Consider the following 266,003-nt stretch of genomic DNA (forward strand, 5'->3'; position numbering starts at 1 on the left):
ATGGTTCTCTAGATTAGAGTCCACTCTTAATCACTATACCATGTGTAGTCGACCCACGCGGTCAGCGCAAGAACGAGACGAGACGCGGAGATAACATCTGGTGGAGATCGCCAGCAGCGGGAGACCGGAGGTCCGTGTTCCTAGCGAGTCTCCCGTCTGCCGGTTCCTGGCACCTTTTATTGTTACTCTATTGGGGGCGTGTAGGAGGGAGGACTGGGGGGAGTTCCGGGAGAGCGGGAGGTCGGGAGATCATCATGTGATGCATGATCTCATCTGGCTACGTGCGGAGAGGAGCGTACGCGTCTGAGCCTAATCCTCACCTGGGGGCAAGACCATTGTCCCTGCGCCCGGTGATTGAGCCAGACAGTTCATGACCCGTGACTCATGGGGGGATGAGGAGTGGGGGTGCGATGCGACCGGCAAGGCCGCAGGTCCGTTGGCGTCCCAACGTTCTACTACGGCACTGCTGGGTCGGCAGTGCACTACTACACCATGCTAGTGTGGTGCATATGTAAAGATATTCTATATGGCTGCACAAATTCAAACACGTCTCAACCATGTGCCAGTCACTATCTCTCACCCTAACTTACAGACTTGTAGCAATAATAAAATGGAGAAGGAAAGAACCACGTGTGTCGCCCTGAGGAAGATCCTGACAAACGAATCTAACAGATACCCACAGAGGGTTGTTTTTGAACACTTACTGGTACATCATTTTCATGGTTCTATTTATGTATTATATTCTATTTATAGGCCACCCTTCCCCTTGCAAGTTCATAATAATATATATTCATACAATTCAAAAGCATCCAATATCATCAAAATGGTGCTAACAAGTTAAAACCCAATGTTCCCTGTCTAGGAGGAGGAAAAGCGAGATTACTGGATGGAAAACCGTTGCTGCCTCAGCCATAGATCTGATGGAACAGCTCTGTCTTGCAGGCCCTGCAGAAGTGCATCAAGTCCTGCAGGGCCCAGGTCTCATCGGACAGAGTCTTCCTCCAGGCAGGGCCCAGGGCCCAAAACTGAGAACAGCTGGATAACTTTCAGGCCAGGGACCATCAGCAAGTTATTTTTATTTTATTTTGCAGGAAATGGCCATAATCAAGAATGATAAAATAGTGGTTTTTTTCCTGCTTTTCTCAAAAAGCATCCTCAAGGGCTATCTTTGCCATGTTGGTAGAATAGAATTATGTTTTCACAGGGAACTTTAGCAGCCTTCTTTCTGACAGGCTCGCTATATGGCACTGTAAAGATTATGCTGGTGCACATGCAGGCACATACATTCCCCTTCCTCTGGCTGTAACCAGAACTTCTCATTCTTGCCCTTTCACTCCAGTGTCTGTACAAGAACAGTGAGAGGCAGTAACTTGAAAATTATAGCATAGGTTCCCTTTGCTAGAGGATTTCTCATCATCTACCAAATAGCCTTCATTACTGGGAAGGAAGGATATTATTTCACCCATTAGAACACTAACCAGGAGTTTCTACCACCCAATGTACTTCTGTTCTGCTCCATGTCTCCTGTCAAACATATAGTCAGCTCCAGTCAGGCTGGAGCAGACCCTCAGCATAGGAACTGGAGCTGGGAAATAGCAATTGGTGAGCAATAGCCTTCCTGCAAGTTGTCCAGGATGAGTACAAACTAGCGTGGGACCTGTGTGGAGAACTAGCAAAGGCTACAGTGCAACAAAGGCCCTATATAGTGAACTGAGGTTCCCCGCCCCCCCTTCCTCTGGCAGAAATTTCATTTTGGATGTGCGAGCCCTAGACAGTGTTGCTGTCCTACTGCACCAGACTGGAGTGTGCTTCTGATCCAAGGTTCAGCTCTGGATTTTGCACCTTCTTTGCTACTGGAGGAGACTCTGGGGATTATTCGAAGTGAATAGGTCCAGGATTCTGGTGGAGTTTGTAGTGGCAGAGAAACACTAGACTGATCCAACACCAAGTCTGTGGAGTCTGTGGTGGCTGAGAAAGAAGGGAGAATTTCCCTGGAGGCTTTGAGGTACAGGGAACCTCAGGTATAATGGGGACCACAGCAAGCTCCTCAATCCTTGCACTGTCTTCCTCTAAGGAGTCTTCCTTCCATCAAGCCTGACAATGATATCCAAACAATGATCACACATCAAGGCCAAATGTCCCCATTCTGGAATTTCAATAGCACCCAGAACTTCCATCAGTTTATGAAAACAGTGCTAGCAGAAAACGTGGGGATTGTATGTCATACTTCAATGATGATATGCTAATCATGAGTCCATTTGAAAAGCAGCTTATAGCGTCAGTATTAAAAATTGTAGATATTGGATCAATCTTGTCTCAGAGTCAAGAAAAAGAAAATCTTGAAATTTTCACCACTATCAAAAAGATATATCTGGCATCTACAAGTTAAGGGAAATGTATGGCGTCCCTGCATCAAAATGCAAAGATCTTAAAGTCTTCCTAGGATTACTCAACTATTACAGTTTTTTTCTTGAAAGATAAATAGCACAACTCCATCAACTGATGAATAAACAAGTTCACTGGAAGTGGGCTCACCAGCATGATGAAGCCTTCTATAATGTCAAAAAAGTGCTGAAACATTCTTGTTCATTGCCCATTATGTGTGAATTCTCCCAATCTGGTGTTGGATCAATCCAGTCTAATATTGCCTGGTGCTACTAATGCATCTATTGTATATTACTCAACAACACCATGACCAGGAAGACAGCAAGACAGCAGGAAGTCCTGCTGCCTTGTCATCTTCTGGTGCCCTCGGCCCTACCCATGTTGTCATCGACATGGCCTCACCCCCCTCTCAGCTGCCAGCTCCTCCCAAGCCCCATCCAGCTCCTGGCTGCCAGCTCCCAGCTGGCAGCCCCTTCTGCCCTCCCCTCTGCCCTCCCCTCTGGACAGACGCAACCTCAGGGCCCCACTCCCAAGCTTATAAAAGCAAAGGCCCCAGCACAGAGCCTTCCAGCTGCTTCTGTCCTTCCCAGAGGGGTGGGCAGAAGGGACTGCTGGCAGCCAGGAGGGGGTGCGGCTCAGGGTGAGGCTGGGGTGGGCCTCGCCCCAGGCATAGTGGGGGCGGGGGGCGCCCGGAGAACAGATGTCTCCGGGTGCCATTTTCCCTTGGTATGCCTCTGCACACCCTTCATGGTGGGAGTGACAAGAGACCGAAGCAGCAGCAGAATTAAACAACTAAAGGCTTCTCCTGTGGGCGAGTGCATTATTTAAGTCATCAAAGACAATGAGGGCTGAGGGTCGACTGGACTGAAATGAGTAAAGTCCCCACTGAAATTGGAGCTACTCCTTAGAGACCAGGACTCATAAGTTAGCTTGGCTTCTGATGGAAAAGGAAGACCAGAGGCTGAAAGGACCTGGAGCTGAAAAGAGCTACTTTCAGTGAGTTGGGTCAGCAGATTATTGGTTGTAAAATGCAACCACCAACATCTACTAGAACAGGATCTCTGGAAACATCTGAATCTTCAGGCACAGCTTGGTATTGGGAGCTTCACGCTGTTGCCATAACTGGTTGCAGCTGCGATGTAAGAATTGCTGTCTACCTTTGGAAACCCTGGATTGTCTTCATGGTATTGGTCCTAAACTTTAAGGCCTTGAGCAGTCTGGGACCGTCTTATGTTTGGGACCTCATCTCACCATATCTCCCACAGAGGATCCTTTGGTCCTCTGTTAGTCATTTGCAGGTAGTCCCCAGCCCCAAGGACGTTTGGCTGTCATCCACCAAAGCCAGGGCTTTTTCGGTCCTGGTTCCAATTTGGTGGAACTCTTTCCCAGCAGATATCAGGACCCTGCGAGATTTAAGTCAATTTCTCAGGGCCTGTAAGACTGAATTATTCTGCTGGGCTTGTAATTGACAGTCGGTCCATGGTATCATGCTGGCACCATGGCTTATGTCCCCCCCGCCCGGCTTACCCATAAGAGCTGTGAAGTTAGAGTGGGAACTGGGAATGATGTGGGTTAATCTGTGTAAATCTCCATCATTAATTTTATCAAGAATGCTTTAATTGCATATTTATTGATATTGGTTTTATTGCATTTTAAATATGTATGTTAGCTGTCTTGAGCCCGGTTTCAGCAGGGGACAGTGGGTTATTAAATCAAATTCATCATCATCATCATCATCATCATCATCATCATCATCATCATCATCATCTACAAACCTTGGAATATACTTGCTAATGCTGGTGTATTCAGTCATCTATCAAAGTAGAAACTACTTGAACTATTCCTCCACCAACAGCAGTTCTCATTGCAGAATCTATGTCAGTACCCCCTGATCAGAACAAGTAATGGCTACTGCAAAATATCCTCTCCTGGCTTGTGTTTCCAACTGGATGTCAAAGGGATGGTCATATTTCTTTGATTTTCTGTTCAATTCAGTTGCTACAATGATTTGGAAAAACCAGTGTAGTGGTCTAGGCCCCAAATCACAAATTGGTCACAGATTTTTTTTAACACACTCTGGCTTTTTGTCTGAATATTGTAGATAAACATTGCCAATAGATATTTTATATTTTAAGCACAGAAGTGTTTGGGGGTATTTTCACAATAAAATCAATGCAATTTGCATTACAGGTGTGGTAAATCAGAGGCAACCTCATCTCCCTGAAGCTCAAGATGTAGAGATATAATTAATAACAGGAGAGAATGAAGAATACAGCAGCGATCCAAGCAGAGAGGAGAGTCGATAGAGTTGCCAACCTCTAGGTAGTGGCTGGAGATCTACTGCTAAGTCTGGAATCCATGCCCTACAAGGAGAGACATAGGGAGCTGGGTATGTTTAGTTTGGTGAAGAGAAGGTTAAGAGGTGACATGATAGCCATGTTTAGATATTTGAGGAAGCAAGCTTGTTTTCTGCTAGGACCAGGAGTAATGGGTTCAAGGTGAAGGAAAAGAGATTCCACCTAAACATCAGGAAAAACTTCCTGAGAGTATGGGCTGTTCAACAGCAGAATGCACTATCTTGAAGTGTGGTGAAGTTTCCTTTTTGGGGGGTTTTAAATAGAGGCTTAATGGCCATCTATTAGGTGTGCTTGGATTATGGGTTCCTGCATTGCAGGGGATTGGACTTGATTGTCCTTGGTGTCTCTTCCAGCTCTATGATTCTATACAACTGATCTCCAGGTAACAGAGGTTCACCTAGAGAAAATGGCTGCTATGGAACTATTTGACACCCCTCTCCTCCTCAGTCCCCACCCTCCTCAGGCTACACCCTCAAAATCATGTAATTCCCAAACCAAAGCCAGCAACTCTAGGAGTCAAGTGAAGAAGCAACCTTGCTATAGAGATAGTTAGCAACTAATTCCATCTGTTGATGAACTCAGGAGGAAGGCAGTGATGCACTACAGTACACTGCATTACATTGGGCTGAAGCAATTTCCTTAAGCCAGATGGAGGCCTCCTCAATAGCAATAGTCTGCTCAGACAAGTAAGATACTTGTGCAAGGAGCAATACAGTCAGAAAATAGGTACAAGTGAAAAGCCATGCATACATAAGGGGAAAGAAGAATGGCAAAGGAGGAAGCAATTTTGTTTTTCCTGACCATTAAAGTGGGAGTCTCAGAGGAAGATATACTCAGTGACAACTAAATAAAACTTGTTCATTCTAGCTGCGCTTACCCCATCCTCTTTCCTTACACCTGATTGTGTTGCAGTTCTTACTTACCTATCAACACTGTTAATGTATCTTTTGGTGTATGCTCCCCACTTAAAAGAGAAGTTTGGAACAGGATCATGTGGACATCTTATTGTCTCCAAAGACCAAAGTTGCCCTCCCATTCATAGCAGCTTGAGTAAAATTACCATGCTGGGCCCAGGGTGTAAATGAGAAACAATCAAGGAACAGGAAGACTTTCCAGAGTTAAAGACTGCATGTGTAAGGTAGAGGAGCCACTGACATATTGCACCCCCACAGGGAGCAATTACTGCTGTCTAGGCCACAACCATTTCTCATGGAGGGGCTCCATTTCCCTTTCCATTACGGTGCAACCAGGGAGGGTTAGATATACAACCTGCTCCCCCTCCCCAAGACAAGGTGCAATAATCAAAGTGGCTAGGGAGCTGGGGTCATTCAGCAATACTCCCATCAGATGTGGAATCCGTTCAGCTCCCCAGCAAACCCCTAGTGAAAGGCAATCAGGCTTACCGCCGCCCAGCTAATTCTGAGGGTATAAAAGCGGTAATGAAATTCACGGCAGGATTAGCCTCTCCATCCAATGGGCCGGCACGGCAGTGACATCGCTTGCTTCTTGCCCGAATGTAACACACCAATCTAATTTACGTCGTGTAGCGAGCGGGAATGAAATGTTCATAAAGAATGGCTGCATCTTGTCACCTTAACTACGGCCCCAGGCTCTGAGGCATCTGTCAGGCAGAGGAGAGCTGAGGAAGCGGGGCCTACTTTGCTGAGCAGGGGCCTGTCGAAGGCAGGCGAGGAATCTTTGGATGTTATAGGCACTACTAGGGGTTGAGTGGGTGTGAAGGTTCAGAATGCGGGACAAAGAGGCCCGTGCTGATGGGCAGTGTGCATGGAGGCGTGGGCAAGCAGGTATCAATTTTGGCAACACATATGATACCAGGACACGATGCTGATTCATACAGCCACTGAGTGTGACCTAATGCCCTTTTCTCCTCCTTCCCACCTAGACTGTATATCACTTGAGGCAAACAGGTTGTGTGAATCATTCATTATGAGTCTGCATTCTCCCATGAGACATGTTAAATGTTCCAAACGTCTGTAAGGTTTGTGGTTTGTATTTGCATTAAGTGATTCAGATAATCTGCTTGCCACCAGTGTGATGCAAACTGTTCAGGGCAATTCAAGTGCCTGTATGCAGCAGTCAGTCAAATGAATCGGAATCAGAGAAATGTGATGCTCCTAACAACCTAAATAAGATTGTGGAAACAGAGTTCTTTGCTGCACGGTTACAATTTTGAAAGGTCCCAGATGATTGCTCTGTATCAGAAATTGGTCGTCCACAGGTTTTGGTTATGTAGTGAGTGAAGTGCTATCATTTTAGGTATGTTTCTGGCAACTAGAACTATCAAGAACTATCATGGGCCCTCAGACAAAGTTTTCCCCCTCCCTCACCTCACCTAGATCTATACCAAACACTGCATGAAAGCAAATCCCATAACCTTCCCAGTTCTATGGGTCTCTCAGGACATCTGTCCCCCTCCTGAATTTTGTCCTCAAACCCCTTCCCCACTCTGACCTGGTTGGCCCAGGCAAGCCCAACCTCATCTGATCTTGGAAGCTAAGCACAGGATCCACCGTGATTAGTACTTGGATGGGACACCACCAAGGAATACCAGGGGTCACTATGCAGAGGCTGGCAATGGCAAACCACCCCTATGGGGTCACCATACATTGGTTGCAATTTGGTGGCACTTGACACACACAGAGAGAGCCCTCCCCCTTGTCAATCCTGCTGGTGAAATGGTACAGTTTTGCTTACTTGCCTCACTATATAACTGGAGCCTGAAAACAACATTGTCAAAACAACCATCACATGGGATGTGTGGAGGAAACAACTGGTGAACATGATGTCCATTTTCAAGCAAGGATGGAATCATGCTGAACTGAAGGCTGCAGTGTGAACAAACATTAATAGGAGGATAGTTGTTGCATATCAAAGGACTCTAGCCTGCCAAAGATCTGCAGAGGGGGGCTGTTTTTAACAACTTTTCATCCCCAAGGATTATCCTTTTAACATTTGGATTTTTCCAGATCAAGACATGCTGTGATTGAAGGAGCATCTATGTTCAGAGAACGTGCCATTCTGCTGCTATGTGTTTGCATCATGCCTTGCGTGTATGGATGTGTCTGCTTTTGTAGTATCCTCCTGCCCTCTGGCTCACTCCTGCAGCCTCCTGCACATTTCCTTGCCGTTAATTTCCCTGGATCCAAATGGCTTGCAGCCTGCTGTGGGATGGGAGTTTCTCTTCCCTGCCTCTTCAGTCAGAAAGTTTGCAGCAGTAAAATAGCCCTTCCCGTCGCGTTAGGAGTAATAGCATTTTGGTGTCCGGAGGCGAGTTGGCAAGACAACAATAAACTTTATTAAGAGCAGGAGATTAAATTCTGCAGTGCTTAATTGAAATAGCGTGAGTGAGCTGAGAGGGGGTGGAAGAAGGTCCTGCTAAGTTCCTCTAAAAATCCTTGCCCACCACCCCATCTCCCCGGTGGGAGGCCAAGTTGCAAAGTGGAATCTACAAGGCAGAGGATCAAGATGCTCTGTATTTCTTGTACGTTTGGGCCTGTTGCAAGCAATAGACAGCTCATTGCTTGGATTATTAAATCTAATGTAGATGCAAAAAAAAGCATACAACATAAAGAAATACCCCCTTGGTATCTCTTAGAGGCAGCTGCATCTCCTCTTGGTACCTTCAGGGCCCGGGATTGCATATTAAAAGTGTTAGAAACATTTTCAGCAATAGTAAAGTGCTTCACAATTATTATTCTGTTCTTCCTCACAAGATGAGAACCAAAGCTAAGGGTTTCCCCCACCCCACCCCAGAATATTTTAGCTGTTGCAAGTAGGGTGGCCACATGCAAAGGAAACAAGGCTCTTGTGCAGCAGAGGAAATGTTAGCAGGAAAAGCTTCTCTCAACCTTGCATGGCCGAATTCATTACCATAATCATGAACACTTTTGAATAACTATGAAAGGCACAGGAGCCCCGTCCTCCTTTGCAGAAGCAAACTGGCCATTTAGTTGACTAGGAAATTTCACAACGGCTCACTGCCCTGGAGGGCTATTGGTGACCAGGAGCAAGCAGTCAAACCCCAGTAGAGCTCTCAGCATCACAGAAGTCGCTTAGCTCTTCTGGAGCATCAGGGATTAATGTTGGCTCTCCAGCTGCCACCTCCATCACTACTGCCAGTAGGGGAGGCGGAGGCAAAGGATGAGCTGCTATAACTCACTGGTTCCACTGGGCAGCTAAGTGGCACTTGCAGGGGTGGTTTGTACAGCCAGTAGAGGCTGTTCAGTATGATGGACTCCTGGGCCATTTTAATTTCCCAGCGCACCTCTGTGCCTTTGCAACTGATCAGAATATGCTGCAAAGTGACTTTTCACTGACAGCAGGGAATGGCTCTGCGTTTAATGCAGCACACCATTTCAAAAGAAAATCTAACTAGATGGGGGGGGGGGGGGGGTGAAAGAAATCAGCCAAGGACATTCATGGCCCTTCTTTGAATTTTCAGTGGTTGTTTTTTTTTTAAAGCAAGTTTCTACACTCTGTTCCACAGAAAGAAGATAGTACAGTCAGTTGAGGTACAGTGGCCGAGAAAATTGTATGCTTCCGTATTAGAATATAGTCCTAAACAAATATGAGAATTATCATTAATTTTTACATTCTGCCTTTGTCAAAATGGTTATTTTGTGCATTATTGAACATGGTGCTTTGATGCAGAAGCATTTACAGTTCATTGAACAACTACCACCAGTACTTGCCTTTTGCAAACTGCATCATACTTTTTCTTGGTAGAATGGCACACAGAGCGGGAGTGGGCATGTCTACTTCTGGAGTGAATTCTCCACAGTTTAAGTCCAATTGGAACCTGGGATATTCCACAATCACCAACAAAATCATGAGGGCAGGCAGACAGGCAGGCCCCCTTCTCTGATGCTGCTGAGTTGTGGGTCTGTCTGGCAACCACCAGCAAATGGGGTCCATCCAGGTAAGGGAGGCTTGCAGCCCACTGCTCTTGGTCAGCTGACACTGGCAGGGTGACTGGGCTCACTGCAGGAGGGCATCATCAGTGTGGAGAGCGAGGAAGGGCCAGTTGGGAGTAAGGTGTGTAATTGAGTTGGTTACCAATGTTGGATAATTAAACTGAATGCCAAAATGTGTTTTTACTTTCGGGGGGGAGGGGGGGAGGAGCAGGGCTAGGTAGGCACTAGGACCCAGGCAGAGCTTTCTACAACAAAGGAAGTGCAGCATGTGGTGGATGAATATACAACCCTATTATCATCTTTCTGTGGAACAGAGTATAGTCCCTTTACTTTGAAATCTTTTAAAGAAAAAATGAACTTTAAACATATTAGATGCTTTTAAGATGTTTACATTCTGCATGATATTTAAAATATCACTTAATGAGAGTGCCTGCATTAGAATAATATAGTGGGGGAGTACATCCCCTCAACAACTTTTTTAAATCCAATAGTAGCAGGTTAGGGGAGTTGACTTACCCATTCTTCGAAGAGCAGTGTTTCCTAGAGGGATGCTTTTGGAACTGTGCACAATAAATGTGCATAAAGGTCTTAATAATCCCATTTTTCAGATTGGAGAACTGAGACAAGAGGAAGGGAGAGGGAAAGAAAGGTTGATCTCTAGAAAGTCATATCCAGTTTGTCCTGCTTTTCTGCTTCTTTTTAAATGAACACTGGTGTCTGTTTTAGGCCTTCATAATTGGTTAAGGTGTATTTGGTTAATTGGTTAAGGTGTAATAAACAAATAATATAATAAGTTTGTTGCTCTCAGAACAAGCATTTACTCAGAGCAAGCATTTACTCCCTAACCCCCGCCCACCACTTCTGGTAATGGCACTTTTCTGGCACACAGATGGTTCTTGCAGTCTGGCATATCTCTTCTTCATTGCTTTTTGATGACACATCAAATAGTCTTTCTCTTTGTTCTCTCGCTATTGTCTAATTGTGACTCTTCTGACAATGACAGGGAAACCCTACTCAGGACTGCCACAAGCTACCCCAGACAATAATTCCCTCTAGATCACTTTCTGAAGAACACACATAATATCCTTTGTCAGAAAAGGTATGTTACTATTAACCCCCAGAATAACCTTGTCTGGTACCTGGGCCCCCAGAAATGTGTATCTCCAGCCCTCACCAGCACTAATTGTATCTTTTCTGTATATTAGCGCTGCCAGATCTTAAATCCTTATAATTATTTTTGAGGAAAATAAAGATCCCTTCGTGCATTCATAACAGAACAAGGATCTGAAGTGATGTTTCTAAGACAAAGGCAAACTCTGGATTATCCAGGCTGCCTTGTTTTGAGATTTCATCATTTGCTTCCATTGTTCTTCATGGCACATTTCTGACTGGGAAAATTGTCATCTATCTCTTGTTTCCGCAGCCTGGCACATTTTCTCTTCATTGCTTTTTGATGACACATCTTGTCATCCTAATGAATCCTAATGAATTGAGGAGGCATTTTTCCTGATTTCATTCCTATGCAATGGCAGCTTTGTGAATGAGAAATTACAGAGATGCTATAAGCTTGGAAGTAATCATTCGAATTAAATAATGATGCCTTTCTCTAACAGTGAAATACATTTTAAGCGTATCTTCCTTTTATGGCTTTATGTTGATATGGAACTATTTAAGGTTTTAAAAATCAATTTCTGGTACAAATTGCAAAATTTGAGTTCCACATTGTGCGAGAAAATAAAATTTACGGGAATTACTTATTTTGGGAACTGATTTATTCCAGATGTAACTTATAAGTTAAGCATTCTGATGTTCTATTTGAAAAGGGGCTTTATGCATGTTTCCAAATTTTAATGCAGTCCTTTCTTATGCATAAACTTGTCAGGGACAGAATTCCAAATGCATTTGTAGCCCGAGAAGTCCTTGCCAGTTGCACTGGACCTCCTCTCTAGTAAGATGGCCAAGAAAATTTGATTGCACTTGGAATTGCACTTCTTACATCTACAAGAACTGGAAGCATTAGTATTAGTCATGCTAACCTACAGAACATATGCAATTCTACTAGTTTCTGGTAGAAAGCTTTGATCCTTAATAGTAAGTTTGATATCTTCACACCCCTGAATTTTCTTTTGGTAGCACATCTGTGAAGAGTCTCCTGTTTCATTTTTAAATGTCTGTAGACAGAGATGGAACTCATGAAGGGGCTCATACAACTTAAGAAAAATGAATGTGAGACACTGTCAAACAACACATGAAAATAAAATTCCATCAAAATTTATAGAGAATAATCCTATGGGTAGCTATCAGAACACAGATATTCCAGTTCAGTAGCCAGGAACACACAAGTTACAATAGTCCCTGGTGTAACTACATCTTGTATCAGCTGCATCGGTTGCCAGTAAATTCCAGGTCATGTTTAAGGTGTTAGTCCAACCTTCAAGGCCTTAATATATTAGAGCCTGTATATCCCCATATAGCCCACCAAGATTTCTCTGTTCTTTGGATGGGAACCTACGGGTGGTCCCTGGTCCAAAGGATATTAGGTTGGCCTCAATCGGAGCCAGGGTTTTTTCAGCATTGACTCCAGCCTGGTAGAACTCTCTGTCCACTGATATCAGGGCCCTACAGGACCTTGTCCAATTTTGCAGGACCTGTAAGACTGAGCTGTTCCACCAGGCTCTTGGTTGAGGCCACCTATATATTGTCATAAAATCAGTTTTGCCAGCCACCAAACCACCCACCACTGATGGTCAATTGGACCATTATTATTCACATCTGTGTACTGTGTCATCTCATTATGCCCCCTTCTCAACATTTTGTTTTCCCAGATAAACTCTGAGACTGTGGATAATGGGCTGAAGGATGCTTATCACCATCTACAATAGGAAGGAGAATGGGATTATCTTGATTTATTTTAATGTTGGTTTTATGAATAGTTTTAAATTGAATGTAAACCCCCTACGGCTGAACCTGGCTATGGCCAGGGATGGATGGGGTATATAAGTCTAATAAAATAAAATAAAAATACATATTTCCCTGGATGGCCTAAGCTAGTCCAATTTTGTCAGTTCTTGTAAGCTAAGCAGGATTGGTCTTGGATAGTACTTGCATGGGAGACTACTAAGGAAGTCCAAGGTTGCTATGCAGAGGCAGGCAACTGCAGACTGCCTCTGTTTTGTCTCTTGCTTTGAGCACCCTTTACTCCAGTACAGAGGCATAGCTCTGTGGGGGTGCGTGATGCACCAGGGACGCACCCCTGTGGGGGGATGGGGGGTAGTGGGACAGGACAGGGTCAGACATTGGCGTGGCAGGGGCGGAGGACGCACCAGTGCACTGGGCGCTTTCCCCCCTTGCTATGTCTCTGCTCCAGCAGGATTCTTAGCACTTGCCAGCTGTCTCAAAAGAAATCTAACAATGGCATCCCAAGGATAGTTAGACTCTTCTAAGTCCATTCACTTCAATGGACTTAAGAACCTAAAAACAGCCTGGCTGAATCAGAGTGGTGGTCTATCTCATCCAGCATCGTGTCTCACACAGTGGCCAAACACTTACTTTGGAGGGCCAGCATCAAGGCATAGAAGCAAAGGCCTTCCCCTGATGTTGCCTCCTGCCATTGGTATTAATATTACATTAATGACTCAGTGTATAAATAAGTATTTCCTTTTCTCTGTCCTGAATCTACTGTCCATCACCTTCACTGCATGACTTAGAATGGTACTACACTGTTCAGAACTATATTGGCTACTGAACATGCTTTTCCAGAACAAATGCATTTCTTAATCAGGGTTGTCAACACCCTGGAGAAAAAATTAGCTTAGTAGAGGCTTAATGAAATATTATTTACCAGATAATGTTATTTACCTTCATGCCTTGGAAAGCTTCAGCTACCCATTTTTACATTGTACTCCTCTATTAAAGGAACAGAATCCTTTTCTCCAGGCTGGTTGGCAACCTTACTTTCAAAAGCAATCATTTATTTAAATCATTTATATCCCACTGATTTCAACCTTAGAAAGGCAACTTCCAGTAAAGAGGAAAAATATTGTAACATGAACCATTCCAAAATCCTGTCCCAGTGCTGGAAGATACACTGATCAATGTTTCAAACAATATCAATAAGAGACTTGTTTCAGATCAGTGGTATGAATCAAGTCAAGGAGTGAGTCATGAATTATATCTTTAATTTTGAGAATTTTCCTACTGGATTATAGTTTATACGGTATTAAATTATATTTAGTTGTTTATTTTGTTCAGTTTTTAGAAGTAGGGTAATATTTTTTGTTAAACCCCTAACTTTTAAAATATAACAGTTGAAACAGGCATTCATTTAATGAAGTCTTTCTACTCAAAAGATGTAGAGATATACCTGAATTTCTCCCTCCCTTGCACCTTACAAATGAACAGTGCCTCTAAGGAAAAAAGAAAAGTAACTCATGTAGGACGAACATATACAGGTTGCACATAGTGTTCATGGGCTGCAGGGAGACCCAAGGCACGTGGGTTGAGACACTCACACACACCCTGACTAGCTGTCAGTCACAGCTCATAAGAACATTCCCTTCCAGCAGCAAAACCGTGGTCAGCGTTATTAACATGCATTCCTTCCTTTCCTGCTGTGCCCTGATCTCCTTTCCATAATTGTAACTCCTCACCTTCTTGTAGACCATTTGGAGTTTGTGACAGATAACCAGGGATGCACTTCTCTCCCTCACCCACGCTGCCTTCTGTGCACAGCATGTTCCATGATGAAGAGGAGAAAGGTGAGGAACCATTAGAGAGAAGAGAGAGACCAAATCCATTCTTGAAGCTGTGGCCGGAAATGCGAAGCAACTGAATATTCGGACTTACCGTAGTTCCATCACAGTGCATAAAATTTGCAAGCTGATTTTAACAACTGTTACTCAAAATTAAATCCCAGTTAGCTGAATGGGACTTATTCCTATGCATCGTCCAATTACTTATTTTAAATTTAAGAAATGTAAACCCTTTCCACTGATATGGCATCCCCACCTTCTCTAGAGACAAAAAGACGGAAACACTTTATAGTTAGCTAGTATTTGCTGAGCAAACCTTGAATCGTAGTTAATATGTAAGCTAAGAGTATTTACAGAAGATCTCAGCATCTGTAACTTAGCAAAACAAATTGGAATTGCCTTCTGGAGGACATTGTTATAAATTACAGGCCCAACATCTGTCCACATCTGCAACGTCTAGACAGATTGTCTCAACAAGAGTAAGGAAGGAATTCAAATAGATTGTGGAGAAAGGCTAAAAGTTCTGGAGAATCACAAACATAAAACTACAACCCACTTTCCTGAGGAAGTGTGAAATCAGAATCTGTTTGTATTCCTGCCAGGTGAAAACTAATTCCTGCCCATAATAGGCAGACTCAAAAGTGGCTTAAGAGAACGATGTCAAAGAATTATAACCCATATTGTTCCATCATGTAGAACCGAATGCTTTATCATTCCATACAATCTTCAGCCACTGCAACACTATTCCTTCAAGATTCCACAGAACCTCCAGAATAGCCACAGAGTTTTCAAAATGTTCTGCCCCTGTCAGAAATGGTTACTGTCCTCCTGACTACCTCTGCCTCTCCATCTTTTCCACTCTACCTCAGCTGAGCCACTTTCCAATCTCCCCTTGCAACACAATTATTCCCACTTACCTGTGGAACAAGATTCCTGCAATCTGTGAATTGTACCCCTGCCTTCCCAAGCGCAAAACTCCAGCTGTAGGTACTTTTTTTTTTTTTTTCTATCAGTGAAAAGTTTGCTGCTAGGCAGGAGTTGCTGCTATATCGCTGCTTGCTTGAGGATAGTAGACTATACAGAGGTTCTCCCTTCAGGTCCAAGCATTGTTGATGAGCAGGCAAAAGGAGAGACTGACTTTGCCCTTAAATTTCCGAGCATTTGTTCACTCGCTAGATTTTGAGGAGGCCAGGCCACTGTGACCCTAAGGCAAGTTTTAGTCCCTCCTTCTTCCTGGCCCAGCACTTCACTCAGATCAAAGAGGCCAGACCCTGCCAGTAAGCAGCTATATTTTTTTAAACAGTTCCTAGCACAAACCTTCTCATTTATATGTAAAGTAGCCATTAGTCATAGCTCTGTTCCCTCAGACTGCCTGGTGTACAATCACATTTTGCAGTGGATGAATCTTTCCACACAGCTGCTCTGCTATGAATAATCCGTCACTGGGTCCATAAATCAGAAAAAAATCATGCACCTCCTTTGCCTGATCCTTACACAAAGTCATATATTTTACATGAGGACAAGCTAAATATTCATGAGGCTTTAAAAAGCCTCTTCTGGCTCTAAGGGACTTGTTGGTTTTTTGTTTGGGGTTGGGTTTTTTTGCTGTTGAACTGAACTGGCATTTCTGACCCCCCCCCCCCTTTGCTCTATTTTAAAATAAAGTGAAATTTTGATTCTTTGCACTCATTTTCACGCCATTTGTTCTTCTAAACATTCATTACATTGATCCGTTTTATATCCTGTGAAGCGTGCCTGTACTGAATTGTTGGGTGAGCTGGATCTACCTCTTCATGTGACACCATGTAGGGACCATCTATTTTGTAACACCTGCTTTTCTTATCGATCAACAGCACCTCGACCACCAACTGATATGCCCCCATGAATATTGCCCATTAACATTTATGCACCATGTTTTCAAAAGCCGCAACCGGGGGGGGGTGGAGGGGGGAGGTCTGCGGAATGTAGGCAAACACAGGCAGCAGCACATTCAGTTATGTAGTTACAGTGTTGTAAAGCAATATGTGGTTACTGGGATGCTGGAAGTCATGGGGTACAGAAATATGAAAAGGTGCAAATATGAAAAGGGACACGTTTTCAAATAACTATTATGTTCCAGTGCAATGGTGCCACATGTGCAGTTTGGGGCCACATTACTTAAATTCCTGGAAACTTCTTGGTGGCTCACTATCCTAGAGTGCAGCTGGCAACCAGGCACAAGCTGAGCCAACTCCCGGCATCAATGACGGTGCTGCAGTCATTGCTTAGCACATATCCAGCCAACAGGCACAAGTTTAGCCCCTGCCATTGACTAAGCCCAAGCCTAGAGACCCCAGCCCATGCCACCAATCCCTGCCACTGCCGACAGAATCCAAGGGACTGTTCAGCTCAGGTTATTCCAGGGCCAATTTACTGTTCCATCCGTGGCATACTATGGAAGACAGAATTATACTGGAACTCTGTAGGGTATAGGACTGCAGTCATCCTTGCACAGGACCCAAATGGAACATTATAGCAAATGCCGTTACAATTTTGTTTTTGTTTTCTTTTGGTGAGACAGAGTTTAGCTTGCACATTGCAATAAATGGAACAAAAATCCTTAATTTGGTCTGTGTTGTACTTTTGAACAGTGAACTCACTGGAATTCAGATGAAAAGTCTTGTGCCACAATTAGAAAAATCACATCCTTGCTGAGCTCCTCCCTCTCCCAAACTCCACCCTCCTCAGGCATCACCCTCAAATTTCCAGGACTGCCCAAAGTTGGAGTTGTCAACTACAATGTCACTAGATCTCAGAGTACAGAATGAATAGAGTTAAGGGTGTGATTGTAAAACAAGCTCAAGGACCATGCCCAAGACTGCAAGTGAGTCCTCAGTCCTTTATAAAACTGGTACAGATCTGGGAACAGAGTTCTAAAAGCTACAGTATAACAGGACATGCCACTGTATATCAACCTCCTTACAGTATTGCTTGGTTTGAGTCTTTATTATCTATTCACGATACCATTATCCAGACTTTAAGGCTATAATAATTTTACAACCTTTTTGCTATCAGAGGCCATTCCATTTCCTCCTTATGTTCCATTACACTTATATTTGTCCCCTTACTTTGCATTTTCTTCTTCTTTGCAATAGGACATATATTCTGTATGTTGAGCAGTGAATATGACAGCCACATGTAGCCCTCCCCCCAACTGGCATATTCAAATCATCCACATTATGAAATAATTTGCGTTCTTTATACTCCAGAAAGCCCTGTATTTTACATTTAGCACTGCCTGCCTGTGCACAACAATTAACTCTGCCCCCTCACAATAAGCTTTGCAAGAAACTATCTTATTAACTTCCTATTCCTACTCACACAACTCCCTTTATTTCTCATTTCAGTCTGAAAAGAATTAACGCAAGCAGCTGCCTGTGAGGATGGTAATAAAGTCTGAAAGCATGCAGATGGCAGGCCTGCAAATTTAATTTAAAGCCATCCTTCTTATTATTCAAAATATTATAATGTGGGGAATAATGCCCAAAGGACATGAAATGATGGAAACTTGGCAATATTTCATGGGTTAATTCTATCATGCCCCCTAAAGGGTTATTAGCCATGCAATCCTAAACAGCATCACACCCTTCCAAGCCCAAAGGGTGTAACTCTGCTTAGGATTGTACAGCGATACCAGAAATGTAAAGCTGAAGGCAAAAGGAGCAAACACTTAGGACAGACTGTTCACCAAACAGCTACATACTGACCCGAATGCAGTGGTGGGATCCAAAAATTTTAATAACAGGTTCCAATGGTGGTGGGATTCAAACAGTGGCGCCGCCGCACACATGCACCTCCAGTCCCTATTGGGCAGGGAGGTTGCTTTAGTAACCCCTTCTCGGCACTCAGAAAAAATTAGTAACCACTTCCAGAGAAGTGGTGAGAACTGGTTGGATCCCACCTATGCCCGAATGTCTTAGCCGCAGCCTATTACCCTTGATGTATTGTCAAAGGCTTTCACGGCCGGATTCAACTGGTTGTGGTGGGTTTTCCGGGCTGTGTGGCCGTGGTCTGGTGGATCTTGTTCCTAACGTTTCGCCTGCATCTGTGGCAGGCATCTTCAGAGGTGTATCACCGAGGGAAGTCTGTTACACACTGTGCCCAGAGAGAAGTGTGTGTTTGGGGTATATATTGTCCATGTCCCAGGGTGGGGATCCAATCAGTAAGTGTTTGGGTGGGACTTGTTATGCAAAGATGTGGTTGATAGTATTGTATTACGGGTGGGGCTTATCAGTCCAGGGAGTGATTCACATTTTCATGCCCTGCAGCAGCAGCAGTATTGGTGAATGCAAATTCTGTGTTTAGGTGGAGTCCCTTCTGCACAGCACAGGTAGAGTGGGTTGTAGTTAGGATAAAGTAATCTGCTCTCCTGTTTTCGCATTTGCATGCCTCCCTGCAGGCAGTGACTGGAGCCTGCGGAAACAATGTGGGTTGCTGTCATGCCTTTGCACAGAGGTGCATCTTTTGTTTTTTATTTACCTACCTCTGCTGCGTAGCTACACGGGCAGGCACAAATGGACCTCCAGAGCCATGCTGATGTCTCACAATGCCATGAGATGTCCTTGTGACCCTGCGTGGCTACGCAGCAGCGAGGTGGGAAATTTAAAAAAGGAAAGCTTGCGAACGGCTGCAACCCAGGTTTTAAAAAAAGAATTGCGGATAGTGCGATTCTTTTTTTAAAAAAACGGTTTGGAGGAGTTAGCACAGGGCAGTCTCACTTTAGGGGTGGGATCTGTGCGAAGTTCCCCCCTGAAACTGTTTTTTTACCATCTGTAGCCCGGGTTTATCAGTCCATGCAGAAGGGGCCTAAGCGTGCCTGTCATAGAACCTTCTGCAAGTGTTCATGTGTTCTGCTGGAGCCTTAGCAGATGAACAGATGAGGAAAGTGTGCTGTGAAGGCTGACAATGTGAGAACCACTGCATTGAAATACTATTTATTTCAAACGTCAATTTCCCTTTCTCTAGGAAAATTGGAACCCAAGGCACATAGCAATCATAAAACCAGTACATCATTAAAAATAAAAAAATAACTTAAAATGGTCAATAACAAATATTAAACCAACTTTTCAAACATTCCTTGCTACTTTAGTTAACAAATGGGAATGTTTACAGACCAAGTGCCAAAGATTTAGTGGCAAAGCTGCTAGATTTTGGCTTTGGCTCCCTAAAGATGGATATTTCAAGAGATGATCTCAAAGGATACCTTGTATAAAAGCATGAAGGGTCTTTGCAATGGAAGAGAATAGGGTTCATTCTAGGTTTCTGAATGTCTACAGGTTTTTCTGCATGCTAGTCATTGCAAATGTGTCTCCCGATTAATCCAAGGGTGCCAGTGTTGTCACAGATGTTTCATGTGATGATTTCAGCACTGGAATACCTTAATTGATCCTAGCCAGACAGTTACAGATGCTATCTAGAGAGACTAGTAGATGTCCCACTGATCTGGGGAAGCAGCAGGTGTTCTTACTCGAGGCCTGAAATTCTTAAGACAACTATGGAAAAGGGGAGAAGAGAGCTTACCGGTAATAAAGTTTCTGTGTAGCATGAGATAAGAAAAACTTCTTCATTGCTGTCTGATCACAGCTTGCTCTAAAAAGCAGTTTCATAATTTTTTAAAAAATCTAAATGCATCATGGTATTAATCTCATAATAACCTCTAGGGCAGGTCAGTATTATTATTTTCAGGCTGCAGGTGGAGAACTGGGGCAGAAAAGGGGTCGCCAAAAGTCAAAGAATTTTTATAATTCTATAAAGTACTACCTACTATAGGTAGTACTTATGGATCACCCCTGACCTGGATCACCCAGGCTAGCCTATACTCCTCAAATCTCAGAAGCTAAGCAGAGTTGGCCCTGACTAGTATTTGGAAGGGAGACCTCCAGGGAATACCAGAATCAAGATATGGAGGCAGGCAATAGCAAACCACCTCTGAACATCTCTTGCCATGAAAATCTATAGGGTCACCATAAGTTGGCTGTGACTTTGATGACCAAAAAAAAAATCTAATTTCATTCTGTATCCCAGTATATCCCCCCTTTTTCTCTTTCTTGCAGTCCCATATTCTTTTCCCGTCTTTTGCTCCCTTCTACCTTCGCCATCCATCAGCCAATTTTTTTTAATGTTCCCTGCCCCCCGTTCAGCTTTTTTTCCTTCCAACCCCTTGGAAGTTCTTTCCTGGAAAATTTCACTGCTTTGGGCCCTGTTCTGCAGTGGACAACTGACAAGATTCTCCAGGATTCCATCTCTCCAACAATATTTCCTTTTCTTCTTACTGGCAGCCCCCCCCCCCCTTTCCCTGCTTCCTTTTCTCCTTCCCACTTGATAACCAATCGGACTTTTATCTGCCTCCCACCTCATTCAGCTATATTTATTATTACGGTTATTTATACCCCAGCTTTCCCCATAAAAATTACATCATTCTCCTCTACTCAATCTTATCCTCACAACTGAGAGAGTGTGATTGGCCCATGTTGAAGCAACTAACACACCGATTAAAAGGGGGGAAAGGTAAACATTTATTAGGAAGTACATTTAGGATAGTAATGAGGGAAAGATAGCATGCTGTTAACTTGCTAGCTGGGAAGAGTCTCTGCAACTAACCTCCGAGAAGAAGCAGGATATTAGACCTAAGATTATCAGTCTAAGGACAGACAAGAGGTGACACAAAAGGACAGAGGGGTCACTAACTTTACAGCCCTCTCTAGCTGACCACTTGTTTGCCCCCTGCTGGGTCTTCTTCTCAATTTCTTTGCATATTAGACATTGATAAACCCAACAGGATCACCCAGTAAACACACTGCAGAGTGGTGATTCAAACATGGGTCTCCCAGATACCAGTCTGAAGCTCTAACCACTATACCACACTGACTTTTGTGCAGTGGCTGGTGTTGCATAGTAGCAAGCACCTGGGCTTGGCAATGGTTGCTGCTAGACCTGGTCCTCATAAATCTTTCCTCAAAGACCTAAGCGGCCCTGGAAAGGGCTCTGCCCCCTCCTCCTGCCTTTTACTAACAGAATCCAAGGCTCCACGTAGGTAATATCAACCCCCATAATGGCCACTAAAAAGGTCATCGGTTACTTGAAGATACAGGCACTGCTTCTATTATTTAGGATTTTCCTGAAAATCTAGGGCTTTTCTCAGGCTTATAAAAAGATCTTTCCTGTTTCTTTGTGGGTCCAGTCTCCAGATTTAATAATTCACAGGTTTGGCATGCTGATAAATACACTGATTATTATAATGGTGATTATGATTATTTCAAAATTCAAAGCTCAGTATTCTAGATGGTATTGTGGTGCCCAACGTTTTTTTACCAAATATCAAGCCAACAGAAGAGAGTTTTAAGTAGCTTTATTTGCAAAGAAAGGGGAGTCGTCCCTACATGGGCAGACTCCGCCGAAACAGTATATCTACAGCACATTTATCCCTTCTCCCGAATCCCCCATACTTTCTCTGTTCCCCCATTGGCTAAGGGTAGTTAGAGTCACAGCTTTCCGATCTGCCTATGTACATGTTATTCCTTAATATGTGGCCCCCTCCCATATTCTCCCTGTATGTTCTTCATAATACAGGAAGAGAAGTTAATATGCATTAGCCTATTAAGCATGCTCAATATGTACAATCTGATACAAGCCTTACTCTCCAGTCTAATCATCTAGCGGTCTTATCTTGTTTTACAACAAGCATCCTCCTTTATGACTCATCTCTTCATTCCTAGTAGAAAACACATTTGTTGTTTATCACAGTATTACTGATAATAGTAAAATAACCCCAGGCCTGGAAAAATGTTCTGTCCTGTCAACAGAGGCCTAATGTGAGGAAATGGGCAAGTGAAGCTTTGGGAGGCAGACAGGTATGTAACATCACCAGGTCATTAACAGTCCCTTTAACTTCTGTTAAAACGACAGGTCATTTTTTTTCTCCATGAAGTTTTATTATACTAATCACTTAAAACATTTTTATGCTGCCTTTTTACCTGATCAGGGTCCCCAAGATGGCAAACATGAAAACATTTGAACAATTGAAAACATCATTTAAAAAATAAAAAAAAAACACTAAACATACAGCAGCAGTACCAGGCAGGCAAACAGTTACTGTTATTTGGGGGATATGTCAAATAAAACGATAAGGAATCTTATATTCCCCTGCATTCCAGTATAACCTTATCCTATGCAGTATAACTCATTACCCTACTCAAGCCTATTCAATAGGGATATGCTCTTAGGATATTCCTTGCCATCTTAAAAAGAGGTATATATTGAGCTGCAAACTGGAATTTCTGAAATTGATCTTTAAAGCCTGTATGGCATGGGACTAACATTAAGGACCCTTTTTCCAAATGAACCTACCCATTCACTCAGGTCATCTCTGAAGGCTCTGTTTTAGTTATTCAACCACCCCAGGCTAGATGCATGGTGCCCCAAGACAGGGGTTTCTCAGTCATGGCATCAAAACTTTAGAACTTTTTCCCCCACTGGCAGATCACACTGATAGGAGATAGATGAATCTCTCTAGGGAGGGAAGTTTTGATGCCACAATTGAGAAAGCCCATACTTGGCATCTAGCTTCAGATGGTCAGACAATGGAAGTAGACCCTCCAATGATGACCTGAGTTAATAGGTAGGTTCATATGGAATAAGATGGTCCCATGCCATACAGGGCCTTAAGGATCAATTTCAGCAATACCAGTTGACAGCTCATTATAAAACTCTGCTAAAGATGGCAAGGAATGTCCTAAAAACATTTCCCTATTGAATAGACTTGAGTAGGGTTATAAGCAGTCCTTCTTAGGTTGGTGCTGTTAGTGTTTTAATCCATAGACCATCCTGTTGAGAAAGCAAAATGTAAATATCACACAAATAAATTATTCAAAAAGTTCAGTGTGGTACAAATGACTAATCTAAGTATGCATGTGCAGGTGAGTAACATTTTTGTGGGTTGCAGAGTTTTACTGCTTTACTGGGAAAACTAGCTTATGATAAAATGGCAATCACGGTATAAAACATAATGTTGCAGTTCCTTACTACATACAGTCTAACAAGAGAGAAAAAGAGAGTCCTGAACAGAATATGGTAGATTTTGGTGGTGGATATTTAGTTCTATCCATCCAATATACACGAGACAGCAGTCTACAGACTTTTAGAGCCAAAACATTTGATGTGTTTAAATAACAAATGGTGTTCTCTGGGCTACAAGACTTAGTTTACATTCATATAATCCTAAAAATCACAGTTCCCGAATCAAGTGCCTGCTTTGCCTCTTCCAGTTAACTGAAGTGCCCAGCTCAGCCTCTGCAAAAACTATAACCTTCGCCAGTCCCTTGTTTGTCATCACCTCTCTACGTAAAACGCAAGACAGAAACCTGGCTTCTGCACGTTAATGTACCTACCTATCCCTTTCGAATACTACAACACCCACCGGCCCTCAGTTCTACCGCCTCATACGAGGCGACAGGCGCAGTCTCTTCTTTTTCAAGGCCTGCTGGGAATTGTAGTTCGTGATGTCCCTTTCACTATCTCCGCGGAGAAGCGACGGGACTACATTTCCCTCTTGCCTGAGCTGCAGGAAAGCCGAGGTTTCTTATCTGACTGTGCGCAGGCTGTGGCCTTGCATTGAGGGAGAGGGGGTGAGGGTGGGGTGAAGGAGAGGGGAGTGGGGGAAGGCCTAGGCTCAGGTCAAAGCCCAAGTCTGGGGCCGGCGGGGAAACGGCTGCCACAGCAAAAGTGCATCGCAGAAGGCTATGGACCCTGCCGAAGCGGTGGTGCAGGAGAAGGCCCTTAAGTTCATGGTGAGAAAGGAGAGGGGAAGGAGCGGCTTGGGTTGGCAGTGCCTATTTGCTGTTGGAGAGGAGGGTACCGAGGGGGTGCAGTTATGGTGCAAGAATGGGGGAAGGTACGAAGAGAGGATGAGAGACTCACGGATAAACGGCTAGCCTCTGTCGCAGGCGACAGTTCAGGGGACAGGGAGGCCTTGGGGGGTGGGTGACAATTCTGAAGATCCTGCGATATATGTGTATATAGAGAGAAGAGGGGTATCCAGCTCACAATTTCCCCTGTCATTTGCCTGGAAGGGGCTGTCTTACCGAGTTTGCTTTGGGATTTTCTTAAGCAAGGGGCCCGGTAAGTGTGTGCAGTATTCTGGAATAAGAGTGGTTGGATGTTTTAAGTTTTAATAAACAGGGATGGGGTGTGTGGAAGGAGGAGGAAGACTGTGATTCTGAGAACACTTAAAATAGGCCTAAATAGAAGGACTGGTTGAAGAAATGATGGGGAGACTGGATGTAAGAACGAATTTTTGAGAATGGGGTGCACTGAAGGTGCTTTCTGATTGGAGAAGTACAAATAAAAAGGAGATGAGGCTAGTTTGTTTGCTTGTTTGTTAAAATGTGGAATTTGATAGTAAAGTTTAATTGTTGGCAGGAGCTGCGGTGAATGATGATTATCTTTTGGTGAGGACAAGTGTGTAGGATGTTAGAGAAACTGCATTTTTCCAAATGAACCATTACAATGGGAATGACGATATTTGGAATAACTTTCGGGGGTGCAACTTTCACTAAAACCTTTGAAAGTGGACATTATTCTAAGTAACAAGGACTGTTTGTGGGGAAATTTTTCAGAAAAAGTTGTACAGTTCTATTTTACAGTTAAAGGATGACCGGGCACTACAGCCTTAACCATTGCTGGATTTATACTAGGGGTGCCAGTATTCCTCATAATCAAGAACTCCATTGTGTGAATAGTATCCTTTCTGATTGCGTCATGATCACATCAATCTCTTCTCCCCAGCCTACAGGGAAGTTGTGCATTCTTCACCTCCAACATGGGTCACTTTCTCCTGCTGGTCATGTGTTGTAACTGCATCATCATAGCCTAGCATCCTGCAGCTCCTAGCAGTGCTTAAAAGTTCAGAAAGGATATGTGGAGTAACCACATACAAGCAGTTGACTGGTATAGGTCCACTGCTGGCAGCTAGCCGCAGTATTATAGTTTGTCCAGTATATTAGTCTCTCAGCTCATTTCTATAATTTGAAGCTTCAATGTTGGAAAACATTCCAGCTGAGCTACTATTCCTGGTATATTTTCCTCTGGTTATAGTGCCACATAGCAATAAGGCATCACAAAGGTGGTAATGTTCCACACTAATGTGCGCTCCAAAAACTTTGTTCTATGGATATAAGCACAGGCACATTGTTTTGCTTCGTACAACTGTGTCCTTTGTAAGAACCCTGGAGGTGACTGGCTACAGTCTTTTGGAATAGAAGTTTTAAATCTTTTTCAATGACTGCTTAATTTTTGATTTACATTATTTTATTTATTAACCCTCCTAGTAAGGCTTAATTTATTTAACCTGAAATGTATTTTGCTGCAAATACAGAAGAGATGCTTCCATTATTAATGGAAGAAACACACAGGGAAGATGCCGAGTTGTTCATCCAACAGATCCTCCGAATTCCACTATGCACCAGCTTCAGATCCATATCGTGAGCTACGACATGCTGCTGGCTCCCTTGTAAAATAATATTCATAGAATTGTTGGGAACAACTATGGGTCTATTCCTCACTGGATTTCAACCAAAGACATTAGCTGCCAATCTTTTTTTTAAGTGTCCCTTCTCATTCTGCTGAAAGGGAAGCATGCAGCAAAATGTTAACTTCACCACTAGAAGGCAGAGCCAGCAAAACCTGTGCAGAGGAGAAAACTCTTGTCTCAGTTTTCTGTCAGTAACCTCCAAAAGAGACCTGGGTCTTTTTGCTGTTCTTAAACTGTTTCTGGGAACATAGCCTGTATTTTTCCCCTCGAAGCTGCTGCCTTTTCTACCATCCTAAGGTGACAGGAAGCAGCCTTTTTCTCATTAGGCAGAATAAACTCATCTTCAATGGATGTCTGAGAAATCAGAACCAGACCTTTCTTTCCTACCCCCATAATTCTCTTGACCATCTTAGGAGAAAGGCACCAACTGATGGATTAGTAAAATGGTGATAAAAGACACTTCAGCCACATTTGTCCTTGATTCAGGGTGTATAAACAGAGGGCAGAGGGCAGATTTATCTGTGTCAGATTATCAGCTCTTTTCATGTTCCCAGTCACAGCCCAGATGACACAAACAGAGCAACCACAAATGGTAGTGTTCCCAGAAACTTCACTGTCAGTCTCTCCCTGCTGTCTGGGACTTCAGAGGGCAATATCTACTTAGTCTGTTGCCTTGGTCAGTTGTCTTATATTGCTCTAAAGCATCTCCCCACAGTTTGCTATAAGAATCGGCATGGCTGCCTCTTTCAACTGGGAAGGATTACCCTTTCCATCCTGCCCCTTAACTCTGGAGTTGGTGACCTCCATCCCTTTCAGGGTCAACTTCTTTTGGAGGAAGGTGAATCCTGTGATTGCTGTTGGTGTGCAGAAGAACATCACTCTAAACTGGGGAAGGAGAATGTCCTCCTGTCTCTAGCTTGGGCAGCTTTTTAGTGTGGATTGTTTTCCCATCATCCCAACTAAAAGAACTCCTTTCTACAGTCCACAGGAAGGCAACAGAACTAACAAAGAGTACCTACCAATTGTGTTCCATCAGGACTGCCTCTATTTAATACGTTAAAAGACCCTTCAGTCTCTTCGGATTGGGACATTACTCAAATGCCAAGTCCTTGTTTTTGCCTTCCAGGTCCACCTGGAAGTATGTCACCAAAATTAAAGCCATCCCAGCCCGATTGATTCAGTAGAGGATTGTGGCTCCTTTAGTTGATTCACAGCATTTGGAAATCTGTAACCTCAGACAGAGGAGATGTTAGAAATGATTTGTTGGGGCTTGTGAACTGTGCTTCTGAGAGACTACTCTGTCACTCCTCGTTCCTGTCTAGATGTTTTTGCTCCTTGGAATGATTTTAGACATAGATCCAGGAGCGTCAAAACAACATTGTGTCAATCGTATACAGAATCCTGACCAAAGGTTCACAAATCTCATGCAGTCTGACCACATTCAGACCACTGTGAGATACTATGTGGACAATCAGCCAATTTACCTATAGGTCTTCCTTAAGGTGAGACTTTATGTCTATGACTGGGCTATACTCTGCTTGTCTAGCTAGGGGATGCCTCTGAGGAAACCCTTGTACATTCAGATTTCCATCTTCATAAGTTTCTTGGGATGGGGGTTTAGTGTTAGGGTATTATAGTCCTAAGACAGTTGAGAATGCAGTTTATTTGATCCATTGTTATAACATCTGAAGCTTACACTGAGTCTGTCTGGCCTACTGTTGTGTACTCTTATTATGCCTATCCAGGCTATTAGACAAAGTGTGCAGAAATTTTTCCCAACATCTTTTTACTTGGAGGTTTCAGGAATTGAACCCAGGACCTTAAGCAAGTATCTGCTCTGTCATGAGCTCCTATCACATCCCAGCTAGGACTGAAGGTGAGCATAGCAACCTTTGCAGGGTGTGTGTGTTTTGGCTGGAATTCTCTCAAGCGCACACCAATTTGGATGAATGACGACTGTCAAAGCTCATATTGTTGTCCAGAATGTATTGGACCCAGTGGCCCTGCTGGAAGAAGCAGGCAGTCTTTGAGGTAAAGTGGCTCATATCAGTTGCAATGGATTTTGCCCAGGGTGCATACAGATAGTAGAATCAGAATACTTTGAACTAGGGAGAACTTGTGCTTTATCCTGAGGTTTTCCATCTTCTAACCCTTCAGTGGAATACACTGATCACCAGCCCCTTTGTTCTCAGGTAATTCTAAATAGCTTTCCATGTTCTGGAAACAGCAAGCAGAGGTGACAGGTGCATTGGCTGTTGAGTGGTCACACAGATCCCTCTACTTTTCCTCCTTTCCCTCCATTTCTATCCTTCAAGGTAATTGTTCCTAGCGTTGACGGACCATAAGATGTTTGACTTATAGTCCCTGCCAACTAGATAGGTCTCCTCTGCCAAACCCCAAACATGGCTACAACTGAATATTAAGGAAATGCGATAGAATCAGTATGCTCCTATTCCTAGTTGCTCCAAAGTATGCTTACTGATGTCAGTGAATGTAGATGGTGGTAACTTTCTTAGGATTGCGGCATGAACAGCTCCCAGGTCAAAGGGAAAATTTCTGCCAGCAGAGTATGGAGGTGCTTAGGGCAACTGCTGCCTGGGTCAGACTCAGTTCCTTCTTTATTAAATGGGTTCACAAGTGGAGACAAGTGTATATCTTGCACTGGGATGTAACAGGTACTCTTGACCATCTCTTTCCTGTGCTCTGTTGGCTACATGAGAACAGAAAGTGGAGTTTCCTATGAGGTGGGTTTTTTCTCCTGTTTATCAGACAGGTGAGCATGAAGACCTGCTGAGTTATGTGGGGCTGTTTTGGAGAGGGGCATGATTGTATGGACCCTTGCAGGGATTGCCTAAATAATCCCTTCTGTCCATTGCAGTTCAGATGCTTTCTCTGCTGTTTATACCTTGTTCACCCTTTGGATGTTTGTGAGGCTAGTCTCTCCAAGTTATTTTTTTGCATATGGTAAGTTCTCAGCTGCAAACAACTACTGAACTATCTGTTCTATCTTCTGGATGAAGCTCAGGTTTTCTGTGTCTGTCAACTTTTCTTCCATTATTAAACTTGTAGCTTCCTGTTGTCCTTCATGCTCAATGGCAGTTGGTTAATCCAATTGTGCAGTTTACAATCCAACAAATATGAAGTTGAAACTGAGAGTCAAATTAGATTTGACAGGAATCATTTATTAATGGCAAAGTACAGCCATTCATGGTCACTCTCCACCTCTCTCCCTGGTTTCTAATTTATTCAATTAACCACCTTGTATTTGCTTAAGCAGTACCTGTAAAGGAGAGAAAAGGCAGGTAAAACTCTTCTGGCCATCTTGTTAAAGAAGAAGAAGAAGAAGAGTTTGGATCTCCTGTAAGGAGACTCAACGGGGCTTACAAACTCCTTTCACTTCCTCTCCCCACAACAGACACCTTGTGAGGTAGGTGGGGCTGAGAGAGTTCCAAAGAACTGTGACTAGCCCAAGGTTGCCCAGCAGGAATGTAGGAGTGCAGAAACGCATCACCAGATAAGCCTCAGTCACTCAGGGGGAGGAGTGGGGAATCAAACCCAGTTCTCCAGATTAGAATCCACCTGCTCTTAACTATACACCACGCTAGGGAGACCAGTTTCAGTTTGCAAGAATGTGTGGAGATTTGAGAGTTACACAGTTCTTTGTCCCCACATAGCCCTGATCTGAATCTGTGTGACTCATGGCTGTAACTGAGCTTTAAAAGATCCAGGGAAGATCCAAACACAGATTTCTAAGTATCTAATTTATTTTAATCCTTGGATAGTATTTTTAGATCTCTGAACTGGAGGGCAGTGTTCAGATTTACAGTTCCTGTCTTTAGAATACAAGTCCGTGATAGATTAATGGTTTTATAAAATGAAATTTACTTGTCACAGTATAGAAATTGGCTAACCTTAAACTCATTTTTGGTAGAAGGAAGACAGAAGTGGTGTGGTGAGGGTTTCTGTGGAGGGATCTGTGTTCTCATGCCATTCTCACATTAATGAAAGAGGATCATGAAACAAGAACTCACCTCCTAATCTGTCAGGTTTATAAAAGGTATTCCCTTAGTGTCACCAGTCAGTTGAAGATATGTGTGACTCAAGTAATTTAGGATTTTAAATGTTGTGATCAGCTCTTGAGTATGAAAATAAATTGGAGAACTAAAATGGGAGTGATATACCTTTCTTTTGCTGTTTCTTCAGTAAGAGGTGGTCAATACAACTCTGAACTAGTTAATGCTTCCAGACAATTTTTTCAAGACAGCCATTTTCTACAAACACATTGTAAGCAGGTAGTTTGTCTCCTGCCACCTGAGAATCCCAACAGCTGAGTCCAGGAACCCTCAATCTCTGAACCATTGGGTCCAGAGGCCAGTTATCAATATCTCTATTTGGAGCGAGAGTCATTTTATTTTCTTTCATTCACTGGTGCTTAGGGCTGGATTATGGAGATCATCCTTGTTTCTAGATCAGGGGTAGGGAACCTGCGGCTCTCCAGATGTTCAGGAACTACAATTCCCATCAGCCCCTACCAGCATGGCCAATTGGCCATGCTGGTAGGGGCTGATGGGAATTGTAGTTCCTGAACATCTGGAGAGCCGCAGGTTCCCTACCCCTGTTCTAGATGAAAGCAGAAGAGTAGAGTTGAATGTCACTGTAATAATTAGCTGCTTTAGTCTTAGATTGCAAAATGGATTTTTCTCCCTTTAGATCACTGGCCTTTTTGAAAACTGGTTTATTTGTCAAGAGTGTACCTCTGACAACAAAGAGAGAAGAATAAAACACTTGTCAAAAACTATCAGAACCAAAAGAGTTCCACTGATTTTGTATTGTTGAAGATTATCTCTCACAGCTTACCAAACTAAAGTTGCTAGAGTATTGATTCCATAGGGTGTGTGATAATTGTAACTTTGCACCCTTATTTCTGATTCAAGGAGCAACTAGTGTTTCTTTCTTGTGCCTTCTGGATTTTGATTTCCTTGGAATTAGTTCAGCTTCATGTGAGATCGATTCTAATCCTACTTTTCTAAGCCTTCCCTAAGATAAGCACTGTTCCTTGGAATAAGTGATATCTTGAAAATGTCCTAGGCACAGCGTGCTGTAATAATAATAAAATTGGTAATCAATAGGGAGAACGTGTGTATGAACTTTTCTAGGGTCTAGATCAAGCAGATGAAGTTGCACTATAAGAAATAAGGTCATCATTTCTTTGAAATAGCCTTACCAACCCACTCTGAGCTGGTTGGAAAAGGAATATGTCTTGCTTTACCAGGACAGTGATTCCCAACCAGGGTTCTGTGGTACCCTGGGGTGCTGAAAACATGACCTAGGGGTACTGTGAGAATGCTACTGGCCCCCTCCCTTTCCCCCACCCTTCCACCACGGCTGTGGCCCCAATGGCCCAGCTGGCTGCAGCCCTAAGGGCACCTGTAGGCCTCTGTGCTGCCTGGGAGCACACTTGCTGCCCCCACCAGGCCCCCCGTGTGTCCTGCCAGCCCCATCGGCACCCCACCTCAGCAGTGGTTAGGGCTTGAGGCTGGAGTCCGAGGCGTGGGCCGGCCTCCACCCCCAGAAACCCGGCAATCCCCTTCCCCCACCCCCAAAACTCCAGCCAAGCCATGCATAGGCCCGGCAAAGCCTCTCTGCCTCCCCATCCCACCTCAATCATCTAAATTCCCCCACCCATACCCACACCTTCCGATCCTCTCCCACTGTAATACATACCTGCCAATCCTCCCCCATCCCATCCCATCCCAACCCTTACCTTTCTTTCCTCCCCCACCCCAAGTCTCACCTTGCCACCCTGCCCCACCAGAACCCTCACCTTTCCACCCTCCCCTACCTCAAACCTCTCTGTTCTACCCTCTCCCTTCCCCAAGCCTTCCCTTTCAACCCTCCTGCCATCCCCAGTCACTCCTTCCCACCCTTCCCCTATCCTCACCTTCCAATTTATCCTAATCCACACCTCTCTGACCCCCGAGCAAACTGGTAATATGCCATTAGAAAAAGTGGTTATGAGTACACAATTACCTCTGCTTAAACCTAGGCTAGTGGTTCAAAGAATTTCCTTGACATACTGACCTGACTTGGAGACAGCGTCTTTTAGTTTTTAGTGCTTGCTTAAGTCACGCTTGGCCAAGATTTTGATTTTATTCAAGTCCCATTGCAGTTTCCCCATTCCCTTTCCTGCTTCTTCTTGTAATTGATTCCATCGGGAATCTCTACTAAGCTGTTCCATCTAGTCCCTTCTTTGGACAGGACAGATCAATATTCCTTATATTGGCAGAGGGATTTCTCTAACAGGATTTATAAGATAGGTGTAAGTGCTGAGTACAACCTGCAGAAATGGAATAGATTCTGGATCTGTTAATGGTTTGGGGAGCTGTATAGATTCCCTACCCCTTCATATGGCAACGTATTACTATGATGGTCTCAAATTGATATCATCATTCGTTAACAGTTGCTACAGCCTCTAATCTGTTTTTATAATGCATTGTTTTGAGTGAATTCCCGTTCTGGTCTTCTTGCACACTTATAATTATTAGCCTAGTTTGGACATAGCATCCTTTAGGTCTGAGCCTTGAGATTGTGTGCTTTCTCCCCCTAACCATAGTTGGCTGTTCCATCCAAATAACCAAACTAAAGTTTGCTCCTGCTTTCCAGATCAGAGCTGGAGACAGTTTGAAGAGTATTTCCAATTTTGATTTGGATGGAGAGGGAGAATTATAACCTTCCATTCTGGACATAGCGGCAACTCACTGGTTTGCTCGAACTAGGATGTCAGTGAGTGAATCTGAGGTTCAGACTTGTCAGCCTGCCCATTGTTTGTAATTTATGTTTGAACTGGGTTTTGAGTTGGGAGACCATTGGAGACCACGTAAATACCTACACCATCCTAAGCCTGAAATAATAGTGACTTTGGGTGACTATAAATTAAATGCTCTCCTTATTCCTGTTTCTGATCTTTTCTAGTTGTCTTAAGTGGAGGATTTGTAGCCAGATGTATTCACAAGCCAGTTGTGGTTGAAACCAGATACTTCTTTAGTACACGTGGAATTTTCCAGTACTATGTCAGATTACTCAGAATTAAACCTCTTTGAAATAAGGCTTACTCTGAAGTCAATGTGCATAGTATTGGCACTTGAAGGACATATAGAACACAACAGTAATTTGCCCAAGAAGAAAAAGAGTTGGTTTTTTTAACCTGCTTTTCTCTACCATAGCCATTGGGCAAGCAGCAACCCACCTGATCCAAAGGCCTTTCCTGAAGCTCAAGAAGCTTGGAAAAGTTGAAAAAAACCCCCTCATTTTAACATCTTCTGTTGGGGGCGGGTAGAGATATGCCACAAACATCATGGTTCATCTCTGGCTGGGGCTCTGGAGACCTACTGTCAGCACCACGCCCACCCCCCTGGAACACCCACAGCCATATCGGCACAGAGTCTTACACTGGTGGGCCACTGAGGACAGGTCAGGCGCTGTGGAGTCGCACAGCACACAGCCGTCCAGGTAAGTTCCCTTCCACCAGGCCATTTGCCTCTTGTGCCAGTGGAATGGGCACTCATGCTGGCATAGGGCTGTGCCAGTTCCAGAGAGGGATTCGCCTTCCCCCCTGAATTCGACTGCCTGTCTCCCAGATCCTGTTGGGGTACTCAAACTGCTACACCAGCTAGCTATCAAGTCTGAGTGTGCAGAACATCTTCTGTATTCTTAAGGCTGCTATCTCTAAATCTCTGGAAGCTTGGAGCACAAGGGTGGGAATATTCCTTTAATGCCCATTTGGAATCTTCCTGTAAAGCTTTATGTGGACCAGACCACTATTGGAAATAGAATGCTAGACAAACTACTTATCTGGTCTTGTTTAGGAGTTTTCCAGTTGTGGGGGCTCTCATCAGATACTGTGTGACAGAAAAATGGATATATTAGTGAAAAATAAAATATTTCTCTTGTCTTTTATCACTGGCCTAATCTAGTAGAATTAAACCTATGCCATTCACAATTAGTGATTCTGCTATTTCATGTGTAGTTATGTGTTATTAATTATAGTCTGCATTTCTCACTGAGAAGCAAGGCAGTTTACATAATGTAAATCAGTACAGTCAAAAGAATGAGGAGACATCTCTTAAACAATGTCATAGGACTAGAGTTGCAGAAATCGGAAATTGCATAAGAATTGGACATGACATGTTAAACATATGCAAGGAATAGTATTACATAGGAAGAAACACAATGCAATGAGAGCCAGATAAAAACAAGCAGCAGCAGAAATACAGTTCACAGTCCTGTTCTCTCTATTGGAACATCTTCCTGAAACATTCTGTTGTAACAACCCTTCCATTTACAATTCTGTTTCGCATAGTTTGCTGAAAGCCAAAACTGTGGGAGTCTTCTTGACCTCCTCTGGCAGCCCTTTCCAAAAAGTGGAAGCTACCACGGGGAATGTGCATGTCCAGGCAGCTGCTGATCTTGCCTATTTGTAGGGTGGCACCCATATAAGGACCTATTCTGAAGAGCAGAGTTGTTGTGGTGGGACATAAGAGGAGAGGTGATCCTGCAAATATGAGGGTTTAAGGCCATGAAGGGTTTTGTACTTACTGGCCAGTACTATGAATTGAACCTGGTAACAGATGGGCAGCCAATGGTGTGACTACAGAATGGGTGTAAAAAGCATGTACAGTCTAGTTCCTGATAATAACTAAGCTGTGGCATTCTGAACTAGGTTTTCTGAGTTGATTTTGAAGGGAGATTCATATACAGTGCATCACTGTAGCTCTAGTTTCAATGTTACTGTGGCTTGGATCTGAGTGGCCAAATCAGCTGAGTCAAGGTATGGGAACCTCCATGTTCAGAGACAGTAAAACACTGAATGCCAATGCCAGGAGGAAACATCAGGTGAAGGCCTTGGCTTCCATGCCCTCTTGTTGGCGCTCAAGAGGAATTAGTTGGCCACTTTGTTAGTCAGGATGTTGGCCTAGATCAGGGGTTGGCAACCTTTACCACCCAAAGAGCCATTTGGACCCGTTTTCCATGGCCCCAAAGATCTACCGAGCCGGAGAGGCAGCTCCGCACTGAGCCGCCTCCAGTTTGGCCCCTCCATTCACCTTTCCTTCCAGCGCTGGGAGATGGAGGCGCCGGACAGGGAAACCCCCTCTGCCTGACGGAGCAGGCAGCCGCCTGGTCCGTGGGGCAGAGGGGGGATGGCAGCTGCTCTGGAGGGACACGCCTACGCTACCCTCCGACCTCCAGGGGTCGGAGGGCAGCATGGGCATGTCCCTCCAGCCCTCCAGAGCAGCTCTAGAAGGAGAGGTGAGTGGAGGGGATATGAAAAGCGGTGCCCTCACACACATAGCTGCCTCCGGTTTGGCCCCTCCACTCACCTTTCCTTCCAGCGCTGCTCTGGAGGGACACGCCCATGCTACCCTCCGACCTCCAGGCCATCTGGAGCCGCAGTATAAGGCTAAAAGAGCCGCATGCGGCTCCAGAGCCGCGGGTTGCAGACCCCTGGCCTAGATGGACTGCTAGTCTGATCTGTCAAGGTTCTTATGTTCTTATGACCATCTTCCAGGATAAACTAAGCTGGAAGAAAGCATTTTTTGCAGCTGCGTTAATTTGCTTTGCCCACAGTAATGCCCCCATAAGTGTAACCCCTAGACTCTTAATTGAGTCAGCAAGGGTAAAAAATGGGAGGCACATCACCCTTCAAGTCTTCCCAACCATTGTTACCATCACCTTGTCAGGGTTCAGTTTCAGCTTTTTCACTCAATCATTTAATCACTGTAGCCTGTAGCTCAGAACCTGCATCCCCAGGAGATTTGGACAGAGAGTTATAGAACTGGATGTCATCAGCATAGATGGCATCCAATACCAAAACTGTGAATGATTTTTCTTATGGCTTTATATAGAGTATGAATAGCATACTATGGAAACCAACAGAACAAATTCCACATTGATGATAACTGGTTTCCAGTGGTAACACTTTGAGTCTGGTCTGTAAGGAACTATTTAAACCAACCCAAAGCACATTCTCTGATACCTTCTATCTCCAAATGTTTCAACAAGATAGAAAAGCAGAAGATAAATCCAATAGGAGCAACTAAGAGGCACAGCTATTGTCTAATTCAGAGATATACTTCGAGGCATTCTAAAATTTGACAGACAGATTCCATTATCTTGATCTTATAGTCATTAAAGCCTTAGTAAGGGCACCACTGATACTTCTGTCAGCATAACTCTGCAAGAATTGTATTGTCAAAGGCTTTCATGGCCGGATTCAACTGGTTGTGGTGGGTTTTCCGGGCTGACCACGGCCACACAGCCCGGAAAACCCACCACAACCAGTCAGCAAGAATTGATTACCAGTTATGGCCTCTTTCTTGTTTAGAACAGCAGCATACACTTTGTGGGCTGTAAACTCCGCCTTCAGGTTGCATAGGGTGTATTGCTGATATACTGGAGGAATCTGAAATTTTTCATTTAGGAAATATACAAAAACGATTCCTTAAATTAGCACTGGGTTTGTTTTGTTGCAACCATTTTTAAGCATGCTGTGGATGTGTTTAATAAGCAATGTTATGCCTTTGAATAAACTACTAAAATGCAGATACAGTACTTAAAAACACAATAGAATAGCCTTGGCTGGGACTTTGATTAAATATCATCTAAACTGCACTACATATGCCTGCATCAAAAAAAGTTTTTTTTCCCCCAAAGAAGCTTCAAATGGTTCTTTTAAATGTAGGAATGTTCTGATGATTATCTTTTTAATTAAAATGAGAAATCTTTGTTTAAAGTGGCATTCTTTTTTACGGCCTCTTACAGTCTCTGTAACAATCATTTCTTAAGTCTGAACGTTTTTAATTCCAGGAATCCATTTATATAAAACTATGTTTAGACTTAATTAAAGAACAATTTCTTACAAAGCTTGTAAATAGCCACGAAAAAGGGGACAGAAAATAAAACTGACATTCACACTTAACAAACTGATTCTTACAAGGTATGTAATATGCTATAAAAATACAATAAAGCCCTTTTTATAAGAGTTCATATTTTCTAATCCTTGTTTTCAAAGGTATTTAAGAAAGATATCAAGGTTCTGTGAAACAACATCTGTTTTCATGAATGGCCTAGCAACAACTTCAGCTTCATCTAATTACCAATGCATGGACCTAAACCTTATTAGTTTAGATTTCTAATTAAATACCTTTGCCATTCACTTTAACTTTTTTTTCTTGGTACCTTTAATTGGCTTGTTTGAATATTCTGAACTTTTTAACACACAGGAAATGATACTATAATGAATGTGAGGCAATAGTTTTCTACCAGTTCTCCTTTGTTATTTCGAACACATTTCCAGATTTATGTAGGGTCTCACTTTTAAAAAGACTGAAGCATTGAATTGTCAAAGGTGATGAGAACACTAGAAGATTTTGGTTGATTTCCCCCATACTAGTTCACGGATTGTATCTTTGTAACTGCTGTTGTGGATGGTCCCATCTCCCTTCTCCAAATAGTGTTGCTAGAGGGGACTTGTATTAATGCAGGTTCTGAGATGTGCTTTCTTCACTTGGCCACAACACTTTAAAAACAGTGAAATTGTGTTGCCTCACTAGGAAAACCTGGCACATCTGGCATCAGAGCTAGAGACTGTGACCTATTTTATTTTATTATTTTGATTTACAAAATTTCTATTCTGCCTTTCTGCCATTTTAAGGGTTACCAGGAAGCTAACAAGTTAAAACATATTAAAAGTTAATATGTGATAAAATCACACTTTGAAATCTTTGAAACCACTGCCTTCCAAACACACATCATTAAAACAATTAAAAACAGAGTTAAAATACATACAAAACATAATATTTAGTAACTCAGCTGGTAGACTTGTGTGCTGATCCAGCAGATGTGAATAGCTATAAGTACAGGAGGTGGCTTTCTGTTGATATATTCTGCACATATGATGAATAGGAGGCATGTTTGTTCTGCTGTGCTGCTTGTCAATTACAACAGTAGATCTAATGAATAGGAATGTGCCAGTGCTTCCAACTCTAAATGCTTCTTAGCTACTAATTGTGATAATTACGGTTTTATACATTGCCACTAAATCATATTGAATGGCAGTGTGATTTTGCATTACTTACAACAAAGATAGGCAATCTCCAGCCTGCTTGCCAACACCCTTTTGCTTTGCACCCAGAGACGGATCTCTACACAAGCTACTGAGTTACTCTTAACATTACTGAGGCCCTCACTGTAGAAGGCAGCAGGCATGGCTCATGCCCATAATCACCTCCAGTCCAAGGAGAAACCCTGAAATGCTTGGTGATGTCACTGGGCCTTGCCTTGCTCCAAATATGTGCAGTCTAGACAAGTACAATTCTGGGTCCCTCCAATCCATTTATTTGTTTGTTTGTATCCCACCTTCCCCTGCAGGCCTCGGGGTGGGGGGGGCAGACAATTTTGTTTGCCAGTAGAAAATGCATTGTTTATGGCAATTGGGCATGTCCCAAATTGCAACAAGCCATTTTGGCTTGACATTTTGAATCAATGTATATAGTAGATAACTTTCCACAGGAGTCTTTGAACCTGCCCCTACATGCTTAATTGCTAATGGTCCAGCAAAAATAATTGGGCTGCAAAAGAGCTTAAGTTAGCAGAGGCTCCTGAGTTGATCAAGTTGGTTGCTCTGTTTAGTCAAGACACTTTGCTGAGAGAACAGTGATCCTGTCTGTGTTATCTTGCTTGACCCTAGGTTTTTAGTTGTTTCTAATCAACAGGGATAATGTTTTTAAAGTTGCAGATTCCAAGAATTTTTTTTTGGTATGCTTTATTTCTGCTGTGCCCTGGATGATCTTAGCTGTGTAGCCGGATGTCTTCAAATCTTGGAATTTAGGCAGAGTTGTCACTGGTTAGTACTTAGATGAGAGACAAGCAAGGAGATCCAGCGTTGCTGCCGAGAAACAGGCAATGGCAGCCCCCCTCTGTTAATCTCTTGCTCTGAAAACCCAACAGGGTTGCTGTAAGTTGCCTGCAACTTAGCAATACTTTCCATAGCCATACTTTATTTCTAGTAACATTTCAGACATGTTTTGTTTGTTTGCTCTTCATCCCAAGCCATGAGGAAGTTTTAAATATAAATGTGAAGAATTGTGTGAGAATAAATATCATACTTTATCATTGCAAGTTTTATAAACACACAGTGAGCATATTATTTATTTACAAAATTCACATAATAAAAATACATCTTAAAAACCATTTAAACCAACATGAAGACATCATTAAAACTGCTAAAACCAAGTTACAGTATCCATACATGAAAATGGTAACTAAAATATAGGGCAGAAAGAAGTGAGGGATTGTGAGATGAAACAGAAGTAGTCATTTGCTGGCAGAAAATGGGTTAGAAAAGGACAGATGAATCTTGCTTGGGAGAGAGTTCCACAGTTTTGGTGCCACAACCAAGAAGACCCTTTCCTGAGTTGCCACTCGCTTAATCTCAGAAGGGGAGACTCCCGAAGCAGGGCCTCCAAGAATGAGTATACTGGTTTGATAGGCTCATATGGGAGAAGGCAATCCTTTTGCTATTCTGGTCCCAAGCCATACTGGGCTTTAAAGGACAACACCAGCACCTTGCATTGTATCCCAAAACAGATTGGTGGCCAGTGTCAATAGGCCAAAATGGGAGTGACATGTTTTTTATGACCCACTCCAATCAACATCCTGGCTGGAACATTTCACATCAATTAAAATGTTCAAACACTTTTTAAGGGCAGCCCCATGTAGAGTGCGTTGCAGTAAGCTAATTTAGATATAACCTAGGCCTGCATTCCAGTGGCCAGGCCTTTTCTGCCCAGGAAAGAGCACCCCTGTTTAACCAATCAAAGCTAGCAAAAGGCTCCACAGACGCCACCTGCTTATTCACCCATAGGCCTGGGTGAGAGTACCTCCAGTCTGTGGATCTGCCCCTTCAAAAGGCGGATCAGCTCCTTCGAAAGTTCTCATCCAGAACTAGGACGTATTAATTCCCACCTCTGACTTTCTGTATTTGGGCTTCAGGTTATTAGCCTGGAACCACTCCAAAGCTGCCGCCAAGCACTGGAACACTGTTTCTGCAGCCTCCGTGGGATTGTCCAGAAGAGCTAGGCAATGCTGAAAGTTATCCTCATATTGGTAATAGTGCAGCCCAAATCTTTGGATGACTTTACCCTGCAGTTTCATATAAATGACTTCACCCTACAGTTTTATCTCCATGAAGATGGAACCTTGCTGGCCCCCAGCACCACCTTCTGAAACCTACCCTCTAGGTTACATCTAGATTCCGTAGCACCATGTAGCACCAGAGCCACCGTGTTCTCAATAACAGACAGGTTGGGGAGGGGGAGGGGCAGTCATCAAACACAGACTCTTTAATTCTAATTTCTGCCTGTGCTCTTTTAACTACCCTCTTCACTTTCTGGTTCCTCTTTAGAGACTATTAAAATTTACCCCAGTTAAGCAATGACTCTTTTGAACCCTTGGGTTAAGGTTTATGCCCAGCACTCTTTCTTGATTTCTTCCCTTTCCCCCTTCTGTTTGATCCTGTTGTTGCTCTAGGTACAGCAAAGGGAAGAGTGGGGTTCAAGCTAACAACATTTTGTGTTAGCTTTTTGTTTTGTTTGCTTCATTAAATATATGCAATTAGTAAAAACAAATGGTAAATTTGCCAACACATCACCGGAGTATTTAGCTTCATGGTGTAGAAAGTGGAATTTGGCACTTCATGCCCTCTCTCTTAGCATGTATATTACAGACATTGAGACGAATTGGCCGACCTTGATATTTGCTTTCCAGATTAAATCGCCGCCTTGCAGCAGTTATTTTCTACAGAATAAAAAGTTTAATTTCACGCCCTGATTAGTGCTAGTATATGCAGGTGGATATTTATTTTATGTAGCTAAACTGGTCTTCCTTGGCAAATCACTCACTAGCCAGAAGCTTTATAATTCCTCACAAGTAGTTAGTACTAAATTATAGTTCTTGTTAGTGAAGTAAATCAAAACCATACTAGCTGCTAACCTTTTGACTAGGAAGGAGTTATGGAAAAGGTAGAGGTGAAAGAAAGAAACACAAGGTCGGGCTGAGGAGATGTGAAAATTTGTGTGGAAACATTGGAGAAAAAGGCTGGAACATAAGAGTTTGCTTGCATATTTTATACACACACGCCCTGTCCCCCAAACCCACTGTTAAATGTTGGGGGTATGTTTGAGTGTACACAATGAAACATTGTTTTTCAAATAGGGGGAGGGGGGTATGGGTGAGTAAGAGAGATGCATAAGCATAAGCATTTTTATTGTCATTGTGCACGCACAACGAAATTTACATGTGAGCAATGTCTGAGCAATGTCTGTGTTGTATTCAGAGCTAAGTAATGGAAGAAATGAAAATCTGTGGGGGAATACTTCTAATCCTCTAGTTTCTAGGTATCCCTGTTTTGACACTTTATATAACTAAATGGTGAGGAGGAGAGGGGGCAGAGGAGTATCCTTATTATAGATTACCGGAGACTTAATTTGCAGAATTTTGAATTATAAATGTGATGATGTAGCATTGTCAATACAGTTGGTTTTCTTCCCTCATTTACAAGTAATCTCTACTGTTTTCCAACTGGCAGTATTTCCTTTATTTTGTTAAGTTTCTTACCTTTGCAAGTTGTTTTTTTCTTGAAGAATCAAATTTTAGTTGGAGTTAGATTTTACCGTATATACTCATGTATAAGTCGAGTTTTACACGAGTTAGGTGAATTTTAAAAAATATTTTAGGGTTTTTACTTTGTCGGCCTCCAGGGGGCGTAGTTTTTAGGCTAGCAGCACCAAAATTTCAGGGTATCATCAGGTTTGGTTCCCCATCCCCCATTGTTTCCAATGGGAGCTAATAGTAGATGGGGCTACATTTTGAGGGTCCATAACTTTGGACTCCTTGAACCAAACTTTACTAAACCAGGGTGGTATCATCAGGATAATCTCTTGCTTATACCAGCCAGGTTTAGTGATGTTTGGTTCAGGGGGTCCAAAGTTATGGATCCCAAAAGTGGGTGCTCCCATCCCCCATTGTTTCCAATGGGAGCTAATAGTAGATGGGGCTATATTTTGAGGACCCCTTGAACCAAACTTCACTAAACCTGGGTGGTATCATCAGGGAGGGATATCCTACCAAAGGGTATACTCTGAAATCATGGTACTACTAACATCAACATTCCTCCCCTGACAGGTTAGGTACAAGCCTTCTCAGAATGAGCCACCTGCCATTATTACCAGAATTTTAAAAATATGTACACTAAAAATAATGAACTATTCTTTTAAAAAGCAGGGTAATTCTTCCTTACAAAAAAGCTAAGGTTTTTGTACTTTTAAAGTTATTGTTGATACCATATTGTTCTTGTTGACCCTCTTTTCCACTTACAGAGCTAGTTTACTGTTTTTCTTTGAAATAAATATTCAAAAACATTTAACCTACTGATGCCTCAATTAATGTAGTTTTATTGGTATCTATTTTTATTTTTGAAATTTACCAGTAGCTGCTGCATTTCCCACCCTTGACTTATACGCGAGTCAATAAGTTTTCCCAGTTTTTTGTGGTAAAATTAGGTGCCTCGACTTATATGCAGGTCAACTTATACACAAGTATATACGGTATATGGTTTTGAAGACAGTGTTCACTGCAGTCTAGATATCTACATGAACAATAAATCCACGTCTTAGAACAGTAATGGTAAACTTTTTTGAGACCAAGTGCCCAAATTGCAACCCAAAACCCACTTATTTATCACAAAGTGCCAACACAGCAATATAACCTGAATACTGAGGTTTTAGTTTAGAAAAAACGGTTTGCTCGGAGGCTCACGTTACTTGGGAGTAAATTTGGTGAAGGACCCGTGCAATGCTTTGAACGAGTGAATCACGATCCTAGGAGGGTTTACTAAGAAGCAAGGCCAGCCTAGATGTGTGTGTGTGTGGGGGGGGTGATTTTCCACTCCCTCCATGTGATGAACTCTGTGCGTGAGTGCCCACAGAGAGGGCTCTGAGTGCCACCGCTGACACACGTGCCATAGGTTCGCCACCACTGTCTTAGAAGGTAGATCCCACTTCGTAGCACTTGGTTCAAGCATTCGTTGAAGACATTCCATTGAAAGGATATCTTATGAATGTTTAAGATCACTGCAGGTTCTAATAAGGTGTTTGTTCTGAGAATGACTGGCAGATTCAGGGTGTCCCTCAGACCTGTCATGAGCTGCTGCTAAATGGCTTCTGACCCATTGATGTGGTCAGGATGCACCGTTTGTACAGCCTTTAGTTATGAATATTGATGTGATGTCTAAATCAGAATTGCTTTGAGGTAACTCTGAGTGAGACATGAGAGTCATTTTTCATCTTTTTAAAGACAATGGCACATTTTCTGCCCCTCCCCCCAGATCGTGTGTACAAATGGTTACTAGAAGGTGATTCTTGCTTCAAACCATAGATGAATCATACAAACATAGAGTTGGAAGGGATCTCCAGGGTGATAGGTAAAACGAGACGATTGGCTGGGTTTGGGCTAGCAATAAATGTAGTCATTTCCATTCACTTAGAGATATTTTGATATACACCCACACATATACCCGTGATTTTACCAGACCTCTAGATGTGACCCCAAGTTAAAACTTGATGTATACCGTTCAGGGATGTCGTGACATGCCACTAAGATGCCATGACGGTTTAAAGCAGGGGTGTCCAACTCTGGCGCTTCAGATGTTCATGGACTACAATTCCCATCCATTCCTGCTGGCACATGCCAGCAGGGGCTGATGGGAATTGTAGTCCATGAACATCTGAAGTGCCAGAGTTGGACACCTCCGGTTTAAAGGAGAAAGCTGCTGCATCTGATTTGTAGTGAGGGAAGCCCCATGCCAGCAGGGGCTGATGGGAATTGTAGTCCATGAACATCTGAAGCACCAGAGTTGGACACCTCTGGTTTAAAGGAGAAAGCCGCTGCATCTGATTTGTAGTGAGGGAAAACAAAGTATAGAAAGGTGCCTGATACGTCTCCAGAGCCATGCAGCAAATTGATAGCTGGAACACTACTGTATTTGCTTTTCTAGCTTTTTTCCTGTTCCTTTAACTATGTTTTGGTTAATTTTACAATTGGCTACCCACCTGTTATAACACATTTTATCATTAAACAAAATTAATTTTAAAAATGTTCTGGAGCTGTCTGCTTTTAATGGGATCCGAGTTTCTTTAGTCCTGTAATCTGCCTCATGAGGCTTGTCTGTCTTCTAGGAAGTGCAGCATTGCATCATTAAAATACCACCCCCTGCTGAGAGAAACATCAGTCCTATTCACTAAATGGAAATGCTGAAGCAGTGACAAGTGTTTCTAAAAACTGTATTAAAAATTCATTTATTCTTAGCTAAGCATTTAGCTAAGAATAAATGAAATTTACCAAATAGGGGATTGTAATAAATTACCGTGTTCTTATTGTGAAGCAATACGTCTGTCCAAAGGATGACATAAAAATAATAATCTGCCATCCCAGCAGTTGTTCCATAGTACCAAAAAAGAGCTGCAGTTTTTATTTCTAATTTCAGAATTGACTGGTTTAAAATAGGGATGCTCTTAGTGTATGATCAGCTTTTCATTGCCACACTAGTATGGCATTGTGTTCACTAGGAAGATGTGTTTCAAAACCTACAGGTCCTTCTGATTCTCATGTTTCATGAATGCTATGGTGGGGCATTAACATGAGCCATTTTTTTCTTCTGTCCCCCATGCCAGCTTTGGTCAATAATTTTCCCAGCTGGCTTTATTTATTCTTTCTTCTGAGAGTGGTGAAACAGATATTTAAGAACCTTTCTTGCACAGAAAGCCCTGTTCTTGCTTGCTACTTAATTAGCACTTGTTTATGACACAGTCTCTGATTTGATTTTTAAAACAAATTGCACAGTAAAGAAGCTGATATTTAAACTGTATGGTAACCTTGGCTCCAGCTGTGATTCAAATATTGTAAGCCTTCAGGGGTTGTGTTAGGCTTAGATAATAGGAACTAAGGCCTGTAATTTAATGTCTGTCTTTTAAAGGCTGCATGTTTTTTAGGGAGAAAACAAATGCATTCCATGGAATTTAAAATATTGACTCATTCTGAGAGAGCAGCCTTTTCAAGACCTCACTAGAGAGCACTCCAATCCACTGAGTTAAAAATGAAAGAAGGGATAAAGGAAGATAATAAAACAAAAAGTCAGTTAAAGGTTGAAGGGGAAAGATGACCAGTATGAAATGGGAAGGAGCTAATGACTTCAGTACATAATGGGAGAGAAACTGTTGAGGAAGCAGCTGTAGAAGTAGGTTACATATTAAATGTAAGTTTAGATTGTGGTACATTACAGAATTAGAACTTGGCTGGTGTTAGGCTGGAAATACAGGCCGGATGTTGTAGCCACCCCATGGTCATACTCATGTGGCATGTTTGCATCTTATTTTTATATACAACAAATGCATAACATTGGCTACTGCAAATTCTATGTAAATTGACACGACAATCACGTGTTTGCAGCAAAGTTCACTAGCACAGTCTGGATTATTAAAGCTTATGCATGACATGTTGTTGGATAGCATAGCAGTGTTGGGTTATGTTCTGTATTTCAAAGGAGCCTTGGCATTTTTAGACTGCAAGAGTGCTTCAGATCACCTTTGAATTAGTTACTTGGGATGAGTTCTCATAGTTTTGAATAATGGAGCTTATACTTTTTAAAAAATATTAAGAAGAAGAGTTGGATTTATATTCCCCCTTTCTCTCCTGTAGGAGACTCAAAGGGGCTTACAATCTCATTGCCCTTCCCCCCTCACAACAAATACCCTGTGAAGTAGGTGGGGCTGAGAGAGCTCAGAAGAATTGTGACTAGCCCAAGGTCACCTAGATGGTGTGTGCTGGAGTGTACAGGGTAATCTGAATTCCCCAGATAAGCCTCCACAGATCAGGAGGCAGAGAGGGGAATCAAACCCGGTTCCTCCAGATTAGAGTACACCTGTTCTTTGCCACTATGCCACTGCTGCTCCATAACTTCATTACCATAACTTCCTTTTCTGCTCCTTTTATAAACTGATGTCATTTTTAAACAGTGAAATCTTCCTTGTTTAATGAAATTTTTAGTGCTTGTAAACATTTCTTCTATTCTGTTTTCTTTAAACTTTTTTTACACCAAATAGGCTATTCCATTAGTGCAATAGTAGAAGCCCTTGTATTTTTTTTAACCAATTTGGGGTTTGTTTTGTTTGATTCAGAGGTAAGATCTTGTAGGTAGTCTGTCTCAGACAACACTCTGCTGTTAGCACAATAGTAGAGCCAGACTTTAAAGAAGTGGAAAGACAGAGTGCTTGATATAGGTAATTGATTGAGTTTGGCCTGATGTAGCCAGAGGATGTCAGACCCTAGTTTAGAGACTGCCTGGAAACACCATGCATGTCTATTTATGCATTTCGGAAGAAGCGTGTCACGCAAATACAATTGTTAAAGTGGATTAGCAAAAGAATGATATGCTTTCATTGGTGGGATGTATAAAACCAACTGCATAATGTATAATGTATAAAACCGCAAATTATATGTTGGAGACTGTTGGACCAAACACTTACAGGATCACAGAATGTCTTAGGCCGTTTCGCCCGCGGCCACTATTTGTAAGCCCTGGGAGCGGTAAAGCGCCCGTTCCCCAGTGTCCTTTCGAACAGGCGGCGCTCCCCCTCCCCCAGAGCGGCATCAGGCAGCCCTGAAAAATAACCCTTTAAAGGGACTTGTTTTTCCCCTGACAATGTTCCCGGTGATGCGAACAGCACTGCGGGGAACACGCTATTTCCCTTCCCCGTTCCACTCACCGTGTCCGTGGAGTAGGCCTGCTGGCCGTCGAAGCCCATACACTGTCCTCCTGACCCCTGGAGGTCGGAGACAGCGTGGCCGAAGGCTGCGACGCTCCAACAGGCTAACGACGAGGACACGGTAAATTAAACGGGGAAGGGGGAAGAGGCGGCTCCGATGCAGAGCCGTCTGCCGTCTGCCGGCCTATCTGGAGGCCGCCCAGCATCACCTCGCATGAGAGGCAGCCTCCGCCCTCCACGCGACGTGTGGAGACGGCCTATGTTTGTTCTCAACTTAGGGATATCAGTGGAAGAGCATGTAGCTGCTTGGCTTACCTTAAATTGTGAGGGCCTGGATCAGAACTCTGGTCCCAAAGAAGACCAAACACAAACTGATTAATAAGTGATCTTGTTTCCTTTTGCATTCTTTGGTATCTGTTTGAAATTACAATTCTATTAAGAGTTAGGTTAGAGGTTTTTTATATATATATATGTATTGGTCAAGATCATCTCAGCTAATTCTTCTGTCTGGATTTATGGTTATAGAATGGTCATAGTTTACCTGGTGTTTTCCTGGGGAATTAATCATATTTAAGAATGTGTTTGGTACTGGAAGATAGGTTAGCCAGGTCTCAATATAAAAGTAGGTCTCTTATGTCTATTTTCTCCTAGCCCAGAATACACATGCCTAAAGATGGATTCCAACTTACATCTTCTGGATACCAAGCATGGCTAAAGCAGGTTGGATTGTATTACCATTTCTCATCTGTTGTGCAGAATTGACCAGAAACTTGTGTGTTTCATGAGTAAAGTATACATAAAGATTTGACACCTCATGGTGCTGTGTAACTTAGTATCCACAACATCCATATCTGTGTATTTTCTGTCTGCATGTTGTGTGCATCTTTTTTCTTCACGACCCTTGCACAGTTGCACTTCTCACGAGTAAAAGTTCAAACAAGGATCATCAGAAGGGAGAATGGAACCGTGTATAGGAAGATCTGCTGCTGCAGCAGCTTAAATTGCTGAATTAAAATTAGCCTTCAAATGTGAAGGTCTGTGGTAACGGTAATAACGGGGAGGCCAGTGGGTTAATACACAGGAGGCTCGCATCTAGAGCCTAATTCACATTTGATTGGGTAAAACAAGTGTGGACATTTGCTCGTATCCCATAACAATCCTGCAGTTTGACACAATCTGACACTGTTGGGAGTCCCTGCTCAGACGTGGCCTGGTGCTATATTACTTTGGTGATTATTAAAGGCCACGTTTTAGATGTTTCGGCAGCTAGGCTCTAGCAATTGCTGTCAGCATCTCAGATCTAGTATAACAATTCTCCCCAAAGAATCTTGTTTTAAACTTTGCATGTAAGACACATGCACACTCACAACGCATGTGTATCGCTGCGGGAGAATGGCGCATCCTTGAAGAGGAAGTGGAAAGTTCCTACATTGTCAGAATTGGGAATGACTGTGTTGCAGTGTTAACAAATGAACATAAAGCAGATGAGCTGCATCTTGTTGTGGCAACTACAGTTATAAAGATGAGAGACAGAAATTAAGTTTCACTGTTACTCTGAGGCTAATGCAGCAAATGGACAAAGAACTCATGGACTGTGTGGGAGAGAAGAAATAAAATAAATTTCACCATTTTTAGTAGGAAAATGGATGGTCCTGGGGTATATCAGTCCTTTTCTAGCTGAATAATATATGTGCTCAGCTGTGCAAGCAGTAAAGCAGCCAGAACACCCATTTGTTTTCAGTGTTGTATTGAAATACAATTTCAATTTTTTAAAAAAAGATCTTGTTCTATTATCTCTTATCTGGCGTCTGCAGTACCACCTGTAACTTACTAAGGGGAACAAGGCTGTTGCACTAAGAGCTGAATTTTAGAATCTACTTCTGGTGGATTGAAAAAGGCAAGTTTATTGCAGAATAGGCTGTGCTTTCCTTTTCTACCCAGGAACTAGGCTAATAGAACTGCTAAGAGATGGCTTATATAGTAAGTGGTTTACTTCTCTCACTCTGCTTTCTGCTACCACCTTAAATAAGCTTACCTATGTATTGGCTTGCTCATTAATTTTCATGTTAATGAAAACATTCCAGTATCTTTGCATTTACTAACTTAATTACCACCAGTACAGGTCCAGGCACAAATGGTAGCTATTAACAGTGATAGACATGAATGGGTGGGATTGACTGTCTGTATTCTTTAGCAATGTATGTTAATGACCTGTTCAGTTCCATTCCTGTGTTTAATAATTTGCCTGGGTGGATGAGTAAGCTGCTTACAAAAAATGTATACCGAGATATTTTTCACTTTAAAATTGTGATGCTCTTGTGTCTGTTTCTCCTTTATGTGAAGTTGTGGATGTTCTGAATGGATACTGGGAGTCATATATGCAAACTATCAGATCTACATCCAAGGTCCTACTGCATCCTGCTGCTTCGGGAGCTGCAGGAGTTTAGGATGCAAACTAGGGCCTTTTCAGCTGTGGTGCCACAGCTATGGAATAATCATTCAGTATGCCCTTAAAACATACCTATTTCAAAAGTCTTTCAGGACTAATTGCTGCTTATTGCTGTGCTGCTGTGGTTTAGATTGTCTGTTATTATATTGGTTCAATTAATTTGCTTCTTTTATATTGTGTTTTGTGTTTATACAGTTTTATAATGCCTTGGAGATTTTTCCTGATGTTAAAATAATGAGGCTGGATGGTGACCAATAAACTGATTCTCAGTCCAGATATATCTGAAATGCTGTTAGTTGCCGATATGGTAACAGGCAATGTTTCACTTGTGATTTACAGCTTTGGGTTGCTGTTAGGTTCATCCCTGCAGGTAGATAGTTGGGTATTATTTGTAGCAGGAAGTGCTTTGAACTCTCTTTGGTTGGTATATCACCTGTTGTCTTCCTGGAAAAACATGACACAATTATTGTCATTCATCCTCTGGTAATACTTATGTTAGATTACTGTAACATGCTCTTTATTGGGCTGGCTGGGAAGACTGTTCAGAAACTTCAGCTGGTTCACAACATGGCTACTGTGCTATTAATGGAACCTTCACCAGTACTTGAGGAACTTCACCAGTCACCAGTTTATTTTGAGCACAGTGGATCATCTGCTCCATTTATGAACGGTTTTGACCTTATCACCACCATGGATGTTGACAAGATCTTAAGATCTGTGAAAGCTACCACTTGAGTTCTATATCCTCATCCATCCTGGTTGCTGAAATCAAGGAACACATTAGAAATCAATCACTGACTATACCTGCAGAAAAAATGTGGCCAATTATCTTCCCTTTCTGGGCAAAATGACTGAGGAAGCTATGGAAGATGAATCACAGGTTGTCTTGGATAACTCACTACTCTGGACCCTATTCAGTCTAGTTTCAGGCTGGGCTGTGGAAAGGAGATGACATTCATGACCTCGGTTGATGATCTTTGTTTGAATGCAGACAGAAGCCATTTCCTTTTGTTTCTCCTACTGGATTTATCTGCAGCCTTTAACATAGTAGACCCTGCCATCTTATTGAAATGTTGAAAGAGATGAACAGGTTTAAGGGAATATGCTATGGATTGGTTTAAATAATTTGAAATTTGGTGTCTTCAGTATGTTGATGACACCCAGATATCCTGGTGTTGTAGTAGAGGTCTTGAGCCACTACCTGACTACTGTGGTTAAAATAGCAAATAAATTGAAACTGAACCTGTCAAGATGGAAGTAATGCTGATTGGAATGATGAGGTCTGGAAGGACATTATGCTTCCCACCTTCAATGTGTTCCAGCTGAGCTGGCTTACTTGCAACCTAGAGGATAACTGGATCCAGAATTTCTGTTGGAGAATCAAATTAACACAACTGCAAAAAACACTTTCTTGTAACTTCATTTATTCCAGAAAATGTTGTCCTACTGGCTGTGGTGTGTTTTCCAGGCTATGTGGCTGATTTTTGTTTTGCCACATCTATGTTTCTCACTGTGGCACAGAGAGGCCATAGATGCAGCAAAATGTTAGGAGCAAAAACTATCAGACCACAGCCACATAGCCCAGAGACCCACAATAGCCAATTGATTCTGTGAAAGCCTTCGACAAAAACATGATGACTTGCCTCCTGGATCCATGCCACAATAACGCTGAGACCAGACTGTTGTAATGTACTCTACACGAGTCTTTTCTTGACGTCAACTCGGAGACTCTGGTTGGTGCAGACTGCCACAGCTCAGCTATTATTGGCAGCAAGCCATAGTATGCATAATAAACCTGTTCTTCAGTCACTCCAGTAGCTGCCTATCCATTACCAGGTTCAATTCATGATACTGGCTATCACATACAAAGTTCTTCATGGTCTTGGAATCTAATATCTATAAGATCAACACTCATGCATGACAACTTCATTTATTTGACTAGGCCTTCTGTATTTCCCACCCTGCAGATGGGCAAGATCAACATATGCTGGTATACGTTCTCCCTGGTGGTAGCAGGCCATCTGGTTGGGTTGTTCGCTGCCCTGCGGCGAGTAGGCAGGAAAAGGCTCTTTGGTGACTTCCTGTCAGGTGTCCGTGGTGGTGCCGCCCCAGTATCTTCCTGCCTCGGTCAGAGTAGGCAGCACTATCCACAGGCTCCTAGGCTGGATTTCACAAAGCTACCTTTTCTTCCTTGTGTTGTTGTTTTTTGTGATTCCCTTGTGTGCAGTGTACGTTTTGATCGTTTTCCACTCCTTCTGTCTGGGCAAGTGCTGACTGAGCTCTCTCTCCTTCCCTTGTGTTCCCCGCTTCTCTTTTCTTTGGCTTGAGGGGAAGGAAGAGCTATAAGGCGTCGGGCGCCATTTTCTCCCACCAAGGAGTCAGCTTTCTACCGATCAGCGGTAGAAACCATTTCAGGGTCCCAGTCTCCCACACACAGCCGCTGGGCTGATAGTGAGAAGACTCTTCTCCGGACTCCAACAGTTCCTTCCCACACACAGCCAGCTGGAAGGCTGATAGTGAGGAGGACTCTTCAGGAAGCTTTCGCGCAAGCAAGCATTGGGGCTGGGCGGCGGAGCTCGCTGGCGCTTCCTAGGGTTCAGCGCTGCTGGAAGACGCGCGCACTCTCGAGGAAGGCCCGCTTCACAAGGACGGGGAAGCCAGCGGGCCGGATCTGATCCAAGCGCGATCAAGGACAGTGGGAGGAAGCGGATCGCCAGCTGGCGCGAATCGCTCACAGGCAGCCCCATGAGGGCATCGCCCCCCTGCCTCCCGGGCACAGCTTCTTTGATGTCTGCTGCTGCACGAGCCCTTTCCCCACCTCCCGCTCTTGTTAGAGCGTCTGAGGGAACTTCGCTGCAGGTCAGTCATGCGGGTGCCATGACGGGGGAGGCAGCCTTGGGAGTATCTCTGCCTTCAGACTGTAGCGCCTTCTCCCCGCAGCAGCTGGTCTCCTTACTACAGAGCTCCATAGACCAGCCAGTTAGTAGATATTTAGACGCTCGTGCCTTCCCCCAGACAAGCAGGCACAGATCCCCTTCCAGCAGGAGAATCAGCCCCAGATTGCTTGATTATGATGCTAGTACTTTGAGTGAAGGGGAGGTAGACCTGGACTCAGACGCCTTTCTGAGGGAGAGTCTACACTACCAGTTCAGGCAGACCAGAGCCACAGATTAATTACGGTGGAACAATTATCCACTCTTTTAGCCAAAACAATGGCGGCTTTGGAACTGAGGGTCTCTGAGGAGGCGGGCGATCCCAATGCTCCTGCCACGTCCAAGCCCACTAAGGGCTGCCCTAAAGGGATCTCCTACATCATTCCTTAGAGGATCAGGCTACTCATTTTTTCCCGCTCCCAGAGTCTTTGGCCCACAGTTCAGAAAAGAATGGGTCACCCCCGCTTCAAACAGAGGGTTTCCTCCAGTCTACAAGTAGCTTTATCACTCTAGCTCCGGACTAATTTTTGAGGAATGATTAGAACCCCTCTAGTTGACGGTCCCATCTCCCTCACTGCATTCAGGGGGTCCTGGTTTCCCGGGACGAGGAGAGGGAATTTGATGTTAAAGACCCCATTGATGATGCGTAGAGGCGGAACATGGTCTCCTCGCAGAGTTCATGGCGATAGATGCGACCAAGGGCAGCAAAAAAATCCTGGTTTCTGGCAGCCACCATCCCCACAGCTCCCATTCTTTGGCTCCAACGCCTTCAGAGCATCCATTTATTCCACCCGAGTGCCAAGGCATTAGAGAGAGGGTGGAGAGAGGAGTAGTCATGGCCACCTCCTTTCCCAGCTGATGCCACCCTAGATGCACTCCTAGTCTCCTTCCTAGACCCATCGTCTTCGGCATCAGTCTCACGTAGATTGCTCTGGCTTAAGCCCTGGCAGGCTGGACACTCCTATCTAAGACAGCGGTGGCTTCTTAGTTTTGATTTTGAGGGAGGGACCCTATTTGGGTCAAGAGTTAAGAAATAAGACCCTGGTGGAGACCAAGGACTACATAAATAAGCTATGCCACGGTCCGTCCAGGAGACGGGCCTTGCCAGGTTTTCTGCAAAACCTGCCCTCAAAGTATTTCGTGGCCCCTTCCACCAATCACGGGAATATAAGCAGACTAGCTGGCACATTTCGGACCGACGCCTCTGACAATAACAACAAGGCGTGACTACGCCAGGGTTCCAGTCGGCATTTCGGCTCCCTTTCCGCTTCAGCCGATTGGCAAGGAAGGCAGAAGCTTAAACCAGACTAAAGCTGCGGCTGTCAAACAGCTACTTACCATCAAGAGCCATAGGAACCCGGGTTACCAAAATACCTCAACAAGGGGATGGGAGTGTGTTGCTCGCGCACTTTTTCACTGTCCCCAAAAAGAATGGGGATAGTCAGGGTGATCCCTCAGCTAAGACATGTCAATGCGTCATTCATAGCTAATAGAATTCAGGTTTCGCATGGAAACCATCAGATCCACTGGTTATGCGGCCATCCAGGAGAGGGACGCGATCCCTCCTTGGATTTCTGACGGAGGCATACCTCCATGTACCCATACACCTGGCTCATCATGCGGCCGGCTTCCTCGGTCCGCCGATAGCAGACCTCCATTTTCAGGTACATAGCTCTGCCCGGTCGAGTTGGCGACACATCTCCCATGAGTTTTTTTTCACGAAAGTCTTGATTGCACCCATTTCCCTGCTCTCCGCAGTCAAGTGGATGCAAATCTGGCCATTCGTATCTCGGCGACCTTCCTCTATCAGATCTTGATCCGGAAATACAGGGCTGTCAGGAGACGTGGAAAGGGTCCAACTGGTCTTATCGGATTGGTCATCACGTGAGCAAGAGTTCCTTGTGGCCCTTCCCAACAGATGGAGTTTTACACTTAGGGGCATTGATAGACACGCTCCATTTGTACTCCCTTTGTACCTCGGGTAAAAGTCCAGAAAATCCAGAGAGACCCGGTCTTCGCAGCCTTGCGGGGCAAAATCTTTCCAACTTACTACAACTTGCCAGCTTGTTGGAGCCCACTTTGCTGTCCACAATGGACCTCCCTATACAGTGGGGAATTGAGCCCATTACGCCAGGCCTCTACAAGCCCTTCTAATGGCCTTTATGCACAGCAAATCATTCTGAATACAGATCGATCCTTCTGCCTCCCCACAGCAGCCCGTCTCTCAGTCTAAAAATGGTGGTGGACCACCCACCACAACCTCCTAAGTACAAGGTAAGTTTTTCGCCCCTTCGCAACAGATCCATATCCCTTGTGGGATGCCAGTCTGTCCGGCTGGGGTGCCAACTGAGCCACCACACTCCGGCTCAGGGCTCCCTTGATCCGAAGCACAGGCTCAGCTTCCGATCAACATTCTAGTAGGTCAGGAGCAATATGATGGGCCCTAGTAATCATTCAAAGCAACTTATTCTGCAGAAGCACGTGAGTGCTTCACGTACGACAACATCTCGGGCGAAGTGCCTTGTCAATCATCATCAGGAGGCTCCAGATTAGCTCTGCCCTACACAGAGAGAGTTTCTTTGCGTTGTGATCTGTAAATGGGCGGAACAGAGATCTTGCATCCCCTCGCGAGCCGTAACACATTTAGAGGCTCCACCCTAAACCACGAGGAAGCCGACTGGCTCAGCCCGGATGCGCTCTCCAGCTCCAAGTGGAAGCTGAACCCAGTGAAGTTTTCCAGACCCATCCAGGAACGACCTGGGATGGCGACGATCGGAAACCTCTTTGCATAACTCCTCAATGCTCTCCAGATCAGCGTATTCTTTTCCACTCCAGATACCACCATTCACAAGACGACAGCGACGGATGCGCTCTCAGCTCCCTGGCACGCAGGGGCTCCTCTATGTTTTTTCCCCAATCCCAAAGTTTTTTCACAGACTACTCACCTACTCGGGCGTGCAGTCGGAATGGAGGGAAATCATACTGGGGGGCTCCGAACTGGCCCAGGAGGTCCCTGGTACTCAGTACTAAAACAGCTATCTGTCACACCACCGTTTGTTCTACCACAACTGCTTTTCAGACCTGCTCTCCCAGGGCTCCCTACTAAGCATCCTGGCCCAGGAGCTACAGCTCAGACTAGCAGCCACCTGGCGCTTGAAGCGGAGACTGTTAAGAAAACGGGGTTACTCCTAAAAGGGTCATAAAAGAGGCTATTTTAGCTGCTAGAAGAAAGTCCAACTCAAAATTTATGACTCCTCCTGGAAGGCTTATGTTCGGTGGTGCCGGAGAAAAAGAAGGGTCCTCCTGAGTTAGCTTCCCTGCTGTACATATTGGAAGGTTCCTGCAGAACGGGTTTTGAGTCAGGGTTGAGCAGTTCCACCCCAAGGCGTCAGGTAGCTGCCATTGCAACGGTTCTACTCTGGGACGCAAGAGGGATGCCTATCACCAGGCACCCAGACACCTTAAAATTCTCAAAGGGGTTTCTCAGTCCCAACCGCCAGTACAGCATCGCTTCCCTACCTGGCGTCTCCATGGGGTGCTAGACGCACCTCCCAAACCCTCCTTTGAACCTGTTCGACACATACATTTAAAATGACTTAGGATGAAGCTTTTGTTCCTGGTAGCCATAACCTCCGCTGGAAAGGTATTAGAGATTAGAGCCAGGTCAACTAATCCAAATTTATGCCTTTTCCCCTGCTTTAGACCTAAAGTGGCATCTAAATTCCATTTGCAGCAGGAGATGGTTCTGACAAAAAATAAAAATAAAAAAAGTTTTGTCCGAATCCCACACATCCCAGAGAGCGCCCTTGGCATCACCTGGATGTGAGGCGTTCTCTCAAGACCTTTCTGATACGTACTAAACAAACTCCGCAAATCGGAGGCTCTGCTTGCTAACATCAGCCCGCCCAGATTGGGCGAACCTATGGCGGCTGCTTCTATCAGCTCTACTATTAAGGCCTGCATCCTTGAGGCCCATAAAGGCTGTGGGATTCACCCATGCCCAGGCCGGAGTTACAGCCCACTCCACCAGGAGCACGGCCGCCAATGCAGCTCTCGCTTAACGACATTCCCCTTTGAATATCAGATCAATTTTAGGGCCAGCCACTTGGAAACTCCACCCTCTTCGATTCAATTTAAACATTATAGACTGGCATCCATTGATGCCGGGCCGAGGCTTCCTTTGGGAGGCTCCATTCTGGAGCACATTATCGAGGGAGTAAACTAACCACTCCCTTTTCCTCATAGGGCACTGCTTGGGAAGTTCCCAACCAGATGGCCTGCTCTACACACCAGGGAGAGCTTGACCCATTGGATGCTTCACCGTGAAGGGGTCTTCTCCTGAAATTGGTGGTCGCAGGCCATCTGGGCCCACCCGGTTTTTTTCCTGACCGATAATGTGTTCTCTCTAAATATCCAGCTTTACACAGTTTTTTGATCGATTTACAGTCTTTCAGCTCTGTTCTTTGTTGGGCACTTTGGTCCCCTTTTAAATAGGATTATTCGTTTCCTTCATGGTATGTTGGGCCGTGGTGCTGTATATTGTACTTTTGTTATGTTCTGCCGTGTACTGTTACTCTCGGCTAGTCAGATAAAGTGACACCACCGGACCACGGACACCTGACAGGAAGTCACCAAAGAGCCTTTTCCTGCCTACTCGCTGCAGGGCAGCGAACAACCCAACCAGATGGCCTGCGACCACCAAGGAGAAGACCCCTTCACGGTGAGTATCCAATGGGTCATTTTCCTTTATGGTGATTTTTATCCCATCCTACCCCGGCCAAGGGCCGGGCTCTGGGCAGCCCCCAACGTAATTCAACATACAATGACAATATACAGCACAGATTAATAGAACACAATATATAATTAAAATAGCTATCCCCATCACCATAAAATAGATCATGTAAATTGTCAAAATTTGGTGCTGTAACATTTTGTTCTTTATTTTGCAATGGGGGAATATTCCTGCCTACATCGACCTTGCATTCTGTGTTGTGACCCCTACCTTGTGGCATAGCCATCCTGAGGTGGTCAAGAGGGCTCCCATATGTCTCTTATTCTGCCAACTATTAAAACAGAATTGTTCTGGAGGGTATTTTCATAAAGTAATATGGCTATAATAATACAGTTCAGGAAGGTACGTTTATGAAAGGAATGAAACTTTGAATTATGTTACTGTGTATAGTATGTATTATCTGTTTAATGTGTGTTCTATCCTGCTCCCACTGTTTTGTGTTTATCCATATGTAATACCATTTTCTGTGGAGTTTAACGTATATCCGATGCCTTGTTTCAGACTGCTGCAATCTTAATCTCATTACGTTGTTTGTTAGATTCTCATCCTGTTGATTGCATTGAGTTATTCTATGTAATCCGCCTTTGTCTTAGAGGCAAAGGCAGACTATACAGAACTTAAATAAAGAATTAAAAAGCTGAAAGATGATGGGCTTCCATATTAATCCGCTTCATTATTAAGGTCTTTGCTTGAGGCCTTGTTCTAGCTATGAGATGGTTACCGATGATAGGGTTACCTTGGTGGTCATGCCTCATTTATGGAACTGGTGCCAAACATGTTAGCTTTTCCATTAGGTAAAAGCATTTCTGTTATCCTGTGCTTTTAATAACCTTTAATGGGATTTTTTTAAAAAAAAACACTACTGTTTATTGTGTTTTATAGTATTTGTTACTTTCCTTTGCCTGTCGTGTGACTTTGAGTGATCTGTAATCTGTCCTTAGGATCAAAGATTGAAAGATAACATACAAACATCTTAAAGCTTGTGGATGCTATGATAATAAATGTTTTTTTTAATATTTTAATAGGACTTCATATTTATCTGAATATCTGTAGTTTGCAATACATTTTTTAGAACTGAAGGGATTTAGCCACACTCATGTATTCTGACCAGGTATTAGAAGGAGACTTATTACAGAATTATTTTTCTAGGCAGATAGATTGATACACAGGGTATTGATTCAAAATGGGGGAGGTCTGAAATGAAACTGTTTCCTGTATTTCATGGCTCCATTGTTCCCCTGATTTTTTTTCTCCAGTGCTTATGAAATTTTCCCAAATACATTCTCCAGTGCTTATGAAATTTTTCCAAATTCATTTACATTTTCCTCCCTCATTCCTTCTTTGTTTCTTTTTTTACTTTGCATGCCCTCGTTGGCATCACATAGAAGACACTGCAGTATCTTGTTCATTATATGAGAAAGAAGAGAAAAATAGGGAAAACAAGCTAGCAGGACTGAAAGAAGATAAATATTATCACAAGTAAAGGATGTTTGGGGAATTATTTCTCGTCCCTGCTGTTTTCTTTTCCAAAATCAAAACAGGGAACATTCACTGCTTTAGCATTAAAAGTGCCACAGTTTCTTGCAGCATTGTTTGGGAGCTTTAATATTTTTTTACTGGAGTAAGTTTACACCTGATAAATATGAATGCTGCTATGGCAGCTGCCTCTATGAGGGTAATGGTATCGTAATCAACATTAAAACTTTAATTCTACATTGTGATTTTTAACAATCCAACCTAATATGAGCCTGCTAGGTATACTCTGTCCCACCAAAAGATAAAAATGTGCTTCTGTGTTGTTAGTCCTGATATTAAAATGGCTGCAGGGATAAAAGCACCCGCATCTCTGGAATTCCTTGGGCTATCACAGCAGTTTTAACTGCATTCTGCTTGGTGACCCCTGAGGATTCTCCTCCACTAATCTTTTTTTTTTTAAATGGATCCCTGATTTTTCCAAAATGGCCACCATGGGTAAAAATGGCCATATCTCTGGAATCCCTTGGGCTATCACAGCGGTTTTAACTTCATTCAGCTTGGGGGTTACCTAGGGAATATTCTCTACCCATCCCCTTTTCAAAACTCAGATCTTCCAGGTTTATTATTTTTGCCTGGTCCCTTATGATGGCTGCCACCTTTCAATACAAAGAAGGTCCAGGAAGTGGCTGTGGATTAGTTCAACACTGAGGTTCTATCTTTCTGTGAGGGTTTTAGTCCTAAAGTAAGCTTGACTTAAAACGATTTTAGCAACATGCAAGGGATAACTAAGCTTGGTTCACCTATAGCACAGAATTAGGAATTCCTTCTAGCCCAGCTGAAAAAGTGGATTTGTTGCAGGATATGGACAAAGAGTAACTTTGGTTGAGGACTACAGTGAGTAAGAATAAATGGGCAAAGTTACACCTTGTTCTATTTTCTATAAATGGATCTCCATTGACAATGACTTTATAGTGACTGTGACTTTATTCATCAATAAGAGTATAGTGTCTAGATCGAGGGAAGTAATTGTACCACTATACTCTGCATTGGTCAGATCTCACCTGGAATATTGTGTACAGTTCTGGACACCACAATTCAAGAAGGATATTGACAAGCTGGAACATATACAAAGGAGGGAAACCAAAATGGTAAAAGGTCTAGAATCCATGCCCTACAAAGAGAGACTTGGGGAGCTGGGGATGTTTAATCTGGGGAAGGCAGGACATGATAGCTATGTTTAAATATTTGAAGGAATTTCATGTCAAAGAGGGAGGAAGCTTGTTTTCTGCTGCCTCAGAGACTAGGACACGGAATAATGGATCAAGGTGAAGGAAAAGAGATTCCATCTAAACATTAGGAAGAACTTTCTGACTGTCAGGACTGTTCGACAGTAGAATTCACTGCCTCGGAGAGTTGTGGAGTCTCCTTCTTTGGATGATCATATGTCAGGAGTGCTTTGATTGTGTTTTCCTGCATGGCAAGGGGTTGCACTTGATGGTCCTTGTGGTCTCTTCCAACTCTATGATTTTACCTGCATTCCCTGGTTAACAGCAGCCCCTTGCCCACCTTAATGTCTGTTTATCCACATCGTCCCACAGCCCTTGGAATCAACTTTTTGCTAGTCTGAAGGGACTTTAGCGAGAAAGGAGTACAACAAAAATCCACAACAAAAGGAGTACAACAAAAATTCACTAGTGCCTTTTCTTGACAGATTACTGGATCTAAATCATTCTCTATATAACAATAAAACAAAAAAATGTTTAACAACTGAACTGGTTAGATGTGCATAATTTCAGCTACCTAGCAACTAAAAGTTATTGGGTGAACAGAATGTATTGGTTGTTGCCCACATTAATGCCTTCTGCCCTTAAAAGCCAGCTGTTAATCAGTGTTGCTGCACTCGAGTAGAGAATGTTCATGGACTGAGAGAAATGTGTTACAGACACCCAGAAAGCCACACTTGCTTCAATAACAAGGTATCTAGTAATCTGCAAAGCTTAATTTTTTTCTCTTGCATTCCTTACAAACACTCTTTCGAGACAGATGGGCACCCGTGCTTCTTTTGTGTGGACTTGATTTAATCCTCTTTCTTGAAGTGGAAGCATCATGTTTCTCCCCAGCCTGTGACATTCCATTCCCAAGATACTGATTTTTTTCCAACGTCAGTTTCCAAAGGACTGTCTGTGATTTTTTTGGTCTTGTTTAAATAGCTGATTATTTGAGTTGAACTGTGAAGTTATTGTAACAGTTTGTGTCTCACAATAATGTCAGCGTAACCGTGTGGCTTAGTGTGATGTCCGACTTGACAGACTGCAGATAGCTACAATTATTCCTTCTCAAAAGGCTGCCGCACCATGGAGATGGGAGCAGGTTTATAAACTAGAGGCGTCGCTGGGCCAAACTGCGCCCGGTGCGCAGTCTATATTTTCCGGAGGGCCCACGGCGCCCCCCCTTCCCACACTTACTTTAGTTCCTTTCCTTTTCCTAGAATTTTTTCAGGCTGAAAAAAAGGCCCATTCACAGTTCAGGCTTAAAAACGGCCTGATGGGAACTATACTTCCCAGGAGACCTTGTGAGCCCCAAGGTCTCCTGGGAACTGTAGTTCCTCAGGCCACTTTTAGCCTGTACTGTGAACAGGCCTTTTTTTCAGCCTGAAAACGTTCTAGGAAAAGGAAAGGAACTCAGGTAAGTGTGGGAAGGGGGTGGGGCGCCACGGGGGGAAGGGGGAGGGGCCTGGGGGTGATTTTCCGCCCCCGGCGTGTGCACAACGCACCCCCCCGTCTCCTTGTAGCTCTGCCACTATTATAAACCCAAGTGTGGGAGGATGGGAAGTGAAAGCAGACAAGCAGCTTATGGGTTTCATGTTACCCATTCAGAAGTTCAGACCAAGATTTAGGTTTGCCCAACCATAGCTTGTATGGTGTCTGAATTAAGCCATAGAAAATAAACTTTTAAATGGAAATATAAACTTAATCAAGTTCCATTTCCTTTGTTACATGGTGTAAGGGCCTAGTACCCCAGTCAATAACAAGACTCTAGAATGGCTTTTAGAGCTTTATTGAAACAGTGTCTGACCCATATGACCAGGTAGCTGAGACTGAGGTCCCAGCTCCCTGGCCCCCAGTATAAACCTTACAATTACAATCAAATAGCCCCCACCCTTGCATTCCCCTTAACAGTATTAGAAAGGACAATTGAAGACAGTTGTAGTAGATACATTGTGTTGGGAATGGCCTGGCCATTCCCGGAAGAGGAGACATTAGGAGAAATCGTTAAACTCTATTCACTACCTTGCAACAAAACAGGAAACCTGAACCTCTGACTTGGGGCAGGGCTGATGCAAGACCAGCCACTGAAAGACATGCCTGGGCATGTCTCAGGCGCTTTGCCAGGCCCAGAATGGCGGGGCCTGACACATGGCCAGGCTGTCTAATGCCACACACACCTATTTGAGCCTGTGGACACCCTTGGAAGCTGGACACAGAATGGTGGGTACAAACATAAAACGGCTGCACTGGGTTATAGAGCCAACCATGCAATGGCTGCCGTGGGAGCTGCACACATAAACACACAGAGAAAACCGGAAGAAAGTTATTGCACAAGCACAATGCACTGCTGCTAGAATTAAAAAAAATCTTCTTTTTAAAGGGGAACCAACATGTGCCAGCTGCCATTCGGATTTTTCAGGCTAAGGTGGTTTCACAATTACAGTTTGGATAAATTCCTTTCATAAGGATATAGAACGGTATCAAATATTAGGTATCCCCAAATGTGTAAACTATATGACCCTTTGTGCTGAAACAGGTCTACAATTACTTGAGTCCAAAGGATGGCTTTTTGCGATCAGATGTTGGCTGAAAATACACTTCAGTTCTAATGAAGACAGTCTTATTTCATTCCTACAGAAGGACATAAAATTTGCAAACTGGTCTAAGCCCATCTTGTTTAAATAGCCAAAATTGGAATTGCATTGGATACCCTGTAATTGTGAGATGAAAAATACATCTATCAAACAATTAAACAAAAACTAATAGACCAAGACAGACACCTATTACATCATCACAAGCCAAGAATATGTTTGCCAGGAATATTTGGAATAACCCTTTCCCGCTGACTCAAGCACAAAATATCTGGCTACATTTAACAATCTGATAACACCATAGAGCTTTTTCTCTAGCAAGATTGAACATCTTTCCCTCTGCAGTTTCTCTAGGGAGATTTTCACAAACTCCATACTCTGCTCATCTATGTATTTGTGATCTTAACGAACCAGATATGCCCATTCATATTATTCTTCACTGTCCTTTACATGAAGAAGCCCGAACACTTTCAGACAAGTACTGTATGAAGCTTTTGTTGGCAGATAAGAATGGAGCTATCACATCTACGATGGCTCATTTCCTGTCTGTAATAATGGTTGACAGATCTCACTACGTCTACCAAAGACATAAGTTGTTCCCTTGCTGTAAACAAACTGTTTAATCTGTTTATGATTTCCTTCTATGCACTTTGCTAATTATTTATAATATGCCATTACAGGTTTTTGATTTGATTTGAACACACAGGTGGATTCCGCATGGGCCAAAAACAGCAGTGTGAAAACGGTGTAAAGCCTTTTACACTGTTTTAAACCATTTTGCACCATTTTCACATCACTGTTTTTGCCCCATGCGGAATCTGCCACAGAGGAAGCCCAAGAGCAGGAGATGAGGCATCATTTTGAAAAAATACACTGGGAGAAAGAAGTGTGAGAGAGAATAAAGCCAACCCAGTGCTGTTGAAACAGCATTCTTAAAAAAAAAAACCTATCTCCTCAGCCAATCAGATCTCTGATGATCATCCAGAAGCCTGCTGGGCAGGAGCCCTTTCCTTTCTAGAAAAACTTGGCAGCTGGCAGTCACAAGCAGCTGACTTGATAGTGAGTATCATGATGTCTGTGGGCATCACATTGGGGATCCCTGTGCTAAAGTAAAAAATGGGATATGTCCTTTACCATCCTTACTCAGTTGAGTTGCATCATGCGGTGCATCTTGGATGATTTTCTGATCTCTTATTTTAAGGAGTTATGCCTTTTTTTTTTAGGATACAGCACATAAATTAATCGGTGGATCCATCTGCTTGGGAGATTTAGAAGTGGAACCCACATACATGCTTCAGATACTCAGATACAGAATTAAGAGGTTATATAACTTATTAGAGGTCATCTGGTAGCCCTGGGCCCTCCACGGGCCAGCCACGCCGCCGTGCTGGCAGTTCCCAGGGCGTCGCGCGCCCCCATTCCCTTGGTGCTACACCACTGGTAAATGGAAACAAAGTTTTCGTTAATCTGTTGCCACTGCCTAGTTTTAGCTGTAGTAGTGGTGTGGCAATATTGTTTTTCATATTTATATATGTATGTGTTGTATATATATCATTTTAGTGACAGGATAGGTATCAGACTAGTGACTCATATTGCAAAATACATTTGGTGTTTTTTTAGAGCTTTTAGCTGTTGCATTGTCAAAATAAAACATTGAGTCCTTAAAGAAAATGGGGGGGGGGTGTCTCCAAACATTTTTTTCAACATGAGAAGTCATAACTGGTACAGTGAATGACAAGAAAAGTTGTAGGTGAAATGTCTAATACTAACTGTTTGCCTTTTCATTTGTAGTATTATCTAAGGTGTATTTTGAGCATGGATGCTCTGTTTGCTTTCAGTGGTGAAGTAGTGATTTCCCTTGCCTCTCCCATTCCACAGTCAACATTTAGATTGTAAACTTCTTGAATAGTGGTGGGAACCCCCTCAACCCCCCCCCTTTGGCTTATGAAACAAAACATCCATTGATTAATGTAAAAGTCCATTGGATGTAAAGATACACTTATGTCACAAAGTAGAAGAACCAACTCTGTTATGGTATATACCTTTCCCATGACCTTCGTATCCCCTCCTCCCAATATTCCTCAAGATATACAAAAGTATTAATTTGCTCTGGGATTTGGGTATTTCTTCAGCAAATTAATAATTAGGCATGTTCAAAATATATTCTGGTCTCTCAGGTATATAACTGTGCTATAGCTGGTAAGTCTGTATTCATATGTTGAAATAAAGCATAAATAAATAGATAAATAAATTGAAATAAAGCATAAATAAATAAATATATTTACACAATTCACTAGGATAGCTTTTTTGGATATTATTTGGTGCTCTTCTGGCATACATTGTAATAACTTATTAAAATCCAAGAAAGAGCTAATTCATTGCAGTCTGTAGCTACAAGTGCTTGCGATAACTGAGCATGTGGCATGTACCTGGGAGGGGAAGCTTATAAGACCCGGAATTTATGTCAGAATTGTGACATACACACACGGTGCTGGAGGTTGAGAATGCTAAAATTATACATCAACCAAAGTTAATGCTAGGTGATAGCCAAAACCCACCAGAGTTTTGCAGGGTTTTTATACAGTAAATTATCAAATTGACTGGAACTTACTGGGTTCCATTTAATTAATTTTTGGCACTGAAACTTCCATGACTACATTGCTAGATAATTTTTGTGAGGAGATGGGTGGATAAACCTGTCAATTCTCCTGGATCTCTCAGCAACATTTGGTATGATAGTCTTGATATTATTCTGGATAGTTTCCTTGGGTTTGTGTCATTATATTATGGCAGTTCTACTGGTGGTAAGTTTTTTTCTAATGTGTGTTGCTGCAAGTTCCTTTTTTATCTCCTATGGTACCAGAATAACATGGTGCCTAGAAATTGCATTATGACACCAGTGTTTTGACCAGTCATTTACTGTAATTTATTATTTATTATATCAAGTGCCTCTTGGTGGTTCTCAGTAGAAGTAGAAAGCTTATTTAGGTGAGAAATAGAGGTTGGCTTTTTGTTCTGATGACAGCAAGGGTTGCATGTTTGTTGGTACATTTCAACACTTTTGTTATAGCTTAAAAAGAACTACAAGTACCGGTAACTAAAGAATTCAAGGTTAGGTTTTATGGCAGCAATAAATAGGAAGCATGGTCACAATGTGTGGTCAGATACTTAAACCTTAAAAATAACAATCTTACTTGAAAATAAAATTTGAGGTATCTAAAACCTCCAAATTTGTAGAACAATACCTACGGTTTTAAGGAACAAATGCCCGTAATAGCCATTGCTAGGCAACCAGCTCAGTATTACCAGCTTTCAAACCCTGGTTTTTGTTAGGAAGAGGCAGGAGGAGGAGGAAGGGCCCTTTCCAGGTCTATTCAGCCTTTGAAAGGACAATCTTGAGAACCAAGCAGCACCCCTTTGGCAACTTGCTACCACCTGAGTTACATTATTCACCCAGGCTAGGCTGCTTGCTACTATTCAGTAGCACCATAGCTAGTGTAGTATGGATAATATGATAGTTAGGATTTAAAAACAAGATCTGGAAGACTTGGGTTCAGATTCCTGCTCTGGAAGCTCACTGTGTGGTCCAGGCTAGTCATATGTTCTCAGGTTACATACTTCACAGAGTTATGTAAGCTGCTTTGGGTTCCCATTTTGGAAAAAGGTTGGGCATAAATGAAGATAGGGTGGGTGGGCTGGTGGGTGGGAGGGAAGAAGAGAAGGACTTTGAAAAAGCTATTAGTCTAGAATTCTGATTAATTTTTCTGCCCCCGACTAGTATAGCTATCCCTCTAGAATTTTCATATGAAAGATTCCTCAAGAACAGCTCCCTAAGGGATGAGGTGAAATCTGTGTTGTTGAATTACACAAAGTCATTGAGCTAATTGGTGTTTCGTTAAGGGATGAAGAGACCAAGCAGGCCTCCTGGATTCAAGTATCTCAGTGAAACCTAAAGCATGTTGTGGATATAGCAAGAGTCAATGGAAATGAAATAGTTAAATAACGGTTTAAATGAGAAGGCTTGGGTTCCATTTTTGCAGGCTTGCTGTGTGACCTCCAGAAAAGCAATTAACCTTTGTCCTTCACAAAAAGCAAAAGCAGTTATAACAATAATATAGACATATTGTTGTTACCACAGAGATGGTATAGATTTTTTAAAAGAATAATTTGGATGAAGACTAGATAGGAATTACTTTTTTCCTCTGTTTAGCATCATTCACTTGAACCCTAATTAAGTGTGTTTGTGTGTGTTCTGCCATCCTCCTACTAATATGAAACAATTCTGGAATTCCAGTTATGCCTTATGCCTTTAAGCCATCAGTGATAGAAAGATTCATGATTGTGTTATGGAAGTCTTATGGAGCATTGGATGTTGGGGAAGGATTCTAAAAAAGTGACTTCCAGCCTTTTTGAGCCAATCACAAAAGCTCTGCCACAAAATGTACTGTTAACTATAACAGTAACACCAGCATTTCAGTCAGAATCTCTGCTTAACAGGTTGCCTTTTAAAATGAACATATTGTGTAAAAATATTTTCTTGTATACACACAACTTACTTTCACTCCTACCGTGAAGATAGTTCTGCTATGGTGGCAGCTGCTGCTGAAGCAATTAAAAATGTACAGCCAATCAGAAACCCTGTTGGGCAAGACCCCATCTGACTCAACCCATTTTCTAAAATTATTTGGCAGGCTCCAGGGAAGGTGTCCATGAAAGCCATGGGGGATCCCTGATTTAGATTAAAGGGCACAAGTAAGAGTGTAAATTCTCTGTAAGGGCCCAAGAAATCATGGGGCCTCACAAACCTACAGTACACATTTACTTCTATGCTGCCCGTAGCTGGCTCTGGCTCTGATCTGAGTCCCTTCAACAGCATTGGCAGCATTGCTCCACGGGCCTGGCTTGTCCAGTAAACAGCACTGGAAAGTGATAGCCAAAATCCTCTCCTGCCACAGTACTTGCAGACAGATCTGACTGAATCCCAACAGAAACACTGCTGAAGAAATCTGCTTCAGACAGCCATAGTGCAGGTGAGGGAACTGGCTAATGCCAGATACTGAATCCATCTCCTCCTTCACTGCCCACAGCTGGGTTTAAGCTGAGTCCCTGAATTTCATTCACCTAAAAAACTTGAGCCTCTTTCTTTCTCTTCCTCCCTTTCTAGTGTAATGAGTGGGGGACAGAGGTGGTAACCTGGCTGTTTTACACTCTTTTCTTCTCCAGCCACTTAAAGAAGGCAAGCTTGAACCTCTGCCCTGAAAGGAAAGGGGCTGTACAATATTGCTTCTCCTTCCTGGCTTTACGACCCATCTGCCAAGAAGATGCAGAACCATTTGATGATTTGGTCTCCTGTGAGAATCACTCATCTTTGTTTTGAATGTGCTTGTTTTGACCATCTGACCATCTGTTTCTTTCTGTTCTGGCACTATAATTTTAGCATAATTTACTGAATTTAATTTTTAGAGGAATTTACCTTCCAAAGTTTTAACAGTTATTTCAAGGAAGGGTGTCTTCATTAAATATTCTTTGATTTCTTGTTATAACAGTTTAACATACTACTTTTTAAAAAGTTGTTTTTTTCGCATACTTTGTGGAGTTGTTTATAGTTTAGTCTTTGTTTCTGCACCCTTGTCAATGCAGCTTACATTAATGGCTGAGTAACAGCCCTTGGTTACAAAACAAGGTGCTCTTAGAAGTTACATTTGGTTTTACTTTCTCAGCAGACCTTTGTAAACAGAGGTGCACAACTCAGACTTCATTGCAATTTGACCAAATAATATTTTGAAATCTCTGAAACACATCGAACATGCAGGGAGGAGCCAGAATAATTACTATCTTGATAAACTCTTTTTATTTGCCAGAACCAGTTGCAAAAGTTTTGATCTAAGTGCCTAAAAACAGGACAATACAGGAGCACATGGCCAAGCGATTTTACGCAGTTCGTACTGCATATGCAAGTTCTCTTTTGGTGGGGAATTTTCAGCTGTCTCCCTTGCAGCAGGCAAAGCTTCATAGGTTAGGCTCGAGACCTTCTGATTAAAACATAAATGGACCCAATATTTGAAGGTGGCAAGCCATGCCCTGGTCTCAAAGAGGTGAGATCCAGCTTCCAAGCACAGAGCAGCATATGGCACACAATGGGGAACTCCTAGAATCTCGTAAAAGAAACAAGATTGAATCTCCTCAACCAAGTGGTTCCAAGCCCCATAAAGCAGTTGCTGCACCACCTTAGCATTAAAGACTTTAACTGGCACGAATTCATGTCCCTTGGTGTAAAAAAATATAATAGCCATAGTGCTATTCCTACTTCCTGTAATCATTAAGTCTCTGTGTGTGACCCAGTTTGCTTTAAAATGAAAATTAAGGCCGAAATATTTCAAGAATTTAATTTGTTCCAGAGACTTGTCGTTTAGTAGCCATACAGCCTGTTTGTAAACTTGGGGGGGGGGGGGGCATGATCTTAGATTTTACAAAATTCAGTGCCAGCTTATTGTTAATATAGTAGTCATTACATTTGTTTAGAAGATGTTTTAGGCCCACATTGAATCTAGACAAAACGATTGCATCGTCTGCATATAATAGAAATGGGATCTGAGTATTTCCTAACCGCGAGTTAACATCCAAAAGGGCTGCAGCTAGATCGTTCAGAAATCGATTAAATTAAATAACACTTGCACCAGGACCCAATGCTGTTTAGTGCCCCTTTTAACCGATATCTTCTGAGTAATCAACCCTGCAGGAGTACACTTTATTTGACAGTGTCCCTGTGTAGTTCCTTTATAAGGGTCAGGAGCCTTCCATCCATGCCCATTCTATCCAGTTTTCTTCAAAGTAGGCTCCTCTCAACAGAATCAAAGGGCCCCTGGAAAACCAGGAAAGCAACGTACAGGTTGGACCTTCCTTTATTCTTACATTTTGAGCATAATAAATTGAGGACCATGCAATGTTCCAGTGTAGATTTGCCCTTCCTGAAACCAATTTGCTCATGTCCCAAAATCCCATTCAAGTAAATCCAGAAGACAAGCTCATCTAAGAGATGCTTGGCATAAAGTTTCCCTACTATTGATAAGAGGTTTATGGGTCTATAATTAGATGGTGACATATAATCTCCTTTTCAAAAAATTGGGACAATAATGGCATTGGTCAGGCTAGTGGGATTATTCCTGATCTATCTTTATCAACGTTAAATAGCTTTTGGAAGTGTAAATACCACGCATATGCAGAAATGCTACACATGGGGTTAATATTCAGGCGCATATCACCAAATAGTATTGCCCAGAATTTTCTAGCATTGTTTGTTAGTGTAGCTGAATAAGGGTATCCCATTGAGAATTGATGCTGTTATTGCCTTTCTGAGTGTGAAAAGGCAATTTTCTGTTTTCTGAGTGTGAAATATTCAACAGGCAACTTGGCGCCGTTAATCCTTCTGAATATTGTAGATCTCACAGATCCGGCACTTCAGTGCTACGTACTCCCTCTCAAAACCAGCATTAAAGGATCTAACCTCCCCTAGCGGTGAACTATCCTGGGGCGGGGGGCGGGGATTGAATTGATTGTTCCTTTCCTGTTGTATGCAGTAAGATGTTTCCAACCTGCTTTCTGCTTACACTGCAGAATTATTTACTCCATGCTGAATGGGGTACACTGTATGGGGGAAGACAGCAGATGAACTGGAGAGGTTATGCTTGGAGAGGGTATTACTTGGTGCTGTGAATAGTTTGATTCAAAATCCCCAGGTAAGGATGCAGTGTATGCAGTGCATATGTCATCTGTACGAAGCTCAGGTGTTATCTTTGAGGCAGTTTTCCACAGAATAAATGGTCCATTGTAGTCAGGTAGCAGAAGCTAGTATCTTCATTAAATACCCTTAAAACATTATTGTGACTGAAATCCTGGACTTCAGCAAATATAATATGGCCCATCCTTTAGCTAGAGTTAATGGGAACATGTTACAAAGGTGAACAGTATCTCGCATACTTTGTCTATCCCCAGTGGCTCTATCCTTGCTAGGTTTTTTTTTACCAGTATCAGGGGTGTGAAGCTAACCAGGATCTCAAGCTGGTTTCAGACCTTGGTTAATATGAAATATGATTCCATGATGTTGACATCATGACTAACCAGGGTAAGGTCAGTGGGAGAAGACCAGAGTGGATTTGTGCCAGAGAGAGCAGGGAACCCATGATTCTGCTCCTGATGTCTTAAAAATAGTTGAAGCATGGGCCGGGTTGCACCTGCATCACTCCACTGTAATATTTCTTTTAATTGGATACTTCCTTTAAAAGCTAGCAGTTTTTAACCAACCAAAATTCTTGACAACCTTCTTTTAGAGCACTCTTGAGATCTGGGAGACCCAGGTTCAAATCCCCACTTCGCCGTGGAAGCTTGGTGGGTGATGCTCGCCGGTCACCTGCTCTCAGCCTAACCTACCTCACAGAGTTGTTGTGAGAGTTAAATGGAGAAGAGAAGACTCTTGTATGCCACTTTGGGTCCCCATTGGGAAGAAGAGTGGAATATAAATGAAGTAAATAAAAATACAAAATAGTAATAAGCGTTTACTCGGTATGTCTGTGCTATGTGTGTATGTTCTCCATTCCTCTTTCTCCTTGTTCTGCTTCTCTGTAAGGAGGACATGCAGATCAGCAGCATTTGTGGAGACTGTTCCAATCAGCAAGAACTTTGCTGAAGACTTAATTGCATCCTCAGATTTTTCTATAATCTGTGCCATCCTGTTCATATAGTCCCATCTCATAGTTGTCCTTTCTCTGCAGTGTTCTATGCCCCGGTCTCTGTGGCTGGGCTGCTCCAGCCTGGCGGACAGCATGCCCTCGCTGCGATGCCTGTATAACCCAGGGACCGGCGCACTCACAGCTTTCCAGGTACACTCTCTCTCTCTCTCTCTCGCTCTCTCTCGCTCTCTCTCGCTCTCTCTCTGTGGGTGTGTCTGCTGCTTGTGAACTTCTTTGCTTTCATTCATTAACTTTCTTCTTTCCTTATTTACTTAACTTCGTGGTATCTGTTTCCTTCACTTCATTCAGACTAACAGATATCATCCTCATCTTGCATATATTCAGAGCCAGTGTAGAAATGCGAGTAATTCAAGAAGAAGCAAATATATCTTATTTTACTGAGTTTTTAAGGATGCCTAGCCAAAGGAGGTCTTAGATGGACTTTATGTAGTTGGGTTTGTTCTGTTGTCCCAGATATTTTCTTAGATTTGAATATTAAATTGGTCAGTGGCATACTGAGAGTTGTTTCCTTGTGTTCCATCGGCTGAACACTGTTCAGTGGTGAGATAGATTTTATTGAACTTTCTTGTGGATAAATGGGAAATCTAGAATTTCAAATTGACCATATTTATGCCCTGTTAATGGGCTTTCATTAAGTCTTCAATTATATCAAGCCTTTGCAGTGATGCTGCCCCTGGAATCTAATTAATATGGCGAGATGATGTCAATTCAGTCCACTGCACCGTCCCACCTCATTTTTTTTTTGAATCACTGAGTAAAACAGTACTGTGGTAACTAGTTAAGCATAATTAGAAGGAAGATATTAAGGCTGAACCAAGGCAGTTGAGAAAACTGGAATAATTATATACTGGTTTCAAGACAATTAGGTGTGGCGTGTGGCTTCAAAATAGTCAATAGAGAAAGCAGTCCGGGGTGCTAGTCCCTGGAGAATTCTCGTGGTATAAATGTTCCAGCGTACTCCTAAGGTTCATGAATCATTGTGACAGATAGCTGGATACAGTCATTTGTTTGTGGCCAAAAACTTATGATTTGACTTAATTATAAATCTGGCTTTTTGCCCTGAATGGTGTGAAAATTCTGCTGACACTTCTTAGATCACTCTGTGGCAGCTCTTCTGGTTGAACTAATACTTGGGTTGGTGAACTCTGTAAGGTGTCCTCTCAGCCACCCAGGCATTTGGGACCTGCTTTGCAAGGTATAAAGAAGAGGATACTGTATCAGTTTTTGTGTGTAAAAATATAGGTAGAATCTTTGAGCACTCCTGTCTTGAGTTGCTCAGTTTTGAATGAATCTAAGCTGAATTAAACTTCCGTAAGGAACTCATCTGGAGTCCTTCTAGTTTAGGAAGCGTACTTAGTAGCATATGAAAATACTTTTTTGTCTCACATTTGGAAGCTTGTGGAGATTATAACCATTTGGAAGAGAAAACATTGGAGTTTATAAAGTGGAAATACTTTACACCAGTGGTTTTTATGTAATGGGCAAAGAAGCCATTTGAAAGTCTGAGGCTGTAAATGCACTTTTGTAAGCAAACTTGTTTGATTATTTGTTTTAATGAATGGATCTTTGTCTTCATCTTGCCAACTGGTCTGTGAGTTATCTATAAGTAGCACACTTATACGTTTTTGTAGTTAGGTCTGTTTTGATTTCTAGTGCGCACATACACAGAAGAAAAACAACTTTTGTCATGGGTGTGTCTCATCTCTGTGCTAGTCAAGCAAACTCAGCTAGGGTCAAGTACATCTATCTAAAACTCCCGAAGGGGGGAGGCGTCTCTTGATGAAACTGTTCAGAGAATGAGCCATTTTATTAGTACAAAAGGCTGTTATTAGAAGTGATCAGAGTATTTCATGAACACAGTGAAAGGACCGACTGTTCTTGACTGAAATCTGTGTAGTATTGCCCTCACTGATTCTGCTCAAGTGGTCTTGATAAAGTGCCCGCAGGTTGTTGGTGGTATAGTTTTTTAAACCAAATCATAATTTGGGGGGCTAGCAGCCAAAGCCTGTGGCTCTAGCCCAGAGCTGGTAGCCGGCTTGTCCCCTATTTATGAATGTACTTAGATGGCTTCCAACTGTTTACAAGACAGCAGAGGTGAGATCTTTGATTGACAAGTTAGAAATGCATTCGATCATTCCCTCTGCCAGTCTCTAGTTCATGCTGTTAAAAATGTCAGCCTCTCCAAGTTTGAATGGCAGCCCGAGGGCCTCCAAAGCTTTTTGTTTTCTGAGATGGAAACACAAATTGGATGTGTGCCTGAGTGCACCATCCTGGGCTGTAATTTCATCTTTTAGCTAAGAATCACAAAGTACATGAACAAAGCACCCTGTAAACAATAATACTGGAGGAAAAAATAAACAAGGTCGTGTTTCTGGCACGTTGATCCACTGGTGTCCTGACCTCTATCACGTTGAACATCTCCACTCTGATTGCCGCTCCCTCTGGCATTTCAATGAGAGGGAGAGGCTGACATGGGATTTACCAAGATTTAAAGTTGCAGTGGTGTTGCTCATTCCTTGTATTGGCTATGAAATATTGAACTGCCATTGTATGTGACACACAGATTTAAGCAATGGTCCTCATTTGGGAAGGACTGCATACAGGCTGAGGGATTCTCTTGTCTCTTTCCCCCTTTGCCACTGATAAAACTGAAAGTTGTAACCGCGAAGGGCAGAAATGCCACCAAATCAGCAGTTTGATAATCGCACCTAAATTCAGCTGTGGTGGATAAAGATTAGCTGTATAGTATTTATGAGGTAAAATGAGCAAGCAGGGTTGCCTAGGGAAATACTGTGTTTCCCTGAAAATAAGACAGGGTCTTATATTAATTTTTGCACCAAAAGATGCATTAGGACTTATTTTCGGGGTAGGCCTTATTTTAGGGGAAATACTGTACCTTCACAATTCATTAAGGTGGGCTCTCGGCAACCCCTTTGCTTCCCCTTTGAGTCACGTGTGATTCAAGCTGCATCCTCATTGGCAGGGAGCACCCTGCTGGATCACACCATCCTGATCTGTAACTACTGGTAGGGCTTATTTTTGGAGTAGGGCTTATATTTTAAGCCTCCTCTAAAAATCCTGAAAAATCATGATAGGGCTTATTTTCGGGGTAGGGCTTATTTTTAGGGAAACACGGTATGTAGTTGAAACATGTGTGCCTTAATATGCAAAGAATAATACAAAGATGAAAGGCTTATGCCTGGAATGTTTATCTTCAAAAATATTCTACGTCAGTGTGACACCCTTGACATGGATGGCCCAGACCAGCCCAGTCTTTTCAGACCTTGTAAGCTAAACAGGGTTGATTTGGGTTAGTATTTGGATGGAAGACCACCATGGAAGTCCAGGATTGTGACATGGAGGCAGGCACTGGCTAGGCACCTCTAAACATTTCTTGCTTTGAAAACCCTATTGGGTCATCATAGGTGGCCAGCAACGTGATGGCATTTTATTTATTTATTTATTTATCATATTTATATACCACCCTCCCCCAAAGGCTCAGGGTGGTGCACACATGTGATACATGTGAAAGGTATATTCCAACAGAGTGGTTATTTAGCATGCCATGATTTAAAAAAAACCATCTGCAGATGTTCCTCCCTGCTTTAATTCCTATTCAGTTTTTACTCCTCCTTGTAATATATTGAATGAATGCAGGAAGCCTCATGGTGTTCGCTGAAAAAAGCTGAATTATGTATATATAGTATATGGTCTTTTATGACATCAGCATAGCAAACACAAAGAATCTTATAAAAGTTTCTAATCTCCCTTCTTACCTCACTGACATTATTTTTGTATACTTGCAACCACAGTTCCACAATTATAGCACAAGGAATCTTCAGTACAATTCATACTTGCCAAGTTAATATATTCCAGGATAAATAAATTGCTGTTTTGTAACAAGAGGAGAACATTACTGTTATTGGCTTGTTTTAACAAAGCAAATAACATGACATCGAAGTGGCAAGGTATTTTTGTTGTTTAAAAAACAAAGTTTGTTGGATGTAATAGTGTCAGGTGATTTTATACGCTGCTTTACTCTCCTCCCGCCCCTACATCTAGTATGTCACTGAAGGAATTCACTTGAAAACACAACCATTTCAAATTTGTCCTCAAAGTAAGTGGTAAACATTTATCTATTCAAAGGAAATTCTCTGTGTCACTCAGTCAACGTGTGGCACGAATTATTACGAACACCATTAAAGTGCAGATGGATCATAATAAATTGTTTCCCCAATAGAATAACCCTGAATTCGGCATAGAATGAATGCCAGTATTATATAATATGCATTGATCTTCTTGATAAGTTGTATTCTGGGGCCTGCTCCTTGTTAGAAGTCGGAAAAGTCTGCACAGCCGTTATGACAAATGACATATGTAGTGTCGACCGGGTGGGATCCAGGTACTTTTAAAGCTATCTCCTAGTTCCTAAGGATTGTGAACATCTGCTTAGAGGTATTGCAGAGCCCCTCAATTCGCTAATTGAATTACTCTTTTTCTGGAGTTGCAGTCTGCACTAATTGAATTAGAACCAGCTATTTTGTGTGTGCGTGCTCTCTCATGTGCATGTGTGTTGAAATGAGCAAGAGCAAAGCTGTGGGGAAAAGGAAAAGAATGAAGCATGATAAAAGATCATGTATACTATGCTGCTCTCTAATGGTAATTTGTGGTACTGCTTAATTTCCAGTCTTGCTTGTTACTCTAGTCTAGGACTAGTCAGCTTTTTTAGACTCATTCCAGTGATTGTATTGTGAATTTGAAAACTTTAGGTTTCATTATTTAGGTTTCATTAGTTACTAGACTAGTTAGCAGCTACACACGTATGAAAAAAATCCTTGCATAACAGAATGTACTTTGAGACAATAGATTATTCATTTAATATTTTTCCATTTAAAAATGTGCCTTTATAGAAAACATGGTTTAGGCATATGCCATATGGAGAACACCTGATGGATAAAGAAATACCTCAGCAAAGTCAGTGCTGGGCAGACTGTTATGACTCTGCTATCAAAGGAACTCTGGTCCAAGCCAAAGTTATTGTTAGTAACCGAGAAATAATTTTTGGTTATCTTTTTTTGAAGAAAAAATCAATACACACATTTTATTTTACCACAAACTTGATAAGTTTTGGTAACATTTTTCCTTCTGCCTTTGAAGTGAGTTCTAGTTACAAATTACAATAATTCTAAACAAGTACAAATAGATTTGGGCATGTTTCGGGGGGCAGGGGGTTGCCCTTAAAAGGGAGACTTGGGTATCGATGAACTGTTTCATGGAATATTCTCCTGAGCATCTCAGTTTCCAACAATAATTACAAACTTGCCCAGTTTATGTGCCGTTGGCTTTGAAACAATTGATTAAATACTACATTTAATATTTGCCAAAAGGCCAAGAAGCAATGGTCAAGAAAAATAGAAGGAAAATTGCTCCATATTGGCATGGACAACATAACGCTGTTGTGTCTTGGGCATCAACAGGCCAGAGTATAAATCAAACAAAGATTATGGGACATTTCCCTGCAATCTGTCAGTGTGTGGAGCCACTCTACTGTCATTCTAGGGAACAGAAATGAAAACTTTGCTCCACCCAATTAATTGTATACTCTGGAATACCCTAAACATCACAGAGCTCAATGCCCTTCCATCAGCATTATTGGAAGAAAGATATGCACACATTCCCTATGAACTTTGCCACTATTCAGGCCAGTCGGGAATGATAGAAACCACTGAACATGTACTATTGTATTGTTGTTTCTAATAGGAAATTTGAACTCAGTACTTCTCTACAATTTTGTCTAAACACCCAGGCAAAACAAATCAGTCTTTTCTCCTTGCCTGAGCCAACTGTCAGCAGCGAGCCTGGCTCCAACAGCCAGAATTGAACAGCTGAACCCCTCCAAGACTATTGGGAGGGGAGGTCTCGCCATAGCTTGAACAGCTCCAGCTGAGATGGTGACAATGGGGCTGTGCGGGGGAGGTCTCGTCACACTCACCCAGAGTGCTCCAGTCAAGCTACCAAGAATTGGGCTGGGGGTGGGGGAGAGTTCAAGTAGGGGCAAAAAGAGGAGTGCTGTGGGAAGGCAGAAAGAGAGTTAGGGTAGGTTACCAGAAAGAGAGAACGAAAGCTAGGGTAGAGTGTCAAAAACATAGGAAATAGAGAATTTGGAGTAGGAAGAGAGAAAGATAGAGCTGAAATAAATGGACTGAGAGAACTGGGGTGAGAGGGGAGAAAGACAGTTGGGGTAGTGGGGCAAAAATAGAGAAGACTTAGAGAAGGGGTGGTAGAAAGGAGAGTGAGGGGGATCGCCTATGGCACCCAGCTGGCTCCCCCCACTTTGAAAGCTGGGACCCAGCTTCACAGGCCTTCTGCTACTTCCTCCCTGCTTACGAAGCTGGAATCCTGCTTTTTCAAACAAGGGGGATTTCCTATGGAGATGGGGAGAATTGTCCCCATCTTCATAGGCACCCCACTGGCTCTCCCCCTTTGCAAAGTCGGGATCCAGCTTTGCAAACTAGGTAAGATGGGAAGAATTCTCCCTGTCTCCAGAGGTACCCTGCTCTCCCTTCGTGGCAAAACTGGGATGTTTGGGGGTGCAGTTTCAGTGTTTGTGCTGGGCACCATTTCCTGTAGATATTCTCCATCAACATCTCTTGCCCTGGGAGAATTAGTTTTCTAGAGCCCATTGTATTTTTTTTGTACAACAAGCTTTATTGCTAGTATTCAATAAAGCAGAAAATTGTGGTTCAGTTTTAATTACCCAGTATTTTATTTTGTATTTTAAACATTGTGTGTTACCTATGTTGAGAATTGTTTCATATGATCATTGTAGACTATCATCTCTGTATTGTTCTCTGATCCTGGATTGTAATGAAGATTGAGCTAAGTTGAAAACAATTGGTTTGATGTAAAAATAAATATAGTTATACCTTTATTTAAGATAATTGAGAAATTGTCAGGAGAAATGGGAAACTCCCACAATGCTATTTCTCAGATTAATGGTTCTTGCAAAGTAAGGATCTATTGGAGGCTTTGCAGTAAGGAGAATTTATTTTACCTTTCAAAATATGCTAAAATAATTTATGATCCTAAGTATAAAGCACTGTAATCAGTGGTAGCTTTTTTGTTTGCTATTAAGTTTGTAACTTTGAGGATCTGGCTTTAAATATAATTCTTGGCTCAGATTTACACAGTCTTGCTATGGTTTCCTTTTCTAGTCCAGTCTTAAACAGGAGTACTTGAAATTCAGTTCCACTGAGTTTAATGAAAATATTTTTCAGTAATAGGTAAGGTCTAAAGCTGTTGTACAAACCTGCTTCTCATTGAAATAGAAAACCATATGAAAAGTTCCTTGTACCTTGTTGGACATTTAGGCTGGGTTGTTTGTCATCAACCAAAGTCTGGGCCTTCTCCCCTGATGACATCTTGAGAGTAATTCCCACCAACCAATTGAGGAGGCAGGAAATAATGTTTTTTCTTCCTCTTCCTATTGAGTAGAAATGTCCCTTTCCTTATTCCTGCCTCAAGCGGAGTAGCACGTTGCTAGGTTGCCTACACTAGTTTTCTTAACATTCCTTCTTTCTAACATCTTCTTTACCCTTCTACCTTAATCTCCCTTCAGCTTTCTTGTCCTCCTCCCTCTCTCTCCCTTCTTCTACCAAGGGACACCTTTTGCCGGCCCCTTCAGTCTCCTCTGAGCGATGCCTCTAATCAAACCATGTCGGAGAACTCGGAGTTCCACTCCAAGAAGGACATGCATTGCCCACTGGAGGCCAGCCCCCAACACTCCATCCATGTGTGTCCTGCAGGCATTATTTGGTGAGGGGGCTGTTTTGGCACTTAAAGACAAGAGGCACATGAAAGCAAAACCACAAGAAAAGATGGCTGCCGAAGCCTCTAGCTACCATTCCCAAGACTCCAAGAGCTGCAAGAGGTGAGAAAAGGATCTCAACATGCACATGAAGGCTTGAGGCTCCCAACGGCATGGTACTCAGGAGGAGCAAGAGCTCTTCTCAGATGAAGAGGAGGGGGGAGGTGGATGACTCTCAAGTGCCTGAACAGGAGTCACGTTTCCTCAGAGTGGAGGATTATAGGTTCCTCTTATTCAAGTGCATGGCTGCACTTCACATCCAGGGCCTGAGGGGGGTGGGATTACTGATGTCCACCATGAATGCCGTTCAGGGGGGTGATTTAACACCAGAAGCCTCAAGCAGTTGCTAGCCCCCTAGCAGGATGATATTATTTGGAAACACTGCGTTCTCATTCGAGTCCCCGGCCAAGTGAAATGCTGTCTAGTGTGATGGGCAAAAGACATCAACCTTCTCCACAGGAAGTGTTACTGGATCCCTCAACAAATCCAAATCTTCACGGACACCAGTCTCCGCGGTTGGGGGGCCTTAGTGGAGGATACCCTGGCTCATGGTCTCTGGTCCACCAGGGAGACCTCCCTGCCAGTCAACAGGTTGGAGATGAGAGTGGTCTTCCTTGCTCTCTCGTCATTTCTGCAGAGGATCCAGGGCAAACACATCCTCATTTGGATGGACACCACCAAGGCATATCTGAACCAGCAGGGGGTTCCCATTCCTCAGCTCTTCATCAGGAGGTGTCCAAGGTCCTTTCCGTGGCAGAACACTCCTTCCTATCCCTAGAAGCGGAACACATCAGGGGAGTTGCAAATCTCCCAGCAGACTGGCTCAAAGGGTGAGTGGAGTGGAGATACAGGAAATACTTGTTTGTCTGGATGACCAAATGCCTGGGCATTCTGGAGGTGGATCTTCAGTGCCCAGACTTCACACATCTTCACACGGTACTTCCTCTGGGAAACTGAAGCGACACACTGTGCCCTGGCCAAACTCTCCTATATGCCTTCTCTCCACTCCCAGTCTTCCCAAGCTTCTGAGGAAGGTGGTTGTCCTTCAAGCGGAGATCATTCTCTTTGACCCAAACTGGCTGAGAAGACCTTGGTACTCAACTCTTCAACAGCCGGCAGTCCTTCCTCCCCTGAGATTCTGATCTCATGGGACATGCTTCCTCAAGGCCTGATCTTCCATTCAAACCCAGGAAAATGGAGGCTTAACTGCCTGGTGGTTAAAAGGTACTCACTTATAGCAGACAATATTTCTGAAAAGGTCACTCAGACCATAATGTCCTCCAGGAGATCCTCCACTGACCATGTCACCTGGAAAGCCTTCATCCACTGGGCCAGAAAAAAGAAAATAGATCCCATTCACCCTGCGGAAGTTCCTGCCGAGTTTTCTACATGATGGGCTGAATGCTGCCTTGACCACCGTAGTTCCCTGCCTGGGAAAATGGCAGACTAACAGACATCCTTACATTGTTCTGTGTCTGAAGGGTGCCAGGGCCAGGGAAAAATCTCAGATGCATCATTTTCCCACATGGAGATTAAATTCAGTCCTGAATGCTCTCACCAAAGCACCTTTCGAGCCGATCAGTCAGATTCCTCTCAAATACCTCAGACTGAAGACCATTTTCCAGGAAGCCATAACTTTTGCTTGACACATCTCAGAACTCGCAGCCCTATCCATTGACTCGGACTTGTACATCTTTCATAAGGATGAGACCAGATCCAGTGTTCAGACCAAAGGTTGACACTAGGTTCCATAGAGAGCAAGAGATATGCTTACCTTCCTTTGCATCCAATCTTAAACACCCCAGGGAGAATCTCTGGCACAATCTATACATCAGAAGGTCTCTAAAAGCCTATCCAGTCAGGACTGAGGCCTTTCACAAGGCAGAGTCCATGTTCATTTCCATCCAACACTTTTCCAAATCTAGGGAAAGCGATTTCCAGTAATACCATCAGCAAATGCCTCAAATCCTGCATTGTCTAGGCCTATTGGAGCCACTTCTGGGTATAACAGCCCATTCTGTAAAAGGAGCAGCCGCAAATGTAGCATTCTCAAAGAACACTTCAATAGAGGAGGTTTGCAAGGCTGCCACCTGGTAAATAATTTCAATGTTCATTAGGCACTACAAGATAAACTTGTACAATTCTGCAAACATAGCCTTCAGGTACAAAGTCTTACAACATGTTCTTTCTCTATTTGAAAATGACCCAGTTGTTTCAAGGGACCCTGCTCTGGGAGGACCAACAAGATGTTCTTCAGTTCAGGGGAGTACAACCATTGGTACTTACCGACGAGGAGTCCTTTGAGCAGAAAGAGGAACTCCTGCCCTCCCTTTGGCATTGTCTTTTACTGACAGGTTATTATCTTACATTAGCTAATGTTAGGCAGCCTGAGCTGTTTAGGATGTATTTGTTGTTTACTAGTGTTACAGTTCCTGGGTACTATTCTCATTGTGTGCATCTCTCCATCTTCCTATGCTCACCCTTTCCACCAATGTTTTAAGTTTACGTTATATAGTTCTTGGATGTTGTTTTACTGTTTTTAGAGTCACTGAACTGAGGAAAGGGGCATTCCTGCTCCAATAGGAAGATGAAGAAAATAAAAAAAATCTTTTCCTGCCTCCCCTATTGGTTGGTGGGAAACACCAACAAGATGTCCTCCTTCTATTCAGAGGAGAAGGACCCTTCTCAGATAAATACCAATGGTGGTTTTCCAGTATGGCTCCGGCTCTGTGGAATGGACTCCCTGAAGATGTGAGAGGGGCATCACCCTGGAAGATCTTCTGGAGGCAATGCAAGGCCTGCCTTTTTGCCAGGGCTTTTGAGGGGGTTTGAATTTCAGGCATCTTTAAGAGGGGGAAGGATTTGGTGTTTGTTACATTATCTTTGGTTTTAGGTGGAGATGTTTTATTGTTATTAAGCCACCTTGAGCCAAAAGGAAAGGTGGGACATAAATGTTTTTATAAATTAATAAAAATAAATAAATAAATAAAGAACCAGCATGGTGTAGGGGTTAAGAGTGGCAGACTCTAATCTAGGGAACCAGGTTTGATTCCCCACTCCTCCACTTGAAGCTTGCTGAAGAACCTTGGGTCAGTCACAGCTCTCTCCAGATTTTCTCAGCCCACAGAGAAGCAGGCAATGGCAGACCACCTATGAACATCGCTTGCCTTGAAAACCTGGCCTATGGGATCACCATTAGTTGTAATTTGATCTCTCTGTCTCTCTCTTGGATTTTGGGGGCTTGGATTTTTTCTCATACTTTTTTGTATGAAGGAGCATTCAGTCATGTGAACTCCCACCTCCATGAAGTGGTACAGACCCGAATATAGGTTTACTGCCTTTTGCACATTTATCTGGGGCTAAACCCAATTAGATGTGTTTCCATGTAAGCACACAGGATAGCGTTAGTAAGTTTTCAAGTAGTTGGTCGCTTTTACAAGGGATAATGATTTGTCATTTAAAGAGGGCTTCAATACTTAGACTGTTGGGTTTTTTAACAAATCTCCTCTCTATAGAATTGGAAAGAATAGCCAATTCTTTGGCAATTTTAAATAACCAGAAAGGAAGAGATTTCCCCCAGCTGTTTCTTCAAGAATAGAGGTATGTATATTTTAAATTCTTATACAGTATCAAAAAAAAACTTTTTGTTTTTAACCTATTTTAGGGAAATCATCTTACTTTTAGGGCCATCTTCCTTGTGAGTAAATGTGATGCATGGGGAATCTCCAGTTATGGTTAAGTTTAAGTAACTTGCTGCTGCATTAATTTTCAAAGTCCAAATATTTGTTTGGGGAGAATTATCTGTTTGTTTCATTTGTTCATCCTTTAGCAGCTGTGAGTTCTGGGTTGCTATATACAGATCCTTTGTAAAAAGTCTCCCAGCCACTAAAGTATTGCTAGGCTGACATAATAATTTACCAAGCCATTTCAATGAAAACTAAGAGGCTGCCTTAAAAGGAAAGTAGGGAAGGATAATTCAGGGTCTCCCCTTCAAGAATGCAGTTTTTAATTGAGCAGAAACTACTAGTGAAACACATATTATAAACTTGTAGTGCTACTTAGTCCGTTAGCAGAAAAACAGATTAGCTTTTGGCATGGGCATCATTCATTAACTTCAGAAAGGCATTCTTTTCTTGAGTGAATCTCACTGCCTCCTGCTGGTTGGAGTTTACTGAATATGGAGAGTCTTTTTGTAAAGAGTCCAAGTCGCCTTAATGCCTGTAGGGGAGTGTTAAGCTGTAAGTGGTAAAGAATCCATTTCATACACTGCAAAAAGCTTTTTAAAAATAATCTATTTCTGAAACTAAATTGTCCTGGGACTAACACTTGATATAAAAATTCATAGAACCCTCCTCGCTCCGACTGTGGTAGCTCCTTGCCTTCACACTATAACATTAGAATTCACATTGGCCAGGTTGTTCTGTAAATTAAACACTGACAGCTCCCCTCAGGGGAACAGCCAATGTATTTATGATGATGTGCTGATTACACAAAATACACTGCAAGCAGAAAACAGCTGCAGAGAACAAACCTCTTAAAAGAATACAATTACAAATAGCACCCTTAGTATTTCTAGAGGTGAGGGTAAAATACAGCATGCTAATGTAAGGTTTTAGCTGGCTTTGCAAGAGATGGGAGATCTGAAGGAAAAGGTCTTCATATACAATTGGTTTTGCATGTCATTCCAGTACAACTTGCATGTGTAACCTATATCCAAAGGTAAGGAAGACCATGTTTGAGCTTCGGTGCGCTGCCTGTGGCAAACCTTTTTCCTTAAAGTTTTCAACTAGACTTGGGCTGCAGTGGGGTCTCACGAAGCACAGTTGCTGATTCTGTGCCTTGCTATATCGGTGTGGTATACACCCCCAGTTCCAGTCTGGTTTAGAATGCCGGGTGGTGAAATCTCCAATGGTTGGGACAGTGGAACACACAGTAGACTTGGTGGCTCTTTTAAAAAAATATTTGGGGGTGAGAGTGGTTGTGGAATGTTATCATTAAGTTGAAAGGAAATAGTGCACACTGGCTGGGTAGATAATCAGTTGTCCTGTGCGTCTCAGAAGCCACTATTGTAAGGCAAAGACTTCATGGGGCCCAGAGGCATAGCTCCAAGGGGGCAGGGGTGATGCACCGGACGCGCACTCCTGTGGGGACGTGGCAGGGGCAGGACAGGAGCGGAGGATACACCAGTGCACCGGGCACTTTTCCGCCTTGCTACGCTTCTGATGGGGCCAATTACAGCCTTATAGTCCAGTCCTTTTCAAAATACTTTAGTCTATTTATTCTGGACTATGACTGCATGGGATTAATCTATTTGAGACATCCTATGCATCTAAAGGAGGGTGGAATACGATCTAAATCCAGTGGATGAAAGCGAGAACCTTTTTTGAGATTGAGTGCCCAAATTGCAACCCAAACCCCACTTATTTATCGTAAAGTGCCAACCTGGCAATTTAACCTGAATGCTGAGGTTTTAGTTTAGAAAAAAACGGTTGGCTCCCTCTTCCTCTGCCCCACCCACTCGAGCAGGGGCCAGCCTGCTCTGGCCTCCAGCAAGTCCCACGCACACTGCTCTGTGCCTCTCTAGCATCTCTGCCTCCTCCCCCGCAGGCAGCAACCACCCGGAGCACAGGCACCAGACCCGCCAGTCGAGTCCTCCCTGCTCACCGTGGTGCACACACATCATGCTCAGTGGCCCAGGCCAGCCTAGATGTCTGAGTGTGGGGGGTGATTTTCCACCCCCACATGACGAACTCTGTGTGCGCGTGCCCACAGAGAGGGCTCCGAGTTCCACCTCTGGCACCCGTACCATAGGTTCGCCATCACTGGTCTAAATAATACTTCACTTATCAGAACTGGAGCTGGATATCCAGTGTACATTCATGAATATTGTACTCCTGAAATTTACTCTCTTCATACTCTCCTGGACTGAAAGTTCGTGTCACAATAAATCTGGGGCCGTTTCCGACGCCGACCCGACGACGCTGGGACCGTCCGCACCGACGGTCAGTCATTGAGAACAACCCGGCAGTCAGCCCGGTCGAGCGCCGGCCTTAGCCCATTGCGACTTCAGTAACATGTCCCTGGGCCTCCTGCTTGCGTAGCGAGGCCTGGGTGACACGCCTCTGGCCTCTTGCGCGCCACAATGGCGCCCAGCGGTGAGGCCAGGGGACAAATGCGCGTAAGTGCCGAGATTGGGGAAGGCGCCGTGAAGCCGCTGGATTACCGGTCGCTCGAAGCAGCGGCTTCAGCGGGCGGCATTTCCCCAAAAAGAGCTGGGAAGCACTCTGGGGCTACCGGCTTCAGGCCGGAGCGAGGCGGGCGCCGAGCGGTGGCGTGGCTGGGCGTGGCAAGCCTATTGCGCGTCACCCGTGCTTGAATGGCGTGGCTGGAGACGGCGTTTTTGCCGTCTCCAGCTCGCCATTTAATTCCCCTTGCGGAGACGGCCTGTGTTTCTTTTATGTGCTGAAGAACATCTTCTTCTTTTTTTGCTGTAACAGATTAATTTGGCAATGTTTTTAGAATTTACTAATGCTATTTCTGTCCTCATGATGTGAACTGGAATATCTGTAGAGTTGAACTGGGCTTATATCTGTCCAGCTGTCCTAACCCCTAGATTACAAAGAAGCTCATTCTTCTATTGACAGGTTTCCTAAGCTAACCTGGATGGTGGATGGATTTTCTTACTCCAACAGAATGTGTACTAGATTCAGCGAAGAAAGCTGAGGCTGTTTTAAAATTCCTGCCCCAGCTTCCTGACTGGGCTGTGAACTGGCTGGGGAAATCTGGGGGGAAAGCACCCTCTCCCTCATGGGGCAGTTAAGCAGTCCTGCCCCAGGGAGACAACCATCCAGCCACATGGTGACAGCAGCAGTCTTTAATACATGCATTTCAGCTTGTCATAAAACAATATTGTTAACATTCTGTTGGCTCTCTTGCAACTGTTTTTTTTCTGGGATACACAGACTGCTGTTTAGAATATACAGTTAAAAATTGGTGTCTAAGCATGAATGGAAACATGTTTACATGGGGTTTCTTTGAATTGTCCAAATTAACTTATTTTTACTCTGTTTTTTACTTTATAAACATGAAACAGCATAATGTTGAGGCATTTTTTTAAATTTAAGACAGTCCTTTGCTTATGACTGTTCCTAATGGATTATTTCTGATGTGCTGAGCCACTTATTTTGATTGCATCCCTCCTGCAGCACTTGTGTGCCTGGTGTGTGGATTTCATTGTTGACTGGGGGAAAAGATCTTCAAGAGTTCTCATACTCCAGTATTATACCACAGATTTATCATGGAAAACCACTTGCTCTTCCATTAAATTGTAGAGTAAGAAAAAAACCATCCTGGAAGCCTGGAAAGGTTGAGGGAAACTCTGCTAAGGTGAAACAATGAAACTTTGGTCAAGGATGAGGATGACTAATGTGCTTGAAGTTCTGTTGCAACTGGCACGAATCACAGAAGAACTCTTTAACTTAACTAAGACTAAGAATGTTCGATATGATGGTGGTGATTAATTTACTTCATTTCTACCCCCTTTCTCCCCAGTGGGCATCCAAAGCAGCTTACATCATTCTCATCTCCATTTTACATCACAACAACCCTGTGAAGTAGGTATGACAATCAGATTAGGCCCCGCATCTCCCTAAGAGGGATCACTAATTGGGAAGAAGAGTTGGAGAACTGCAGTTGGGAAGTGAGATGGAAAAGGAGGATGTCTGAGTGAAACTATAGAGAAGAGCTTCATATAGTGGACTGAAAATGGTCAGTTTTTACCAAAGGCTCCCAATTGTAGGAATAGCACCACAGTTCAAAACCTCTATGGAAGTGAAATATTGCAATTTCTACCTGGTTTTCTTCACTATTATGTTCATATCATAAATAAAAGTTAATTCTTTTTTGTTTCACCCTATAAGCTTTGTGTCTAAGGGAAAGAAACACACGCACACCATTTAATATCTGAATCTATATTTATTTATTTTTAAGATATGAATAAATGGTAGCAGCATGTGATTTGAGCCCCCAACCCCGATAGCTCTGTGAGAGTGAGGGTCTGTTGTTAAAGAGTTCTGGCTACACTGTCTGCGGATGTCTCTGTGAGGACCTGAGAGGAGAAACGTTCAAGGCTCTCTATATAATTTAAAATAGATGAGAAGGGTGGCAAATGTGGCATCCTGACCTACATGCAACCTGGAAGCAGAGAGAAAGTGAGTGTGTGTCTTCGTGGCAAAGTGGGGATTTGACTCTGGGTGTCCCAAAATTCTAGCCCAAAATTCTAACCATAGCACCACAATGCTGAATCTATGATTCATGAGGAAGATTGTTAAATATATGCATCACTTTCAAATTTAATCTTTATTATAGTATGAATGTAAATAATGTTATGTGAAATGTAGCACATTATATACTTAAAATCCTTTAACTACAAATATACTAGGATATTAAGATGTAAAGGTTACATTTTCCTACCTTTCCTTTTAAAGAGCTGAAAGTGGTATAGTTGCTCCCCAACTCGCATATCATTATAACAGTTTATAACAGTCTTATAAAGTACCTTAAGCTGAAAGACCTTTGTTTGAAACATTTATTAGCTGCCTTCCTCCCTTGCAGAACCCAAGGCGGCTTATAATATAAAGTGCTTACCACATTTCCCTGAAAATAAGGCCTACCCCAAAAATAAGCCCTATCATGACTTTTCAAGCTTTTTGGAGGAGACTTAAAATATAAGCCCTACTCCAAAAATAAGCCCTACCTGTAGTTACGGATCAGGACAGTGTGATCCAGCAGGGTACTCCTTGCCAATGAGGATGCAGCTTGCATCACACGTGAGCTGGAAGCAACAGGGCTGTTGAGAGCCCGCCTTAATGAATTGTGAAGGTATTTCCCCTAAAATAAGCCCTACCCCAAAAATAAGCCCTAATGCATCTTTTGGTGCAAAAATTAATATAAGACTCTGTCTTGTTTTCGGGAAAACACAGTATAAATAACACAATAAAGCTATATAAATAAAAACCATTATAAAAACCCATAAAAAGTCATAATTTTAAAACTCCAATTAGGACTGCCAGTAAATACAAAGTAAATCAGTCAAAAGCTGTCCTGGATAAAACGGTCTTCAATGGCCTCTTAAAGATAAGCCTGAGGGGGCCTGGTACAAATCACCTTTGTGGATATGAGAAGATTTAAACCCGAATCTTCCTGATCTAGCACTCTTAAAATTATAAAGGTGGCGCTACAAGCCACAAATCAATAAAACTGCAGTAGTCTATGATTCCCTTTAATAGGGTTCACAACTCACTTTTGGGATGGAACTCTAAAGTTGGGAAGCACAGCTTTAAAGGACCTACACACATGTTTTTGATGGTTGGCAGACTGAGAAAAGAAGGGGATTGTATACAGCTCTTCAACATAGTTGTAATAAAAAAAGAACACTGTGTTTGGGTTTAGAAATAGAATATATACATCACCATTATCTTGCAGAAATTCAGCAGTGAACACTCCTCTGCTGCAGCGGACATGTGTTAAGTGAATATTTAGCCAAACATTGTAATAGTGGATTCTTTAATAATGTGTCAATACCATAAAGTGCAAGTTGTACTAATCATAGGCAAATTAGCTTGAATTTTTGAAATAGCTTGAATTTTTGTCTTGAGTCAGAATTAATATCCGAAGGACCCACCATTTTAGATTTTAAACTGTCAAGGGTTGGTATTTCCCCCCCCCCCCACATTCTCCCCAAATGATTTTCCCCCCATTTTGGACTTCAGAAAATCAGATGGTTTGTGGTAAGTAGACGTTTGCCACGTAAATTAGTTCCTGCTTTCCCTCTGCTGGGGCTGCACTATGTTGATGGCAGCCTTGCTTCTTTTTTGTTTAGCCTCCCACACACCATCTAATGCTGTCATTAAATTGTACAACTTAGCTAAAATCTGAGTCTTTTAAGAGTGAGTCTTCTTTCATTATTAGTCTTGCAGGGTTTTTTTTTAACATGGGAGCCCGGTGAAGAGAAGTCTGGTGCCATAGTTGATTTTCTTACCAAGCTCAATCGGTTGCTCATATAAAGGTGCTGTTAGACACTTTACCAGACTGATCAGGTGGAAAAAATTCTATCCTTGTTGCACTGCAGAACTAGCATCTATAAAATATGTCAAGTGCTGGTTTTCTACTTGAAAACATAGAGAAAACATATCTAAATTCCATGGCATGTGTTTTTAACATTTAACTGAGAGAGCATTTTTTTCTCACTGAGATCAGAAACACCTCTGTTACCCAGAAACAAAACAAAATTAATCCATCTGGGTATCTCAAGTGAGTTCATATTGGTCTCTTCCTTTTTGCAGTCTTTGAACCAGAGTTTGTCTTTCTCTGACGTTTATCCCATATGGGAAAGCAGCCTTGCATAATCACCCCCACTTTAATCAATAGAATAATTGATAAATCAGTGAAGATTTAAACTGATTATCTCCCCAGTGGAACTCTCCAGAGGGTCGGGGGGGGGGGGTCTCTTAATTTTTGACGTGTGTTGTGTACCTTATGTATGAAGTGTGGTTTGAATTATCTGTTTTTATTTCCTTAATGATGGGAGGGTGTTAAAGTCAAATGTTTAATTAACCCAGCAATGGGCTGCGCTGTCTCTTACACACGCACCCAGCTGATTGAGATCTCTCACGGAGAATACTGAATAGGAAGGATAATGTGGCACTCAGACGGAAGATTGCTTTTTCAATCCATTTGCTGGGTCACTGCTTTGAATGTCTTATTGGATGAAAGGCATTCAGCCCAAGGGAGGGAAAAGCCCAGCATTTAAGTACATTTTGTTTCTCTCCTGGCCCCCTCCCCTCTCAGAAGTTAACTAAAACAGATACATTGTAGGTTTAATAGGCCATTCATGTCCAAGCAAGAGACTGGATAGTGGATTTCAAGACACTGGATTAAATCAGTATACTGCTCTTTAGATACCAAAAAAACTTATTGGCTGTAAAGCACAGGAATAAGATACAAACATGCTGTTCTCCATGCTGCAGTTGTTTGATTTCTCAAACTCTGTTGCAGGAGTCAAAGAGAAACTAACATATTGGGTCCCAGTCAATAGGGAAATATTTTTTACTTTCTGAGGCCTTGTTGCTGAAGAGATTCTGTTGCAAAGTTGCGGTTGTGTTGAGTAGAATCCATATTTATAAGGATTTAATTTAAGTTCTGTAGAATGAAATGTAAGTGGCAGAACAGCAGGCCATGTCAGAAATTATTTATGAAATGATGGCCACGTGGTCTACATCACAAGGGATTCTGTTCCAGGATAGGTTAACTGTATCAAATTGCCTTTCAGTGTGTGTGTGTTTTAAAAAAAAACCTTAAATTTTTTCTTTAGAGCAATTTACATGTTGCATCCATTGTAGTTAACACTGGAGGAGGAAGTTAATGTGGATATCTGCAGCTTTTTTTAAATGAGTGCATATGTGTGCTGTTATCTGTGGTCATACTCTTCTGTATCTTGGCCATGTCCCCACAAACACAGTGTGTTAGTAGTCAGCTATCTTGGTTGCTAGTGTGGAAGGTCAGCTGCCCCCTTAACCTGGCCAAGCAGCCGCTTTTAATTACTACACAATACCAGGATGGGGGTGGAAATGGTTCTACTCCCTAATGATGTGAGCTGCTTTTCCCTGCCCTGTCATGGCAGATCTTCCTGGTAAGTCTTAAATTGTTGTGCATCTTCTAAAATATTGAACAAGATTTTATATATTTCTTAAGCCATATAAAATCTATGTATAAACTCTTGTCATACTAGACACTCTTTGGAATGGGATTGAATTTTGCTGTAAAACAGCTGCGTGTGACTCCTTACTTCAGAAAGGAATTCTAATTTCCATACTTAAATCATTCTAGACGAATATTCATAATTGCAGACATTAAATTATGACTTGATTTCTGTAAGTTTAATGCAGAAGGCCAGCAAGTTTGATTAGTAGGAAGAAGCATGAACAAGAGTGGACACAACATTAGATTTCCAATTAAGAGAGGAAAATACAATTTGGTATTGAGGAAGGTATGTCAAAGATCAACTTGTGGCGAGGCTTAGCTATTTCACAGAGGAATTGAGAGGTGAGGTATTAGGAGCCTTCCAAAGAAGCGCAGTGATGGTCCACAGTTGAATTAGCCAAGAGAAGTCACAAGACAGAGTGAGTCCAAGAGGTGCAGCTTACAAGGGGATAGGTTGAGAAAGGGAGAGACTGAAACCCAAACAGTCTGTTCTTGAGTCATGAAATCCCCACCTTCTGTTGCACATCGCAGAGATTCATTTGTGCTGAGCTTTATGTCCAAATCCTCATCTTCGCTGGCAGGGCCGTCCAAGTGTAATGGCCCAGCTGCCATCTTCAAACTTTGGCTGTGGCCCATTATTGCCATCTGTTCAAAGATGATCTTGTGGTTATGGGTGGACTGGCTGACTTTGGAGCGTCAGGCAACAAAATACTTAGAGTTTAAAGTATGTTCTGTGGTGATTGGAACCTAAAGGTGATAATAAAGTACGGATCAGCAGAAGTAATACTAAATACGTTTTCCAGATAACATATACCGTGTTTCCCCGAAAATAAGACAGGGTCTTATATTAATGTTTGCCCTAAAAGATGCGTTAGGGCTTATTTTCAGGGGATGTCTTATTTTTCCCCATGAACAACATGGTGATTTTGCGCCCCCCACATGACCAGGGAATCTGTAACTAGGGCTTATTTTTAGAGTAGGGCTTATATTTAAAGCATCCTCCAGAAATCCTGAAAAATCAAGCTAGGACTTATTTTCGGGATTGGGCTTATTTTTGGGGAAACAGGGTAGGTGGTTGGGTTGGAAATTTTTAACATAGTGTCTTTATTATGTATACTTCAGTTAGAAATTTTGTGGTAGACTTTAGAAAATAGTATTTGAAGAGAGCTTGCAGAGTGAGTAGAGAAACTAGTCAGCTTCATAATTCATTTATCAAGTGCCTGCCATTACCATGCAGATGAAGCTACAATAAATACTGAGCACAGAAAGACAATCTGTGTCTAGAGAAATAAAATTAAAAGATTTTTTTCTTTTAAAAAAAGGAAGCTCCTCAGGCTGATTGTTTGCTGATAACTTTTCTCATTGGTAGAAATATGTTTTGATACCTCTTTGGCATTTTACTCTCCTGTTCCCGACCTGCGTTGCCCTGTTCTTTACAGCTTGGAACATGTGCTGAAACAAATGGCTCATTTTAGCCTTCACTAGTTTTTCTAGATGTTTTAAAAGTCACATGGCAGAGACAAGAATGAAGTGACTATTCCTTAAATTTGCTACTTCTTTATGTTGGAGTTCAACTTGTTATGTGTTCGAACAAAGAGGTAAAACGGAGCAAACAAGCAACAAATTATGGAAATTACATGTGTGTTGTGTATGGGGGAAGGTATCTTTTTATATACTGTTTCAGGGTAAAATTCTGTAAAATCACTGCGGGGAGAAGCTGAAGAAGATGTAGGGGATAAAGACTCAAGTTAATTTAGATGTAGAAATGACTTTAAAAGCATGCTTGAGGATGGTTCAAAAGTATACTGTGAAATACTTAGGTTTTTCAATTACTGTATGAAAAATCTTTGGCTCATAATAAACGGAAATATTTGCATCAATCTTTACATTTAAAATAGAATATTCAAAAACACATTTTGATTCCTTAAGATCTGTGTAGCTCTAATCTAACTTCTTGTTAGGGGAAATTAAAAAACAACTCTGCCTAATGCAGATGTCTGAGCTACAAAAATAACCAGATGTCCTGATTAGCAGGAGCAAATGTTCTTTCGTTAATATGTTGAAAATTATATTCAACGGTTCTCTGGATGTAATACTTGTGTAAATAAGATGCTAGCAAAAATGAATTTAAAGGGTCATTACCAGGTAGCTTCATTTAAGTATTTTAACCTGTACTAGTTTTTATTCGTCTTAAATTCTTAGAAATGGGAAACAGGGCTCGCTTCCTGGGGTAAGGCTAGTTATTAAATTCCTACTCATGAAATCGTCTCGACACTTCTACTTTTAAAATCTTCAGACTGTTAATCTCAGATTCTTCTGAAATTTTTGAAAATCTTTACTGTTTTCAGATATTCAGACTTTTAGACATGCAAGAACAAAATGCTGAAGTTTTAAACTATTTTATATTAATCTTTTCAATCAATTAACTACTAGGAATGATCAGGAAGCCATATAATTGATAGTGCCCTGGCTTTGAAATGTTGATATCATGTGAAGCAAGATGTTGATATCTCAGTCAGGCATGTTAATGTGACATTTTTGAACATGGCTAGAAAATACATACCGGTATGTATTATATTAACTTCATAGACTATCTGTGAGGAAACATAGACAAAGGTGGCACAATTACACACACACATCGTGCTAATTGCTAGTTTGGTTCTTCAAAATGTGTCTGAATAGCTCTGAACAACTGCATTTCTGTAGTAGTCTAAAATCCCATCAAAGATGAGAATGCTTTTTGCATTAGCATGAAACAGTCATGTTCTAAACTGGAGCCAGATTAACTGAAATGGAAGCCTTTGACTGATTTTACAGGCATATTCCTTACATGAAACTCATGTGAGCTTGGAACTGCAGCCTGCACCTCATATTTGTTGCACTGAGTAGTCTATGGGCAAATCAGAAGAATAAAGACGAGAGTACTGGGATTCACATCTCTGCCTCCCTTTGTTGGGGTAGTTTCTTTGGGTTCAAACTCCTCTATAGTTTGATCTTGTGGCTTGATTCTGTCACCCAGATTGCATACAAGGACTGACTGTTCTTAGAACACGAAATGGAATCCTTCTCAATGGTCTGACTGTGCATTGAGCTCATAATTTTTGTAAAGATGTTTCTGTTTGTTTTGGCAGGAACAGTGTCAGTTTTCATACTAGAGCTTTTGAAATAGCTGAGATTTATAAACTGCCAAACTGCATTTATAAAATCGGGATGCTATTGGTCCCTTTACAGTAGCAAGGCTCTTGGACTCATCTATCACTTCAGAGGTTATTGGAAAGGGACTACTGAAGTTTTGCTCTCTTGCAGCCATTAGACAGGCATTTATTCCACCACCACCACCTCTTCAATATATACTGTGGCAGAGTTGCAAAAGTAAGTCAAATGATTTTTCCATCCCTCTCTTGTACACCCTTTACATTGTCCAACAGAATGATACAATCCAGTTTGGATGCAAATATCTATCCCTTAATAATGAGAAACAAAGCATGAGCCCACCAAAATACCTGGAACTTTGTGTTTGACCTTTACATTGTCCTTAGGCTACTTATGAAATCAGTTGTAAACTGGCTGCTGCTGTTGTGTTTTCAGCTTTATAGTCCATATAGAACTCCACACACTTAATCCCTACCAGTGTCTCCCATTTCCCCTCCCCCCCTCTCCTTTACCGTTGATATTGAGCTATTATGTATGTGTTGGCTTACATAAATCCTACTTGTTTGGAAGAGGTTTGCTTTTCTCCAGAAGCTCTGCTGAAATAGGGACTTGACAAGATATTTGTAACTTGTTTTCTCTCCTCCAAAGCAGCGTGAATTTTCCTCACTGGATACAGGCTTCAATGGCAATATCATGTTTTAAAAGCCAGTGCTGCACAAATTCTGGCCTCTGGGATCATGACAAGTGTTTTGCCTGCATAAACAATATTTTTTTTCCTTTGAGGTCCCCACACACCTAGTTTCCCTCAAGCTCATCATCTCTGTCAGGTTAATCAATAGGCACCGTATGGCAGAGGGTCAGTAATCAGTGTCATCGTGCCTTTAAATCGTGTTGAAAATTTGCTTAAAGCCTGGGCCAATTAACATCGAGATGATGAATGGATGGGTAGATGTGAAGAGCCTGGTGCTTGGGGGCTTTGTGCAAAGGAGATGCTCAGCTGTTGAGCAGCCGACACCAGCGAATAAAATCAGCCATTCATGTGAGCTCAGTCCACCCACTCTTAATGATAATGTCAATCTACCAAAATATATACACATTGGAGTTGTCATGAGTTCATAAATCAAAGGAGTTTGTCAAAGGCATTCAGATTAACGAGGCAGCAGCAATAACAAGTCAAATTTGCATAGAGAATTGCCCGAATCTCGGTAAATTATGATCCTGTTTTTCATTTGATTATTTGCTAATGTCTCAGGAGGGAGAATGATTATATTAGCATGCAAAATCTACTCCAGAAGTAGGAATTGGAGGTACAGCCGACCAGCACATGGTGACAATTAATCAGTTTCTGCATACTAGCATGAACGCGCAAGGCCCAGAAATGAACTCCTTTTATTATTATTTCTCCTTGCTACCAATCCAAATGGTTCAGCTTGACAGCGACTTTATATTGCTTTAACAGTGTTCTGAATTGTGCCTGCAGGCAAGACATAGTTATGCAGCTATAACCGACCTATCCATCTGCCAACCAGATTGGAATTCTCCTATCCAAAGCTTCCATTAACCCCCACTGACAGCTCCAAACAGGATTAAGGATTTGAAAGCATTAAAAAGTGCACTATGCATAGACATGGCTTCTCCCACACTTATACACGCATGTGCTTGAAAAAGGGCTGCATCTATATGGCTTTATAATTAGAATTGGCAAAGGCAGTCCCTTTTCCTTCGGCCCCCAGGAAAAAATATATATATAAGCACCTCCTCACTTGGCATGGTTGTGATGCCTGCTGTGAAGCAAGAGGCAGTCTTAAATGTACCTCTTGTCAGATGATAGCCCTTTGGAAGGTTTTTATCCATCTATTACATCTGATTCTGGTGTTGGTTTAGATGAGCAGGCTATGAGAAATTCTAAATATGGTTGTTTAGATGCTTACACTGAACAGCAGGGGAAATTTTGGGTATCTGTGGTGAAAAATGGTGCACTGGGTGTTCGGGTGGCTACGTTCCATGCAAGAGCATTCCATTAATTACAGAATGAAGTCTTTTTACACAAATGAGATCTGCCAGGACTCTTTTCTGGCCTCTTTCCCTTCTCAGACTGCAGAATAAGCTTGATAGCCTGCTATTTTCACATCAGTTCAGGGAAACAGAAGCCTGCCTCACTGTTAGCACTTAAATTGCAGTTACTTATTGAATTTAAGAATGAGGATCTCAAACCTCATTCATTTGTTTAGCTTCTCCATAATTTTCTGGAGGGTTCCGTGGGATGCTTTGTGCTACAAAAGGGAATGGGGGAGAAATTCCATGGAAATCTTGTATGATCAGAGAGATTGGAGAATTTGAAATGTGCAAGCATTTCTTGTAGCAGAGTTTTTCTGTAGTTGAAGGGTCTTTTCCCCTTCCATACCTTTCTGTTCATATTCTTCTGTCTTCCTGACAGGTGTTCCGGGTCGTGAAATAATCCTGATCACCAGCTTCTGTCAGAATTATCTAAGTGTATTGAAATCTGGAAAAGTTACTTAGTATATATAGGGATAAGGATCACAAAAGCATATATTCTGAGCTAAGATAAACTGACCTCAGGAAAGATTCATAGTTGTGTCCTGAGGTCTATGGATGAAGGCGTGCATTTTGTGCAAGGCCTGTTTGTGAGAGATTCCATATATGGCATATCTTGGTTTGCTTGTCATATCTTGGTTTGATAAGGAAGCTTGTCAAGGAAAGTATCCTCAGTCAGCCATGAAAATAAATCCAGTAGACCTGTCTGGATTTTCATACAGTTTTGTTTCTTGGACGTCTTCTTCTAAATTCTACTAACTTAATTCTCTGTGTAGCAAAAACTCCTGGAAACCTTTTAATGCACATTTTGTCACTTCTGCTGGAATGTTATATTCAGTGTTTTTGAATTCCACTACTCACCATGCTTTATTGTTCCCTGGAAGGTATCAGTAATTTTTTTGTTGCTATTCTGAGTACATCGCCTTCTTACTGAAGTAAATCTCCAGCACTCAGTTCAGCGTATGAATTCAGTGGGCAGCTCAGTGAGGAAGAAGAATACAAAGCAATGGCCCAGCATTTCTGGGAACTTTGGGGACAAGGCAAGGAGTGGAAATGACATTGGACTATGTGCCAACATCAATCCAGGCAAAAACTCAGCTGTGATGTCAGTGTGTCAACAACTCTAGAAACTCTATGGTATAACCATAAAGTTTCTAAAGCTTCTGCCAACATCATGTCCAGGTTTTTGCCCTGAGATGATGTTGGTGCTTAACCTGGCATAATTTCCACTTGGCATGCCCAGTGAGGAGGATGTTTGCAAATATGAATATCATTCTAAGTTACATAGCAGCAGCAACAACAACAGCAGCATCAGCAGAAGAGGAGGAGGAGGAGTTTGGATTTACATCCCCCTTTCCTGTAGGAGACTCAAAGGGGCTTACAGTCTCTTTTCCCTCCCCCCTCACAACAAACACCCTGTGAGGTGGAGAGCTCAGAAGAACTGTGACTAGCCCAAGGTCACCCAGCTGACATGTGTTGGAGTGCACAGGCTAATCTGAATTACCCAGATAAGCCTCCACAGCTCACGCAGCAGTGCTGGGAATCAAACCCGATTCCTCCAGATTAGAATGCACCTGCTCTTAACTACTATGCCACTGCTGCTCTTACATATGCAGACTGTATATCAGAAATATTCTTAAGATTATTGTCTGCCTGTGGGGAAAAAGGATTTCCATTTTCTAAGCCACCAGTTCTATTTTTTGCTGTTTTTCAAGGACTGTAATGTTTTGTAGGCTTCCAGCCTTTTGCCAAGCGTAACTTAACTTGCTGACAAAAGTACATGAGCAGCACTCCACTTTAATAGTCTGCTGTGTTGGTGCAGTAGAATGGGGCGATGGCAAGCTGTGAGCCACCATATGCACTTGGCAGTCATTGTCTGGTCTTTGTTCAGCCAACCTCTTAGTCTTGCCACCTATAAGGATAATGCATTAAACAAAGGCTTCAAATTAGCTGTTTACTTTCAAAGAAGAAATTGGTAAACTTGAAGCATGTTGGGACAGGCGACATGCAGGCTGTTGAATTCCATGACTTTTGGTACTGAGGATGACCTCGAAGGAAGGCTAGGGCGGCAAAGAGGAGAATGGGCTGCAAAGAAGAAATCATTTTGTGAAGCATGTTGCCCTTTGTGAAATTCAGTGCTAGAACATGTATTGTATAATGACTGGTCCACAACTTACTTCTCCCCCCCCCCCCCCCGCTCCTTCCTCCTCTTTCTTTCTTTCTTTCTTTCTTTCTTTCTTTCTTTCTTTCTTTCTTTCTTTCTTTCTTTCTTTCTTTCTTTCTTTCTTTCTTTTTGTTTACTTTGCCCTTCCCCCTTTTCTGGTTTTATCCTTACAACCATTCTGTGATGTAGGTTAGGCTGATAGTGCAGGACTACCAAGACTTCACAAGGCTTCACAGTACAGTGTGGAGCTGGACCCAGATCCCACCAACCCTAGTCTAACCAATCCAACACACTGGTTGCTTACAACTAAGGACCTCATGACTAGGTTTGCCAATCTGGCTGAGGCTAAGAGCCGCTGCCAATTGCAGTAGACAATACTGGGCTACATGGCCCAAAGAGAGGCATTTTCCTGTGTTCCTGTATTATTACCAAGCTAGTAGACACTGAAAACACTGCATACATGGGAATTTTAAATAAACATTAAAATGTATTAAAATATATAATTGGGAACAGGTAAGTATAAGGCTGAAGTGCAAAGAACTATATATTACCATTGTAACTGCAGTGGAATTAAAACTACGTTTTAAATAAGCAATTACCAATAGTTAAATTCAGTGAGGTATATGGAGATATTTGAGAAGCTGTTTACTACATAGCACCCGATAACTGCTAAATAAACCTCAAAGCCCAATTGAGTATGTAGAATTAGTTGCTTGAGTTTTGGATTTTCATCTGTTATGCAGGAGAAGCTGCCTACCCACTATACCACCAAAAAGGTCATGGTCATTTTTGCTGTCAAACATTTATTATTGTTGTGTCCTTTGCTAATAACCAACAAAGGTTATTTCCAATAATTTTATTGTTTAGTCCTTAGGTTATCTTTTAGTCCTTCACACACAAAATAGTTGCTGTATTGTAATGTTCATTTAATATGCAAAGTTCCAATCCCATAAGGTACATTGGGCAAGTTTGGTTGGGGTACCCATTTAGCTTTGTAGAAGAGCCATAATCCAGCATTGTGAAAATGCTGGATCGAATTTGAAGAGTTTCTGACTGCAATATTTTGAAAGCCCTATTAAATTAGACTGCTAATTTTCATAATGTATCATGTCTATATTATGTTGTTTTTATTCAGTGGTTCTTGACATGTTATGAGAATGCATGTTCAAATATTCAATCCAATTTAGACCTCTAAATATGTGTCAAAATAACAAAAAAAACATAACCCTTACAAGAAAATCGCCTATAAAAGAGAAGGTAATGCTGTTGGGAACATCAGTTTCTCTTGCATTCATGCTGGGGGACGGATTACATTAATTTATTTCTTTTTCTTTCCCCCCCTCATATCCATAGAATTCCTCTGAAAGAGAAGATTGTAACAATGATGAACCCCCCAGGAAGATCATTCCAGAGAAGAATGCACTCAGGCAGGTATGCACTTGGTTTGACTCTACAAAAACTACCAGTCTCTTTTACTCAAAAGAAATGGAAGCCTTTGATCTACCTAGAAAATTAGAAAGACATAAACTATGTCAGGCAGTAGTTGCATCACTGTCTTTTGCTGAATGAGTTTCCAGTTATACACTTTAACACTAAACCACACTGCTCACAAGGTACCTTAGAGCTCATTGGTACTTTTTCATAACAACATGGGATGTAAAGAGAAACACTGTGGGTCAGATAAATAGTCCCCTTCTATTCCAGCTGCCTGGCTGCTATAGTTCAATCTCATGTCCACCTTAAGTCTTTTGCAACCCAGTTGATCCCTGAGAAACAGGTTTGAACTGACACCAGGCAAGGATTCAGACAGTTTCAGGGACAGTTTGGTTTAAAGTAAGGGTGTTTGCAGGTTGTTATTCATTTCTGATCTCAGATGTGCTGCATTTCCAGTGCCTAGGAGGTGTTACTGCATAGAGGCCACGTCATTCTTTCTTGCTAAAAATTACCGTATATGCTCGTGTATAAGTCGACCCGCATATAAGTTGAGGCACCTAATTTTACCACAAAAAACTGGGAAAACTTATTGACTCACATATAAGTCGAGGGTGAGAAATGCAGCAGCTACTGGTAAATTTCAAAAATAAAAATAGATACCAATAAAATTACATTAATTGAGGCATCAGTAGGTTAAATGTTTTTGAATATTTATTTCAAAGAAAAACAGTAAACTAGCTCTGTAAGTGGAAAAGGGAGTCAACAAAAACAATATGGTCTCAACAATAACTTTAAAAGTACAAAAACCTTAGCTCAACCAGCAACCAAGCTAAAACACTAGAGTTAAAATCCTTCAAAACTGGATTTTTGGTCAGGGGAGGAATGTTTATGTTAGTAGTACCAACATTTCAGAGTATCTTTAGGAGACCCTCCTGATGATACCAGCCAGGTTTGGTGAAGTTTGGTTCAGGGGGTCCAAAGTTATGGACCCTCAAAATGTAGCCCTATCTACTATTAGCTCCCATTGGAAACAATGGGGGATGGGGCACCCCCTTTTGGGATCCATAACTTTGGACCCCCTAAACCAAACATCACCAAAACCTGGCTGATATCAGCAAGAGATTATCCTGATGATACCACCCAGGTTTGGTGAAGTTTGGTTCAAGGGGTCCAAAGTTATGGACCCTCAAAATGTAGCTCCATCTACTATTAGCTCCCATTGGACATAATGGGGGATGGGGGCACCCCATTGGGGGTCCATAACTTTGGACCCCCTGAACCAAACTTTACCAAACTTGGGTGGTATCATCAGGAGAGTCTCTTAAAAAATCCCTGAAATTTTGGTGTATCCCCTGGCGGGGGTAAAAACTGTAAAAACTTCATCCCCTGCCGGGGGTAAAAACTGTAAAAACTGCGTTTCCTGGCAGCCAACAAAGTAAAAACCTAAATACACCTGACTCGCGTATAAGTCGAGGGGGGCTTTTCAGCACAAAAATGTGCTGAAAAATTCGACTTATATGCGAGTATATACGGTAGGTCGAATGTATATTCTCCTTTATTCTCAAGAGGGCAAGGTTGTTGAAAATTCAAAATCAGTAAAGACAAAAAAAGGGAGAGTTGGGGGTGGGTGGGTATATCACTTTTAAAAAATCGAAGTTTATCCTGAAGGTTTTTGCCAACTTGTACTTCTTTGCCTAAGTTGTTCCTAGAAGTTACATCATTCCTTCACATTCAAGTTTGGGATCTAATAATTGTTAGCAACAAGTCAGGACACAGCAATGAAGACAAAAAGAGGACTGTTTTAGGAACCATTGATGGCTTGTAATTACTTTTGCAGAAGTAAGGCCTTTGAATTTGGGGAAAACAAATAAATACAAGGTAGTATTTTTATACTGATGTTATAATAATTTTTTTTAGTTTACTGGTGATGTGAAGAAGGAACAAAACGTTGTGGGAAGGAGAAGGAGAGGGATAGACAGTTACAATAATGATAGATCCCTTTGTTTTTTAATTGTTTATATTGTATGAAAAATGAAAATGTTAAATAAAAAACATTCCTTCACATTCAACTACTTTTATTTTTGTCGGGCAGCTTTGTCTTCTTTTGTGAGAATACTGAGTTTGTCCATGTCCGACACCAAGCAGTTATTTTGCTTTTTCTGGTAACCTTTGTGTGACAGGTTATCTCTCATTATGACCCTCAGTCCCTAAAAATATTGTGTGACTAGTAGTCAGCATTTTATTAAAGGTGTACCAGGAGCTAGTTCAGCACTGTTGTTTTTTCCTCACGCATAGTTGCCAACACATAGTTGCCATGTCAGGGAAAAAAATCATCACTTGTGAAGAGCAGCACCAGTGTATATTCAGGCTACAAGAAAATGGGGGTAAGGAACCACTGTAAATATCAACTGCCTCATTTGTGTACACATGGCAGATGCACGACCCTACTTGTAATGAACTGCAAAGTAAACACCTTTTTCTAACACAGACAGATTTTCCAGTGTAGATGTACCATATGGTGTCCTTTATTTTTGACCACTTTCCATTACTCTTGTATCGGAGACCTTAGTAGATAAACTGATTTAAATCTGTGTGCCATTTAGAGGAAAAAATATTCTGTCAGTGGAATATTCTATAAGGAAAGATTTGGGACACGAATGGGAGGGGAGGGGAGTTTTTCACTCGGAGCGAAGCCTGAGAAAACCATGATAAAGGGACAAAGTTTTTGGCAACTATGTTTAAGCGAACGAACAAATTTTCTCACTGCTAAGTTATAAATTAATTTTAATAGGCTGATCCAGATGGTCCATTTGGAAAATGGATAGCTTGATCTGTTGAAAATTAAACTAAATTTATCTCTCTCGTAATTTCAAGCTGAAGATAGTACGAAAAGAGTGCACATTAAGTCCAGCAAATACAGATGGACCAGCAGGTCATACGTGGGACTAATCTGATTCATTTAAAAAATAAATGTGTGAATTATTGAATCTGGCTCCTGGTTTGAGACCTGTTTTGTGCACATGTGCATCCTTATTTTAAAGAGACGTTGAAATGCTTCAGTGCCTTTTTAACCTGTGTGTTTCCATTTGAAATTCAAAAACCTTGCCAAAAAAAGGCAATTAGTTTTCAGGACCCATCATTTAGCAGCGGACCTGAATGGTAGGTTGGTTAGGTCAAGCATTTGCAATTTTAAGGGCTTCTTCTCAGTTTCTGAAGAATTGCGGGTTTAGTAGTCTTGAGAGAGAGTTGGCCTTTAGAAAGCAATGAGGGGGAAATTCCCCAAGGACCTTTGAGCCTTTTGGCTTTTTGGTATGTTATACAGAGCCATGAATGAAGATTTGTATATTTATTGCAGTGCCATCTGGGCTCCCCTCCCCAACTTTCTGCAGGAGACATATTATTGTTGGCTTGTAGCTGTCTATTGTGGCGATCACTCACCGGGAGCTTGCCCTTATACTCCAGTGGAGAGTGATGAATAGCAAGGGTCAGCCGGCAGAGGTCACAGGGCAGCTGTCCAGGGCTGCCCTGAACTTGATTACCCTACTGTCTTTTTAGAAGATTGGCACAATGCAGGTTGTTTAAAGCAGGCTTCTCCCTTTGCTTAAATGGGGTAATAATGATGTGCCTTTTTGCTGTCAAGGCTTGTTCTACGGGGCAGGGAGGAGGTTCTGTAGAGAGGAAATCCTGTCAAAAGGTGCTGTGTGAGGAAGTGCTGATGACAGCAGGATTGCAGTGATATGTGTGTTGTTGATCGTGCCTCACTGCAATGCCTTCACATGGAATTAAAGAGAGGCAGCCGTCATCCCTCCCCTCGCCACAGAGCTGTTTCTCTCTCCTTTTTCCCCTGCCTGTCTTCCTTCAGTAGTTCCTCCTTGCTGAAATGTATAGAGATTTTAGAGGTCTTACTTTTGGAAGTAACAATGTGGTGTGTGCAAAGAAACTGATAAGAAGACCCAGCGGGGGCAGGCAAGGGGTCAGCTGGATGGGGCTGTAAGGTTAGAGGCCCTTCCATCCATTTGTGTCACAACATGTTTGTCCTTAGATTGATAATCTGAAGTCTAATTTCTTCCTTGCCCCTCCCAACCAGCTAGTGAGGTACTTGAAGACTATCCCTGTCTCTCAGCTTTCCTATCTGAATTGCAGTTCCCAGTAACATTTAATTTAGTCAGTGAGTCTGCAACCTCTCTGTGTAACTAGCAATCTGACAACACTTACAAGGGGTATCTCTTTTTGGGGGGCGGGTCCCAATCATAGGATGTTTATAAATATAAGCAGAATAAGGGACACTTCTGTTTGTGAACTTCTGTGATCTTTGCTTTGTTAATTAATTCAGTCGTATTAATAAAATTTCTTCAGCACCCATGGCAAAAAAAGAACTATTACTAGAAAATGCACTACAAAGAAATACTGTTTCCTCTCCATCATATCATAGTTACTGCAGACAGTATTGTTAAATGCCTTTGGTCCTGGGCATTGAGTAAACATGTTCAGACTGGGTTATTTGAGAGAGTTCATCTGTCCATATATTCCTGCCTGAACATTGAGGTCAGAGGGGGTAGCCTGCCTGATTGTCCCGTCCTCTTTAGAAGTGAGGAGGATGGGGCAGCCCAGAGGACCTTCTCAACAGTGCCCCCTGCACTGTGGAATGCCCTCCCTCCAGAGGCCCACCAGGTGCCTACTGCCTTGGAGTTTCAGCACCTGGCGAACATCAGCCTCTTCACATGAGCGTTTGGCTTTCCCCACTACTGGGATGGGGGGTGCTCCCAATTATCCTGTGTACTCCCTTCCACTTTTGGGGGTGGTTGGGGTGAGAGTTTTAGAGTCTAGAATGTTTTGGTTTTATTGTGGTTTTATTGTTACATTGTGTGGGATGTTATTTTGGCTTTTATTGTAACCTGTCTTGAGACTGTCTTAAAGGGCAAGGATAAATGTAAAAAATCTAAATAAATATTGTTAGAGGGAGGAAGAAGAATCAGTGCTAAGAGCTAAGACTGTAGTTTTGTATTAGTATTGAATATTAGGGGAAATTGGTCCACTATGAATTAAAATAAGTATCTCAAATGTAATTTTGGTATGCGTATACTTTCCTGTTTAACAATTACAGTTCTTTGAAACTTCTTTCTTTTTACACCAAAGATCTTATGATTCCCTGAACTCTGGGTGCGCAGAAAATGACAGCTCAGCAGAGAAGTTGTCACGCAGCATAAAAACCCACTGCTTTTCCCCCCTGCTTTAATGCTAATAGGGTCTGTCAGATGCGCTGCATTTCTGTAATAGAGTAAATTGCAAGCATTGTCTGTTCTTCTGACCTTTTGTTTCCTTGTCCACTAACAGCCCAGTGAACGTGGGTAGTAATAAATAAAGCTCTGAGCAGGACTCTCAACTCTTTGAAAACAGCATGTTGCCTTCTCCCTAGTTATATTTCTTGGAGTGTTTATGTGTATGCTGAATTCTTTCCTCTTGTGTGTGGCTGGAACCCTGGGGCTTCAGAGCCATGAGAGAGGCCAAGAAGCTAACAAAGTAGCTGTCCCCTCGTTAGCTTGTTCCTTTCTCTTTTTTTCTCTTTTTTTTTAAAGCAGAAGATGAAACCCATCTGGCTTAGGGCATTGCATTTTCCTCCCCCGTGCACCTCTATAGAGGGAGCGCTTCACCTGCAGTGTGGGTTTACATTGATTGGGGAGGGTGCAGTAATTCAAGTCCGACCATCCACTTCAGTGATACTTTGCAGTCTTTAAAGGTGCTGACCCATTGAGTTAAACTGTCAAGGGGAGGATAAAAAAGGAGCTCCACTCCAGGAGGTAACAGCTGCCAGGTTTTCAACACCTTGTGCACTGCTGGAGAAATGTCACCAATTGTCAATGGGAAGAAAAATGACTGGCTTGGCTGCCATCTTCCCCTTTAATGGCTAGCCTTATAAAATGAAGGATTTAAGCCTCTGAATGTTGGCAATTACAAAGGAAGCAGTCACTGGGAGGAGGAAAATCCGAAGCATTTCAAGTAAATGCTTTAAGATAAGTCCCTGGAGCAAGGGCACAGTAGCCCTAGTGGCTAGTGTGACCTCTTTATGATCAGTGAAACTCTATACACTGGAGTAAAACTTAGCCACTGCCACATGCAGTAGCTTTTCTACTTTAAAAAAGTCAGATTCATAAGCCAGTGAACTGAAAGAAAACATACTGTATTTCTGCTCTTTGGAGGACAATTTGTTTTCAAGCAGCTACCAGATGGCTAAATACCACAACATTTCTCTTTTGTTTTGGGGTTTGTTTGTTTGTTTGTTGGTTGTTTCTGTTTTTGTTTTACAAGCAATTAAATTCTCCTTGCTTTTGTCAGTGTTGCTTCACTAAACAGCTTGGGGAGGGGGGCTGACACTGGGGAGCAAGACTGGAGTGGCCCTTTTTCTTGTTTTGATGAATAAGAAAGCAAGAACAAAATCTTAGGATAATGAAGTCTCAGAAATGGGCTATCCCCCCTCCCCCCAGTTTGTTTTTTAGGTTAGTCATTTTAATTGTACTGAGTAATTAGAAGGTACATACAGCCAAGGGAGCATTGTTATGGAATTTGCTCAGGAAAACCCATTCCCTCCGCTACCATTGCCATGTGTTGAAACAATTCTTCCCTCTAGTGGCAAAATTAGGGACTCTGACTCCACAGTAGGCAAGGTGTAATTGCAATATGACAAACTGAGCTTTAGGGACATTTCTGTAACAGTTTTGGCTTGGCTAGCCTGTTTTGTCTTACTGACTTCCTGCAGAGATCTTTCCCCCTCCCCACAACTATTCTGAGTTATGAAGCCTAGAAATTTAGCTTTAAATATAGAAATAATAATCGTAGTGGAGTCTGGGTAATGTTTTGCAGCTTGACTTAATTCTCATCTTCCTTTTTTTAATTACTTATTTATAAAAACGCTTTTAAATGTGCAGGCATTATTTAATACTTTCAGAAGAAGCACCTCATTGGAAATAAATAAATAAATTGCCTTTTTAAAAAGTAGTGTGTGGAAGACCTTAAGGGTAATTAATGGAGGTCTCCCAAGACCCCATAATTGAGCTGAAAACATCTCCCTGAAACTGCAGGAGTGATTTGTTTGTATAACTTTCCACTTCTGCTGAATTCTTCAGAGCCTAATAACTATTTTCTTACCATTCAGCAATCGGCGCTTTGCTACAAAATCCCTTGTTTGGACAATGAAAAAAAAAGAGCTTTAATAATCTTGTCTCTGGAAATGACTTGAAGGCTGTACTTCTATATTTTTGTTGTCTTTTTATTACAGTGTTATCTTTCTCTGATAAATCATGTAATGATTGACTGGGGGGGGGAAATCTTATTGAAGACTTAGGTTGTTGCACCTATTAAAAAGTGGTCTTTGGCTTGGAGATGGGGATGCTGTGGACAAATTGCCAGAGAAATGGCTTTCCGTTTAAAATCTACTGATTTAGGTGGAAAGGTAGGAAATGGGGCATTTAAAGGTTCTCCTTTCTAACCATTAGGCTACCACATTGCCACTTTTTGCACATTGCGCAGTACTGGGTTTGTCACTCAGAAGCAGCAGCCACTCCTGGTTCTCCAAGTATGCGTGTATGATGCATATTTTCCAATGCCTATTAATTATATGCATACTTTCATTTTAGCTGTACATCCGATAAAGTGATGTATAAGGAGAGCCCTGTGAAGATTGTGGGTCAAATGTTGACAGAACTGTTCCAGATTCATATACAATTGTGGGATGTAGGTAATGATACAAAATGCATCCCTGAAGAATCTGCTTCTGCTGTTTGTTTGTTTTAATAACCCCAGTTCCTAACTTTATATGATTGCTGAGAAAGCATTTAACATTAATAAACACTGTTTACTCAAGATTCAAGTCCAAGTAAATCATTCTGTGCGGCTTAAACTTTCTGTTTTTATGTGTTTCTTATGCCCTGTCTCTCTTTGTTTTGTTTTTCCATAATATATTTTTATTTATATATATATACATTTAAACTACCTCCATACTTGTACACACACACACACACACACACACACACGTACAAGTATGCAGGTAGTTTAAATGTTTGTCTGGGGATGAATACAGGTTTGCGCCACTCGGTCACTCTCATTTGAACTAGCTGTAGTTTTGTAGATATTTTTTCCATTAGTGTGTGTGTTGCTATAGGCTGCTTAACGCTCATCTCAAACTGCTTTTGCAAGGTTAAAGGAATGCAGCTTGGTAACAAGTTTGTGTCATTTTAAATATATACCTTCCAGTAAATAAGGAGGAGCCTGGCAATCAATCCCTTTTAGTGTGTTATATGTTTCACCTGACAACTAAACCCTCTATTGATTAGCCATTACTTTGTTAGATAATCCTGTGTCATTGAAGCCTCTGTAAAAATTAAACTCCTTAAAATGTTTTACCCTAGCAGCAGTGTGAAAATTGAAAACTTGTTCAGAATTACAGCGAGCTTTCACCAAAAGGGTGGTTTTCAACAAACTGGTTTATGCTTACATTCTTTATCTGTGGTATAAAATGGCATTAAAGCACTCCAACGCAAAGCTATCTGCCTGTGGCACAGAATCAGGCTGCCATTTCAAGCAGTGTTTCCCATGGCCTGGAAATGGCTTCTCTTAGAGATTTCAGGAGGAGATGCTTGCCCAGTTCATATTTGTGAGCTAGAACCAGAAATCCTTCATGTTCCAGAAGTGGACTTCTGTTTCTGTTGTGGAAGCAGGGTGGCTGGCTTTCATGAGAATCACAATGAGGGAACGGCAATTTATCACCGTATTATGACGAATTAGAATTCTGAACTCTTTTGGTTTGGCTGCAGTGTTTAGTTGATTGATTTTAAAATCTTTATATGAGTTTTTTGAAAGAGTCTGATTTGGCAATAGATTAAAATAATAAATAGAATAATAAAGAAACTAAAAAAGAGATAGCCAGCCACATGGGGTGTCGTTTCCCCTCATTCTCACACAGTCTTATAAAATGGAACATGTTGCAACACATGTGGGTTTAATCTAAAAACAATTATTTTCTCTTCAGAAACTTTTTAATCCAGGTTTAATCAATTAACTGACCAAAAGTCAAACCATTAATCAAGTAAGATTTCTTTAACTGCTTGACAGCTCTTCTTCTTAATTTCTCTGAATGGCAAAAAAAATGTGGTGTAGAAATTGGTTTTAAGGGGAAAGTAGTTTCTTGTCATTGCTAGAAAACAGAGGAAAGCTTGAAAAACTTCCTGGCTGACAGTCCTAGCAATAAATGTCAGTCCCAGGCAGCTTCCTGTGTCTTTCCCATCATGTATCTTATATATGTACACATTTTCCCTGCTCCAAATCTCAAAATGTACACCTTTGCCCAAATATACTAAGGATACTATAATAACTGACACAGTAAATAAAATCCAGAGGTTCAAATAATTTAACAGTAATTAAATACTATATCCATAACACAGTAAAGTGATATGCAATTCATAACATCAGAATTCTTTCGATATTTAATTTAATGTTTGTTGCAGCTAGTGCATAATATAACAATGCAGTAGTAGGGAAAAGGGGTCGTGGCACAGGTTTGGAGGAGGCAAAACAGGGGTCCTGATTGATAGGCCAGCCTACAGCCAGCAGGGGAGCGGAGGATTCGGGAAGGAGCAAGATTCAAAGGCAGCCCAGGAACAGGGAAGGGTAGGAACAAGCAAAGCTGGAGGGAGAGGAAAGGGGAGCAGCCCTGAACAGCACCAGCTCCTCCCCGTCCCCCAGGGAACCCATGGTTCCTGTTGCTCCCGTATGCAAATTCCCAATGTTGGTCATGGGGGGGGGGGGGTTGGCAGCATTGGTGCCCCCTGGGCAAGTGGGCACCACAATGTGAACATGGGCAGGGCAGCTCTGCTGGGTGAATGCACTCAGCTGCTAAAGGAGACATGTCCACTGGAAGACCAACACCCTTCCCACAGCCTTCAATGATGCCTATTGGTAGATGGCAGAGGGTGCTGGTGTCCCCCTGCCTTCCCCTTGTGCCTTAGCCCCTGAATAGCTGAGTTCTGTGGCTAACTTGGCCCACATTAGGGTACCAGGGCCAAAGCTTGGAAAGGACACCACCAGGAGTCTGATTAATCCCTTGCAGTCAGTGGTGGCAGGACAGTCCATCCCCGTTAGGCTGCAGCAGTGACAAAGAAGGTGCTGGTGTAGTTCCTTGGTTCCCATTGATTGGCAGTCCCTGCATGAAGCTACCAATTGTGCCCCATCACTATCTGCCCCCTTGTTGGCAGCGTCTGGTCACTGCTAGAGCTGTTGGCGCTGCCTGTCTGTGATGGGGTCAGCTTCCACCATGCCTGCATCGGTTGGTGACCCTAGGACCATGGTGGCGAACCTTTGGCGCTCCAGATGTTATGGACTACAATTCCCATCAGCCAATTGGCCATGCTGGCAGGGGCTGATGGGAATTGTAGTCCATAACATCTGGAGCGCCAACGGTTCGCCATCACTGCCCTAGGATATGAAGCTGGGGCCAGGCAAGTGGTATTTGAGGTGTGTTCCCCAGCTTACCTTTAACAGCACAGCCACTCCTGGCTCTGGTCCTGGCTGTACACTCCCACACACGCCAGCTGGGTGACCTTGGGCTAGTCACAGCTTTTTGGAGCTCTCTCAGCCCCACCCACCTCACAGGGGGTTTGTTGTGAGGGGGGAAGGGCAAGGAGATTGTAAGCCCCTTTGAGTCTCCTACAGGAGAGAAAGGGGGCATATAAATCCAAACTCTTCTTCTTCTTCTTTTTCTTCCCCTGCTCGCTCTGTTCGGCAGGGATCTAACTGACAGCATCCCATGCCACACGCCCTATATGTTATGGTCTCTGCTGGGTTCAGTCCTGGGATCCTGCCATTGGTTCTGGGGTGGGAGGTAGCTTGGCCCACACCTGGGAGCTCACTGTTGGCCAGTGGCCTGGTTAGTATCCTGAGCATTTTCGGCACCTTGAGACCAGGGTTGCACCAATGTTGGGGCAGCTCAGACATGGTTATTCTGGGCCCCTATGGTTTGTTTTGGCTGGCATAACTTTGTGCCAGCAAAAGTGGATGTCCTTGGGCTGAAAGGGCTTAGGGATCCAACTAACACCACCTACGACCCCTTTGGTGCCAGAGCACAACCCTGCGTCTGGACTGTGCCGCAGGTTACATCAGCACCCCTCCATTGCGCTGCTGTATTTGCCCCTGTGCAAGTGTTGTTGCACCAGTGCAAGTGATGTTTACACCAGTGCCAGGGGTTATGCAGCTTCCACAGTGCTCTCTCCCCTCCCCCTCCCCAGATTGCACTGCTAGTGTTAGTTAGGTAACCACGATGGCTGTAAGGGAAACTTCCAGTGCAACCTTAACAAAGTTACACTTTTCTAAATTGTTTGGCTTTGATGAATTTAGAAGGATAGAATTGTGCTTAACTTGTAAATAAAGTTACAAAGAACTAACATGAAATTACCTTGTTTTTCTGTGCTAAATCCTAGGGTAATGTCTGAAAAGCCACTTTAAGTCCACATGACATAGAAGGCATTGAAAGCAGGGTTTAGGAAGTTTTGTCACAGTGCACTGCTCTTAAGTCAAGAAACCATTAGTTCACACTTTCTCAGTGTCATTAATCTATGGATATATGAATATCCCCTTTTCATTACTTTCTGTTTTCCTGTAAGTATGTTGTGATCTCCCCCCCCCCCCCCCCCAGCTATTGTTTGTTGCTGGGTGGGGCTGGTGGTTGCTAATGTTAAGCTGTATATACAGTCAACTGATGCAAAAGTAGAGCCAAAATTGCATACGTTCAGTGGGAAAACGTGACATGGAAACAGAAAATGGTGTGAAACTAAAGACTAGTGGTGTATGTTTATATTTGCACACGGGAAAAGAATGGGTGGAACTCAGTCACCCACCCACTGTGCTTTCTTATATTTGAACAAGGCCCCCCCCCCCCCCCCCGCGTTCTTCCGTAGTAAAAGAGGGAGCTCATTTCCATTTGAAAGGAGTTGGGGCTCTTGCTAAGAAATTATGCTTGATAGTCTTTTGCGCCACGTTACTGAAGATTAAGTTGTGTGTTTTTATTGTGTAACAATCCACCACTACACCAAGAATATCATTGTGAATTGCCATTATTTCTGTAATAATAGGGCACTTTAGATGCTAGGACACAGTACACTCAAAAAGGATATCGAAGAGATAGAAAAAGTGCAGAGAAGGGCAACAAGGATGATTGAAGGACTGGATCACCTTCCTTATGAGGAGAGGCTGCAGCATTTGGGACTCTTTAGTTTGGAGAGAAGACGTCTGAGGGGGGATATGATTGAAGTCTATAAAATTATGCATGGGGTAGAAAATGTTGACAGAGAGACATTTTTCTCTCTTTCTCACAATACTAGAACCAGGAGGCATTCGTTGAAAATGCTGGGGGGAAGAATTAGGTCTAATAAAAGGAAACACTTCTTCACGCAACGTGTGATTGGTTTTTGGAATATGCTGCCACAGGAGGTGGTGATGGCCACTAACCTGGATAGCTTTAAAAAGGGCTTGGGCAGATTTATGGAGGAGAAGTCGATCTCTGGCTACCAATCTTGATCCTCCTTGATCTCAGATTGCAAATGCCTTAGCAGACCAGGTGCTCAGGAGCAGCAGCAGCAGAAGGCCGTTGCTTTCACCTCCTGCATGTGAGCTCCCAAAGGCATCTGGTGGGCCACTGCGAGTAGCAGAGTGCTGGACTAGATGGACTCTGGTCTGATCCAGCAGGCTAGTTCTTATGTTCTTATGTTTTTATAGTATCTTTGGCTGTTGGGATGCCATGTCCCCACTGTGTTCATGTGTTAAGTACAGAGCTGGTAAAACACCCTTCATTGCACTTGAAGTCTCTGTGGTAAAGTAATTTAACTTGAGTTCCTCAGATAGCTCACCTTCAAATACTTCCAGTTGTGTTCTTACATTTGGACATTCCTGTCTCACTCCTGGTGCCATTTCCCCTTCTTTCTCCTCTATCGCTCTCCAGTGTATCATGGTGCTTCAAGTATGAGGCACTTGATTAAAGAATACAGATCTCTTCAAAGAGGTGAGAGAGAAGCACATCATGCTCAATGCATCTGTGTAGCTTTGCAGTGCAAATTATTTTCACGTTTGTTTTTAGCAGTGGTACATTAATTAGTTGGACTAAATAGGTGGAAACATATTTGTGCAGTGTTTCCTTATTCAAAGCCACTCTTTTCTCTCCTTCCAGACTTACAACAGCTGTGCCAGACTGTGCATAAACCAAGAAGCAGTATGCTTAGGAAGCACTGCTATGAAGACTGAAAATTGTGTGGCCAAAGTAAGTTAAGCTGCAACTTAACCTCTTCCCCCTGTGTTCTATCTTGCATGTGAAGGCATCATTAGGGACAAATTTGAGTAAACCTTAAAAAAAACCCGTAACATCATATGCCTAATTCTGTGACCCAGTATTTTTCTGTTATTCCCCATAGCTTCCTACATTTTCTGAAAGTGTCTCTCCTGCATTTAGTTTCCAAGGCAGCTTTTGAAATTCTGGGGGTAACATGTTGAAAAGCTTATAAATAACAAGTTAAAAAGCCAATTTTGGTTTTCAAATATCGTGTCTTGTAGGCACATTGAACAGAATAAGGCACGTGTCTGCTAGTCATGCCCTAGTATTGACTGTGCTAATGTGCAAAATGTTGTAGTGGCCGTCCAGCTGCTGTTATATTTTTCAAATGCTCTCATGCCCATGGGGACATGGGGTGTCACATGTCCCCGGGCACATGCTATCGAATCTCATGGGGGGGCGGGTCACACGCTTGCCAGCTTCGGGTGGTAGACCTGGACGCCTCGCTAGCTTCGGGCAGCAGGTCTGGGCACAATCGCCAACCTGGCGCTCCTCCGTGAGATCAGCAGACGGCTTAACCCTCTCCTTAGCTAGGGAAAATGGATCTGGGGGGAGGGGCTGAAAACTCAGATTTTGCCCTGGGCTCCATTTTCCCTAGATCACGAGTCTGCAACCTGCGGCTCTCCATATCTTCATGGACTACAATTCCCAATTGGCCATGCTGGCAGGGGCTGATGAGAATTGTAGTCCATGAACATCTGGAGAGCCGCAGGTTGCAGACCCCTGCCTAGATACACCTCTGCTTGAGCAGCATGGCCATTCCAGCCAATTGGTCATGCCAGCATGGACTACAGTTCATGGACTACAATTCCCATCAGCCCCTGCCAGCATGGCCATTCTAGCCAACCTTCTCTCCTAAGGCAAAGCTTCTGAATTTTAGCTCCCTGCTTTTCAGGCAGTGACTTGTGCTAGGCCTTTAACATGCTTGCCTCTGTGATGCTCTCGTGCCCCTCTGTTGGTCAGTGTCTGGAGTGTGTAGGGGAGGGATCTCATGCAGTATTGAAGCTTTGTCAGCTGATGAGGACGGGTGGAAAGATAATGCTGAAGAAGCTTCTGATTTGAAAACAGAGCCCTTCCCAATGGAGAGCAAATCGGGTATGTTCCCTTTTACACGGGCACATCAAAAGAGGCATTCTCAGGGAAATGCACATCCTCTCATGACTTCCCCTGTAACTAATTATAACTCCTATAAAACAGGGACCATATCTGAGGGATTGTGAATGATTGGAAAACATTCCAGCCACGGTGCAGTGTGTATAAAAAGGGCATGTTTAGTCTTGCTTAAGCTTCATGTTTCCCTTGGAAGGAAGTTCAGGATAGCCCTGCAGGACAGATCAGTGCATGTAGCCATCTGCTAGCAAAACCAGCTGGCACTTTTACTGTTTCGCCTCCCCTCCTTTTCCCACCCAACAAAATGACTGGGAGGGAAGCTACCTCATTTGCCACAGCTTTCCTGAAATCCTCACCTTCCGTAGGACGCACATTACATCTATGTAGGCATCCTTTCTGTGCCACCTTTCTTAGGTTAAACTTCAGCAAAATGTACTTCAATGGATTGTGGGCAGACAACAATGCTATGGGGATTTTCCCTCACTTAAAGTGCCTATTGCACAGAATGAATGTGTGTACTGGTAATCTGTGACTGTGCCAGAGTGTGATCAGGCTGAGCAAAATGCTGGTAAGCTTCTGCAGGAAGCTGGCTAGTCCTAAATTGAAGAAAGCTCTCCCTGAAGTTATGTTGTCATACACTAAAATCCACACTAAGTTATACAGTGTTTCAACAAACGGTCAAGCTTAAGTGGAGCTGTACCCAGTGGTGGGATTCAGCAGGTTCGCACTACTTCGGCAGAACCGGTTGTTAAAATGGTGCTTGTAAACCACCAGTTGTTGAATTATTTGAATCCCATCACCGGAACCGGTTGTTAAATTATTTGAATCCCACCACTGGCTGTACCCCTTGTATAACTGTGTCTGTGAAAGGGCACAGCACAGGTAGAGTGCAGGGAATTCACTGCAGCTTTCAGGCTGCATCTGGACGTGACTTACTGGCATGTAAAACAGAAGTGAAGGACTAACTGCAGTTGAACTGGGGGAAGAAACAGTCCCCATTCCATTGTGTTATAGGGATCCAGTGGAACAGCTAAGATGTTTGCATACATAGTCAGAATTTGGACTCTTTCATTGGGGCAGAGGGAAGGAGACACCGTAGGGTGTCTGTGAGGAACATGGATTCAGACTGTGGCAGATGGGGAGGCCTTTGAAGGTAGTCTAATGTTTAAATGCCACCTTCTAGTTCAAGTGGTATTCCATGGGCTGTTTTGCTTGAGCATCAAACATCTGATTTTTTTTAAAAAAACCTGCAGTTTTGTTTATATACAATTGAGAGGCATAACTGCCCCTTTCTTTGAAAACCCATTAGAGTTCTTGGTTTGCATTTTTCACCCTGAGTTTATGAAACCGTTTGGCAGCACTTCCTCTGTAGCTACTCCAAAGCTTTTGTTCTGTTCAGAGCTTATTTGGTTTGACCAGAACTTGCATGTTGCTGGCAGGAAAACATGAGGGAGATGCACTGACTAAAAGTAGTTTGCAGCACCTTTAATTAAAGGTGTGCCCTCAAAATGGTTGCCCACAAAAATTAGAACTCTCTTAATTTCCCCTGGGATCTTGACAAACATCAATGAGAAGAAAGCCAAAGACAAAAATTAGGTAATGAATCCTGGTCTCAGATAAAAGACATGTTCCTTCCAAACACTGCTCCTCGAGGGTGTTCATTCTTGGGCACGTTTTGCATATTTATAGGTTGGTGGGGGTTTGTGTGTGTGTGTGTGTGTGTGTGTGCGTGCGCATGTGCGTGCGTGCGTGCGTGCGAAATACTGTGTATAGGAAGTAGATATTTCCCTAGATGGTACGTATAGCCAAACTGTGTCAATGATTCAAAAGCTTTCTGTTTTGACGCAGGAATTTACTTGCTCTGTCATGTGCTTTGAAAGGAAATTGCTTTGCACAGTTACCACCAGGATAGTAGCCATGAACATATACGTAGAAAGATAATTCACAGGTGAAATGCGTTTTGCTGTATGAAATTTTCTGGGTGTAAATTGAGCCTTTGAGATCTTGTGGCCTACACTATTGTATGGAGGAAACTCTTATAACAAGCATCTCTGAGCCTTTTGCAAAGATGCAAATGCCAAACTCACCCAAGGAAATAAATTTTCAGAAACAATGTAGTATTGTGCCTCTCATTGCTGCAGGAAGATTTTATTGACATTTAGAGAAGAATTGAATCACTATATGGCTGGTAAGAATCTGCCAATTATGGTGAAAGACATAAAAAGCCTCAAAAGGCGTCTGAGCTGGTCTCTAACAATTAACTTGCACTAGCAAAAATATTTCAGATTTTCTAGTCTGGAGAACTGGGTTTGATTTCCCACTAGCAAAAATATTTCAGGTTTTCAAAATCAGTGAAGTTTTGGGCACTGTCTGATGCAAGGTTCTCTATTCAAGCAGCACAAGGATCTGAGCCAATATAATGTTTCTTGTAATGCTAGAACATTCAAGAAATGAATTTTACAATAGTACAACTTGAAACAGATCTGATTTTACAGAGGATCTGTTGGCTGTGAAGTCTATCCAGTTAAAAATGTAATCACTTAAACATAATATGCTATCAGTTCAAATTAATTAGCAAAAAAAATTTGGCCTATTTGTTTAAGAATGCTCCATCTATTCCTAGTGGCCTTCTTGTAGCGATTCTAGGTGGGTGGCCTCTCAAAGTAGTCATGAAACTTCTTAGATTTCCCAACAACTTGTGCTACATCTCAAGGATAACCCAAGTGCTGATTTTAATGAAGCATATTAAAAACTGGCCAAGCAAGCAGCTGTTCTATTCTTTTTTAAGTTAGGTTCTACAAGCCAGGTATTGGTGATTGTGGTGACTTAACTGTCCAGGAAGATGGTGTGTAGCTAATTCACTGCCTTTTGAACTGTGGGGTCTCCCATGAGAGGAAGGCTCAGGACTCCTGAAAGGAGGTGCAAAGATCCAGGTAGAGAGCATCCTGAGGCAGGTAGAAGCTGTCTCCCTATACTATCCAAGGCAGGATGTCCTCCACTATTTGATTCGTGGGATGGCAGCCATTCTCCGTTTCCCACCATCGCAACTTATTTGGGGAAGAGCTCCCTTTTTGTTCCAGGGGTGTTTCCTACAATGTGGTTGAAGGAGAGGGGTCAACATTGTCTTGTTCTGTTCCTTTTTCTGAAACCATAGCTGTGCTAAAGCACAAGCAGGCATCATATTCTGTTTTATTTATTTATACTGTACCCTCACCTTCCTCCCTGGTGGGAACCCAAAGTAGCTTCTCCTCTCCTCCACTTTGTCCTCACAATAACCCTGGGAAGTAGGTTAAGCTGAGTGGATGTGACTGGCCCAAGGCCACTCAGCAAACTTTCATGGGAGAGCTAACTATCCGAGATCTAAGTTCAATTCTCGAACTACTACACCAGATACCCATTAATGGGTGCAAGGATTTCTGCATGCTCCATGTACAGAAAGCCAGTGTGGCACAGTGATTAAGAGTGGCGGACTCTAGTCTGGAGATCTGCATTTGATTTCCCACTTGAACCGGGCTTGTTTCCCCACTCCCCCACATGAAGCTTTTTGGGTGACCTTGGGCTAATCACAGTTCTCTCAGAACTCTCTCAGACCCATCTACCTCACAAGGTGCTTGTTGTGGAGAGACAAAGGGAAGGCGATTGTAAGCCACTTTGAGCCTCCTTATTGTTGAGAAAAGCATGGTATAAAAATCAACTCCTCTTCTTAATATGGGCAGGTGACCGATCCTGAGAAAGTGGAGAGGAGTGTTTAGCAAGAAAGCCCAAGCTTGAACAGTTTGAAACACACTGTGCTCAAACATTGAACTTTTGGGCACTTTGATTAAGGCCCTTGGGTATAAGTTGGTCTTTTCTCCTGCTGTCTCTGACTCTAGAGGCAACTTGGCAAGCACATTTTCTTGCACATAATGGACGTTAATTAATGTTCTGTGATCTTTCTGTATTCAGTGATATTAGCTCCTTCAATCTAAGTCAACTACGGTATATAGTTTGCTCAAGTTTATGTTGCCTCTGTAACAAAGATTGAGCAAATGGCTATGCTTCCCATTCAGGAATATTTGCATTCTGTCACGGTGGTGATGCGGTCTTCTCAGAATTGGTTTATGACCTGTGGAGGTAGATTCCAGCCTCTTAATCCCCTCCACCAGCAGCAGCAATAGCTAAAGTATCTTTGAGAGAAGGTGCATGTCTGTTAAATGGAAGTAAAAGGCAATAGGTAATGTGGAAGTAGTGTGAGGTTCAATTAATATCCATGGTGTTCTGCCTACATAAAGCATAATTAAAATGCTCAGTGTTAGGTTTTTTTACAATAGTTAAAGGTTTGGAGGCCTTAATTTGGAATATTTTACATTGTTGTGCTCCATTCTCTTGCCCCTGCCCCTCCCACCTGCTTCCCAGAGTTATTTGCAAAGGGATTGAAGCAAGAATGTGCAAGTCCTCCCCCCCCCCCTTCCTTCTCCCTTCTCACATTCTCCAGATTTTGATAGAAGACTTGTTTTATTTATTTCCAAAATTATATCCGCAGGAAACAAGCCGTTTAAATTCAGATTATGCTGAATCAAAATGGTACTGGTATGAGACGCAACGTGCTGTTTTATGAGCATGGAGTCCCTTTTCTCATAACTGATTGATAGTAAATATTTTCCTGAAGAGTTATTGCCAGCCATGAACAGTGCAACTGTTTCACTGGGTGTGTGTTTTTTTCCTGTGGTACTTGCTGTACCAGCCATTGTCTGTAATTAAGATCTACAATTCACAATGCAGACGTTTGCACTTCCTCTGGGTCTGAGCTATTTATAAGGTATTTCAGCTGTTCAGAGTTTCTTTTGAGTGTTAAACTACATGTTAACAGGCTTCTTTAGTCTCCCAGATGCACACATTGTATATCATTCTCCTTTATTTTTACCCCCTTCCTTCTTGAGAGCTGCTTTACATGTTGGATTCATCATGAATTAAATAAGGACATAAGGGTTCTGGTTTTCTTGCAATCTCTGGAAACCACACAAACTATTAATCAAATCCTGTGCCCTCCAACAGTCAGCTTTCACCCAAGGACCTCTTAAATGTTCTGCAGATATAAAGCTACTCATGACATTAGCTGATGTGTATACTGAAATAAGGCAGGGGTGAAGGGGAGGGAGAAAAGGATGGGCATACGGAAGCTTTCCAGACTAGGAATGAAAACCAGATCTTGGGAATTCAGTGAGTTTGATTTTTTTCCCCCTCTTCCCCTTCAGGAATATAAAGAACACAAGTAAGACCCTGCTGCATCTAGTCTAGCATTTCTACAGTGGCAGACTAGTTGCCCTAGAGGGCTAGCAAAAAGGGTGTGTGACCTTCTGTCTCTCTGCCTCTCTGTCTCTGATCCAGTTCACATGACATTTTTCCCTACATAGGAGTAGACATATATATAGTCTCTTCTGTGTCTGTCTGCTGCTCATGTGTACATTTTGTAACCAATACAAAGGAAATAATTGTTCTTATGCAGTCTAGCGTCATGCTAGTTGAATGAGGCTCATAAAACCTTATCTTCCTGGGGTTCATCAAGGAGATCACAGACTGAATGGAAAAACTGAGGAAAAACACAACTTTCAAACAGTCTTTGGACCACCAGAAAAATACAACAAATGCTGTGGTCAGCAAAGGACAAAAGAGACCCACTTATCTCCTCAGGAGTCTATCACATACCATGCAGCTGTGGACAGGTATACATAGGGATGACAAAACGGGCATTCTGACAAGAATAAAAGAACATGAAAGGCACTGCAGACTAAGCCAACCTGAGAAATCAGCAATAGCTGAACATATAACTGTCCAGACCCAGGATCTTGTTTGATGATACAGAAATTCTTGACAACTTCGACAGCTACTGGGTCAGACTATACAGGAAAGCCATTGAAATCCACAAATACTGAGACAGTTTCAACAGAAAGGAAGAGATTCTGAAAATCAACAGAACCTGACTACTGGTACTAAAACACTAAAATAAAAAACCAGAGGACTTCTCAAGCACTATTAGCAACCTCCAGATGCTACAAACTCTTTCCCTCTCCCCCACCACATCAGCTCAGTTGTATACTGGGATGAGTCACACACCTCATCCCCCTCCCACCTCAGAAGTGGATAAAACAAATACTCATCTACATCAAACATTCCTCACAGTGTTGTGAAGAGAAGCACATCTTCTGTGACATGCCTCTGAAAATCCCAACCCATAGATATAGGCGAAATGTTAGGAGCTAAAGCTACCAGATGATGACCACACATCCCGGAAAACCACAAAAGCCACGTTCATCTTAGTTTAATGGATTAAATCCTGTGCAGTTAAGTTTTGGGGTTCCACTATGTTGATATTAAATGGAAGGCCTGTTTGCTGCTCTAGTGTATTGTTCTTGAGCAATCAGAATTCAGTCTGCGTGTTTCTTGTTGGCTGTTCTGGCTGTTGTCTGTTCACTGCAAATTTCAGTGGTGACATAAACTGGTTTTATGGACAAAACATTGACCTTGAAGAGTTGGATTTAATTCAGAACTCCGGAATAACTTCAGACAAATGACTTGTTGGCATTTTCCAATTTGTAAACAGGAATAACTGTGATATGCTTTACTGAATCATTGTGGTAATGCATGTAACCAACGTTCTAAAATATTTTGATCAAATTTTCTAGGTTGAAATTTTCGGCATGCATGTAATTCACTGGAAGCCATTTTTTCTTGCTTGAGTCAAAGTGGCGATCTTGGGCCCATACCTACCTTCGATTCTTTGAAATGTCAACAACATGGTCAGAAAGTTCTTCCTGAATAGTCAGAAAAGCATGAAGCATAGTAAGGTAGTGGAGCATCTTCCTACCTGGCCTGATTCTAGGCATGCCGTTCCTGACTTGTCGTGCACTCAAGCTAAAATATTGGAACCACCTTTTTGGACAGCAGCCCGCCATATTGCAGGAGCATCACCTGACCCAAGTATCTGACTGTGAAACATTGGAAATGAAAGCCCCCTCTGCTCTTAGTAGTCAAGAATGAGACCTTTCAGAAATCTCTCTAGGTGAGCACAGAGGGATTCTGGTGTCCGTCCCTAGGAGGAGTAATAATGAGAGCCATGTTCCTCATCAGGCATGCATTGCTGCATTGCCCACTGATGCATGCCAGATCACCCACACACACTGGGATCACGTGACTGCTCCAAAAGTCAAACGATCAATTCGCCTCATTTTGGCTCTGTAGTTAATGCACAAACAGTGCGATCTGCAGGGCTGTAATTGCATTGTTAGGGCCAAGGAACAAGCCTGTGCCTTTTCAGCAGACAGCTGGCAGGGAGAGAGGCATGTTGTTAGGAAAGAGAGAGGCAAGGCAAATAAAATTACTGCTAACGCTCAGAGATCGGCAGGAGTCCTACTTGCCTAATCTTACCGGTGGGAGCAAGCGGCTGTTGTAATCCAATTATAGCAGCATAAGCAATTTGTTAGACACTCCGCATAATGTAACAATTTCCCAATAAACTCTGACTTGTAATAACGTCGGCAAGAGCCCACATAAATCTGCCCGAATGGTGGGGGCTGGAGCATTCGGCTGGGGGCTTGTAATTTGTGCCATCAGCACGTTTCTCTGACTGTGCCATGGTGCAATGTTTTCCATGCAGGAATTCTGAGGAGCAAAACCTTGCCAAAGAGGAGACCATTAGGAAGGGAGGGGCTGAACAGTGCACAGAATGGCACGGTCTGGTTTACCCAGAAGGGTAGAAAAACTTATCCTGGAAAATGGATTCTTAAAAAAATTTCACGACAATATAGAAAAAATCAATGATACGGCTCTTTTCTTGTGTCTTAGAATTCATGAATAACTATTGATGAGGCAGGTTTGTGATGTGCTAGTAAAGGCATTAAAATGGCACTGTCTTTGTCCCTACTGAGTAATAATTGACTGGAAGATGTAGATTTTCTTCTGGAATCCTGTCTCTTATATTGTTGCTATTGTTGTTGTTGCTTGAAGCTGGTGTAGAGTTGGATTTGAATTTCCCGCATTGAATTCAACTTGTTTGGCTCAGTAATGCTCATTCCCCACTGTTCCACCCAGGCCTCTGTAATGAGCTAATTGAATTTAGATATTCATGTAGAATCTGTTTTCCATGCCCTGTCTGTCACAGTGAGAACAAGACTATTTGGGGTATTGATGTGTTTGGGATTGTTCCTGTTCCGCTGCTGTATTTTAATAATTTGACCCTGGATCTAAGGGAGTCATGGCTCAGAATGCTGGTTTATAAGGCTGTGGTGCAACAGCAGTTTGCTGCAGAACAACTTCCGTTTTCTGTAACCTCTAAGGACATCTGTTTCCACATATTGCTGGGGCATCAGGTAGCACCTGCACTGTGCAGCCTCTGCAGAAGTTGAACTTGCTCTCTTATCGATCAAACCAAGCTTACATAGTCTTTGACCTTCAGAGAATCTGCAGACTCCTATATACTCAGAGCAAAATGCCTGACCTTGGGAACACCTCCCAGGAATATAGAAGATTATTAATACTTCCTAAGACCTGTGTTGTGCTGGGATACTGCTTAATGTTATGTTTTATGTAGCAAGGGTATAAGGGCTTTTGGGCGGGGTGTGTGGAGTGACACATAGTATTGCACTACAGTTTTCTAAGAGTAGTTGAGTGACATCAGGAAAGTCACGTTGCCTTGCCTCCAGATTTGTCTGTTTTCACGCTTAAACTGAAACATTGCCATTGTTCCTAATCTGTTGTACACATCAAGGTACCAATTAACTGTGTCATGCTAGCAAGCTTTATGTTGCTGCCGGAATTAGCCTAATAAATATTGCTTTTCTAGTGAAGCATCTTTTCTGTGGCTGAAAAGTAAAAAGACCGACTTTGTTGCAGCTACACATCGATAAGCTGCAGCATCCTAATAAAGCCAATCAGTGTCTGGGTTTAACTAATGACTGATTTTCACGGCTTTGACAGTGAGCTGTGTGCGTTATTTTCTCCTCATATTGTAAAAATAATGAGAGCAAATTAGAACAATCAGTTTACACAGATAGCTCCTGATTGGAGGCGATGGGCAATATGGCAGCAGGTAATCCATCTTCAGACTCCTGTCACATTAACTTCAACCGCGTGGAAAAGATCAGGAGGAGCAAACGGGGATCCTGCCCAATCGGAACGCTGAAATTAATGAGAAGAGCATTGTTCTGTGATCAACCTTTTAATTAGCAAGACGGGAGACAGAGGGAGTGATGACGCCGGCAGCACAGCTGCGCAGTGACAGGCAGGCCTCCTGCAAAGCAGAAGGGGAAAGCACGAGTTTTAAATTACCCTGCTCTGTGCTCTTTGCCCACCAGCAGCGTAACTTCATTTTGAACCCTTTTCTTAGAGCTCTGCAAACAACGCTTGCGTTCACTCTAGTACTGCAAGCAAGGCCCTTCCTTACATGAATGTTGGTATACGCTCCTGGCATGGTTCTTTTATTAACTGAAAGCTTTGCTGTATTTCAGATCTGAACTGAAGGGGGTTTGTGCTGTGGTAGCTAATGCACTTTCTAGCAGCTGTTTGTAGTAAGTCTTCTGGATTCAAAGAAATGACATACTGCTCGTTTGTGTTAAATGGAGGGGGTGTTAGAATGTGGTATTGTGTAATCGTTAGTCCTGCTGACTCTGTTGCACCTTTTCTAACCACCGTTGTTTTTTGCTTTCTAAAGGGCTTCACTTAAATGCTGTGGGTGAAAAGTTCAGCTTTGTATAGTATGCAGAGGATAGATATAAATTTAAAAAGGTTATCAAGCTTGTACACTAAAGTTAATAACTTCCTGTCCCTTTAGGAGTAGTGCTTGAAAGAGACAATGTGAAGGACAATAATGAGGGAAAGGGACTGGATTTTTATTGCTGAAAGAAAAAAAAAGCAAGGAAACATTTAATACAAAAAAAAAAGAATAAAAATGTCTGAGAGGATCTCCTCAAGTACACATTTAGACAGTGTCCAGATACTCCTAGCCCATTTTTCAAACCTAGCCTTGCTTTTCCATTTCTACGTTATCCCTCCTTTTTTCTGTACAAATTATATATACAGTCTCAGCATCTGCAATATTTGAGAACAGTGAAACTGAAACATGATACTGTGCATATTTTTGTGGCACTTCTGGTTTGCATATGACACATTTGATTGATCTAACACAATGATGTGTAAAAAAAAAAGTTTAAGGGGATCCCTCCTCCAAAGCCCCACCAATAACAGATGGGAGTTGGTCTGTTTTTGTTTTGTTTTGTACAACTGAAGTATTTTTCCTTGTAATGGAAGTATTACTGAGTGCTATTTAAGAAACAGCCATAACTTCAAAAGGTTAAAGAATACAAACATGGGAGGCTTTCATTGGTGATCATCTAACTGACCTGCCAGTTGCTTTTCTCCAGAGTGCTCCAAAAGGCAGGAACGTCAGGAGATTTTTAGAACTGCATATGAACAAACCAAATTTCTCTACGGCTCTTAAACAAAAACTATTACCATATCCTTTGCAAAGAAACTTACCTGTGGGCTGCAGCTGAATTAGTTTTTTTTTTCCTTTTTACAGATAACAATATCTAGGTTGGGAAATAAACGTATGTTAGGATATATGGGCTCTTGGGACTTGCTGGTGAAATTCCATACTGGAATATAACTGGGAGTTGTCATTGGTTCTTTCTGCATGACACAAATAAAACATCTTGAGGATGTTAAAAGAGGCATTTTGGAGAGGAACTCTGCACAGTTTTTTCCCCAAAACATCCTCAGGACATTTAATTTAATCTTAACTTGGTTTTTAGTAAAAAAGCTAAACTAGTGATTTTTTTCCCCCTGAAGTTGCTTTGAAAACATCTCCTGCCTGCTGTGCGGGGAGCAGGAGACATTTCATTTTTCCTACCTCCCCCCCCCCCCCATTACTTTCAGTTCTTGAGCAGCTCACTCCCGCCATTTTCTGCCAGTTTCCTGAGCCTCCATGCCAACATTGCAGCTTTGAAGATATCTCTTTGAAAACAAAAAGGAAAAAAGACATTGCCACGGGATTCCCAGGAAAAACTAACTTTATTAATTAACTTTATATACTAAAATGATGCACGGATGAGCTGAAAGCAGAGGAAACTCTGTGGGAACATTCTGCAAATGGCGGTGGCACAGAGGCTCCTGAAGAGGGCAGAAAATGTCAGGCGTGAAACTGAAAGTAAGAGCTGAGGGAGAGGCAGGAAAAAGAACTGCTTTTGCTGCCAACATTTTTTGTGTGTCTGTGCTATGTGGTCAAAAAAAGCCAATTTGCGTTGTGCAGAAAGACCCATTGGTTATCTGGAGAATATTCTAGGAGGCTGTATGAGGATAATTGTATCCTTATATGTGAGGAATTTTCACTTATTTGGTCCTATCTAGGTGCTTGGTAGCTTGATTCTTTGAAAATCGACATGGCTGCTGTATGCCATATGGAGGACTGTGTAAAGAATCCCTGTTCCTTTCACAAGTAAAAAAAAGTATCTATGTTGATGTGTACATTCTGATCATTTGTGTTTTATTTTCATGCCAGCTTACCTTGGCACCAGTACAAGTATGCTGTCATCTCCCTCTCCCCCTTCCAGAATTTGAATGTAAGAAGCAAAGACGTTCTGTAAGTCTCCAATGGCTATCAAAAGCGTGCTTGTCTATGCTGTAGTGAACTGACTGAAAAATTTAATTCTTATAATTATTGTATTATTTTGATTTTAACTTTTAGGTATCTTCTTCCTTTTAACTGAATCCAGCCTCACAATATTTGTGCTTGCTGTGCAATAAACGGGAGAACAAAGCCACTTCTCTAGATTCAACCAGACTTACCCAGAAAAATCTACAGAAAGAACAGACACAGCATTCTAGCCTGGGTACCAGGGAGCTACCGGTTTAACAGATGACATGACTGGTCTAGTAGACCTAATCATCTATTTCTTCCCCTCAGTTGGTTTGCTTTTAGTATAAAAGAGTTCTGCAGTGTTTTGTCCAGCTAGAAAAGTTAATATGGATTTTCAAAGCCATATTGTGACATTTTTTTTTAGATTTATAGTTGTCAGGAAATTCAGGCTTTAAAATTTAAATGTGCTGCCTTGCATGACAGTTGTATTTCTTGAAATTAGTAACTAGGCATGAACAGGTGCCATCTGGTGGTCACTTTGAATTGCACTGCCTGGTGACTGCCGCCATGTGATAAGCTGTTCATTTGGAGCTACCCTGCTGTATAAGGAAGCCGAGGATTCCACTAAAAGTGAGGAAAAAGAGGGCAGTTTGCAGTGGTGTGGTGTAACTAGGGTTCTTCCTCATAGCGGGTGATTCCATGCAAACGTTTCACATTATACAATTTCCCACCACACACTACAGTTTAAAAAGAGCACTGTACAGCTACTGGGAAAATACCAAGAGATGAACCTAAAAGCTTCTTTCGTTTTGCTCTATCTGTGATTCTGCCATTATCTGAATTTTCAATTTTTCCATCAGGGAGAGGAGATACGGAATAAACAACATTTAGAGTTCTGTAGTAACAATTATGATAGATGCTGCATTTTTACTTAGTATTTGTCCACAGGTCCATGGACATTCACATTAAAAAAAACACATGGTCATACAGTTAGCTTCACCCTTTATCAGTTGGATTGCAAAACTTTCTCAGAACAGGGAAGCAAAATGTCTCTTCCTGTAAAAGTCTCAGTTTGTGAGCCCCTCTGCTAAACCTGCTTTATGTTCCCATTTCCCATCACTGAGTGCCAGTGTTCTAGGGCTGCTTCACAACAGTAGGTGATCTTGATAGCTTCAACACATAAGCACAACAGGGTGAGCTGAGCAGTTTCATTTCTTAATTTCTTGCTTTTGTAGGTTTGAATCAGCCCCATAGTATGTTAATAAAGAAAAGGGAAGGAGTTCAATTTATACTGGTCATTAAGGATCCCTTGGTGCTTATCGCAAGAGTGAGGTTATTAACCCTGATGTTCTTCTGGCCAAATTCAACTCTGATGATTACATTCTGCGACCTAAATTACTTTTGTAGTTTTCACTAGAGAGATTGACTTTTTGTAGTTTCCGTTGGAGAGATTTACTTGTTTCTAAAAATCCTCACTAACGACGCAATTGCACTCCACTCTCGAAGTGGGTGCATCTTCATGGCAGTAGCATTGTTCTTTACTGCTTATTCATTTCTTGTTTGTCTTCCTGACAGTGTTTTAGTTTGTTGCAATTACACCTGACCAAGAGAACACTTTATCAAGGCGACCTGCTGAATCCACGCATATGTAGAACTTGAACCTAGATGACATGTTGATCTTCCAAGATTTTGTATGATTTTTTTATTTAGATTATTTTTATGCTACCTCAACAAAAACCATACCAATCAACTATTATTAGCTAATGAAGAGAGCTAAAGCTTTGCATACTACCAACATTTGCATATTACCAGGTTTTCAATATAGACCGCTTTTTTTAGCCTGTTTGAAGAAAGTGTGAGAATTCAGTTTAATAACCAGCCACCACCCCATATATTGGTAGTGGGCAAAGCCATCTAAAATGTTTTCATTGGCTTTTGCACTGATGCAGAAGAGCCTTAAAGTAAGGCAGAGACGTAGCTCCAAGGAGGTGGGGGTGCGCAACACACCGGGTGTGTGCCCCTGTGGGGGTGTGGCAAAGGCAGGGGCGTTTCGGGGCAGAGGTGGAGGACACACCGGTGCACCGGATGCTTTCCCCCCTTGCTACACCTCTGCCTTATTGCAGTACTACTGATTATTTGCCTTCACTGGTTTTGGGTTTTTTAAAGGTCCTTCTGTCTTTAGTTTGTTAATCTCTTTTTCTGAAATAGTGGCTTCGTTAGAATTTGATATCTAGCAAATAGATAATATCAAGGAGGGACACCAAAAGAGGTAATTCGGCTTTAAAAGCATGGTAGTCAAACATATTCAAAACTAGCCATCTGAACTCTTACACTAACAAAAAAAATCACCAAGGATGAGATAAAATGATTGCTGTCTTTAAAAACCTTTAAAATAATCTTTTCCAAATGAGCAGTGATGTTTTTTAGAATGATTCTCTGCAGCTGTTCTAAATACATTTTAGTAAGCGTTTTGTTAGTGAGCTGAGCATTTACATTTCTTCTACTGTTGTCTCAGGCGCAATCTGGATCGCTACATGGTGCATTGCAATATACTATTGAGGCAATTGCTTCTATCATTATTGTAGACCTTCTGTTATACATGCTTGCACTATCTGGTGACCTCTGTCCTGCGGATAGAGGACTTTGGTGTGGAAAAACACGTTATAAGGCAGGTAGCTACTAGAATCATAGAATCATGGAGTTGGAAGGGACCACAAGGGCCATCAAGTCCAACCCCCTGCTATGCAAGAATACACTATGAAAGCATCCTTGACAGATGGCCATCCAGCCTCTGTTTAAAAACCTCCAAAGATGGAGACTCCATCATCCTCCAAAGCAATGTATTCCACTGTCGAACAGCCCTTACTGTCAGCAAGTTCTTTCTGGTGTTTAGGTGAAATCTCTTTTCCTGCACCTTGAAACCATTATTCCTTGCCCTAGTCTCTGGGGCTGTTGAAAACAACTTGCTCCCTCTTCAACACGACATTCCTTCAAATATTTAAACATGGCTTATCATGTCTTAACCTTCTCTTCTTCAGACTAAACATATCTACTTCCCTAAGCTGCTCTTCACAGGGCATGGAATCCAGAATCCAGACTATTACTGGGATTGGTGGACAATCTCTTCCATTCTCCCCCCACCCCCAAAGAATTGGAAGCTTCTCTCCTTTGGTCTTGACAGGAAGAAATGTTCACTAATATTCATATTTTAAGTTTTCTGAACTGAATAAACATTGCAGTTCAATGTACTGTCGAAGACTTTCACGGTCGGATTCTACTGGTTGTTGTGGGTTTTCTGGGCTGTGTAGCCGTGGTCTGAGAGATCTTGTTCCACAGACTTCTCTCTGTGATACACCTCTAAAGATGCCAGCCACAGATGCAGGCGAAATGTTAGGAACAAGATGTTAGGACCACAGCCACACAGCCCGGAAAACCCACAACAACCAATTGCAGTTCAAGACTGGACATTGTTGTTTGTTTAGACGTATTTTCTGATTAGTCGGAGTATAAATGATATAAGTATTTGTGTGTTTTTTCAGACAACAGTAGAACTTCTTGTATTGTATAATGAGGATATCAGATCCACATTGTATATCTTCCTGCCGAAAGGATGCAGTTGTTTTCCTTTACAGTAATACCAGTGTTGAATATATTTTTTCATTATTTATTAGTTAAATACAGTTATATGAATTATTAGTGCATGGGTCTCTTCTTTACATCATTTCCACACACTCCCAAAAGCCAAGGCACCTCTCACACTTGGTGTTGAGGTTAAGAGTGGCAGTCTCCTTTCTGGAGAACTGGGTTTGATTCCCCAGTCCTCCATGTGAATCTTGCTGGGTGATCTTAGAACTCTCTCAGCCACACCTTCCTCATAAGATGCCTGTTATGGGGAGAGGAAGGGATTGTGATTAGAAGCTGCTTTGAGACTCCTTAAGGTAGAGGAATGCAGGGTATAAAAACCAACTATTCTATTTTATCACCTCCTTCTGAACACTTCAGTATTACTGATAACTCAGTGTGAATAGACTTGTATGTGTTCTATATGTGCAAATGTTTCCTAATAAACCTGGGAGCTGCCTGTCGCAGGGTACAGCAAAATCTTTTTTATCTCTGAGACTTACTTAATGACTAAAATGTTTCACTATTAATTCTCCTGACCTCAGGATTCCTGTTGATTCCTCTGATTGCCTAAGTGCTTGGATTGAGTTTGCCCGTATTACGTTAATTTAGGAGATATAAAAATGAAAAATACCTCAATTAGCGGTGACACCACAAAAAAAGTTAGATTCGTAATTGAGCGAGGCTTGTAATTCCTTAGTGAAGCTGACTAGCAAACCTTCCTTGTAATGCTTTGATAGTACGTAATAAAAATGTTGCTTAATTAATGCCAGTGTGAGTTCTTTTGAAGTCTTAGATGGTGCAAAACTGAGTAAAAGGAGTAAATCAAAGAAATGAACCAGAATGTGTGCTGTTAATTTAAGCCTGTCACGTTTGTTCAAAGTCATGATTTATATTATTCAATATTGATTTGGTGAGATGCAGAAAGAAAACCAAATGCAATTAAACAATTCAGTAAGTGAATACATCATACGTAGCCTGTAATAGTATTGTGTAAATTATCGTGCATCTCAGATAAAGTTTGGGGGCAGATTCACTGGGAATAGTTCTCTTAAACCATAATTCAAGCTTTTCCTGACATGGATGGCCCAGGTATGTGCTGATTATATACGGCTAATATAGTCTTAAGGTTTGGGGGTTCGGTTAACAAGGGTTTAAAACTAATTTGCAAATAATCATTGTCCTGGTTGCTTATATTAAACAAGAATTGCCTCCAGGTGACTAGACTCAGAAACTTTATGCAAAAACACTTTTAAATCACAAGTGATTAATAGATACATGTGGGTGCCCGAGCAGCTGCTGCTTCTTAAGTGTAACTTTTGTGGGCAAATGTTTGCAAGGCTGAGTTTCAAGCACTGCAATCCATGAATTTCTGTTGTTCTGTTTGAACCCATACGTTTGGCTGCTATGATGATAACAAGCTCCCCACAGAAAATATTTCCCTTTTTGATTTCTTTGGATAGCCTAACCTCCCCCATGCGCTCTTGCTCCTGCTCCTGGTAAAGTGAGCTGAGTGGAAAGAGAAGAATGATTCTTGTTGCCCACTGCAGTGCCTTCATCAGTAAATAGGCAGGTAGCCACAATCCAGGGGATATCCAGCCTGCTTCATCTCACGTACGCCCCATGATATCATCCTGCACTGGTTTCCAAATGCCTCTTTAAAGTTAAGCAATAAAGTCCTCCTGTCACCCAGGAGGTGCTAGTCCACACTGAAGGGAATAACAATCAGGTACGCTTTTAGTTTAGCAACAAGTGGTGCAGAAGCATTCGTTTTCTCCAGTGCAGTGCCTCCAGAATGTCTTGGCTCTAACTGTTGTTTTCACTCACTTGTCTTTTCTTTCCTATCAAGTTCTCAGAGGGACAGAAAAGTAAAGAAAAATGTAATTGTAGTTATCCTAACGCAACCTATTGTACTTATCGCTTTCTCTCTGTCGTTAGATGGCAGAAAAATTAATCATTAACTTCAAAAACTCAGCAAAGTTTGGAAATCCCCTGATGGTTAAATATCGAACTTGCTGTGATAAGTAAGGTAACTTTACTAAAGTGCTGCCTCTCTAGGGCACTTCTCTGAACTCCCAAGAATTTGTTAGCTAGTTTCATATTGCTATTGATTTTAAGGCAGCTGTCAGAATGTAGCACGTCTATCAGGAAGAATCATGAAACTTCAGTAGCAAAAAACAAAGTGCCTTTTGTTCAGGTCCTAGTTCCTCAGCACTCCAGAAGAGTTGGAGGTATTCAGGCAGCTCTGTCATAGAACATACCATTTATAGAAAATAACTTGGAATTATTGGTATTGTTTCTCTAAATGGCCAACTCCAGTCTCCCAACTAACTAAAGAGTTTGGGAATAATTTTTACATTGCACATCAGCATACATTTTAGAGAGAAAGTACAGAAGAAACCCATGTGGTGATGATTTTGCAATCAAAGGTGAGACATGAAAGAGATCTGAGGAGGATACAATGATTAGAAAAGAAGAGGCAAGGTCACACACCATGATTTGCAAGCATTAATATTCGGGAGTTGGTAAAAGCATGTGTTGCAGAAAGAGGCAAGAAAAAGTCCCATACCATGAGTAGACTGAAATAGAGTTCCTCGGCACTGGGAGCAACATTGGAAAACTAGCAGAAATGCTGTGAAAGGAAAGAATAGTGAGACCAGTCTAGGTAATAAGGTAGTGTGAGTTGAAATTTTTGAATAGGAAAGTTGTGACAGATAAGAACTAGAAAACCAATATTAAATGAAATTGTAACCTAAAATGACTCTCCCACCAGGGGCATCATTTCTTCTTTTGAACAGGACTTTTCATTTGGAAAACGTCCAGAAGTATCAATCCCTTTTCAGCTGAAAGATTTAAGAAGAGTGACACCACCCTGCGACTGGAGATCTGTTTTGCACAGCGCAGCAATAGTGGAACTCAGCTGGGCAACAGGCCACTTTCTGAAGAACCATCTTACCGCTAAGGGGTGCAAGCCACAGTAGCCCACGTCTGGGAGTCCTGACCCATGGCTTGCTCCACCCCAAACCTCTTAAGGAGATCCTGGTTCATATTTCTCCATGTAAATACAACACAGGGGAGAGTTGAGGATTAAAGAAGGGAAACAAAACTGATAGTGTGACTTTTGGTCTTCCTCATACATGAAGGTCACATCCTCTTTTAATTAACCCCAAAATCATAACATTATCCACAAGACAACCCACCGCTATCCAGTGGTGCTGCTGTCTTCTGAAGATATCAAAAAACGCCTTCTGCCTGGCTGGGATCCACAGTTACGGCGCAAGATCTCCTTGTATTTGGCCACTGCTTTTCAATTGCCTGAATACTGCTACCACAAAAATGGGAGTTATCCTGGAGAGTAGAGTTTATATTTAGAGAGAGAGAGTCACATTCATATGAGACATTCTTCCTGGAAGGGGTGGGTGACTGAAATTTCTGGGGACAGATTTGACCATATGAAGTAGAGTCAGTGTTTCAAAGAGGCATTTAGCTCCACTGGTCATCATTCGGACAAGATAATTCTGTTTCAAATGATCCTTTATGGATCAACTTGAATTTAAAGTTGATAAAATCTTCCCAATTCTTTTTTCTACCAAACATCACAGAGATTTTATTTCAGTGGTTTCACCAGCATTTAAAATCCAGATGGGAGACCTATATCAAAGGGAAGTTATACAGTAAGAGTCACCAGATTCCAGACAATTAAACTTTATTAGTCTGTCTGAAACATAAAGTAGTGCCTCTTAAAAGAATAGTTTTTCATCTCCTCTCCCTGTTGCTGTTTATTGTTTAGCAGTGTGGGAGAGGCACTGCTCTTTTGTGAAATGAATACAAGTATGCATTTTCCTTAGGCACTGGACAAGCTCTGCTATATTTGGCCTTCTTGCTGGTGTATTTAAAAAATAAACACTGGTCTCTAGATATGATATTTCGAAGTCCCTAAAAAAATGTTTTGTCCCACACCTCCGAGGTGAATAACAGGGAGACCACATGCAGCTTATTAGAACCATAAGAATGCAGCCATTTCACAAAGAATTAATGTTTCTAATCCACATACTCGCAGATGTAATTCTTAATATGTTATAGCAAAAATGCTAAAGACTCTTAACTAGGTCAAGATTACTTCAGATTCCTTGTTCATGTCACAATTTCTCCACCTGCCATACACACACGTACTGCAAGCAGCTTACGACTGAAAGTTGCATACCGTGAGCAAATTAAAAACCAGAGAAGCAATGAGAGACCCCAATTCAGTGATCAGCAGAAACCAAAATTGAGCTTTAGCAGGGCATTTCCACCACCATCTCTCACAAAAAGCCTGGCAAAATCTTGGAGCAACTGATGTAAGTGTGTAGGTAGGCATGTGTTAAAAAGGTGGTCCTTGGGAGGTGCAGTCCCCTGGTCACCAACTGTTTAGAGCAGTGGTGTGGTGTGATTCTCTCACATGTGGGTCATGAGTCTCCAACTCCTGAGCTGAGAGAAGAGGCTCCAAGCCCCTTTCCATACAGAGGAGGGAAAAGGAGGGGAAGAAGGAGAGGTCACAGCTCCCACATTCTTCCTGCCTCATTCATACTGAGGGCTTCATTTCCTCCCAGCAACAAACTGTGCAGGTATTGATGGTTGTAGACTTGCACCCATTGCCTCTTCCATTTAGCTGGTAAGGTAAGAGCAGGTTCATAAAAAGAAGAGTAAGTAGAGAAGTATATCCAAATAGCTTAGGGATTAAACTAGAATTCAGAATTAGTTCCAGAAACAAATTGGGGGCCTTCAGTGAAGTTGAATTAAAATTGGAGTAAGATTATCAAAGTGACTTATCGCCATCAACAGTCAGGCAGCCACATTCTGGACTAGCTGCAGTTTCCAGTCACACACAAAGCGCATTACAGTAGCCAGTCTAGAAATCATTAGGACATATGTATAGTTTGAAGGCAAAGAAACAAACGGTGCACCATTTCCCTCTGCACCATTTGTTTCCTTGACTTCAATTTGCCTTGATTCGGCCCTCTTCTTCATACATGTAGTTCAGCAGAACCGTATTGAGGAATAAAAGATGCTGGATTCCAATACCTACAGTTTCATTAGAGCTGCTATACCTTGTGATGCTAAGACCCTGTGCCATGTCCCAGTCTGTTTACTTAAGTGGAATTCCAAGAATGTGTTCAGAAAAAAAATGAAAAAAAATAATGTTAGCTGAGAAATTTATCTTATTAATATTTGTGGGAATTTTTCAGTTCTCCGCAAACGTGGTGGCTGTCTGGCTTTTTAAAAATGAATGCAAGCATTCTTGTGATTCCTTGTTCTAGGCCAGTGCTGGCAGCGCCAACTTTGTACCCGTGCAAACTGTTTTGTACCATACTGTCTTACTGTTTCAAGAAGCCAGAGTTGCTGTTAGTTTCAGTGTAATTCTGCCAGCCTTTTCACTGAGATGTATCAAACCTCCTGCTGCATTATTGCAAGCCACATGTGTGGCGCAGAAGAGCAGAGTCTTTCGGAACTGGAGATGGGGTTAATTTCAGCCGGAGTATATTTTGTTTTTCCTCTCTGAAATAAATAGCAATGAAGTATTTGGTTTCTTTCATGGTTGTTCACTTTGACTTTCTCAGATGATTTATTTCTCGGTTTCCCAGGGTTTTTTTAGATGTTTCAGTGAGCTCACAGTGTGGAAAGGGTGATTCAGCACTGGGTGAGCAGGTTCTTGGATTCATTAGCTAACCTCCTGGAATGAATTTGAACAAGCTGGGCTGAAAGAGGGAGGTAAACAAATTGGTAGCTTCCAAACTGAGTTTCTGAAAATAAAAGTAAATGGACTGAGTTGTTCAAAGATCTAGTGCTGTTTCTTTTGAGTTTGTCAAGTCAAATGTTAGCAAAATAAGGTCAATTCATTCATTTAGCAAGAAAAAGATAAATGGGACTATAATTTCTGCCTGAACCTTATGGAGCTGACTCTTTTACCACCAGCTATTATATCTCAACTAGAGTGCTAGTGGCTGTCAAACGCTGTCTCCATCAGAAGTAAAACTTTTCAAGCTTCTTTTTATATGCCTCAAACACAAAGATTATATTAGTTTTTTTAAAAAAAGTTTTAAAAATCACCCATGATGACATGGGCTAAATCATTAAAAATGGAAGTGTTCAGTGTCCCTTGGGTTTCAGCACGTATTTATTTGGTGCATTTTTATCTCACCTTCCTCCAAGGAATGCCAGGTAGAGTATGGGGTTCTCCCTCCCATTCTATCCTCGCAGCAATCCTGCAAGGTAAGTTAGGATGAGAGAGAATGATTGGTTCAAGGGTCATCTAGTAAATCTCATGACAAACAGGGGCTTTGGCCTAGGTCGTTCCATCTCAGCCCACTGACTATACAGTGGAACCTCGGTTTTCATTGGTAATCCATCTGAAAATAATCGATGAAAACCGAAACCGATGAAAACCAAGGCAAACTTTTCCATAGGAATCAATGTAAATCCAATTAATCTGTTCTGGGCACTCCAAAAAACATACCAAAAACACATTTTTTGGTGAATAAACATAGTGTTTAATGCTGAAAACAGTCACAAACAATAACACTAGGACCAGCTTCAGAGCCAGTGGACCAATGTCGCACCAGAAAACTGTCCAAAGAGGTCTGTTCTGACGCCTCTTTAAGATTTGTCTGAAATTGGGCAAGACATTGTCATTAAACAAGTTACAGACACGGCCTGCAACAGCTTTGTCCGGGTGATTGTTCTCCACAAACCCCTGCACCTTCCTGCAAATCGATGAAAACCGAGGCAAATCGATGAAAACCGAGACAAATTTTTTCACTGAAAAAATGATGAAAACCGAAACAGATGAAAACCGAAGGCAATGAAAACCAAGATCCCACTGTACCATACTGGCTTTGTAAAGTCATACAAAAATGTAATTTTTGGTCCCTAGCACAAAAAGACTAGGCTAAGAATATGTTGAGATTTCCGATTCTGATGATATTACAAGAGGGAGACCAAGGAATTTTAAAATATAAAAGAACCAGTAATGTCTCTTCATTTTGCTCTAAAAAAGCCATTTTACTTAATTTTATTGCAATAATTTTATATGCCTCCGCACCCTTTTCCTTGTGGGCTCAGGGAGGCTACTGACATTTCATAAAACATTAAAATCCATATATAGATAACATTTATGTAAGTCCTACGCATACTAAAATTTGCTCAACTAGATGACCAAGTTCATTAAAAGCATTTCTATTTCCCTGGAGGAAGAAAGGGTGGTAAAAGATAGAAGATGGGGCGGGGGGCGGGGGTCAAGATGGAAGCCACTGTAGCTGCCTCAACCATATGCCTGGTGGAATAGCTCTGTCTTACAGGCTCTGCAAAATTTCATCAGTTCATGCAGGGTCCAGGTCTCTCTAGAGCAGTCCACCAGGTTAAAGCCAGGGCTGCAAAAGCCATTACGACTGGTGCAAGCCAGATGTCTTTCGGGCCAGGGGCCACCAGCAGATTTTCACTTGCTGAGTGCAGCAATCTTCGAGGGACATACCAAAAGAGACAGTCCAATAGGGACGCTGGCCCCAGACCATTTAGGTCTGTGAAGGTGAATACTAAGACTTTGAACCTGATCCAGTGCTCCATTTGGAGCCACTGCATCTGGTAGAGCATCAGCCAATGCAGCTGGCAGAGCATCAGAGCATCATGTGCCCTCCAAGAGGCCACCGTAAGGAGCCTCGCTTCTGCATTCTGCACCAGTTGGGGTTTTTGGAGCGGGTCCAAGGGTAGCCTTGCATAGAGCAAGTTGCAGTAGTCTAGTCTAGAGTTGACCATTGCATGGAGCACTGTGGCTATCTCAGCCTGGGACAGGTAGGATGCCAATTGTCTCACCTGGTGCAAATGGTAAAATACCAGGGAAGCCATGCATGTGACCAGAACCTCTATTGACCAGGAGGCATTAACGAGCACACCTAAACTCTTGATGGTCAGGGCAGCCGTCAGCTGAACACTGTCAAGAGTTGGCAGTCAACACCCTCCACCCGCACCTTGCCGGCCCAGCCACAGGACCTCTGTCTGAGCTGGATTTGATTTCAGCCAGCCCTCTTCCGACCATTCCAACTTTTCTACTGTTTATGTTCTTGAAGATCACAATCTATTCTCATAGTCGGAACTTTTTAAAAATCAGATACGTTCATATTTCTTTTTAAAAGTCTGATTGAAAACGGTAGTTGACTATGGTAGAAACATATTGAAGAAGAGCCCTGCTGAACCAGTGGTCCATTTACTCCAGATTTCTGTTCCATGCAGCAGCCAACCAGTTGCCCTGGAGAGCCAACAAATAGGTCAGGAGCACAGACCCTCCCCTAATGTTGCCTCCCAGCACTTGGGCATGAAAGGTTTATTTGAATAGTTGCAACTGATGGCCTTATATGCTTCATGAATTTCTGTTTGTTTGTTTGTCCCCCAGAGGACTCAGGGTGGTGAACAACCATGGTTTAAAATACAACTTTAAAACACAGTATAAAACTAATATAATCTAATTAAAAAACCAGGAACTATATAATATCAAATGGCATCATCCCTCCCCCTCCCTACCCTTGCGCCCACAGGAGGCCAGATGGAACAGTAGCAGTGTTCTTACCAAGGCTGGCCAAACACCTGGCGGAACAGGTCCGTCTTACAGGCCTTGCGGAAACTCTGCAGGTCCCACAGGGCCCTAACCTCCCTTGGGAGCCTGTTCTACCAGATGGGGTAAAAGCCCTGGCCTTTGTGGAGGCCAGCCTGATTGCTTTAGTGCCAGGGATTACCAATAGGTCCTGCTCGATGTTCCCGCAAGAAGCCTGGCTGCTGCATTCTGTATGAGTTTCAATTTCCAGATCATATACACTGTTGAGGTGGGTACCACCGTGTGTTTCTGCTGACTGAAGGTTTTCTATCTGTCTTGTATGATTTTCTCGCCTTTCCTTTCATTCTGCAGTCCAAAATATAGTTCCTAGGAGACAGGAACCCCCTGGAGCATCCTTTTGGAGAGCTTTTTGGCTGCAGTGGATGCGATGAGACAAGGAAGTAGTTCTCCACCAATGGAAATCCTTTCAACAGTGGAAATGCTCAGAGGGTTCTAACCCAATCCAAATTTGAGTGAGCCAAAGAAGTTTGTGCAAGTGGACTTTCTCTGTCTTCCCCTGTTCCAGCTGCCACGTGCATGACTCAAAAAATCCTCAGGGTCCTTCATAAACAAAACACACCATGACATGAGAGGTTGTGGTGAGAAGGGGTCAGGCTAAACTGCCTTCCTTCTTTTTGTGCCAGCAGATCAAAGCCTCAGAATTGAGCAGCATTGCCAAAATCACACATGCACACATGCACAGAATCCTGGATGGGAAATATGTGGGAAACTATTTTCCAAATAAAGTGTTTCCCCATTCCTCCCCTCCCCCCAATTCATTGTGAGCTCCCAGATTGTTCCCTCTTCTTGGTCAAGTGCGTGTCACAAAGACAGCACAACAGTTCCAACTACAGACAAGGCTGGTGCATATGTGGAGAACTTGCTATCATGTAGAAAAGATTAGCTTAATTTTTTTTTAAGGCAAAGGAAAAGGGGCCAACAAGAATGGACTAAGCAAGGTCATTGCCCTCAAAAGGTTGAGGAAAGCAATCAGGGGGAGGGGAAACAGAACTGGCTTGCTCAAGCCCTTAAGAACTGCCATGTCCGAGATATTCTCTTTTGTACCACCACCCTCCCCAGTACTGCATTAGCCTTCCCTCTCTCTTTTCTTTCCTTCCTGCCTTTGCTTTGGTCGGGTCCCTAGTGTTTTTTATTTTCTCAGCAAAGTTTGAACAGTACACAGAAAGTTAACTGCCTGGAGTCTTTTAAATATAAGTAACATACACCCAGTAATAAGCTGGTGGTAGAAGGTTTTTTTTGTTCGTTTTTTTGTTTCGGTTTTGTGGGGGTTTTTGCTTCCTGCAAAGAAACATAAACACAGCTCTCATTTCTGGCAGGTTTTTACTGTCAGAGTTTCTCCTATTATATTTATCTTACAATTTGCCAGGGGGTGAAGTTATTAAGTTTTAGCAGCAGCCATCGATCAAGTTCACAAGTTAACACGATAAAGGCTCTGTGCCGCTCCGATCCGGGAAAATGATGATCCTCACTCGGTAATTAACTAAATGAGAAAGTTAAATCTTACTTGAGAGCTGGGAGAGATGCAAGAGAGGTGTTTGTCAGTTTCTCAGTGGAAATTAGAAGCAGTTTTTTTGCAATTCCCTAAGCTGCTGCTCTGTCATATTTTACATAAGCGCTGGGAAAACGTCTTGTAATTAGTGCTGTCATGGAGGATTTTTTTTTGCTGAAGGATGTTGGAATAATTCATTAGATTATCAAGAAAGGCTTGTGTCCTGAAATGATTAGCACAGTGAAATTTAAACCATTAACGATAACAAGTTTAGAGCTTGCTGCAGTGCAGAGGCACCCGGGGTATGTCTATGCCTATTTCAATCATTTCTTGTAATTAAACATTATGTCCTCTTTCTCCGATCCCCCCCCCCCCACTCCCTGCACATTGGCCCATCCAAAAACCCTGTTAAGGTGGCTCTATCCAGATCAGCATGTTTACCACCAAGGACTGGAAGTTGTTCTAGATGAGAAATGCAGGAGGGTTTGAGACAGTTTTCTATCCTGATTTTGTAATTATTATTTAGAGTACCAAAGCCTTAATTTGAGCTGAAGGCTAGCTTTGGGTGTTGCTCACTTTCTTCTGGGGGTCTTAGAGATATGTACAGTTTGCTATTTAGCACTGGTAGTGTATAAGAGCATTGTGAGATGGTGGCATTCCTGAACACTTGGCCCCCCTTCTGCCACACTCCCTTATACGCATAGCCTTGTAAATGTGGCAGTGTGTAAAAGACTGCAATAGGTGTGTGCGAGGGTGATCGTGACTTTATCTTATACATGAAGTTACAGAGTGTGTTGAAAAGTATGGAGTCAGTGATAAGTACATCAAGTGGTGCAGAAGGAGAGCAAATGTCAAATCCCTGTTTCCCTCCCCCATGCAAATCTGGAGGGTGTGCTGCTTCTTTGGAAGGCACATACAGGTGCACGACAGTCCTTGAGATAACTAGCAAAAGTGTTCCTTGATGGTAAAAGTCTGCATTACAAAGTTAATAATGCTCTCTTAACTCCTAAAGCACAAAATCATGCGGCACATGGGACCAGAGTAAATACTGGGGAGGAATAAGCTCCATTTGTTCAGAATACTCAGATACATCTTGTTAAACATTTTGTATATTATATTTTACTATAAATTGTGCTTGCCCCTGAGTAGTCTCCACCAGTGGCCAAAAGTATAACGCGGCCTGATTAATGGAAAATGTTACAAGGGAACTGTACCTAGCGATATAAAGTGGGGCAGATGGCTCTTGGGAGCTACACTGTTTGCAGCTACAGTACAGATCATGATGGTCAAGTTTAATGACATACCTGGTACTCTGCATAAACTTTGGCAAATGTGTATAATATATGTTAAAAACTCATTTTTAATTGTTGGGGTCAACTTGGTAGAGAAGTATGGCACAGAGCTCCTCTTCTCCCAAAAGCCCCCCTTTCCTTTAATTTAACTGAAAATATGCCACATTGGGATACAATATAGATTCTTGCAGAGTGGTGTGTGTCTGCGTGTGTTTCTGTGTTTTATTCTGGAATTAGATTTCCAAGTACATTTACCTGTTTCATTGTTACTATAGGGGCCAGCTGCCATTTTCCCCATTAATGTTTTGGTTAGCTACTGTTTACCTCTTGTCCACATTATCTGTTGTGCAATTTATCTCATGGTATACAGTGTGGGTTCATTTAAACGTGTTGCCTGCGGATAATTTGCATTACAGCTATTCCCATTATGCCTCCTACACATCCTGTAGATATAACAGGGACGCGTTTGGCCTTAACCCTTCCTATCAACGGCTGATATACAGCTAATGGCCACTATCAAACAAGCCTGTTAGCTATGCGGATGGGCTTGTGAACCCCCAATATAGTGTTAAAATATGTCACAGTGCCCATACTGCATTGCAAATGACTGGATTTTAAAATGACTTTAATACCAGTGGTAACTTCAGTGAAAGAGACAAGGCATCAAAAGAACATAAGAAGCAGCTTGATACTTTGTCATACTTTTGATCTGTGTACCTAAGTACTTTCTGTGAAGACTTGCAGTAACTATAGTCTTATTGGGAAAGACCACTGTCTGCCCTCCTGTGACCAGAGATCCTTTGAACAGGAGATGCCAGAATCTGAATCTATGATATTCTGTAAGCAGAAAATGTCCAAACAGAATTAAGTCATAACCCAAGGTCAAGCCAGATGTTTCTGTTGACCTTGGCCAGTTTGCCATGGGTTGTGATAGGGCCGTGGTGGTGAACCTTTGGCACTCCAGTTGTTATGGACTACAATTCCCATCAGCCCCTGCCAATTGGCCATGCTGGCAGGGGTTGATGGGAATTGTAGTCCATAACATCTGGATTGCCAAAGGTTCACCACCACTGTGATAGGGGGACTGAACAATGAGAAAGTTAATTATCACTTTGGTAATACTTTGAGTGTAGGGTTGGAGTTTTGTGGCATGAAACATGTGCTGCTCTTAAGCACTGGCAAACTTGAGATCCGTTAATCCTTTTTACCTTAGTCTCTACTTTATTGTGCCTATAATACGGTTTCTGTGTTAACTACTATACCTAAAGGATCTTGCAATAGACAGCTCAGCAGAAACATCTTGTGTCCTTCTTGAGATCAATAGTGTGCCCTTGTGTTGTGTACTATTCAATTTATTTTCAGAAGGCCCCACTGAGAGACCTCAGCAACACAGAGAGCTGCACTGTAAGTTGAATTCTAATAAAATGAACAGGAAACAGAACCAAAAAAAGTACGGGGCAGGATGGTGTTCATGGTCTCAACAGGGTCCTGTCTTGCTTAAAAATGGAATCAGGAGTAGGTAAGCAAGTCAAGGTTCTTTTAAAAATACTGTTAGTGTGAGATACCTCTTCGCTGCCTGTGGATTATGATGATGGCTGTGGAGGCATATTGATCCATCATCATTTCAACAGTGGTCCAAATTTTCAAGCTAACAGTTTTTAATAACTATGCACTAGTACATCATGTGTCTAACTGCACTTGACAGCTTCAGGTTTTAATCATGGGTTTGCCTCACCCATGTGTTTAGGGGAGTGAAATTTGCTTCTGATGCAGAACTTCAACATGATGTCTAGTTTGACCCTTGGAAACAAGTTGGTTGAGTTTTCAGTTGTTTTTCAGACATTCAATCCATTCTGTCACTGTTATAAGCTTCCTCCTTCGTCCCTGTGCAGGAGGGAACCAAACAACGTTTGTATTTACTCTGATTGTTCCACCAAAATTCTACAGAGATGTAAAAATATTTTAGTGCTTTAGACGTGGCAGTGGGGTGAGAAGACTGTGCTTCATGGCGTAGTGGTTAAGAGCAGGTGCATTCTAATCTGGAGGAACCGGGTTTGATTCCCTGCTCTGCCACTTGAGCTGTGGAGGCTTATCTGGGGAAATCAGATTAGCCTGTGCACTCCACCACACGCCAGCTGGGTGACCTTGGACTAGTCACAGTTTATCTGAGCTCTCTCAGCCCCACCTACCTCACAGGGTGTTTGTTGTTTGCGGGGTAGGAAGGGAAAGGAGATTGTCAGCCCCTTTGAGTCTCCTTTCAGGAGAGAAAGGGGGGATATAAATCCAACTCTTCTTCTTCTTCATGTGGAAATTAAGGGACAGGCAGTGAGGGTTAAATTTTTTGTTTGTTTATTTTGTCTTTGCAGTCGTAAAATGTGATTCCTAGAGATTACTTAGCCCCTTTCATAAACAGAAGCAGGGAGAGTTGAAATGACTGGCCAAAGCTATGAAAAGTACATCATGCAACCAAATGGGGCATTTCCAGTTCCAGACATATTTTCTAATTGTGCTTCAGTCCTCTTTTCTTCACATTTTGTTAAATTTTTCATTCATTCCCTCCATCTCAGCACCAAGCAGTAGGGTATGCTCAATTCAATTGGGTCTCATCTGAGGTCATGCAAGGAAAGCGAACATCAAAGGAAGAACAAAATAAGTGCTGAAACAGTAGAGTGGGGCTTTGTTAACAAGATTTAAATTTGTTATCCCTATCTGCACATATAAGAGATTGCATAGTTTTCCAGTGGTAGACTCATGCTGACAATTAGGGTTGTTTACCCGGTGTGGAATCACACATCAGAATTAACAACCATACTGTTATTTATATGGGTACGTATCCAGGGATGGGAAAAGAGGTGAGCCAGGGCCACCTAATAATACTAGGGATTGTATGTTCTTGTTTTCAGTTTTGAAATCTTGTTCCATTACTAAATTGAATGATGTGTGAAGCAAATAAGAAGTTTAAAATCCTGGCCCTTGCTTTTGAAAGAAGACATTAAGCATAAGAGATCTAGAGATCCTTGTTCACTTGATAGTAACACTGTTCCTGCTGCAGGTTACTGATTTCTCTTGCTTATGTTCACACTTTAAAGGCATATGGTTCTGAGAAAAGAGTAAGCAAAAAGGCAGACACTGGTGGTTTTAAAAACATGCTGGATGAAGACAGCCTGCTGTAAGATTGGCTGTGCAGCAAATGAAATGGGAAATGAAATGAGGTCAGGCTTATAAAATACACCATTTATCAACTATCTAAATCTTAATCCAGCGTTTCATTGGTTTTTGTGTTCTGCAAACAACTGAACTGCTGTGAACACAACCACTGAATCCCTCCAGGCCAGTGTTCAATAGAGTCCAACCTTCATGGTTTAATGCCAGACCATCACTAGCAACGTTAGTGCATAGAGAAACCAAGCATTTCTGTGCTAAGGAACTATATTTTATCATTTCCATAAAGACTGTTGAGGCTTCAACACATAGAAAACCCAATTTTGTTTACGATGCTTCTCAAATGCTGAAAGACTACTTAACAACCTGGGTATGTTTTACATAGTGTAGCATCTGATTGTGTCAGGATCTGATTCCTGGCAGTATGTGACTAAAACGTTTCCAGGTACAATGGAAAATGTCAAGCCCTCATAACTGAGTAATAAAGAAAAGCAAGTAGTTCCTCCCCAGTAAAGATACAGCTTTTGAGGTTCCCAATTACGTAGGGTACAGGTGTTCACTCATAAAGGTCTATCTGTGAATCTCTGTTCTCAAAACCATCCAAAAATCTGCAGCTGCATCAATGTAGAATTGATCCCAGCAACTGTACATCAAATTGCGTGATGCTGTGAGTTGCCTCATTTCACAGACGTACAGGGTTGGGACAGTAGTTTCCTTCTTTTTGTATCATCAAACATTACAATATTTTAGCAAGTCACTTATTTTGTGGGATATTGTTAAGTGTTTGCCAGAACGTTGAAGCATTTCCTTGTGTCATTGTAAGGAAGTGTTGGGTTTTTCCATTTTCTTTTATGCTTTTGGTAGACAAGTTTGCGCTCTCTAAATATATTTCAGTGTACTCTTTTGTTGAGGGAAAAGTTCTCCACTGAAAATGGGAAATGGCCTTCAGTTGTGCCCATGGAGACCTCAATTTGCTGGGAATGCAATATGTCATACAGTCAGTGAGATGTGTGTAGCTAAATCAGACTAAATTTCTGCAAAAACTTTTGGTCCAGTCTTTTTTCTTGACAGTAGTTCAGAGGCGGGCATTGCTTTTTGTCAAGGATTGCCTTATCCTAGCCTTCACCTTGGAAGAGGACTTCTCAGAACAAGCTCCCCATGCACCCCCCTCCCCCCTCTGGCCTGGGTGGGTGGAACCAGGCCAGAAATGCTTGGTGAGAATTCCACCATGAGACTTTCAAGTGTAAACTTTCAGTTTCAGGGGAATTCACAGCAATCCGCTTTGTGCTTTGGCTCGGCCCTGATCCAGTCATCTTCTCCATAAGAATTCCAAGTATGATTTTCCTTTCATGTATCTGTCTGAAGAAGTGAACTGTGCCCCCCCCCCCCCAAAGCTCATATTGTATTGACTCACTCTGTGTAACCTGTTTTAAGTCCCAGTGGAAAAGGCAGATTATAAATAACATACATATTGAAATAAATGTTGTTAATCTTTAAGGTGCCACTGAACTTAATGCTGGGATAAAATTTACCTTTCATTTATAGTGTTTGTGTTCTGAATGATACTGATCAGCACTGAGAAGAAATTTGTCCCTTTTTAAAGATGGTATGCAAAGTATATTGTGTATTAATATGAGTGGCAGCCCATTGTGGCTGCAAAGCAAACCGTTAGAAGCAAAGTGTGAAAGGCAGCTGTGTGTGGAAGCGGTTGGTGATTGGGATTCAGGAACCTGGGAGCAGTTTATTTTGTATAATGTTAGTTAAGACTCAAACAGATTCACTCTCTTCATCACCTGGGTGAACATTTTCAAAGTACATCTTAAATTACCTTCCAAGGATATCAGATTCTCTGCTCCAAAAACCTTTTTCCCGCCTTTCTTTCAATAGACAAAACTTGCCAATGGCACGTCAAGCATGATAGTGCCCAAGCAAAGGAAGCTATCCGCAAGCTATGAAAAGGAGAAGGAGCTGTGTATCAAGTATTTTGAACAATGGTCAGAGTCTGACCAAGTGGAATTTGTGGAACATCTCATCTCCCAGATGTGTCACTATCAGCACGGCCACATCAACTCATACCTCAAACCTATGCTCCAGAGGGACTTCATCACAGCACTGCCAGGTACTTCAGTGGGGCCTCAGAGGGAGGAGTGCTCGTTCTGGCATTGTCTCCCAGGTTTTTGTGTTTCGATGGCAAAGTCAGACCCAGCTATATTGCAGAAGGCTGCGGGGTGTTTTTATGACTGATGAATTATAATTGCCCACTTTCAAAGGATTACCAGAATTGTTAAATCATAGACAGTTATTTGTACTTAGACATGATCTTGTTGGTTTTTATTCCTGTATATAATTGATTCTGTCTATATATCTAATTCTCACATGTGCCCTCTGCCTGCAGATACTTAAATCTGCAGATAGGGAGCACACTTCCTCCCAACATGTTTTTTATGCAGACACAGGGAAACCTCTGGGTCTGTGGAAATAAATGAACAAGAAAAGAAAGACTGGGGGGGGGGGCGCCCTAAATTCCCCAGATTCTTAAATGGTATTGTCTGTATATGCACAGACATTGCACTTACTGGTGAGGTGAGGAGGATGCCAGTCGCTATTTCGGGTCAGTTGTGCTGATGGAGAATGCTGACAACGACTTCAGGCCCATGCACATGGAGGGGGAAGAGGGAAAGGGAAGGAAGTCACTGTAGACTCAGCAGCAGAGGCTGAGAGCCTCACTGAGCCCCAGATTGGTGGCAGTAGTGATGGGGTGGGGGGAAGGAAGCTGCAGCAGACCTGTGCATGCCAGAAGAGGATTCCAGCACCTGCTCTGTGCCTGTCTGATGTGGTAGGTTGGGGAATCAGCCCAAAGTTGCTCAAGTGGGGACCTGCAAAACTCACAGGGGAAAATCCCGTCTCCACCCCCGCCCCCATCACTGCTCCAAGCCTCCTCCCCCCTAGGCTCACTTACTCACCAACTCACCCAGAATAGGAGGGGGAAGCCTGAAAAACTCACTGATGGGATCCCATCCCCTTCCTGCTTTGACCCTGACTGCAGTGTGGTGGATGAACCCAGAGTTGAAGGTAGGGGTGGGGAAAGTTCCAAGGGTGGGGCTAGATGAGGAGACGAGGCTGGGGGTTGAGGAACATGCCAAGGGTGCAGTTAGATGGGAAGATCAACAAGAGATCAGGGTGGGAAGAATATCAAGTATGAGAGTGGGTGAGATGCAGAGGCGTTGCTATAAGGGAGGCCGGGAGGTGCGCCGTGCACTGGGCGCATGCCAGTGGAGGTGGAAAATCGCCCCCTTTCCCTGCCTCGCCAGGCTTGGCTCTGCTCCACCAGCCTAGCCCATTTTCATCCGGCAGAAAAAGGTAAAGGGGGGGGGGGGCAAGGGTGCAGTGCCCGGGTGCCATTTTACCCCAGGCACCATTTTATCCCCCTTTGTCCCTGAAGAGTTGTACCCTTTCCACAAGTTTCTTGTGGGTCCACACTTGTTATATTTATAGTTTGTTTTCTAAATTTGATGTGACCTGTATTGCAAGATGCATCAGCATTGATACAAAAAAAAAAGATCAGAATTGTCCTTGAAATTCTTTCTGTCCCAATGTTGGTCTTGTGGGAAGGTTCTTCGTCAGGAAGCGTGATTTGTCCAACTGAAAAGGAAAAATTCCAAGGGTTTACTTGTGAAAACTGTTGCAATTTTGTGTTGAATAAAGGTACAGTGATACACTGTGGGTTTCATAAGTAATCCTTTAAAAAAAAAACAACCCAAATATATAAACTGTTTGTTGAATGACAGTACTTTTTGTTGGATGATAGCCTGTTTGTGAGCGCATGTAAGGAACTAACTCTTTCTGATTAGAGTTTAACTTCCCATTTTAAATGGGATTCCGTTATTTCCACCCAACTGTTCACAATCCAGTTTCACCCAAAAAAAACCTAATCCCATTTTTTTAATTCAGTAGTTTGCAAAAGGACAGACATGAAAAGTTTCAGGAAATCCTTGGTCGCAAGGAGCTGTTAGCTTGCCATCTGTCTCAACAGCCTGAATTCTAGCGCTTTGTCCTCTGTGTCTGTTTGACTGCTCTTTAGAAGTTGTTAAAGAATTCATTGTTTGGGAATATTGTGACCTCACAAATTTATATTCTATGGGAGTTTTTCTTCAGTGACCTTGTGATTAGAATCAGTTGCTTTTCAGTTAACTTGCATACACATTTCAGTTACAGAACCGTGTCATGGCGTTTAATAAGATTTAGAATGGGATCGTAAAGTCCCCATTCCTATATTGCCAGTACATATTTCTTCAATACACAGAGCTGACTTTTCCTTGCCCTAATTATGGATGCACAGTGCCAGATAACCATGGCTCTATTTTATAACGAAGGGTGCCGACAAATTGATTGGTACTGATAGTTTGTTGGGTTCTCCTCTTCTTTCCTGCCACTTTTCCCCTTTAATGTATTGTCAAAGGCTTTCATGTCAGGATTCAACTGGTTGTGGTGGGTTTTCTGGGCTGTGTGGCCAAGGTCTGGTAGATCTTGTTCCTAACGTTTTGCCTGCATCTGTGGCTAGCATCTTCAGAGGTGTATCACTTGACACAATGTGAAACAGACTTTTCTCTGTGATACCCTCTGAAGATGCCAGCCACAGATGCAGGTGAAACGTTAGGAACAAGATCTATCAGACCTCGGCCACACAGCCCAGAAAACCCACCACAACCAGTTTTCCCTTTAACTTCAGCACAATGAAAGATCAGATTTCACAACACTTAATACCCTTTATATTTTCAAAAACCTCTTCCTTTCTGAGAGTCATCCTGTGTTTACCTTTGTTCTCATCTCATCTTTCTTCCTTCAGCTTTTGAAGTGCAACTTGCTTACTAATTACCGTATATACTCGTGTATAAGTCGAGTTTTTCAGCACATTTTTTGTGCTGAAAAAGCCCTCCTCGGCTTATACACGAGTCAGCTGTATTTTAAAAAATATTTTAGGGTTTTTACTTTGTCGGCCGCCAGGAGGCGCGGTTTTCAGGCTAGTGGCACCAATATTTCAGGATATCATCAGGTGACAATCCTGATGATACCACCCAAGTTTGGTAAAGATTGGTTCAAGGGGTCCAAAGTTATGGACCCCGAAAGAGGGTGCCCCATCCCCCATTGTTTCCAATGGGAGCTAATAGTAGATGGGGCTACATTTTGAGGGTCTATAACTTTAGACCCCTTGAACCAAACTTCACTAAACCTGGGTGGTATCATCAAGATAATCTGTTGCTGGTACCAGCCAGGTTTGGTGATGTTTTGTTTAGGGGGTCCAAAGTTATGGATCCCAAAAGGGGGTGCCCCCATCCCCCATTGTTTCCAATGGGAGCTAATAGTAGATGGGGCTATATTTTGAGGGTCCATAACTTTGGACCCCCTGAACCAAACTTCACCAAACCTGGCTGGTATCATCAGGAGGGGCTCCTAAAGATACTCTGAAATGTTGGTACTGCTAACATAAACATTCCTCCCCTGACCAAAAATCCAGTTTTGAAGGATTTTAACTCTTGTGTTTTAGTTTGGTTGCTGGTTGAGCTAAGGTTTTTGTACTTTTAAAGTTATTGTTGAGACCATATTGTTTTTGTTGACTCCCTTTTCCACTTACAGAGCTAGTTTACTGTTTTTCTTTGAAATAAATATTCAAAAACATTTAACCTACTGATGCCTCAATTAATGTAATTTTATTGGTATCTATTTTTATTTTTGAAATTTACCAGTAGCTGCTGCATTTCTCACCCTTGACTTATATGTGAGTCAATAAGTTTTCCCAGTTTTTTGTGGTAAAATTAGGTGCCTCGACTTATATGCGGGTCGACTTATACACAAGTATATACAGGTATTTCAATTTTTAGGCTTCTCACCATTTTCTTACATTTCAAGAACTGCTGTACAGACATTCTTTAAAATCAGAGCGGGAAAATAAAAGTCACATTTTTTAAAAGGTTATTCATAATACATTTTTCCAGTGACCATGGAAGAAATGAACAGCCATGCTGTGTACGCCACTTTCATGTATGAGAAGCTCATTATGGGGTTCTTTGCTTGTCTACCATCAGTGGCAGAGATCGGGTACATGAAGTCCTGCATTAGTCCTCATAAGAATCATCTGACAGACTTCAATGTGCGTCTCTCTGCTTAAGTGTAGGCATGTGACCTCAGTCAGCCCAAAATGCATTTGCTGCTTCCTATACGCTGCTTCTGCCACTGACAAATGGTTCTTAGTCTTTGGGTCAGCTGTAACAAGAGCAAGAAAAAGAGCACTTCATCTCTGCGGATGTTCGGTAGATTTTTCCTCGGAACCAAGAAAAGTTGCCTGTAATGCTAATGTGGCATGCTTGCCCCTTTCCCAAGTGAAATTGGGCAAGGATGAATTTGATCAAACAGCTAAAGTAGCCTTGCAACTAGATTGGACAATCATTTGCCCACTTAGAATACCCAAGGCCAGGTTTATACATGCAAGAGAATGAAGTGAGAACGAGGTAGCAGAGCTCCCATGCTGTAGAACGCACCACTTCAGAATACAAGTTGTGGGTCCCAGTTTTGAATGTTTCTTTGCATAAAACTCTCCCTACAAACCAGCACAACAAGCAAAGAAGAGCAGAAATTTTTTCTTCTGCCGCACTGAATTTTAATTTGAAAGGAGCTTTTATCTTAAGGAATCATTCCAAATTATGACCCACTCACCTCATTTTCCTGCTCATGTGTAGTAGACATGTTAGCTCATGTCTACTAGACACCACAACAACCTCTGAATTATCCACTGTTCCCACTGATGATCTCCCTATTGTTTGCAGCAGCATCTCTTTAGTTTGAAACTAATCTGTTTACTATATTTGTGTCCCAGTCTTTTTCCTAAGGAACTTAAGGTGATCCACATGGTATCCCTTTCCTTTATTTTAGCCTCAAAACAAGCCAAGGTAGGTTAGACTGTAAGTGAACAACTGGCCCAGGGTTGCTTCATGGCTCAGTGGAGATTTCATCCTGGGTCTCCTTAGACACAGTTTGACGCTCACTGCTATATTACACTTCAAACCTGTCCTCTTCTCTAAATCTTGCAAAGGTATATTGCTGGCTTCCTGTGCCCAGTGTGCATTCCAGATTACTAAGGGTCATTTATGAATCATGTGTACTATAATATGACAGAGTGTATGTGAGTGTAGTTAACTTCAAGTCTTGGGAATCCAGTGCTTCCCATGTCATAAAGATCTCCACTTGGATGATCTCTTCTCACCTTGTTATAAGTAGAATCAGGTCTATGACTGGGATATTGAGACTTCCTCCATTATATCCTGTCTTCTTGCTCTCACTTAGGCAACTTCCGCCTCTAAATTAGACATTTTATATTTGAATCTCTCTCCCCTATGTTAGGTTCAGGGCAGAGTTACATTCATGGCTGCAGAAATGCCTCCCTACAATGCCAACACAGTAGCTACATTAATACAAATGCTTCCAAGATTCTCTGCAACCATCTGATGCAATTTTTAAAAAATTCTTGTATTTTGTAACCTTAGTAAAGCTTCCTGCTTCCCTGTTTAACACAACATGTGCCTGTTTAGGTGTCTGTCAAAATGCTGCTGTCAAAAGAAAAATATTTTCTCAACTACCTCTGTCTCTGACACACTACAACAGTAGTCGAGTGAAGCTTTATTAGTGAAACCGTTTTATTTTATAGGCCTGCTATTCTGAGGCCTCTGCATGATTAGGCTTGAGTGAAAAGTAGTGAGTTAAATGAAGGAATCCATCCAGTTTGAACAGCCCATGGTAAACCCGTTCAACACATTCCTATCGCACATCTGCTTGTGAGGTATTAACCATCTTATTGCTGCAGTGCCCTTATATGTTAGCTGACTGTCGCCTTCCTTCCAAACATTTGTGAGATACTCTCTCAGTCTGTTCTAATTACTAGGCTGGCAAATGTTTTCTATTTGCAGTGTTCGTTGCATGTTTTCCTCTATCTGACAAAATAAACAGCACCAGTAAAACTGCTTTTTTTGCTCGCTCTCTCTCTCTCTCTCTGTGTGTGTTTGTGTACAGGCAGTCTCACTGCACATCTGTGCATATACGCACACCCAAATACTGTTTTCAGGTACCAATTCCCTTCAGGCTGCACATTAGGAAAATATATGTATTCTATTCGTCATTGCATCAAAAAGCTCCTGTATTCTTTTGGAATACAAGAACAGCTGTAGCAGCAGAATGAGAAATGGGCTAATATAGCAAGATTTGCGGGGGGTTGGGGGGTGGGCTGTATCCTCAAGTAAGAAAAGACTTCCACAGAACATCCTCTTAGTGCTAAAATCCGCAGAAATAGATCAGACCAAGTTGTTGGATCGTTTGTAATCTCTAATGCTCTGTTATTTCTTATCTAAAAGAAGCTGTGCCTTTCTGAACTTCACAAGAGACTGAATTCTGCCCAATCACCCCAGTTCTTTCTCCTACTAACAAACATGCAAGTGCAAATTCCTTGCCAGACATGTTCTCTTGGTGAACTCCCCCTGAAATGGCAGCCTGTCTTAACTTTTTCTTTCAGCCCGAGGCCTGGATCACATTGCTGAGAATATCTTATCATACCTGGATGCCAAGTCGTTGTGTGCTGTTGAGCTGGTGTGTAAGGAGTGGTATCGGGTGACGTCAGACGGCATGTTGTGGAAGAAGCTGATTGAGAGAATGGTCCGGACAGACTCACTTTGGAGGGGTTTGGCAGAGCGGAGAGGATGGTGAGGACATCTGAAAGGCAACTTTTTCCTTGCTTTATAAAGTAAATAGGTGTCAGTGCAATTGTTTCAAAGAAAGTTTCTATTAATAGCACGGCCTTCAGTTTGATGATTTACATTACCTGAAGTGTGAGAGAAGAGATGTGTGCTTGGATATATATATGTTAGGAAGACTAGTGTCTAAGTCCAATATATTTTTCGAAATATTCAGGAATATCTGGGGCTGGAATTTTGAGGAACCCATGCCTACTCCTCCCCCCCCCTCCCCTTTAAAAAGTTTCTCAGCCACTGGAAGGTGGCTCCCAGCCAGCACAAGTCTCCCAGCAGTGCTACAGGTCTGGCTGGCTTTTTTACTTTCCCTCCATTCTTTGTGGGGGTGAGGCCATTTTCTCCTCCTCCCAGTCTTCATCTGTGTAAGCACGATGTAGGGGTGCTTTTTCAGGGGCCCACAGAAGTAGACTCCTTGGTCCACATTCCTTGAAGCATTGGCCTTTAGTGGATAAGCAGCACTAGCTCCCCTGCAATGTTGATGTTATTTGGTTGAAAAACAGCCACTCCAGCAAGCACCCACCCCAAATTCCTCCAGATAAGATGCAGCAGCTTCCTTCATTTCTTGAGAGGTCGGTTGTGTATAGTACCTTTCCTTCCTATTATTAAGATATTCTCCTGCTTAAAGTTAACAAGAATTAGTCTCCTTTTTTGAATGGAAAGGCAGGTGCCTTTTCTCATGTTACATATACAGCAGATCACTTTGTTTTCTTCAGCATATTTTTGCAATTAGAGATCAGTTTAATCTGCAGTTATCGAGCTCAGAATACCGACCACTGAGGCTAGCCACACCAAAACACAGATAAATTAGTTAATCAAATGGAGCAGTCTTCCCATTAGGCAGGATTTGCCCAAGTCTAGAGAAGCTCTGTTAACATTTCATTAGATGCTTCCCTCTCTAGGGTAATCTCCTTAATACATAATTTTCCATCCAAGTGGCCTCCTTTGTACATTGTCTGTGAGAAAACTGGATATGAATTTTTCATAAATGAGACAAAAGTGACAGCTAAGGAATTGTAGCTGCTATTAAAAAAATAAAATCACAAACATGCAAGTGCAAATTCTATTAAGAGGTTGGACGCTAACTGTATGCTGTAGTTTAGCAGGGCATCCAGAAAAATAATGCTCATGAAATGTTTTTAGATTTTTTAAGATCTAAATGACAACTCTTTTTCTAATATTGACTATTCAAAGTACCTGTTTCAGGGCAGCGTTGAGCAATTGAAACTCAGCATGGGTCAGATATAGGGGAACAACTTGTGGAATCCTTGGATTTTTGCTCTGCCTCACTCTGTTTCTTCCCCTCTTGTGCACTTAATGAAAGACTTCCAAATCTGTGCCAATCCATGGATGTGTTACATCCACAAATTACTGTTTGCTTTCTTCCCTCCAAACAAGGATGAAGAAGGTGCACACAAGCTTGAGGGATTCCCTGGGCTGATCTCTGCAATGGCCAAGCCATAATTAAGTCCTTACATTTGAACCGTGACACATCACTGCTTGCTGCAGCCCCAAACCTGAAGTAAAGGATAGTCAGTTTTCTTTCAAACACCAACCTTTGAGCTCCAGTAGCATTACATACCGTGGCGTTGATTTTGAAATTGTTGTTGACCTCCAGTTTGGGTGGCAGCCTGGCTACATTGTGAGGTCATCTTGTGTTACATATTGGAGTAATGTCTGCCACCAACTTAAAAGTGGCTAGACTTTGCAGAAGAGTGACCACTTAATGTCCCATAATCATCCCCATTAAATATCTGTACTGGGTTACATTTGAAAGGTTGCAGTAGTGACTACTGAGGAGTATTGCAAAATCCAGTACAAAAATCTGGATTAGGCCATACTTCTTCATTTTTAGAGTAGTAGTGTTCTTGTGCCATTGTAATTCCTTAACCTTTCCCAATGACCTGTTGTGGGTTTTTGTTTTATTTGTAAGTACTTATACAGTTATATCTGCACCTAAGTATTGTTTTCTGTAGTTAAACAATACGGACCCAGTTATGTGTGTTTCCACTAAAAGATCCAAGTTCAGTCGTGTGTTCCTCAGCAGAAGTTAAAGTGTGTTTCCACATTTTTAAAAAGTCCAGATTCTCTTTTGGCATTTGAGGATCTTATTTAAGTGCCGCCTTGATCAAAATCATTATTCTCTGCACTGTTAAACACAGAACTTCAATAAAAGACCATTTATATCGCCTCGGATGGCTATCAGCAAGACTTGTCTTTTTCTACAGTTGTGCTTCCCATTTTCTTCCTGCTCAGTACCATGGGAAAGAAAATGGTGGGCACAACTGTAGAAAAACGCAAGTCTTGCTGATACATTCTTGGACAGCAGTTCAGTATTAGAGCTGTCTGATTTTCACTGGGGACAAATCACAGGAGCATCTCTGTATCTGTGTCAGACTGTAGTGGGTGGAGTAGCATAATTACAGCGGGATGCTGAGCTACATGCACAATGAGGGACCAGGTTTTTCAAGACCATATTGGAAGGTTTTAAATCTTAGAGGCTGTTATTTTCAGTTTATTCCTCTCCTCCCCCCAGGCAGAAATTTAATATTTAAAAATATGTCTTTTCTGTCATCATAATTTTAATTATTAGTTTAATTAATTTATGGGTCACCAATCCAATTTATTTCAGTTACAAAAGAATTTGTAAATATCCTAATATGCAGTTATCCTACTATGTTGTGCTCCGTCGTTCTTCCCAGCACCAAAAAACCCAAATTAATTTAGTAATACAAGACCCAGTATGCTGTACAGGTTAGAGTAGGGGTGGCCAACCTATGGTGATCCAGATGTTCATGGACTACAATTCCCATCAGCCCCTGCCATCATGGCCATTTTGTTCCCACCAATTGGCCATGCTGGTAGGGGCTGATGGGAATTTTAGTCTGTGAACATCTGGATCACCGTAAATCAGCCACCCCTGGGTTAGTGTGTCAGAGTATAGGATCTGAGAGACCTAGTCTGAATCCCTACTCTACCATGGAAGCTTTTTGAGTGACCTTGGGTCAGTCACATACCGTCAACCCTAACCTGCCTTACAGGGTTGTTGTGAGTATAAAAGAGAGAACAAAACCCCAAGTGCAAGAATACCTGAGTATAACTTATAAACATGATGGTAATAAATCATTGGGAATGTCAGTTCTTTGCTGTATAATGTTGGTTCTTTACAGAAATAGGGAACTCGTGATTTTGCTGAATAACTGCCAGAAGACATTCCTGTAACTTCCCCCTCGGCCCCCTCTCTCATCACACCATAGTGAGATGAAGGGAACTGTTGTTATGAGGTTGGGAGATACAGTGCTGAGTTGCACCTCGGAATGGAGCCACTTGGTGAAAGTGTGATAGTGACAGAACTTCTCCATTGTAAAAAATGTTATCCAAATCCACATTTTGGAACAAATTATAATATTTTTACTCTGGTTTGAGTTGGGCATAACCATGCAAAGAGTCAGGCCTTTGTTTGGGGCAAGGGGTTGTGAAGAATCCTGAGCCTCAACCTGCCCATGCCCAGAGTCCCTTATGCTCAAGGCAGCATTCATACTGATGCTCCTCAAAATAATCCCAACATAAGGGAAAGATGCATAGAGAAAAAGCAGTCATTATGTATGGTTGTAGTGCAGCAGCAGCAGACAGAAGAGCCAAGAGCTCGCCTAGGCTAAATGCCATGCCTCAGGTGCCAGGATTACACTCTGAGGCATTTGTGCCCATCTCCGCTTCATAAGGCACATTGCCAGGCTGAAGGGTGGTTAGTACGCCCATGGTGGGATTTACTAGCTTCGGCACGGTGTTCGGTGGCTCCTTAACTTTAGGATGTGGAATTAAAAATGTTTTGTTGCACAGCAGGAAGCGATTGCAGTTTGCTGATGGGTTTTGTGTTGTTGATGCCCCCCCCCTTTTCTGTGACAAAAATCTGGCAGGAGATAAGTGGATTTCACATCAAGGCTAAGTTGAGGAAGGATCCTGTAATGTTTATTAGAAGCAGGAATAAAATGCACTGCTAATAGCCTAGCCTTTTTTTTTTTTTTTGGAACAATCACATTGTTGGGACTTGCTGGCTTTTTCTCCTGTTGCTATCAGTTTGGAACCCTCACACCGCCTTCCCCATTTTCACTTGCAAAGGTCCACCATGTTCCTTTAAAATATGAAGTGGGGGGGGGGGGGCTCAGTAGCTACATTTAGGTCAGGGGTGTCCAACTCTGGCGCTTCAGATGTTCAGATGTTCATGGACTACCATTCCCATCAGCCCCAAGGGCTGATAGGAATGGTAGTCCATCAGCATCTGAAGCACCAGAGTTGCACACCTCTGACTTAGGTGATTCCTAGTCTATGAATCTGCCATCTGTCCAAAGACAGTAGTATTTATTGTCTGTTGAAGGGTGTGGAAGATTTCCCGCTTAATGTCTCCAAAATCTTTGCACAGAATAAACAGATCAGACAGCTGAGTAATCTGTGCTGCTTATTTTGTTTTCTTTTTTTAGGGGGCAGTATCTATTTAAAAACAGGCCACTTGATGGAATATCCCCACCAAACTCCTTCTACAGAGCACTTTACCCCAAAATTATACAGGATATTGAGGTAAGAGACAGAAAAGGAAATGTTGGGGCCAGTCTGCTTGAGTGGGATGGCTATACTTGTACCAGTGTTCCTTAGAGTTGCTTAATTCACAACAAATTCCCACACAAATATCACAGCCAGTTGTGCCTTCCTACTGCATGTTCAAAGAAGCCATATCTGTGTTACAAATCATCCCTTATGAACTGTCCCTTAAGACTAATGTCATACGCGAGACGCATTTATAGTTGGTCTCCCTTTTATTGTCGGTGAACAGTGCTCAGACATTTGGTGATAGGTTACCCTGTCTGTCTACAAATTCGCATAAAATTGAAGATATATCACCTGGTACAATCTTATTTTCACAATTACAATTCAAATGCACTATAAATCATGAGCATTCAACTTCCAGGTTATCTCTGTTTCCACTTCAGTGCTTACAATGCATTAAATATGACAACTTTCCCACAGAAGCAGTATCTCATAGTGTCTAACTCTTGATCAGTGGTTTTGAAACGTCATCACAGTGAATCTTCCCATACCAAAGCTTTCCCTAGAGTAGCTAAGACAAAATCAAGACAATTTATTTGTCAGCGCCTTTGCTGCCCTTAATGCTGAAGGAGCTTGTTCCAAGGAAAGGGAGTGAAGTAAGGCCAGACAAACATATATTTAGAGAACATAAAAGACCTGGAAGCGAAGGGAGCAGAAATTGTCCACTAATGGACTTCAGAGATTGACAATCAGCACCAGGGTGATAAAGGGGAGAAGGGTGAATTTGCATGATGTTTTTTGACCCATTTACTGTGTAGAAGTCCAATCTCAGAAGAAATCACACCTCACTGACAACTAGCTGAGTATCCTTACATAAGCTTGCTTTCTATGTTGAAGGTCTCTGGAATAGATACTTTTGCCTTCCTGAAAATGTCTTGAAATCTCTTTAGGATTTGCGTTGCTATGGTTGGTACAGATTGTGAGGGAGGAAGAGAAGAGACTGTCCCACTTCTGGCAAGCTCAGGGACTACCTAATAATAAATGGCTTCAGGATTAATGCTGCATCTGTAGTCCCTGGAGTCTAGCAGGCTTTATTGTTGCAAAATTTCTGTGATGATTGTTCCACACTTTATAATTGTTTCTCTCTTCCCCAGACGATAGAATCAAACTGGCGGTGCGGAAGGCACAGTTTACAGCGAATCCACTGCCGGAGTGAAACGAGCAAAGGGGTCTATTGTTTACAATATGATGATCAGAAGATAGTGAGTGGTCTCCGAGACAATACTATCAAGGTGAGAGCTCCCCAGCAGGCAGTGGGGAGGGGCAAGGGGGAATCTAGTCATAGAAAGAAAATAGCTGTGATTTCATTTAGGGAGCCGCAAAGCAGGAGAGAGACAGGGTGAGGGCCGTCCTTTACTTCAGGGCTTTGCTTACAAACTGTATGCTCTCGCCCAGTCAAGTATGATTGTGAACTGCATAGGTTTCCTCCCTCTTTCCCAAAGAAGGATAAATCTATATTATCTGCTTCATTTTCTTGCACATTGTTCATTGCTAGCTGTGTTATTGGTCCTTCAGTAATTAAAGTCTTCCTGTTCCCCAATGGGAAGGGTAAAGACTATGTTCATATTAAAAACAGAGATATTAAGGATAGTTTATATTGCTGCAAAGTGCCTGTGGAATACAAAGTGCATTGCATGCCACTTAGAAGTTCTGTTCGCCTTAGTAGATAAAATGCTGTGTTGTAGAAAACAAAAGAGCCAGACCGGCAATACAAAACCATTCCCTTTTCCCTTGTAGATTTGGGACAAGAATACACTAGAATGCAAGCGGATTCTGACTGGGCACACAGGATCAGTCCTTTGCCTTCAGTACGATGAGCGGGTGATCATCACTGGATCATCAGATTCCACCGTCAGGTATGCACATCTGGATCTGAGATAAGTCATTCAGTGTTTTCTGTGCAACCTTCTCTCCCTGTTACTTTTTGTGGCATCTTCAGACTGGCTAGTGGTATTATCCCCACATTAAAAATGGGCGGAAGTTGCTCAGTGAAAATTATTAATGGTTTACCACTACCTAGCACATTCCTCACTGAATTGAGTTTTAACTTTAGGCTACATAGGCATTGGCTACAGCAGCTACCTGGAAGTAGGGGCGGGGAAGGGATCGTTCCCTAAGACCTAGTCAAATTTCCCTCTCAAGGCTGAGGAGATTGAAGACACGCAAAGCCAGTGGGTTACAGAGGTTAGAGTGTCAGATCTGGAAAGCCCAGGTTCAAATGTTTATTCTACCATATGTAGAAGATTGCCAGGCCACCTTGGACCAGCCAGGGTTTTACAAACTTGCCTACCTCACAGAGCTATTATGAGGATACATTGGAGACAGCGAGAAAGTTACTGATGACCACTTCAGGTTCCCATTGTGGAGGAAAAACAGGGTATACATATCTGAATAAATTAATAAAAGGAAAGGAATACTGCTTGTTTCCCCCAAGCTTTCATAGGAGTAAGTCTTCAGTCAACAGTGTCAGTTCTAAATTTCAGGGTTAGCAACACGTGTATAAACTGCCTTTGAATAAAGATGTATTTGCTAGCATGCTGCCTTGAGTATATAGATTCTGTGTGCTTAAAAATCCCATTAGGCCTTGTCATAATTTAGCAATGCATTAAAAAAAATTACATTCAGTGGAGGACGAAAAGACAATGTATGCAACTCTGAACTCTTTTAAGGAAAGCTGGGATAAAAATGTGATAGATTTCTAAATTGTGTTCATTACTTCGTTTTTATGTCCCAGACTCGTGCAGGATTAAAGAAATATTTCAAATCCTGGGTGCCATTATTAAAAAAATACCTAAAAAGTTTCCAGGCTTATGTTCTAACATGGGGAGGGTGTAAGAGAGGTAGAAGGAATAAAAGTCAGGGATCTTGCACAAAATTAGGAATAAAAGGCAGGGATCTTGCACAAAATTAGTAGAGAGCAAAAAGATGAAATGAAATGTGCTGTGCTGGCTCAATAATTCCTATTGACCACAACTATCATCCCACCCTCCTCTGCTGCCAGCCAGGAGCCAGAGCTGGTCTTCCTTGTTTTGTTTTTACTTCCCAGTCTTAGGGTGTTTCCCCACTCAGCATGATCCCCCCTATACCGCACGCTGCTCTCAGCGCGCGGCATCCCTGGCGTGTGCCCGTGCATCCCCACGACCCCGTGCTCTGCGCGGGATCATCAAAAGATGCCCTTTGCAAGAACGCCAGGGATGCCGCGCGCTGAGGGCGCGCGACAGCAGCAGCGTCGGGGCAGCTGTGCTGTTGCCGCCCCTCTCGTGGGGAGTGCCGGGGGACCCCGCGCTACTCTCCTCAAGTAGCGCGGGGCTTAAGGTAAGTGGGGAAAGGCCCTTAAAAACACTGTGATAAGGCCTGCTTCCCCAACTTGCACAGGATTCCTCCTTCTCACGAGAATTCAGAATAGGTAATACTGCCAGTTGTCATGGTTGCTTTGGCCAAACTATTGCAAAAGGAAGAAGTCTTTTTGGAAGCCCTGTACAGCATACTTTGCTTGCCTTATTGTTTTTAAGGAAGACTGGTGGGTGGGGGGAGGGATGGGGGACTCCGCTGCAGCTGGGGTCAGTGCAGGGGAGATGGTGCAGTGCCTCCTCCAGTGGAGCTCTGGGCAGCACAGCAAACATGAGGGAGAAGAAACATCTCTCCCACCTGGAAAAGCTCTATTGGAACAAATAACTTATGCCATGAGTTTTCGTGGTGTAATTCAGAGGGCAGTGCTGGGGAGTTTCCAGGCTGAAAGCCTGGTGGAAGCCAACTAAAGTGAGCTCCATTCCTAGGAATGCCCCTGGTCCTCCCCCTGCTGTGCTGGCATGCTCCCAGAAGCTGTTGTAGCCTCTGAGCAATGGGCACTTCTGGGTTTGGGCACCGCACAGCTGTGTGCCACCCACCCGCCAACATGTTTGGTCTCCCCACAAGCATAGACACCCCTTATGCTGGTGGGGTGGGCACCATTTCCAAGCCCATTCCACCCCCATCCAAAAATCTGGAATGGGAAATAAGTATTTTAGATGAAAGCAATGATGAAAATGTTTGTAACAGAAGCAGAGATGGCTTGGACCAAGAGGTGCAGGAGGGTTCTACCCCACCCCCTGTTTTTCTCCTGGTAGAGCCAGCCCTGAACATTTGCCAAAGAGTCTTTGTTGAAGGAGCTAAGGATTAAAGACCTCAGAGGATGGTGAGCTATCTACAATACAGGACTTCTGTACATTTTGACCATATCCTTTTCTAGCAAGCACAACTAAAAGGAAGATCTTTGGAATCCAAATTCTAGAGCAGAAATGGTAAAAATCTGAGAGACTTGGGAATGTTTAGTCTTGTGAAGAGGAGATTGAGGGGGAACATGATGGCTCGCTTTAACTTTTTGAAGGGCTGTCACTTAGAGGAGTGCAGGGGGCTTCTTCTGTTGGCAGAAGAGGATAGGACTCACAATAATGGGTATAAATTATGGGGTGAAAGGTCCAACTAGATATTAGGAAAAAACATTTACCAGTAAGAGCTGTGCAACTGTGGAATCAGCTGCCTAGAGAGGTCATGAGCTCCCCTTCACTGGCAATCTTTAAGCAACTGCTGGACAAACACTTGTCTGGGATGTTCTAGGCTGATCCTGAATTGAGCAGGGGATATGTATTGCCTCTTCCAACTCTGTGGTTCTATGCCCACAAGCACAGACACACCTCCTGTAGCAGAAGATTCCCCCAACATTCATCTTGCACCTTCCACATTGCTAAATAAGCTGTATGATATTTTTGCTTCTGAGACTCTGTAGCTCTGTTGAATAAGCACAGAAGTCCAGGTCATGCTGTTCAACTTGGACCTGGATTAAAATACCACTTGAGCCACAATTCACCTTGAGCACATTTCACCCTATCTTCGTTTCACCCTATCTATAAAATATGAATAAGATTCCTTGCTTCACAGAATTGCTGGCAGGTGGAATAAGGATATTGGTGAAAAGCTTTTTTTTCATATCAGACTTGCTGTATAAGCTGCTAATTTAGCAGGTGTAAAGATGGCTGGAAAGGCATGCTTCTATGGTAAAATCACATTTTTCCTCTCATAATGTACTCAAGTATTGGTGGACCCTGCTCACTACAAAATGACTCCTCTCCATCCCTCTTTTTCCCCTTTATCTCGACTACAGAGTGTGGGATGTGAATACAGGTGAGATGCTGAACACCCTGATCCACCACTGTGAAGCAGTACTGCACTTGCGCTTTAATAACGGCATGATGGTGACTTGCTCCAAAGATCGTTCTATCGCTGTGTGGGACATGGCCTCCCCAACAGACATCACCCTTCGCAGAGTGTTGGTTGGACACAGAGCAGCTGTCAACGTTGTAGACTTTGATGACAAGTATATTGTATCAGCATCAGGCGATAGAACTATAAAGGTGCAAATTTTGGAGGTTTATGGCAAAATCTTCAATATATGTCTTTCTTATACAAGCCCTGAACTGGTAATAATCGGTCACTTCCTTTTTATATATGTGTCTCTACTTCAGGTATGGAACACAAGCACCTGTGAGTTCGTGCGTACATTAAATGGCCACAAGCGAGGCATTGCGTGTCTACAGTATAGAGATAGACTTGTAGTGAGTGGTTCATCAGATAATACAATCAGGTAAGCAGTGCATGGATATGTTCAGCATCTTTTTTAGGCCAACCTACATCTCACAATCACACACACAATCACACAATCACACACACACACACACACACACACATTTTCTGGGGGCGGCCTTGCCACCACCATAGTCTCGACTGCTGCTTTTGTGGGCCTCCCAGGCGCCCCCGTGGACTTCCACCACCACCACCACCACCTTATTTACCGGGAGACCCAGGGTAGAGTCATGGGAAAACACCAGGCCAGACGACGCAGCTGCAGGCAGGTGGCAAAGGAAGCACATTTGGAGGGTTGGCTGGTTCTGAGGAGGCCGGCGGAGGGCTGGCTGGCAGATTGGCCCAGAGGGAGATGGGCAAGTTGTACAGATCCAGCGGCATTGCAGATGAGCCACTCCGGCCCCTTCCCTACCCAGCCTGAGTGGAAAGGGGGGCTCGTTGTCAAAAGGGTCAGTCAGCGGACTGGCATGGCTTGACACACAGCCCACTGGCCAATGAAATCTTGGCAGGAGCCTCTCAGATGGCAGGAGTGGGAAGAGCGGAGGATAAAAGGCCAGATGCTCAGACAGGAGTGGGGTTGGCAAGAGAAAAGGAGGAGGGAGAATGAACAAGAGGGAGGGAAAAAGAGAGGGAAAGGAAAGAGGGAGATAGCTCAAGTGAAGGAAGGACTGAAGAGAGAGACAAAGGGGAGAGGAACTAGCAGCCAAGGAGGATAGGAGCCTTCCCCTCTCCCTGGGCAAAAGCTGCTGAAGTATGAGAATGAGCATCTCTGGCTGGCCAGTTAGCATCCCTGTGAGGGCCAGAGGCAACCTCCAGCACTAACTGCAACCAGAGCCCCAGTCCAGGTTCCTGGCGTGACAAACATTCGCTCCCCAGCCAGAACAGGCTGAGGGCAAGGGAAGGAAGGACAGCACATAAGGAGGAGCCACCCAGGGAAGGAAGAAGGCAAGCATGCCACCCTCCCACATGCACTTAAGAGGCCATTGAATGAGTGCATTATACATTGGGAGGGAGGGAAGTGTCAGGTATTCCTTTTCCTGCAGTATGGAATGGTATGGTCTATTTTACTACTTTGGCCATTCAGTTTGTGAGACCAACCTGAGGATTAGCTTTATAAGTATCTGGATGAATGGTGTGCCTAGGAATTTCAGTGAACCACAATCTCTTCAGACTACACTGAATTCCACAATATTTAATTTATGTTTTAATTAAACTTTTGAGGCTTTACTGGAGTTGAAATATTTTGCAAGGCTCAAGCATGAAAGTAAGCAGTAGTTGAGGGACAACTCTGACACCAGACACCACTGTGAGAAGCAGCTTCACCCCTTTCAGGACATTCTTGGCAATCCAAATTCTGCTCCATGTTCCGTTCATTCTTAAAATGACCATAGACCCAACACAAGAGTGAGAAGCAATGAAACACTTGTATAATTGTATCAGTTTTTCATCACTGAAAAGAACCAAACAGCCCCAAACACATCAATCAGATGTGAATCAAACAATTGAGAATGGTATATAGTATAATTTCTTATGATTGTTTCATTTAATCTAGACTTTTAAAAGTACAGCTGCCATTGATTTTTTTTTTATTCTAAAAGCTATAATGGTTGCTTTCTCAACAGAGCTTAGTACATGAAAGAGCTTATTGTGGGCTGTTGTGTAGGATACTTCCTAGCACCATCCTTTAAATTGGTTTGTGTGTCTGCTTACAGTTCTGGATTTGCAATAAAAGGCTTTTAATCCAGCACTGTATCCTGCTGGGATCTTGCCAGCTAAGCTCTTCTCTTTTGGTGTTTGGCCTCAGGCACCATTTGAAACAGGTGGCCAAGACTCGTGGAATCAGCTTGCTCTCTCTTGACTAGAAACAGTGTAAACCTTAATGCATTACGTATAAGACACTGAGGATTTTTGAGATGCCATTCAAATGATGTCCCTTGGATGGGACTTGATAGATTTCAGCATGACAGATACCAGTGAAAAACTAAACAAACATGAATTGGTCGAATGTCAGCAAGCTGGAACCAAGCCAATCTTAGGCCCTTTTACTGTAATGTGACCACGATTTTTCCCTACAGCCACAACCTGCTTCTGCGTCCGGTCTTCTTGTTAATATTTACATTAAGAGGACCAATTTGAAGTGACCAACATCAAGAATCCAGATAGGAGGATCTCAGCATAATCACCAATACTCTTAATTAAAGGTTCAATTTGCATTGTCTTGGTTCTCGCAACAAACAAATGTTAGCCCAACATATACACTGCTTCAGTTAGGAGCTTCTTTCAATTATTGGTCATTACCATTTCCTAGCTTCGACTCTCCAGTGTTGACAGCCTTATTCTAGTTGATGCCATGGGCAATTTAAAAAGCAGATAAAGTTGCTGCTGGCAGCGCAAAGTTGTAAAGCTTAGTGAGTTTGCTGAATTTAAAAACTGGTCAGGGGATCCCTTTAGTCAGGCCAGCAGACGTAGGTCTAATTAATAGTATCGCCTTTCCTCTTCTTTGTGTGTAATTCTTTAGGTCCAAGGTCAAATGTACCACACCACCAGTACCCAAATAAAGACACAAACCAAAGAAACAAATCCTTTCATTAAGGGACTTTAGAGACTGGTGTTTGACTAGTGTAGCTTTAGAGAAAGCTAGTTACTGAAGGTAATTGCAGTAACATGAGTAATGAAAAACACTCAGATCAGGGTGCTCCAGCAGACAATTTAAATAAGAGACATGGGGAATTGGGATGGGACAGTTGAAGCCATTAACCAATTATCACCTTCACTCACCAGCTGCATTCAGTTTAACGCCTTGTAAAGATCAAAAGAATTGTAAATAGTGCCAGAGCTTTGTGATGTTGACTTTGTGATGTTGACTTTGTGGTGTGACTAAACCAAAGGCTGATAAGAGCACCAGTATTTATGTGAACTTGGGTCTGGTGTTCCACTGTAGCAAGAAGCCTTCTTGCTCTTTGGATTTTTAAAAAGAAAGACAAACTCACCTATAGTCCTTGCATAACAACAGGAGCGGTAAATGGGGAAGACACAAACATCAATAGAAATCTGAGCAGGAAACAGTTAAACATTACAGGGCTTATAAAAACAACTACAATACCATACATAGCAATAACCAGCAAATATAAATGTCAATATGGTAATAAATTTAAAGAGGAATACAATTACTTTTATGCTTACAGTGAATAAAATCCTTGTGCTAGAATTTTGCAGAGGTTGGCAGTATATCCCAGCAGGTTGGGTGGTATTCAAAACTGGCCTGTATGCTTCTCAGGGATGGCGCTGAAAATTTTGACGACGTGTCCTTTTCTTCAGTCCCTATCATGTCCATCAAATATGGATTATAAACCCATCAGACAGGGACTGCATGACAGCCATGTTTTGTATAGAACCTCACACTGTTGGGGCAAAATGAATGATTGGCAGTAAAATACATGATAATGGTGGAACCCCCAAGTAAATATGTACTTGGTTTTTTGTTTACTGGAAAGAACAATGTGCTTTTTGTTTAATGAAACAGTAGGCATCTCAGAGGCTTAGCACTGAAATTTTCCAAAGTGGAATTGAACTAAACCTGTATTCCGTTGCTAGCCAGGAATGAGCAGTAGCTAGAAATCCAGTTTTCTCTCCTCAAATTGCTAAGCTTGGCCTAGAGGAAAATCATTGTAATGCCAAGAAAACCAGTATAAAGACAAAATCCTTGCAAGACAACCAAAATGACTCAAAACAGAGTTCAAGCTTTCAAGTTCTCCAGAACTTTTAATCCAAATATACCAGCATATACTTCACATATTATGCTGGTAGTGCTTGTTTTTGTTTGGGGAGGAGGGTGGAGAGTTGGTGAAGGTTATAAAAATCTTCTTGTGAGATACAGAAACTTCTTCAGATAAACTTTCTTCACAGAAACATGTGGTTTTCCACCTCATTAGCAGCCTCCTTTCTTTGCTGCAGACCCCATATGAAAATAAAATCCGGTAAAAAAATATGAAGAACAACATGAACTGTAAAACAATAATTTTTCTTTAAGGAGTTTTTTCAACTAAAAGTTCTCAGTGTAATGAATAAAACAAATTCAGTTAAGTCCACTAAATAAGGGATATAACGTGCCAGGTAGCAGAACTGCAACAAAGAACAATGCCACTTATGTCAGTGTAAAAATAATATATATTAAAATGTGTAAAAGAAAAGTTTTGCAGAAGAAATTGATGTACAGCAAAGTAGCTGGGGAGGGGCTGGTTAGAAAGAGAATTCTACCAGTGTAGGGCCATCACACAATAGGCCCTGCTCTGTGCACTAATTTCCTTTGGATGCAGGACTCTGATCTCTATGAACAACTTGTATGTTGGAAACGCTTAGTAAGATGCATGGTGTTTTGGGGATTTTTTGATAGAATGACCAGCACTTTGGTTTACTTCCCTTCCTGTCCCCACAATAGACACCTTGTGAGGTAGGTGGGCTGAGAGAGTTCTGAAGAACTGTGACTAGCCCAAGGTCACCCAGCTGGAATGTAGGAGTGGTGAAACACATCTGGTTCACCTGATAAGCCTCTGTCACTCAGGTGGAGGAATGGGAAATCCAACTTTCAGACTAGAATCCACCACTCTTAACCACTACATCATGCTGGCTCTCTGGTGATCCTCCTTGAGTCGGAACTGTCTGGGAGAAAGTTGAACCTATAAATATTTTAAATAAATCACCCTGAGAGGCGATCCGGATATGATTGGGAAAAGCAGGGTCTATGTCCTCTGATAAATTGATGCAACTGCGGGTGGGGGCTGGGAGTGAAACCCTCTCCTTCAAAGACAGTGTAACCCAATCTAGAAGAGGCAGCTTTAATACTTCCATATTGTGTGGGCCCCTACACCTCTTTGTTTTGTGTGGATTCTCCTGTGGATTGTTAGCCCTCATCTAGTCCAAAATACCATGCAGGAAGTGAATCAGAGGCAAGAATTGAAAAATAGTTGGGTTAGAGTTTGGATTGAGAAGAAAGGGAGCTTTTGAAAGTCCTTCCATCCCCTCACTGAACAGTCATGTAGGTTTGATTAAGAACTTCCATTTCTCAGGTGAAAATTTGAACTACATGATGGCAATTGTTTGACTTGTCTTCACCCAGGTTATGGGACATTGAGTGTGGGGCATGTTTACGGGTCCTAGAAGGCCATGAAGAGCTGGTGAGATGCATACGCTTTGATAACAAGAGGATAGTCAGCGGGGCCTACGATGGGTAAGAATTCAGGAGGAGGCTTGTCTCTCTGTTTCACCTCTCAACCCTTCCCTGCACCATCTTTTCTATGATTCATGCACTGAATACTGGAGTGTGAGAAGCACTTTACAGGAACATGGCCAGCCCCCAACTGCTATCAAGAAGAGGAAGAAGAGTTTGGATCTATACCCCACTTGTCTGTCCTGTAAGGAGACTCAAATCAATTTACAAACTCCTTTCCCCTCCTCTCCCCACAATAGACATCTTGTGAAGTAGGTGGAGCTGAGAGAGTTCTGAATAACCTGTGACTAGCCCAAAGCCACTCAGTAGGAATGTAGGAGTGGAGAAACAAATTTGGTTCACCAGGTAAGATTCCGCCACTCGTGGAGGAGTGGGGAATCAATCCCAGTTCTCCAGATTACAGTCCACCTGCTCTTAACCAAGAAACTTGTCTGCAGTTTTAATTTTTTTAGCAGATTCAGATTTCTCCTATTCAATTATTAAGTTCTGAAGGGAAAAGTACCTATAGTTCGCCCACCGCCTGCCTTAATAATCAAGCTTGCTGTTCACCTGACCTCATTTCATTACAGGTACGAGTTCTTCCAATCCTCATAATTAAATTGATTATCTCTTACCTGGGACCGTCTTCATTAAGAGAAAATAGATATGGATAGGACTCACTTTTAGGCATTGAGGAAATGCAGTCCAGTTCTGAAGAAATCTGCTTTACCATTCACATTCCTATTGCTTGTACAATTCTTTTTTTCTTTGCACAAACACACATGCACATCTTGTATTCTTCTTGGGCACCATGTACCTTAGCTACACATGAGTGCAAACAATGAGTACCATAGAGATTTAGAGTACTTGAAGCTAGTCTGCCTGATTCTCATGTTCCTATTTCTGAATTTATGTGCCCATTATCCACTTACAAAACTATTTGTGACATTCTGGTATACACTCTGCAGGATGAAGGCCCTCAGTTCAGAACTGTCTAGCCATCATGGGAGGCTGTCTGCTGTACTCATTGACTCTATCAATGCACTTTTCCCCAAGTAGAAAGAAGAGAACTGCAATAGGACAAGAGATTGCAAATACAATTTGGAAAAAGGCAGTCTTTGGGTTGTATTGTGGGCAGGCTGTTCATGAATGTGAGGATCAGAAATACCTCCACAAATGTCTGTGTTTAGAAGGTAACTACAGGTGTAAAGTGTCACAGGTTAGGAGGCAGGCTGGACCACAGCTGTCACTAAGAGCACCAACATTCAGAAATACGTTGCAAAGTATGAAGAGAGTACAAAGAATTTCTAGAAGGGACTTATGGTATCCAATTTTAATTTGCTTTCCTGCAAATTAAGTTGTTTATCTCCTATGCTGATAATTTTTTTGTCTCAGTGCACTGTTCTTCACACATTCATGTACCATTCCTCGCTATTTTAGTTCTTGTGCATGCAGTGAAGTTTATATCAGACTATTGACATTGTCCTGTTTCCCATCACCAAATAAGATAGTGGACACTCCATGACCCTTATTTGGGAGCTAAATCCTTCTCAAAAGCAGATGGCATGGCATTAGTACGCATGCAGAGTTAACAGTTGAAGCTGTTGCTGGCCCTCTCTGAAACACCTGTACCATTATAATTTTGAGGCTTTGATGGCAGCTCCCCAAGGTTCAAATGATCCATTTTGTCCATGTGTTGGGTTTGTCATCTAAATTGTATTTAATAGCTAGCTTTAGATCTCAGAAAGTGTTTGTTTTCTTTCAGTGGGATCTTGATTACCTCTCTTCCTTTCTTTTGTCATCAGGAAAATCAAAGTGTGGGATCTGGTGGCTGCCCTGGACCCTCGTGCCCCAGCTGGAACTCTCTGTCTACGCACACTTGTGGTAAGAGCCTTCAGTTGCCGAGTAGCTGGATGAGGAATATGTTATGCCGTTAGTATGTAATAAAGTCTTAACCGTTTGGCAAACAGTAGTTGCCACCAATGCAATATGGCTGTCCTCTATCATTGAGATCCATTTAAGGTTGGCTCTAAGGAGAGGATTCACAAGGGTTTAGACTTCAATTTGGTTCCACTGCAAGAGAGGAAGTATGATGGTTCAAGTGAGTGTATAGCAAAATGGGAGAAGGTTGGTAATATTGCTCTGAACGTCATTGTGTAGTTTTTTTTCACTGTACACAAAATAGAAAAATTCAGAGAGCAAAGACCATGGATTACATTTGACCACAATGCTCAGCTAGACCTGGCACATCTCCCAATGCAAGTCACATCTTGCTAATACAAGTAATTCTCCAGTGGTGGGACACGGCTGCCTGTAGCTGAGTGTAGGTTGCAATCTAGTAATATTAATGTCAGACAGTTTATAGGATTTTTTTTAACTGTAAGGGTGCTTGACTACTTAAGTCTTTCCACCTCCATGTCAGGTATGTTCTTACTTCTTGTCATTGGAATCTGCAATTCTGCTTCTTCTGCAAAGAGCCTCTGCTAGATACCGTTGTGTTTCTTTAAAAGATTGTAGGAACATGCCTACTTTGACTGTGCCTTGCTGATTCAGCAGAACGAAATGAGGAAAGCAGTTCAGAATTCATTGGACACTTGTAAGATGCTTGGCAGTTGGCATGAATGACACCTAAGTTTAATTCTGCCCATGCTCAAGCCTGGGTAGATCTGCAGCTCATGGCTAAGTCTCAAATATAAACAAGGCCTAAGGCAGGGGTGTCCAACTCTGGTCCTTCAGATGTTCATAGACTACAATTGTTCTTTACAGCCCCTCCGTAGGCTCACATATAGGTTCTGTGCTGGCACAGAGTATCCTTTGGAATTTCCTAGAGATCAAGCCATAAAATTGGTGACCAAAGACTTTATCTCACCCTTGTGGGGAAGGAGCAACCTTGAGAAGCAGGGCTGCATGGTCTCTTTCTCGTATTGCTCAGTGGGCAAAGTCTGCTTTTTAGTTCTATTCTCTATGTCTATTCTTCTTATTTCATTATTGAGTTTTGTTCTTAGTTGTTTTGTGGTTAATTTTACCTTAGGATCTTCCCACACATTTCTGAGCTTGTGCATCTCTGGGTCTTTACAACTGAGTAACTGTATTCAAATATATGTATGTATGTATGTATGTATGTATGTATGTATGTATGTATGTATGTTTGTTTGTTTGTTTGTTTGTTTGTTTATTTATTTATTTATTTATTTATTTTCTTCATTTTCATCATTTAACTTTGTAAGCTATGAATACAGTATAAACAGAACTTGCATTAAACTTCCAGCAATTTCAGACATATAATCTGCTTTTGGCTTGTTCTTCTTTCTTCCCTCTCAACCGACTCAGGAGCATTCTGGCCGCGTTTTCAGGCTCCAGTTTGATGAGTTTCAGATTGTCAGCAGTTCACATGATGACACCATTCTCATCTGGGACTTCCTGAATGATCCAGCTACACAAGCAGAATCAACCCGCTCCCCCTCCAGAACATATACTTACATCTCCAGATAAATAGCACTACACTGTACCTCACACTTACACAGGTAAAAATAAAGAAACCTTGGAGGCTACAAAGTGTTGGGGGGGAGGGGGCTGTAAATGGCCAGGTAGTTCTCTGCCTCTTGCAAGAAAATGGGAGACTTCCTTGACTGCATAATAGCCATCCCAGAGTCAGTCTACAGGGGCATCTTGTCATCACTTCAACTAGGCAGAAATTTAGTTTCCTGCCTGTAAGGCCAGCTGGCCTTTTGAAAATTGCAGCAGATCAAAGCAAGGCCAGTATTGCAGAGTGGAATACTTTGTGCTAGAATTGAGATGCTTTAAGACAGGGATGTCCAACTCTGGCGCTTCAGATGCTCATGGACTACAATTCCCAACAGCCCCTGCAATTGGCCATGCCAGCAGGGGCTGATGGGAATTGTAGTCCATGAACATCTGGCGTGCCAGAGTTGTACACCTCTGCTTTAAGACAGTTGTACAGTTAGATGACTTTCAGAATGCTGCAGTCCCACGCTGGGATTATGTAATGGTTTTGCAGTTTATTCAGCAACTGCCCCAAAATGCTAGTTGGAATGTATATGTGGGAGGGATAAAAGAGGATATATCATGGCGACGAAAGAGTACTAGGGGATTAAAACAAGCTGGGGTGTAGAGAATTGGGTTAACACCATAACATGGAATTAAAAATTAACTTACAGTGTAGAGAATAAGGCAGGGAGTTGAGTTGATGAAGGGGCAGAGTTTTGACTGAGGAAGTGATAATGGGGAAAGGGGGGGGTGTTGCAAGGTTTTACATAATCTTGAACAGAGCTCCTTCTTCTATAATCCACTTTCAGACTGTTTTGCTCTTGCATTGACAGCTGGACACTAATAAAGGGGCTGGCTTTTGAAACTGTTCAAACAGTAGGGAATTAGGCAAAGAATTTGGAGGTGGGCAATTGCTGCTTTGGCTGGTGGACATATTAGAGTCTTCAACATCTGCTACATTTGTCTGGCTGTATGAATCTTGAATTTCTACACCAGCAAATAATCATATTTTCACTAGTTACAAGGTTCCATTTTCAAAGATGTGGATGAAGAACTGCTCTTCTTTTGTCTTCTCTCCCCCAGGACTCATTTAAGCTGCGATATTTAAATTATCTGCCAATGCCGGGGCAAAAGAATTATCCATGTAACAGATACTGCTGAAGAGAGAGGTTCTCAGACATACTTCTGGAACCAAGTTGGCATGCGGTTGATCTCGATCAAGGTCTTCACAGCACGGCTGACTGCTCAAGTGCTGCTATATCAGAAGATTTATTTTGTCTTTCCTGAATGACTGATGTGCTAAACTTCCCCCTTTGCACTCTTTCCCCTCTCCAATTCCCCTCTGTTGTCCTGAGTACACAGGTCCTATAAATATATCTAACATGTTACCAGGATTTCTTGCTTTGCTCTTAAGCAGTAAAATCATTGCCACCATTCATTCTGCTGGAAAAACCGCCTTGTGTTTCAGGTGAAGGGGAACAGCGGGCTGATGCCTTTGCTTTTTGGGATTTGTATAAAAGGCATCCCTGTTTAGCTGTAGAATGGCCTGAAACTTTACAAAACGGCCAAATTAATGCCAAATGAAGGCCCTGGTGGCCAGAAACCTGTTGGGAGGAAGTCATTATGAAGTCCAAACTTATTTCATAGAGACCTTTTGGAATAATTCCATCTGTACAAGGTGTTGGTTTGGTAGATACCACCAAGTGAAAGCTCTCTTTTGCCAAAGTTTACTGTTGCTTAAGAGGTGAGAGTTACTGGTGATATTAAACCCTTGAGATTGCAAGAAGTGTGTGGATAAAATGAGAAACGTTTCTCCATCAAGGGAGGGGGAGGGGTGTTCTGCAAAAATGTGGGTTTCTCTGTTGCCCTACAAAGCACTGGGTGCTAATTGTCCTTCCCTTTTGCCTCTCTCAAGTCCACTATGTTGCACCAGTACTCCTTATGCTCAGCATGAAAGCAGAGCTGGAAACCATCCTGGATGGTACCTTCCTCAGCACTGAATGAATGACTTGGTAATTCAGACTTTTCCTGCTTAGCTGTCTATATCTGTGTTCATGGGTTGACGTATGTGAATTACTTCTGTAGTCAGTTGCCAGGATCACTGTGGTGACTCCACATCTCAACCCACAGACTGCAAGGCAGATATACAGGGAAGGGACGGAGGAAAAGCGAGAGACAAGGGGAGCACAACAGGATGAGCAGCAAACCCATGGTACTAAGTAACTCTCATTACTTTAGGGAACACTTTAGAAAAGCTCTGATTTTCCAGGGGAAAAGTCAGGCCCTTTGTCACCTAGAATAGGGTTAGGAGTAATCGACAAAGATTTGCTTTATTATAAGAAAGAAGAGAGCTTTACTTCAAGCTGCTAGGCAGGCAGGTTCTGTCTGTGTCCTGTCATTATTCATTTGGGAGTAGCTGTTGTTCCAGTAGAATCCACATTTGGCAATTGAAACCACAGGCTTGGGAGGCTGGAAATTGTTGGGTACTTAGAATAAGTGGGCAGCTGGTCCTGTCCTCAACACTGGTTCGAAATGCCCCATCCAGAGATTTTCAATCGATCTATGAGCCAGGGATATATTATCACCAAAGGCATAGAGTCAGGGGCATTTCTTCTCTGAACAGAAATATTACTGCTGATCTGCTTTTTGTCTAATTTTTAAGCCTCGATCACCATGATTAGGAAATTCTGAGCTGCAGGTAGGAAATTGTTCAGCTCCTCAGTGGGTGGGAAATTTTGCTGTGGTCATTTTGCAATTCCTTGCATAGCAAGAATGAAAAAGAGATGCAGAATTTTCAGTGTATTATTCTCCATTACGATCAGTGGCTCTCTCTCTCTTTCTCCTTTAACATTGCTTAATCACTATTCCCTTGAGCCCTGTGCCTACAAAGCTTGCAGCGTTGGCTGTATATGTGGAACAAGACTGCCGATCTGCTACAGCCGGAGCATCATCAAGTTATTCTCTTGCTTTCAACCAGAACTGTGAGACCACAGTGTTTTCCACCCTCAATGCTACAGACCATTGATTAGCATTTTTTTTTAATGGTGACTCCGACATGACTTTTGATTGGCTGAGTTATGTGGAGCTGGAGGGTCAGAAAAAAGGCTGTGCCCTGGTCGGGGCAGCTCTTCCTTGGCTGATGTTGCCCTGCTTTGCTGCTGTTCTCAAACCATCTAGCACTGAACTTTTAAAAACAAACATGGTACCCAAAAATGAATTATAGTGCACAGAACACATTCTTAAGGGAGAAGTAGCAAGATTTAGCTATAAAGTATTTCAAAGGAAAAAGTTGGTAGTGTTTTTTTCCTTCTGATAGACAAATAGGCTGCCACAAAGCAAAGGCCTTCCCTCACTACCTGCTTGAGTTGCATGACCTTGAAGGGAATTTTGACGTTTACAGCCTTCATTCTATTGCATCTTCAACCATTTGGGAGAGGTTTGATGTTCGTCTGAAGAGGTTCTAAATTTTTGACTATGCATGTGGATGTTTTCTGGATGAATAATTCCCAGTGGGATCTGAAATCAAAGCAGAAAAAGGGAAATTGAATGGTTGTGATGGTTCTTTAAAAGGTCTGTGAGCCAGGGTTAGAACCCTAGCATCTTCCTTTGTAATGAAATGCTAACTTGAAGCTGCTGCTTTCGAAAATCAGCTGTGTTTCTGTCACGCTTTGGAGCAGAGAGCACCGCAAGGAGGTTTTCAGAGGTGGAAGATCTGTTCACTAGAAGAGATCCCTGTTACAAGAAGATATATATCTAGCACCAGGGCAGTTGGCTAATTTAAAGTATATTCATAGGGTGTGGGTACGCAAAGAGATGTGTCATATAGGAAGTCCCTTCAGGAATACCTGCTGAGTCACTTTCACTGTACTTATTTAAGCTTCTAAGCAAGCACGAAGGCGTGATGTCAATTACCAGACTTGTATGTGAATCTGAAGATGGAGATGAGAACCCATTGCTGCTGAAAAAAATCCTGTATGTAACTCTGTAGGGCAAAGTGAGGAGGCAGGATATTTCTGTTCCCCTGCCTGCTCCTTTCTTTGATCTCCCTTATGTAATTCTGCCTGTTTGAGCCCATGTGAGTGGCAGGTACTCTGGCATCTCTTGACAGGAGGCCCTTTCGGTCTTGGGGGTTTCCTCCCTCCAGGCCAGGCTCAGACATATCCAGCAGTTAACAGTGTTAATAAAGACAGAACTGTGTGCATATTATTTTCTGTTATTAACCCATTCGAGAGAGAAGATATTCTCTACAAGATTTGAAGAATGTTCAAAGGTTTCCAGTAGCTATCCAGATTGCATGTCTCCCATTTAGTGTATCCCTCTTTCTCTAAAGGAAGATCTGGGAAAGTCCCTTAAGTACCTGCACTCCCGTGTCTTCCTAAGCGGCATGTGTGGTGCAGTGCTGAGTTGTGATCCAGTTTACATCCTTACCCTTGGTCAAATGGTTAAGCAGTTTCCTTTCCTGATACAGAAGAGATCTCTATAACAGCTTTCTACTTCTTTGTTCTCCAGATTTCACTTCTGGATGAACCTCTTTCACATAAAATAGATCCTACATATCCTACCAAGAGTGAACTTACTGTGGCCTTGGAAGTAATACTCACTGCGGGTCACTTTGCACAATTTAAATGCTGCATACTTGGAGGTGCATTTTCTGAAAGCAACGTGCATCTGTCGTTAGGTCCATTTTGACTCCCTTCTCATTTATAGCTTGGTTTTTGGTATGAAGCACCAGTGTAGCCTCTTCATAGGTCTCCCTGATGGAAGCTACAATTGATCAGTTACTCTTTCTGTCTGCCTCTTCAACTCAGCTTTCTTCAGGGTTTTGTATTATCATTCATCTTAAGCATCCTGCTGGAGAGATGGCAGACACATACACAATACCCCACATACCTACACAGCTATGCAACATGCAATGAGGCTATAGCTCAGTTGAATTCCGATTCTTTGCAGTAGCCGTGATCGTATCAGGATTTGTAATTGCATATTAGTGACTCTTCAGTAATGGGAGGTGTGCTTAGGATTTGGGGCCTTGGAGAAATTCACACCGATTGCAAGCAGCAGAGCATTATATAGATCCAGTTCCCACAGAAGTCACTAGTTCACGATTCTAAAGTCGCCATAAACTTATCTCAAATCACCTTTCTAGGGTCAGGGACATTTGTTCTGGAATACTGCACAGCTTTCCTGGTGACGATATGAGTGGTCTATTATTTTCTAGGTCTTCTCATGTGCATACACAATTTAAATTCGGTGCTCGAAATAAATACAGATCAATAAAGTATACACACATTTTCTTCATTTGTTTCAATTGGCATGCTTTATTCTGAACATGGATTTGAGTTTCTGCATAAACGTTTGGTGAGGAATGACGGGATAACAAAGGGAAAGTGCAGACTGAGGTGCCGAATGGGAGAGAATAAATCGAGTGCCAACAAGTCAGACTGCAGGAAACTGAAGCTCCTCTTTTTGACTGGGTAATTTCACAGCGCTTCCTGCCAGTTTTCAAACGTATGTTTTGCTTTTAAAAGGGGGAGCAGGAGCTGAGATCCTCAGGAACCCAAAACACCAATATTTGTGCACACAGATTTACAGAAAATATGAGGACCTGAGTAGATGGTTCCGTTAGAAGGCTGAACATCTTAAATTGCTGCTTAACAACCAATTTTTTGTTCTTCAGGTGTCACAGCTGCCTTTACTGGTGAGCAAAGAGCTCTCCTTAGTTCTGTGGAATTAAAAGAATGGTTGCAAATCTTCACTGACCAAATGATGGGTTCTGGTTGAACAGGGAAAGGACCAGGAAGGCCTGGTCCGTGTGACACAGGAGGCTGCCTTGCTTGAATGGTGCTCAAAATGTAATAATGCACCATTCTAAAGAGGAATTTTTGTAACACATTTGGAAAGGATGCAACTTTTATCTAAAATCTTGCAAAACATAATTAGCACCTGGTGACAGTTTTCCTAATCTAGTAGCATGTTGCTCTTCGAAAGTACATCAGGTCGATAACATGCCTATTGCAATTGTAAGTTTCTCAGAGAACTGTGGGCAAAAAAGGTTAGGAAGTACTAAGCATATGATCTCTGAAATTTTATTTGTAACTGCTCTCTCTGTTCTCTAGATCCTTAAAAGTAACTGAGTGCATTGGAATTTTTGTGATTACATTCTGGTGATGTGTAGCTGATGTACTAATGTTCAGTTGAGCTAGGATCATGGTAACAAGTGTGGTTTTTTATTATTTTAACTGTTGAGAAATAACTTAAAATATAAATATAAGATTAAGATGTGAACCCAATAAGTGTTTTGATTTCTTGAATTTGGAATGAAAATCTCATTTCCCAGGCATTCTGGCAAGGAACGAATTAGTGCAGAAGCACAACTCTTATCTAGCTAAGTCTGTTAGCTGTCATCCTTTCATACCGAGACAGAGCTTGCATATTTTGTACAAAGTTTTGTTTAGTCATGTTAGCTTCCAGCTGAGAGCCCTGTAAATTGATCAGATGCACCTGAGCACAGGCAAAGCACGAATCCAGACAGATGAATCCAGAAATATACACATAGGATAAAAAGTACAAACTTTGCGTTAGAAGTTACTCTCAGTGTTTAATGATGATGGTCAGAAGAAGATGGGCGCTAAAATAATTCAGATGTGATGTTATTTAATTCGATTTACACTTGAATTCAGAGTGCATTCAGCTCTTATCTAACCTTTGTCAAGTTAGTGTTCTTTGTGACTTGAAAGCTTCCTCCTTTGCCAGCACACTTTGTCCATTGAAAGGTATGATCCAAATTAATAAAAAGGAAATTGATCTAATACAGCAAAAAATTATGGCAAAACAATGTAGGTGAATTGAATTTGTCCCAGTTTTGGAGATGCGAGGAAAGAGGCCAGAGATGTCCTTTGACTTCTCTCTTTTTCATTGGAACTTTCTGAAGGGGAAAAAAAAACACCAGGAAAAGCTTTAGATATTTTTGGGGAGAGTAGCATCTCTGTTATGCTATAGGCATTGTCTGTACCTTACTCTGGAAAAACCCCTGCAAATTGCTCAGTGGATTAACATTTATTTAAGAGAATTGGGGGCAGGGGAGCAAGAGTCAAAGGCTGAGAGTGGGGAAATGTATATATTCCAGTTTGATATCTTACTAGATTCGCTGCTGAAATTGGATTTCCAGGATCTGAGACACTTTACGTGATCCACTGTCACACAAGTGACATGGTTGAGCAGATTATCTGGTGGAAATTACCTATTGTGGTCAACCTCCACTTCAGTTGGTTGGTTGGTTGGCATTTCAGCAAGAAGCTGAGTGATAAGGAGAAACAGAAAGGATGTCTACAGCCCAGAAACCCCACAACACTCTGGTGTCTAAATCGTAAAGGTGTTAAGGGGGCTATCCTGAATATCAGCATACCTGACACACTGCGCCAGGTAAAACAGCTTAGTATTCCAGACTAGGCAATAAGTTGTTCCTTTTGCAGTAGGCCCTTTGGCCACACTGTAATGCGACAGCCTTCTTCCAATTGTCCAGGGTCCCAACAGCCTTCCCAACATTCTGAAAAGCTCATGGCTTGATTTTGTAAATTGATCTGCACCAAATAGTGGAAAGTCCTTTGGCCTCACGGACTGTCAGAACTCTACATTAGAATTATGGGTAGGTTTCAAAAATGTTGCCAAAAATGGTTTTCTGTATGGAGGTGGGGGAATGTTCACAAGAGGATGGAATAAAGACTCTGGACCACAATCTCATATCATGTAGTTTTATTAATTTCATAGATGCAAATTATAATCTTGTGAGTTGCTACAGACTGAAGATATGCATTGGTTGGTGGCTGTCTTCACCATAGACCAGCAGCATGAGAAAACCGTGGCTATGATACTGAAATATAAAACTACTGCCTTTTGAGCATGGAATATTACATTGGTGTTATCCAATCGGGCAGGAAAAATAAATTAAATACCTCTTGTGAAATTGGTCATACATGCAGGTTGGAAATTTAGGCCTATTATGAATGATGATCTGGGGCCAGAACAGCAATGATATGGAACTGATGTTCAGAGGATACGGCACACATTTTGCTATACAGCAGCCTGATATGTGCTACAAGTTAAATTTTGTGGGATAGCAATGAATGTTCCAGTTTGGCAGAATGCCCTGTTTCTTCTCCCCGCCCCCCGCTCCAAAGTCTGTTAATCTTTCATACCTAAAGAGTGAAGAACATCAGGGGAGGGGAGGGGGAAGCTGCACGGCGTGAAGAAAAGAGCGTTCCTTTGTTCATGTGGATTTTCAGTCTTGTGCCTTGCTGCCTACACTGTAAAGTCAAGCTGGTGCCCAAATCACCACCATCTCCCAGAAGGAAATTTCAGCCTTTAACAGTGGCTTCCTCTTTTCCTAGCCTACAAGCTTTTCTTTCTCCTTGCCTGAGCAGTTTCTTTCTAGCTCTGCAGGTCTTCATAGCTCTGAATGTTGCATAGCCTGCTAGTCCCCACTGGGACCAGTAAAGTGTGCAACAGCCTTTGACTTGAGGTAAAAAGAAGGGTTGGGAGGGTATCCCTAAAATCTCATGACCTTAAAATGTCATGAGTGGGGGGGAAGGGGGTTATATGTATGTGATTTTGTATTTTAAAAATATGAGTTTATGTCAGGAGATGTGCAGAATGCATTTAATCTCATCTATCCAAGGTATCCTTTGCATGCATGTGCAGGTCTCCCTTCTACCACTGGTTGGTGACATTCTCTTATCACAACCCAGATCTTAACTTTGCACAGATAGGTTCCTAGATCTGAAGATGCATCAGTCAGAGCCTGTGTTTTGTGGCGGTTACAGTGTCAGACTAGGATTTGGGAGACCCAAGTCTGAATCCTCTCCCTGCCATGGAAGCTTTCTGAGTGGTCTTGGGTTAGGGTTAGGACAAACTTTTCTCATACGATTGTTAGGATAAAAGGGAGAAGAGGAAAACAGTGCAAGCCACTTAGGGCCCCACTGAGGAGAAAGGCAGGTCATGAAGTAAATGAATAAGTAAACCAGAGTTCACCAACAGGCCATTAGGAAGTAGGCACATATGCCCCTATGACGGAGCAAGCTATTTAGAATAATGAGCTGGTCAGAAATATTTGACACCGGAAGATCTTCAATAACAGGAAATGTGGATTGTAACATAATAACACTGACGAGGTGGTTGACCAAGTCGAATGTTGCTGTGATATTTAATAATAACAGCAATGTGGTCCTGCCTTGGCCCAGGAGTCTCCAGAGGTCATCCACGAGGGCAGTGAGAGCCACTTCTATCCCATGGGCAGTGCAGAAACTGGATTGGAATGGGTCTAGGGTTGATGATACCGCCAGATACATCTGGAGCTACTCAGCAACCACTCTCAATTACCTTACCCAGAAAAGGTAGATTAGAAACTGGGGGGTAATTGGCTAGATCTAATGATGGCTTTTTAAAGTCTCAGTACGGCCTCCTTTAAACTGCTGGTAAAACTTACAGTACTGAGGGAGTGATTAACAATTTCCCCCATTTTCTCCCTGTCAGTTTTCACTAACCAGGAAGGGCAGGGAGGGATCTAGCACACAGGATTCTGTCCACATTGTCCTGAGAGAGGCAGCTGAATTGGTCCAATTGATGGCCTCTAGTTTACTTACGGTATGAAAGCTGGCAGGAAGATCCTGGTGGAGAGACAAGGTCTTATCCAGAAAATAACTTGCAAAATCATCACAGCTAAATTCTAAACAATTGTGCTGGACGCAAGCTTGTAGACACGATGCTAGGTGCAAAATAATCTTTTTTCACAGCTTTTACCACCACCTCATAGGGTTTCATACAGATCCTATAAGATGTGCTTGCTTCTTCGGCACAAGTCTTCCTCCAGTCTCACTCTTGCTGTCTGAGCTCCCATTTCCTCCTCAGCTCCATGGTGTACCATAGTGCTGGTTTGGCACAGGGACACAGAGGGCATCAGGGCATGATCTCGTGGAGAGCTGATTGTTCCAGTCCTCTCTCAGCTCATCCGGTAAATCGGTGGAAGGCGCTGGATCCCGCAGAGCATTCCAGAAACTGATTGGATCCATAAGTCTCTGCAGGTGAGTATTAATCAGCTTGCCACCCAAACAGGAGGGCATGGGATGCTCAGGCAGACCTTTAGGGCGTGGTGGTCTGACAATGGCACTGGAATTTGTAACCAGACCCACACCTATTCCTGTCTCCAAAATTAAATCCAGGGTATAGTCTGCTATATGTGTAGAACCTGAAAAAACTTGGGAGAGTCCCAGTGCCATCATGGAAGACGCCCGGTCAAAGGCTTGCTTGGAGGCAGCACAGCACATGGATGTTGAATTTCCCCAGAACCAATAGTCTGGGGCAGGGGTCTGCAACTTGTGGCTCTCCAGATGGTCATGGACTACAATTCCCATCAGCCCATGCCAATTGGCCATGCAGACAGGGGCTGATGGGATTTGTATCCATGAACATCTGGAGAGCCACAGGTTGCAGACCCCTCTGGGGAATTCCAAGGCCCAGCCTGCCACCACTTCCGACTGCTTCGACAGGGTATCGGCCAGCGCGTTAGACAGACCGTACACCAGTCAGATAGTCATTCTCTCCTCAGTGTTCCACACCAAGCCAACACACTCAATACCTGGTATTTCTGGAGTAGGGAGAGCTCTGCTGGAGAAAGCCTCCCCAATAAGTATAGTCACCTCGCCCAGGTCTCGGCCACACAAGCCAGATCCACATTTTGCTCTAAAAAGAAATCGTATAGAGGTCTGGTCTTATTAATGGATCTGGCTTTGCACAGCATCAGTGACAGAGAAAGGTAAATAACCCTCGCCTCTTCATCAGCATGCTTTGGGGTGGGACAGAGACTGGAAGGACACCAAGCATGTCTACATCTCTGTGACCTTTCTATACTTACTCCTCCCACCGTCATACCTCCTACAACTTGAGAACTGTGATTTCTGACCCAGAGGGGGCCTCCTCCATAGTCCCCTTAGCTGTCATCTTCAAGCTCATCCCCCTCCTGCATCCAACTAAAACGACTACCCCTCAATCCCCACCAAAAACACAGATGAAGAATAGTAATAAAATATTGGTTGTAGAAAGAAACTCCCATTCTCCCACAAACCCAGGAATCATAGGTGATCCACCCCAATCAGATTCCTATAAGGAGTTGATGGCGTATTTCCACCAAGAGCCCCTGTGTCCAAATAATCCTGATTGAAGATGGGGGTGCTTAAGCATTTCTCCCCACATGTGTTAGGAAGTAAGAGCTTTTTAAAAAACAAAACACCTGCATACAGCACAGGAAACTTTCTGCCATAAGTTGGCTGTGACTTAACAGCACTTCACACACACTCAGATGCCACAGTTTCTTCAGATCATGTATTACTCAGGCAGAACCAAGCAAGACTCCTAAGGAGCCAAACAATAAAATTATCCTATTTTGTTCAGGGAACGGTGAGCTATTATATCAGGAGGAAATGTGAGGCAACTAGTTTTCTGAAGTTGCTGTCTGAAGAGGGAGTTCCATCCTGAAGGAGCCGTGGTCTCCAAGGGCAAAGGATTGTGTGAGCGGAAGAACAATGGGTCTGTTGTATAAAATATTTGCTCATCTAATAAATATACTGCATGTTCAAAGACAATTCAGGATCCACAGTTAAAGCTACATCCTTCTGGTTTTTTGTTTTTTTTAGTTGTTACTGTTTTTCTTGTGTGTGTGTGTGTGTACCCTCAAGTCAATGCTGATTGATGGCAAATCCATGCAGTTTTCAAGGCAAGAGAGGTTTGAAGGTGGTTTGCCATTGGCTGCCTCCACATCAGTGTCATGACTCAGGTGACCCTTGGAGGTTACACATGTAAATATTAACCAGGGCTGACCCTTCTTACACCCTGCTGTGGGGGATCCTAAATCAGAAACCATTCTTATGATACCTATTCTGACCTTTGTGGCAAGAGTATTAAATTCCTCCTTGTGCTCATTAAAACTCCTTGTATTCGCTGTCTACCTCTCTGTCAGGAATCATTCCATTCTGCCCCACTGACTTTGCAAACATCACAGGGTAGCTTCAGTACCAATGGCATAGTGCCAGGGGGGTGGGGGTGGGGCGACACACTGGGCACACTCCATGGCAGGGGCATTGCAGGGTGGTACAGGGCGGACAGGGGCATGGAGAGGTTCAGGGCGCGATAGTGCACCGGTGCAGTTTCCCCTCACTCCGCCCGTGCTCAGCACCTCTGTACTCAGTGAATCTGACAATGGGGCCAGCATGCCAGTAAGAGAATACAGACCCGTGAGGCCTCCCAACACATTTTATCTAGTCCTGTTTAGAACAGGAATTTGATGCTTGAGCTCTACAAAATACCTCATTGTCATTTGGTTTTGCGTTGGACATGTTTAAACCGCCAAAGCCACAGGAACCTCAACTTCAGCCATTGTACAAATACAAAGAGAGTTAATCATGCCTAGGGCAGTTGCCTGAGCCGGAAGGCCCTAGCGTCTCCAGATCTTGTTCATGTATCTTTTTGTCAAAAGGCTGAAGTGAATCACATTAACCATCATGTGATTGCATGCTGCTTCAAAAGGCTTAACGAAGGAGAGCCTTCCTCCGCCCCCTGCTACTTTCTTCCCTTACCCCCCTCCTTCTCCTTTTCTGGCTGGGTCCCAATGCCAGTGGCTCTTTAAAAAACTTTGTTCATCATTTTATGAAGCCTGACAAATTACCACCTCTCCCTATCTTGGCACTCTCCAGGGGGTATTATAAAATCAAGCACTATTTTATTTTGTTTCCAGAAACTTTCTTCTCTCTCCCTCCTGAGACAGTCCACTCATGGGTCACTGAAATCAGCAAGCACACCACAAACAAGCTGCTTCACTTTTTTTGCCTCATACTATCTGGACATAAGAGAAAACGGGTCACCTTTCCAAATGGATGACACACCGTGGCACGGGAAGATGACCGGGGTAAGTAATTTCTGGAGCCTTCAATGTACCTCAGATCTATTTCCATCCAGCCTGCCGTGCTACTGTGCCTGGCATTCCTCAAGAGATTAGTCAGGAATTTAATTGCACACGACTTGAGGACACTGGCAAGAGCTGTATTCTCAGCTACTGGGCTTTGGGTTGTTTGGAGTGACAGTTTCCTGCTCTCTTAGATCTGGGGTTTGACAAAGCTATCTGGGGCAAAGGAGGGCTATTTTGAATCCAGGTGGACTTCTGAAAAAGTCTTTTCAGCTGCAGATGTGCATCACCCATGCTGCTGGGTAGACCTTTTAGTAAACATTGCTGCAACTGTGGTGCGTTACAAGCCTCATTTCACTCAGCCTGTTGCATGTTTTCTATTATGGAAATTGGGCTTAAAGATGGCCAATCTTGCTCCTTCTATGTTTGCCATCCAAAACATTTTTGTTTGTCATTGGACTTTGTAATGTTTCTTTTAACATTCTTTTTTTCTTTTGCTCGGCAGTGGTTTCTTTTTAATTTGCACATATTTGTAAGGATTTGTGGTATACCAATGAGAAACTACTGGGGTAGGGGCAGTGGTGGGATTCAAATACCGGTAATTTAACAACTGGTTCTGGTGGTGGGATTCAAATAATTTAACAACTGGTTGTATACAAGCACCATTTTAACAACCGGTTCTGACGAAGTGGTGCGAACCGGCTGAATCCCACCACTGGGTAGGGGGGTCCGTTCAGAAGAGCAACCCAAATTTCTTCCTTTCCCCCAAGAAGGTTAAACTTGCATATCTTCTCTGAGAAAAGTCCTGGACTCCAAATGATTCATAATCCAGCACATCAGGGAAGTAAAGCTGGACAGGTTCCAGTTTGAATGAGCAAGTTCCATTTAGCCTGGAATGCTGATAGCCCTGGTTTATATAGCTCAAAAGGGAGAGGGTACATTATCCATCTCCCACTGATTGCAAGCAAGATTAAATTCCCTGCAATAAGATGCATCATGGCAAATTTTTGTTTGTGCAAACAAAGCTTGCATGTTGTGCTTACATCATGCGGCCCTTGTGCATGAAAAGTGTTGGAAAGTTTCCCGGTATAGAAACCATGTCTAACTCTTACTTGCTGTGATGTAGAAGCCTGGTTTTTTTTCTCTGCAGACTGAGATTGCAAAACATAGCGTCTGATTGGAAGTTTCCCAAATTGACAAGCGTTCAGTCATACTCTGCCCATAGAGTTGTCAACTTCCAGGCGGGGCCTGGAGATTTCTTGGAATTACATCTGAACTCCAGATTTCAGATGTTAGTTTCCCTAGAGAAAATGACTGCTTCAGAGGGTGGATTCTACAGCATTATATTCTGCTGAGGTCCCTCCCCACTTGAAGTTCAACTTTCCCCAGGTTCCATGCTCAAATCGCTAGGAATTTCTCAACCTGGAATTTAAAACCATATCCACATATGAAGGGAGCATACAAGCCATGCTCGTGCTGTTATGATCCAAAAGGTTGTCTTGAATGCACGGCATGTAAACTTTAGGTTAGCTTCCTGAATACCAGTCTTCTTTGTTTTATTTACGGGCATTTTGTGTTGTCCATAGTAATACCTGTTTAACAAAGTCCCCCTCCCCCCAACGCAGTTGGGTGAGACGACTGCTTCCTCCTTGCAATCATGCACATCAGCTCTGAATTTCTTTATGCCTGACGTGTTTAAGAATGTCTCCTCTCATTTTTCTTACACGAACAAAATTGTAACTGAAATGGTTTTAATCATTTCCCTAAACCACCTGATTACAAGGCTCCACTTGAACTTAGTTTTTCTTTTAAATTGAATGTAGAATTTTCTTTGCAAGAGACTGTTTTTTAAAATTCCACAGTGAAATGCTGAAAGCAAGACTTATTTTTAGCCTTCCTGATGAGAATAATTACAAATGCCTGAACCAGATTACTACTCACATTAGTACTAATCTAAATGCTGCCCCATTCCTCAGTTTTTTACCATCTAAACTAGCATTATGGATTAAATTATAAGCATGCCATTTCTGTGTTCATATTCATATTTTACTTGTTATACCTCTGTTTCTATACGCTATCCATTTAAGAGTACTTTTTAGTTTTGCCCTTAGCTATTCAAGATGTTTGACCCTTGCCTACATAAGACTCTACACTTGTCCCCTATGCTTATTTATTTACTGTTTAGATTACTTATCTGCCATCAGTCTATTTCTGAATGTGTAAATATGTTATTCTTTAGGGGTTGGGTGGTAAGGTTCATAGGAAAAGGGTAGAGCATCTATATCTGTCTCCAAATACCATTATTTTGTGCTGTATCCAGTGAACTGTAGCCTACCAGGGCCTAAATAAGCAAACTGGGCCTATGATTCCTGAGATCTGGCCTGCACCCAGTTTCTCTAGACCAAAGTTGCATTGTAGAAGGCACCTCACTGGCAGAGCACCAGGAAAACCATATATTTCTGGTGGTTCCTAGAACAGACTGGGGCCATTTCCAGGTTTTCCCTGCAAATTAGTTAATGCTGTTGGCCAACAATGTTGGCCAACAGCATCTCCCAACAAAATGCAGCATCTCCTCATCTCCCAGGCACCTCCCAGACTCCTGCTGGCAATCCTACAAACACCCCACCTTAACCCTAGGTTCTCTTACTATATTGTCACTAATTTAGGTGCTGGAGTGAATAAAAAGTCAGTGTGAATGTAATGGCTAAAATAAAAAGAATACTGGCAAGTCAGGTTTGAATCCCCATTCTGTTGTGGAAGCAACACTGGGTGACTTTGGACCAGTCACATTCAGCCTAACCTATTTCAGAGAGAATCCAAAAAGAACAATACGGTGTGCTGAACACTTGACAAAAAAAAAAGTAAACCACTATGTCATAGCTGCTCACAAACATAACTAAATAGCAGTGATCTGTGTTTTAGTAAATGATAAAGTGCAAAATAGTGACCAGCAGCAGTGGCGTAGGAGGTTAAGAGCTCGTGTATCTAATCTGGAGGAACTGGGTTTGATTCCCTGCTCTGCCGCCTGAGCTGTGGAGGCTTATCTGGGGAATTCAGATTAGCCTGTGCACTCCCACACACGCCAGCTGGGTGACCTTGGGCTAGTCACAGCTTCTCGGAGCTCTCTCAGCCCCACCTACCTCACAGGGTGTTTGTTGTGAGGGGGGAAGGGCAAGGAGATTGTCAGCCCCTTTGAGTCTCCTGCAAGAGAGAAAGGAGGGATATAAATCCAAACTCCTCCTCCTCCTCCTCCTCCTCCTCTTCTTCTTCTTCTTCTTCTTCAAAATGCACATCTATCTATCTATTTATCAGCAGAAATCATTTCCACATAATGTAGCAGGTCAGTAAACCAGTCTCAGTACTGCATCATAGACTCCATGTATTATAAGTCCTGCAATGAGTAAGAATGTATAACACAGTCAATAAGATATCCAAACCTTTAAAAACATATGAAACTCATTATGCAGGTACTGCCAGACGTTCTTTCTTGTAAGTAGAATTCAACAGAAGAAATCAATCTGCTGGTTTAAAGATGATCCAGAGAGAGACACGATTCTCCCGGGCAGTTGGCAATCACAGGAAGAACACGATCTGTTCTAAACCAGCATTTTCGTGATATCTTCTTTAGTTCTAATATAAAGTTAGCCTCATTGCATAGGGGATCCGATAATACAAATATAATACAATAATAAATACTATGATAGCTCAATAAATACTATAAATACAATAAATGTGATGTATGCATAAAAGATATTAAAATTCTATTTCACAGTCACGGCCGGATCTACATTTTGAAGAAGGGCAATAGTGCAGAATGATGCCCTCCTATATTATATACATTTTCCTGTATATATGCATGTATAATCAACATATCTAACCAACAACTCTTATAAATGATACAATAAGTTATGCTGATCTGTATAAAATGGTACTGAATAATGAGACTTTACATTATTTTATCTATCATGTTGAATGTTACCTCAGCCCCTCTGCACACATAAAAACCCAACCCAAGAAGAAAGTTTTTCAGCCTAGTCTTTTCACAGCCTTTTTTTGAAAATATAGGACACATAATCTTGACATGGGAGATATCAAATGCACCTCATGCTTGTTTGCAGCCTGAAGTACTGGTCAAGAAAAACTTATAATAATTATGCTGCTAGAAGCTAAAATGACTAAACTGAAGCTACTGTATTTTAGTCACTGGAAAAGACTCACTGAAAGAAAAAGACAATAATGCTAGGAAAAGTTGAAAATAGTAGGAAAAGAGAAAGGTCCACCATGAGGTGGATTGACTCAATAAAGAAAACTACATGCCTCAGACTGCATGACCTGAGCAAGGCTGTTAATATTTGGTTTTATTACTGACATAACATCCTCTGCATAATGTTTCACTTTACAATTTTCTTTTTCTTTTATTCCAGAGATCTTTATGTCTTCATGAATTAAGTGTGAAATACATTTTTTAGTCTTTCAGGCATGATTGTTGTGAAGATTTTATAATCCATGGTTAGTTTGGTCTTTATATGATTGTGGTAATAATGGGTAATTCCTTTTTTATATATTAAAGTTATATTTGCTTGTCGAAGGCTTTCACGGCCGGACTCAACTGATTGTTGGGGGGTTTCTGGGCTGTGTGGCCGTAATCTGGTAGATCACACTCCTCTCTGTGGTACACCTCTGAAGATACCAGCCACAGATGCAGGCAAAATGTTAGGAACAAGATCTACCAGACCACTGCCACACAGCCCGGAAAGCCCACAACAACCAGTTATATTTGCTTCTTGTCAAGTTGGTGCTATATTCTTTTTCTCTTACATTTCATTCATTAGTCTTTGTAAGAGCATTGTTAATATTTCTTCAAAGCATTTATAATAAGTTGCTGTCAGACGGTGCAGTGCTTTGCCTTTCTTGAGTTTTTTATAGCATGATTGATTTCTTGTATTACTTGGTTTAGAATTCTTCTGTGCTCAGATGCATATCTTTCAATTGGTACTTCTGTAAAATATTTCTCCATGCCTTCCCCATCTATAGAATCTTGTAAATAAAGATTTAAAATGATATTATTTATGTATTGCTCTGCATGAACTACTTAATTTCCTTTCTTAATCCCAGGTATCCTTCTTTTTTCTCTTTCTTATACAATATGCTAAATCTTCCAGATTAATCTGGGCATTCAAAATCACTTTGTTTTGATTTTTTTAAAAAAATTCTGTGTTTTTTCTACTTCTAACAAATCCAATTGATTCTTTAGTTACTTCAATTCCTTCCGCTTTTTCTTATTGCCAGTAGTTTTATGGTCTTGTTCTAAAATCTTCATTTTGTCTATTATTTTCTTTATCAATCTTTGTTTCTCTTCTTTTTAGCAGCTTTTGCTAATAAAATTCCTCTGATGGAGGCCTTACTAGCCTCCCATACTGTTGTTGCAGTAGTTTCAGCGTTGTTATTAATGCTGAAATAATCCATCAAATCTCTCTTGTATTTCTGTATTATCACATCTTGTAATAATAATGTATTATTTAGTGTCCATATATTTTTTCTTTCTTGTTGCAATTTTTCCAGATTAACTCAACTGGATTATGATCAGACGCTCACTCCTTCAGTTACATTTTACACCATATGCAAGGAGATCTAAGGATCTTAATTCCAACTCAAATGGGCTCCATTTAGCCAAATTGGCCCTTCTACACAACAAATTCTGGCTAAATGGATTAATTAAGTTTCCAAATTCACTTTTATCTCTTCTCATGGTTGCAGTGTAATAGATTATATACTCGTGTCTCCACACTTGTTAGCCAATCTCCAAGCCTTTAGGATAGGGGATTCTATGATCAGCGATCACCTCCCACTCATCCTCTCCCTCGCAGAGACCTCTACTGCCACAGTTTCAAACCATAAAGTAATTAGCACTACTCCCACAATAAGATGGTCAATCCAAACATGTAATAAAACCAAGGAAGCGCTAAGCAACACCACCTGCAAGTTTCTAGGCTCCTCAGTAGTTAATGCAGATAATGTTAGCAGTAGTATAGGAAACTATGAAAAACTTGTTACATATTTGGTGTCCCTTTTAGGGGAACCAAGAAGGAAGGGGAATCTCAAAGGCAGAGATTGGTTTGACACGGAGTGTAAATATTTGAATCAACAGATCCGGATCATATACAACAGATTTAGGGTCTCCAAGGCCAAATTCCCACCTCCTGAATTGCTTAGTCTCAAACAGACTTTACGCAACCTCATTAAAATAAAACATCAAGAGTCAATAAAGCGCAACTGGGAGCAACTACTATATGCCAACCTATCCAATAACACAAAACAATTCTGGCAATTAACAAATAGGGGCACGTGTCAAAATCTCCCAATAGCAGCTGACATCACCCCTTCATTATGGCAAAAACACTACTCTGGAATTCTCTATACCGACCAAGAGATTGACCAAAGCTCTAGCATGAGCCCAGTCGAGGATTTGCCTGAATGGGCCCCAGTTAACAGGCAAGAGGTTATTGAATTAATTTACCAACTAAAGTCTGGGAAAGCAGCTGGCCCTGATATCATTGTAGCAGAGATGTTAAAAACTGATCCAGACTGGTGGGCTCCAGTGCTGGCCTCATTATTTACATGCATCAACAAATCTTTAATGATTCCCAAGGACTGGTTAAAGGCGATCGTTGTACCCCTCTACAAAAAAGGAGACCCCCAGTGTCCCTCTAATTATAGGCCGATCAGCCTTTTATCTATCGTAGGCAAATTGTATGCTAACTATTTACTGAAAAAATTAAAGAGCTGGACAGACCAACATCAGCTACTCGGCCCAGAGCAAATCGGGTTTCGTGCAGGTAATTCCATTCTAGATCACTGTCTAATTCTCCAACATCTTGCAAGTAAATATGTAGGCACAAGGAAAAGCAAGCTTTATGCTGCTTTTCTAGATTTGAAGGGTGCCTTTGACTCGGTAGATAGGGAACTTTTATGGTATAAATTAAAATCCCTAAACATGGAACAGAGACTTTTAGCTCTAATTAAAGCGTTCCACACGAATACAACTTGCCAAATAAGAACTCCAAGAGATGGCACGTTAACAGAATCAATTAAGGTTAACAAAGGGGTTAAACAAGGTTGCCCTCTGGCACCCAGTCTATTTTGTCTATTTCTTCATGACTTCCCTGCAACCTTAACTAAAATTGATGGCCATCCACCACGTTTAGGTTCCCTACAAATATCTACCCTGCTCTATGCAGATGACGCTGTTCTTTTGTCATCTTCCCAAGTAGGCTTAAAACGCCTACTAAACTGCAGTGCAGATTACTGTCATGTAAATAAGCTGACGCTCAATTATGACAAGTCAAAAGTTATGATCTTTGCAAAATCTAGGCGTAAATATAGCTGGAAAGTGAACAACCATGTCCTAGAGCAAGTAAGCCAGTTTAGATATCTAGGGCTCCTATTCAGCTACAACCTATCTTGGGTCCCCCACAGCAAACAAGTAGAGAACAAAGCTAAGGTGAACGTTGCAGCGATTCTTCTATTCTAAAGGACACCAATTTGTCCCCGCTGCACTGAAAATCTTCAATGCAAAGATAATCCCTCAGCTATTATACGGAGCCCCAATATGGATTACCCAAATTAAATCACCTTTCGAGTCAGTACAGGCATACTTTTTGCGAAGAATTTTAGGGTCACCAAGGTGTGTCCCATATGACACCCTACGTAGAGAAACTGGACAAAATAGCATGGAATTGATGGCATGGACAAGAACATTTAAGTACTGGACCCAAATTCATTTTGAGCCCAAACCAAATAGCTTTATACATCAACTCTTATCAGAATCTGCTTCTGTGAAATGGTTGGCTGGCATAGATAAGAAACTTAACAACATGGGCTCAACAGCCGACCAGTTCCAAACTATGTCTGCCATCAGAATTCATAATGAAATCAAGTCTGTTTTAGTTGAAAGAGAGAAACTGGAAATGGTGCGGGGGGGGGGGGAGCTGCTCTCCACAGGCCTTGGGAATTGTCCGATCAGACCATTGTGCCAACTATTTGTACATTTTGTACAATCCCAAACAACGCAGAGCGTACACTTTGGCTCGTTTTAACGCTCTGCCTAACACTATGACTCTTGGCAGGTATAATAACACTCTATATGAGAACAGGTTATGCCAATGTAATATGGCCATTGTTGAGACTGTTCAACATGTACTATTGGAATGTCCAATGTACGAGTCGTTACGCTCTATATTCATCTGTCCATTGATAGAGAGCTCAAACGATGTCAGGCTACCATCTACTATGGATTTTCTACTCAACGGTTCCTGTGATCTCGTATGTGAGAATGTTGCGAGTTTTTTGAGGAACTATTTGGTCAGGCGCAATCATTGCCTACATAGTAGTAACGGCTAAATTATTTTATGTGTGCGTGAATGTTGTGAATGTTCAACGTTGTTTTTAATGTATTTTAATATTTTAATGTCTCAGTTAGTAGATAAATGCCCCTTTTTACTAACTCTGTAATTTATAATGCCAATAAAGGCTTTGGAATTGGAATTGGATTATGATCTGCCAAAGTTTTTGGTAAGATTTTTGCTTTCCCAGCTTCAGTAATTAACATTTTTTTGATATCCATTACATGTCTATTCTTGAATATGATTTGTGTCTATCAGAAAAATATGTAAAATCTTTTTTTACCAGGAAAAGTGTTCATCAGAAATCTTCCACTTTTAAAATTCCCATATGTTTGAAATATCTGTATTTCTCCCCCCTCTGTTGCAAGTGGGTTTTTTCTTTGATGTATTATGATTGTATCCTTCAGTTTTTACAAGTAAAGTCAACTAATATATCGCATGTTGGTTTATTCTGGGTTGTGTGTTTCAAATTGATTCTAAAAGATTGTTTAATTTCTGGGAAATCGCACTGCAACTTCAAAAAAATCTTGAATTAATTTTTGAAATCCTTTCTTGAAGACCAAATCTCCAAATTCTTCCAGTGTTCTTCAAAAACCTGCATTGTTGCTTCTGAGTTTAAATTTAACATTTCAATCCTTTGAGTTCCATAAACAGCTTGCTTGTAGGTCTTGTACAAAGTCAATTTCTTTTTGTTTATCTTTGATTCCTTGTTGTTTGGCTTTCATTTCTTGACTATCCAGATTATTTTCTTGAATTTGTTGGCTTATTTCCTGCAATCCAGATGCCCAGTTATTTTTTTATGTCTTTCTTTATTTCAACAAAATTCTCTTGTGTTCTTTTGTTTGTTTGCTATAGTTTAGCTAAGAGGGTTTTCTTTTTTGTTTTATTCCTAGCAAGTTTGATTGAGCTCAAATTCCTTAGCACATCAGCCACTTTAATTCTCAGCAAACATAGTCAAGATTGGTCTGTAAACTGCTATTTTCTATTCTTCTGTGAATCCTTGTAGCTCGTGATTCTTGCCTCCTGGAATTTCAGAACTTTTTTTTCACCATCAATGTTGGTAGCTTATCAACCTAAGACAACTCTTGAGAGTAAGATGAGATATTTGGATTTTCCCTGGTCCATTTCCATCCCTTTCTAATGTGTTTCTGTCCCTCCCAGCACCTCACTTTCCCTCTGATGGCTGCTACACTCTTGTCATCCTTTGGATCTTCCATGCTGTATGGTTACAATCTGGCTGTGGTAAACTCTCCAGCCACGGTAAGATATTTTTTCTCTTTCTTAGTCTTTTGGGCAGCTTGATGAAATCAAGGAGGCTACTGTACAAAACTCCAAGTTAGGCATATTAATAGATGAAGTATCCTGATACTAGATCTATTAAAAGAATTCTCTCTGAATTGATGCCATTTATGAGGAACACTGTCTGAGAGAAAGCATTGTATAGAGGCCTATTTTTAATTTTTTCCAAAGTCCAGGGTAACAGTTTGCTGTGGGGCACTGAAGGGATGAGGGACTGCCCTTCCATCCACTATGCCAGTGGTGGAGAACCTATGGCACGGGTGCCAGAGGTGGCACTCAGAGCCCTCTGTGTGGGCACGCGCAAACAGAGTCCCCCTACACACATCTAGGCTGGCCTGGGCTCGATTATTAGCATTAAACTTAAGACCTAGTTTTGGGGAAGCAGTGTAGGTAACCCTGTTAAGCGCTGTTAAATCCCACTGATTTTCATGGGAAGAACTAAAGCACGATCCTTTACCTGGGAGTAAGCTCGGTTGGTGGCAATGGGGCTTGCTTCTAAACTAAAACCTCAGTATTCAGGTTAAATTGCCGTGTCGGCACTTTGCGATAAATAAGTGGGTTTTGGGTTGCAATCTGGGCACTCGGTCTCGAAAAGGTTCGCCATCACTGCACTATGCATATTTCTCATTAAGGGATTTACAAGAAGTACCTGCCTTTGGTCCAGCATATGCTGCCAGAAGCTCTTATCAGCTCCACTATGATTAGCATCTGAATATCTCTGCTTATTCAGCCAGTCCTCCTTCAGACAAGGCCTTTTCAACTGTGGCACCTCAACTGTGAAACTCTCTTCTTACAGAGATCTGCCTGGCATTAAATTGCTGCCTGGCATTTAATTTGCCAGTTAATTACATTTTTATGTCCCCAGCATTTCTGATTATTTTTGCTGTTGCCATTCCACTTATGCTCTTGGTAGCACTGAAGGAATACTATTTTTATGTTATGGGACTTTGTTTAGTAGTCAACTGCTGCTTTAAAATGAACTGAATTATACACTGTTTCTAAGCTGCTGTGAGTGTGTTTTGGTCTTCTGTTGTATTGTCTTTGCAGTGTCCTAATTGTTTTTGATTGTTGGAAGCTGCCTCAGGAGTGGAAGCTAAGAGTGCAGGGGGTCAGTGCTTTAAAGAAATAAAATGCAATGGCTAGCCCTTTAATAGCTCCAAATGAACATTCCATCCTGCCCCCCAGTTAGAATAGTGCACTTTTCCCAGTGGGGGAGGGGTGTAGAGAATGGAAGAGGAGCTACTAATTGTTTGGATCTATTCATTTGCTTAAAACCACACACCTGTGAAATAGATAATACAGTATTCTATCATTAAGGCAGAGCTAAAATAAAGCTCCTCAATGCAATTGCGGGTGCGGGGAGGCTGATTTAAGTCTGGTATGTGGCCACATAACCTGAGCGGACTGTGCTGGAGAGAACTCGCCACACAGGAATGGAATATCAGGTGAAACAACTTCAGATTTCTAGAAGTTCTACAATTATTCCCATTGTTACTTCACTGTATTCTGAGATTAACAAGAAGTTTTATACCAAATCACATCTCTCGTTTGCTTTGGTTTGCAGCTTTCACGCTGAAATAGTGTGTCACATTTTGGTCTGATATGGATGTTTTAAAAAATGAGACTCAAATGCCAAATAATTAACCACTGTCTAAATTTCAGGCCTAGGACTGTCAGGTTGCCTGCCATAGTTGACAGTCTCTTGCCCTCAGGGTTTGTGCTCACATTGCACTTGATGGAGCAGCAGGAGCTAAATGAGGTGGGCGGGGGGGGGGGGGGGGGGCAGGCAGCCTGTCATATCATGGCATCATTTCCAGTTTCAGACCTGAACGTGATATCGTGGTATTGTGCAACGCTCTAGATTTTCCCAAATCTCCACGACAAAACCAATAGAGATTGTGAAAATCTGAGAACATCATCTTTATGATGTCTCTTCCAGGTGCAAAACTGAAAGTGATGTCAGGATGTTTAAGACACTTTTTTTGAAGTCTCTGCCTGCTTGTTGTTCCAGAGCGTTGCCAGCTGGGGAGCTGTCAACTCTACTGTGGTGCCATTTGAACTCTCCTGGCCCCTACTCTAGAGTGGCCCTAGACTTCATAACAGAGGCACAATCTCCTCTAATTCTGTCCTGGGATACCAGAAACAGTGCTCAGTTGAAATGAAAAACATGCGTACCTACACATACACACATATGCTTCATAGAGCCTCCAGCTCTGCCCAGAAACTCTATCTTGATTAGGAAGCGCTGAACTCTCATCTTTACCTATTCATCCTGGTTGCCACACTCCATTCCTAACATCATGAGACTCCATGATGAGGTGAACGTAGAGCTAGAACTCACTGAAATTTCTGACATTCACCTCCTCTCCATGTTGCATCTTTCTTCCTTGCAGCACATCAAAGCCTTCTATAATGCCACTTGGTCCCAGCGATATGGACAGGGCCTGACCCAGGGCACACTCACCCTCATGTACTCCCTGACTGTCTCAGTCTTTGCCCTGGGAGGCCTAGTGGGGTCCTTCCCTGTTGGAATGTTGGTCACCCGATACGGCAGGTAAGAACAGTGCCAACCAAGCAGTGATTCTGCAATCATAGGACTAGAGAAGGGTGAGCAGATTCTGACAATAATTTGAGGGAAAGTGAGAATTCTTATGGGTGTCAGCAATGTGTTAGGGACCAAATGGGGATCCTGAGGAAGAAGAAAAAGCTAAAACTGACTGGAAAGATGTCATCAAGACAGACACATTGGAATTTGGAAGGTGAGGAGTTAAAAATCACAAGAGGTTCACATTTTGGTACATAAAGAGCAGTTTTCCAATTATGGTCTGAATCCTCCTCACATCAGCCTACAGTAATAGTGGCATCCTGTATCTCCTCTCTGTCAGTCTATATTTGTAAAAGTCTGAAATCAAGATAAAATTAAAGTTGTCAAAACCCACACACTCTTTTCACTGGCTATCAGTTTGTGTCATGGATTTGAGTTTGGACTGTTGCCACTTTTCACTTGTACAAAACCAATTATCATGTTATAGCAAATATCCCTACCACTATTCAGACTCTGAACATCACAGCTATCCAGCTCACTGGAAAATCACTCAGTGACATATTTTTTTATCTGGCTATTCCATTCTTGCTTACATATAAAAACGATTCCCAAAGGAATTGAGAAAAGGAAGAAGATCGTGGCTACGTTTGGATGTCAAGGAGGACAGATGACACTGTAACAGTGTCACACAATGGCAGCTGTGTTTTATGGTACAGTGGGAAAACTAGGGTTTGGAACAGCAGTTAGAGAAATGTAAGAGGAGAACACTCTGGTAGGATTCAAGATTTTCTAACCTTAAAATATCTCATTCAATGTCCTCTCAAACAGGAATGGGACCTTGATACGGAGCAACCTCCTTGTCTTTTTGGCTGGTGTGCTAATGGGGTTAAGCCGATACGTGGAATCACCTGAGATGGTCATCATTGGGCGTTTCATTACTGGGGTTCACTCTGGTAAGTTGTTATTGTCAGCAAGAACACCCAGATTCAAATAAATAAACAGATGCTACTTTCTCATCATATATGGGGGGAAGTTCAGGGCTGCAGCACATGAGACATGCAGCTCCACCAATGTTCAAGCCTGTTTCTCACAAACAGTAGATGAGGAAGTACGGTAAACCTGTTGCTGGCCTGCAAGGATGGGTTCACATTAGTGAGGTTTGCTCCACATTAAAAAAAAAATTCAGATAAGCATCTAGCATGTCAGAGTTCTATTCTAACACTCTTGGAACAAAGCCAAAGCCAAGATGGCATCAGAGTCAGGCGTTTGGGAGCAAGCTCCAAGGAAATTCTTTTATTGTAAATTAAAATCAGCCTTACAGGAATGAGATTAACACCATTCACTCAGGGAAGTGAAGCTATAACGTCCAATAGAGCTTAGAACGTAGAAATGCTGGCGACCTACAGATGAGTTGAGGAGCAATTTTAAAATCGAACCAGGACTGAATCGCCTCTCCAAGAGCTGTTGGCACGTTGCGAACTGAGAAGCGAAAGCCCCATTGACTCAACGATGCTGGGAGCGTGAGAGCACGAGGCTATGGAGACTGAAGCAGCTGCTCTCAGTTAGCAGTGGAAGTAATTACACCGGAAGCCAGAGTTGGAGTGAAGGCTGGAGCAGGATCCGTGAGAACACGCTAGGGAGCCTGCTGTGAAAAACCCAAAAGGTCATCCCGAGCATCTTGAGTAGTTTGGGTAGCCAGAACAGCAGAAATCCAGAATTGCTTGAATGTCCCCAATGAAGCTGGCAGAGGTATAGCAAAGGGGGAAAGTGTCCAGTGCACTGGTGCATCCTCCGCTCCCGTCCCACCCTGGAACGCCCCCGGAATGCCACTGGAACGCCCTCACCACAAACCCACAGGGGTGCACGCCTGGTGCATTGTGCACCCCCTCGCCCCCTTGGAGCTACGCCTCTGGAGCTGGGAGAATGGCAGACTGAACCTGTGGAACAGCAGCTTAAAATTGCATTGTTTACAGGTCTGTAAGAGTGGAGAGAGAAACAACCAGAGAAACAATTAGAAGAGCCGGCCAAATCAACAGCTTCCAGGACAGTAACAAAATTTTTCAATGCTTGGACTAGACCCGTGGTGGCGAACCTTTGGCACTCCAGATGTTATGGACTACAATTCCCGTCAGCCCCTGCCAGCATGGCCAATTGTAGGGGCTGTTGGGAATTGTAGTCCATAACATCTGGAGTGCCAAAGCTTCGCCACCACTGGACTAGACCATCCAGGGCTCTTGTGCCCACCAGAACTTGGGTTAAACACCTGGAGAACACAGAGTACTAAGTTTCCCGATGTGAGAACTGAGGAAAGAGGAGCCAGCAAGAACTCATGTCCGGAGCAGATCAAGTGTTGTTGTCAGCAAGAACACCTGGATTCAAATTACCACCAAAGACTCCCTCTATAACAGCATTGAGAGTATAGTGATTATTGACACTGAAGGGATGGTGTGTTGAATAGAAGATTAGAGGAATCATTATTGCTTGGGGATAGGGCGGTATACTAAATTTAATAAATAATAATAATAATAATAATAATAATAATAATATATAATAATAATAATAATAATAAGTAGCCCATTGATAATTTTTCCATTATTACAGTGTATTGATCCTATTAATTAGTTGTACCAAGTGGGGGGCTGTCTCATAGGGTCTTTAGGGATGGGTATCGGTGGGAATACATCCTGGAATTCTTAACCTGGCTTGGCAACAGTACATGTGAAAAGGATCTCGGAGCCTTAGTAGACCGCAAAGTGAAAATGAGTCAGCAATGTGATGTGGCAGCCAGGAAAGCCAATGCAATTCTGGGCTGCTTCAACAGGAATGTAGTGTCTAGATCGAGGGACATAATAGTACCTCACTATTCTGCATTGGTCAGACCCCCTGGGTATGCAATTCAAAAACAACATTGACAAGTTGGAATGGGTCCAGAGAAAGGCACCAAAATGGTAAAAGGTCTGGAATCCATGCCCTACAAGGAGAGACTTCAGGAGCTGGGTATGTTTAGTCTTGAGAAGAGAAGGTTAAGGAGTGATATAATAGCCATGTTTCAATATTTGAAAGGATATCGTGTTGAAGAGAGAGCAAGCTTGTTTTCTGCTGTTCCAGAGAATAGGACAAGGAGTAATTGATTCAAGGTACAGGAAAAGAGATTTTACCTGAACATTAGGAAGAACTTTCTGACAGTAAGGGCTGTTCAGTAGTGGAATCCACTTCCTTGGAATGTGGTGGAGTCTCCTTCTTCAGAAGCTTTTAAATAGGGGCTGAATGGCCATCTGTGGGGAGTGCTTTGATTGTGTATTCCTGCATGGCAGGAGGTTGAACATGCTGGCCCTTGTGGTCTCTTCCACTATGATTCTAGGCACAGACAGACTGCACAGATACGCAGACTGATCACTTGGGTAGATAGAGTTTGATGTTACTATATTTAATGTAGTATTGTATATAGTAAAGTTCTACAAAACAACTAACTCACATCTGCCAATCCATTACAGTACAACAAAAGGATAAGGACACAGAAGTTTCTACTGCATATACTTTTCTCTCTGATGCAAAGTGAGTTGCTTGTATAAAGGAAGCTTCTAAAGAAGCAAGATGTCAGCTGAAGAAGCCTCTGTCAGCACCTTTAACCCAGCGATGACTGTTTCAGTGAACGGGAGTGCAGAACAAACCCCAAACCAATACACCCTGGCAAGCAGTCCCTCTCTACCTGCTCTCCCTCTGTTGGATGAGTGATTTTTTTTTAATCTGGCAATTTTGTATAATGCATGTCCTTGCTACTCAGAATCTCTCCGATGTGATAGAGCAAGATCCCTATGAGTTGGTACTGTTTAAAATGGCTAATTCCAAAGCATGCTATCTCCTGGCTTCAACAACAAGGGATGCCCTTATTATGAGCTGAAAATCTGCTTGTGATCTTTGAAAAGGCTTGAAAGAAAAATTATATGGAAAATCAGTTAAGAAAATAAGACTTCTGAAAAGAAAGTTTACAGTACAAGAATGAAAGAAGGGGGCAGTTTGAATGAGCATGTAAAATGGGTGGTTTCTATGGTTATGCAAACCAGGGAAGCTGGAAACGTTTTGGAGGATGAAGATGTGATTTCTGTACTCCTCGGGTCTTTGCTTGAAAGTTTTGAAAACCAAGTTTCTGGGCTTGAGGCCAGAGAGTCATTGGATCTGAATTATGTTCTGAATTATCTAAGAGGTACAGATGTGACAAAAGACTTCCCTGTGCTTAGACTGATCATGCCAGTGAAGTAATTTGGAAGAAGGGGACATTTGGCTAAATATTGTTGTGAAAGAAAATCAGCTGGGAGTGGCAGAAGGGAAGAATCAAGTAGCGCATATGGAAGGGGTGATGTTAATAAAACTTTAGTGGTAAAGTCAGAGAAAAAGAGAAAGTTAAAGAAAAGGAGCAAAGAAAAGTTGTGCATACATGATTACAAATGCAAAAGTGAAGTGTATTTATTTCTTTTGGATTCTTGAACTTTTTACTATGATTGCAATAATGAAAAATATTTTATTGAATTGAAAGAAAGTGAAGGAGAGAAACTTTTGCAAGCTGATGGTAAACCACTGAAAATATATGGAAAGGATACTGTGAGAATTGATGTTTTGAGTTCTACTGGAGAGACAGTACAGTATGACCTAATAGAGGCACTGTATGCACCTGATGAAAATGAAATTTTAATATCAGTGCTTAGATTGCTGAATGGTAGAAACAAGATTATAATGGGGTGTTGTGTGGTTTCCAGGCTGTATGGCCATGTTCTAATAGCATTTTCTCCTGACGTTTCACCTGCATCTGTGGCTGGCATCTTCAGAGGATTATAATGGTTGGAGAAATATGTTGCATTTATAATCCAAAACTTAACATGGAGTCCAAAGCTGAAAATATTAGAACCTCTCTAAGAGATGTTGAAAATACTGAGAGCCATTTATCACATAAAAAAGGAAGATTGCTCTCCCTCCAGTTGTGTTTATGATTGGCATGCAAAGTTAGCCAACAGAAGTATGGACTCAGTGAGACAACTTACAAAAGTTTTAAAACTATGGTTTATAAAACTATGGTTTAAAACTAACTGAATGTAACAAAAGTACTATCGTTGTTGTTGCAAGCTGTCATGAGCCTGGTTATGGCCAGGGAAGAGCGGGGTAGAAATATAATTTAAAATGAAAAATAAAAAATTTGTCAAAACCCACTTCTTACAGGGACCCAAATAAGAGCACGTATTCGACCTGCACTTCACCAGCTGCATTGGTCATCAGTTGAATTCCAGATCATTTTCAAGGTTTTGGTGTCAACTTTTAAGGCCTTGAGTGGTCTGGGATCATCATATCTGCAGGGACCACCTCTCCCCCTATAGCCCTTGGAGGGCATTCTGTTCCTCTGGAAATTACCTCCTAGTGATCCCTGGCCCCAAAAATATCTAGCTGGCCCTGGCCTGGTGAAACTCCCTGTTATCTAAGAACAGGGCTCTGGGGGATCTAGTTCAGCTTCACAGGGCCTATGAGACACAGAAGTTCCACCGGACCTATGGTTGAGGCAGCAGCAGTTTTCCAACTAGCTGCCCTCCCAATGCACTCTTCCTTCTGATATGACTGAAAATGGTAAAGGGATAGGACAGATGGATTCTTAGACTGTAAGTGAATTTTTAATATTCCCCAGTTGGTAATATAAACTTATTGAACAGATGTTGGCACCATAGGAACTATAGGAATTTTAGATTACTATTACTAGATTTTTATTATTACATGTTTTGCAAATGTTGCTTTGTTGATGATTTTATCGTGGGGTGCATGCGTATGATGTTTCCTGAATGCTGTTAGCCACCCTGAACCTGGCCTTTGAGCTGAGAAAGGGTGGGATATGAAGTTTAATTAGTAAAAAAAATACTTGGGGGGGGGGGATTGTGTGTAGGATCCCCACTCCCAACATGCAAGCTTCCTACTGAAGGGGTATAACACAGAAATAGATTTACTTTCTCGTTTCTTGAGAGCATCCAGATTGATTCTTTGCCCCTTGGCTACAGATTATCAGACAACAAGGTGGTTATGCTAAAAACACATTTTATCACACGTCACTGTTCTGTATGTCTGTGGAAAGGGGTTTGTACAAAAGTTTGCACTCCGTTGCAAGCATACACACTGTTCCATGATTGTCTGGGGAGGTGTGTCATGGTATCCCAGGCCATTGTTCAAAACCCAATCCCAATTTCATTTATTCAGCCATTTTCCCTTACAGGTAATCTGTGCATTTGCACCCATTCATCTTGTGGTTTTATCTCGGACTTTTTCATTATCCTATCACAGGCATTTCCCCCCCTTTAAACTGCACCAGGCTGATGAGGTAGAAGTTCAAATATAGCTTTTATTAAGGAAACCAATCCAACTCCACAGTTCGGGTAGGTAGAAGTTCAGAGAAAGTGTGGAGATTGATGCTAAGAGGATAAGAGTTGAATGTGAAATAAAGTGAATGTGGCAAGTTTCCTGGGCTTGCCTGGATCTTTTGTAGCATGGCCACCTTCTTGGGCCCTCCTTCCTTCTCTTTCCTATACTTTGGACTGAAACTTTGTTCCTCTCAGGTGGTCAGATAATGTTTAGTCACTGAAAATTCCCTCTTTAGGTCATTGCTGCCCCTTTTACTGATGAAACTCTATGATTTTCAGAAAGTTCTGGTTTTTAATCCAGGAGTTGACCTCTGGGCTAGAAAATGTTCTTCTGTATTAAATGTCAATTCTTTTCTCGTTAATGCATTTTCTGAATTAGGATGTTGCTTGAGAAATGTCACTTCATACAACCCTTGTACCGCAACCTTGTATGGTGTCTGCTTTAAAATTAGTTTGTTTAGTTACTCATAAACATAATTAGCTCATGTTTAGCTGAAGCTCTGAGGCTGCCGGGTGTGTATTGTCTTGGCCTTGTAGAACCCTTTCCCCTCCTTTGTATCATCTCTGCTGAATTGCCGTTGGTCCTCTTCCCACCTGCCCTCCTTTTCTCTTCCCTTCAGGGATCTGTCTCAGTGTTGTGCCCATGTACCTGGGAGAAATTGCCCCTAAGAATCTGCGTGGCTTCTTGGGCCTCGTGCCAAGCATCTTCATCTGCTTAGGAGTCTTCTCTGCACAAGTCTTGGGCCTTCCAGAGCTGCTTGGGGAAGTGAGTGCCTCTTATCCCACACTGAATGGCTTCGGCACATTGATCCTAGTGCCATGTTAGCAGTCCCAACCTAGTTACTGTCAGAAAGTAAACATAGGAAAGGATGAGAGGGAAGCATTTGTCATTATTTAGACTCTCAGTATGTGGTCTACGTCAAGGTCCAAGCCCAGGGACAATTTACTGTGGCCCAGAGATCTGGGGGCAGTCCAGTATTATGCTAAACCCAATATTATGCTATGCTCTGTTGACATCATTTCAAAACAAAATATTTTGTGATTAGTTATACCGTTGCACGGACTCTGCTGGGAAGTGGAGGAACTCTAGCACTGTTTCACATCAGGCTTGGAGAAAGAATATTTGGCTTTGGTTCCATTCCAGTCACTTATTTCATTCTGCGTATGAACCCCTTGCAGTAATGCTGTAGATCATCCTCTTCTTTGCATTTAGAATGGTGGCCCTTAACATTCCCTGTAGTCCAGCCCTCAGGAGTAGCCTTCCCAAGATATTCAGGGGATGAGAGAAGAAAAGCAGGAGGAAAGAGAGAGGAAGACAAAGAGGTGAAAGAAATGTGTATTGCATGTCATCCTTGCCTCTTGGGAAACTCTTTTTCCTTCTTAGGACCCTTACTGGCCTCTCTTCCTCTCAGTGGTGGTCGTTCCTGCCTTCCTGCAGTTCTTTCTGCTTCATTGGTTCCCAGATAGCCCCCGCTATCTGCTTATTGAGAAGGACAATATCCATGGGGCAACTGAAGGTGAGTGGAACGAGTCCTGCTACCTGCCCGCAGCAGGGATTCTGTACTGAGACACACCTGTACTAGCCAGACCTAGATCTGGGGGGAAGTGGGACCCTACCTTCCCCTACTCATGCTATACTTGATAAGACTAAACATTCAGGTAGTGAGTCCTGCTTGCTTCATTTAAGCAGTTTGGGATACAGCATGAGAGGCACCATGAACGGCAGTGTAGGGAGAGGAGGAGCAGCCTAGGAGCAAGGCAGATTCTGAGCCAGCACATCTCCCCTTCAGTATAATTTTTACCCCTTTAGAATTATTTAAATGGAGAGGAGAAGTTCTGTTTGTTCCAAGGACTACAATTCTCCTGTTTACAAGGTAGAATGTGAGCTCTTAAGCCTCCATCTTTTTCTGAAGAGGTTCTGATGATGCCCAAGTCACCATGTCAAAGATTTGTTAGCAAATTGTAGCTGGGAGTAATAAGGTGGGCAACACTTAAATTAAGGGCATGGCAATCTCTCCCACCTTCTCCTCACTTTGCAGCCCACCGATACACAGCGGAATGAGCCACATCTTGCCATGATTAGAGTGTCAGACTAAGATTTGCGTGCCCCAGGTTCAAACCCTGCTTGGAGTGACTTTATTCAGTCTTTCTCACTCAGCCTAAACTACTTTACAGAGTGGTTGAGGAAAAAAAGTTTAGATTTATACCCCACTTTTCTCTCCTGTGAAGAGTCTCAAAGCAGCTTACAAACTCCTTCCCTTCCTCTCCTCGCAACAGACACTTGTTAGGTAGGGGGCTGAGAAAGTTCAGAGAAAGCAGTGGTTAGCCCAAGGTCACCCAGCAAGCTTCATGTGTAGGAGTGGGAAGAACAAATCCAGTTCACCAGATTGATGTTGACTGCTCATGTGGAGGAGGGGGGAATTAAAATTTGGTTCTCCCCTTTAGAGTCCACCTGCTCTTAGCCACTACACTACTCTGGCTCTCCAACGTGCCGATAAAGTGGAGGAGAAGAAAATGATGTTGATTTGCTTTCCATTATGGAGAAAATATACAAATAAACAAATACATCAAACTATTCCCATCAGTTAGCAGAATAGTGTTTTGACCTTTTTTACACCCTATTGACCTTTAAATATTCAGGCCCATTTGTGTGCCATTTTATTATGCCACCTAACGATCTTTGTCTTTGTTCAAAATACACCAGGGTTAATTTCACAGAATGAAAATGTATTGAGATGTGTTGTGTTCTTTTTTATTTGTTAGTCAGTGCACTCATGTGCTAAAGTCCTCTAAACTTAGAAGAATAGTAGCTTTTAGATGGCAGTATGAAAGATCCTTGGTCTTTTATGTCGGTATGCTAATCAGATAAAAGCCCTCATATTAAGGACAGCATTTAGAGGCATTTGTACTTGTACTACCGTGTTTCCCAAAAAATAAGACCTACCCTGAAAATAAGCCCTATCATGATTTTTCAGGATTTTTGAAGGAGGCTTAAAATAAGCCCTACTCCAAAAATAAGCCCTACCAGTAGTTACAGATCAGGATGGTGTGATCCAGCAGGGTGCTCTCTGCCAATGAGGATGCAGCTTGCATCACACGTGACAGGGAAGCAACAGGGCTGCCAAGAGCCCATCTTAATGAATTGTGAAGGTGCCGTATTTCCCCTAAAATAAGCCCTACCCTGAAAATAAGACCTAATGCATTTTTGGTGCAAAAATTAATATAAGACCCAGTCTTATTTTGGGGGAAATATGGCACCTTCACAATTTGTTAAGGCGGGCTCTCGACAGCCCTGTTGCTTCCCCGTCACGTGTGATGCAAGCTGCATCCTCATTGGCTTGAAAGAATCATTGTACCTTTCTTCTGCCCTCCTCTAGTTCAGATTGACCTCTCTAATCCCAGTGCCCACCATTCTCCCAAGGATGGTCCTGGGACTGAAAGTGGTCATGATGACATTTGCAGATGTAGCAGTAAGTGTGCATGAGTGCAGGTATACATAGAATAACATATAAATCCATATTAGTTGTAAGCTCCAAAATCAGTGACAGTAAGAATGTAGAGTGCTTATTCCTTTCAACTTGATCTGTTTTGGCATTGGCTAGCAAATTTGGGGCTACTAGTTTGCCATTACACTGCTGTCCTTCCTTACCCCATTCACCTTACTTCCACAGCCCTGCGCTGCTTCCTTGGCAAATACGATGTTGAGAGTGTAATTGAAGAGATGCGAGAAGAGCAGCGCTCCCTTGCCTCTGTGAAGACGGTGTCTGTGTGGCATCTGCTGACAGACCGCTCTGTGCGATGGCAGGTCATCTCTGTTGTGGTGATCAACATGGGCATGCAGCTTTCAGGAATTGATGCTGTAAGAGTTTGCAGGGTTAAAACTCTCAGGACACTTAATACATCCACCATGTCTTCCCATTGTCCCTCTCTTCTGTCTTCTATATCTTCACATTCAGCGCGTTCTTTACATGTCCCTTTTGTCATACTTGTACCAGTAGCCCTATTACACATCCATCTACAACATCTCTGCTAACTGGAGCTGAATAAAACTGAGTCACCGAAGACATGAATCACAACTGGGGACATTTACCCACCACTGAATTATTCTTTCTCCTTTATGTGATGTGCTAAAAGTGATGTCATTTCATTAAGCCCATGTCATGTAGATAATTATTCCCATTTTACAAATGGGGTACAGAGCAACACTATCTTGTTTAGGGCTACTCAATTCCTCCCAATTATGTTTAGTAGGGGTTTTTTGGTGTGTTTAAGGATTAACCGAAATTGTATAGGGGAGTTTATACATGTGTGTATATAGCCAAACTCCTGCCTCCCTGGATGCCTAGAATAATAGTTCCCAGGATGGACATGCCATTTCCGTGCAAGCAAGCAAAAGTAAAATTGCCAAACCAGAATATAAACCGAGTCTGCTCGAGCTCATGTCTTTTCTCCTCTTCCTGAGCAGATTTGGTTTTACACAAATGTCATTTTTGAGAATGCTGGCATCCCTGATCCGGAGATTCCCTACACCACAGTGGGCACTGGAGCCATTGAGGTTGTTGCTGGCTTGATAGGGGTAAGTATGGAACATTCTGGGTTGGGTGTTGCTTGCCATTGCAGTGACACAGTTTTAGTGCTACTCTTTTGCCATTGTTAATAAGCTTGTATGTCCTTTTTATAGTGAGCTGGGACAAGGGAGTGCATAATTTTTCTTTGTGTTTTTCAGATTTGTGTTTATCAGACCCTAAAATTTTTGGAAAAGCATAAAAAAGCTGGATACCCATCCCAGTAAATGGGGGTTTTTAGGTCTGTGTGCGGGGTGTTTTTTTCTGCTCCATGGGCCTTGGAAAAAGCTTTCTGGCTATATCTGAATAGTGGGGTGGGGGGGTAGGGGTGTTACCTAAATGCATAGCCCTAGCTGGGACATTAATCTTTCTCCTTAACACCAGGCCCTCTCCAATTTTTAGGGGACGACCTTAGCAAGCAGAGATTACTCTCTATGAAAGAAAAGATCCACAATTGGGTGAGGCTGTATTGTTGCCTCTCTCGTTTTAGGTACAATGTACATCCCTGCCTGCCAATTTTAAGGGAAAGATTGCTGGACTGGGTAAACAGATGGGGCGGCCAGCTCTTGGTTGGGAAATACCTTTAGGGTGAAGCCTGAGGAAGGGAGAGACTTCAATGGGGTATAATGCCATAGAACCCACTTTCCAAAGTAGCCATTTTCTCCAGCTAACACCTGGAGATATCAGTAACCGTAAAATCTCTCTGAGTTTGTAGTCTAGAGTGACCTCCACTGGCTGCACAGGGTCAATGCCAAATAGGGGAATGATGAAAGCTCAGCTGGTATAGAAGAGAGCCCTGGATGACAGCCAAAGATGCTCAGGGGATTTAGGAGGGGAATCTATGGGAGCATTTCAAGGGGATCAAAAAAGGGAAGAAATGTATTGAGTTCAAGGTGAGACTGATAGATGGCAAATCAGGAATGGTTAAGTAAGGGTGTGAGAGCCAGTGTGGTTAAGATGTTGGACAAAGACATAGGAAACTCAGGTTCAAATCCCCACTTGCATCATGGAAGCTTTTTGTGTGACCTTGAGTCTGTCACACCCTCTCAGCCCTGACCCTGGCTAGCTAGTATTTTGATGCGAGACTTTCAAGGAATATCAGGGTTGTGACATAAGAACGTAAGAACGAGCCTGCTGGATCAGACCAGAGTCCATCTAGTCCAGCACTCTGCTACTTGCAGTGGCCCACCAGGTGCCCTTGGAAGGAGGCAATTGTAAACCACCTCTGAGCGGCTGTTGCTTTGAAAGCCTTATGGGATTGCAATGTCAGCTGTAACTAGTTGAAGAAAAAAAGGGGGGTGCATGGCAAGTACGCTCGGAGGGCAGCAGCACAAAGGGAATGGAAGGGGGGGCATGCCCCCAGCATCAGCTTTGCCTGTGAGAACTAAGTCAGATCTTCCACTCTGAAGCATGAATGGATCCTCTTGCCATTGTGTGGTCCTAGTAGAGAACACTTTCAGGCACTCATTCTCAGCTCTTCTCTCGTCTTGTCCAGCACTGCAGCCAGCAGACAGCGAGCACGTCTCACTAACTTGGCCTCCTCATTTATCAGGGGGGCTGGAAAGAGAGATCCTCTAGCTGTCTCTTATTCTCCACTGGCAGAGGGGAGGAGTGGAGAAGGTGGCAAGCAGGATCAACTGCGGAGCGAAGCCCCGTTCCGTAGGTTTCCTCCTTAAATGGGAACGTTTGAATTAGCCCTTGAATTAGCCAATGTTTAAGAAAAAATTGAGTGTTGGGGTGGCTGATGGGCAAATGTGTATGATGGCACCAGGGGCTCAATAGATATTGCAGGACCAGTCTTCACATATTCTCATAAACTCAGCAGTCTAATGATAGTGCAGCCAATCAGACTTTTTTTTGCTCCTGGGAGTCTCATAGACACTTAATTATATGCATTACCCTTGTCATTGAGAGGAAGAAGGGTAATCAATGGCGTCTCCTCTCTACAGAGAGTGACTTGTCAGTAGTACTGAAGGACAGAAATATTTTATTGAGTAAACAGCTCACTTCCTGCTATAGCAGGGGTAGGGAACCTGCGGCTCTCCAGATGTTCAGGAACTACAATTCCCATCAGCCTCTGTCAGCATGGCCAATTGGCCATGCTGGTAGGGGCTGATGGGAATTGTAGTTCCTGAACATCTGGAGAGCCGCAGGTTCCCTACCCCTGTGCTATAGGAAGAAATCTGTAACACTGATTTGCCTTGGAAAGTGATTCAAAAGGGCTCTTCTGACTATTGTTAATAGCCTATAAATTTGCATGGAGCAGATTGGTAGAACAAGGGCTTCTGAGGGGCACAGGAGTCCCTGTCAAAGGCAGATAATCTGAAGTACAGGGTCGCTGGTCACATCAGCAGGCTTTTTGCTGCTGAAGTTACACCAGAGGAACGAACTAGTCCTGTGCCTAATACAGCTCGACGTTATCTTTTTGTACTTGAGGTGTTACACGCAGCTCTGTTGCAGCCTCTCTGATTCCAAATCTCAGCACAGCTGAGGCCGGTTTTCAGCCAGGTATCACCCAGGGCTGTTCAAGTATCAGACCTGAGTCTCCTGCTATTACACAAATGCACAACTTCCCCGCCCACCAACCGCCTTTGCTGCCCATCAGCAATGCCTAACTCTAGGAAGCTCATCGCTCCATCAGCCTGATTGCTCCTAAGTGCCAACAAAAACAGCCCCCAATGGATGCACTGAGGTTGGTTATAAAATTACAGGCATTTGTTCTGCTGTCAGCAGCTTTCCTGCTTTGGCTTCCTTCTGGCAGCTCCTTTCACCCCGTCTTGGCAATTTCAGGCTCCTTGATCCCAGCACATCCCCTCCCTTCCCCCACCAGACCTAATCCCCTCCTATAACTGGAGCAGAGCCTGGGTCCTTCCTCCCAGGACACAGCCAGAGTGCTGGACACCATTCCTCTTCCATAAATAGATTCACACATTACTGTGTCTGAGCCTCCTCACTATCAGCTTTAATCAAGCAGGCCCAGTTTCTTCTCTCAGATTATGAATCTAACTTTTCTGGTTTATTACACCACTTGCATTTAATGTGCCATAGCTCAGGCCCTTCACCACACAAGAAACAAGACCAAAGGGTGCTGCATTCTTAGGACCTAACCCATTCAATCTTGGAGTGCATAATTCAGGCGAGCTGATGTTTCTATTATTCCCCCACTGGATTCTACTCTCCTTCTTGGTCTGAAATTGAAGTCCTGGATTTCTACAATCAATATTGTAGCCCCCATGGACAAGCAGAAGGATATATACACACAAAATACTAATGTGGTTAAATCTTCATTTTTTAAAGTGTTTCACCATTGAGAAGTTGGGGCGCCGGCCTCTCATCATCACTGGATTTGTCTTCATGGGTATCTGCTGCTCAGTCATTACCATGTCATTGGTGCTGCAGGTATGAACATCCTCTTAGCTATGGCTATACCCAGAGCACAGGCAGGTAACAGAATCCCTGCCAGTCACCTCCCTTCTACCACAAGATATGATTTGATGATCTTCACTAGCCTTTTCCTGTCCTCTATACAGCTCTTCATGGAGAGGTTCTCTTCCCCTCTTGAAGCTAAAATGTACACATGAAGATATTTCGTTCCCTATCAAATGCAGATGAATTTAATGCACAGTAACACAACTCTGTGTGTGTGTGTGTGTGTCTGTGTGTGTGTGTGAGAGAGAGAGAGAGAGAGAGAGAGGCCAAGCTACGTACAGAAAAAGAAAGAGGATCAACTCCAGAGATGTTAGGAACAAAGTCCAGCTTTCGACTAAGTGATAGCTGGTTTGAATAGAGTTGCCTACTGGATTGGGCACTTTCTCAGGCTAAGTTTTCAAGATTTAACATACTCCTAATATTCCTAAAAACTTTCACCAGGAGCTTTGTTGCTAATATTCCTGTTTTAAAATGTAAACTACTGTTGGATTCTCTGATTTTTGAAATGTTGATGTTTGACCATTTAATCTGCATTTATTCTACTGTAATGATTTCATTGTGATTGTATTTAAGATGCTGTATGCTGCTTTGAATGTTAGGAAACAGTGGGACACTAGCATTTTAAATAAATAATGTATGTGATATCCTTCTTGAAATGCATGAATCATGCAGCTGAATGGTGGGTATCAGAGAGGTACAAAGAAGCTCAGAGCTAAGCAAGCAGCTGTGGATCAGAATGTTGGAGCTAAGATATCCAGTGAAACAGGAATAGGATAGCTTGTAATGTGCAGGCTGGAACTCCGTTTGTCAATGGAGCTGTTGCATACAGACTTGGCTGGGACAGTGGTGGAATTTGACAGCAGGAGAAAAATAATCCACTAGCACTTCTGCTAACTATTTTGCTGAATGTCTATTCTTCTTGCAGACTTCAGTGTCTTGGATGCGCTATGTCAGTGTGGCATGTGTCATTGGGATCATCGCGGGATTCTGCATGGGACCAGGTAAGTCCCTGGTGCCTAGTAGAAATATCCAAGGAACAACAGTATGGCAAGTCTACCACTGAAGTCTGTGGGGCACCAGCAGAACTACTGGGGCGGGGAAAGACATCAGACTGAAGGCCATCAGCCAAGCTAATGCTGAGGATCCAGAGGCGAAGCTCCAAGGGGGCGGGGGGAGGCGCGATGCACCAGACACGCACCCTTGTGGGGGTGTGGCAAGGGCGTTCCGGGGGTGTGGCGGAGGCATTCTGGGGGCATGGCGGGGGTGTTCCAGGCAGGGCGAGGGCATTACGGGGCGGGACAGGGGCGAAAGACGTGCCAGTGCACTGGGCGCTTCTTCCCCTTGCTACACCTCTGTGAGGATCTCAAGAGCAGGATTATGTCTGCAGGGACAAATGGTGAGAACTAAGTCTTGGGATTCCAGTTAATTTGGGCTGTGAAGAAGAGAATCTGTGCCTAGGAAGTGAATGGTGAGGAACTTTCTTTTTGTGAATTGTCGTCTGTGAGTGCTTTACCCATATAGGCTTGGCTGAAGGTATGAAAAGTAGCCTTGGCTGTGGAATTTTGAGCTCTGAAAAGGTCATGGGTGGCAACACAATGGCAAGATGTGATTTATGTTTTGATATAGTTCTGTGGTGTCCTGTTACGCTTTAGAGGTGGTAGAATGTGGACTGTCACTTGACATCCCAAAGGCCCTGTGCCATCTTGCTGCGGATTGCAGTCAATTCCTTTGCTTGCTGCTAACAAAGGGGTGAAAACACAGCACTCTAAATATGATGGACGAGGCAGCTGCTGGTTTACCCAATTGATGTATTAATGCAGCCGCTAACAGATCCATAACTCATTGTCGGCCCAGAATTTATTCACTGTAATTACATCTTTAATTAGGATTTTAATGGCTCATTGTTCACAAACAATGATGAATCTGACTTTTAAAATAAAAATATCTCTCTTCCCACTTTGGGTGATCTGTGAGCAATGCTTGATCAGGGGTTCTCTTAACACTCCCTGAATGGATTTATATTAAAGTTTTTTTTAATTATTTGAGTGAGCAAGTGTATATACTCCTGAAAGGAAAAGATGGTGCTCGAACTGCCACAGTCTAAAGAGGCAAATCCTAGTATACAAGGACAGTTAGCATGGAATGGAAACGTTCCTGATCCAAAGGTTTTTGCTTCTCTGTATAAGCAAAAAAACTCCAATTACCAGAATACTGCATTACTAAAAGTACAAGGGAGACAAATCGGGGGGGGGGGGGGGGACCACGAACATTTTTGTGACCTTCTAAAAGTGCTTCTGTTTTCAATGATTTTTAAGCCCACCCATGGGCCTACTCCTAGACAGAGAGAAGGAAAAAGAAGGCCCATCCTGTGTCAACCCCTGACACAGGGAGAGAGGGAGAAGACTCATTGTGGGCCACACACCAGGGCTGGGGCACTGCTTACAGCTGCTGCTTGCTGTGGAAGACCCTGACACCATGGGCAGAGTGGCAACTGGGCTGGTTTCGCATTAGAGATCTCCCAGAATTACAACGAGTCTCCAGACTAGGGAGATCAGTTCCCTTAGAGATTACTTCTTTGGAGGGCAGAGTCTATGGAGTTAAACTCTGCTGAGGACCATCCCCCTCCCCAAACCCTGCTCTCCAGGCTCTGTCCTCCAAATCTCCATGTACTTTCCAACTCTGAGCTGTGAGCTTGCAACTCTACCTACCTCTGGTGCCCTGAGCAATCACCATGGTAGGCCTAATGGATGGGCTGGTCCTAAAACATTCATCTCAGTGTTCTTGTGTGTATCCAAATGTGCATATGAGTGTGGTTATTACAGTAATATTATAATACTGTCAGTGATACATTTGCTTGAATTCACTTGGTGACATGCATTCTGGCACAATAAGAACTGGGTCAGGATTTTAGACTGAGGGCAATGCAGTTTTGTTTGTTGTCACCATGTCACTATGTAGCCAGATCTAACTGGCTCCATCTAGCTCAGTTTTGTCTGCTCTGACCTTCAGTGGCTCTCTCTGGCTTGTGGCTTTCTCAATCCTTCCTACTTTAGATGCTTCAAAGCACGTGTTTTTCCACTGAGGCACAAGGCCTCCCTCCCCAACATGACACCTGACTGACTGGGATCAAGAGAGAGAACAAGCATAGGAATGTTTTTAAACATTAGTGCAAAAAAGCATTCATGGTGAATTAGCAACCCACTCCCTCCCAATAGATTCCAACATGCATGAAAAACAGAGCACAAAATTGAAGGTAGGAGTTAGGGAATGCTTTCTGTCCTCTTCAAAGGCTTTTTTCTGGAAAACATTCAAAATTTGGTGCAAATCTATTGAAGCATGCTTCTTTTTACAACTGCCATTTTAGTTTGTCTCTGAAGAAAACAGTGGTTTGTAAATAGCACCTCTTGTGCCAGCAAGAAAGGTGAGCTATAAACAAAAGCCATGAAATCTTTTTGGTAATTGCAGTGTTTTAGGAGCCTAAAATTTTAAATTGCCTCCTTCAATCGAAATTGAACCATCTCTAAAAGTCACTTGCAGGATCTAGCTTGGTCTCTCTACTGACAGCTTGGCCCTACCAGCAGGGTCCTTTAAAGCCCAGGTTGACCTAAGCAGCATCTTTCTCATGCAGCTGGGGTCCCCTTTTTGATGACAGCTGAACTCTTCAAGCAATCACACCGCCCATCTGCCTACATTGTGGGTGGGTCCCTCAACTGGCTCTCAAATTTCACCGTTGGATTTGTGTTTCCCTTCCTGCAGGTAATACGTGATGGCACTTTCAGGGGGTGGTGAGGTAAGGATCTGGGGACAGAGATTCTCATGTGAGAGTTCTTGGGTAGCACCAAAATGATCCAGAGTGCTGTATCTTCTGTCTGATCTAGAGCACACCAGCTACTGCACAGGGAGAGGAGAGCTTCATCCTTGTGAACTGAAATACAAACAAACAGATGGTTATAATAGGCACACTACAACTGTTGGTACTCGAGAAAACAGCCAGATTACAACGGAAGGAAACAGTGGTGGAGAAAAAACACTGAAATGGCTGTGTTTTTTTGAACTTCAGTTTATGTCTTATACTGAGGCTCCAAACGAGTGCAGGAGGACCAGTTAGTAATCTTCACATTACAATGAGAGAAAACTTGCAACAAGACTAGCATATTTTTTTCTGCCTTGCAGCAAGCAACCTTGCATCTTTTCCTCTTCCAATGTCGCCTTCCAGTGTTGCTTATCTGAGAGTAGATCCAGTTACCTTTCAAACATAGTGATTTCTGGACTTGAGGCAGTGAATATCATGTATAAAACTTGCCACCTGAAGTAGGACTGATTTGCCATTTGGTGCATTCTTGTGTCCTGGATTAGTCCTATACTGAAAGAGGAAAAAATCCAAGGTTGCTTGCTTCAGGGCAGGAAAAAGATACTGGTATTTCTCAGGGTAGAATTGCCCCTTTGGCTTTACCAGCTGTTTTCTCTGGGACCTTGCAGGTGTATTGACATCAATTGGGGGAGTTATCCATTTAAAACTTTCATATGGTCAGTGAAGGTGGAAACATGCTAATTTATTTCAGGGTTAAAACATGCTAATTTATTTATTTTGTGAGAGACTTTCTGGCTCCAAAATTTAGAGCTATGTCAAACCCTCTGCTTATGAGTCACTGTTAGTGAGGAATGCATCAAGAGTCTGCGATGGTTAGAAATAGTAATCAGGTCTGAGTGCCCTAAATACTTAGAATGCTGGTAGTTGCTTCCTGTTTCGTTGGAGAAAGTCAATGTATTACAGGACTGGGAAAGGCCTGTGTGTATTTACCTCTGATTGTCCTGACCCCACTTTGTTTCTATCTCCAGATGTCAGCTGGTGCCTTCTGCTATTTGGTCTTCTGTGCCATCTGCCTTCTGGTTGCTTTGTATGTTTATTTAATTATCCCGGAAACCAAAAACAAGACATTTATGGAAATCAGCCACATCTTTGCCTCTCGCCGCTCTTTCTGCTCTAGGTTGCCTGAATCTGTCAAGATGGTCATGTTCAATCGCTATGGTGCCCTGGAAAACAGCTCCCTGGAGTACTCTAGTTCTTGATGCCACCCAGCATGATGCTCTTCCATTTGCACTTTCAGGAGATGGTTGTCCATCCTTTTGAGAAGTCCTGGTTTTCTGCCACTGAGAAAAAGGAGATGAAATCTCATACCGATTATCTTCCTTGGGTGCCTTTCTTCCTACCTGGGTCAACAATACAAAAGGAAAGAATTTGGGAAGAAGTCTCTGGCTCAAATCTAGAGCGGCTTCCCCCGCTCCCAGCATTTTTCTTTTCCTGGGAGCTAGAAATCAAAAGAGCTAGGTGACAAGCCATTTCCTGGAAACTGATGTAAACAGACTTTCTAGAATGTCACAGATGGGATAGATCTTTCCTATTGAATTAAAATTTAGGACACTTTAGAAAGATATACTGATGAGCTTGCAGGTAATAGTTTGCTGGAGAATGTACCTAAAGCTGTTTACTAAACTTCTTTCAGAAAGCACATAAAAGAACTATTACAGAGGGCATTTCTTCATTTTATGTGTGCTTTCAGAGGTGCTGAAGTAGGTCTTTGGGTAAGAATCTTCTTGTTTTAGGTTTTATCTCTTTGGTGCATTGTGATTTTAATGATGTTCACTGTAAACTATCTTAAGCTTTGGAAAAGTGGACCAAATTTTAAATTGTTTAAAAGTGGAAAAGGCAGTGAGTGATTTTTCGCAAGCAGGGGCCTATTGGTCAATAAAAGTCTGGATGTACCATGGTTTATAATGCCTTATCATGGGCAAGTGGGACCCCTTTACACAAGCAAAAACTCACGTAGGTGTTTTCCCTTATCCATACCCCACATGGGTCTTCATTGTATGTTAAACCAGGTGGGGAAAACGTCTCTTCTACCATATTTTCCTCCTGAAGGTGCTTCCAAATGGTTGAGGTGGGTTTTCCAGGCTGTGTGGCCGTGGTCTGGTGGATCTTGCTCCTAACGTTTCGCCTGCATCTGTGGCTGGCACCTTCAGAGGTGTATCACAGAGGGAAGTCCGTTACACACTGTGTCTAGTGAGAATGAGAATGTTTTAGTTGGGTTTAAAATTGTCATGTCCCCGGGTGGGGAACCAACCATTGCTTCCAAATCATTGCTATTTGCAGGGTTCTGATTAGTAATAGTGGAGCACCCCCTCTTCAAATTGCAAGCAGCATTCTTGAACACTTGAAAAATCATTTATTTCCAAATTGTTCTAAATAGTATTGTAAATGTTTTATGGATGCACATGCCCCTTTCTCCCTCCTCTTTCACCATTTGCTCAATCTACTCAGCAGAGATAATATTTGGCATAAGAAGTGCATTCCTTAGTTGAGGGGGAAGCTGCGGTGGACTATAGCATTCTGTCTTTTCCCATTTTACCTGCATGACTTGTGTTAATTGGCATTTATTTAAGCATGGGCAACTGCAACCATTCCCTGAATGTTAGAAACTGCCTGATCCAAGAACATACTGTGTTCTATTTATATTTATTAAACTAGTTTATATTTATATTTATTAAACTAGTTTATATTTATATTTATTAAAATAGTTAAACCCTACTTTTCCCATTCAAAATAATGACTTACAGTAGGTTTGGACTCAAGTCTCTTGGAAGGTAATCACTTGAATTTCTGACCATTTTAAAACTTATTTTAAACTTAGTTAAACTGTCCTGGCGATCCTGCCTAAGGCAGCTTACAAAATAACATCATAAAACCATAACATTAAAATATATAAATTAAATTCCAGCATTAAAAAAGCTCAGCCAGACAATAAAAAATAAATAATGAAGCTGCTTAAAAATTTAACAATTTTCACATTAAAAGCCCACTATAAATTATTTTAAAAGATCAACCACTTAATTTTCCAAAAAAGGGTAAACAAAGACATTTTGCCCTGGTACCTACAGAGTCTTACATAGGCACCAGGCAAGCCTCAAAGGGAAGATCACTTCATAGATGAGGTGCCACTACTAAAAAAAGCCCTGCCTTTGGTTGCTATTCACCTCACATCTGGAGGCAGGGGCACCGAGAGCAGGTCTTGTGAAGGAGATCTTAACGGGCAGACTGGGGAGGAAGCAAATCCTAAGCAGATCTGAATATTGTTAGTGCTTTTGTAAGAGACTGCCAGGGAACTTTGAACTTAGGGTTGCTAACTCTGGGTTGGGCAATCATTTGATTTGGGGTAAAGCATGGGAAGGATGGCATTCAGGGAAGGGAAGGAGCACAGCATGGATGTGACGCCATAGTATCCATACTCTAAAGCTGCCATTTTCTCCAGGAAACCTGATCTCTGTAGTCTGCAAATCAGTAGTAATTCCAGGAAAGCTCAAAGTCCCACCTGCAGGTTGGCAACCCTACTTGAATTCCATTGGGGGAGACCGGCGGATATCAATGCAGAAAATAAAATCTCATCAATTTAAGTTTGATATTAACATTAGAGACTGATTGAAACACAAATTTAGCCTCCAAGGTGAAAACACTGACAGTTTGAGTACCAGCCTTGATATCTGTGACAGAAAACACGTTTTAGAAATCCATATAAGAAAAAAGTGGCTAGGTGTGGCAATTTGCAGTGGAAAACAGGGAAGGAGAAAGGATCTATCACCCCTCTCCCTCCTTCTCTGCTTCATGTTACCCTAGCTCCTTATTGTTAGAGTTGTTTTGTTATTTTGTTACAGTTGTGGGTAGAGTTACTGTGTGTATTTGAATTTCATTTCTACTTTAGTCCTGAAATCTCTTGAGCCAGAGTTTAAACAGACTGGATTTACAGTGAGTGACCACTAGATGTCCCTGTTGGTCAGTAATCTCAAATGGAAAATTGCAATAAAACTGGGCTGCATGAATATGGAAGTTAGGCAGCAATGCTAACAAAACGTACCCATTCTATGAAATGCAAATAAAACGTCTTCAGGATGCCAAAAAGTGTTCTTGGGGTGAATTCCACACAGTTCCCCCCGCCAAAAAAATGTTTGGAAGACATTTTATTTTTGCTCAAAACGGACTTTTCCAAAAACGCTACACTAGTGACTTTTTTCCTGAAGTCACTTTGAAAACATTTTCTGCTTGCTGTGCGGAGAGCAGGACATGTTTTATTTTTCCTGCCCAACTTGTGACAGCTCTCACTTTTGGTTGGTGCAGCTTGGTCCTGCCATGTTCTACCGCTTCAGGCTTCTCTGTGCCTTCTGCCATTTGTAGAAGTTTCCCACGGATGTTTGCTCTGCTTGCAGCTCATCCACCTGCCATTTTCATTTGCAAACTCCATCAATAAAGTTAGTTTCCACTGTCAATTCCGTGAACATGTTGTCTTTTTTTGTTGTTGTTGCTATTGTTTTCAATGAGGTGCCTTTGAAGCTACAAAGATACCTCACTGGGGGTAAAAAGGAAAATGACACGTGCACAAAATCAGCAGGAAATATCCTTACTCACGTATTTTGCAATCTGAAATGGTGGATGGATGAGCTTCAAGCAGAACCAACATCCATGGGAACCTTCTGCAAATGGCAGGTGGCCTGAAGCAGAAGACAATGGCAGGCATGAGCCACATAAACCAAAAGTGAGAGCTGAGGTGGGGGAGCAGACAAAAGGACCATTTTCCCCTGGAATGTATTTTTCCCCCGGGCTATGCAAACAAAAAAAGTCAAAACAGTTCTTTTTAAGCGTCTGCAAGATGTTTTATTTCTGTTGTGCAGAATAGGCCACAGTAAGCATCATTGACTTCATTAAGACTTATTTCTGAGTAAACTTATTTGAGATTGAGCTGATAGAATAGCTACTGGTTTGTTGGAATGGTGATCTGCTGCAATTCTTACAGGGTTGTCTTCATTAGTCTCTTATATACTCGCAAGGATGGAGAATAGATTTAGGAGATGGGTTTGCCTTGCTAAGTCACTAAGGAGACAGTGGAGGAGGGGATTCAGAGGACTTGGTCACCTGATGGGCCATAGAGACAGGCACGTCTTATGATTTGTTTTCACAGATTGTTTAGGTTGGGGCTGGGGTTGAGGGAAACTTTGGTGGCCCTGGCCCAGAATGTGATCCAGCTCTACTGATGCTGGGCAGGCTTCTGTGTAGAAGCATCAGGTATGTGAAACAATGGGGTACAGTCTACTGACCAGTCATGATTACATGTTGTTCTAATCAAGCTGGATCACAGGAAGCTCAATGCACCCCAGATGTTTTGAAATTTAGCTCATCCAGAGAAAGATATCTTGCAACTGACTTGCCCCACTAACCACTGAGTGGCCCTCAGTGGCTTGGGAACTACAGTGGCTGCGGCTCCTTGTCACCCATCCATGGTATTTCTGAGAACGATTCCCTGTGTGGTACAAGAAAGTGGGCAGTTTCTTTAAAAACAAAAATAATTTCATTATGGGCCCAAGATACAACTGACAGCTTTATTTTTAAAACCTAACGTACCCAGTATGATCACATAAAGGTTTTGAAGATAGGGGGCTAACAGCAGATGTTTCAGCCACTGGTCACAGTTCGGATGGTTCACCATGTATGCCCTCAACATTTGGCTCAGCATGCCATTAAAACATTCATTTAAACCATGTTCGTGTAGTGGTTAGATGCTCCACTCCACTCGCCTGCAGCAACTCTCATCACCTGTGACATGAAGCTTGTGCCCAAACCTGTCAGCATCTGTTCTGGGAACCCTAACCTTGTAAATATGTTCAGCAAGGCATCTGCAACAGTCTTCGCTTCTGTATCCCACAAAGGTACAGCTTCTGGGAATTTTGTGTCATAGTCCACAATAGTCAAGATGTACTAGTTACCCTTTTTGGTTGCTCTCAGTACTGGACCTACAATGTCCATGCCAATTCCTGCTAATGGCTCGGCTACTAAGGGAATCGATTGCAAAGGGCCTTTAGCTTTGTCCTTCACCTTGCCAACTAGCTGACATGTAGGACAGGACTTACAGAACTCACAGATATCCTTCCCTATGCTAGCTTCATAAAACCTAGCTTTCAGCCTCTCTCTTGTTTTATTTATTCCTAAGTGGGCTGACATTGTTGTCCTGTGTGTTAAATGCAACAGTTGTATCCTGTAATTCCTGGGAATCACTTAACTGTCTTCTCCCAGACAGCAGCACATATGCGCCTCATAGACACTCTGTACAGTCTCTCTTCTATAACTTTAAACTGAACAGGTTGTTCAATATTCACTTCTTTGGAAGTTACAGCTGCTTCCCATAAATCTCTGTTCCCTCAGAAACTCTTCAGCATCATGGTGCTCAATTTCTATACTCTTCTCTAGGTGTCTCAGCTCTGTCTCTACAGCAGCTTCTGCAGAAATGGACCTAGTATGTCTGCCTGAAGCACCTCTGGTAATTACATTAACAGATTTAGCCTGTGAAACTAGATCATTCTTGAATAAAATGGGTACATCAATGTTCTCCCAAACTCCCATAGTCCACCTGTCATGAAAATCCTCATACTTTATTGGAACTGCTGCCAATTTTTTCTTAAAGGCTGGGCCACTGATCCCCCGATCTTAAAAGTTTGACAAGGCAGATACTGTCTTCCTGAACTAACTGTGGCCTGATCAGTGTAACTTCAGCTCCTGTATCCCTCAGACCTTTTAATTCTTGTTCATTTACAGTCACAGTTTTCATGAAGTCCTTACTGATCTCCTCCTTAACCTCCAGACCTGTAAGATTTTTGAAGTTTTGACAGGCTGGCTTTCCTTAGGCCTCTTTGAAGTCCATAATCAGAGGTTTTTCCTCCCTCATCTCAGCATAAACTTCACCAAGGCCACCACATATCTGTGGGCGCAAATAAATCATTCTGTCCTCCTCAGGTACCTGCAGGTCATTACAGGCTCTCTCAAAACTAAAAGAAAACTAGTCTCCACATCATTGCTTTTTTGATAACATGGAAACTGCTTTTGATCCACTGAGATAAATTCCCCACCTCTCTGTGATTACTCAGCCTGCATCTGCATCTGACTCCATCCTTAAACTGTACATTTGTTTCTCATGTTCCATTTTGGCCTCTCTGTCTTTCTCTCTGTGTCCTCTCTTGCTATGCTCTTTCCATTTCTAATTGCACCATTTTAAGCTCACACTCCCTTTCTTTTTTTTTTGTCTGCCCTCTCTGCCATTTCTCTATCTGTTTGAATTTTGGTTAAATATCTCTCTGCCACAATCTTGGCTAAATGAATCTCTTTCTTTTTCCCTTTTTATTCTCTGCCTCAGTCCTAGCCAATTCAACTTTTAATTTTATCATCCACACCTCCTGGCTAGAATTTACCTCAGGAGATATTACTGCTGCCTCAAACTCCTGAGTCTGCCCATCTCCTTGTGCCTTTTGCAATTTATGCAATATGTCTGAGAGGAATTCTGTTTGCTTTTCCTCACATAAGTATTTCAAACTCTTTATTTTATAATTCATATCACGACACTGCCACCAATTAGCTATGGACAGCCAGGCTTCTAACATATCAAGGCAGGAAAACCAGGGATGCAGGTAAAGGGGTGTGTGTGTTCCTTGGGTTCAAACCCCTCCCATTACATGTCCGGCTTGCTTGAAACAATGCATGGAATGGAACAGCCAGAAAGCCCTCAGTCACTGAACCCACCCCATAAAAAAATCTATACCTACGTCACTGAGGAAAACCACTGACACTGATTTTTCCTGCCTTTTCTTCTCAGGGTCTGAGGTGCCTCTTATAATGGTAGTGTGGAGGTAGAAAGTGCTTTCCCTCAGCCCTATCTACAAACACCAGAAGGCAAAGAGATGCCCAATGAGTTTTATTTTCCTTTTTCCCTCAGACACTCACCACCCTAATATAGTTTATCCTAACTTTGTGTGTTGGGATTTTTATAGCTGTATTGTTGTTTGTAATACGAACATACTATATGTAGAATTATTGATGCCTAATAAAGGTTTACTGTAATGTACTGTACTCACCATCCTATGCACAGTAAAATAAATATACTAAGGCAGATTTAAACTTAAATAAGAACACAGATTTATTAAGCATGCAGAAGAATTGATGAAATAAAGATTATTAAAACTTGGAGAAGGATAGTTCAAGCAAAGTAGGCAGGAGGCAAGAGAGAATATATTTACACTAATTACACACGAGAACTAGGCACATAGACTTGTACTTTTGATTTCCTTTAGCACAGCACGTAAGATGGTAGTTTCTTAGATGGTACTTTCAGAGTTGTTTCGTAAGATGTTTCACAGCTTGTACAGTTCCTTTGCATAGATATTCTGGCTTATGGCTATTCACACCCAAGGTCCTAACAGGCTAGGTACATTCACTCAGTACCCCCACACACAGTCTTCTCTGTAAGGTATAACCAGTGGTGGGATCCAAAAATTTTAATAACAGGTTCCAATGGTGGTGGGATTCAAACAGTGGCGTTACCGCACACACGCAGCTCCAGTCTCTATTGGGCAGGGAAGTTGCTTTAGTAACCCCTTCTCGGCACTCAGAAAAAATTAGTAACCACTTCTAGAGAAGTGGTGAGAACTGGTTGGATCCCACCTCTGGGTATAACCCTCAAAACAAACATAAACTCTTAAAGGTAAACTTAAAGGTAAACTTAAAGCAAATCCCCAGACAAACTGGTATATTAGAACTCTCCTCTCTCCAGTCCTTATTCCAGTTTATTAAGCCTTCACCTTTCCCTTCAATAAACTCTGCCAACATATACTCTCTGTTTATGATTGCTTAAACTTGGCACTCAGGCTGATACCAGTAGAAACAGTCACTCTCTCGGCTGACCTACTTCCCTTGGAGTTTAGTTTTCTTTCACAGTTAAGACAGATAGGTCTTAACAGTATCAAAAAGCCATTCACAAAGAACTCCTAGTTCTTGTGCTCCCCAAGATCTTTCTCTGACTAAAATCTTCCAGTTCTCCTGACAGAGAGAGCTAACCTCCTTCCCCTTTCTACATCATACTGTTACCTGCCTAATCAGAGTGCAGAAAGCCACAGCTAAACAAGTGGTTTCTCCCTGTCCTTAGGTCTTTCCTGCTCCACTCTGAAGGTAAACAGTAAATTTGTTTGATCAGAATTGCATTTTAAAAACATCCTTTTCTTAGCCATCCGTCACAGGGGCTAAGTTCAACATATGCAGCTGAATAAAATGGAAGAGAATGCGAGTCCATAAATCAAGCCTCCTTGCAGGTAGAAACGACTCAAGGCAGAGAGAGTCTAACCCCATTCCTCTTGCAGAACTAGAGTAAAATCTGAAGGGAATTTAGCATAGACAAGGATTTATTTTATTTATTTAAACATGTAGCCTAATAAAGAATTCTGGAGAACCGGAAATCTTGCACACTGTTTTGTGCCATCACGATGAACTGCAAGCCCTTTCTCACACTCCAGTAACACAATTGCTGGCTAAGATCAGCAGTGGAACTAAGATTCAACAGCTGTACATACTCTGGCAATTAAAAGGTTATTATAGTTATTGCATGGCATACAGTAGTCATGAGACTCTTTTAGTTGATGGTGATGGTGCATGCAGCTCTGCATGATCCATGGAATAAGTACCACTATGCTAATTTAAAAAAATTTAAAAAATGATCTATCTCTAGACTGTGGCCTCTGTCAGCAGCCATCGACTTATCCTGTAAAAGCTTATGCTTAGGGTGACTTCCAACTTCAGTTCAAACAATGTTTCCTTGTTTGAAAATATCCTTGGTTCAAAACTGGCCAACTGCTGTATCCACATAATGTTGAATATTGTGCTATAGAAATCATCCACCTCCTGAAAATCCAGTTGGAAATTATTGCTATCATGCAGTATCTCAAGATGTTAGATATGATGCCTGTGTAGGAACCTTGCCTGTCTGTGGAATTGGAATGAGTGGGAGCTAGATTCCCCTCTTTTAATCTAAATACAGCACTGGACATTGTTCCCAACCTTGTCTCCTACCCATTATCTGGCAGAATGGATGTTTGTTGGGGTTGGTACTGACCTGTGGTAAATTCATATGTTCAATAGAGTGTCTGTGTTTGAAGAACACATTTGCTTCTTTTATTTGCCAGAGTTTCCACAACTCTTGTGATTGAGATACTATACCATAACTGCTTTGAGGTTTGCGGCCCAACTCTGTTCTGTTCCCATTGCATACTTTCAGCCTTGGAGACAGTGACAGGCCTAGAAGTGAACTCGTTGCAGAGGAAGCAGCAAAATTTAAGTACAGAACTTGCTGCATTTCAGATTCAGAGACTTGAAGCTACAACGTGATGGAACCAGGCTGGCCCTTCTCCATCTCTTTACACAGAAAACAGGCCATGCATTACTTGAATTGCATGTTTCCCTGTAGCTACCCCACATGGGGTGATGTCACTCCTAGTAGAAGGGGTGGGCCACAGAGGAGCGGTTCCTTTGGCCCCACCCTCAACAGCTCTGTTCGCCACCAAGCCAAGTGGTAAATATGTGCAACATTACATATGTATAATGGAGTGTAAATAATCCCAAAAAATGCCTTGTAAATAGGCTCCAAGTTTATCCTTTATTAATGAGCCGCTGAGCATCCTGCTGCTTTAGAGCAGCAAGGCTTTCATAATATCAAACCCTAAATTACACTTCGTGTCTCTCATTCCCTGCAAACGAGAATCATTTCAGGCCTCTTTGCTGCTCGTATTTATTTATTCATTTATTGATGATTTTTGCCAGACTGAGCCCAGTATTCTCTATGCTGCCATTCAGTAATGTTACAACCCCTGTGAACTGGGCCTCTGTCCCGAGAGCAAGCACAATAACATGCTAAGGGAGAAAAGAGAGGTGACTGGCTGCCTGCTCACTAGTCCTGTGCTTGCTGGGTCGAAGGTGTGATGTTTATATCGTCTGCTGATGCAACTGAACGTTAGAAAGACCAAGAGCAAGGTGGCAGGGCTGACATAATCCCTTCCCCTCTTCCCCCTTGTTCAGCCTAATGCTTATGCCAGCATAGCAGTTACACTACTCTGAAGTGTGGTGTAGTAGTCAGAGTGTTGTACTACGCCTGAAGAGTCAAAAGTTTAAATCCTCACTCAAGAAAAAGCACGGTAGGTATTCTGGGACCAAGCACTCTTTAATTTATACTTATTTCTTTGTTTACTGGTTTAAACCTTTATATTGCACCTTTCTTTGCAGTTTAAGGTAGTTTACAATAATAATTGAAAACATTTTCTGTTAAAACCAAAAAAAGGCAAACCCAAAATCTCTCCCACCTACCCTATCTCACAGGTTGTCGTGAGGATTAAATGGAAGAGGAGAGAATCATGTAAGTTGGTCTGAGCTCCTTGGAAAAGTGGAAATACAGTAATAGTGTGGGTCAAGCAGAGGTGTAGAGAGGCTGAGCTCTATAGAGTTTTAAAAATTAACTTGGATTTGGAGGAAAGGCCTTTGGGAGCAGCCTCAGTGGTATGCAGAAAGTCCCTGGGGTTCTCAGCTTCAATCCCTGCTGCTGTGTTCTGTTAAAAGAATCAGGTAATAGGTGATGTGAAAGACCTCCACTATGGAGAGCTACTGCCCTCTAAAGTAGACAGTAGTCACCTTGATACACCATTTCATTTCATTTTGCACAAAGCTGTCAATTTAGAATTTCAGGTTGGATACACATGCCATGGATACACAGGATAGATACACATTGCCAGGAGCAGAACTTCCTATTCCCTCCTGCCTGATGCAGCCTAGTGTATCCCCCCTCCCGCAAATGCTAGGTTCAGGGAGTCCTTGCAAACAGTACAAAGGGTGGTACGGGGATATGCAGTAGGAGGGGAAATGCTTGAAAGTTATCCTTCACTCCCCTACTGGCAAAAGTGCCCTTTTGGTTGCAGAAAACTTGAATCTAAGCCCAGGTTTTAAAATGTAAAAATTTTATTCTTCTGAAATGTAACTAAAGATTACTATATAGCTGTGGGGAACCGAACTTGGTTTTTCTAACCATCACACCGCAATGGGCATCATCTCCAGAAAATCTTTATGGATAGGATTCCTTCAGGAAAAGTCCCAACCTTGTAATGTAAAATGCAGAAAAGTGATATATGTACACACGCGCACCACAGCTGAAATCCAATTTAGGAATCCAAACAAAAGAAATAAGCTCACACTCAACTACCATCTATAACAAAACCCAAAAATAAAGGCCATGCAAAAGAGTGGTGTAGTGGTTAAAGTTTCAGACTAGCATCTGGGAAATCCAACTCTGAATCCTGACTTGAGTCATGAAAGTTTGTTGCGTGCCCCTTGGGCCGGTCAAACACACTCAGCCCAAGTTACCTCACAGGGTTGTTGTGAGGATAAAATGAAGGAAAGGTGAATGAGATAAGCTGCTTTGGGTCTCCATTGGGGTGAAAGGTGGCTAATAAAGAAATAAACACCTTGCATTAAGACTGATCACAATCATGCAACAAGTATGCAAGCTTCTGCATGCTCCAGAATTCTTTATCAGACATGTTCATAAACCAAAAGATGGGAACGGGAAGAAAAAAGGGATCTTCCAGGTCATGATCTTAAGCCCCCCTTGTCTGCATCCAAGGCAGCCTGCTCACTGGATTTCAGGGGGTGCAGAGTGTGGCTAGTATCAGACTCCACTCATGGTACCCAGGGGAGAAGGAGCAAAAAATGAAAACCATTCAGCTGAAAATATAAAACCCAATAAAACATTTCTTGGGTGTCAAACAGAACACCAGGGGCTCTTAAAATGTCCTAAGACATTTTCACATGGGTGGATTATAGTGATTTTTAGCCTCTTGTGTGCTATAGAGTGTAATCTCCATTCCACTGTTTCAGTGAATGAAAGTTGAAGCCAGGGCTGTTTGCAGTGCAAAAGAGAATCCCAGTCAATGTTCTATAATCAGATTATATTCAATACACATTCAGATCAAATTTCCTGCATTTGACTAGGTGTCTTCATGCCACTCTTTGTGCTTTGGGCTCAGGAAAAGAAGCCATCTATATATTATTCAGAATGAGGGGGCAAACTAAGCTGGCTGCAGCTGTGAGCTACAAATAAGGGTCATTTTTGTAATGTTCCTCCACTGAGCCCATATTATAAACTCACCACATGCAGTAAAGTAGTATTTCAGATGAAGAGCAATGCTCAGCTTTTATTTACAATTGTGCTAGTTTGCTATACACAGGGAACTTTTTTATGTGGGGAAGATTCCAAAATAGGATCCTTCCCCTCTCTGCAACCTGAAATTATGCATTATAGAACGCCGTCACCTATTGCATAGTTAGGGACTTTATGAGGACAGACAAGACATTTTTTCAGGCTGACAACGAAAAGTAGGTCTGACAGAGAAACTGAATGCTGACCTGTCTGCAAAAACAAGAAATATGTCTTAAAAACCAATTGCCACTGAGTGCCACTGAGCATTGTCCAAAGTCAACTAGTGTAGGCTCAGACCAGCTCTGCTATTGGAAGAGACAAACACACCTCTGCTCCTCAGCAAACAAAGAACTGGAGGGCAGAGACTGGGCCAGTCCAGACTGTGGCTGGGGAAAGGGGAACACCCTTTTGATGACTTATAGCTCTTAATTTGCTATCTAAAAAGATCTGTGACTAGCCCGTACAAGCACAGCCCCATGTGGACTGCACAGAGGTCACGATGATGAACATCAGGGTCATATGCTCCTGATAGTTGGCCCTAACCAGAAGTCTAGCCTCAGCATTCTGCACTAACAGTAGCTTCCAAACACTCTTCAAGCCTTGAGTAGAGCATATTGCAATAGTACAGTCTAGCTATAATTAAGGCATGGATCACTGTGGCTGGATCCGATTGAATGGACACTGTTGATGCACCAGCCAAAATTGGGCAAAACCACTCTGAGCCACTGCAGCCACCTAATTTTTCTAAGTAGTACACCCAAGTGATGAACTTGGCTTTTCAAAGGGAGTGTAACCCCATCCAAGACAGTAAAGATGTCAAATCCCAGGTCTGCCATTCTATTAACCCAAAGATCTTCTGTCATGCCAGCTTAAATTTTAGCTTGTTCACCCTCATGCAGCCCATCCCTGACTCCAAGAACCCGTTCAGAACCTCAACAACATCCTTGGAATTAGATGTGAAAAAAGGTGGAGGTGAGTATCACCAGCGTATTTGTGACATCACAGACCAAACCAAGCATCAGTTATCAATTTTGATTGCAGAAAAGCAGGACAGAAAAGGTGGTGGATACTGGAACCCTACACTATTCTAGGGGCATTTCCTTCCTGTCAGTTTGGGATCTAAGGCAGAAATGAATCCTTGCTCTCACATCTTAGTTGTTCTCCATGTGATCTTATTAACAATCCCTGCAATGAAGCCGATTGTCACACTGTTCTCTTAAAATACTTTTCCAAGTTCCAGATATGGGATGAGTTTGCTTGCCACCTCAGAGCAGTTATGTGAGCTACTTCAAAGCATTGCAATGCTGTAGGGAGCCTCTCCTCCATTCCAGTCAATGGGCGGAGGCTTCTGGTACTTTCCATGGATAACTGTGTGGTTGAAGAAGGTGTATTTACCTCATGATCTCTTGCTGCTCCCCCAAGGTTGTGTACCAGGCAGATAGCACTAAAAGGATTTATTGCTACACCAAGCTGGCTCTCGGAGTTCAGTCATGTAGGAGATGTCCCATTATATGGGCAGTTGACTTTAATAGTCATTGTGTGCTTAAAGCACAGCAAAACAACAGTGGGGGGAAAAATCCCCACTCCATACTTAGATGGCCCTTCCCCCTCTCCCCAAGCCCTGCTAGTCTATTTGCACAGTAAATTAAAAATATGAATCACTTCTCTGTACTGCCTCCCCAAACACTCATCCTGTCAGGCTCTGGGTTGTCTTCATTTGTATTACCTTAATTTAATGTTAATTATGTTCTTCATTTACAAAGAACAAGCATTTACACTCCCCGTCTGGGGATACGCTGCACTTGCCATCTCAAAGGATTTGGCTAAGGGGAAGGGGAGGGGGGAGGACTCGTTAGCACACCACACAAGGTATGAGAGGGGTCTATGGATGCTTCCCTCCCTCATCTGCAACTCTCCCCCTCTGCTTATGCCGCAAATGGGCTTTCTTGATGAGAAACACAATCACCTTTCAATTTATGAATTGGTGCAACCTGATCTTTCACCAGGCCCAAGGAAATCCAGCTTGCCTCAACCAGGGCCAGGGCTTTTTTAGCCCTGGCCCCAGCCTGGTGGAATGCTTTGTCTGAGGAGACCAGGACCCTACATGGCCTTATGCAGTTCCACAGGGCCTGAATGACAGAGTTATTCCACGAGGCATATGGCTGAGGCAACTAGGATTAAACATCTAGGCCTCCCCCTAATTTTGATCTCCAACTCTTTCATCCAGTCAACAGGCCCCTTGCAGCTATGGAATGTTTAATTTCTATACCTCCCCTGAAGGGCTCAGGATGGTGCACAACAATATGATACAATACATATAACAATAACAATGATAATAATCATAACATCAGCAACAGCAGCAATGAACAGCAGATCAATTTTTACAATGCAAACACTTCAAAACATCAATAAATAGAACAAATTAAACAAAATACAAATACAAATTCAAAAAATGGCAACCGTAAACACATCCTCACATTAACAATAAGTCAGTTGCGATAAGGAAGAAAACAGGGAACACAACTCAGGACTAATCTATCTGCTAATGGTTCTAGTACAAGCAAGAATCCAAACTAGCCTAACCACTAACATCAATTTATTTACTACCTAAGCTAAGCTAGACAATAACCATACCTAATACTAGCCAAACTAACAGTAATACAATATCCACTAGTACAACAATGCCCACTAAAACTCTAACTCAGCTAAGCTACCAGGAGGAAACTATGAACTTAACCCTTAACACTAACACCACTAATTAACTAAACTAACTAAACCTATCCTCACTAGTTAAGAGCCAAGACAAACTTTTAACAACAGAATGCCTCCACTGCTGGGTCGATGACCAGTGGTCCATTGCCTCAAGCCCATTGGCCCTCTCACTGTCAATGTTCCAGGGCTCCTGTTGTTCTGTAATGTCTCCAGACATTGGTTGTTGCTATTTGTTAATCTTTGAATTGGAAGGTTACTACCACTTGGATCCAGTAGCATGCTTTACTGATGTCTTAGATGTTTTTAAATGTTTACACACACACACACACACACACACACACACACACACACACACACACATGTTGTGAGCCTCCCAAGCTCGGTAGGGGAGGGACGGCATATCAAATAAATCAATAAATGCATATGTGGTGTAGTGGCCATCTACGTTGGGTTGGTGTTAGTCCAAAGACACCCAGGTTCAAATCCCTGATCAATTATAAGGTTAATTTTGTGATTAGCTGTTACCCTATCCCCTCACTGAACTGAAGTGCTAATGTGAAATCTTTCAAGCCTTCTCCGCACAAGCCATTTCAGTGGTATGAAGCTGGCCCTCAGCATCCCCAATTTACACTCCCGCCCTAAAGAAAGCTTTTTTGTATGATGTTTAATCTCTGGTCTCCTTGGTATTAAGGACGGAAAAGGTTATGACGAGGTTTACCAAGGCAGGGGAAACAGTATCCCAGGGTGGCTGGCACTAAATAGTGTAAGCACTAGCATATAAAAATTGCTTTGATGCTTTTCTCAGATTAGGAAGTGTGGTGTGAGTAAATAGTCCTCAATTAATCCCAAATCAAGGATGGTGGCACTGGGCTGTGTGGTGGTATTCCCATCAAAAATATTTTAATGCCTGTTCCTGCCACCCCCTTTAAAGGTATTTAATGCCTGTTCCTGCCACCCCCTTTAAAGCCATCACATCCCCCTTTAAAGGTATTTAAGCCAGTATCTGTTGCCATGTCTTATAGCAGCAAATTCCATCAAGTTTTAGGAAGCATTTTCTTTTGTGTGTCTTGGCGCTATTACCAAACAGTTTCACTGGGTGACACCTTCCCCAAGTTCTTGTATTATGAAAAAAAAACATTCCCTTAACCTTTCTTCATAGGGCAAAAGTTCCAACAGCTGATTGTTTTGATCGTCCCTTCCTGCATCTTTCCCAATTCTGTTAGATCCTTGTGAGTAACCAAGCCTCTGCACAGTATTTCAAATGTGTGCCCACCATAGATTTATATAAAGGCATTGCAAAAATTGCCACTTTATATTCCATCCTTTTTCTAATAATCCCTGACATTGAATTTGCTTTTTCCACTGCCATTGCAAACTGTTGACATTTTCATTAAGCTGTCCACTCAGGGTTCAAAATCTATTTCACAGATGCTGCCAGATCAGACCTATCAGGCTTGAATGGTCAACACTGCTCATTTTGGGCATTTAATTATATTAAATCTGATTTGCCATTTGCTCTACTTCAAGAGATCCTTTTGGAGCTCTCCACAGTTTGGGTTTTTACAATCATGAATAATGTGGTGTCAGCTACGAACATAGCTGTCTCTCTGCTTACCCTGACTTTAGATTATAAATTAAATAAGAAGGAAGCCAGCAGAGATGTAGATTCTTATGCTTAATTTTTTTCACTGTGAATTATCCCTGCCCTGTGCTTGATATTTTAATGCATTACTGATCCACGAGAAGGCCTATTGTTTTATCCCACCACTGCGAAGTTTATTCAGAAACCTTTTGTGAGTCGTTTTGTTAAAAGCTTTGTCTGGTGGATCACCACACATTGCTGACATTTTCAAATAAATTCTGACAGATTAGCAAATGGAACTCCCCTTTGCAAAAGCCATTCTACATCATTATAGGTTCCATATTTACAGTTTTAATACTGCTTCCCACACATTTATTTAGACAGTTATTAGGCTGTGCTTAGTTTCCTCATTTCCTCAAAACTGGATCAGGTGGACTACTGGCTACCTTTCAATCCTGCAGTGAAGAAGCTGATTTCAGTGATAATTATCACTGGAATAGTCACTTTGAATTCTTAAAGAACTCTTAGGCATATACTGTCCAGACTCAACAACTTTTTAATATATAATTTCTCAATTAGCCCTGGAACTTTATCTCCCATCACTTCTAATTAATTTCAGATATTTTCTTCTGAAAAAGAGTTTTAGATATATTTATTCACCCCACCTTCTGCTGTGAAGACTAATGCAAAACAAAGCCATTGAGTTTTTCTGCAGTGTCTCTATATTCCTTCAGTCTTAGAGCTTTCTACAGGTCATAAAAAGGAACCAAATCTGCTAATGCTACTTGACTGTTTCTCTGAAGACTTCTCAATGGAAAAAAATCAGAATTCACTATTCTGACATACCTCCCAAGTGCCACATGCCCCGGTAAGTTTCCTGCTAAGGCGTCCAAGAGTGCCAGTGGAGACTACATCAACACTGGAGTGTGAGGATCCAAGCCATAAATAGCACTGGCCCTTTAAATTCTTGCTAAACTTGCAGCTGCAGCTGCCCTGTTTGGCTTCACAGTTAAGACCTTGGTCTTAACTTTTGCCACAAGCAGTTTGCACAGGGAGCTGTCCAAATCCTGCCCTGTCGGACCTACCCTTAGTTATCTGGAGAATGGATGCCTGCTGGCTGATGCTGGGCCGAAGCCACAGGCTAAAGTCCCATAATCCGTTCCAGTACTTTGGGGGCGGGCAAGTCTGCTGGAACAGATTATAAATTTGAATTCACAATTTTAAAAATTCATTGTATTTCTACCACACCCTTTCCTGACATAAACCGAGTTTAGGCGATTTACAGCAGCATACAAATTACACAGTTTATCAACTAGTAAAACACAGGTATATTTACATTAACATTAAAAGCAGCTAATTAAAATGACATGCAGATAAGTGACTCCATCATATAATTGAATCCAATTTAAATGGGAATCATCTTTAATATGGGTGAAATTAGCCCCAGGTAGTGAAAACAGGGAGACCCAGCAAACAACAGTAGGAATATAAGGATATCATAAGGTCCAGCAAGGAGGACCAGAAAAATGGGGAAAGGGAGGAAAAGCTGTCCTCAACCATAGGCCTGACAGAACATCTCTGTCTTACAGGCCCTGTGGAACTCAGCCAGGTCCTGCAGGGTCTGGATCTCATTTGACAATGAGTTCCACCAGGCTAAGGCCCAAAAAAACCCTGGTCCTGATTGAGGAAATTTCTTGGGCCAGGAACAACCTGAAGATTGTTTCCAACTGAGTGTATCACTCTTTGGGAGGTGTAAAGAGAGAGGCGGTCCCAGAGAGATATTGGTCCCAGACCAGCTAGGGCTTTGAAGATCAATACCAGCACCTTGAACCTGATCCAGTACTCAATCTAGAACCTGTGCAGTGGAGGGAGCACATGTTGTATGTGCACTCTCCAAGGGGTTGCTATAAGGGCCCACTCTACTGCACCTGGACCAGTTGTAGTTTCCAGAGCAGCCTCAAAGATCACCCCAGTAGCGTAGTGACAAGGGAGTGGGGGGGGGGGGGCATGACGCATTGGGTATACGCCCCTGCAGGGGCATGGCAAGGGCATTCTGGGGGCATTCTGGTGAGGGACAGGGGCATGGCAGGGGCGTGGGGCGCCCGCATGCTCTGGGTGCAGTTTCCCCTTGCTGCACCCCTTGGTCGACCTGCATAGTACACCCAACGTAGTTTTACAACCTGGTAAATATCTAAACGTTTTAAATAATTGACTTTAGGTAACAAGAACGTTATTAGCCCAAACATTATTAACTCTTTCATGAAGGTTACATCTGAGAAGATAAAATATTAGTAATTGCAAGTAAGGCTGCATACCCTGTTGAGATTTCTTTCAGTGACCATAGTCACAGAGGGTCCTATCCTCTACTAATCTGTCTCATCCCCTTTCAAGACCATCAATGCTAGTCACCATCACTGCATCTACCAGCATCTTTGAAGGTGGGGGCAAACATAGCAAGAGACCTGCGTGCAATCTTACTTAAAGACAAGTTCATATGGGAGCAAATAATACTTTCCTTCCTGTTTCTTTGCAGTGTTTTGTGCCATGAGCTCTAGTAAGGCCAAGTCCACTGAATATCCCTTTATTCCTTTACATACCACCTTTCTCCCCATTGGGACCCAAAGCAGCTTACTCCTCCATTTTATACATGTTTCTCTAATATGTAGTGACCAAAACCTTTTTGCAATATAAACTTCAATTGCCAAAATAGAGAACAGCTGGTTGTATAATTTTGAAGTCATTTCTCTTTCTTTGCCATCAAGTCACATCGGACTTTTTATGGTGGGTTTTCAAGGCAAAAGACACTCACAGGTGGTTTGCCATTGCCTGGCTCCGTGTCAAGACCCTGGTATTCTTTGAAGATCTCCCATTCAAATGCTTTCCAGGGTCAACCCTGCATAGCTTCTAAGATCTGACAAAATCAGGCTATCCGGGATATGGCAGCCATTATCAATGAGCCAGCTGTTTCAAGTATCTCTGCAGTTCCTGAAGTGGTTATGGGCTTGTTACATCCTCTGGCTGAATATTTTGAGAACTGGCGGGTTCTGCTATGGAAAAGAGATGAGTCATTGATATTTTATTTATTTATTAGATTTATTCCCCACCCTTTACGACAGTCTCATTTGAGATTATGATCATGGAATACAGATCTTAAGTAGGAGCTGTACAGTATGTGTATCTATAGGGAGGACATCTTAGGTTATTGGCTTCTGTCCCAGGTTATGAGGAGACCCCAAGCAAGCAGGAGCAGACATATGAGTGCCATGGAGCAGCAAGGTTGCTGGGGACAATTATAGATCTGTGGCCTGAGGGAGAGGCACAAACATGCCACTTGTTCCAATTTTGCCTCTGACATCTTTTGACCCTTAAACATCTGGCCTAATTCTTCTCATTCTTCCTTGAACCTCATCTTGAAATGGTTTTGGACTATTTATTCTCACTGAATAATTCAACTGGATTTGCATGCACAAGTGAAAAATAGTCTGAGAGGAGACAAATCAGTTTTGTTCCTACACTGGCATTCTCTCAGTCTGTAGCATCCAAACTTATTGAAAGCTGCATCTCATTTTCAAGTCCTTTGTCCCTTCCAACTTCTCAGCCCCATTCTGAAAGAACTTACATAGAACTTATTATCTTTGTTCAGGAATTTTTACCAGCAACCCAGTAAGGCAGGCCAGCATAATTATCCCCCTGTTGAAGATTGGGGAGAGGAACCGGGTGAAACTGAGGAACTGGCTTCTGTATGGAATGCCCAGTGAATGTAATGCCCAAGCTGAGGTCTGACCCTGGACCTTCCAAGCACAGAGTGTTAAGAGCCAATTCCCCAGCAACTCTGTGACTCTCAGTTCTGCTAAAACAGACTTTCATCCTGATCTACACCCGTTGTACGAGCCCATCACACCTCTTATATGGAACTGCAGTACTAACAAGGCTAGTCGTTAGTTTATAAGCTTTGTAACTCAAATTTGGATTGCTTTCCAGCGAGTAGGAAAATTAAGCCCTGCCTCCTTAATGCAGAGGATTCTTCAGTTCATACCTCCCCCAAGTTTGCTTTGCAGCCTCTGTGTGACATTATGGGCTTGGATAGAGTCTTGGCTGCCAAATATATCTGATACTCGGATGACCGTGAATGACCGACAATAATGCGATAGAGGAGGAAAGACACTCCAGGGGAGGAGCAGATAGGTGCACATACTCTCACTCGCTTACACACACCCTCTTTTCCTCCCTCCCTCTCCTCCTTATTAACAATGACCTTCCTATTCACCATGCTCTGGATTCCCTAGTCCCAAATAGCTCTTAAATGCACTTCACTATCCAAGCTGGTGCCTGTTAATAGGGTACATGCAACAACATGCAGGTAGTATGTATGCTTACAGGCAGCCTCATGCTCACATGAGTCCTGGCACACATCTGCACATCCCACCCTAACATTTTAATTAATGACAATGGTATTTTCTCTTCTGTCCCCTCCTCAGTGCTTTAATGTGTGCCAATGGCCCGCCCGGTCCCCACAGCCATGGAAATATTAGCTTGACGGATGTGCTGTGTCGCTGGCGCTCCCTCGATGGGCCTGGCTGTCAGCTCGCCGATGATGACATTAACACAGGCAGAAAGTGATGACAAATGCCCGTTATCAGCGAACGAGGCCTGTGACAAATCGAACGCCGCCTCGCGAGCAGCCCCATTACGCTGTAATAAAAAAAGATGGATGGCTTTGCGCACCGGGGCCTGGTGCTAATGCGATTTCGCCTGGTCTCGAAGGGTTCCAATTAAGGCAGAAAAGAGAGAGCGAGGAGACCCAGAAAGCTCGCACACATACACACACACACACACGTCCCCAGCCTTTCTGCCAACATTGCACTAATCGAGTTAGATCACCTTGAAGGAGCAGGATCACACACACTCTCTCTCTGAGGCTGGAGAGAGCCCCAGTTCCAGGTGGGATGCTGAACTGGAGGGTGCTGTCGGAAGCAAGGAGGCATGACAGAAGGAAGGCACAGATGGGGCCTGGGAAATGTGTTTGCATACCATCCTCCTGCCTCTGCCTAGTTTTGACAGTTCCTTCTGCATCTGGCTGGCTCTGTCTCCATCAAGTGAAGGGCTTAATTAAATCACTGCCTCCAACATCCATAGCGATGAGAGCGAGGGAGGGGGATGCAGCTCCTCATAGATGAGTATCCTTTCCAGGAGGTACTTCACTAGTATGCAAGGATACACAGGAATCTGTAGGGAAAGTGATTTCAAATGCGGGTCAAGGAGGCCACATTGTGAGGGAAAAGATATACCTGCTTCATTTTCTTGTAGAAATGGACTGATCCCACTTCTGTGCAACCCAAACTGTGGCCAGAATCCAAAACAGATGCATTACTATTTACATTTGCTGTTAAAATAATCCAAGCTTATAGTAAAAAAGACATTTTATATGTCTCTGTATTAAAGATATTACTATATATTATGGATGACTACTTGCAAAATTATCTGTTTGAAATTATTACAATATGTATAATTAGACTACTATTTATCTTAGTGGCTTCAGTTTTTGTATTATTTATTTACCCAATACCACCAATTTTGTATTAGAAAGTAGGTTTGTTCTTCAAGTCATAGATAATTAGATTTTCCCCTTTCTATCTGATGAAGGGGTTCTGGTAACCAAAGCATTTTTCAAATTCTAGCTCCCAAACAACTTTGCTTAGCAAAAATGATCCCCTCTCACTTTGCTTTTTCTAAACCAAACAAATTTAGCTGCAATATTTTGAGAGTGGGAGAGGTCAGTCAGTATTGCTGGTATTTTTATTGCCATTTGATAACTGTCCACAGCAGCACCTAAAAGACCAGTTTAAGCGAAGGGAGGGGTTCACATCTTAAGGGGGAGCTCTGGTGACAGGGACAGGCAGCATTAGGAGGGGAAAGGAAATGAGGATCTAAGCCAGTGGTGGCGAACCTATGGCACTCCAGATGTTCATGGACTACAATTCCCATCAGCCCCTGCCAGCATGGACAATTGTCCATGAGCCCTTCGGGGACGGGGCGGGATAGAAATTTAAAGTATAAATAAATAAATAAATAAATAAATGCTGGTAGGGGCTGATGGGAATTGTAGTCCATGAACATCTGGAGTGCCATAGGTTCGCCACCACGGATCTAAGCAATGTGAACAATTGCAGTTGTATGCACACAGGGTTCATCTTGATTGGCATTTGGCCAGAGAGGAAAAGCCAAAGTCATCACAGAAAAATATGAGTTTTAACAAAAAAACGTTAAGGAATCTTTCCCTTTACAACCCTAATAGCAGAGTGGTGGGACCAGTTTCTAGCTGAGCAGGCTGAAGCATTAAACCCCCACATCTTTTCCTGCCAAGCCCTCAGGCAAACGGAGCCTGTGCAGTCTGGAGGCAGGTGATCCTCATCTCTTCAGAACCCTCAAGGTAGGAAGGTGGCCAGGAAGTGCTGCTGGCTGCTAGTTCCCCTTCCTGACTTACCAGCTGCCATTCCTGAGGTTGGAAAGACAGACAGCCCCTTTCCACCATCCATGGATCCAGGCCTCACTAAGAACAGTTTCCCTGATCTGCTGGTCATCTTTTATTACATTTTGCATATACCTGTATGCTAAATGCTTACTGTGAGCGGTTTGGGGAGCCAATCCTTTCACTGCAAAGTAAGGTAAGCTAAAATGAAGGAACAGAAGGCAGAGTTGTTGAAAAGAATAAGCACAGTGAGGGTGTCTAAAGGTGGCAGATTTGAAGAAATAGAAGCCCATGGCAAGAATATAACAAGAAACAAAAACAGAAAGAAGTCTGAAAAAACATGGCTTACTTTAATTAATTTATTTATTTACTTCATTCATATTCTACTTTTCTCCTTGACAGGGACCTGAAGCGGCTTACATTGTTCTCCTTTCCTCCATTTTATCCTCACAACAACCCTATGAGACATGTTAGTCATTCAGCCAACTTCCATGAAAGACTTGGGATTTGAAGCAGAGTCTCCAAGATTCTACTCTAGGACTCTAACCACTACACAACAGTTGCTTTCTTTAAAGGGAGGGGCAGCCTGCTAATGGTGGAGGAAGCAGGGAATTAGAAGGCAGCGCAGGCATTTAAAGAAGGGCAGCCTGTGAAATGAAGAATTAAAAACTGAAATTCCTCTGCTGAAACACCTGAGATGTGATGAGGAAAGGCCAGAGAGAAGATATTTGCAGAAAAGAATGGTGCCCACCATATGCTTTGATCATGTAGCTCCTTAACAAAATATATAGTTTCTACTATGAGACCCTGCTGTGTTGCAGTAGAAAACTGACCTGTAAAAGAAAAGGAAAACTCTAGAAAAGTATTTCTATCTCAGTTTCTTACTTGCAGTTTCTGCTTTATCTAGCCAGAGACTTTTGTCTTTTTGGCCAGCTCTGTCAACATACGAATGGACAGCTGCCTCCTGCTGCCTGGAATTTAAGAGGAATGTATGAGAACAGATACTGGTTCCTCAGTCTTCTGACTACCTGGCTAAGGGATTTTATGTCCGCCTTTGAGGATTCAGACTGCAAATTCAACATCATCTCACAGAGATGAAAAATGTTTACACTGATACCTAAGATGAAATGTCATTTCACCATAAGCACATTCATCTATATCGAAGGCCAGAAAAACACAGGGTGCTGAATCCCACTCCTCTGGCCACTTGGCCATTCGGGTACTCATTGGGTAGCCCACTTCTTATTCCAAAAGTCAGCCAGCTGGCAGAAAATAGAATGGGCAGATGGCTTCTGAGGGGGAACACCAAGGTGGGGGAACAGATCAGCACCCCATTGCCCATTTGAACTATACCCTGATCTACATGTTTGGAGCATCCTACTGAACCACTAGAATGGGACTGTAGACTTGTGCCCCAAAGTCTAGTCCAAATGGTGCCTCTGGCTGTAGGTATTTCCTCAAGTGGAAGAAATGTTCTCTAAATAACGATCTTGTTTCAATGACATATCAGAATAAGGAGTAATAGTCTTCCTCCCAGCTAATGTTGCCAACTTACCAGGTAAGAAGTGTCCAGTCCCTTTCACACAGGTTTAACATGCATAAATGCAGCTAAGTAACATCAACTTATAACTGCTGTAGATCAAACTGATATTATGAGACCAGCTAAAGGAACCAGTTTAAAAGATGGCAACCCTCCTTCCAGCTGAGTGAGTGAGTGAGTGAGTGAGAGAGAGAGAGAGAGAGAGAGAGAGAGTGCAGACCACAGTGCACTCTCTCATCCCAAGGAAATAAAGCTTGGGTAGCATTTTCCCTTGGAACTTCCTGTTGCTGGGGAGAGCAGATCACTACAAAATAGCATGTTAACCATATTGATGGGGTCTTTATCCCTTGATGCACTTTGAGAGCCAAGGAGGGTGAAGGAAGGGAGTAGACAGAATGCCAACGGTACTCAGCTAGCGCTTAAGCCCACTGGTTACAGCACAGATTGCTTTTAAAGGGCTATTCAATGGCAGTAGCAATGAATTCTCTGCTTCTGTTGCACTGCCTCCACAAATTGTCATCCACCAGAGATGCTCCAAGATGGATGAACGCCATATTGTCCTGTTTAGTGAACCTAGGCCGAGTCAGCACCAGGTTGCTGTCATGAGTCTAGCATATTATTTGCAGAAAAAGTTGTTCATATTCAGGGGTTGATGTAATACCCTAATATACTGTCAGGGTTTAAAATATCAGAACTCCTATTTTGTCTATTTGCAGAACTTTAAATTGATGTCACTCAACTTCATCTATTGTTAATTAGTTTGCTGTTAACGATAAACCTCTATGGATTTTATTGCATTATGTCACCTCTATTAATGATAAAACATAAAAGTATTTTTAGATGTTTCATTCAATAACTTGGAATCTACCTACAATTTTCATGGGTGCAATTTTCAGGAAGTGGAGCAATTTTTGCTGATTCCCCACTCCTCACAACAGTCCCAAACTATGCTCAAAATAACTTCCATGGTGGATGGTAGAACCCCAGGAGTAGCTTAGGTGGAATTTTTTTCATTACGTGGCCAAAGCTCTGCCTCCGTTTGGGTTTTTTTTGTATTTTTAAAAGTTTTTTCAGTTTTTGGCCTGCAGGGGGTGCAGTTTTTAGGCTAGCAGCACCAAAATTTCGGGGATTGGTTGGGAGACGCTCCTGATAATACCACCCAGATTTGGTGAGGTTTGGCTCACAGGGTCCAAAGTTATGAACTCCCAAAGGTGGTGCCCCATCCCCCATTATTTCCAATGGAAGCTAATAGAAGATGGGGGCTACACCTTTGAGGGTCCATAACTTTGGACCCCCTAAACCAAACTTCACCAAACCTGGGTGGTATCATCAAGAAAGTCTCCTAAAGATACTCTGAAAGTTTGGTGCTGCTAGCTTAACAATTGCAACCCTGACAGCAGGCACTCCCCAAATTTCCCCAGGTTCTCCTTTTAAGTCCACCCCCTTCGGCATGGATTTAAAGGGAGAATCTGAGGTCCCCAGTTTAAACATTGAAAGTGATGCTGTTTCAGGGTGGGGGATAATCCACCCCAAAACAGCATCACTTTCAATGTTGTTTTAACTGGGGACCCCAGATTCTCCCTTTAAGGTAGATTTAAAAGGAGAATCTGGGCTCCCTAGTTTAAACACCATTGAAAGTGATGCTGTTTGGGGGTGGATTCCAGCATCACAGCAGCCGCCCATTGGGGGAGCACAAAACTCAGATTTTGCACTGGGCTCCATTTTCCCTAGCTACACCTCTGCCCAGAGGGGAGGGCAGAAGGGACTGCTGGCTGCCAGCTAGAAGCCCAGCCGGGGGCGGGGAGGGCAGGGGGGCAGGGGAGTCTGCCGTCCTTGGCCTCGCAGAGCTGTTTTTATAAGCATTGAGGCCGGGGCGGGGCTTGAGAGGCATAGTCCCACCCCCAGGGGGTGGGGGTGTGCCCCCCGAAACACCCCCCCCATAAAAATCTATACCTACGTCATTGGGATGGGAGGAGATGAAAGGAAACCCAAACAGCTGCACAGAAGTAATATGCTACATCAGTTCTAAGATTTATAATACTGGGCTTAAGGCTCAACCAACCTTCCAACATGATTACTTGACTTAGCATTCCTCCTTGCAGGTCACCAACTTCTGCTGCTGGAATTGCCACCTTGTAAAGAACATTGTTTCCCAAATATAGCCATATTTTTCAAGTTTAACTGTTAGTAACCCCAGAAATCTGTGCTATGTCTCAGTTGTCTAACAAGATTTACTGTGTCTGTGTGTACCTTATGTACCTTATGCTTCAGAATTAAAAAAAATCTATGAAGATGAACCACATTTTCTTCCAAGGAAAGTTGAATGGAGAAATTTGTACACACTATGTAAATTAGCTAATTGTTTACTTCTATTTACTTCTGATTCATCCAGTCTTGGGGAGGAGAACATGGAACTAAGCACTGAAGTGCCACCCACTATAAACCCTATAAAACTTCTCTTGGGCTTCACAGTTTTCACCTGCTACTCTTTTCACACTGTTCAGTTTGTATTGCTGATCCTACATATTGAAACTAGGCATGTTCCAATTCCAAATGCTGTGCTTTTTTCTAAATTTGTTTGTACAGAATTGCAAATTACCCCAATCCTGTTTTTAAGTCATCCTAAGTAACATCACATTCTTTGTCTTGTTCTTAATGAGAAATTCCCCTTGAAAGCATGCTTATGAACAAAATTTGCAAGCAAAGAAAACTGACCGGGAAAAATGTAGGAGGACAGAGGAAAAATGTAGTTCTGTCTGGAATAGATAAAGGAAATTTAATTTGTCCCTAACACTATCTTGTCTTAGCAGTAGCATTGAGTGAGCATCAGAAAGAGTGATACTAAAGACCAAGGTAGGTATTGAGGAGGTTTCTAATTAGTAACCACAGTGAGCAATCCAGCTGCTTTGGTACTAAGATGATATCATACGATCACAGTCAACAACTCAGAAACATGAACAAACTCTTCATGTGATGGAAATGAAGATGCTCCAGTGGATGCTTGGCCTGACTCTTTACGATCCTGTTAACAAACAAAGACATATGACAAAGACTTGGAATTACACCAATAACAAAGAAAATGAGGGAAGCACGGCTCTGGTGGTATGGGCATATTATGCAACTGGAGGAGACTTCTGTTGCAAAAACGGCCTTAAACTTTGACCCTGGAGGCCACCGCCCACATGGAAGACCAAAGAAAAGGTGGATAGACAGCATTGCTGAAGACGTGTGTGCTGTCAACCTTACCCCTGGAAATGCCCAAAATCCAGCTATTTGGCGAAGAAAATGTCAATCCCCTCAAGGGGAATATAACAAGAAGACTGAAAGCCAGACATACCAATAAGGATTTAGCCTTGTGGTCACTGCAATTAGGTTTTAAAAAAGCATCACTGATAGTGATATTATAAATGCAAGTAAATTGCATTCATGTTGAGCCATGTGGACATAACTTTTTTGGCAAAGAAGCAGTATCTATAAGCCTAATTCTGCCCATTTAGAGAAGCAGCTCTGGCTGCACTGCGCCTTGTATTTCTTTATTTTTAATTTGTGAAAAACAGTTCACAGAGCTGAGGTGCCCCAAGGTCACTACCATAGTAAGAGAAAGCCACCTGGCTTCCTGCTCCCACAAGATAACGGATACAACTCCATTTCTCATGGGATCAGAGTGTCAGGGGAAAGCCTAGTTATCAACAAAGCATGTGAAGCCATAAAGCAAAGATCAAGGAAAGAATGCCCCAGATGGCAGTGGTAACATATAGCAGGCTGGTTGCATATATCTTTTAAACCGTTTGATTTGTAGCTTTAAGCAGTTACAATGAAGTAGGAATGCATCTCAATCACATAGATACAATCCCCCTGATAGCTGGCTGGAGCAAAGAACAGTTCTGGGTCCTTGGCTGTTGTCTATTGACCAGCTTTTACTCCACAGGTCTCTAGTGCCCACCACTGCACTGTAGTTTGTATGGAATTGGCATTTGCAAAAGTCCATTCTCCATAATCTTCAATCCAGTTGTGTCAATAAATATTCCTAGGCTGTAGTCCAATTATGTTCCTTTCCAGAGCATAGGTAAAACAGAATCAGCTTAAGTGAGAGTACTGGAGAACTGTACATTTATGTATTTTTAACCACTCTTTTTCAAACAGAAACACTCCCAAAGGTCTTTTACCTAAAATAAAATGTAAAAAAAGTGAAATACAATCAAATTGGAGCTGCTCATCCGCTTTAACACTAGCACTACTCCAAGATAGCAACTATCCTGTCCCAAAGAAAAAGCCCCAAAGCTCATGGGATTAGTATGATCTTTCTAGTGCTTGTTCCACATAATTATACCCAAACAAAGGCCTTGTCTTTTCCCGATTGCCACATATCTGTATTTTAAATGAACAAACACCAAAAACTACATGTGTATGTACTCAACTGATAATGGAACATGTATGCATCTCTAGCCATTACACCTTGGTTATTCCTCCAAAAAATCTCATATGATCCCAGCCCCCACCCCACCCCCCGTCCAGGTAGTAGACAGGTCAGTAGACCACCATCACTGAAATCCACAGCAGCACCAACACAGAAATCCACAATGTGTACGCTGCTGATCTCCAAATCTCAGCTCACACCCCTCTCATGCTGCTGACCTGCAGGTCAGCCTTTATTAGTACACATCAGGCAAAGTGCAAGGTCACTGCAGATTGGCACCGATGCAATAAATCACTTGCATGCAGACAAGGGAATGAATCTGGGGTAGGGAAAAAGAAAGGTCACAGGGAGATGCAAAAAGGACATGGGTTGCCATGGGATGCAAGTTCATTGCAGATGTAGAGGGTGCGAGATGGTTACAGTTCATTGCAATTTATCATCTTGTAGAAAGGGAGTGAATCCCAAGGTCTCAAACAGGAAGAACCTCTTATCTTCTTGTAAATCATTGTCCCCACTGTCACAATCTGGGCTTGAACTGAAAATGTGCACCAGATCCAAAAACATTACAATGTTATCCCTTATTTCCGTTGTCCCTTGGTGCATCTGCCAATAACTCATCCCATAATAATAGTCTAGGTCTACAGCACTAAACCTGAAACACGGGGGAGTATAAATTACAGGTATAAACTGCCTTTGTCCTTCCTTCTCCCTAGGGAAGCGGAGTTCTTTGAAGGAAGTCATGATGACAGTTAGACTAATCTACATGTGTAGCATGGTACAGGCACAGCTGTTTCCTGAAAAAACAGAATTTTTTGGCTATGCTGGGATTATCTAACCTGGATGTAGTGCAGTCAGGCAAGAGACCAGAAGGAGCCCAAGCAGCTCAGCACTGTATTATTGACGACACTGAAATTGTATGCCTGACCCTCATAAAAATGCCAACTAAGCAAATCTTAATCTGGGACAGGAATCTGGCAGCTCAAAGTCAGCGACTGTGCTGCTGTTTTGGCTACTCCATCAGACTTGGAATATAAGGAGGCTGTGAGAAGGATGGGTCTGTCTTTTGTCTGCTGCTTTTAAGGAGCTTCAGAAAGACTAGAATTGCATCATCTTCAGTCATATTGTCTGCTTTTGCTGCAAGGCATTTCTGCTGTTGCTAAAGGTAAAGGAAGAAACGGACAGGGATATTCTGCTCTCCTTAGACTTGAGCCACGTGATGTAACTAGATGAGAAGAAGCAGTGTTTGGATTCATACCCTACCTTTCTCCCCTGTAAGGTGTCTCAAAACAGCTTACAAACTCCTTCCCTTCCTCTTCCCACAACAGACCCCTTGTGAGGTACGTGGAACTGAGAGCGTTCTGAGAGAACTGTGACTAGCCCAAGGTCACCCAGAAGGCTTTATGTGTAGGAGCAGAGAAAGAGACCTGGTTCACCAGATTAGAGTTCACCTGCTCTTAACCACTAAACCACACTGGATCTCTAGTGTGATAATACAGTGTGGTTGCACAGTATGAACAAGCGAATATATGGCCTTCTAAGTCAGAAAAGTGCCATAGGGTAAAATAATCCATAGTTTTTCTGGACTATTCACAATACCTCACCTTAAAAGTTTGGCATGCAGCAAGAAGAGAAGGTCTGGCTGCTTTTTCCTGTTATTTCAGCATGGCTGTAACCCTTAATGTTCTTTAACAAGTGACATTTGGATTGCAGGAATATGACATCACAAAGGCACAGATTTCTGACATGGCTGCTGGCTCAGCCTTACATTATCCTCTAGTTCCCTCTGGTGGCCAATGAGGCTGTAGGAGGTTTCTTTTTGACATCATTTCTGGGCAGAGTTTATAAAGATTAAAAAGAACTGAAGGTTTCGGTTGTGAGTGGAGGAAACAGGCGCCATCACTGGTTCCAATCAGCCAGGAACCCTTTGGCTTAGTCTCACTCCCTACCCCAAGCATCATGGCAAACAGTGCCCAGAGAGAATGGCCCTTTTTGCACAAACTTTTAAAAATACTTTGAGGCTGGAAATAAAATGTTTCCTCCATGGAGTTCCGCATTGTTTTTTCCCCTGTTTATATTCTGAAAACATTTTATTTCCAGCCTGGAAACGTTTTATCTGAAAACCCTTTTACAACTATTTTCTTGTGTGGAACATTTTCAGAATGAGGAGAACCAGTGGGATGCTGTTATACCAGGCTACAGGCTCTATAGGAAGGATAGGACAGGGCGCATTGGGGGTGGAGTTGCCCTTTACATCAAAGAGAGCATAGTATCACATAAAATAGACAATGCAAGGGGAGCTGGTTCCCCTTCAGAATCACTGTGGATATCAATACCAGGTGTGAAGGACAGTTTAATATTAGGAATATATTATCGTCCCCCTGACCAAAGTGCACAAGAGGATTCTGAGATGGAAAAAGAAATTAGAGAGGCCAACAAAAACAAAAATGTAGTGGTAATGGGTGATTTTTAACTATCCCCATATAAACTGGAAAAATGCATGTTCAGGTCATAGTAAGGAGAGAGCATTCCTGGATATGCTAAATGACTGTGGCTTAGAGCTGATGGTTGTGGAACCAACCAGGGGAGAGGTGATCCTAGATCTAATTCTATGTGGGACCCAGGACCTGCTGCAGGAAGTCAGTGTTGTTGAGCCGATAGGGAACAGCGACCACAATGCTGTCAGATTCAGTATCTCAGCATGCGAACAAGTGGCAACTACTAATGTAGTTACATTCGCCTTCAGAAAGGGAAATTTCTCAAAGATGAGGGGGAAGCTGAAAGGGAAAATCAAGAGAGTCAAAACTGTCCAGGATGCTTGGAGGTTATTTAAAAACACAGTAATAAAAGCTCAGCTGGAATGTGTTCCACAGGTTAGAAAAGGCAGCACCCAGTCCAAAAGAAAGCCACCATGGTTAACAAGAGAGGTTGAGGAAATTATCAGAAAAAAGAAAATGTCTTTTAGAAAATGGAAGTCCAGTTTGGCTGATGAAGAATATGAGAGGGAACACAAATGGTGGCAAAAGAGAAGCAAGTTAGCTGTAAGGGAGGCAAAAAAGGATTATGAGGAACGCATGGCTATGAACATCAAGACCAGCAACAAACAGTTCTTCAAGTACATCAAAAGCAGGAAGCCAGCAAGGGAAGCGGTAGGCCCGTTAGATGACAAAGGAACAAAGGGCGTGCTAAAAGATGGCAGGGAGATTGCAGAGAAGCTGAATGAATTCTTTGCATCTGTCTTCACCCAAGAGGAGGTGAGGAACATTCCTGCACCTGGAAACCAAGCTTCTTAGGAGGCTTTTAATCGCCTCGAGGAACTAGCTGTAAGATAGTGGTAGACAAGGAAGAAGTTCTGGCAGCCATTGATAAACTAAATGTTACCAAACTCCTCTTGGCCCAGATTGCATTCACCCAAGAGTTCTTAAAGAGCTAAAGCATGAAATTGCTGATCTTCTGACTTTAATATGCAACTTATCCCCTGAAATCAGGCTCCATCCCTGAAAAGACTGGAAGATGGCCAATGTCACACCAATCTTTAAGAAAGGATCTAGGGGACCCGGGAAATTACATAGGCCAGTCAGTTTGACATCTGTTCCTGGTGTAAGTTAGTAGAATCTATCACCTATTAAAGATAAAATTATAAAACATGTAGAAAAGCAAGGCCTGCTGAGAAAGAGTCAGCATGGCTTTTGCAGAGGCAAAATCCTGTCTTACAAACTTTTACTAGAGTTCTTTGAGAGGTGTAAACAGGCATGTGGACAGGGAGTGAACCGGTGGACATTGTCTACTTGGATTTCCAAAAAAGGCTTTTTGACAAAGTTCCTCACCTCAGAGACTGTTGAGAAAAACTCAGCAATGAAAGGAATGGAAGAGGGAAGTCCTCCTCATGGATTGGGCCATTAAAAAACTGAGTTTGAGAAACAGGAAACAAAGTGTGGGTGTAAAATGGGAAGTTCTCACAATGGAGAGATGTCGGGAGTGGTGTCCCCAAGGATCCGCTTTTGGGGACCAGTGCTCTTTTAACCTATTCATAAAATGACCTGCTGGAAGTAGCAGGGTGCCAGGTAGCGTGGTGGCCAAGTTCTGCCAGATGAGATACTCAAATTATGTAGGGTTGGTGAGAACCGCAAAGCGATTGGCGTAAAAGAGCTCCAAGCGGACCTTGATAAATTAGATGAGTGGGCTCCAGAAATGGCAAATGCAGTTCAATGTAGCAAAATGAAAAGTGATGCACATAGGGGGGCAAAAAAATCCCAAACTTCACATACACGGCCACAGAGGGTCAGGTGCTGTATCAGTCACAAGACCAGGAAAGGGATTTAGGCGTCTTAGTTGATAGTTCCATGGGAATGTCAACTCAATGTATGGCAGCTGTGAAAAAGGCAAACTCTATGCTGGGGATCATTAGAAAAGGAATTGATAATAAAAACTGCAAAGATTGTCATGCCCTTATATAAAGCAGTGGTGCGACCAAGCACTTTGGGAGTACTGTGGTCCAGTTCTGAGTGCCCGCATCTCAAAAAAGGATATTGAGGAGATAGAAAAAAGTGCAGAGAAAGGGACAACAAGGATGATTTGAGGGACTGGAGCACCTTCCCTATGAGGAGAGGCTGGGCTGCAGCGTTTGGGACTCTTTAGTTTGGAGAGGAGGCGGCTGAGGGGGGGATATTAAGTGATTGAAGTCTACAAAATTATGCATGGGGTAGAAAATGTTGACAGAGAGACATTTTTCTCTCTTTCTCACAATACTAGAACCAGGGACATTCATTGAAAATGCTGGGGGGAAGAATTAGGACTAATAAAAGGAAACACTTCTTCACGCAATGTGTGATTGGTGTTTGGAATATGCTGCCACAGGAGGTGGTGATGGCCACTAACCTGGATAGCTTTAAAAGGGGCTTGGACAGATTTATGGAGGAGAAGTCGATTTATGGCTACCAATCTTGATCCTCTTCTTGATCTGAGATTGCAAATGCCTTAACAGACCAGGTGATCGGGAGCAACAGCCGCAGAAGGCCATTGCGTTCACATCCTACATGTGAGCTCCCAAAGGCACCTGGTGGGCCACTGCGAGTAGCAGAGAGCTGGACTAGATGGACCTTGGTCTGATCCAGCTGGCTTGTTCTTATGTTCTTATGTTCTTAATGTTTTCCCTTGCTGCGCAGGCATATTTAAAATGTTTTATCTTTCTCACTGTGTTTTCCATACCTCTGTGCGATCCCTGAACGTCTCCTGTGGTGTCATTTTATTGCATTCCTGAGCTCACTTCATTCCCTCTCCTCTTTACTTTTGTTAGTTCTGTGTGTTTTTTACATTTTTGGTTAAATCTTTGAAGCATCCATTACCCACAGCTACACAGAATCCATGCATCAAGTTTTCAAAGTATTGATTCTAGAAATAGCCAAAAAAGAGAGAAAACCCCTCACTGCGACCATGAATGTTTTGAGGGAGGGAGTGCAAACAAACAGGGATGAGGGGATAACAAACATTCTGCAAACATTTTAGATGACCTGTGCGAAAAGGGCCAATGCCTTTGTGTTTTTGCTGCCTATCTGGGAAAAGACAGGGTATCAAGCACCTAGCAAGCCAAATGCAAACCTGTACAAGTATGTGCACTTCCAGGGCTGTTTTGGCCTTTGAGGGAGGACTCATAGGGATCAGGCCTGACTAAAGTTTCCAGTTCCAGGTTGGGAAATTTTGTGAAGTTGGAGTACGGCAACGTTTGGGGAGGTGAGGGGCCCCAGCAGGATATAATACCATAGAGTCTACCCTCTAAAACGGCCACTTTTGCCAGGTAAACGGATCTCTGCTGTCTAAAGACCAGCTGTTATTCTGAGAGACCTCCAGGTCACACCTGGAGCTTAGCAATCCTAGGTCTGGCAGCAGCTACTGAATTACTTGATACCACCCAATCTACATGGCTCAACCAGGCCTAGTTGCTTGCTACTGATCAACACCCTATGAAAGTCAGTATGGTATAAAGCCAGTGTGGTGTATCGGTTACAGCTTCAGAGTAGGATCTGGAGACTCAGGTTGAATCCCCATTTTCCTGTAGAAGCTCATTGGGTGATGCTAGGTTAGTCACTTACTTTCAGCATAATCTAATTTCATGGGTTGTTGTGAGGACTGAACAGGAGGAGAGGAGAATAATGTAAGTCAGTTTAGTCCTCACTGTGGGAAAAGGTGGAGTAGGAATGAAGTAAATAAATAGTAAATATAACTGAAGGTGGGAGCCGGATAAAAGGTAGGCTGGTGAATGGCGGAAAAGGCAAGAATGAGGGGAGGGATAGGGAAAGAGGAGAAAATATTGGGTTTGCCAGGAAGATGGAAAGATGAAATAGTGTGAGGATGGAGATACAGGGGAAAGGGGGTGCTCCTTCACAAGTCCTTGAGGGTTCCATATCTTGCAAGTGGGCCTGATCCAGTGGCCACTACCACACACATGGGCCACATTTTTCTGAGGCAGAGGCTGCTGGGGCAGGGGAAAAGGGAAACCTGGAAACAAAGGGCAGAAAAATAATGTAGGTTGGCTATTGGTTGGGAAGGGGAGAAGGAAGCAGGAGAATGACAGAGGCCAGGCAACTTCCAAGAAAGGAAAGAGGAAATAGCTGGGGAGGGGGGAAATAAGATGCCTCCCACAAATCCTTGTGGGTTCCCATTGTTAGCTATATTGATGATGATAGGCACCTCTATACCAGTGTCCAAGGCAGCAAATTGTTACATGGACAAAACAGTTAACATTAAGATTTTATGCACATTCACACATCCACCAGTATCTTCCATGTTTGTTTGACGCTACTGGGTCTCAGTCTTGCAAAGGATTACAGAGGTCACAAAAGAGTGTACATGCCCTCAATGAGGCTAACAGGCCTGTGGGAATGATTTCAGGAAAGATTCTCTTACGTCTCCAAAATATAGGTGGGCGATAGCTGCCAGTGTCTGCTGTTCTTGTTCAGAAAGCTCATTCAAAAACATTAGCATTTGCAAATTGCCTCTTGTTTCAATGAATCCACAATGAATTCCAATCTTTCATTAAATTGATTCAGATGCATTTAAGTGTACTAAGTGAGGGGCTGCCCTGATAAGATACTTGCTCACATATCTCTATGCCATTACATTACTGACCTATATACAGGTCTTGGGGTTTCACGGAATGCCTGTTTTTCCAAAGCAAAAAAATAGGATGGTTGCCCTTGGCATCTTCCTTCTAGGGCAGGGGTCTACAACCTGCGGCTCTCCAGATGTTCATGGACTACAATTGGCCATGCTGGCAGGGGCTGATGGGATTTGTAGTCCATGAACATCTGGAGAGTCACAGGTTGCAGGCCCCTGTTCTAGGGAAATATGGCTGCTAAGTGCCCCTATTGGAAGCACTGCTCCTGGCAATGTCTGCCATGTTACTGGGCAGGATAAGAAGAAAATAGATCCCTGGTTCCTAAGAAATGCAAGTGTTAATGCCTTGTCTGAGACGTCCGTCTGGCTTTTAAGATCCAGTTTTGGTTTCCCCAAAAGAAAATAAAGTACTAAAATAAAAGAGAGGGGAAAAAACTAACATGATGAATTGGTAATGTTTCAGAGTTTTAGTAGAAACAAACCTTGATTCATTAATCAAAAAGGCCTCATTCATTTCAGCTTTCTTTCACATCCAATCTTCTCAGATCAGGTGTTATTTTTTTCGGGAAGCTATAAACACGTTGGAATAACAAGGCAGTTGATTCTGTTGATGAACTCGACCAGAAAAAGGGAAGAAACTGCACTCAACAGTTGATATTTAGGGGGCAGGGGACATTGCTAGTTGCAGATCCTTCCAGACATATGATAGACACACACACGTGATGTCAGCAGATGCGTAAAGCTGTTCAGGTTTATTATTGAGCTGAGGCCTAAACAGGTAAATTATACCCCAGTAACATATTTGCTGCGAGACGGGGGAGCCATCGGAAATATTGCTGCAGCCATCACTGTTGCCTTTGCTATAGCTCCCATTTCCTGTGATGACAAAGCGCAGAGTTATTGTCCTGACTGGAAAAGCTACGAGTTTGTAAGCTCTGCTGTTTGTGCCACTTTCTGCAAAATGAGAAATCATTGATCACTAGGTGGGTATGCTGTCAGAGACAGGAAAGGGAAACAAAAGGGGGCCAGAAAGACAGAGAGAGGCAATGGGCCCTGTTGAGAGTCAAAAGCAGCTGAGTTGGGCCAAAGAAACTGCAGAGCTCAGGGATTAGACACACCTGTGTGTCAAGGAAATCAAACTTGCAGCCACCTCCTCAAGAACGCTGACCCTCAGATTAGGGTTACGAATCTTCATCAGGTGGCTCAGCTCAAAATGATGTCACAAAGTTTGAACGGAAAAGGCTTGCCCTACATAGTTTCTCTGCATGGAGTATTCATTTTAATTTCAAGTCGAGTCTCCTTGTCCTGAAACTGCTTAGTTTGTAATTAAACCAATCTCTTTAGAACTTATATGGCGCTTTTGCATCTGCACAGTTGGTACAGGTTAAGTGAGGCAGCTGAGGCTACCATTGCTGCCACCTCCTCCCTGGCAAAGGGACCCATTTTGGCTCTTATGGGACAAAAAAGGGGAGTGTTACACAGGTGCCTAGGACTGTCCTCACTCCTGCACTACATGCATGCCCAAAAGAGGGGGATCCCGTATGAATTCTTGATAAAGTGTTCCCAGACCTCACTCATAACTAGCAAGCCAATTGTGATTCAGGCTGCTGAGGGCAATTTGCTCACCACTACTCATAACGGGGCTTGACTTGAAATTAACATGAATATTCTGAGCACAGAAAATGAACTGTATGATAACGTCCCTAGAGTCCCAATTGCAACCTTAGAATCACCAATGAGACTAATTATACTGACATGTATCCTCCATAATACTGTATATTTTAGGGCATGTCTTATTTAAAACAAATCTAAAAAAGATGAAAAAGGAGCACCTTCGCAATGTTACCGTGGCTTGTCATGTGCAAAAACTTCTGCAAAACTTCTGCAAAAACAGGCAGACTATGTAAAGCATCTTGTTTATGAATGCTAGCTCGAGCCATGGGGTGTGGGTACTTAACCTTCAGTTTGATCCCAGAAGCTAAGCAAGGGATTAGAGGAGAGAGTCAAGGATTGAAGTTGAGCAGGTGAGGGATTGTAGTTATTGGTTAATCGATACAAACAGGAGTTGTTAAGCATCGTCATCCAATGGAGATTACACATGTCAGAGCATACAAGTGCAAGGAAACGGAAGGTAAATGATACAATGGATAGTGTTCACATACACTACTATAAAATTGCACCTGCCATCACACTTATAGCTTAATGCGCAAGTGCTACCATATGTGTCTCACTTTTTAAAGAACATATGAATTGTTGTTGCTAGATCAAATAATCTAAGTCCAACCTGCTCAGCAGTGGTCAGCCAGATTTACTGGGAAGTCTAGAAGAACATCTTTGGCTCAGTGGTAGAATATTTGCTCTGTAATCAGGGATCCCATGTTCAACTCCCAGCATCACCAGCTACAGGGATTGTGGGGTAGATGATGTAAAAGATCTCTGCCTGAGACCATGTAGCACAGCTTCCAGAACAATTATTTTGATAGGCCAATGGTCTGACACCATTTAAATTGTGTTTATATATTAAAGTTCCTGTTGTTTGTCCTCAGCATCTTATAATCAGAAGTTTTCTACCTCTGAGAGGTTCCATTTAGGTATTATGGCAGCTGGCCATTGATAAACCTCTCTTCTTCAGTTTGTCTAATCCTTTACAAAGTTATCTAAGCTAGTAACAAAATATGATGATGAATTTTCTACAGTACTTTCATAAAATACCGTACAAGCCTACTAATCCATGTTTTGCTCTGCACCCTTGCCTTCAGAGATAAAGTGATTGCTAGGGCACGGACCCCATTTTGTGAGAATGCTCCTTCATGATTTCCTTTCTAATACATGTTGAAGAATAATTTTACTTTTTTTATTTTCAGATTTGAAATTCAGAGATTTGAAAGTGGTGCTAGCAAGTGCAAGAGAAACAACTTGAAAATGAAAAATAAAACATTATTCCATCTTCCTCTAGTCATGAGGGTGGGGGTTGGGAGGGCCTCACAAGTGGAATAGCCAAGCACTGGTCTTGATGCACAGGGAGATGAATGTGAGTTTATCACTGCACATACAAGCAGCGAAGAATGACTGATAATTAGGGTTGCCACTTTTCATTCTGGCAAATTAAGTAATCCAGCTATTCGTCATGGCAACTTTTGATACCATTGATCAGAGTTAACTGGGATTAGTATTGGAGATACCATATTCCAGTGATTCTGTTCCAAAATGGCTGGTCATTCCATAAAGTAGTGAAATAGAATTACTGCCTGGCTCAATGGCACTTATGGCATGTTGTTTTATCTACACAGTGTCGCCTCACATTGTTTAATATTTTCATACAGCCACTGTAGAAGCCATTCAGAGATTTGAAACTGTTATAATTACGCTGATGATACACAGATGTATTTGTCTGAACAGAGTCAGGTCAGGCAGAAGATGTTCTAAACAGATGCTTGGAGTTGGTAATGGGCTGGTTGGCATCTAATAAACTGAAATAAGGAATGAAAAGCAGTCTGTTATGGAAGTGTTTGTATTCTTTCTGAAATACTGTGTTTACAAATTGGGGATACTTTAGGTCTGTTTCTTCCAATGGGCATTCAAGTCTTATCTCTAGTGCATAACATCTGTCACATCCAGAGTTGCGATTGCTACAACACATTCCATACAGAACTACCTTTGAAGACAGTTTGGAAGATTCAAAGATTGCAAAATACCGTTGCTAAACTTCAGAGAAATGTATCTCATCGTTTTTTAAATAAGTTCATTGCTTGCCAGTTCCTGAAACAAATTTATTTATTTACTTCACTTATACCCACATTTCTCTCCAATGGGGATCCAAGGTGGTTTACACACTTGTCTTCTCCTCCACTTAATCCTCACAACAACAACTCTGCAAGGTAGTTTAGGCTGAGAATATGTGACTGGTCCAAGGACACCCAGCAAGCTTCCACTGCAGAATGGAGATTGGATCCTGGTTCCTAGATCCTAGTCTGACACTCTAACCGCTACACCACACTGGTCGTCCAGTACCAGCGCTGACATTGAAACCCCTCAAAGTTACTTTAATGTCTCCCAACTGAGCTGATCTCAGAACTACAATGTACGAAGGTCTTGTGTATGTGTCCTGGTTCATTGAGGTACTGCTGGTGCCAATGGGAGACATGGTCTTTCTTGCACTAGCACATTATTTAGGAACTCCCATCCCACCACTATCCACTACTAAATTTTATGTGCTAGATAAAAACACTTTTATCTATCAAAGCAGGCAGCCTTTTGCACTTGCTCACTTGCTAAAGTATACTGGATTTACTCTTTTATGTTTTCCCTTATTGCACTGTTTTTAGAAAAACACAAAATGGTGCTTATTTTTATTGTTATCCCGTTGATTAAAAAAGTAGTTTTAATTATTTGACTGATTCGCAACGTTTCCCCCTTCCCATTCACGCCCATGCTGTATTTCATCTTTGCACACCCGGTTAAGTGCCTCAGGCCTGGGAGGCAATCTATAAAACAGACCAAATAAAAGCATTCTGCTTTCTCGCCTTAGGCAATGACTTGAGCTTTTAAAGTGGGCAAAACAAACAATTAACAACACATGACCCTTTCTAATATCTTTTGCTTTTGGCCTGTCCTAGAATGCCTCTGCCATTCCCCCCAAGTATAGTTCTGAACCAGAAGAAATGTTGTTTTGATGCATAATTCTTCCTTGGAAGAAGATGGAGAGGCTTGGTTCATAACAATTGCCCTACTTACAGTGAGCCTCTCTCCGAAAATAACAACACCCACCCCGGAGCTGGCAGCTTTAACCGCTTTACATCAATCTACGAGCACTGATGTGTACATGTTGCAAAGCGCTGATATGTTAACGTTTTCACATTTTTCAATAACAGATATGGTGCAACCCTTAGCCCCACGGCCTCCATTTACCTAGACCTGGGGGCTGAAAGCATGGCCCAGCCAGCCCTTGGGATGCTAACCTGAGAGAACCGCCCCCCGCCCCGAGGGAGGGGGGGGTCCTAGTGGCCAGCCCCTGCCAGCCCGCGCCTGGCGACTCCTGGCTACCTGGGAACGCAGGTGAGCGCAGGCCCCCGGACTCGCTCAGTTTTTAATTACCAGTGCTCCGCCAGGCAGAAGGGATGGCGTCGGCCGCTTTTGCATGTTAATGAGGGTGCTTAATATTCATGAGTCAATATTTCAAGGCAGCGAATGGCTGTGCAGTAGGTGCACATATGAATGGGAGTTTATCATGATTAGGCAAATCAGGAGGGAGCGCGAGCGGCAGGGGAAGGGAAGATGGATCTCTCCAATAAAATTAACTAAGGCCGCCGCCGCGGCGCGCTGCTCCCCCTTCCCCTTGTGCTTTGCTGAGCTCTTTCTTTCCTCAAATTTATGAGGCCAATTACAGAGACGAGCTTGGAAGTTTCTGGGAACTTCACTAAGTGCAAACGGCGCTCCCCGCTGTTCCCATCAAATTAATTAACCGAGCGCTATTGATGGCTGTCCGGCTCCGGCGAGAGATTCAGCTGCGGGGAAATGCCGCTTTCGGAGCCATGGGGAACCAACCGGGCCGTCGGAAGTGAAAAGCGGCCTCGCTCGCTGTGGGGCTGCGGGACCAAATAGATCTAGGGGAGGGGAGGCCGGGAAAGAAGCGGATCTGTATCTGACTGTTGCCAACCTCCAGGTGGGGGACAGGAGATCTTTCGGAATTACACCTGATCACCAGACAACAGATATCAATTGATCTGGAGAAAATGGCTGTTACCTCTTTATGGAGAGACAGGATTAGTTCTGGAGCCAGTAGTGGGTGAGAACTGTGTTTATTGAAATACAACAGCCAACTAACTAACCAGGCCACTGCTCGCCTTCAGTAACTGGGATGCCTCCTCCAGTTGTGATCGCAAGACCTGAGCCTCTCCATTATAGAGGGCCTCCAGGAGCTGTCCTTAAAACAACACCACCACCGGTGTACCACAATGGCTGCCTCAAAGGGTGTACTCTAGGGTACTGTTTGACCCTGAGGTCCTGTCCCTCTCAGCCTGCCTTCCCCAGGATCCACCCCCTTCCCAAATCTCCAGGCATTTCTCAGCCTGAAGTTGGCAACCTTTCTTGTAACCACAGACACGACTCCAAGCCTTGCCTGTCCAGGGCAGCACTCCTGGCCCCGGGGAAGTCTTGTTTATTGTCCTCACTCAGACTGCTCAATGAGGGAAGGGACCCTTTCTCAGAGTGTGGCAGGGTAGCCGAGGGGAAGGACGGCAGTAGCCATGATGGTTGCCTACAGTGTTTTCCATGTGCAGTTGCCCAATCCCCGTTGATGGACCAGGACATCCGTGCGGCAAATTTCCCTGTCCCAGTCCCTGACAGTGACACACACACCCTGCCCCTAAAGGCCTGGGCTTTCCAGGTTAATTTTCTTTTCAAATCAGTAATTGGACTGAACACTCGAAGGAATGATAGTCTTTTTTGTGTGGAACATTCCACAGGGACTGTGGAACATTATGTGGAACATTCCATAGTAATTGACACTTGTTATACTGTGTGTAACAATATCTGCTGGAAGCACCTGTTGAGCAGTATGAGGAGACCTACAAGGAAATAAGCAGCCAGGCTCTGCAGAGGCCCCAAACCCTACCCCACATTGTACAAGAAGCTTGCACACACTCACTGTTGCTATCATTTAACAAGCAAGCTAGCAACCGTTCCTTGTGATATAGTAAATGTAATTTTATTTGGAGTGGGGCTTGTTTTGTCAAAAGTTGCAGAGCTGGGTACTTAAAATGAAAGCAGTATCTATGGGAGGGACATAGAGGCAAGGGTGCAGTTTTCTGCAGATGCAAAATCCCAAGAACTGTTAATCCACCCCAGGAAGCTCCAGTCTACATTTGCAGTAGAATCCTTCTCCCATTAATCCGCTACAACATTTAGCTGAATTTTTAATTTTCAGGATCATCAGACTCACAGTCTATAAGCAGAAGTAAAAGCTTCCTAGACAAAGAACAGCAGCCCATCATTGAAGGCCACCTAATGAGCTGCTTAAACCCATCTTAATTTCTGAAAACACACACACACACACAGCATAATTCAAACTTGCACCTAATTCCAAGGATCAATGACTCTTCAGTTTTATGCTCCTTCACTTAGGAGGTCCAGAATAATCAGGGAGACGCACTTCCACATGCATTTACAAATGGTCTCCTCAGTTTCTTCAGAAGAATCTGGCCACCTGTGCCTACCACTCTTTCATAGTTGACCTGCATGGGATCCTCTGCTATCTCACTCCTTGTTGGGAGCCCATTTCATAACAAGGCCCACAGTCCCTATGGAATGTTCCACAAAAAACTATTGTTCCTTAAGTGTTCAGTCCAACACCTTCTCTCTCATATTAGTTAGCATTGATCTCTGCCTCAGATACACGTTCTTCTGAATCCTTCCTTAGCTGAGTTCCACTTGATCTGCTTTGACCCTAGAAGATTTCCAGTGATGCAGGGCTCCACATCCTCCATAACAGGAGAGGTTCTAAGGCAACCTGACACACCTGACTTGATCTCTTCAGGAAGGCATTGCCGGCTTACCTTCCTTCAACTTCATATTATTTATCATAGGTATATCCTATTGATGGCTTAGAGGCCTTGAACAGAATACATTCCTTCCTCCTCACGGTTCCAATGTCATGTAGTGGTTAAGTTTCGTGGACTCTAATCTGGAGAACCGGGTTTGATTCCCCACTCCTATAAATGAAGCCTGCTGGATGACCTTGGACTAGCAACAATTCTGTCAGAATTCTCTCAGGCCTGCCTAACCACACAAAGTGTCTGGTGTGTGTGTGTGTGTGTGTGTAAGCTGCTTTGAGACTCCTTAAAGGTTAAGTGGGGTATAAAGAGCACCCATCTTTGTCTTCTCCTTCCCCTGTGAATAGTATAATCAGGCAATAAGGACTAGCACAGTTCCTCTTTCTACAATGTAGGAAACCTCTTCAAAACTGAAATTTCCAGGACCATAGTGTTCTTGTTGCTTATTATTACTTCTGGATATGTCAGAATCAAGGGATGAAACAGTACTGAAGAACATCTCGCACCTTCTTGCTGCAGGCAGTTTCAATTGGTCAGGTGCCTCCTTGGAGAAAAAAAACAATATTCATTCTAAAACTGAAAGCCCAAGTGGATAAAATGAAATACTTTGGAATGGGTAATAAAGTCAGAGTTTGCCCCAGAGAAATCCCATATTAAGAAGATAGACATTGTAAAGAGAGGATGCAGCCTGTGCAGTGTAGTTGTTACAGACAGTGCTGAACTAAGGATCTGAGACACCCAAGTTCAAAACCCAACTCTGCCATGAAAATTGTGGGGTGACTTTGGGGCCGTCTTCCTTGCTGGCAGGGTTGCTGTGGGGATAAAATGGAGACAACCATTTTCTCTGCCCTGAATTCCTTGGAAGATGCAGGATAAAAATGTAACTGACAGATGGCTCATCGTTCAGGTTGTTAACTGGATTGTGCTGGTAAAGAGGGTTCTATGTTCTTCCAAGAAGAAAAGATACTCTCTGACAGGGAGAACATTAACTTACAGTTCTTTGGCTATCCCTGTAAGATATAAATGCTCCTCTTGCACGTTCTGCCCAGCATAGCTGTGAACAAGAAGTATCTATCTTGGAGAGAACATAGAGAGCTCAGGAGTCACTTCCAGCCATATGCCACATCATTTTTTCAAAATGGAGATTCATCTGCATGTGAATCACAAGGACCTCCGAAATTCAGTCCAGCATTTTCTTTGGTGAACAGGAGCACTAATGTATACACCAAACTCTCACGTACAAAGGCATCCTCCTTGACAATTTGAGATTTTTGTTGTGATTTCTAAGAATACATAGAATGATGAAGATGAATATGTTTCCTAGGTCCTTTCCAAATGAATGATGTGCTTTTTAATATTTTAACTCTGGAATGCTATTTGTGATCATTAAATTACTTTAATGCAGCGCAAATCCATTTGCCACATTTTCTTTTTATTACATTTGCTTTGAATCATTTGTTTTCATAAAGCATCATGGAACTGTATGGAACTATCAGTTCGATCCTACAACTCTGTCCTGCTAATGGTGGAACTTCCCTACAGTGGAAGGAGCCTACTGCTGGCAGAAGAATATCTTCCACTAGTGGATGGTTCCTTGTATGGGAGGAGAGTTCCCCCATTCATGGAGCAGTCACAAAACCCAATAACTGGAGGACACATGGAGAGCCAGCATGGTGTAATGGTTAAGAGCAGGTAGATTCTAATCTGGAGAACGGAGTTTGATTCCCCACTCCTCCACCTGTGCAGAGGCTTATCTGGTGAACCAGATGTGTTTCTGCACTCCTACATTCCTGCTGGGTGACCTTGGGCGAGTCACAGTTCTTTGGAACTCTCTCAGCCCCACTTACCTCACAAGGTGTCTGTTGTGGGGAGAGGAAGAGAAAGGAGCTTGTAAGCTACCTTGAGTCTCCCTCAGGAGAGAGTGGGGTATAAATTAAAAAAACTCTTCTTCTTCCCCTGTTACATGGCAAACAATGGTCCATTCCTGCCAAACCCTCCTGACAGTTCAGGTGCTTCTCATATTTTGTGCATGTAATCTTATTGCAGCCAAAGGGTGTTATACAAAATAAACTGGTTAGTGCAAGGGGCAGGGAAGCCAGGGGCTACTGAAAGCTGGAAAGCGAGTCAGCAAGACAAAGCAGAAGGGCAAATACTGTTTAGGAAGATAAATATGGGACTGTAAGAAGCAATATGGGACTGAAGACTAAGGAAGTAATAGTATTGCTTTTTCGAACTCTGGGTCTTTCATATAAAAAGCCATCCAATTTTGACTGTTGTATTGATGCAGTGGAATGAATTCAGAAGTAAAAGAGACACAATACAAGTTATGTGTGAAGAGACTAAAGTGACTAGTATATATTTATTAAAGGCTAAAGCAAATTAAGTTGGAAGAGAACTGCGCTTCAATACTCCCTCTAGCAGAGATAGTATAACACATCTCCAGTACATTGGAAGATAGGACAAAATATAGTGGTGGTTGTTTATGGTCAGTATTTGCCTGTCTCTAGTGAGAGGAGTGTAAAAAGCAGCCACTGATATTGTTCTAGGAACGCCTCCTTTAGATCAGCAGAGTAGAGCAGCCAAACTTGAGTGTGGGTAATATTCCAGAACCATGGCCAAACACAATATTGAGCACAGGATTCAGTTTTCTGAGAATGTTCAGTTCGTTCGTTCGTTCGTTCGTTCCTTCCTTCCTTCCTTGCCCTTACAGCTAGAATGATATACTTGGAAGCTTATGGGTAATGTATGGTGGCTGGATAAGAATTGCAAGAGCACGATTTCTGTGGAAAGCCAGAATAAATTATACGAAACAACAAACGCTGTTGAATGTTATGCAAACAAATTATACAGATTATGGTGTCCTGAATTTACTGCACATTCACTTTGTCATGCACTGTACTGATAGGCTAGTGGACAGTGCAAGCTAGTAGTCATGGTATATCTTGGAAACAACAATATGGGACAATGTAGTTGCATGGTGCTCACTTGCAGTTCCAACTGGGCAGACTGAGCTGCAGGATTTCAATGCTTGGAAGAGATGGTGGCGTCAGAAAAGTTTATGTATCAGGGAACCCTGTAGGACACTCTGAGCCTGTACAGAAGACATGTGCCCCATTTGAACTGCATAAGAACCAGGCTCCAGTGCTGACTATCCGAAAGTTCACACAGTGATTCTTGGTGGAAAGCCAGCAGGACCCAATAACATTCAATTAGGGATGCATGTAAATATTTCAGATCTTCAAAGCAGGGCTAAGACAATGCCTGGTAATAGTTTACAGAAAGAAAATACAGCTGTTTTGATCGGGTGGAGTTTCTCCAGTCTAGGTTTACTAAAATCAAGCACCTTGGCAGCTCTTGTAAGGGCAGAAAGGAAGGGTATGTCTTTTAGCTACATAAATAAATAGGCTTAGACTGGAGTGGCTTTGCCTAGGATTAGCATTGTAAAGGACCAGAGTAGAGGAATGCTGTACTCAGATTCCAACTCTGAAAAACCAGGAAAGCTGAATCTATCAGCAGTGGATCTATACTCGACCTGCAAGTGAGGCAGGCAGAATTATCTCCAGCACCACAAACTACATTTTCCCGCATTGTTGCTCCCAAGATATACTCTTATCATTCCCTCTCCCCATCAGATCACCAAGACCATTGTGTCCCATTCAGGTTTGATCAGTTGACCTCGGGCAGTTTTTTAACTGAAAGCATCAGAACTGCAAGAGGAACAGCAGATAAAAATGAGAACCAGAGTGGGTGACATCAGCACACTTGAGATACTTTTGCTGAGCTCTGTACATTCTCATTCAAAGGCTGCTTCACATACAGACTAAACGGGAGGATGTGGAACCAGAATTTCATGGAATGGCTCCAGTAAAATAATGAGTAATTAGTAAGCGTTGTCTTTTAAGATATACAAACAAAGAATGCCTGGAAGTTCCAAAGAAGGTTGTAGGAAGAGCCAGTGGATCCCACTCTCAGATCAAGAGAATGCACATTTGTCATATCATTACAAATACTGACCACAAGAGGTCTTCCTTTCACTGCACACGACACACTTGGTGCTGTTGCAATGAGGTTCACACCAGCTTGTGCCACCTGACAAAGGAGAGTGTTGGTGTGCCACAGTAGTTACAATAGTGGATCAGGACTATAAAAACCCAGGTTCAAATAGCCACTCTCTGGCAGAATGAAAGGGAGGGCAGAGTTCCTGCACATTTAATAGCTCTGCAGAAAGGGAATTGTTTCCAGGTTCAGCTTGTTGGGCACAGATGAAAAAGGTTATATCTGTTTTATTCCACTATTTAAATGTACAAAAAGCCGCCCCCAGAAGCATCCACCATATATTCTTACCCCCTCCACACACACACACAAACACACACACACACACAAACACACACACACACACACACAGACTAATTCTCATGCAGTCTGCATTTCTGTAGATGTCTCATTCTTCAGTAATTAGATTTAAATTACTCAGAAGTCCTTACATTTCTGCACTGTACTCCTGCTTTGTTGTCCTTATCACAGTGTATTTTTACTGATCTCTCCAACTTTGTTGGTTGTACCAAAGTAAAACAGAAATCAGGCAGTACCTGTAAGACTGACCAAGTTTATTTTAGTATAAGCTTTGGTGAATCAGACCCCACTTCTTCAGATGCAGTGGATGAGACCATTCGTGCTGCATTGCTGTCAGCTGCAATCCACTTTGAGTCCCAGGAAGAAAGATGAAGCACACATATCATTAAATACAGGGCATCAAGGTTCTATGTGGACACAAAGCATTCACTGGAGCTTAATTATGTTGACTTGCCAACATCCCTTCACACTATTACTTGGGAGTAAGTTCCACTGAACTGACTATGACTTGATTTCAAGCTACGGATCCTACAATTAAAACATTTAAGCACATTGTTTAAAGAAAACACTAAGATCAGAGACCAGCTAACTGACTTCTTGCATATCATCAAGCATGACTGCCAACCAGATTCTCAAGACAAATATACTCATCAACCACAGCCAGGCACACGAGCATCACAGAACACAGCACAAAGACTCTGGCCCAGTCTAGCCAATACATGTGCAGATGCTTGGAGGCTTTGAATCTGCGAAGGGTGCTGCAGGATGACTTTTAATCACACATTTCAAAAGTGGCCTGTTAGACCCAGGAACCTTTATCTGGTTATTGAAAACATTTTTACATCACCTTCCTACACCCCTAAAACGGCAGACATTAAAAGGAAAATGGGTGCTTAATTGCTGAAAACTCTTTGTTGGAGAGGCTTTGGACACTTTTAGAAATCCCAGTTTCAGAATACTTGGAGCTCTTTAAGGAGCAGTGACAATAAATCATGACTGAACACCTTGAGAAGCACAGCGCTCTGCAGAGGTCAACATTCTGTAAGAGTGGCTGACAGTGAATGTTGTGGGGAAAGGAAGTGTAAATGTGGGCTCTGCCCTGTGGTTTTGGGGTGCATCCTTTGGTAACAGAGGAGTCCATGTTCTTCTTGGCTTCAGCAATACTCATGTAACATGTGCAGCCACTAAAGCATCCTTGGACCTCACTGCTGTAATGTGTGAAGGAGCAACTCCTTGAAGAGGTGGTGAGGAGAGGCCTATGATGCACAGAAAATACAACCAGTGGCTAATGGCTTTGACAACTATGTGTGATCTTGCAGTGTGAATTTTCTCACAGAGGCAAGATCGCTACTGCCACCCCTCACCCTAGGCCAAATCTCTTGGAAGCAAAAATCCATTATAAAAGAAGATTACACCCATCAGGAATTAACTGAAGCCCCTCATAAAATACAACGCAAAGGCTCCATTGAGGTTTGGGAAAACTGTGAGCATGCCACTGCCCACCCCCCTAATTCCCTTCACTTGACTTGCCACTTGGTTGCCCAACTGCCCATCCCAGTCACTTGTAAAAACCCTTTTCAATGCAAGAGCTGGAGACTTTGATGACTGAGGGACAGAGTTAGTGCCTGGGTGTGAATTGTGGCTCCCTGCCACCAGCACAGAGTTACTGACAAAGGACCGGGGAAAGAGTTATCCCTTCTGAACTCTGATCAAGGAGACTGAGGGGGAGGGCTAATAGGAATATAATCAACAGAACCATCTAGAAAGGAACCTTACCTTTGGGAAGGCTAGAAATTACCTTCCAGTTTCCACAGCTTGCCATGTATTAAACTGAGCTCATTTTCTTACAAGCAAACGAGGCCACAGAATCCAATTGCAAACAAGGACCAGTCTTCATTGGTCTATCTTCAGTATATAGACTCTTGTTCTGCATTTCCCTGATACATCAAAGAGTCTCTTAGCTCTTCAATATTCTCCTCCCTGGGACAAAGGTTTCTTCTTTTACAACCAGATCAAGCCAATC

General features: G+C 42.5%; 2 protein-coding genes and 1 long non-coding RNA gene across 7 annotated transcripts; 2 read left to right on the plus strand and 1 right to left on the minus strand.

Annotated features, from left to right (window-relative positions):
- Positions 1-21,799: 21,799 nt before the first annotated feature.
- Positions 21,800-23,913, minus strand: LOC125438382. The gene is made up of 2 exons (XR_007245341.1): positions 23,853-23,913; positions 21,800-22,177 (listed from the first exon to the last, which is right to left on the minus strand). It is a non-coding gene; the product is annotated as an uncharacterized LOC125438382 (long non-coding RNA).
- A 210-nt stretch (positions 23,914-24,123) lies between these two features.
- On the plus strand, positions 24,124-177,863 carry BTRC (beta-transducin repeat containing E3 ubiquitin protein ligase). Of its 5 annotated transcripts, XM_048505358.1 has the most exons (16): positions 24,124-24,251; positions 47,521-47,589; positions 71,147-71,254; positions 99,478-99,555; positions 112,766-112,855; positions 145,738-145,969; positions 152,408-152,594; positions 157,118-157,214; positions 158,336-158,473; positions 158,979-159,097; positions 162,382-162,631; positions 162,743-162,861; positions 167,977-168,087; positions 169,872-169,950; positions 171,397-171,590; positions 172,657-177,863. In XM_048505358.1, exons 1-15 carry the CDS (start codon positions 24,204-24,206, stop codon positions 171,556-171,558), a joined length of 1,887 nt encoding a protein of 628 aa, XP_048361315.1. In that variant the 5' UTR covers positions 24,124-24,203; the 3' UTR covers positions 171,559-171,590; positions 172,657-177,863. The 5 variants fall into 5 exon arrangements, with proteins under 5 accessions (XP_048361315.1, XP_048361318.1, XP_048361317.1 ...); XM_048505361.1 differs by lacking the exon at positions 71,147-71,254; XM_048505360.1 differs by lacking the exon at positions 47,521-47,589.
- A 6,369-nt stretch (positions 177,864-184,232) lies between these two features.
- LOC125438020 (solute carrier family 2, facilitated glucose transporter member 9-like) lies at positions 184,233-216,903 on the plus strand. Its single transcript, XM_048506154.1, has 12 exons — positions 184,233-184,525; positions 194,086-194,184; positions 196,617-196,777; positions 197,597-197,721; positions 203,778-203,923; positions 204,542-204,674; positions 206,829-207,016; positions 207,623-207,733; positions 211,020-211,121; positions 212,077-212,152; positions 214,780-214,907; positions 215,991-216,903. The coding sequence occupies exons 1-12, from the start codon at positions 184,490-184,492 to the stop codon at positions 216,219-216,221; spliced, it is 1,536 nt and encodes a 511-aa protein (XP_048362111.1). The 5' UTR covers positions 184,233-184,489; the 3' UTR covers positions 216,222-216,903.
- The last annotated feature ends 49,100 nt before the right edge of the window (positions 216,904-266,003 follow it).

The sequence above is a fragment of the Sphaerodactylus townsendi genome, linkage group LG08, assembly GCF_021028975.2.
Source record: "Sphaerodactylus townsendi isolate TG3544 linkage group LG08, MPM_Stown_v2.3, whole genome shotgun sequence".
Lineage (NCBI taxonomy): Eukaryota > Metazoa > Chordata > Lepidosauria > Squamata > Sphaerodactylidae > Sphaerodactylus > Sphaerodactylus townsendi.

Coding starts and splice junctions, on each gene's coding strand:
- BTRC (XM_048505358.1), top strand. CDS start 24,204: ATGGACCCTGCCGAAGCGGTGGTGCAGGAGAAGGCCCTTAAGTTCATG. Junction 112,856..145,737: donor CTGAAAATTGTGTGGCCAAA/GTAAGTTAAGCT, acceptor TTCTTTCAATAG/ACAAAACTTGCCAATGGCAC. Junction 168,088..169,871: donor GTCAGCGGGGCCTACGATGG/GTAAGAATTCAG, acceptor TTTTGTCATCAG/GAAAATCAAAGTGTGGGATC.
- LOC125438020 (XM_048506154.1), top strand. CDS start 184,490: ATGGATGACACACCGTGGCACGGGAAGATGACCGGG. Junction 194,185..196,616: donor TGGTAAACTCTCCAGCCACG/GTAAGATATTTT, acceptor TCTTCCTTGCAG/CACATCAAAGCCTTCTATAA. Junction 203,924..204,541: donor TTCCAGAGCTGCTTGGGGAA/GTGAGTGCCTCT, acceptor TTTCCTTCTTAG/GACCCTTACTGGCCTCTCTT.